This window comes from Lynx canadensis, chromosome B4 (assembly GCF_007474595.2).
Source record: "Lynx canadensis isolate LIC74 chromosome B4, mLynCan4.pri.v2, whole genome shotgun sequence".
In the NCBI taxonomy this organism is placed as follows: domain Eukaryota; kingdom Metazoa; phylum Chordata; class Mammalia; order Carnivora; family Felidae; genus Lynx; species Lynx canadensis.
Window position 1 is genome coordinate 1 of NC_044309.1, and position 237,610 is coordinate 237,610.

Sequence of the window (237,610 nt, forward strand, 5' to 3'; positions counted from 1 at the left end):
ACTACTGGTACCATGGCTAAAGTATCTAAGATGGTGTCGGTGTTCAGCACAGCCTCGTGGATCAGAGGAACTACCTTGTTCAATTCTTGGAAGTCCACTGTCATCCATCATGAGCCATCTACTTTTTTACCAGCCATACTGGGCCATGGAAACTACTATGGGCCCACTCAGTGCAGCTCATGGATGGTTTCACCTACCTCCTATGTTCCCTCAGACAATTTCTATTGTTTGACAGTTACCATTCTTCACAGAAATGGCAGGTGTACCGGCTCCCAGTTCCCATTTCCCCTTAGCCCTGGTTTGATTACTCTCACCCAGAGGTAGAATTCATCAATATAGATTTGCAGAGTTGCACTTAGGAGGATGTCAGTGGCCCATATGTTCTCTGGTTTGGAGAGATAAATGCCATATGTTCTTGGGGTGGACGGTAGGGAATGCCATATTTTCAGTGTCACAGGACCTTCCTGAGAATAACTGCTTGCCCTTCATAACCATCAATGGCATTAAGGAGGCCAGAACACCTGTGAAAGTCACCATGTATTAGAGAATTTCAGCTCCAGTATCTACCAGGGCAGTCAACTTTTGTTTATTTCCAGAAGCCCAATGAATACTGAGCTCAACATGAGGCCTCTGATGGCTTCCAGTGGCCCTCACCTGGTGGCAATCTTGGCCTGTATTCTGTACCCAGGAAAGGAAGGCACCCAGCCTGCATAGGACTATATCCCTGAGGGTGTTTCTGGAGGAGGTGAGGCATCAGGGATGGTAGGGGTAGATGGGGTAAATCTCAATTGCTGTACAGTTTTTAAGGATTTCTACAGATTGACCAGCACAGTGTTGGGTTGTCCGTCTATATGTTTTGGGTTGGGAAGGGTACTTACGGCAATGTGGTCAAGCCACATTTACCTCAGGGTTATTTTTACCACATGCTTTACAGCCAATTGTGATAGACTTTTGGCTGTGTGTTTGATTTTAGAGGGAGAAAGAGAGTGCAAACAGGGGAGAAGGGCAGAGGGGAAGGGAGGGGGAGAAAGAGAGAGAATATCCTAAGCAACCTCCACACTCAGCATGGAGCCTGACGCAGAGCTCAATCCCACAACCCTGGGATCGTGACCTGAGCCAAAATCAAGACTCAGACACTCAACCAACTAAACCACCCAGGTGCTCAGACTTTTGGCTTTTTTAGCTTCCTCTCTGTCTTAGGTCTTTCCCATCGCCTGTACCTTTTCCTGGTATTTGTCTATTTTGCCCAGATCAGCAAGGCATTACACAATATCATAAATTTCTTCTCCCACAACTGGGCTCAGCATGGATATCAACATCCCATAGTAGGTCCTGTGGGCAGACTGGAGAATCTTGGCTTTCATTGCTGCAGTGAATGTGGCTTTATCAAGTCCTTTAAAGATAGGAATGTATGCCTGAAGATGGAGGCTGGGTTCACCTCGTCCTGCTGATCACTTAGATTCCACTACACCTGCCTAAATAACCCAGAAAACCACCAGAAGATTAGCAGAACAGACTCTCTGGAGCCAAGGGTAGACAAGAGGCCCACGGAAGAGAGTAGGAAGGACAGAGAGGTGGTACGTGCTATACAGACTGGCAGGAAGGAGCCAGGGAAGTGGAGGGGCAGCCTGCCCAGCAAGGCAGAGCCCCCGAGTGTGGCTTGCAAAAGCAGAGGGGCCAGACTCCATGAGTTCTGACAGCCAGTGGGACTTAACATCTGGAATGTTAAAAGTCAACAGCTCTGCTCTCAGAGAGTGGGGAAGGCAAAAGGGCACCAGGAGGGAGAGTCGCTAAGCCCCAGAAGACAGAGCTCAGGTTGGGGGGAACAAAGGCGCTGCAAGCGCCATATCCCTCTCCCATCCCACAGCTGAAATCGCAAAGGGAACCAGTTCCCATCACTGAAATTGTTTGCACCGCGCAAATACCAAACACTGCTTCTGTGGATCCATCCCTCCGACGGGTCTGCCTGCCTCCCTCCCGGTGCTGCAGGGCCCCTCCCACAGGGGACCACTGATGGCAAAGCAAGCCAAGCCTGCCCCTCCCGCCCCTGTGCACCTTGAGGATACACCCCGGCTAATCCGCCAGATCCCATCAAAGCAGCACCACAAGCCTGGCAGTGTGCAAGTAGCCCAGACAGGGGCCACACCACTCCACAGTGAGTCCTACCCCTGGGAGAGGGGAAGATAAGGTACATACCAGTCTGACTGTGGCCCCACCCACCAACACAAGTTACTCCTGACAGCACAGGGGAAGTGCTCTGCAGTTGGGAGCCACCGCAGGGACTACCCAAAATGACAAAACGGAAGAAGTCTCCTCAAAAGAAACTCCAGGAAGTAGCGACAGCTAACAAATTGATCAAAAATGATTTAAGCAATATAACGGAACAAGAATTTAGAATAATAGTCATAAAATAAATCGCTGGGCTTGAAAAAAGCATAGAGGACAGCAGAGAATCTATTGCTACAGAGATCAAGGGACTAAGCAATAGTCATGAGGAGCTAAATAAATGCTATAAATGAGGTGCAAAATAAAATGGAGGTGGCCATAGCATGGATTGAAGAGGCAGAGGAGAGAATAGGTGAATTAGAAGATAAAATTATGGAAAAAGAGGAATCTGAGAAAAAGAGAGACAAAAAAAATCCAGAAGTATGAGGGGAAAATTAGAGAACTAAGTGATGCAATCAAACAGAACAATATCTGTATAATAGGAATTCCAGAAGAGGAAGAGCAAGAGAAAGGGGCTAAAGGTGTACTTGAACAAATCATAGCTGAGAAATTCCCTGATCTGGGGAAGGAAAAAGGCATTGAAATCCAAGAGGCACAGAAGACTCCCTTCAGATTTAACTTGAATAGATCTTCTGCATGACATATCATAGTGAAACTGGCAAAATACAAGGATAAAGAGAAAATTCTGAAAGCAGCTAGGGGTAAACAGGCTCTAACTTATAAAGGGAGACCCATAAGACTAGTGTCAGACCTATCTACTGAAACTTGGCAGGCAGGAAAGGAATGGCAGGAAATCTTCAATGTGATGAACAGAAAAAATATGCAGCCAAGAATCCTTTATCCAGTAAGTCTGTCATTCAGAACAGAAGGAGAGATAAAGGTCTTCCCAAACAAACAAAAACTGAAGGAATTCATCACCACTACAAGCCCTACAAGAGACCCCAAGGAGGATTCTGTGAATGAAATGTTGCGAGGACCTCAAAGTACCAGAGACATCACTACAAGCATGAAACCTACAGACATCACAACGACTCTAAACCCATGTCTTTCAATAATAACACTGAATGTAAATGGACTAAATGCTCCAACCAAAAGACATAGGGTATCATAATGGATGTAAAAAATACATTGAATTACTTTCAGATTGAAAGTGAGGGGATGAAGATCTAATATGCTATTGGAAGTCAAAAGAAAGCTGGAGTAGCCATACTTATATCAGACAACCTAGACTTTAAATTAAAGGCTGTAACAAGAGATGAAGAAGGGCATTATATAATAATTACAGGGTCTATCCATCAGGAAGAGCTAACAATTATAAATGTCTATGCACCGATACGGGAGTCCCCAAATATATAAAACCATTAATCACAAACATAAGCAACCTTATTGATAGGAATGTGGTAACTGCAGGGGACTTTAGTACTCCACTTACAACAATGTATAGATCATCTAGACACAGGATCAATAAAGAAACAAGGGCCCTGAATGATACATTGGATCAGATGGACTTGACAGATATATTTAGAACTCTGCATCCCAAAGCAACAGAATATACTTTCTTCTCGAGTGCACATGGAACATTCTCCAAGAAAGATCACATACTGGTCACAAAACAGCCCTTCATAAGTATAAAAGAATTGAGATCATACCATGCATACTTTCAGATGACAATGCTATGAAACTTGAAATCAACGACAGGAAAAAGTCTGGAAAACCTCCAAAAGCATGGAGGTTAATAAAGCATGGAGGTTACTAAAAATGAATGGGTCACCCAGGCAATTAGAGAAGAAATTTAAAAATATATGGAAACAAGTGAAAATGAAAATACAACAGTCCAAACGTTTTGGGATGCAGTGAAGGTAGTACTGAGAGGAAAATACGTTGCAATCCAGGCCATCTCAAGAAACAAGAAAAATCCCAAATACAAAATCTAACAGCACACCTAAAGGAACTAGAAGCAGAAGAGCAAAGATACCCCAAACCCAGCAGAAGAAGAGAAATAATAAAGATAAGAGCAGAAATAGATAATATAGTATCTAAAAAAACTGTAGAGCAGATCAATGAAACCAAGAGTTGGTTTTTCAAAAAAATAAACAAAATTGATAAACCTCTAGCCAGGCTTCTCAAAAAGAAAAGGGAGATGACCCAAATAGATAAAATCATGAATGAAAATGGAATTATTACAACCAATCCCTCAGAAATACAAGCAATTATCAGGGAATACTATAAAAATTATATACCAACAAACTGGACAACCTGGAAGAAATGGACAAATTCCTAAACACCCACACAAGTCCAAAACTCAAACAGGAAGAAATAGAAAAATTGAACGTACCCATACCTAGTGAAGAAATTGAATCAGTTATCAAAAATCTCCCAACAAATAAGAGTTCAGGACCAGATGGCTTCCCTGTGGAATTCTACCGGACATTTAAAGCAGAGATAATACCTATCCTTCTCAAACTTTTCCAAAAAATAGAAAGGGAAGGAAAACTTCCAGACTCATTCTATGACACCAGCATTATTTTGATTCCTAAACCAGACAGAGACCTAGCAAAAAAAGAGAACTATAGGCCAATATCCCTGATGAATACGGATGCAAAAATTCTCAACAAGATACTAGCAAATCAAATTCAACAGCATATAAAAAGAACTAGTCACTATGATCAAGTGGGATTCATTACTGGGCTGTAGGGCTGGTTCAGTATTCGCAAATCAATCAACGTGATACATCACATTAATAAAAGAAAAGAAAAGAACCATATGATCCTGTCAATAGATGCAGAAAAAGCATTTGACAAAATTCAGCATCCTTTCTTAATAAAAACCCTCAAGAAAGTCGGGATAGAAGGGACATACTTCAACATCATAAAAGCCATTTATGAAAAGCCCACAGCTAATATCATCCTCAATGGGGAAAAACTGAGAGCTTTCCCCCTGAGATCAGGGACGCGACAGGGATGTCCACTCTCACCGCTGTTGTTTAACATAGTGTTGGAAGTGCTAGCATCAGCAATCAGACAACAAAAGGAAATCAAAGGCATCAAAATTGGCAAAGATGAAGTCAAGGTTTCACTTTCTGCAGATGACATGATATTATACATGGAAAACCCAATAGACTCCACCAAAAGTCTACTAGAACTGATACATCAATTCAGCAAAGTCGCAGAATACAAAATCAATGTACAGAAACCAGTTGCATTCTTATACACTAATAATGAAGCAACAGAAAGACAAATAAAGAAACTTATCCCATTCACAATTGCAGCAAGAATCATAAAATACCTAGGAATAAACCTAACCAAAGATGTAAAAGATCTGTATGCTGAAAACTATAGAAAGCTTATGAAGGAAATTGAAGAAGATACAAAGAAATGGAAAAACATTCCTTCCCTCTCTGTAACCTTCTTCCCCCTTCCCCTCCCACCCTGGTCTTCTGTTAAGTTTTTCAGGATCCACATAGGAGTGAAAACATATGGTATCTGTCTTTCTCTGTATGACTTATTTCACTTAGCATAACACTCTCCAGTTCCATCCATGTTGCTACAAAAGGCCAGATTTCATTCTTTCTCAATCCAAGTACTATTCCACTGTATATATAAACCACAACTTCTTTATCCATTCATCAGTTGATGGACATTTAGGCTCTTTCCATAATTTGGCTATTGTTGAAAGTGCTCCTATAAACATTGGGGTACAAGTGGCCCTGTGCATCAGCACTCCTGTATCCCTTGGGTAAATTCCTAGCAGTACTATTCCTGGGTCATAGGGTAGATCTATTTTTAATTTTTTGAGGAACCTCCACACTGTTTTCCAGAGTGGCTGCAACAGTTTGCATTCCCACCAACAGTGCAAGAGGGTTCCCGTTTTTCCACATCCTCTCCAGCATCTATAGTCTCCTGATTTGTTCACTTCAGCCACTCTGGCGTGAGGTGGTATCTGTGTGGTTTTGATTTGTATTTCCCTGATGAGGAGTGACGTTGAGCATATTTTCAGGTGTCAGTTGGCCATCTTTCTATCTTCTTTAGAAAAGTGTCTATTCATATCTTCTTCCCATTTCTTCACTGGATTGTTTGTTTTTTGGGTGTTGAGAATGGTGAGTTCTTTATAAATTTTGAATACTAGCCCTTTGTCCGATATGTCATTTGCAAATATTTTTTCCCATTCCATCAGTTGCCCTTTAGTTTTGTTGATAGTTTCCTTTGCAGTGCAGAAGCTTTTTATCTTCATGAGGTCCCAATAGTTCATTTTTGCTTTTAACTCCCTTGCCTTTGGGGATGTGTCAAGTAAGAAATTGCTGCAGCTGAGGTCAGAGAGGTTTTGTCCTGCTTTCTCCCCTAGGGTTTTGATGGTTTCCTGTCTCACATTCAGGTCTTTTACCCATTTTGAGTTTATTTCTGTGAATGGTGTAAGAAAGTGGTCTAGTTTCATTCTTCTGCATGTTGCTGTCCAGTTCTCCCAGCACCATTTGTTAAAGAGACTGTTTTTCCATTGGATAATCTTTACTGCTTTGTCAAAGATGAGTTGGCCATACTTTTGTGGGTCTAGTTCTGGGGTTTCTATTCTATTCCATTGGTCTATGTGTCTGTTTTTGTGCCAATACCATGCTGTCTTCATGATCACAGCTTTGTAGTAGAGGCCAAAGTCTGGGATTGTAATGCCTCCCACTTTGGTCTTTTCCTCAATATTACTTTGGCTATTCGGGGTCTTTTGTGGTTCCATACAAATTTTAGGATTGCTTGTTCTAGCTTCGAGAATAATGCTGGTGTAATTTTGGTTGGGATTGCATTGAATGTGTAGATAGCTTTGGGTAGTATTGACATTTTAACAATACTTATTCTTCCAATCCATGAGCATGGAATGTTTTTCCATTTCTTTGTACCTTCTTCAATTTCCTTCATAAGCTTTCTATAGTTTTCAGCATACAGATCTTTTACATCTTTGGTTAGGTTTACTCCTAGGTATTTTATGATTCTTGGTGCAATTGTGAATGGGATCAGTTTCTTTATTTGCCTTTCTGTTGCTTCATTATTAGTGTATAAGAATGCAACTGGTTTCTGTACATTGATTTTGTATTCTGCGACTTTGCTGAATTGATGTATCAGTTCTAGTAGACTTTTGGTGGAGTCTATTGGGTTTTCTATTGGACTTAACAGATATATATACAGAACCCATCCCAAAATAGCAGAATACACATTCATTTCAAGTGTACATGGAACATTCTCTGGAATTGATCACATATTAGGCCACAAATCAAGTCTCAGTAAACTTAAGAAGATTAAAATCTTATCAAGCATCTTTTCCAACCACAACCATTATAAAACTAGAAATCACACACAAAAAAATGAAAAACCACAAACACATAGAGGCTAAACAACATGCTACTGAACAACAGATGGGTCAATGAAGAGATCAAAGAGAATTTTTTTAATGCCTGGAGACAAATGAAAATGGAAACACAATAGTCCAAAATATTTGGTACACAGCAAAAGCTGTTCTTAAGAGGGAAATTTAGAGTGATACAGGCCTATCCCTTAGAAACAAGAAAAATATCAAATAAGCAACATAACCTTACACCTAAAGAAACTAGAAAAGTAAGAACAAAGACAAAAGCTAGTAGAAAGAAGGAAATAATAATAATCAGAGTGGAAAGAAATGAAATAGACTTAAAAAATAGAAATGATCAATGAAACCAGGAGTTGGTTCTTTGAAAAGAAAAATAAAACTGATAAACCTTTAGCTAATTCATAAAAAAACAAGAGATCTCAAATAAACAAAATGCTAACTGATATAGAAGTAAAAACTGACACCACATCAATAAGAGAATTATAAAAGATTAATATGAAAAGTTATATGCTAACAAATTGGACAACCTAGAATTAGATTAATTCCTAGCAACATACAATCTTCCAAAAGATTGGAAAAAACTGATTACTACTGACAAAATTAAATTGTTAATTAAAAAAGTTTCCTGGGGTGCCTTGGTGGCTCAGTCAGCTGAGCATCTCACTCTTGATTTGGGCTCAGGTCATAATCCCAGGAACACGGGATCGAGACCTTTGTCAGGCTCCATGCTGACAGTGTGGAGCCTGCTTAGGCTTCTCTCTCTCTCTCTCTCCCTCTCCCTCTCCCTCTCCCTCTCCCTCTCCCTCTCTCCCTTTCCCTCTCTCTATCCTTCTGTCCCCTTCCCATGCTTGTGTGCTCTCTCTCTCTCTCAAATTAAAAAAAAAATCTTAAAAAAATAAAATAAAATAAAGCCTTAAAAAAAAAAACAACTCCCAACAAACAAATGTCCAGGATCAGGTGGCTTCACATTTAAAGAAGAGTTAATAACTATTCTTCTCAAATTAATTCAAAATAGAAAAGGAGAACTTCCAAATTTATTCTGCAAGGCCAGTGTTACCCTGATACCAAAACCAAAGGCACAAAAGACAGAAAGACAGAAAGAAAGACAGAAAGAAAGGAAGAGAAAAGAAAAGAAAACTACAGGTCAATATCCCTGATAAACATAGATGTGAAAACCCTCTTCTGTAAGCTACTTACAAACCAAATTCACCAATACATTAAAGGATTATTCACCAAGATGTGATTTATATATACAATGGAATACTACATGGCAATAAGAAAGAATGAAATCTGGCCATTTGCAGCAACATGGATGGAACTGGAGGGTATTATGCTAAGTGAAATAAGTCAATCAGAGAAAGACAGACACCATATGTTTTCACTCATATGTGGATCTTGAGAAACTTAACAGAAGACCATGGGGGAGGGGGAGGGGAAGGGGAAAAAAGTTACAAACAGAGAGGGAAGGAGGCAAACCATAAGAGACTCTTAAATACAGAGAATTGAGGGTTGATGGGGGGTGGCGGAAAGGGGAAAGTGGGTGATGGGCATTGAGGAGGGCACTTGTTGGGAAGGGCACTGGGTGTTGTATAGAAGCCAATTTGACAATAAATTTTTTTAGAAGGATTATTCATCAGAATCTAGTGTAATTTATTCCAGAGATTAAAGGATGACTCAATATCTGTAAATCAATCAAGGTGATACATCACATTAACAAAACAAAGAATTAAAATCATATGACCATCTCAATAGGTGCAGAAAAAAAGCATTAGATAATACCTGTTCATGATAAAACTCTCAACAAAGTAGTATTAGAGGAAACATATCAAAACATGATAAAGGTCATATATGGCAAACCCACAGCACACATCACAGTCCATGGTAAAAAAATGGAAAGTTTTCCCTTTAAGATCAGGAACTACACTCTTGGCATTTTTATTCAACATGATACTGGAAGACCAACCATGACCCCCAGACAAGGAAATAAGATAAAAGACATCCAAATTGGTAAGGAAGAAGTAAAACTCACTACTTGCACATGACATGATACTATATATAGAAAATCCTAAAGACTCCACCAAGAATCTATGACAATAAGTGAATTCAGCAAAGTAGTTGGATATCAAATTAACATACAGAAATCTACACTTCTATGCATGGATGTCAAGGAAGTAAAAATAGAAATTAAGAAAACAATCTCATTTACAATTATACCAAAAAGAATAAAATGCCTAGGAATAAATTTAACTGAGGCAGTGAAAGATTTGTATTCTAAAATTACAAAACAATGATGAAATAAGTTGAAGAAAACATAAAGAAATGGAAAGATAAACTGAGCTCATGGAATGAAAAAATTAATGTATTTAAAATGTTCATACTATGCAAAGCAATCTACAGATTCAAGGCAATCTCTATCAAAATACCAATACTATTTTTCACAAAAGTAAAACAAGTAATCCTGTGGATTTGTAAGGAACCAAATAGTCAACACTATGGAGATTCCTCAAAAAGTTAAAAATAGAACTATCCTATGATCCAGCTATAGCACTACTAGGTATTTAGTCAAAGGATACAAAAATACAGATTCACAGCAATACACACACCCTGATGTTTACAGCGGCATTATCAACAATAGCCAAACTATGGAAAGAGCCCAAATGTCCATCTACTGATGAATGGCTAAAGAAGACGTGATATATGTATACAATGGAATATTACTCAGCCATCAAAAACAATTAAATCGTGCCATTTGCAATGAAGTGGATGGAGCTAGAGTGTATTATGCTAAGCAAAGTAAGTCAGAGAAAGAAAAATATATGATTACATTCATATGTGGAATTTAGAAATCAAAACAGATGAACACAGGGAAAGAGGAAAAAAAAGAGAGAGAGGGAAGCAAACCATAAGAGTCTCTTTTTTTTCTTTTTTTAATATAATTTATTGTCAAGTTGGCTAACATACAGTGTATACAGTGTGCTCTTGGTTTTGGGGGTAGATTTCCATGATTCATCACTTACATACAACACCCAGTGCTCATGCCAACAAGTGCTCTCTTCAATGCCCATCACCCATTTTCCCCTCCTCCCTGCCCCCCATCAACTCTCAGTTTGTTCCCTGTATTTAAGAGTCTCTTATGGTCTGCTTCCCTCCCTCTGTTAGTAACTTTTTTCCTCCTTCCCTTCCCCAATGGTCTTCCGTTAAGTTTCTAAAGTTCCACATATGAGTGAAAACGTATGGTATCTTTCTCCGACTGACTTATTTCACTTAGCATAATACCCTCCAGTTCCATCCACGTTGCTGTAAATGGCCAGATTTCATTCTTTCTCATTGCCAAGTAGTATTCCATTATATATTATAAACCACATCTTCTTTACCCATTCATCAGTTGATAGACATTTAGGCTCTTTCCATAATTTGGCTATTGTTGAAAGTGCTGCTATAAACATTGGGGTACATGTGCCCCTATGAATCAGCACTCCTGTATCCTTTGGATAAATTCCTAGTGCTGCTGTTGCTGAGTCATAGGGTAGTTCTATTTTTAATTTTTTGAGGAACCTCCACACTGTTTTCCAGAGAGGCTGCACCAGTTTGCATTCTCACCAACAGTTCAAGAGGGCTCCCATTTCTCATCCTCACCAGCATCTGTTGTTTCCTCAGTTGTTAATTTCAGTCACTCTGACTGGTATGAAGTTGTATCTCAGTGTGGTTTTGATTTGTGTTTCCCTGATGATAAGTGATGTTGAGCATCATTTCATGTGTCTGTTGGCCATCTGGATGTCTTTGGAAAAGTATCTGTTCATGTCTTCTGCCCATTTCTTCACTGGATTATTTGGTTTTTGGGTGTTGAGTTTGGTGAGTTCTTTATAGATTTTGGATATATGTCATTTGCAAATATCCCATTCCATTGGTTGACTTTTAGTTTTGATGATTGTTTCCTTTGCAATGCAGAAACTTTTTATTTTCATGAGATGCCAATAGTTCATTTTCGCTTTTAATTCCCTTGCTTTTGGAGACGTCAAGCAAGAAGTTCCTGCAACTGAGGTCAAAGATGTTGTTGCCTATTTTCTCCTCTAGGGTTTTGATGGTTTCCTGTCTCACATTTAGTTCTTTCATCCATTTTGAGTGTCTTTTTGTGTATGGTGTAAGAAAGTGGCCTAGTTTCATTCTTCTCCATGTTGCTATCCAGTTTTTCCATCACCATTTGCTCAAGAGACTGTCTTTTTTCCATTGGATACTCTTTCCTGCTTTGTCAAAGATTAGTTTGCCGTACACTTGTGGGTCCAATTCTGGGTCCTGTATTCTATTCCATTGGTCTATGTGTCTGTTTTTGTGCCAATACCATAATGTCTTGATGATTACAGCTTTGTAGTAGAGCTAAAGACTGGGATTGTGATGCCTCCCACTTTCATTTTCTTTTCAACATTATTTTGGCTACTTGGGGTATTTTGGGGTTCTATACAAATTTTATTATTGTTTATTCTAGCTTTGAGAATAATGCTGGTGCAATTTTTATTGGGATTGCATTCAATGTGTAGATTGCTTTAGGTAGTATTGACATTTTAACAGTATTTGCTCTTTCAATCCATGAGCATGGAATGTGTTTCTATTTCTTTCTGCCTTCTATTCCCTTCCTAAGTTTTCTATAGTTTTCAGCATACAGATCTTTTACATCTTTGGTTAGGTTTATTCCTAGGTATTTTATGGTTCTTGGTGCAATTGTAAATGGAATCGATTTCTTGATTTCTCTTTCTGTTGCTTCATTATTGGTGTAACCAATTTCTGTACATTTTTTTTGGTACCCTGTGACTTTGCTGAACTCATGTATCAGTTCTAGCAGCTTTTTAGTGGAGTCTTTCAGGTTTTCCATGCAGAGTATCATGTCATCTGCAAAAAGTGGAAGTTTGACTTCTTCTTTTCCAATTTGATTGCCTTTTATTTCATTTTGTTGTCTGACTGCTGAGGCTAGGACTTCCAACACTGTGTTAAACAACAGCAGTGAAAGTGGACATCCCTGTCATGTTCCAATCTCTGGAGGAAAGCTCTTAGTTTTTCCCCATTGAGGATGATATTAGCTGTGAGCTTTTCATATATGGCTTTTATGATGTTAAGTTATGTTCCTTCTATCCCAACTTTCTTGAGGGTTTTTATCAAGAAAGGATGCTGTGTTCTGTCAAATGCTTTTTCTATATCTAGTGACAGGATCATATAGTTCTTATCCTTTATTTTATTAATGTGATGCATCACATTGATTGATTCGCAAATAATGAACCAGCCCTCCAGCCAGGAATGAATCCCACTTGATCACGGTGAATAATTCTTTTTATATGCTGTTGGATTTTATTTGCTAGTATCTTGTTAAGAATTTTTGCAGCCATGTTCATCAGGGATATTGGCCTGTAATTCTCCTTTTTATGGGGTCTCTGTCTGGTTTGGAAATCAAGGTAATGCAGGCTTCATAGAATGAGTCCAGAAGCTTTCCTCCCATTTTTATTTTTTAGGACAGCTTGAGAAGGATAGGTACTAAATCTGCCTTAAATGTCTGGTAGATTTTCCCTGGGAAGCCATCTGTCTCAGGACTCTTATTTGTTGGGAGATTTTTGATAACTGATTCAATTTCTTCGCTAGTTATGAGTATGTTCAAATTTTCTATTTCTTCCCATTTGAGTTTTGGTAGTGTGTGGGTATCTATGAATTTGTCCATTTCCCCCAGGTTGTCCAGTTTGTTGGAATATAACTTTTCATAGTATTCTCTGATAATTATTTGTATTTCTGAGGGGTTGGTTGTGATGTGTCCAATTTCATTAATGATTTTATCTATTTGGGTCCTCTCTCTTTTCTTTTTGAGAAGTTTGGCTAGGGGTTTATCAATTTTGTTTATTTTTTCAAAAAACCAACTCTTGGTTTCACTGATCTGTCCTACTGAATTTTTGGATTCTATATTGTTTATTTCTGCTCTGATATTTATTATTTCTCTTCTTCTGCTGGCTTTGAGGTTTCTTTGCTGTTCTGCTTCTAGTTCCTTTAGGTGTGCTGTTAGATTTTGTATTTGGGATTCTTCTTGTTTCTTGAAGTAGGCCTGGATTGCAATGTATTTTCCTCTCAGGACTGCCTTTGCTGAATCCCAAAGGGTTTGGATTGTCATGTTTTCATTTTCATTTGCCTCCATGTATTTTTTAGTTTCTTCTTTAATTGCCTGGTTGACCCATTCATTCTTTAGTAGAATGTTCTTTAACCTCCATGTATTTGGAGGTTTTTTTCAACTTTTTTCCTATGGTTGATTTCAAGTTTCATAGAATTGTGATCTGAAAATGTGCATGGGTATGAACTCAGTTCTTTTATGTTTATTGAAGGCTGTTTTGTGACCCAGTATGTGATCTATCTTAAAGAATGTTCCAGGGGCGCCTGGGTGGCGCAGTCGGTTAAGCGTCCGACTTCAGCCAGGTCACGATCTCGCGGTCTGTGAGTTCGAGCCCCGCGTCAGGCTCTGGGCTGATGGCTCGGAGCCTGGAGCCTGTTTCCGATTCTGTGTCTCCCTCTCTCTCTGCCCCTCACCCGTTCATGCTCTGTCTCTCTCTGTCCCAAAAGTAAATAAAAAACATTGAAAAAAAAAAATTTAAAGAATGTTCCATGTGCACTCGAGAAGAATGTGTATTCTGCTGCTTTTGGATGAAAAGTTATAAATACATCTGTCAAGTCCATCTGATCCAGCGTGTCATTTATGGTCATTGTTTCTTTATTGGCTTTCTGCCTAGATAATCTGTCCATTATTGTAAGTGGAGTAGTAAAGTCACCTGCAATTACTGTATTCTTATCAATAGGATTGCTTATGTTTGTGATTGATTTATATATTTGGGTGCTTTCAAATTGAGTGCATAAACATTTATAAGTGTTGGCTCTTCTTGATGTATAGACTCTGTAATTATGATATAATGCCCTTCTTCATCTCGTTACAACCTTTAATTTAAAGTCTAGTTTGTCTGATATAAGTATGGCTACTCCAGCTTTCTTTTGACTTCCAGCAGCATGATAGATAGTTCTCCATCCCCTCACTGTCAATCTAAAGGTGTCCTCAAGTCTAAAATGAGTCTCTTGTAGACAGCAAATTGATGGGTCTTGTTTTTTTTAATGCATTCTGATACCCTATGTCTTTTGGTTGGAGCATTTAGTCCATTTACATTCAACATTATTATTGAAAGACATGGGTTTAGAGTCATTGTGATGTCTGTAGGTTTCAGGCTTGTGGTGATGTCTCTGGTCCTTTGTAGTCCTTGCAACATTCCACTCACAAAGTCCCCCTTAGGATCTCTTGTAGGGCTATTTAGTGGTCATGAACTCCTTCAGTTTTTGTTTGCCTGGGACAACCTTTATTTGTCCTTCTATTCTGAATGACAACCTCGCTGGATAAAGGATTCTTGGCTGCATATTTTTCCTACTCAACACATTGAACATTTCCTGCCACTCCCTCTGGTCTGCCAAGTTTGAGTGGACAGGTCTGCTACTATCCTTATGTGTCTACCCTTGGAGGTTAAGGCCCGTTTGTCCCTAGCTGCTTTCAAAATTCTCTCTTTATCTTTGTATTTTGCCAGTTTCACTCTAACATGTCATGGAGAAGATCAATTCCTATTACGTCTAAAGGGAGTTCTCTGTGCTTCCTGGATTTCAATGTCCGCTTCCTTCCCCAGATTGGGGAAGTTCTCAGCTATGATTTGTTCAAGTACACCTTCCACCCCTTTCTCTCTGTCTTCTTCTTCTGGAGCTCCTATGACATGGGCATTATTACATTTTATTGAATCACTTAATTCTCTAAGTCTCCCATTGTGGTCTAGAATTTTTTTTTTTAGTTTTTTTCTCAGTTTCATCTTTTTCCATGATTTTATCTTCTATTTTACTTATTCTCCCCTCTGCCTCTTCAATCCTCATTGTAACCACATCCAGTTCATTTTGCACTTCATTTACAACATTTCTTAATTCATCACGACTATTTTTTAGTTCCTTGATCTCTTCAGCGATAGATTCTCTGCTGCCTTCTATGCTTTTTTCAAGCCCAGCATTAATCTTATGGCTATTATTCTAAATTCTTGATCAGATATATTGTTTATATCTGTTTTGAGCAATTCTTTAGCTATCATTTCTTCCTGGAATTTCTTTTGAGGAGAATTCTTCCATTTCATCATTTTGGCTAGTTTTCTGTCCTTTATGTGTTTTAAAAGCTTGTTATGTGTTCTGCACCTGCAAGCACTACTATATTAAAGAGGTGTCATACACTGTACAGGGCCTGGCCCTTCAGGAGATGTTTTTTGGAGTGTGTTACATGCTCTCTGTTGTTGTGACTCTGGTTGCTTTATCTCCCTACTCGTAGTGATGGTTTTGACCCTCCACCAGTTGTGCTTTGATTTGTTCATTGAAGTAACTCTGGGGGAAAAATTTTTAAAAGGGGTGGGCAATGGTGGTGGAAGAGGTCTTATCCCATACAAAGAGAGAAATGACAGGGGCAGGGGAAAAAAAGAAAAGAAAAGAAAATTGACCATGTGGAGAAACTATACAGCTTTATACAGAGAGAGAGAGAGAGGTAAATAAAGAAATATAGAACAGGTGTAAAGAGAACAGATTAAATATATCTGCTTAAACAAACTGACAACCAGAATAACCAGATTAGAGAAGGAAAGAAAGAAAAGTGAGAAAATTATTTATATTTATATTTATATTTATGGAGAATTATATTTTTATATATGGAGAATTTTCCAAGACATAAATCAGAAAATGCAAAACCACTAGGTACCTTGGAACTGGTGGTGTGCTGGTCTGGAGGAGGGGCTGTCTGTTTGGTCAGTGTCAATCTTGTTCAGGTAGATACACAGTTATCTGGTGTGAAGGGGCATAGTGTAGGCAGGTCCCACCTCCACTGTGGCCCTCTGTCCTTTCCCTGAAGCCCTACCTTGTTGGTGATGGGGAGAAAATGGTGACACCCCAGTCTCTCCTCCCCAGACTGGGTGTCCCAAACTACTCTGTTCAGGCTGACCTCACAGTGCTGTGCGGGTGTGAGCTAGCTGTTTTGGTTTTTGTTTTTTGTTATTTGTTTTCTGCTCCACAGTCTCCAGCACCTCCCTGAAACTCGTCTGGAATTCAAACACTCGTCTCAAAGGATCCTGCTCTGCACTCCCCAGTACCAGGAAGTGCTGCACCCTGCCAATAAAGGGCCTCTGGCTGGTGGGTGCAGGCAAGGATCTTTGTCCTTGGAACGGTTATATACTTTCTTCCCACAGCACTCAAGGGAGGGGATTGCTTTCTCCCACTGAAGACTGTGCCTCTGAACTAGTTACCGAGCCCGGGGCTGGCTCCCCTCCTCCCCAGGTGCATGAACAGGGCAGCTGGCCCCAGTCTGGAGAAAGCTCTGCAGTTAAAAATTGGATCTTTCTCCATTTTTTTCCAATACCCATCTGTGGTTTTTCTCTTGTTCAAATACAATCCTACACTTTCACAGCCTCTCTTTCTCTTCCTTTTGTCTCTCCACAGAAGTGGATCCCTCCCCTCTGTGTCTATGACACCCATTTTATCTCTCCCAGTTGGCAATCACACACCTATAGCCTGCCAGGTTGTCTCTGTGGACCCCTGGAGACGTGTCTGTGTTACTCTGCAGCCTGGACTCTTGGAATTCCAAGTCCTCTGGCCTCAACACTTCTGTGTTTGAGGGATGAGGGAACTTCAGGTCCCCCTACTTCTCTGCCATGTTGGAATCTCCCCCCTGTAGTCTCTTAATGATAGAGAACAAGTGGAAGGTTGATGGAGGGAGGTGGGGGGTAGATGGGCTAGATGGGTGTTGGACATTAAGGAGGGCACTTGTTATTTTGGGCACTGAGTATTGTAGGTAAGTGATGAATCACTGAATTCTACTCCTGAAGCCAATATTGCACTGTATGTTAACTAACCAGAATTTAAATAAAAATTTGAGGAAAAAAAAAGAAAACAAATAACTAAAGGAGTCTTGAGAAAGAACAAAGTTGGACATATCACAATCTCAAATTTCAAGATATATTACAAAACTATAGTAATCAAAGCAGTAGGTAACTTGCACAAAAATAGACACAGGCATCAATGGAACAGGACAGACAGCAAGTGTCTCTACACCAGAAAGTCAAGGGTTATTCAACATACTAAAACCAAGCAAGCTATACACCACAATAATTGTTTAAATGAAAATGGGATCATATACGTTGATGCAGAAAATGCTCTAAACAAAATCCAATGCCAGTTCATGATATATACACTCAAGAAAGTAGGAATAAAAAGTAATGTGTGCAATAAACCTACATCAAACCTCATGTTCAGTTTTGAAGACTGAAAGGTTTACTCTGAAATCAGGAACAAGGCTAAGATGCTGGCTTTCAACTGTTACTCAATATTATGCTGATAGTTCTACCCAGAGCAATGAGACAAAAAAAATGGTGTCCACAAGTGAAAGGAAAAAGTAGATCTAGGTCTATTCAGAGACCAGAGATGACATCATCTTATATATAGAACTTCCTAAAGAATCATCAAAAAAATGATTAGAGATAGTCAACTAAGTCAACAGTTACAGAACAAAATATTGATACACAAAAATCTCTCCTATCTGTATACACTAGCAGTGAATCATCTGAAGAGGAATTTAAGGAAACAATTTTATTTCAGGTAATGCCAATGTTAATAAAATACTTAGGGATAGATGTAATTAAGGTGCAAGACTTATACACTGAAAACTGTAATACACTGCTGAAAGAAATTAGAGGAAACATAAATAAATGTGAAGATGTCCATAGTGATAAAAAGACTTACTATTGCTAGGGATTCCCAGCTAGTTCAGTTAGTAGAGCGTGCAACTCTTGATTTCAGGGTCGTGAGTTCAAGCCCCACATTTGGCGTAGAGCCTACTTTAAAATACATAAACAAAACATTTTTTAAAAAGATTTACTATTGCTAAGTGGAAATAGTACACAATACAATTTGCAGATTCAATGTGATTACCAGGAAAATTCATTAAGGCTCTGGGAAGAATGTACAAGTTAATCCTAAAAGTCATGGAATTTCAAGGGACCACAAGACAGCCAAAACAGTCTTGGAGAAGAAAATCAAAGATGGAAGTTCATACTTTCCAATTTCAAATATTAATACAAATTCAAAGTAATAAAATATTGTGATACTGTCATAAAGATAATACATACAGATCAGTGGGACTTAATCAAGATCCCAGAAATAAGCTCTTCATTTATGGTCAACTGAATTTTGGCAAGGACGACAACATTACACTGGGGAAAGTATGGTCTTCTCAACAAATGGTGCTACACAACTGACTATCCATGTGCAGAAGAATAAAATTGGACATTTGCCTCACATGACATACAAAAATTAACTCAAAATAGATTAAAGGCTTAAATGTAAAAGGTAAATATAAACTCTAGAAGAATCAAATGAGGATAAATCTTCACGACCTTGGATTTAGCAGTGCTCTTAGATCTGAAGTCACAATCAAGAAAAGAAAAAATAAAGAAATTTAATGTCATCAAAATTAGACACTTGGTATGTCACAGGATGCTATTCTGAAAGTGAAAAGACAGCCCACAGAATGGGAGAAAATATTCTCACATTATTTATCTGGTAAGAGTCTGTTATACAGAATATGTAAAGAGCTTTTACAACTCATCAACAAAGACAACCCAATTTTAAAAACAGATGAAGGACTTGGATAGACCTTTCTCCAGAAAAGACCAACAAATGGTCAATAGCACATGAAAAGATGTGAAACACCATTAGCCATAATGAAATGAAGTTTTAAACCACAGTGATATATACCCTTTTATACATGCTAGAATTGTTATAATCAAGAAAACTAAAAATAACAAATGTTTGCAAAGATGCTGAGTAATCGGAACCTTTAAATCTTGCTTGTGGAAATGTAAAATGGTGCACTCTATGTGTAAAATAGTTTGGCATTCCCTCAAAAAGATAAAAATAGATTTACCATATGGTTCAACAACTCTACTCCTAGATGTATACTACCCCCGACAAAGTTGAAAACAGTTACTAAAAAAAAAATTGCACAAATATTCACAGCAGTAGTGTTTACAGTCCTCCAAATGTCCCTCAACAGGTGAATGGATAAACAAAATGAGGTAGATCCATAAATGGCAAAATTATTCTGCTATATAAAGGCATCTGTGGAAAACAATATGGGTGGCACCTAAAAAAAAATTATACACAAATCCACTCCAGCATCTATACCCAAATAAATTTAAAGCAAAGACTTGAGCAGATATGCACGTACCCTTACCCATAGTAGCATTTTTCACAACAGCCAAAAAGGTGGAAGCAACCCAAGTGTCCCTGACAGATGAACAAACGAGATACATGAAATGCGGTCTATATAGAAGAGAATATTATTCAGCCTTAAAAACTAGTGCGACACATGCTACAACATAGATTGAACCTGGAAGTCACTATCCAGAGTGAAATGAGCCAGTCACATTAGGACAAACACTGTATGACTGCACTTACCTGAGGTGCCCAGAAAAGTCAGTTCTGAGACAGAAAGTGGACTGTGGCTGCAAGGGCGGATGGGAAAGGGGAACGGGAGTTCGTGTTTCATGCACATAGTTTCACTGACAAAAATGAGAAAGTTCTGGACATTGACGTCCAATGGTGTGAATGCAGTTACTGCCACAGAACTGTGTACTTGAAATGTCGTCAGTGGTGTTAGGGTACCGAGTCACAATGAGAAAGAAAACGGATACGTGTCACAACACGGATGGACACCGAAAATAGCCTCAGTGACACAAGCCACATGAAAAACACCACCCATACTGGCACCGTCTTGCTCCCTAAATCCATCCAGGTTACGCAAATAAGGTGAATTCTGGGGAACAATTCCAGAAGAAGAAACCGGATCAGAACCGAGAAACCTACTTCAGACAGTGAGGCAGGTGGGGCAGCCGAAGCGGGCCTGCGGTCGGGGTTATACAGTGGAAACAGCAGGGATTTTCTCATTCGCGGGGGGAGTGTCCCTTTTTGGGGTAAAACACACTGGAAGTGGTAAATGTGATGAAGAAACCCAGAGCCGGAGTGTCGGGATGACGAGTATCTGTGCGGCTGTGACAAGTTCACTGCACGTCTGCAATCACCGCAGAGAAAACTTACACCTCCGCACCTTTGTGCGGGTCCCGCTCCACGAGCGGGGGCCAAGTCCAAGCCGGAGGCCGCGCGGCGCTCAGACCCGCTCCCCCGCAGTGGAGGCCGCACGCGAGCAACAGGCGGTGGGAGGGTCACAGCGCTAGGATCGCGGCCATACGCACCAAACTCCCAGTGGCGCCATCGCAGACACGGAACAGACACCCCGACCCGCGCGGCCAGAGCGGCGGGAGCTTGAGCACCGCCCGGGGCACCTGCTCCCGGACCGCGAACCGCGTGAGGACGCGGCAGGAACCGAGTCCGCGCAGAGCGGGAAAACGGACGCGCGGCCCCGCGGTCCCGGAAACCAGAGAGGGAAGACCCGACGGCCGCGCGCCCAGCCCCGCGGGGGACACAGTGTCACCAAGCACGAAGCCGAGCCGGACCCTTCCCCCGCTGGGTCCCATGAACACCAACCCCCCACCCCCACCCCCCCGCCAGCGTCCCCGCTCCGGAAGCTCCTCCTCTCCGGGCCTCGCTTTCTCCTCACCTGCTCCTCCTGCGGCGGGTCCTGAGGAGACCGGGTTCTTGTCCCTGTGGACGCGATCCCACGTCCTCTCGAAGTCTCCACAGCGGGTCCTGAGGAGACCGGATTCCTGTCCCTGTGGACGTGAGCCCATGTCCCCCCAAGCCTCCACAGTGGGACCTGTGGAAACTGGGTTCCTGTCCCTGTGTCTGCAGCCCCACATCCCTTCAAATCCTCCACAGCGGATCCCGAGGAGACCAGGTTCTTGTCCCTGTGGACGTGGCCCCAAGTCCTCCCAAATCCTCCACAGCGGGTCCTCAGGAGTCTGGTTGCAGCTGGTGGAGATTTGAGGCCCACCTTCCCCCAAGCCTCCACAGCGGGCCCGTAGAAGCCGTGTTCCTGTCCCTGTGGGCATGGCTCCACGTCCCCCAAGCCCCAGGGAGGACTTCCCAAGTCCTTGGAAGGCTGAGCAGCTGGGGAGGGCCGGAAGACCAGGGGCCAAGTGCGCATGCGCCACACGGGTGTGGGGACGGGGCTCGGCGCCCCCTGCGGGCCGTGCAGGTGGTGCAGGACATGCTGGGCCTATGTTTCAGTGGAGGCACTGACCCCACCCTGGGCCCAACGGAATCCGTCAAATTTTGGAAATTCAAACTGAAATGGAGCCCAATATCCCCTGACTTCTCCACAAATAGTTAAGGAGCGGTTAATTGGAAAGTGTATGAAATGAAATTAAATGTAGGCACAAAGTTTACAATCTTCTATTGCAAAACTGTAGATAAATTCAGAATTAAAACTATCAGTTATCTAAAAGAAATCATGAAAGAGAAGCTATGTGACCTTGGGTTCAGTGATGGGTTTTAACACACAACACTAGAAAGCAATCTATAAGAGAAAAAAATTAGTAACATGAACTTTATAAAACTTGTACTCTGTGAAAGACCTTGTATAGAGAACCAAAAGGCAAGCCACAAACTGGGAGGAAATGTTTGCAAAATGCATATCTGATAAGGAATTTGTATGCAAACTATACCAAAAACTCTCAGGACTCAACAGTAAGAAAACAACCTTGGTGAAAATGGGTAAGATCTCAACAGACCCCTGGACAAAGAAGATATACAGATAGTAAATAAGCATACAAAACTATGCTCTACATCCTCTATCATTAGGAAATTACAAATCAAAACAACAGTGAGATAGTGCTGCACACCTGGTAGAAATGCTAAACTCCAAAAACAAGAACACCAGTTGCTGGACAGACAGGAACAATAGGAACACTCCTTCATGCTGGAGGTGTATGTACAGCCACTGTAGAGGGCATTTTGGCTAAAGAAGTCCCACCTTAGGATCCAACATTCATGCTTCTAGTATTTAAACAACTGTTTTGAAAAACAATTTCCAAACAAAAACTCATGTGCAGTTATGCACTGCAGCTGTATTCATAATGGTTAAACACTTAAAGAAGTCAGGATATCCTTTAATAGATGAATGCATAAGCAAATGGGGTACATCCATGTGAAAGAAGCAGAATATGCCACCCTAAAATATGCTTCTCTGGCACAAGGATTATTTGGGGATCATTAATTTTAAGAAACTGCAGACACAGGGGAATCTCTGAAAACTGAGTAGAAATTGCCCTTTGGTGAGCAAAATTTGCATTTATAAAGGAAAGCACCATTAGTAAGGGTGTCTCCCTTTCTACCAGGAATAGAGGAATGAGTAAATCTCAATAACCTGTTATCAAAGGAGAAAGCGCAAACTTAAATCTTTGTAACAACCATACATACCCTAGTTTACTGTGATTGGCCTGATGACCTCCCTTAACTGGCCTTCCCACCACCCAAAATCTTTTTGTCTTTGGCCAAAGATGGCCTGCAGGGTGATAGCTGGGCCATTTGGGGAAGTTACTCATCTTTCCTGAGTATCTCCCATCTATACAGGACATATACATGTAATGAAGCTTCTGTTTGGTTTTCTCCTATTAATCTTCTATTGCAAGAAGGAGTCTCACCCAAGAGGCTAAAAGAGTAGAGGGAACATTATCTTATAAAGTATGGTAGCTAACAGTTTGGAAATCACCACATCTGTAATCTGGAATGGAGTGATGAATTACATAAATGGCAGGTAGTAGGAGCCATGTTTCTCATGGCTACAGTGGAAAGTAACAGATGAGCAAAGGGAGAAGATCACAAAACCTGTGTGGTGGTGGACCAGGTTGGAGACATCAGCATAAACTCATCTTTAGCTTAATATGGAAACAGACAATTCCCCATAGAAATTTTATAATTAGGTGTGTTTACATGCACATATAGGTAGGAATACATGCATATATTTCCTTGCATTGTCTGCTGAGCACATTTAGCTACCACATGTAAGACTTTAATACCATTCTATAATAGAAGGGACCAGGGCTCTTTGAAGATATTGCTGATACTAGGACTAAGACAATAAATATAGGAGCCAGGATAATCTCAAAGTATCAGAAAGTAAGAAGGTACCAAGAAAAAAAAAAAAAACACAAAGATGGAAATATGTCAAAGATAAACAGGAGCCGATGAAAAGTGCTCTCAGTAGCCAAAGCAGGAATGAACCTGTGGCGAAATATTGTAGTGCTGGAGTATAACCAACAGCCTAAAATAACTACGCAGGTGTCCACCCTGGTAAAAATAAAAGATTTGTTAAAAAGGAAACTGTAGGACCAAAATGGAGTCACTTGTGCTAAGAGACCCCAGTCAGTAAGCCAAGACTTAGTACTTAACCTAACTGGAATTTCACACACACGCCCCATGTAACCTTTAACCAGTCAACCTAGAAAATGTACTGAATGGCTCCTTCTGGTCCCCTTAGGAAAGTGACCTTGCCTAAAACAATGCTTCCTTTGCTAAAAATTTCCTTTTTCCATTCCTTCTCTGATTTAAAAATCTTTCTCCTCCCTGCATCTCAAAGGAACTCCTTTCTATTTGCTAGATGGGATGCAGCTGATTCATAAAATTGTTCAATAAAGCCAATGTAATCTCTTAAATCACTCAGTTGCATTTTTATTTACAAATTACATAGGCTTTTGTTTGTTTGTTTGTTTGTTTACAAATGGGATTGACTAGACCTCTCCTATGCAGAATTCTGAACAACAGATGTAGACAGTCATCCATCAAGGAGGTGCAGGTAACTCCCCTCTTCTAAAGTGTGGGCTCCACACCGTGTCTTCTGGCTCACGAAGACACACCATATGCACATATGGGAAAAGAGTAACTCATGGTGGGGAAGCCTGAAGAACACTGCCTCAGCCAGTGGTCAACATGAACACGGACAGTGACAAGTGGCCTCCAGGCCATGTTCCCTTGATGTAAAGTGAGGACAGAGCATTTTACTTCTGTGATCTGCTTCCTTAAAACCCATAACCCCAGTCTAATCATGAGGAAAACACCAAGTAAATCCCAATGTGTAACTTTCTACAAAATACCTCCAAAGTCATTGAAGAGACTGTCACAGCCAAGAAGAGCCTACAGAGACATGATGACCATATGTCATGTGGTGCCCTGCATGGGATCCTGGATCAGGAAAAGGTAGAAGAGAGGGAACCTGAATAAAATAAGAACTTTAATTAATAATAATATACCAATATTTGTTCATTAATTGCGACAATTCTGAAGAAAAATAGAGTAGAAATTAAAGGTCAAATAAGAGAAACCTATTGCATCAGACCGAAAGCCTCGGGCAACTGGGTGATTTCATAGTAAAAATACATATTAACAAAACTGACCCTTAAGTAAGGGAGAAACATTAGCCATCCAAGTGTTGCAGGGAGTATGGCCAGAGTCGCAAAAGATGAGTCCTCAAACAAAGTGCTTTTAAGTGAAGGTTCTCATACTCGAGTTGGAATGAGGCCCCGACTCCAGAATGAAGTTTCTTTTTATTAGGATAATTGCTAAAGACTATGTGCATAAAGTCAGCTAAACAATCGTGTTAATCAGTCTAACGATTTAGCTTTTCAAGGTTGAATTTCAAGTTATTTGGTTTCTATAACACTAGGAAGGGTCAGGTGTGAAGGAGGATCCGGCCTTGGACAGCGTTAATGGCTCTAGGCGATCCTTACCAGCCTCAGCCACATTCAGCTTTGTAAACACGTCCTAAGGCCTTGCACCTTCTCCAGCCCTTCCCTTTTGAAGTCTTTTCCTTTGATGCTTCTCTCCTGCATCTCCCACATCCAAGGACCTCTTCCTCCTGCTGGTTCTCCTCTCAATGCTTTTGGGGTTTTCCTCTCCAGGGACAGAGAAGGAATAGGGACAGAGCTGTTCTACAAGTCCCCTGAGACCTGACCCCACCTGCTGTCTTCATCTCCCCAGCCATGGCCCCCAGTGAGAACACTGCACAGAGTGTCTCAGGGATCGTTAATTCTGATGTGTCAGCCAGCACTTTTTGGATGGCAAGGGACTGGACACACTTACTGAAGCACAGTAAATTACTATTTGTTAATATAGTGGAAATAGGATCACCTAGGTGACTCAGTCAGCTAAGTGTCTGACTTTTGATTTAGGCTCAGGTCGTGATCTCATCATTCGTGGGTTCAAGCCCCATGGGCTCTGCGCTAACAGTGTGGACCCTACTTGGGATTCTCTCTCTTTCCCTCACTCTCTGCCCTGTCCTTGCTCACTCGTGCTCGCTCTCTCTCAAAATAAATACATAACCTTAACAATATGGTGGAAATAAATTAATGCTTGCAAGTGGCAAGTTAAGAGTCGATTTGGACCCAGCAGATCCAGGGGCTCATACTCTCACAGTGAGACCTGAACCCTCTCCAATCCTCCATCCTTCTAAGTTTGTTTGGGGCGGCCCCATTCATAGGCACAGTCTCTCTCACTGTATCTGGGACCTCTAGCAACTCCAGGCTGACACCCACTCACCATCCATTCTACTGGGAAGGGTTTCTCTTTCCTTTGGGATCCATGAAAAGTCATGGCTTTCATTGTCTTTGACCTGGCTTGGGTCACATCCTCATCCCTGAAGTCATCAGAGCACCCAGAGGATGGAGCATGGGGTTGGCTGGACTTGGATCATACACCCATCATCGAGGTGTATGGGATGTGGGGGCTGCCCTCTGGAGCTGTTGTTATGGGAGGCAGGTGAGATGTAGTCCCCAAAGGCAAGCAGAAGTGTGGACTTGGACCTGAGAACAGATGCCATGTTGGGAAAACAGCAGATTCCACATCACTGATGGCCGACTGCACAGCTGTGGAACCTGAAGCCCAAGGAAGGAAGGATTTCACTTAGGGTCAGGGGCTGCAGCCACCCACCCAGTGCTCTTGCTGTCCTCCCACGATTGCAAAAAGCAATTCTAATTACTGAAAAAGCAACTTTGCTTTGGTAGGAAACTCAAGGCTCCTGCCTCAGGCATTGGGTCCTCAGATCTCAGAGGCTAGAAGCCACACAGACCTCATTCATGTCCCCAGGAGGAGATAGCCCAGGAGTCACACAGTAATTACCCATCCCCAAAGAACAAACTGGCTCATTTTCCACTCTCTTCTCCTTTACAAAGAGCAGAGACCAAATGAGAGGCTGGTAAGGAAATTCTTGCTCAATAAAGTAGATAGAGTCACATGGAATCTGCCATAAAACAGAATCCATACTTGGCTGGCTTTCTGGAGGCCACGGGACTGGGTATATGGCTCTCAGAGGCCATGCAGCCTCAGTGAGAACCTGCTCACTGAGAGTCACAGGGGCTATGATTTCTTCAATTTCCAATGGGTATGAGTGTTAAAGATTTATTACAACCAGAGGACCAAAGGATTGCAGGGCTACACTCTGCTTTATGGTTGTTGTGGCCATAGCCACATTCATAGTTTGGAGGATTATTACCTGTCTAAACAGGCTGAGAGGCTGAGGAAGGAGGAACTTGTCTCAATCACATGTCTGCTAGGAATGGAAACATCACGAGAGACTGTCTATGCTTCCTGGTAGCTATTCAATTACCTAGCAGTACAGGCAACTTAGTACTTGGCCACGGAAATTGAAGGGCCCAGGGTGGCCTCAGCTGGAGGGCTATGGATGCCTTCCTGGGTGGTCACAGACCAAAGGCTATCCTGTTTGACACCACACTGTCTACTGCTGCCCACTAGGATGGGACGAAGGATCCAGCAGGTCTCAGGAAGTCACCACCAGCACTCATGAAGACAACACCTAGGGGCTGGCAGGTGGCTGCATCTGGTCTTCTCTCCATCCACATGTGTCCACTGAGTGGAGTGCTCTCACATGTGTCCAGGCTAAGGTGGCACCTGGGGATGCACAGGCACAATGAGAACCACCATGACAAGATAGGAGAGCATGGAGAAACTATGCAGGACCTCTGAGTCATTGCAAAACTCTAGACAGAGGTTGAATTAAATTTGAAACAGTCAATGAAAACAGTTGATATTCCACACTTCCTCATTCAGACTCCAGGAATGGAGGTTACAGGGAAAAAATTGCGACCCCTGACTCATGTGTGACCACGGCCAATTTGAGTCCATCACAGCAGCCTCAGAGAAATGAAAAGAGGAGGATGGGGGCCAGTTATACTTAATCCTCACCCTCATCCTATAACCCCTAACTCCTAGCCCTAAACCTTCCAAAGCCCTAACTATAAACCCTAACCCTAGCTCTGACCCTAAACCTTACCATAGCATTCATTCACATATCTTACCATGATATCCACATGTTCCTTCCTTTGCCTACAAGGGATAAAATGGTCCTTTTAAGACTCTGGGACAATTCCCCTCTTTCAATGATACCTGGTTTGGTGGGCATCTCATCACCTTTGTCCAGTTTGTTATGATCTGAGGCATTGTACACAACAAAAGGCACAATTGGGTCCAACTTGGTGTTTTTTTCCACACATACCCCAAATATCTTCACCTTGTGTGTTTTCATAAAATGCAAACACTACATGACACTTTTTAAAAAGTGTTGACACTTTTTAACACTGTGCTTAGCAGTTTTTGGCACATGGAAAACGTTCTTCTTTAAACAGTGTTTAAATACTCTGTTTCACAAGTTAGGTGCTGGACTAAATGTGTATAACCTTGACTCTTTGAAACACGGTGTTTAGTACTGTGTGGTGCAAATACCACTTCGTAATGCTTAAACTCTGTCTTTAATAATGTTAGGTGGGAGAGAGGTTAAGTGTAGTTTCAACTCTGAAACACTGTTTAGCATTGTGTACTGGATTTAACATTGTATTTGGAAATAAATCTTTAAACTTCGTGTTTAACAACAGAAAGAGGAGATAGACTGAATGTAATATTGACTCTTTGGAAAGTAGTGTTCATCAATGTGTGATGTATGCAGCACATTCTCCCGTGAGTTGTGTTTCAATTCTTTGTCACATTCAGGATGATAGTGACTGAAAATAACGTAGTTTGATTGAAACCCTGTGTTGACCATAACGTGGGATATTTAATATACACAACTGTGATACATTTCTAAACTCCTTGTGTAAGTAGGTATATGAGTGACAGTATAATATTGACTTGGAAACACAATGTTTAACTGTATGTGGTAGATGCAATTCATTTGTCAATTGTGTATATTTAAACACTGTGTAACCAACTGGTTGCATGAGTGATTGAGTATAATGTTTACTCTTTGGAATTCTGGGCCTAGCAGTGTGTGGTGCATATAATTTCTTCTGTGATACATGCTTACATTATCACAGTCATGAGCATGAGTAGTAAATACAATGTTTGCTTTTGAAATGTTGTTTAGCAGTAGTTGCTTCCACTAATAGTACTTCTGGGATACATGTTTAAACTCTGTATTGGACAGAGGTAAGTATATTATTGACAGTATAATGTTGACTCTTCGAAATACTATATTCTGGGGTGCCTGGGTGAATCAGTCGGTTGAGTGCCCGACTTAGGCTCAGGTCATGATCTCACAGTTCATGGGTTCAAGCCCTGCATCGGGCTCTGTGCTGACAGCTCAGAGCCTGGATCCTACTTTGGATTCTGTGTCTCCCTCTCTCTCTGCCCCTCCCCTGCTCCTACTCTGTCTCTGTCTCTCAAAAATAAATATTAAATTTTTTTTTAAAAAAAGAAAGACTATATTCAGCACTGTGTAGTGCAAGTAACACAGTCTTTGTAATATATATTTAAAACATATGATGAGTGTTTTTTCCTTGGGCTTCTTTCAAAATTTTTTCTTTGTCTTTGGTTTTCTGAATTTTGATCATGATAATCTCAGGTATAAATTTTTGGTATTTAACCTTCTTAGTATTCTTTTAGCCTCCTGGATCTGTGGTGTAGTGTCTGATACAGAGTCAATTGTGTCCCACTGAATTCTATATTGAAGTCCTAACTACCAGTACCTGGAAAAGACATCTTATTTGGAAACAGGTTCATTGCAGACGTAATTAGTTAGGATGAGATAATACTGCAATAAAGTGAGTCTCTAATCCAATATGATGGGTGTCCTTTTTAAAGGAGAAAATTTTGATAGTGACAAAGAAGGAGAATGCAGTGTGAGGATGAACACACCATTGTGATGATACCTCTACAAGCCAAGGCATGACAAGGGTTGCCAGAGAACCACCAGAAGCTACAGGAGAGGCTTGGAACAGACTTTTTCTCACAGCCTTCAAAGGCAACCCATACTACTCACACCTTGTTCTCAGACTTCTAGACTGAGAAACTACACAATATTTTTCTGTTGTTTAAGCCACACAATTTGTGGTACTTTCTTGTTGCTGCTGCTGTTATTGTTGTTGTTTTTAAACATTTCTTCCAATTTATTTTTTAGATATAAATGACATAGCCAACATGGGAATTTTTTTTCAACAATTAGATGTAGTCTTCCATTTTTTCATTTTCAAATTTTTATTTAAATTATAGTTGGTTAATACACAGTGCAATATTTGTTTCTGGAGTAAAATCCAGTGATTCATCACTTACATACAACACCCAGTGTTCATCCCAGCAAGTGCCTTCCTTAGTACCCATCACCAATCTAGCCCATCCTCCACCCTCCTCCCCTCCAGCAACCCTCAGTTTGTTCTCTATCATTAAAAGTCTCTTATGGTTTGTTTCCCTCTCTATTCTTTCCCCCCCTTCCCCTATGTTCATCTGTTTTGCTTCTTAAATTCCACACACGAGTGAAATCATATGGTATTCGTCTTTCTCTGATTGACTTATTTTGCTTAGCATAATACATTCTAGCTCCATCCATGTCATTGTAAATGGCAAGATTTATTTCATTGTTTTCAATGGCTGAGTGATATTCCATTGTATATGTATATACCACATCTTCCTGACCCATTCATCAGTCAACGGACATTTGGTCTCTTTCCATAGTTTGGCTGTTGTTGATAGAGCTGCAGTAAACATCCAGGTGTGTGTACCCCTTTGAGTCTGTACCTTTGTATCCTTTGGGTAAATACCTAGTAGTGTAACTGCTGGGTGTAGGGTAGTTCTATTTTTAACTTTTTGAGGAACCTCCATACTGTTTTCCACAGTGTCTAACAAGTTTGCATTCCCACCAACAGTGCCAAAGGATTCCCCTTTTCTCTGCAACTTTGCCAACACCTGTTGTTTCCTGAGTTGTTAATTTTAGCCATTTTGACAGGTGTGAGGTGGTATCTCATCATGGTTTTGATTTGTATTTCCCTGATGATAAGTGATGTTTAGCATTTTTTCATGTCTGTTAGCCATCTGGATGTCTTCTTTGGGAAAAAAAAATGTATTCATGTCTTCTGCCCATTTCTTCACTGGATTATTTGTTTTCTGGGTGTGGAGTTTTATAAGATATTGCTATATTTTGGATACAAACCCTTTAGTGCACATGTCATTTGCAAATATCTTCTCCCATCCTGAAGGTTGCCTTTTAGTTTCATTAATTGTTTCCATCACTGTGAAGAAGCTTTTTATCTTTTCTTTAAATTTTTAAATGTTTATTTATTTTTGACACAGACAGAGACAGAGCATGAATGAGGGAGGGTCAGAGAGAGAGGGAGACACAGAATCTGAAGCAGGCTCCAAGGCTCCAAGCTGTCAGCACAGAGCCCAACATGGGGCTTGAACTCACAGACCGTGAGATCATGACCTGAGCCAAAGTCAGAAGCTCAACTGACTAGGGCACCCAGGTGCCCCGAAGAAGCTTTTCATCTTGATGAAGTCCCAATGGTTCATTTTTGCTTCCGTTGCCCTTGCCTCTGGTGATGTGTCCAGTAAGAATTTTCTCTGGCCGAGGTTAAAGAAGTTGTTGCCTGTGTTCATTTTTGCTTCCATTGCCCTTGCCTCTGGTGATGTGTCCAGTAAGAATTTTCTCTGGCCGAGGTTAAAGAAGTTGTTGCCTGTGTTCTTCTCTAGGATTTTGATGATTTCTGATCTCATATTTAGGTCTTTCATCTATTTTGAATTTATTTTTTCTATATGGCATAGGAAAATGGGCCAGTTTCATTCTGCATGTTGCTGTCCTGTGGTATTTTGTTACGGTAGACCTAGCAAACTAATACAGTGACTATCACTAAATCTGGAAAATTCTCAATCAATTAGAAGCATTACCTTAAAATATTTATTTGACTTCTTTTTCTCTTCTCTTTCTGGTGTTTCCACTGAATGTATATTACACCTTCCAAAATTGTTCCATAGTTCTTGGATATTCTCCTCTGCCTTTTTAATTCTTTTGTCTTTTTCATCTCAGTTTTGAAACTTTCTATTAACTAATTTTCTGACTCATGATTCTCTCCTTAGCTTAGTTCAGCCTGTTAGTTAGCCCATCAAAGCCATTCTTCACTTCTCTTACAGTGTTTCCTTCCTCCTGCTAGGTGAACAGTTAGGTTATTGATTTGAGATCTTTCTCATTATTTTAAGCTAGAGGCTTACAACTATAAATTTTTCTCTAAGTATTGCTTTCACTACATCCCATGAGTTCTGATATATTGTATTTTCATTATAATTAATCTCTATCACCAGGAAGATTTTGAAGTAGCAAGAGAGCACAATCCATCTTTTTATGTTCTCCCACAGACAGACTCTTAACTCTATCATTCGGCCAGAAGTGAAATCACCATTTAATTCCACTGAGTAAAGAACTTCCTGGAGGAGGGGAAAGCACAAAGCTCTTTCAAAGAGTCGTGTTATGTTAGGGGCACACCAAAAATGATTGAGTGCTTTCTGCACAGGATGGGGTAGAATAAATGGAGAAGAAAATGAAGCAGCATACAAGTTTGACATATTGTGATATCCAGTTCAGTACTTACCAAAGGACTAAACTTCAACAACTTCCAAAAACTAAAAATAGAACTACCCTATGACCCAGCAATTTCACTACTAGGCATTTATCCAAGGGAAGGACTGAACTTCAACAGACTCAGCATCTAAGTGCACACAGCCTGACTGTCTTTCACTATTGTGAACATCTCCATAGCACAAGCAAAGTGTCCCTCCAAGAGCATAGACTCCCAGTACATGTGTCAGCATTACAGTGTTCCAGGAAGAGGTTTGCTGAGTTCTTTGATTTTAATGATTTACTATCAGAGAAAATCAAAGCTAGCAAATACTGGAATTTCCTGTGCATGGGAAAGCTAAGCAATATCATCAAGAGGTTAGTGTCAGGCTACAGACATAACTGACTGAAAGCCAACCTGTGCAAGACTTTGGAGGATACAAACGTGTTCTTCCACTGAGTATAAAGTGCTATCTTCTACAATACTGTATGAATACATAGAATTAATAGGATTTTGAAGAATGACTGCCAAGTGAGTGGTCACTATACATAAATATTTATCACATACATGTGTGTTAATTGAAGTACAAAATAACAAATACTAGTTCCTGCTCTGACTATGGGGATAGTACCATTTATTATCTCCATTCTAAAGTCAATACCCAGTTGAAGCTAATGGAATAAAGTGCTACTGGAAAATACTGCTGCTGCTCAAGGTCAAAGTCATTCTTCCTTTATGACTGGGTATCTCTATTCAGTAGCATTTATTTTAATTGTTAAAGACCACAGTGAAAGTCTGGAGGGAAAAGTAACATTGTTTTTTGTTTCGCATAAGCATAGGATTTTAATATTTACAAATTTCCCCCATATATCATCTCATTTATGACTTAGATATTTACAGATATATCTTCTGAGAAAATTTTAATTTATCAAGGCAAATATCTCACATCAGTAAATGGCAGTTGTTAAATTAATGGTAAGTCAAGGCAAGGAGGTCAGAAAAGTGTTAATGGGAAGATGAGTCATCTACTTATGATAATGATTTCCATAGTGTTTTAGTATCACCTTCCTCAGTCACTTCCTAGCTCACTGTACTATACTATCTTATTTTCTTCACATCACTTACCATCATCTCAAATTGTATTTCCTATCTTTCTCCATGTCTCTTTTCTGTTTTCCCCTGCTAGCATGCAGCCTCCATGAGTATAGAACTCTTGCTTATTTTGTTCACCACCCTGCCTCAATAACCTAGGACAGCAATGGTCACATAGATGGTGTTTTCCAAAACGAGCCTCAAAATTTGGAGTTGTGGATATGACTTTTGGACTGCCCTCTCCCTGTTTTGAAGACGGTATATCAACATAGGAGAGAATTAACTAGAAAAATCCAAACATATTCACGATCTTCAATCTCCTTGTGCAATATGCACAGCCAACTCAAAACAGAAAGTTAGTCTACTTTCTATAGCTTCAGATTAAGAATCAGCATATTATGTAGTACGCACTAGATTGAGGTCAAAAAAGTTAATTTACCTCTTGGCTCTGGCACCTTCTTACTATGTAAATTTGGAAAAAGCAGTTACAGCTTCTGTGCCTCAGTTCCCTAGGCTACCAACACCTGTGTGATCTTTTTTCAATGTCATCTTTTTTCATTGTTTTTTAACTTGGTTGTTTCTACCCAGTAGGTTTCTCAAGACCATTCACAACACAGTTAAACAGTATAAAAATATAAAAATGCTTATGATTTACAAGCTTAAATGGAAACAACTTTTCTTTTGATCTTTGAGTTTTCATTGCAGTCCATCTGGTCTCTGTGCCACAAACTCAAATGACAGACAACTCATTATTCATAAGGGAGTACATTCAGTTGAGCTGCAGTGTTGTCCAAGTTCTACATCAAGTGATTCCACCATAACTGTTTGGTGTTCCCTAAAGTGTGAACCTCAGTTACCTGCCCAGGATCTACCTGAATTTTCTTATTAGAGAAGAAGATGCCTGATCCTACCCTGAAATTAGAGTTCCAATGCACTAACCAGTGAGGCGGGTTTTACAGTTTTCATGGTAAAAGAAGAAAGGTTTATAGTACACCCAACACTAAACTTCATTAAAATCCCTTTTAGACTGTTGTTTTTCTGAAATTCATCTCCTTCCTTCATCTCCTGTCTTCTTCCCTTCCATTTCCCCCTCCCCTCACATTGCTTCCAAAACCACTCTCAGGCCTGGACACTTTCACCTCCAGCCCTTGGTTTCTGTGACCTCTCGGCCTAACAGAAGTCTGACGACGAGCTGACAGCACTGGAGGGAGAAATTCAAGGACCATGTACTGTCCCTCACCATGTCAGCCGAGAGACCCCTTCCACCCTGAAGTAGCTTCTCTATTTCCTCCCATAAAAACAGGGCAGGAGAAGGAAGGTTACAGTGTGCATTTTGCTAGGAAATAGCACTTTCTTCCAAACATCACACCAGCATTATATCATTGAATCTCATTGGCATGAGCCAGGGAGACCCCAACAGGCCCTGACAGATCTCTCTCAGAAAGACCACTTGACAGAAGCAATGTCTGAGCACAGAAATGAAGCACTTGTGATCTCAGTCTGCAAAGTCTCACTGATTTTAGGAGATCTGCTAGTCTCACTAAGAAAGGTAGATCATGGGGGTGCCTGACTGGCTCAGTCAATAGAACATGCAACTCTGGATCTCTGGGTTGTGAGTTCAAGCCCCACCTTGAGCATAAGCTTAATTTAAAAACAAACAAACAAAAAACAAACAAACAAGGGGATTGCAAACTATAAGATCCATCCAGGCAAACTTCTCGAAATGAAGACAGGTGGTTCTGATGGAAATGATGTCTTCATTTGTGCAACTTTACCCCCAACTCTCTCACAAGTGCATCTGCACAAAATTTTATAAAAGCACCTTTTCACTATACTTTCTGCTACTTCAGTCAGTTTTTTTTTATGTGCAGATACACAGTGAACACCTGAAAGTAAATCTTAAGACATCAGGATGCAGGTTATTAGGACTTGGAATGGTTTCCTGAGTAAATGATATTGATTTTTTAAGTAGTTTTTAGGGAAAAGCAGAGTGCAAAAACAAGAAGATGAGGGTGTTGTGCCACAAAATAAAACACACACTGACCCTAAACCAGTGAATTAATTTCTATTTAACCACAAAACAAAAATTTCCATTAAAATTATAATTTTCAGGTATTTTCAATAGACTTGTTAGTTTTTTAGTCATAGCTGAAATCATTTTTAAGAAAATTATTTCATTTTGGTATAAGGTCTTAAAAAATAAGATGGGACAATATTAGCCTAAGAGCCAGCAGTGTGGTTCAGCCATTAGCTTCTTCTTTGGTGACGAAGAGAATCAGACAAGACACCCTTGATCAGCCACTCTAAATGCTTATAATGCAAAGACATTTGGGAAACAGCCCAGACTCTGTCCAGCATATCTGCCTCAGGGATCTTGGATGACCTGGGGACCATGACTAAGGCCTGGAGGCCTTCACTGATAACCACTCACCCAAACTGTCACTGGTTTTGATTAGAAAATCTGGGAAATTTGGATGATTTCTATTCTCAGATTTTATCATATGGACCTAATCCAGGTTTATTCCATAAGTCTAAAGAAAATGAAATACTATTTGGAGCAGGGAGACTAAAAACCCAGAGAAAACACTTTTGACTCAAAATGTGTATTGGTATAATTATTGACCAGATCTTTGAACCCTGTTTAATCTTCTCAACATTGAAGAAATAGCTTCATGGGAATGCAAGCTGGTGCAGCCACTCGGGAAAACAGTATGGAGGTTCCTCAAAAAACTAAAAATAGAACTGCCCTATGACCCAGCAATTTCACTACTAGGCATTTATCCAAGGGATACAGGTGTGCTGTTTCAAAGGGACACATGCACCCCCATGTTTACAGCAGCACTATGAACAATAGCCAAAGTATGGAAAGAGCCCAAATGCCATCAACGGATGAATGGATAAAGAAGATGTGGTATATACATATAATGGAGTATTGGCAATCAAAAAGAATGAAATCTTGCCTTTTGCAACTACGTGGATGGAACTGGAGGGTATTATGCTAAGTGAAATTAGTCAGTCAGAGAAAGACAAAAATCATATGACTTCACTCGTATGAGGACTGTAAGAGACAAAACATATGAACATAAGGGAAGGGAAACAAGAATAATATAAAAACAGGGAGAGGGACAAAACAGAAGAGACTCATAAATATGGAAAACAAACTGAGGGTTACGGGAGGGGTTGTGGGAGGGGCGGATGGGCTTAATGGGTAAGGGGCACTAAGGAATCTACTCCTGAAATCATTGTTGCACTATATACTAACTAATTTGGATGTAAATTTTTAAAAAATAAAAAATTAAATTAAAAAAGAAGAAATAGCTTCAATATATAAGTAGTGTCTAAAATGGTAATTTAATTCTTTAATATTCATGATATGTCAAACATTTTTAGATTGAGACAGTTTAATATACAGTATTACTAAGTGAGTTAAGAATAATGTTATACAAAATCTTCAATTTTAGTATGAACACCTTTAGCACTTTATGAAAAACACACACACATACACATCTTATTGAAGGGTGTGAGACAGAGTTTTTTTCTAAATAACTAAACAAGGGGTGCCTGGATGGCTCAGTTGTTAAGCGTCCGACTTCGGCTCAGGTCACGATCTCGCGGTCCGTGAGATGGAGCCCCGCGTCGGGCTCTGTGCTGACTGCTCAGAGCCTGGAGCCTGTTTCAGTTTCTGTGTCTCCCTCTCTCTCTGACCCTCTCCCGTTCATGCTCTGTATCTCTCTGTCTCAAAAATAAATAAACGTTAAAAAAAAGTTTTTTTAAAATAAAAAAATAATAAATAAACAATAATGGAAAATTAGAAACTTTGTAAATTACTCATATTTTGGAAGCATTTAGTATATAAAACATCCAGTTTATGACCTGGCAAAGAGAATAACCCATGTCAAAGTAAAGACACATTAGTATTATGGTTTTTTTTAATTTTTTTTTAATGTTTGTTTATTTTTGAGAGAGAGGCAAAGTGTGAGTGGGGAGGGGCAAAGAGAGAGACACACACAGAATCCGAAGCAGGTTCCAGGCTCTGAGCGGTCAGCACAGAGCCCAACATGGGGCTCGAACTCACAGACTGCGAGATCATGACCTGAGCTGAAGTCAGACGCTTAACCGACTGAGCCACCCAGGTGCCCCTAGTATTATGTTTTAATGCTCTTTAAAAATCTACATGTTTAGAGCAAGCAAAAAAACTTGTTACTGCAAGATAGAAACTGTTTTTAAGACTCTTTGATAATAATATTAAAGCATTAAACTACTGCAAGAGGAGATATATTTTCCAGTTTCACAAGAAAAATATTTCATGATCTGATTTATACAGAAAGAATTAGTCTTAAATTTTAGTTTTTTATTTACTTCTTCACACTGCTCATCAAAACATTGGACTCATGGGTGCGTGGGTGGCACAGTCAATTAAGTGTCTGACTCCTGATTTCAGCTCAGGTCATGATCTCATTGTTGGTGAGTTCGAGCCTTAAGTTGGGCTCTGTGCTGACAGCACAAAGCCTGTTTGGGATTTTTTCTCTCCCTCTGCCTCTCTCTTTTCTCTCTCTCTCTCAAAATATAAATAAATAAACTTTAAAAATCTTTCAAATAAAAAAAAAGCATTGGACTCATGTTCAACATGACATAAAAATAAAAGTTTCCTGAAATGTTTCACTAAAAATCTCATTTTAATTGCTACTTTCATAATTGGCAACCACTTATTTCTTGAAACATTTAATGTGAAGAAGCACTATCTTGGACACATGTTTATGAGAGAGAAGCAGCTTTAAAATAAAATTTACCTGAAGACATTAATAGTTACAGTGGCTTCATTTTTCAACGTTTATTTATTTTTGGGACAGAGAGAGACAGAGCATGAACGGGCAAGGGGCAGAGAGAGAGGGAGACACAGAAACGGAAACAGGCTCCAGGCTCTGAGCCATCAGCCCAGAGCCCGACGCGGGGCTTGAACTCACGGACCGCGAGATCGTGACCTGGCTGAAGTCGGTCGCTTAACCGACTGCCCTACAGTGGCTTCATTTTAAGATACCTCAAAATGATGGTTCTGCATTCAATACACAAGAAGATGGTTCTTTTATATCCCTGCTTTGTGTGTCATATGAATGCAGTACTGAAAGTATTGATTCATGACCTGTAGGACTTTAGAGAAAGTACATTTAATAACTACTTTCCTGGATTTTTAGTCTTCAAAAGCAATTGCAAAGAACTTCACTGTTTTCTGGCCTAATGGTCTTACTCTAAATAAGTCAGCTGTGTCTAGATCCTGTAAATAAGTGGTTTTTGCTTCCAGACACTATATACTAAATATCCATCTCTTCACTCCTTTATTCACTGAGACATAAATTTTGCATTTACTGTTTGCCAAGCACATTTAATGACAACTAAGATACAGTCTGTGCCCTTAGGGAGATTGTAGACTCAACCCAGAGACAGGCATATAAACAAATAACTTTAATACATTAATTAAAGTTGTGTACTGGAGTCCTAAAATGTGTCTTCTACCTACATTGATTGCATCAGCTCACTGGTTTGTAATTCACATGTGTCTATTGTCACCCAATAGACAGATGTCTAGCTCAGTGGTGTTGCATTACAGTAAGAATCAAGTCACAGATGAACTCAAATCCTAACCTAAAAATTTTTTTTAAAATATCGAATCTAAAAGTTATCATTAATTATTCATTAATTACTGGTATTAATCACTATTTAATAATGTTAATTAATCATTAATTAATCAATTATCATTAATTACTTTAAATATACACAGGCTTTAAATATTCTCTCCAATCTAAAAACAGGAATTGACAATATGGAAAAAAAAAAGATGATGCAAGTATAGGCTGGCTACAAGAGACTAACTTAGATCTAAAGACAGAAATAGGTTGAAATTAAAAGTAGGAGAAAAAGGGGCGCCTGGGTGGCTCAGTTGGTTAAGCATCTGACTTCGGCTCAGGTCATGATTTCACACTCCGTGAGTTCACGCCCCGCATGGGGCTCTGTGCTGACCGCTCACAGCCTGGAGCCTGCTTCAGATTCTGTGTCTCCCTCTCTCTCTGCCCCTTCCCTGCTCATGCTCTGTCTCTCTGTCTCAAAAATAAATAAAAACATTAAAAAAATTTTTTTAAGTATGAGAAAAAATAGTCCATGAAAATCGTAACCAAAAGATGGCAGGGTGGCTATATTAATATCAGACTAAATAGTCTTTAGATCCAAGAAGATTACAAGAAACAAAGAAGGACTTATGTATTAATAAAAGGTTCAATACACCAAGAAGAAATAACAATTGTAAACATGAATGCTCCGAATGACAGACCATCAAAATATATGAAGCAAAAACTAGCAGAACTGAGGGGAGAAAAAGTTCTACAATGATGGTTAGAGACCTCACTGCCCCACTCACAACAATGGACAGAACAACCAGACAGAAAGAAGACAGGGAAGGAAATAGATGCCTTAACACACACAAAAAATTCATAATAGTGTTATTTACAGTAAGTAAAATTTGGAAGCAACCCAAATGTCCACCCACAGATGAAAAGAAAACCAAAATGTGGTGTGTGTGTGTGTGTGTGTGTGTGTATAGATGAAAATTTTTAACCTTAAAAAGAAAGAAAATTCTGCAATATTGTACAACATGGATCAACCTTGAGGACATGATCCTAAGTGAGATAAGCAAGTCACAAAGATAAATGCTATGTGACTCTATGCCCATGACATACTTAGGGTAGTGAAAATCATATTGACAGAACATAAATGGTTGCTGCCAAGGGTTGGAGGGCGGGGAGAATGGAAAGTGTTGTTTAAAAGGTAGAGAGTTTCAGTTTAACAAGATGAAGACTTATGGTGATGAATGGTGGTGGTGGCTACACAACAATGTGAATGTATTTAATACCACTGAGCTGCACACTTAAAAAGTGTTAAGGGGCACCTGGGTGGCTCAGTCAGTTAAGCATCCAACTCTCGATTTTGGCTCAGGTCATGATCTTGCAGTTCCTGAGCTCCATGGCAGGCTCTGCATCGTTAGTGCAGAGCCTGCCTGGGATTTTCTCTCCCTCCTTCTCTCTGCTCTTCCCCTGCTTGTGCTCTTGCTCTCTCAAAATAAATACACATTAAATTTTTTAAAAAGTGTTAAGATGGTAATAGTTCGTTATATGTATTTTTAACACAACAACAACAAAAAAGAAAAAGTTAGCTTAGTAGTATTATCACAAGTACAGTTATAATTTGCTGTATAACTTTGGTCAAACAAATGTTTGTGTATACTTTGTATGAAAAATAAAATATTTTTACCAAGTCAGATAAAGGGCATTCTGGGAAAATGTCTATAACAACTTTAACAAGTAAAGACAAATAGAAATCAGCAGTGTTCAAAATGGGATAAAAAAAGAATGAGAGCATAAATCAATGAAAATATCAGTAGGAAATCAATAGAAAAAAATGAACAAAGCCAAAAGTTGGGTTTTTTTGAAAGAGCAATAACAATGATAAGCCTCCAGCCAGGCTAACTAAGAAAAAAAGTGAGAAGACAAAAATTACTAATATGAATAAAACAAGAGACAACGCTACAGATCACATGGACATTAGACAGATAATAAAGGAATACTTAGGTAATTCTTTGCCCACAAATTTGATAAACAGGAAGAAAGATTTTAAGAATATAAGATTCATCTATGCTGCCTACAAAATCTCATTTCAGAACTAAAGACACACAAAGACTGACAGTGAAGGGATAAAAAAAGATTTCCCACAAAAATGGAAATAAGAAGTAAGCTGGGGTAGCAGCACTTATATGAGACAAATTTACTTTGAAACAAACACTATAATAAGAGACAAAAAGAGCATTACATCAGGATAAAGGGATCAATCCAGCAAGAGAATATAACAATTACAAATATCTATGCATCCAACATAGGAGCACCTAAATATATAAAGCAAATATTAACAGACACATTGAAGAAAAGTGACAGTAATACAATAATAATATGAGATTTTAACATCTCATTTGTATCAATGAATAGATCATTATGACAGAAAATCAGTAAGGTAACAATGGCTTTCAACAACACATTTGATAAGATGGACTTAACAGAGACATAAAGAACACTTCAAACCAAAAACATCAGAATACATATTCTTTTCAAATGCATATAAAACATTCGCCATAATACATCACTTGTTAGGTAGGCCATTAAACAACTCTCAATAAATTTTAAATTTTGAAATTGTATCAAGCATCTTTTCTAATCACATTATGAAATTAGAGATCAATTACAAGAAAAGAATGTGGAAAACACAAAAACACATGAAGGCTAAGCAACATGCTACTAAATAACCAATGGATTAACAACAACTACAAAAATCAAAGAGAAAATAATAAAATACCTTGCAAGAAATGAAGATGCAAACACAACATTCCAAAGTGTTTTGACACTCTCTCTCTCTCTCTCTCTCTCTCTCTCAAAAAATAAATAAATAAACATTAACAAAAAAAATTCACAAGGGTGCCTAGGTGGCTCAGTCAGTTAAGTATATGACTTTGGCTCAGGTCAAGATCTCACGGCTTATGAATTTAAGTCCGGCAACAGGCTCTGTGTTGACAGCATAGAGCCTGCTTGGGATTCTCTTTCCCTCTCTCTCTGCCCCTCCCCCTTCTCAAAATAAATAAACTTTTTAAAAATGACTTTAAGACAGAGGGATAAAAGGGGGACCTGGTTGGCTCAGTCCGTGGAGTGTGTGAACCTTGATCTCAGGGTTGTGAGTTTAGACCCTACGTTGGATATAGAGATTACTTAAAAAATAAAAATAAAATAAAGACAGCTAGAGAGTCTTAGGAAATTGCTAAATGTGGAGGAAAAGTTAGATAAGCATAGTTTAATGATACTAAAATTTGTAGGAAGAGTGCTTAACAGATACCTGGACATGATATTGTTTTAGATTTGTTCTGACTTTTCTATTACCTGGTTTAAAGTAAACACACTGCTCGCCTGGTTTCACCAATTCACTGTCGAAAATGCACTAACAAGTGACACATGCCTGCATCGTAATAAATTCCTTAAACTCCGGAGGACTTTGGACACTTGAAAGAATAGGAAAGTAAGAACTGATCAGAACGAAGGAAGCCGAGCCCCTCCCATAGTCCGTGAGGTCTCGACTCTTTGCTTTACTGTCCCTCTTACACAAAGGAATCAAGTTGATGATTTAACAATTGCTTAAATTTTAAATGATCAGTTTCAACCTTCACTGCACTTGAAAACCATACTATCTTTAGTATATTTCCTTTGTCAGTCAAGCTGGTTCAGCCAGTTTCTCACTATTCGTAATCCAGGAAGGTCCACATAAAAACTGTCCTACTGCTGATATGTGTGTACCCAGGTACACGTTCAAATGTTTATCATCAAGGGTGAGTGATGCCCAAGGAGATAGAACAAGGGAAAGCAGGCACTATGAAAATCAACACAGTAAGTGTTGCCTATGAAAATAGGGTAAAATATTAAATATGACAGCAGATAAAGTTAGTGTCTCAAGGAAATACAAGAAAAAACAACCTGAATAGGGCAAAAATACACTAAAATGTAACAAGACTGACCATGTGTTAGTAATTAATTGTTAAAGTTGGATAATAATACATGACAGTGAATCATTCCATTCCCTTGACTTTTGTTTATGTTTAAAATTTTCCATAATGAAAAAAAGAGGGGGGAAATCATTAAAAAAAAAAGTCCAATTTGTGTTTTTTAAAGACCTTCTTTAAACAACTAAATAAAACTTTAGAACAGTGGTTAGAATGCATATAAAAACAAGATGCATTTGTGGATAAGCTTCCTAGGGAAAGATAATACAACACAGAGCATTGAATTAATGCCAGTGAAGAAAAGGCCACCAATTAACCAAGAACAGGTTGTGACTCTAACAAAATGGCTCAGCTCGGCCATTTTTGTGTGTCATTTTAAGCTTTTAACCAGATAAATGAGAAACTTCATTTGGGAACATTAGCATGTTGGTTTAAACACACACAGAAACACACACACACTATCCAGTCCCCAAAACAAGAGAGAGGATTCTCTTGAAACTGTAACGTATAAGCAAGCGGTTTGAGATAAATGATTTGAGAAAGTTGGTTTGTGTACTAAGCCCGTTATTTCTTAAAACACAGAGTGCTAAGAAACAATAAATGTTTCTAAAAAACAAATATGGTATCAATTCAAAGACAAAAGGGAGGTTCTTGTTAAAATGATTTATTGAATCCAATCTTTTGAAAATACACTCAAAGTGAAAACAATAGTGAAGTTTTGAAGAACAAACCGGGCTTAATACTTAATAGTTTTTGTTAGTAAAATCACAACATTAGTGGAGGGTAGAGGAAACCTTAGTACATATTATCTACTATTTGATCTAATGTAAAATATATACAGTGCCTCAGGAAATTTTGTCTGACAATTCAATCTGCAGGGCACATGGGTGGCTCAGTGGGTTAAGCAGCCAACTTCAGCTCAGGTCACAATCTCACAGTTTGTGAGTTCAAGCCCTGTGTGAGGTCTGTGCTGATGGCTCAGAGACTGGAGCCTGCTTTGGATTCTGTGTCTCCCTCTCTCTCCTCCCCACCCCAGCTTGTGCTCTCTCTCTTTCTCTCTCTCTCAAAAATAAATAAATAAACATTAAAAAAAAGAAAAGAAAATTGAATCTGCATTAGGGACTAGCTCCTCAGTGAAGTCCCTAAGCTGAATAGCAAATGTGAGTTGCTAAACAAAATTATGATAAAGAGTTTTTGACATTAGGAAGACAATAAAAATAAAAATGACGAGCGTGCTTATTTTGTTCCCTTGGATTCTCTTTCGAATGACAAAAGCACAAATTCCCAAGCATACTACCCACCTGGTCTTTGTTACTTTGCTCCCAATTTCTGATCACTTCCCCTCTCATTAGTACCCCTGGGCCCTGTCTGTAACCTAACATCCAATTCTTATCTGAATTTTTGTCCCCTGAATCAACGCTGTCAACTCCTTAAATCTTGTTTAGCATAAAACAAAAGGTTTATTTAAACCATCTGTCTGATAAATTTTTTAAAGACCCCTAATTTAGAAGGCAGAAAAGCACTCTTAAGCAACAAAATAATTCAGCGATTTTCACAAAGAAGCTTAAAAGAAAACTTAGGAGTACGCCTGAGTGCTTATTTTTTCAGCTTTACTGAAGTACAATTGAGAAAATTATAAGATGTTTAAAGAGCACAACATGATGATTTGACACATGTGTACATTAGGAAAGCCCCCCCCCCCCATTTAACACATCCCTTACATCACATTATTTACTTGTGTTTTTGTTTTGGTAAGAATATTTACATTGTACTCTCAGCAAATTTCAGTTATACGATACAGCGTTATCAACCCATAGTCACCCTGTTATATCCTCAGACGTTGTTCATCTTATAACTGAGTTTGTACCTTTTTACCAGTCTCTCCCTATTCCCCCACCTCACAGCCCCTAGCAATCACTGTTTTTCACTCTCAGTTTCTGTGACATCAACTTTTTTTTTTAATCCTCATATAAGTGCTATCATGCTGCATTTGTGTTTCTTTTTTTTTTTTTTTTTTGCTGCATTTGTGTTTCTTTGTCTTGTTTAGTTTACTTAGTATAATGCTCTCCAGGTTCATCCACATTGCTACAAATGGCAGGATTTCCTTCTTTTTTAAAGCTGAATAATATTCCATTATATTATATGTATATATGTATACACCCCCACACACACGCACACACTATTTTCTTCATCCATTCATCCACTGACACTTGGGTTGTTTCCATACTTTGGTTATTATGAATAATACTGCAAGGACCATGGGAGTAAATATTTCTTTTGGACATATATTCAGAAGTGGGATTGTTGGATCATAGAGTAGTTCTACTTTCAATTTTTTGAGAAACCTCCATACTATCTTCCAGAGTGTCTACACCAGTTTGCATTTATTTCCTCCAACAGTTCATCGGTGTTCCTTTTTCTCCACATTCTGACAAACACTTGTTATTTCTTGTCTTTTTGATAATAGCCATCCTAACAGGTGTGAAGTGATAGCTCATTATGGTCTTGATTTGCATTTCCCTGATGATGAGTGCTATTGAGCACCTTTTCACGTGTCTGTTAGCCATGCGTATGTCCTTGCAAAAATGTTTATTCAGGTTCTTTGTCCATTTTTTAATTTGTTTGTTTAGTTGTTTGTTTTTCTATTGAGTAGTATGAGTTCCTTGTATATTTTGGATATACTCCTTATTGGATATGGGGCTTAAAATATCTTCTCCCATCCCACAGTTTGCCTTTTCATTTTGTTGATGGTTTCCTTTGTTGTGCAGAAGCTTTTTCTCATATTTCATTTGTTGGCATGTATAGTAGCAGAAATATTACTGTTGTTCAGGTTATAGTAACTTTAAATTGAAAGGTATGCAGCAAAAAAGGAACATGCAGAATAAATGGATTATAGCAATATCCATGGAGAAAAAGATTTTCTGTAATAAAAGAAATATCTTCTGACTTTTTGCAGCATTCAGGAATTGAAAATATTGAAATATTTGTTATCAACTTTCACGAGTTTTCTGTAGCAGATTTAACTTTGTTTTCCTAGAACCTTGATGATAATTTTCCAGACACACACAATCAACAAGTGATGCTGTGCCTCTTTTTTAAAAAATGCATTTATTATTTACCAAAAAAGAAAAAAGTATTACAAATTTTAGAAATATTTCTTTCAAACAAATTAATAAGACAAGTCTTATTGTTTTTCAAGGCAATTTTTAGTTTCCCAGAAAATTCGTTAATGCGGAATGGGTTATTCTCTCTCAGGGTCAGAGCATGAACTTTTTCGTTTGAAGTAATACTGCTTGTTTATTTTTGCTTTTGTTGCCCTTGCTTTGGTGTCATATTCAGAAAAGAATTTCCAGGACCATTGCAAGGAGTTTACAACCTGTGTTTGTTCAAGGAGTTGTATAGTTTTGGGTCTTATGATCAAGTCTTTAATCCATTTTTAGTTGACTTTTGTGTATGGTGTGAGATAGGGGTCCAGTTTCATTCTTTTGCAAGTGGTAATCCAGTTTTCCCAACACCACTTATTGAAGAGACTGTCCTATTGAGATGATCATATAAATTTGGTTCTTCATGTTGTTAACATACTCTATTATATTGATTGATTTGTGGATATTGAACCATACTTGCATGCTTTCATCTCTGGAATAAATCCCACCTGATTATTGTGAATGATTGTTTTAATGCACCATTGAATAAGGTTTGCTAATATTTTGTTGAGGATTTTTGCACCTACGTTCATCAGTGATAATAGACTGTAATCTTCCTGTAGTATCCTTGTCTGGCTTATTATCAGGGTAATGTTAACCTTGTAAAATAAATCTGGAGAAGTTCTCACCTCTTCTATTTTTTGGTAGTTTGAGGATTGGCATTAATTCTTCTCTAAATGCTTTGTAGAATTCACCGGTAAAGTTATCTGGTCGCAGACTATTCTTTGTTAGGAGGTTTTTGATTACTAGTAATTGGTCTGTTCAGATTTTCTATTTCTTCATAAGTCTTTTTTTTAAATATTTATTTATTTTTGAGAGAGAGAGGGAGAGAGGGAGAAACAGAGCATGAGCAGGGGAGGGGCAGAGAGACAGGGAGACACAGAATCCGAAGCAGGCTCCAGGCTCCAAGATGTCAGCACAGAGCCTGATGCGGGGCTCGAACTCACAAACCATGAGATCGTGACCTGAGCCGGAGTCAGACGCTCAACCAACTGAGCCACCCAGGCGCCCCTCTTCATAAGTCTTGATAGGTTATATGCTTATAGGAATTTCTCTATTTCTTCTAGATTGTCCAATTTTTTGGTATATATTGTTCATAGTAGTGTCTTAGAATCCTTTGTATTTGTGTGGTATCAGTTATAATGTCTCCTTTCTCATTTCTAGTTTTATTTGTTTGAGTCCTCTTTTCTGGATAAGTCTAGCTAAAGGTTTATCTATGTTGCTTATCTTTTTACAAAAATGGCTCTTAGTACATTGATCTGGTTTTTTAGTGTCTATTTCATTGATTTATTCTCTAATATTTGTTATTTGCTTTTTCCTAATAACTTTGGGCTTAGTTCTTCATTTTCTAGTTCCTTGGGTGTAAAGTTAGGTTGTTTATTTGAGTTTTTTTCTTTAAAGATTTTTAAGTGATCTCTACACCCAATGTGGGGCTCAAACACACAACCCCAAGATCAAAAGTCACATGCTCCACTGACTAAGTCAGCCAGGCACCCCAAAATATTTTTTTCTCAATGTGCACATTTATATCTTTAAACTTCTTTCTTAGAACTTCTTTTCCGACATCCCCTAATTTTTAAATTGTTTATAATTTATTAAAAGCAATTTTTATTAGGGATAATTATGTTTATGTACTCAGATGTTCACTTTCTTTTAAGATATTTACAAATCCTTTCACAATGGTTTAGTTATGGCTATGGACTGTCCATGTGATTTTAACAATAATGACATACTTTACTCTCAGACAAGCACAGTTTGTGAATGGGGAAAGTGCCATGGACCAAACTTTGTCATCCAGAATTCATATGTTAAAGCCCTATCAGCCAATTTAGCTATATTAAGAGTCAGGAAGTAATTAACATTATATGAAACCATAAGGGTAGGGCCCTGATCTGATAGGATTAGTGTTCTTAGAAGAGACCACAGATCTCATTTTCTCTCTATCTCTTTCTCTCTCCCTTTCTCTCCCTCTCTCTTTCTCCCTCCCCCTCCTGCTCCCCTCCCTGCCATGTGAGGACACTGTAAGAAGGCAGCCATTTGCATGCCAGGAAGAGAGTTCTTACCAGAAAACTAATCAGCTAGCACTTTGATCTGGACTTCCCAACCTCCAGAAGTGTGAGAAGATAGATTTCTGTCATTCTGTTAATAAATTTCAGTCTATGGTATTTTATTATGGCAGCCCATGCAGACTAATGCAATGAGTAAATTAAAAGGGCTGGGAAAACAGGACAGCTACATGCAAAAGGAGACTGGACCACTTTCTTACACCATACACAAAAATAGACTCAACATGGATTAAAGACCTAAGTGCGAGACATGAAACCATAAAACTAAAAGAAAATAGGCAGTAATCTCTTGGACATCAGCCTTGGCAACATATTTATGGCTATATCTCCTGATGCAAGGGAAACAAAAGCAAAATAAACTATTGGGACTACATCAAAATAAAAAGCTTTTGCACAGTGTAGGAAACCATCAACAAACAACAAGGCAACCTACTGAACGGGAGAAGATTTTTGCAAAGATATAAGTAATAAGTGTTAATATCCAAAGTATATAAAAAATGTATACAATTCAACACACCAAAAACACATACTGATTTAAAGGACCTGAATAGACATTTTTCTAAGACATACAGATGATCAACAGACACATGAAAAGATGCTCAACATTACTCATCAGCAGGGAAATACAAATCAAAACCATAGTGAGATACCACCTCACACCTGTCAAGAGGGCTAAAATCAACAGCACAAGAAAGAACAAGTGTTGGTGAGGACGTGGAGAAAGGGGAACCCTTGTGCACTGTTGATGGGTATGAAAATTTGTGCACTCACTCTGGGAAACTGGATAGAAGCACCTTAAAAATAAAAAATAGAATTACCATGTGATCCCATAATTCCCCTACTGAGTATTTACCCAAAAAACTACAACAACACTATTTCTAAGGGAAACATGGACCCCTATGTTTATTGCAGCATTATTTACAGTAGCCAAGATATGGAAGCAGTCCAAATGTCCACCAACTGACAAATGGATAAGGAAGTGGCATACATACAATGGAATATTACTCAGCCACAAAAAGAATGAAATCTTGACATTTGCAGCAACGTGGATGGAGCTAGAGAATATTATGCTAAGTGAAATAAGTCAGTCAGAGAAAGAAAAATAACATATGTTTCACTCATATGTGGAATTTAAGAAACAAAACAGATGAGCAAACAAAAAAAAAGAGACACAACAACAACAACAACAACAACAACCAGACTTAAATACAGAGAAGAAATTGGTGGTCACCAGAGGGAAGGAGGGTGGAGGGGAAGAAATGGTGAAATACAGGAGAGTAAGAGTACACTTGTTGTGATGAGCTCTCAGTAATGTATAGAAATGTTGAATCATTATATTTAACACCTGAAACTAATAGAACACTGTACATTAACTATATTTAACTTTAAAAAGTCCCTATCTTCCAACTAAATTTTATTTGTGTGCTTTTCCTCAAGCTAGCCTTTGTTGTCAATTAATTTTATTTCCCCTTCCTCAATGCCAGTTTCATAAAGCCATATGAAAAGCAGAAGACGCAAAAGGAAAAGCAAAGAGCATACATAAAATATTAACTGCCTTTGTTATTCACGGTGCCAATACACGTTTTATGCAGATAAGGGTTAGTCTGGATGGAAGCAGGGTCCCTTGATTTAGCCCCACTTCTGTCCCACCCAGTCACAGTTGCAGAGATGAATTTTTTTATTGTGAAGACAAAGAGCACATGGAGTCAGAAAGATTTGGGGGCACAATATGTGAAAACCTACGTAGACATTCTGAACTGTAGTTTCTTTGTGTGTAAAACACAGATGATAATATCTACACCACAGAGCATACTGAAAGTTGAGATTACATATGGCCATCAATAAAATGGCTGCTGTTATTATTATTAAGAGAAAGAATTTCATTCAGAGGAACTATGGTATTTGAATTGGGTTAGCAATAAAAGCTGGCTGCACTGCAAACCTTTACTGTCTGAGAACTACACACCTGAACTACACATGACACATACAAATGCAGGGTGAGGGATGGAACCCTGAGGTTGTCTGCGCATTATTTTAATGGGTGAAGAATCATATGAAGCCTCCACGCCGTGTGTAGAACCATGATTTTCCTCATTTCTAGAGCTGCTACCTGTGGCCTTAGACTTTAAAATCTCTGTGGGAGCGGGGCTTTGGTCCAACCCTTGCTCGGAAGCACCCAGATCTGCCTCTGGTAGTCAGAGTCTGTAAACACATCCTTGTGATTCCGAACATTCAAGTGAGCTTGAAGTCTCAGGTTTTACTTACAAAGATGAAAATTTTGATCCTTTTCATTTTCAAAATCCATCTTTCTTGGATTAATCTCATTTTCATTAAGATATAACTTCGTTCTTATGATCAAAAAATAAATCAACAGTGACTGAAAACAAAAACTGCCTCTCCCCCCCCCCCCTTAGAACCTACTTGCTTATTAAGAACATGCTTAGAAGGTATTGCTTCCTGTGACATGGAAGTTCAGACACCCAAAAGGGCCAACTAAACCTGAGTGAAAAAGAAAAGAAATTGTGGACTTTTGTAGCCTATAAATCAACATGTATTAATAGACCCTACAAATGCAAAATTATACTCATTTCTATGTATATGCAAGCCTACATTTTATCTCTCCTCTCCTTCATTATACTACTTATAAAGTGCTGCCACAGCACACCCAAAATGTCAGACGATACAGATTGAAGCACCCATGAGTACCTTATCATCTATCAAAAACAATTAGAATCTTGAAATAAGATATTTTGTCAATAAATGAGAAAACAAGTCTTTTTTAGATGCTCTATTTTGACAAAGCTGGCTTGAAATATCTCAGAAAACTTCACATATTTACATAGAAAGTTTTAGAATAAATGTTACACATGTAAAAATGGAAAGGTTAATTACTAATTCTAAATACAACAGGACATGGCAGAAATAGAATTTTACATAAAAGATACTAATTTATTTCCCCTTTACTATTACCTGATTTTAAAAATAACTATAGGGGTGCCTGGGTGGCTCAGTCGGTTAAGCGTCCGACTGCAGCTCAGGTCATGATCTTGCGGTTTGTGAGTTCGAGCCCCGCGTCCAGCTCTGTTCTGACAGCGCAGAGCCCGGAGCCTGCTTACGATTCTGTGTCTCCCTCTCTCTCTGCCCCTCCCCTGTTCACACTCTGTCTCTCAATAATAAATAAACGTTAAAAAAATTAAAACCGTAATTATAAATAATGCTGTATAAGTGAATAAGTAACACAAAGTAAATTCGTTAATTTCAAAGTAAATTTCGTCGTGTGTGTGTGTGTGTGTGTGTGTACAAGAAATTTGCATCTATGAGTATTACGTAGGCAAGGCACAATTCTAGGAAATCTCCCAGCTGCCAATTAATGTACTTAATAGGGAAATAAAGAATACCGGGTAACTTAACATAATGACACGTGAGCCTTGAGACAAAATTCTCAGTTCTTTAATCCTCAGGCTTTTCTCAATTAAAAAATACAAAGGCAAAGCAAGGGACAATAGAACTCACCCACGCCCAGGAGAGAGGGAAAAAAAAAAAAAAAAAAAAAAAAAAAAAAAAAAAAAAACCACCCAGAAGGAAGCGAGTAACTGCGATGTGTCTACTCCAGCAGGGCGGTTCTGGACCCTTCTGACGAAGAGATCGACCGTCTCTGCCTGGTGGGGGGCGGGGGGTGCAGGGGGCATTACTCGAAGGTGAACTGCTCGGTGAGCCCGCCCCCGCGCGCCCAGCGGACGCACCTGTTGTTCCGCGCCGGGCTCTGAGAGCTCAGTCTCCTCCCCAGGGGCGCTACGGGCCGCAGGTGGGCGGGCCGGCGCCGCACTCCTCGTCCCCAGGCTTTGCTCTACAGCTCTTCCCAGAGCCCGTGCGGAGATGGGCGCCCAGGGACGGTCCGCGCAGCCATTCAAAGAGGACGAGCCCTTGGGTGGAGGTGGTGCCCTTTTTCTGAAGCACAGCAGCCACTCAGAGCGTGTGCTGCCGTGAGAGGCTGTTCTGTTACCAGACACCTCTTGGCTGCCCTTAAGGAGAAGCCTTCAAAAAAGAGGGACAGGTAGATGGGAGCAGGAGGAGGGACAAGGAGCTCAAAGACTATTTTCTCACTGTGCGGCTATGCCTTACCTTATTTTATTTTATTTTCCTATTTTATTTTATTTTATTTTATTTTATTTTATTTTATTTATTTTAGTGTTATTCTCAAGTTAGTGAACATACAGTGTAGTCTTGGCTTCAGGAGGAGAACCCAGTGATTCATCTCTTACATACAACACCCAGTGCTCATCCCAGGAAGTGCCCTGCTTAATGCCCATCACCAATTTAGCCCATTTCCCCACTCCCCTCCCCTCCAGGAACCCTCAGTTTGTTCTCTGTATTTGAGTCTCTTACGTTTGCCTCCTCTGCTTTTATTTTTCCTTCCCTTCCCCTATGTTCATCTGTTAAGTTTAAACTATTTTCACCTCATTATTTGAGGAAAGACAGGTGAATGGTTTTCAAAGACCTAACACTTGCCCTGTGCTTAGCCTTGCTCTCACATTCAAAATGTATTCTGGTAAGACTCAAACAGATGTAGTTTTCAGTTATTTTAAATAACTAATTTTAAACTAACAACTAATGAAGGTATAAGGGATCTAATTATAAGAGAAAAATACACCCTTGACAAACTGGGAGAAGCTTAATTTAACATTTTAGTGGTCTCTTAAATATTTATGGCCTCTTCTAACAAAAAGCATCAATAAGCTTTATGAGTCCCTAAAGATCTCTGCATGACAGAGGCAGGCTGTTTTTTAACTGCTGCTTTGCAGGTTCAAATAGGCACAATTCTGGAAAACGGAAGAGAAAAAAAAAAACATGGTTCAGTTGCAAACTTTAGGACATAAAGTGACAAATATACTTGCACTAAAACAGAACAGAGAGAAAAAACACTTGCTTTGGAGGAATTGATATAGAATCTTCATTGATTTTATGAAGAAAGATTTGCAGTTGGGCCAGAAACCGGCATGTATTTTCCTGCTAGAAAATAAACTAGTATTTATTATAAACTATGGCTGTGTGTTTTCATTACAGTAGTACTTCTTGAATTTAAAAAAGCTCTCAAATCAGTTTACTTAAAAAGGAAATCCCCACTGAATGTTCATGTTTATGCATGTGTATGGGATATTTTCACATGTGAACAGAGGGTTGGGAGAAGAGCAGACTTGGGTGGGAGACGGCAGAGCTGTTGATAAGTGCTCTGCCCTGCATCCCTTCATCTCTAGAAAAGATACAAAGCAGAGAAACCCAGAGCCACTGTGCTGATGGGCCTAGGAAGTGAGAGAACAAAATGACAAATTAAAAAACAAAACAAAACAAAAAGCAACTACATAAACCTGGAGAGAAGTCAAGAAAAAAGCAGGTGCACGTAGCAAGAAAGAAACACAAATCATATTTTCTGAGTGAAAAAAAAAGGGAAATAAAGATGAAATTAGATATCTATCACTTTCCCCCTTAATAAAGAAAAATAAAACATCTGATCCTTTTTCTTCCAAAATTTTATTTAAATTCTGTTCATACAGTGTGATAATGGCTTCAGAAGTAGAACTTAGTGATTCATCACTTACATAGAACACCCAGTGCTCATCACAAGTGCTCTCCTTACTGCCCATCACCCATCTAGCCCATCCCCCACCCATCTCCCTTCATCAACCCTCAGTTTGTTCTCTATCATTAAGAGACACTTGGGGTTTGCGTCCCTCTCTTTCTCTATTTTTTCCCCTTCCCCTATGTTCATCTGTTTTGTTTCCTAAATTCCACATGAGTGAAGTCACATATCTGTCATTCTCTGACTTATTTCGCTCAGCATAATACTCTCTAGCTCCCTCCACGTTGCTGCAAACAGCAAGATTTAATTGTTTTTCATGGCTGAGTAATATTCCATTGTATACGTGTACCACACCTTCTTTATCCATTCATCAGTTGGTAGACATTTGGGCTCTTTCCATAGTTTGGCTATTGTTGATAATGCTGTTATAAACATAGGGGTGCATGTATCCCTTCAAATCTGCATTTTTGTATCCTCTGGGTAAACACCTAGTAGTGCTGGATCCAGGGTAGCTCTATTTTTAACTGTTTGAGGAACCTCCACACTGTTCTCCAGAGCAGCTGCACCAGTTTGCATCCCCAGCATGCATGGTGCATGAGGTTCCCCTTTCTCTAAATTGGTGCCAACACTTGCTGTTTGTTGCATTGTTAATTTCAGCCATTCTGACAGTAGTGAGGTGGTATCTCCTTGTGGTTTTGATTTGTATTTCCCTGATGATGAGTGATGTTGAGCATCTTTTCACATCTATTAGCCATCTGAAAGTCTTCTTTGGAAAAGTGTCTATTCATGTCCTCTGCCCATTTCTTCACTAGATTATTTGTTTTCTGGGTGTGGAGTTTCAGATTTTTCTATATTTTGGATACTAACCCTTTAGGAGATAAGTCATTTGCAAATATCTTCTCCCATTCCAGTGGTTGCCTTTTAGTTTTGTTGATTGTTCCCTTCAGCTGTCAGAAGCTTTTTATCTTGATAAGGTCCCAATAGTTCATCTTTGTTTTTGTTTCCTTGCCTCTGACGATGTGTCCAGTAAGAATTTTCTCTGGACACTGTCAAAGAGGTTACTGCCTGTGTTCTCTAGGATTTTGATGGTTTCCTGTCTCACATTTAGGTCTTCCATCCATTTGAATTTATGTTTGTATACGATGTAACATAGTGGTCCAGTTTCATTCTTCTGCATGTGGCTTTCCAGTGTTCCCAGCATCATTTATTGAAGAGAGTGTCTTTTTCCTGTTGGATACTCTTTCCTGCTTTGTTGAAGATGAGTTGACCATATAGTTGTGGGTCAAGATCTGATCCTTTCAATCCTTCTGGAAATTGGTATAGTTCCTTATACATAAGTATATTGTTAATTTTCTTGTTTGTATGGATATAACCAGTATAGCACATATTGAACTGAACATATACCCCCCTTAACTAAAGGAAAGAAATGCACCCCGGTCCATAACACCTCTGTGAAAACCAGCATCTGGAAGCAGGGAGAAACTAATTAGAAGTCTTCTTTACTAAAATTGGTGCTGTGGGAATTCTAACTATGCCAGGTATTAATTTTCCTCAGTAGTTTTTAAGTACTCCTTGTTTCTACTTTGGTAGAGGTTTATTGTGTTGAGAGAGATTTAATTCAAAATTGTGTTCTTGTTTGCAAATCTTTAGGTATACAGACAACAATTTGAAGAGAAAGCCATCCTCATAACTGCTGTATGTATTACAGACCAGGTTGGAGATTCATTCCCCACGGCCTAAGGGGGACTGACCCCCACCCACACGTTCTCAGGAACTTTGATATCAGAATCTCCCACTCCAGAGGCTGGGAAAAAACCACACACTCTTCCTCTGCTCACATCCCCGTGCACACACTGGCCCCAGATTTGTTCAGACAATATACTCATGTCTGCTGCAGAGATCAGGGGAGGCAACCAGCTGGGCAAATAGGCTTCAGGCAAATACTTTTCTCATGAGTAATAATACATGCAGCACAAAATTCAGGGCCAGCTGGTCTCCCTGTTCTTAACCTCCTGACGTAGATCATTCATACAGAGCTGTTGGTCAGATTTTCCCAGAGATGTGACAGGAAGAGAACAGGGTAAAGTCTTTCAGACTTGTCCTTATATTCTTTTCTCCTTTCAGAGCTAGGAGGGGGAAGGAAGTAAGAAGGGCAGGCAGGCAAAACTATTGAGTGCTGTCCCTGTGTCTGTGTATTTTGGATAAGGAGAGCATAACCCATAGGAATACAGGGTGCTTGTAAGGGGGAACCACCAGTTCTATAAACGTGCCACCTAAGAAACTATTTTGGCCGCATGGCTTACCAGGGGGTATATTCATTCAAAACCAAAACAGGCATAGCTAATCCACTCTCCCAGCAACCACACAGCTGCAGTGACTACGGGGCCATTATTCCCTCCAGCCAGGCATAAAAATACAGGCTGAGTATACAAGGAGGTTTGTTTAATGGTTACAATTGGAGCCCGTGTAACCAAGACTCACAAGGAATCAAAAGAGGGAATTCCTTATATTACTTAGAGACAGTGCCTTCTGGGAGCAAAATCTCCCAACATATTACCAATATACGCAGAGGTTTTATTCCTTTGTCTTTGGTGAAGCCACTATCGAGTTCATTTCCAGGGTTAAGCAGATCTGATAAACACTCCTTTAATACCGATGACTTCCAATGAAGGACTTGAAACTAAACTTTACCCAAGTACGTCAACATACATGATAAGCACATTTATTTCTTTCTAAAGCACATCATTTGACAAGAATATATTTTAGTAGAGAAAAGCTTTCCAGGTCTCTCTCTTTCGTAGATATTGCACCCTTGTGGACAATGACTGGCAGTTGCAGGGGTTGCCAGTAACCTCCCAGCTCAGCATCTGTCGTGGACAGAAGCTCACATCCTGATAAAAGGTTGTAGTATATCAAAATGTTACAAAAGGAATGAAAGAAACCTTTTGAGTAGAATGATGAGGTACATAAGTGATCTGCAGTCATGAGTAACTATAAAAAGCCAGCTGCTTATTTGATCTGAGAAAGGAATAAAAGTACCTTCATTATCGGATAGAGTCAGTTCAGATAAGAGAATTTATTTCTATTTCATGTTGTTACATTGAAAACTTTTGAAAAATATTCTCTGAATTATAACAGAAGATATTTATGTATTTCATAACCAGTGGAGTCTAACTAGTGCCTTCCTCTGTAGAAATGGCATTAAATGAAGTGTGCCTTGTGTGTGTTGTATAGGAAAGTCCTTTACTTTTCTGAAATTAGCAAACTATACCGCAGAAGCCTTATACTAGCTTTGATACCTCATCAGGTGTGCTATGGAATCTAAATGCAATGATTAGAATTATTATTTTATGGAAAATGTTATTTTGTTTTCTAACATATGTAGAATTAAGTATCTTCTATCATTGAATTAAAAAAATTTATTTTTTTAAGTTTTATTTATTTATTTTGAGAGAGAGACAGAGAGAGTGAGTCGGGGAGGGGCAGAGAGAAAGGGAGAGAGAGAGAATCCCAAGCAGGCTCTGCACTGTTAGCATGGAGCCCGATGCGGGGCTGGAACTCACACACCGTGAGATCATGACCTGAGCCGAAACTAAGAGTCGGACTCAACCGACTGAGCCACCCAGGCACCCCATGAATTCAAAAATTTTTAATGATGTCTGATAATACCATTGTTTAGATGAGTGATAAAACTAATTAGCATTCTTTTTTAATGTTTATTTATCTAGAGAGAAAGAGAACATGTGTGCACCTGTAAGAGCAGGGGAGGGGCAGAGAGAGAGGGAGAATCCCAAGCAGGCTCCTCGCTGTTAGCACAGAGCCTGATGCAGAGCTTGATCTCACCAGTTGTGAGATCACGACCTGAGCTAAAATCAAGAGTCCGAGGCTTAACTGACTGAGCCACCCACACGCCCCTTACTATTCTTTCTCCAATGAAAACAACTGAAATCCAGGGAAGGAAGAGAGCACTAAAATATTTTGCTGACTTTAGTGATAATGTAAAATAGGAATTGTACTGTTTTTAAAGTACTTTTTAAACACTTCCAATGAAGCCATTATATAGATTTTAAACTTTGTTCTATTTTTTTAAATTATGGATAAATTGCCTTGGTAAAAATTAACAGACACTAACCTCATGTCTGAACCTCATTTTAGCGGCTGTCTTCAGATCCAGACGAGGACAGGGTTGCTCACACCAGGAGGAAAGCCCTCCCTTCTGACTGGGAGCAGCAGCGTTGTCACCCACAGACTCTCCTTCGAGACACGGGTCTGAGAGCAGGGCGATGGGTCCATAGAACCCAGACCTTCAGTGGGCAAATGCACAGGGGACATGCGTGAACATGCAACCACGTGACCATGTCACTTCCAGCCAGATTCTGTAGGTTTTACGTAAATCCTTCATCACACAATTAAGAGGCCTCCACAAAGGTGTGATGTCCTATAAAAGTGGGATTACGGGGGCACCTGGGTGGCTCAGTCAGTTAAGCGTCAGACTCTTGGTTTCAGCTCGGGTCACGACCTCTCGGTTGAGTTCGTGAAATTAAACCCCAAATCAGGCTATGCACTGACAGCTTGGAGCCTGCTTGGGATTCTGTCTCTCTCTCTCTCTTTCTCTCTGCCCCGCCCTACTCATGCTCACTCACCCTCTCTTTCAAAATAAATAAACATTTTTTTTAAGTGGGATTATATATGTGAGCTGTCTCAGTTAAAGTGAGGAAACGTGAATAAGTGACAATTTAAAGACAACTTTTTCTCCTCTCCCTCATATTACACAAAGGGCACAAACGTGGAGTTCTGTTAATTTTCTTACTTAGGTTTTAATAGGCATTTTGTGTACTTCCTAAAATTGAGGTCAAGGAAACCGAGTGAATCGGGCACTCTGAGCAAGCCTCTCTAGAAGTGGTGTCCAGATGGACTCTGGTCGCCATTGTGTCCTGGGCCCAGTGTGGACACGTGTGCACATCTCCTCTGACCCAGTAAATCTTGGACATTCACATCACCCCCTTCACTCCCCGGCCCACCCTACTCAGCCAAACCCATCACAGAACACCGTCTCCCTGGCATCCCAGAGTTAGTACTAAACAAGAACGGCTAGCAGAGAATGAAATTAAACACACACACACACACACACACACACACACACACACAGATTGTTTATTAAATTCCAGTCCTGGTTTTACAAAATTATAAATTAAATATGTTTCGCAAGTGCTTTTATTCATGAAGCACACCTGCTTAACATAGTTATATTCACTAAAGTCTTATTTAGTGTCTACCCAAAATTACTTTTCCAGCTCTGGCCATTAACAAAAACAATAATTTCTAGTTGTTCCCTTGGGCTTTCAATAACCTAACTATCCAGTGTTGTTAGCATTGCCATCCTAGAGGCCATGAATACACACCATTCAAAAATAATGCCAGCAAATAGAAAAAATATAAACATAAGTGGGTTTGTTAATTTAAGAATCTACTTCAACCATTGGTAAAATAATAAATTAAAATGAATAAGTTCAAAACACATTGCGTGGTTTTTCCCTATCTGTGGCAATGTTTGCAGACAAGGAAATCCCATGATGTCAGCCACTGAAAGGTGACATATTTTGATTTGGAATGTCACTGTAAAGAGGCAAAAGGGCACTTCCACACGAAAGGAAACACTAAAAGTTGAAGATGAATTCCCTTATTAACCTAATTGATTCCAGTAATGAAATGCAACATTATTAAATAACTTCTGTCGTATTGAACTCTACTTACATATGATATTAGATTCAGAATAAAGTCTCTAAGATGGGATAGCAAAAGTAATGGGACACTAAAAGAAATCTTTCATCAAACGTCACTACCAATGCACTACATATCCTAGAGACAGCGGAATGCATGTGAGCACGTTTCCAGCATTTCTCTGGATGCACACATGAGGACAGGATCATCAGCATTCTACCCTCTACACTGATAAATTTCCCCCAAACCACGGTTTTTATTTTTAAGTCAATTTAACACCATGAAACAAACTTCTAAGGTTTGTGAGAATCTAACATGTAATTTGAATTAAATCATTGTGAGTTTAGGGGCGCCTGGGTGGCGCAGTCGGTTAAGCGTCCGACTTCAGCCAGGTCACGATCTCGCGGTCCGTGAGTTCGAGCCCCGCGTCGGGCTCTGGGCTGATGGCTCAGAGCCTGGAGCCTGTTTCCGATTCTGTGTCTCCCTCTCTCTCTGCCCCTCCCCCGTTCATGCTCTGTCTCTCTCTGTCCCAAAAATAAATAAACGTTGAAAAAAAAAAAAAAATTTAAATCATTGTGAGTTTAGAGTCACTTAAAGTATTAAGTATTTCTCGGCACTTGTGTTACTAGGAACATTCATTTGATATATATTTTATTTTTATTGAGACATAGGAAGAATTCATCAGCTATATGAATAATTTTAGTCAGAAATCAGGAAAGAAAATATTAGGGTTAGAGCAGCTAGCCTAGCGAAACCATATGTCCAAGTCTTTCGTTTAATTTAGCAGAGAGGGGACTCCTGTGTCCGAGGAAGCACTTTTGTGGCTTTCTCCACATGAAGGCTGGGGTACCTTGGGGAAGATACTTCTCAAGGTAATAAACATTTAACACTGAAGACCCCTTCCTCATGCTCTCTCATCATCAACAAGCCAAACAACTCGTAATCCCTCTGATGGCATGTTTTGCAGAGCAGAAAAACAAGGATGGAAAAAATCACCACTGTTGTGTTTTTAAGTTAGTTTGAGCAACATAAAGATTTAATTTTGTTGTGTCTGGTATGCCAATATTTAACCTTTGATTTAGCTTTAAGAGCTTTGCCTTGTATTAATTACATAGTGACAAGGAATTTAAATCAAAGAAATCCTCTTTTCTCCTAATTTTTCCTGTGTTCCATAAAGGTGTTTCCAGCTAAAGAGCTTAGTTATTCCAGTAAGAAATAAAATCTACAAGAATTAATAGGGAAATATTATTCTGTTTCTCATCTTTTTTTTTTTTTAAATTTTTTTTTTCAACGTTTATTTATTTTTGGGACAGAGAGAGACAGAGTATGAACGGGGGAGGGGCAGAGAAAGAGAGGGAGACACAGAATCGGAAACAGGCTCCAGGCTCTGAGCCATCAGCCCAGAGCCCGACGCGGGGCTCGAACTCACGGACCGCGAGATCGTGACCTGGCTGAAGTCGGACGCTCAACCGACTGCGCCACCCAGGCGCCCCCTGTTTCTCATCTTTTAAATGAACAAATCTTTATTAGGCACTTATTATTTACCCAATAATCCTAAAATCTGTAGTTTGTTGGGTACTTAGTATGTCAGGTACATATACGTACAAACTAAATGTGCACGTCATCCAAGGACTATGTATGCACCTTGTCCAGGACAGATTACATCGTGTAATGTAACAGTCACATTACATAGTGGGTACTAAACTATAATCTGAATTATAATCCTCCAGGTAGGTGAGTAAAATCAAACTCAGATATTTTTTCTCAAAGTCTAAGTTCAAACTGGCATTCTCACTGCCTCTTTGAGAGGTCCTCATCCTCTCTGTGCTTGCTGATATTCATGATTTTAAAGAACAAAGCCCAGTTTTGCCCCCAACAATTTTGAATATGCCGATGAATGTGGTTTCTGGTTCCCCATGTAAAGGACTTTGACAGTTACCACTCCATCCTAACAAGCAAATGCTAACTGGAATGAAAAAATCAACAACTCTTCTTGGATCTGTAGGAGGGGAGGGTACAGGAAAAATACCGATGTCAGCCCATTCTAGCCATCTTGTTGCAACTAAAAGAGAAAAAAAAAAAACTTTAAAAAAGCGCTTGTATAGTTCACAGTCTGGAGACACAGGCCCAGCTGAGACTGAGACCTGATCATGGGCATGACACTCCCCTCCCCCACTTCACCACATCACTAAAGGCCTATTTACTGCAGCTCCTTTTACCCAGTACATCGTGTCTATCAGGAAAAAATTGAAACCCACACTAAAAGGCAAAAAAACAAAAACACAATCTGAAGAGACAAGTATTAGAACCAGACATGGCAGGGATGTTGGAATTATCAGTCTAGGAATTTAAAACTATGCTAACAGATAAAAGAGACAGCATGCAAGAATGGATGGGAAATGTAAGCAGAGAGGTGGACGTCCTGAAAAAGAACAAAAAAGAAATTCTAGAGACCAAAAACAGAAGTGAAGAATGCCTTTGATCGGTTTATTAAGAGACTGGACATGGGTGAGGAAAGAACCTCTGGACTTCAGGATCCATCAATAGAAGCCTCCAAAACTGAAAAGCAAAGACACCAAGGACTGAAAAGAAAAACAAACAAACAAACAAACCAACAAGCAAAAAAAAAACACAAAAAAAACCCCAGAAGATCCAAGGATGTGGGACAATACAAGAGTATAATCTACATATCATGGGAATGCTGGTAGAAGACAGAGAGAAAGGAATAGAATGAATATTTGAAATAAGAACTAAGAATTTCCCCCAAATTAATGACGGACCCCAAACCACAGATGCAGGAAGCTCAAAGAACATCAAGCCAGACAAATGCCAAGAAAACCCCACTACACCTAAGCACGTCATTTTCAAACTACATAAAATCAAAGATAAAGAAAATCCTTGAAAAAAGCCCGGTGGGGTGGGGGGTGGTGGGGGGGGAAATGCCTTACCTGTAGAGGAATGAAGAGAGGAATCATATCACACTTCTCAGAAGGCATGCAGGCAAGAAGACAGTGGGGTGAAATATTTAAAGTGTGAGAGAAAAAAACCCCACCAACCTAGAATTCTCTACCCTGTGAAACTATCCTTTCAAAAGTGAAGAAGAAATAAAGACTTTCTCACACAAACAAAAATTGAGCATTTTTATTGCCAATAGACCTGCCTTGCAAGAAATGTTAGAAGTTCTCTGGAGAGAGAGAAAATAATATAGGTTAGAAACTTGGGTTTTTATAAAGAAAGGAAAAGGATTAGAGAAGTCTAAGAGAAGGTAAGATAAAACCTTTTATTTTTCTTATTCTTAAGTGATCTAATAGAAAACAGCGTATTCAAAATATTAATAGTAGCAATGTATTTGCTCATGTATGCTTAGGTATATTATGTAGAGAGACTTGTGTATGCTTATATATAACTGAAATGAATGACAGCAATGGGGTGGGAGACAGATATTAGGACTATTTTATTATTATAAGGTGCTCACACTACCTCTCTAGTGTTATTTGAAAGTAGAATGGGATTAGTTATAAATGTATATTTTAAACTGGTAAGCCAGCACTACAAAAAGCTGGAAACAGTACAACTGGTATGCTAATAAAGGAGAGAAAATGCGAGCACAGAAAATGTTCGGTTAAGACCACAAAAGGTGGAAAAAGAGTGAAAGAGAAAAACGGGAACAGACTACAAGGGCCACAAATAGAAAACAACAAGGAAAATGGCAGATATTCATCCAACCATATTAATAATCACTTTAAAAGTCAATGGTCGAAATACACCAATTCAAAGACAGAGACTGTCAGAGTGGATTAAAAAGCAAGACCCAAGTATATGTTGTCTACAGAAACCCATTTTAAATATAAAGATGCATATAAATTGAATGTAAATGGATGGAAAACAAAGATACCATGCTGACACTGATCCAAAGAAAGCAGGAGTAGCTACATTAACTTCCAATGGAGCAGACTTAAGAGCAAGAAAGGTTGCCAGGGATAAAGAAGGGTATTATGTAATGACAAAGGAGTCAGTCCCTAAATGTGTCTGCATCTAACAAGAAACCATCAAACCAAGTGAGGCAAAAACGGATAGAACTGCAGGAGGGATGGGAATATGCACTTTCATAGCCAGAGGCTTCAAGTCCCTCCTCTCAGAAATGGACAGGTCCATCAGGCAGATGGGTACAGGTACAGTTGAGCTCAACAAGTGTCCATCCACTGGATATGATAGACATCTCCCGCCAGCAGTAGTAGTCCGTGGAACAACGAAGGTGTTCACTGTGTGGGTCCGCTTTCACGCAGATTGTTTCAGTAGGTACAGGGCAGGCCTGAAAATGTATTTTCTCTTACGATTTTCTTAACATTTTCTCTTCTCTAACTGAATGTATGGTAAGAATACAGTATACAACACACAAAATATGTATTCATTGACTATGTATGTTGTCAGTGAGTCTTCTGGTCAACAATAGGCTATTAGTGGTTCAGTTTACGGGGAATTAAAAGCAGATTTTCAGTTGTGCAGACCGTCAGTGCCTATGACCCCCACGCTGTTCGAGGGTCAGTGGACTTTATGCCACAACAGTAGAATACACATTCTTCTCCAGCTTGCACATAGCTTCCTCCCAGACAGACACAATCTGGGCATTAAAACATTAAACAACACATCTCTAAATAACACATGGGTCAAAGAACAAATCTCAGGAAATATTTTTAAATATTTTTAACTAAATGAGAATAAAAAGACAATTTATCAAAATCTATGGGATGCAGCCAAAGCAGTGCTACAAGAGGAAATATTAGACTGAGTACATGTATGAGGGAAGAACAAAGACCTGGGAGCCCGGCTGGCTCGGTCAGTGGAGCCTGTGACTCCTGGTCTCAGGGTCATGACTTCAAGCCCCACGATGGTGTGGAGCCCACTTAAGATAAATAAATTTTTAAAAATTAAAATAAATTTAAAAAAAAAGAATAAAGATCTAAAATCAATCTTCTAAGCTTCCACATTAGGGAACTCGACTTATAAATATAAAAATACAAGTTTTATATCAGTCTTGGTATCTAAATGTTAATATATACAATCCCTGTGAAAGAATAATATATATTCTCTGTAAATATATTACTTATATATCCATATTTATATGTTTATATGTAATAGGTTATATATGTTACATATATAAATATATATTAAGTGTATTTTATTTATATAATTGCTATCTTAATTATACTTTAGTGGCTGGAAAGAGAGTATTTTCCATTGTTCAGATAATGTGCAAGAACAGACACATGAATAAAGCAATATTGTATATTAGAAGTGATGGCAAAATAAATGGGATGTTACTTTTTTTTTTTTTTTTGAGTATGTGTTTATCTGCAAAACAACAAAATCTTGACTTGGAATGACTCAGGCACAGAGTCCTGAGTCCCTTTTACCAAACATCTCTCTTTAATCATGTATCCTGGGGGCGCCTGGGTGGCGCAGTCGGTTAAGCGTCCGACTTCAGCCAGGTCACGATCTCGCGGTCCGTGAGTTCGAGCCCCGCGTCGGGCTCTGGGCTGATGGCTCGGAGCCTGGAGCCTGTTTCCGATTCTGTGTCTCCCTCTCTCTCTGCCCCTCGCCCGTTCATGCTCTGTCTCTCTCTGTCCCAAAAATAAATAAACGTTGAAAAAAAAAATTAATCATGTATCCTGTTGACAACAGATTATCTTCAAACATACGAAACGTTTTCCTTCAAATTTCTTTTGTGAAATAAGGAAAATAATCAATAATGACTCCAACCCACACCAGACTGGCTTCCATTGTGAAAACGTTTGTATGAAGGTTGACAATAAGCTGCAAATTTCCCAGCTTCACTTGTTTTATTTGACCTCTCAACAACTGTTAGCAAAGGAGAGCATGTCCTATGACCAGAACATTTCCTTATTTCTTTCTGTGACACCACATGGAACTAGTTTTCCTCCTTCACTCCAGAAAGAAGGAATAGATTCACATGAAGCAAAAGAAGGAACTAAAGAGAGGGAAGGAGAGGGAGCGAGGAAAATAAAATCTATTGTTCCAAAATATTTTGTAAAATCTAAATATCAAGGGAAAGCACTCTTCCTATTTTTCTATGAGATTAAGAACAGCATACTTACATCAACTTTTAAGAATACATTTAGTAAATTTAATAGAGATAAAGAAAACATGATTTTAGTGAATTTCCTTAGGTTGCCTATGTGTGATGCATGTATAGTAAGTTGTTTTTAACTTTCCTTTTGTTTAAAAAATAGCATCCTTTATTAGTTGTATTTCAAATTGAACAAATCTTTATAGTATAGATAACATTGCAAAAGCAATTGGCAAACTATCGAGACTCAAATCTGAAGCAGGTTCTATATCCTAAAAATGGAATATGTCACAGAGTTGCACACAAAGATGAATGTTATCTTATAAAAGTAGCAATAATAAAAATAATTCAATTCAAATTAGAATTTTAAAAACTTGTCATCCAGGCTACAAAATAGTTGTAACTCTCACACCTGATCGTAACTCTGGGATTCTCTCCCTTTATCCATCATCATCAACCCATTCTTGCCAGAGTAGAATCTGAGCATACTAGTCTTCCTAAAAGAAATAGTAAATGAAATAACCCAGATGGGCTCAACTGTTAGTTTTATGAGCCTAAAGAGTAGATGGTCAAAGAGAACAATTTTTTTTTCATTTTAGTTGAGTCATTTGGATATAGTATTTTGGATTTCTTTTTCCTTGTTTGTTTTAGGGTTTTTCTCATGTCAAAAAGCCCTGTTTAATGAATGTTCATCTTTTATTTAAAAATTTTAATCTTTAGTTCTGATGGAGAGAATAGAAATTTTAGCTCGAAGCAGGGTGGTGTATATGTGTGTGTGTGTGACATTACAGGTAAATACTGAGGAATACATTTGAAATGATATCAGGAATAGTCCAGACTCCAGATTCTTGTCAATAGATAACCCTGAACTAAGGTTTGAGTTGGGTCACTTGCCACCTGAGTCTAGGCAAGACGTTTTATCTTTCTAAATCTCAATTTCCCTCCGAGTAAAGTGTGAGTGATGAAGTTACCAATTGTTAAGAATTAGAGGAGCTAGCACAGAGAGGAGCAGCTCACTCCCTACTGCGCAGAGCTCAGAATATTCTAGTTTTAGGAATAAAGGTCCTTATGGTGCAATGAATAATCAAGAGCAGATTTATAGAAAAATTAAACTTTGTAACTGCAATTCCTCATCATCGTATATAGAATTTCTTGTCATGAGATGTAGGAGCTAAACATCACTATAATTTTCTATGTAAAATATTGAAGTGACTTCTAGAAGTTGACTTTGAGGGAAAACTGACATGAAATGTTATGAGCACTTTCTACTAATTGAACTCCAGCTTATTCTATTGGATTACCATTTTCCTAAAGGGCACACTTATGATATCTGGCTTTGTTTTTACTTCTATTTTTCAAAAATCCCACTCAGGGAATCTGAAGATAATGCTATCATGTTAAACAATATGAAAGTGTTAATATTCATTTTCTTTGACTGAGAAAAATGACTTCAATTCAATATTACTATGAATGGTAGAGTTGTTCATATTTGACAGAATAAATGTATTCATAGAAATTTTAATTGGAAAGAAATGTTCTGTTAACTGCATTGTATGTTGCTTTTGAGGGTAGTCTCATTACTGTTAAATACCATTTACAATAATACAGCATATCTTCTAACATCAAAAATTTCATTTTCAGTACAACCCTTTTTTTAATTGAATACAGGATCAAAAAAGTTAAAATATAAAAAGGAAAAGTAAATCACATATAATTTTATTTATTTATTTATTTATTTATTTATTTATTTATTTTTTAATGTTTATTTATTTTTGAGAGAGACAGAGACAGAATGCAAGTGGGTTAGGGGCAGAGAGAGAACGAGACACAGAATCCGAAGCAGGCTCCAGGCTCTGAGCTGTCAAAAAATTTCATTTTCAGTACAACCTTTTTTTTAATTGAATAAAGGATCAAAAAAGTTAAAATATAAAAAGGAAAAGTAAATCACATATAATTTTATTTTTCAGGAATTAACATATTTTGTAATTTATCTGTTTTTTAATTAATATGTATATTTATTTTTATATGTGTGATCATTTTCCCTAATGTATACCTACTTTTTCACTTAACATAAAAAACCTTCAGCAATAATTTCTTCAATGGTTACATAAATCCTATCTGGAATAAATCACAATTTATTTAGCTATGTTGTTATTGTGCGTGTATGCATGCATGTGTGTATGTGTGTGTGTGTGTCTTGCTGATGTGATAATAGGCTGTCTACACAAAGGATTCCAAAATGTGTCTAACATATAACAACTAAGCACCTCGAATAGAAACTGTTGGTTAAACATTAAACAGAAATAAGTACAGATGCATTTAAAACAAACAGCAAGCATTGATTTCAGTTACAGACTTACCTAGAATGGAGGTACACACTGAAACAGTTTTATAATTAGTATTCAGTACATTGGTAGATATATGAGAAATTCTATAATTATCCCCAAATCTCATTGCAATCTATAGATTCAATTACCTTTTCTTTCGACAACTGTCCTTTAAAAAAAAATAGTCACTAAAAAGAACCCCCAGAGTTTGCTGAGTTTCACTATTTCATTTACCTTCTTTGGCCATATTCTGGAGGAGTTTTCGAAATAGGGGGAAGAAAAGAGAATGGGACACAAACACACAAAGACAACCTGGCCCTGCGTGGCTGTGTGTGAGGGTTGGCGGCAGCCCCGGGGGTACAGCAAAGCAGAGAGAAGGGCCTGGTAGATGGACTCAGGCAGAAACAGGAAGAAACGCATGGCTTCTCACATGCAGCTGTCGAGGGAGCAGAGCTTCCTGTGTTTGAAATTCTTCGTGCAATCAAATAAAAAGAGAAAAAAAAAAAAAAAAACAAAAAAAAAAAAACAAGGAAATCATGCTCCGTGCAGATTTGCTCTGGCTCAATCTAAATACTGTGCCTGAGCAAAAGTGACCATCAAACTGTAGGTGCACAGTGACCAAGTTATTCAAGAAATACTTTTGGTCTGTAATAATTTTTAAGAAAGTAATTTACCACTACAGTTCTTTTTCATTTCCCCTAGGTTTTTACTTACTACGCATATCCCCTGTGAGATCTAAAATGTTTTAAACATTTTCTTCAGCTCTTTAAGGGTTTATCACTGGACAATTCAGCAAGACACAGTTTCCTTCCCATATTAGAGGGAAGATTACAACACAGAAGGACATTTCATATTTCATGACTTCTAGAAGACAATCTTTTCATGAGCTATTTATTTAGAATTATTACCTCTAATGTTCCTGTCCCCTGAGGGTTTTAAAAATTCCTCTCAAGTCTTTTGATATTACAAAACTGAAACGTGCGTCAAGGTAACACCACTTTTAATTTTTTATGTGAATTATCCAAATACTCTACCTAAAATGGAAGATCCTTCAAAATGAAGTAAAATTCCAAGGTAACTGGCAGGAGCTACTCTGATGTTTTCTTAAATATGAATTTGTGTGGGAAGGAGCATCACTATTGAAACACAACCATCATGAAGCTGAAGGAAGAAAGTGAAGAGAAAATCTTAGGTACAATATATCATAGTCTTGGGTTGTCAAGAAGCTGAGAGTATTTCCCACAGGTTCTCATTTGTCACCACAAATGGTGGTAATGACAGAAAATGGTTTCTGTAGAATGTAGCACCAAGAAAGGCCTTCTGTTCAGAGTTCCATGTGATTAGCTGTGCTCACCCACCATTGCCAAGAGAGTAAACCTTAGTAATAATGGGTAAGTGTAGGTGTTTCCTATTTTAATGTAAACCCACTACATGAAATCCTTCGTAAGATGATGGTGTAGCATGTAACTAACTTTTGTCCTCCCTGAAAAGTGACAAGATATTGAAAACGTCTCCCTGAGGAGAGGCTGGGGGATGTACATAGACATGTAAATGTGCATTTCCTGGTGTATTAAATGTTTAATGAAGAGGAAGGAGAAAGGCCTCCATCTGGAGCCACCGGGTCTGCTGGTGCCTGTGCAGAGGCCAGGAATGATTTAAATCCAAACAAGCCAACCACCAGAAGTGCGGGGAAAAGAGAGAAGATAAAGCAGGAGTAGAGAGAAAGGTGCATGAACCAGAAGGATTACCTGATAAAAGGGCATTCACGAAGTCTCTTAGAACAGGTGAGTTGGGAGCAGGCAGGAACAACAGGCTTTCCAGGAACAGGTGAGGGGGTAGAACTGGACTTCCACGTAAAATTTTAGCTCTTGTGGGAAGCTTCAAGCAAAGTTAGTAAACCTCCATTTGCAAAGGAGAAACTGCTGCTTGCCAAAAGTTATATAACCAGTCAAAGACAATGTTTGGGAAAGTGCCTGCTGGGCTCGGTACAGGCTGAAATTTAAAATTCTTCTGTTCCAGATTGTGGCAACTAGGACATCAGAAGCCGAGATGGTCCCCGGGACGTGTCTGAGGGCTTAGCTGTTGGAGGGTCAGTAGGGCTCAATGAGGTGGGGGTGGGGAGGGGAGATGCTGCTGTGACTCTCTCATCTGCACATCCTTGTCCTCAGGTTCCTGGCTTCTGTTCTCCTGTGTGCCCTGTGTCATGGTGACAGGGGAGCACTTAATGTCTGAGTTTACTTGGTAAAGTAGATATTACTGCCCCCATTTTATGGATGACAATACTAACAGTAGCTATTAATTATCAAGCAGTTACTCTGGTTGGGCATCAGTAGGGAACAGTGCATTTGCTTTCTTATTGAATCCTCACAATGATGCAATGAAATAGAATAATATCCCCATTTCACAGATGACAATAATGAGACTTGTCCAAGATCAACAGCTATAGAATGCAGGAGTTAGGGTTCTGATCCAAGCAATCTGATGCCAAAAATCCATGCTCCTGACAGGTAGTGGCACTGAGGTCCTTCCTCAAAAGTTCTCAAGGTTAGTTGGAATTTGAATCAGGCACTCCAATGCCAAAGCCCACGCACTTTCGCTGTGTCATGTTAGAGAAGAGAGATAGGAAAAAGGCTAGGAGGGAATTTTGGAGGAAAAAAGACACATGCACACACAAACAGCCTTTCCATCTTGTATGATGAGCTTCCAGTGAAAAGACATGGGGTCCTGCTTTCCTTTAAATGCCCTGAGGCAAATTAACCAGGGTGTGGGAGGACCTACTTATTTTTTTTTTAATTTTTTTAACATTTATTTATTTTTGAGACAGAGAGAGAGCATGAACGGTGGAGGGTCAGAGAGAGAGGGAGACACAGAATCTGAAACATGCTCCAGGCTCTGAGCTGTCAGCACAGAGCCCAACGCGGGGCTCAAACTCACAGACCGCAAGATCATGACCTGAGCCGAAGTCGGACACCCAACCAACTGAGCCACCCAGGCGCCCCTAGGACCTACTTATTTTTTTTTAATGTTTATTTATTTTTTAGAGAGAGAGAGAAAGAGAGGAGGGGAGGAGCAGAGAAAGGGGAGACAGAGAATCTGAAGCAGGCTCCAAGCTCTGAGTTGTCAGCACAGAGCCCAACCCGGGGCTTGAACTCACAGACCGTGAGATCATAACCTGAGCGGAAGTCTGACGCTCAACAGCTCAACTGACTTAGCCACCCAGGGGCCCCCAGGACGGCCTACATCTAGTAACACTGCATATTCACAGATGGAAGCAGGAGACACACAAAGGACCCTGAAGAAATGCCTTGGTCAGACCCTGAAACCCAGCAGCCCAGAGGAACAGGTCCAACGTACCACACAGGCAGTAGAGGACTCGGGCTTTCCAGAGAAATAGATCTCTTATTTTATTTATTTATTTATTTTTTTAATGTTTTATTTATTTTTGAGAGAGACAGAGACAGAATGTGAGTGGGTTAGGGGCAGAGAGAGAGGGAGACACAGAATCCGAGGCAGGCTCCAGGCTCTGAGCTGTCAGCACAGAGCCTGACGCGGGGCTCGAACTCAAGGACTGTGAGATCATGACCTGAGCTGAGTCGGACCCTCAGCCAACTGAGCCACCCAGGTGCCCCTAGATCTCTTATTTTATACTGGAATGTTTCTGAAATTAAAATATGCACAATGCCTATTCCAGTCTGAGTCACAAAGGATGACAACTTCAATGAATACTAATTGCCATTACCAGGTTTGGTCCGCAGCTTTTTACTTTCGAAAACATGATTTTTAATCATCCACAGACAGGCACTGAGAAACTAAGCAACACTAACTAAACTTGTTATATAGTAATTTAATATCAGAATGCTAATTTACTTTTAGGGACGATAAGGAGAAACTGTATTTCTATCTAAAACATCAATATCTAATATAAAAGACTATGGCAAAATCCAATGGGAAGCCAGAAAGGTACAGAATAAACTCAAACCAAATTAGTAAAATGAAGGTACAGTCTTAGAAAACATTTTATTGGCCCCTGAGAGACATTATCGCTCTGCCCTCTATAATGGCCAGCACATGGACACTCACGTTAGTATCTCCCCTTTATTAAAAAATGGTTCTTATCCTCTTGGGGATGGGGAGCTGTAGTACACTTAAGAGATGCTGTTCACCTAGACCACACATTCCCATGGATGCGAGTTTCAGTATCATCCCTTTCTTTCCCACATCAGGAAGTGTCCCTAATGTGAGTGAGTAAAAAAAGATATTATTACAGGTATAACTTTCAATTTCACTCATATGCCACACTTTATTACCAGTAACAAATTGCCATGCTAATATCTTACATTGCAAACATATATGTTTGGTGCTATTAAACACACACAAATCTTTACTTCTTGATTCTTTCTGGATTGGTGAATTTTGAAATGGGTTTCTCAGAGATACCATACGTGCTGTTTCTGCCTGCGAGATGTTCCTCCTCTGCTCTTGATCTGTTTTCTACAAATAATGCCTGGATAAGATTTCATTGCCTGGCTATCGTGACAATGTAGTAATTAAAGCAGTAATTACTTAAACTCACTTTGGATGAGTTAGTAATTGGTAAGTAGTACATTTGTAAGCCTTTTCTCGTGATGACCTTCTCCTGTGACAACCACCTCATCTATTTTATAGTCAGTTTCATTAACTTCAATTACCTAATAGTTCTATGTTTTGCCTTTTCATGTAAATTTTGGGATGTGAGCTATGTATAGATTGCAGCCACAAATCTCTATACATTAAAGAATCAGTGGAAAATAAGAATCTATACAACTTAATTTTATAGTTACTTTTCTGAAAAGTAGATATTCTTTTTAAAAAAAAATTTTTTTAATGCTTATTTTTGAGAGAGAGAGAGAGAGAGTGCACAAGCTGGGGGTGGGGGGCAGATAGAGAGGGAGACACAGAATCTGAAGCAGGCTCCAAGCTGTCAGCACAGAACCCAAGGTGGGGCTTGAACTCACAAACCATGAGATCATGACCTGAGCTGAAGTTGGTCGCTTAAACAACTGAGCCACCCAGGCGCCCCAGAAGTAGATATTCTTTTAAGTGAGGGATATCTACACTGTGTCATTCCATAAATGGGGAAGAACCAGTCTCTCAGGCTAGTATTATTACAATTTTTTTTCCTGATTATAAGCAAAGATTCTTTAAAAATAAGATACCCGCGACCCAAAGCAATATGCATTAACATTTTCTTCCACAGTATTTACTTCTAGTATTTAACAAAATGGAAATCATATGTATACATTTTTTTAAAGTAGGCTTCATGCCCAGCACAGAGCCCAACTCAGGGCTTGAACTCATTACCTTGAGATTAAGACCTGAGCTGAGATCAAGAGTCAGACTGGGCCACCCAGACACCCCTGTTTAAGTGGTTTTATATATTTTTTCAAGTAACAGTTTCTTTTCTTTTTTTTTTTTAATGTTTATTTATTTTTGAGAGAGAGACAGACAGACAGAGAACAAGCAGGGAAGGGGCAGAGAGAGAGGGAGACACAGAATCTGAAGCAGGCTCCAGGCTCTGAGCTGACAGCACAGAGATGTGTTAAGAAGCCCCGACAAGGGGCTCCAACTCACAAACCGTGAGATCATGACCTGAGCTGAAGTCAGACACTCAACCGACTGGGCCACCCAGGTGCCCCTCCAATTAACAGTTTCTAATGCTAGATGTTTTAAATCCTTCCATTTGACTTTACTGATAATACAAAAAACATTGTGATGAACCTCATTCATTAGTTCATTAAATATTTCTGAGTTCCAAGTATTTGGAAAAAGTGCCTCATCCCAGGCCATTTCATACCCCACCACCCACAACCTGACTCCTCTCTCCTTTGGTTTCTCTCCCAGCCCCCACCCTAGGTGGTGAGATTCAGTGGTCCACTATGCCAGACCTGTTCTTTTTTTGTTTTTTAATGTTTATTTAATTTTGAAGGGGAGAGAGACAGAGTGTGAGTTGGGGAGGGTCAGAGAGAAGGAGGGAGACACAGAATCAGAAGCAGCCTCCAGGCTCTGAGCTGTCAGCACAGAGTCCTACATGGGCCTCGAACTCACGAGCAGGAAGTCATGACCTGAGCTGAAGTCTGACTCTTAACCAACTGAGCCACCCAGGCTCCCCCAGACCTGTTCTTAAATATGTTGAAAGTGAGAAAAAACAACTTGGAGAATCATGTTCTCTCTCAATAAAGCCATGGTTGCAGCCCTATTGTCTTGCAGCAGATTAAAATTTCCTATTTGGAGTAATCAGAAGCTTAGTGTTAACTTTTCTTCTATGTCCATTCGCGCTGTGGCAATCCTAATGGCCTCCAATCCAAACGACCTTGTGCGTGGAAATGCAAAGGTGAAAAACATATTAATGTGCTCCAAGAATATCAGCCCAGGTATACATACTTGTTCTGTTATACACACACAAACACACACAGGCATCCATGGACAGGGAGAACATTACATAGACCTCTCAAAGTTTGGGAGACCTGCATTTACAAGATTCTTTACTTCACAGCCCTCGAGCAACCTAAGTACAACATGATCTGATTAACATGTAGTTTTAATTAAGATGTGTTAAGAAGGACTATGATACTTGATCAACAGAACCACTAGTATGTTATTTAAAAGCAAAACAGTAATATCCTGACAGTGTTCTATCAAGTGCAATGAAATCACCAATCTTATCTGTGGCATTTTTCCATTTAACCACACTTGTTGGGTGCCAGGGTATTCTATAGAGAACAATCCTCTCATCAGACTGGAAACACTAAATCTAATAACACTATATTTACACTGAGGTAAATATATCATTAAGATAGAAAAATAGGCCAATTTAAATTGGGGGCTCTGGAAGGTCCTTTTGGAAAAAGTGACAGTCCAGCAGATAGATACCTGATGAGTAGGATTATCCCCAGGAATATGGGAGAAAGATGATCCAGAAGATCCTCCTTCTGGAGGTACAAAGTCTGTACCATTCTGAGATAGGACAAAGGTCAACAAGACAGGAATGAAATGCACAATGAATTTAAATTTAGGAGCTAAGTAGGTGCCAGAAAATGCTGGGCCTTGCAAGCCCAAGAACAGGATTTGATTTTATTCAAAATGCAGCAGAAAATTGTTGGTTTTAAGTAGGGACAGACATGAACAATGTGTTCATACATTTTTGCCTATCTCGCAAATAGAGTCTTTATGATAGGTTTCTAAATGTGGATATCTGGGGTCAACGACAGGAATATTTTTCAGGCTCTTGCAATCTCAAGAGAGTTCATAACAAGTCAGTTCAGTGATGAATGAGTCTCCATGTCTCTCACCCTCAATAATATGACCACTGAAGAATTCTGCCATTTGAAAAAAAGCAGTGTTGTGTTGTTTTGTCGTTTGAATTGTTAATTTGAATATTGGTCAATATTTGCTAATAGTTTATAGTTCTTCTTTTATAAATCACCAGTGGCTTTTGTCCCTTCTTTGAGGAGGATAATGTTGGTGCACATATATACATATATATTTAATTTTTTCAATATTTATTTATTTGTGAGAGAGAGAGAGAGAGAGAGAAAGAGAGAGAGAGAGACTGAGCACGAGTGGGGAAGGGGCAGAGAGAGAGGGAGACACAGAATCCGAAACAGGCTCCACAGGCTCTGAGTTGTCAGCACAGAGCCCTACTCAGGGCTCATAACCTGAGCTGAAGTCTGATGCTCAACCAACTGAACTACCCAGGTGCCTATACGTTGGTGTATATCTTACTGATGTGAAGTAGCTTTTTATATCTAACAACTATTACCCTAGTTCTCATTTCTTGCATATATATATAGTCCCAGTTTGTTTGCTTTTTAAATTTTACTTGCACAGTCTTTCCACTTACAAGGGTAATCTGTTATTGAAAAAAAATTCTTGTAAGTTGAAAATGTAGTTACTATTACTTTAAATCAAAATATATGCTATGTATTCTGGAGTCCCCATTCATGAAAAACACCAAGTCTCATTGAGACCTGTCTATTTCACTTGTTTACATTACTTAAGGTAACACAATGTAATACTTCTACTTATCAGTTTCTCTATTTTGTGCTGTTCATTTGCATTCCTGAAGCTTTTTCATAGTTAGTTATTCTGCATTATATACTTAAGACTATGTTCTGAAAGCGTATATACAGTACTCAATATTTATATAAGTCAATCTTTAATGCAAAACAATCTTTAATGCAAAACTATTATGTTGAAAAAGGCAAAATAAATAAAAGCAATGCATTTCAGTAGCACCTCCCTGGACTCATTATTGCTACATGCTAGCAAACCGGGAACACTCTGAGGCAAGAACTCAACAGGAGACCCCAAGGCTATAGCTGTGAAGTAGCCCCAACCCTACCAGTCCCAAGAAATTGGAATTGGTCCTCGTAGGTGAACAAAGCAGGAAGGAAGATATTAGAGAAACTTTTTAGAGGTATAAAAGTTGTAGCTCCCATGGGCGTATTAAGTAGGTCTGTATTTGGTTTGGACTTACAGGGTTCATAAATTTTTATACAGCCAAATTTACTACTCATTTTTTGTGATAAAAATCACTGCTTTAGGTCTCAGATATTCTTATTCACCTTCAATATTACAAATATCCACCTATAGTTTCTTGAACCTATTGAAAAATGATTTTTAGTTTTTACAATGACATTTAAGTCATTTGGGTTTGTTTAGTGCAAGGTAAGGATATAATTTGATTTATTTTTTAAAGAGACAAAATTTCCACATTAAGTTGTTGGATAACGTATGCCTTTTCTATTCAAATAATAGTTCTTAAAGCAGAAGCTGGACAAAGCAATACGCTGATCAGGTCAAGTATTAGTTAAGGGTAGAAACTGGTGGTAGGATTCGGGAAGGATTAGGCCTGTTGTGGGTCCTTCCTTGGGAGGTGCTAAATCTCTGAAACATGTCCTAGTTGATGCAAACCGCTCCTTATGGCTGGCTGCTCTTCTTTTTCCCCTCTTCTCTGACACCTTTGCCCTCTCTTTGCGGTCAGATGGTAAACTCATGGTATAATCTGAGTTGTATGGAAATAACTATTTTGGTATTCTGGGTCTTCCTCAACTCCCTCCCCCGCCCCAAACTTAAATTATTGACACCAAACCATTGGCTCAGACCATATCCCCTCTTCCATATTCGCTCAGCTGAGAGAAAAATGAGGTAAATGAAACTGTTCTGAAGGGAAAATGGAACCAAGGGCTAAATTCTAGGCAATTTGGGGAATTGTTCAAATTTGGAGTTTGGGTATAAAATATTTGGGAATTTGAGGATAAACTAACTTAGATTAGATAGAATGAGAGATAAGATCTGAGTATGAACACTGAAAAGATGCCTAAACAATTTAACTGGAGGAAAATGTGGAATCATGCAGTCACTTCTTTCCTAAAAGGTAAGCTTCCTTTTTTACACATACATGAACTTGTCTTACTTGAGCAGCCTCCAGGAAATACACAGAACCATGCAGTCCTCTATTTTATAGATGACTTAAAAAAAAAAAAGATGATTTAAAGCTGTTCATTGTTAGAATTTCTGGGCCAGTGTTTAAATATCAGGTATGACTTGATTTTTTTCTGACACCATTTAATTCCTCTCCTGGATCGTAAAGACATATATTAATCTGTAAAAATGATTTAAAATTATCTTGTGACATCTCTTGATCTAACCAAAAACTCTGTGAGATGCATCAGATCCAGGGTTGAGTGTGGAAAGACTGTTTCCTTGAGTGGTGTGCATCATAGAACACCTATTCAAGTACTACCCATTTCCAAATTCTTAGGCTTAGCGACCAGGTATGAAAGAAGATTGATAAATTGGATTAGAATCCTTAAATTTCTTGAACGGTCTCTTCCTAGTGATTTTCAGTACATATGTCCAAGGAGAACCAGAGTAAGAAATTTTGGCTGATAGGTCGGTCTTCCTTCCAAAGTCCTACCGGAGAAAGGTCATTATGGAAAATATGTGAAATCTGTAAAAGTCTGTTTATCTCTGAGTCTCAGTAAAGCATCCACTGGGATCTCCTCTGGTTAGATGTAGGATTACAAACTGAAACAGATACTTCTCTTTACACCTGTACGGGTGTAGCCAGGTGGATAACGGGTGGTCCTGTTCCTCCCGCAGTCCTGGCTGTGAGCGCCTGGAACGAGGAATCTAGCACCTCCCTGCAATTGTTTCTGACGGCCGAGCTGGAAAGACCTCGCCCGCACGTTCGCGGGATCTGCCGACCTGCGGGAGCCGGCGGCCCTGCGGGCGCGCGGCCCACCGGAGCAGACGCGGCCGCCTCGCCCCCAGCCCCGCAGGTCGGAGCCTGACGATGCTGCGAGCGCCGGGCGCTTTGTGCGCTGGGCCGCCGGCTCCCGCGTGCCCGCACGTACGTAGCCTTCACGTGTGTGCTGCTCTCGAGTGCATGTGTGGATATGTAAGAATATGCTGAAGCAAATTCGGAGACAGGCGCCGAGGACAGGACGGAGGGAAGGTGGGTGTGGGCGTGCGCGGCGCCGGCCCGGCCGGGAGGGAGCCCGCGGCCCGCACCCCGCGGCCCGCTCCCCCGCGCGGCCCGCACCCTGCGGCCCGCCCGGCCCGGCCACACAATAAAGTCCGGGGGCGGGCGGGCGGGCGGAGGTGGAGGAGGCCGGGCCGGGCGAGCGGCCGCCCCGCGCACCCACCGCCATGTGAGCGGCGCCGCGGCCTCGCAGGACGCAAACTTTCCCCGGCGGCGGCGCCCCAACTTCCCGCCCCCAGGCCTGCCGCGCGGCGCCGAGACCCCGTAAGTGCGGGCGGCGGCGGGCCCCCCGAGTCCCCGGTTCGGCCGCCGCGCCTTCCCGGCCGGGAACGCGCGGGTGTCCGCGGCGGTGGCTTGTCAACATGGCGCCCCTGAAGCGCGGAGTCGGGGAGGGCGGCGGGGAGCCGGGGGCCCGGGGAGGCGGAGGCCGGGCCCGCGAAGCCGGCGGGCAGGCCCGGCAGGAAGGCGGCGGCGGGGCGGGGAGGCGGCGCGGAGGCGGCGCGGAGGCCGGGAGGCGGGGAGCCTCCCCCCCTCCCCCCCGCGCCCCGCAGGCCTGGGCCCGGGAGGCGGCGGCGGCGGGAAGGAGGCGGCGCGGCGGCGGCGGGGCCGGGCGCGGAGGGGGAGGGCCGGGCGCGGCGGCGGCGGCGGCGGCGAGGACCGGAGCATAATGGTGGGAGACTCGGCCGCGGCGGCGCGGGGCGCGGGGCGCGGGCGGGGGCGTCCGAGCGGTGGCGCCGTCGCTTTGTGGAGCCCGGCCCCGGCTGCAGCCTCTCGGGCCGCCGGCGCGGTGCGCTCGCCGCCCGCCCTCCGAGAACCGCCCCGAGTGGCCCGCCGGGCTTTGTGCAGGCGGGCGGGGGCGGCGGGGCCTGCGGGGATCCCGCCCGCGCCCCCTCGCCCTCGGCGGGTCCGGGAGGGGCGGGCCGCAGGAGGAGGACCGTGCAGGGCCTGCTCGGGCCGGAAGCCTGGGAGTCGCGTGAGCGCCGCCCGCCGGGCCGGCCCTTCCCGCGCGGCCAGGCCTGGGGCCCTCGGGCCGGGGTCCGCGGATGCGCGGCCCTGTGAGTGGGGGAGGGCGGCGGCGCGCTGGCCGTCGCGGCTCGTTGTTGGAGGGCGGCGGCCGCGGCCGGGGCAGGGCGGGCCCCGAGGACCCAGGCGGGGCCGGGTCCGCGTTCTGTGGGGTAGCCTCGGCGGCCGCCAGGCCTCCGTCTCCTCAACAGGTCCTCCTGGGCCTCGGCGCGGCGTCCGGAGCGGGGCCGCCGATTGCAGGCCCGCCCGGGACCCCGGCTTCCACGTGGACGGCCCCTCGCGCCCCCCACCCCCAACCCCGTGCGACCCGCGGTGCGGTGTTCGTGGGGCCTGGGCCCGGGTCTGGCTGGGCGCTCAGGGCAGGTGCCTGCAGGTTGGAGGGACCCACGGGTGCCCCGAGGTTTAGGTCCTGGGCCCTTAGGTCCGCTTCATCCGGTGTTTTGCATCCTACAGTAAGCCTGCCTAAAAAGAATTTAGTCTGTTGAAAAGCAGAAAGTAAAAGGCTTGTTTTGTTTTAAAGTGAGAAATGAAGTAGTTGTAGCTTACTAAATGTGGGATGCATAACCTTTTCGGGTTTTGGGGTCATTGACTCTAAAGGTTGGAAGTTATCGAGGAGACAGTCTTGGTTGTACTTTAAAAGTTCGCTTTCTGGTAAGCACTGTCACCTTTGTGGTTTTTCTGAATTCTAATTTGTACAGTAAGAAGATAGAATATGAATTTTGTACAGGCATGTTATTTTCCACGTCTTTGGCGAATTGGCGCTGGTTATGGTCATTTTTGGTGGATTCTTTATAGGATGGTTAGGCTAGAGATTAAAAGAGTAGGAGATGTGGGATGTGATTATGAGAATCAATTTTTTTTTCTTAACTCTACCTGTGGTTAACAGAGGATTTCTGTCTTTTACATGGTACTTTCTCCCCATAGATGTTCATGAGAAAACTGAATCTCCCTTTCACATTCCGTAAAGTGGGCAATTTATTTCTGCAGTTACCTGTTGCAACGTGTTTAAATACACCTGTAAATGATTTACAGAGAACGATCACTTAAAATGTTAATTTTCGCTTCTGAGCTCATGCTGAATATTCCTGGGACCTGGTTATGTTGGTACTTGGAGTGGGGTGTCCTTTTTCCGATTTCCTTGAATTGACACGTGTTTATGTAAACGCTTTCCTAACTCTACCCCTTTTTCCTTAGGGGTTGTTCAGGTAATTCTCTCACGTGCACTGTAATAGAGACACCCATGCACTTTGGCATACCTTGAGACATTAAGTTAATGAAGAATTCCGGCTTTTGTAATAGAGGTATCAGACGCTGCCTTCATATTGCTTAAAGACCTAAACCTTTGGCGTCCTATTTCCTTTACCTTCCTTTACTATCCGTCCATTAAATTCTACATAGTAAATGTCATTTAGGTAAAGAGGGTGTATCTGGAAAAAAAAATGGAGTTAATGGTCAGACTTTGCCTTATGATAGCTAAACACTTTTCACTGTTTGAAAACCTTAACTTGGACTTAACACTGAACTTTTTCTTAATAGGGTGATTAGATTTTTTTTGTTGTTGTTGTTATTTAGATCAGAGAGGTGGCATAGCAAAATGATCCCTGAGCCAGATGACTTGGGTCTGAATCTCCTCTGTCAAAGTAACAGCAGGCAAATTAATTACACTTACCATGCCTGGTCTCAGTTTCCCCATCTGGAATACAGGAATGATAGTAATTGTACCTACCTCATAGGCCTATGGGTGCATGGATCACTATTAGACTAATTCAGTTCAGTTGAGTAAAATTCAGGCTAATAATTTAAACTCATGTGTACAGGAGAGAAGCTCTGAAATTACAGCACATCGTGCTCACATGTGTCTTGTTTACCGATTTGTGGTGTTGTGCACCTCGGAATCTGTGTTTTCAACTTTAGTCATTTCAGAAAGTTGGAAGATAAGCATTTGTTTGTTGTAGTCCTTGTGGTTCATTTACTTGAAGCAGTGTTAAGGGTCTTTTCATCATTACTTTTTTTTGCTTTTACTCTTTTTTTTTTTTTTTTTTACTGGTAAAGTATACATAACAAAATTTATCATCTTAATTTTAAAGTGTATAGTCTGGTGATATTAAATTCACACTGTTGTGCAGCCATCACCACTGTCCATCTCCAGAGTTCTTTTCGTTTTGTAAAACTTAATATCCAGTCATACAAACACTGACTCCCTACCTGCCTCCCCCCGTGCCTGGCACCCACCTATCCTGGCTTCTGTATCTTTGATGAAGAGTCGGGGTAGCTGAAGTACACGGTGTGAGTTCTTGTTCTAACTGTTGGTAATCAGTGAATCATTTTCTCTTTTCTCACATCTGTCACCCTGTCTGTAACTGCTTCAGGTCGTATGTTTTATATTTACTTGAAGCAGAAGGACTTTCTGAATAAAGAATAACTGCTTGTCATCTCTTCATTTGGAAGAGGAATTCATAACCTTCACCAATATTTTTACTAGGAATTTTGACAAGTAAAAAATAATTGAGTTTAATTTTTACCTGTATGTCTTGAGCAGTAACTTTAAGTTACTTTTTGTGGTGGCGTTGTCAGAATTTAAAAAACAAATCTGCTTTGGTGCAGTGATTTCGTGACAGTCATTAGTGATCTAAAGGTTCTCTATATCATCAGTGGTTTTGGTCTTGATTTTTGAAACATTTGGTATCTACAAGTTCATCACATAAATGAATACCATAATAATATGAACCAAATGGTGTATATTCATTGAGTCTTAGCCATTGTACTTTACATATGCTGTTCCACTTTTAAAAATCCTACAGCACAGCAGTCTTTGTTTTAATATGAGAGGCCCCACCACCTCCTACCACACCCCATTCCAGCGTACGCTCTTTAACAAGAAGTGGGCAAATGAGGAGTTTTGTGAGAGAATGTGCTCTGTAGAACATAAGTTTGAGGATCGCTGTGATAGGAGGTAAAGTGACACAAACGAAGCTTAATGGGAGGGAGAGAACAATCCAAATCTAAATACCCAAGAGTATGGTCTTTTTGAGTAATCAAGTCTTAGCTGTATTATTTTAAACGTGTCGTACCGCCGTAAGGAAAGATCTTATCGCACATGTGTGTGCCTGTTACGAATAATTTTTCAGGCAGAAAATTCTTGAAAAGTTGTTTTTTGTGAAAATGCTGTATTATACTTAATGTAAAAGTTATTTACAAGTGTAAATAGTCTGTATGTTTACTTGGACGTTAAAAAGTATTTGTGTAGTAGTTCATTATTTAGTAGGGACATTTAGTATATTGTTAGATACTTATTTACCTCAATTTTACAACTAATCTATGTGGAGCTAATAAACATTTAGACATTTAGTCTTTCATTGTATTATATTTTCTATTCAGTAGTGAAAGGTTAAATGTTTGCCTGAGTTTACATGAATTTAAAGAAATTACAAAGGTAATGGGATACTGTTAAGTCCACATTTTTCAGGCATCCTAGGACTCCTCTGTTCTTCAGTGTTGAGAGCAATATACCTCGCAGATCACATTATATTGGAAAAATGTGTATTGACGAAAACTTGTGTGGTGTTTTATTTATTTTGTGAACTGAGTAATACTTAAATATAGTAGGTTACCTAATTTTGTTTTAAATAAATGCTTTTGTAGTTCACATGACTCCATAATTACTGTTTCATAAGATTACATTAAAGTGTTGTATTTTCTGACAATAGGTAGAATGTTTTAATATCTCGTTCATTAAACATTGTTCTTTATGGAAACATAAATATTGTTCTTTATGTTTTAGACACTTGCCAGGTAACAATTACTGAAGCAAGTGAAAGGTGACAGAAGAAAGTAAGGATAGGTGCCGTGGAATAGTATATTGCATTTGAGTTAAGATTACTTTTGAGGTTTTAACACTGATTTCAGATTTGTTCTGATTTGTAACTTTGTGATTTTATTATGTTCATCACATGAGGATTTTTAAAAACAACTTTGTTGTGATTAATACTTTTTTATGTTCTTCAGGTATTATCTAAGTATTTAGTGAAAGGTAGACCCGCTTAAAAATTTTAATATTTTCCCCAGTTTGATATGCTTACATGCTAAGTAAATTTAAAATATAACGAGGGAAGAATCTTCTTACCTAGGTAGGCATGTATCATGTAAACACAAAAATATTCAAAATTTCTAATGGATTTGTGGAAAGTTAGTCACCTAATGCTAATTCTCACAATTGGGATTAAAAAATGCTGTTTGTTTTTGTTGTTGTTGTTTTTTAATCAGGAAGATACAGGGATTTATAGCAGGAGAATCTGTCATAAATATATTTTACTTTGCTGTGTATTGACATTAGGTCCTTTGAGAAGTTCACCTTCCAGGCAGTTTTAGAGAGCCAGGTTCTATCATCTACACCATGCTTGTGGCAGCACCATTTTCTTAAGAAGGTGTCACTTAGTGAACACCTACTTTACTAGGCAGTTATACTCTGCTTCAGTCTTCGCTACAGCACAAGGAGAGAAGGGTTATTACGGTATGATTATATGATAAGTTACATTGTTACAGTACAGTTGTAAGTACCCTGTGACTTACAAGGAGACAGCTGGACCCAGTGGGTTAAGTACCAGTGCCAGAGGTCACACAGCATACACGATCGAATGGGTTTTGAGTTCAAGTGTATGACTGTCACACTTATACTCTATTTGGCTGCTGTTTCCCTAAAACCTACCAACTACTGGGCTCTTTTTACTGTTATACCTTCATCCTCCAAATGTACATTTATAATCCTGAAAAAGCACAGAGTAATAAAAGAATTTAACACTATGCCTACTCTCCTTACAAAAAGTAGGAGGTGGGAAGAAAGGACTGTTAGGTACCTCCGGGTAATCAGAACTTTCCAAATGCAAAGTTCTGGTTAATTCCAATCTCTCTGGTAAATGACAGCTAGTAATCTGAGAGCAGGCATCAATGATTGGCTCATCGTCTTGCTGTCACTATTGGCAGTCACACTATGAAGATAACTTGGTGCAGGTGTTGGGGCCAACTTACAATCTTCATTTTAATACTTACATATAGAAATGTCTGAGAATTTTCAGAATTCACTCCAACAATAGAGTGTTCTTGCTATATTAGAGGGAAAAGTCATTGTCTTGAGGAAGCTTTTAGCATTCCCTTTGCTAAATAAGTTCAATTTGGATGGAAGTAGCTAATTTCTTGGAAGTAGCTGTAAGTACTGAGGCTTCAGAATTCAGTAGGTGTTTACTATTATCCAAAATAAAGTAATATGAGAACCATATGGTGAAGAGAGACCTAGATGAATGGAGTTGTAGCCTGCACAGATCCAGACCATCTTGATACTCGTCGGAAGGGATGTTAAAGTGGGATATTAAACATGGTTTTCCCATTTAATGGCTGTAGAAAGATTTTTAGGAAGAAGGCTTAATGAAAGGGTGAGCATGGAAACCATCTTGGCTTGAAAGCTGTTGTGAACTTTTTAGTTTTTTTTTTTTTGTAGATTCTTATCTGCCTGTTGATTTTTTTTTTCCGTCTCAGAAATGCACCTGAGAAACGGTGTCTGGGAGATCAAGTCCTTAATTTTTGGGTTTTGACATGCAGCACGTCTACTTTACCCGATCCTTTCAGTAGGAACAAGTGAGATTAATGTATTTGGGATTTCCACTGATACCATATTTAATTTTTCAGGCATTTTATTTATCATTAGAGGTGTTGTCTTTTTAAATTATAGAGTACATAAAGTTTAAGGTGATTTATTTTTCTATTGTACTTATAATTTAACCTGTTTTTTAAGTTTATTTTTGAGAGAGAGGCAGAGAGGGGGAGAGAGTGTGCACGTGCACACAAGTGGGGGAAGGGCAGAGAGACAGAAGGAAAGAATCCCAAGCAGATTTCCACACTGTCAGCCCAGAGCCTGATGCGGAGCTCGATCCCACGAACCGTGAGATCATGACCCCAGCTGAAATTAGATACTTAACTGAGTCACCCAAGTACCTCTACATATTTCTTATATTTTAAGACATTTAATATGTAATGTCAAAAACCTGTTATCTCTTTTTTGAAATACCTTCTTAGTTTACTACTCTGCACACCTGTATTAACACAGTTTTAAGAAGTCTCTTGTAATCTCTAGTCATGTTGGATTGTTTCAGGTAAGAAACTTCTGTTTGAATAATTTGAAAGTTAAATTTTATTTTCTGAGGGTTATTAGAACTAGCTTCTAGTCCCCATTATTTTCAGGTGAACAACCTGAAACAACCACAAAGCTGAACAACCACGAAGCCAGTTTAAAGTTAGGCTTTCTCTTGGCTCCCTACTTCTGTAGAAGCCAGGGTACACGGCAGCTGGTTTTTAGATGGGGAGGAAGCAGCCCTGTGCACACTTCATTTCCTACTGGTCCCCGGCTTCTTACGCTTTTTCTAGTTCTACATCATGTGACAACACACAGCTTTTATTTTTAAAAAAAAATTTTTTTTTTTCAACGTTTTTTTTTTTATTTATTTTTGGGACAGAGAGAGACAGAGCATGAACGGGGGAGGGGCAGAGAGAGAGGGAGACACAGAATCGGAAGCAGGCTCCAGGCTCCGAGCCATCAGCCCAGAGCCCGACGCGGGGCTCGAACTCACGGACCGCGAGATCGTGACCTGGCTGAAGTCGGACGCGTAACCGACTGCGCCACCCAGGCGCCCCAACACACAGCTTTTAGAGTGTGTTGTCATATTTTCTTACCTATAAATAATTTTCTCAGTTTTAGAGTACCAGATATGTTCAAAAGCAATTATTAAATTGCTGTTGTTAGAATTGCATTTTTTCCCCCAAGAGAACACTTTTAATAAAATGAGGCATAATGTTTAATAAGGCAAAAATTCACACAGAGGGTTAATATAACATCACATTCTCTTGTGTGTCCTGTGGGGAAAAAAGGAGGTATAGAATTGAAGTAGCTTAAATTTTTTTAGAGCCTTTACCATTACAAAGTAATATATAAATTTGATGTACCTAACTATCTTGTTCTGAAAATAAATTTTTTTTAAAAATATTTATTTACTGTTAAGAGACAGAGTGTGAGCAGGGAAGGGGCGGAGAGAGAGGGAGATACAGAATTCGAAGCAAGCTCTAGGTTCTGGGCTGTCAGCACAGAGCCTAATGTGGGGCTCAAACTCATGAACCGTGAGATCATGACCTGAGCCAAAGTCAGATACTTAACCGACTGAGCCACCCAGGCGCCCCTGAAAAGAAAATTGCTGAATCGTGTTGCTGAATTACATTTATTATCATAAAGTTTTAAATATCTATATATTTATAGACATTCTTAATTCACAAGATTTCAAATACATAAAATTAAGAAATCAGACACTGAAAAGTAATTTGACTAAAGTAAAAGTACATATATTTTCCATAGGCGGACCTCAGGCAGTCAGGTCTCTCTATGATGATATTGTTGCAAGGTGATTGTTGAAGTTAATATTCCTTCTCAACATACATCACATCAGTGACCACATCAATGTCAACCATTTAAATTTAAAAGGATTCTCTTGAAATATCAGTTGTAGACAGAAGAACTAACCAATTTAGTAATGTTTTTGTAGGACCAGCAATAGCACTTTTAATCTTATCTCAGTTTCTTTTAACTACAATTTAGAATAAAACAGTTGTATCCCAGTTATTCACAGCCAAAGAAAGTAAGTTCTGCTGAGTGCCCATAGTCAATCCAACCATGGCTTTCTGGTACAGTGGTATATAAATAACCTTCATTAAACTAGTAAGTTTTAATATTTACTAGATTGAATACTGTACCTTAGGACAAATTGAGACTGTCAAGTCCCAGGAAAAGTCTAGTAGCACCCACATCAGTATTACCCTGTGAGTGTTCAGTAATGTTTGGTGTTAGTGAACTGGTATTTTCTACCTCAATTCTTAATATGGTCCATAGAAAAATGGAGATGTTGACATGAAAAATGTTAGAACATAGCCCCTTGCAAGCTAGTGTTACAAAGACACCACTTACAAAATATCCTAGGCTTTACAGCAATAAAATCTTTGTATCATGCTATTGATTCAAAGTTGGTTAGAAGGCCTAAGATATTTTGTGAGTGGTTTCTAACCAACTTCATATGAATTGCATTTTAAATAGCATCGTCTTCTAGAGTTTCACCTTGAAGAACAGAGTGGGGATGTCAGACGGGTGTAGGACCAGGAGTCAGTGTTTGTTCTTCAGTAGAGGTGCCGCTTCCTAGAATGATTCTAAATACTGTAAATAATAGGAGCAGGATCACAGGAAGTTTGATTTATAGGAAGTAATTGAGAAAAATCTGAATTCTTTCATATGAAATGCTGAACTGAATGCTGGCTGTTGTAGCATCTGCCCGCCGTGTCCTGGAACCCGGGTGGCGGGAGGCTCTGCTTCTGGTCTCTTCCCTGCGCTGAGGCCTGGAATCTGTTACCAGGCAGTGCACGGAGGTCTCTGTGAACGTGTCCTTCACTTTCTCCCCTGGGGACTACGACAACCCTGTCATTCAGGAAATTTTGGAGTCCACTCTTATGCCCTGCTGTGCTTTATGTAAAACTTCTTTAGCCAGTAATTGTTTATCCTTCCAACAGTGGGTTTTTGTTTTTGTTTTGCTTGTTTTCAGTGAGCAAGTATATTGGTTAATATTAATAATAGTTCGTAACCTTTGGTTGGGTATCCACCTTTCACTTCCTCATTCCACTGCCAATAGTGAAGTCAACTCAAAATTGACTTGACAGTTTGTGGGCATTTACGTTCTCCGCTGAGTCTCGTCTTCTCCACCTTACTGCCAGCCGTCAGTGATTTGTCCCTCAGTTGAACTGCATTAGCCTCAGCTGGTTCGTATTCTGTTGCTTGTTTTTATTTAAACTTTACCCCGTAATCATCTTGTCAGTTCCTTGACCTGAGAACCCTGACGGAGATTTTGGTATAATTCCTAGTATGGTGCTGTACATGGTACGTGGAGGTGGACAAGACTGCCTGCATACCGTAGGCACTACACCACCATCTGGGCTCTAAATCCTGCTGGATTTCTCAGCAGAGCTCATTTTCCACTTTCTGTCCTGACTTACTAGAGCCCTTTCTCCTGGGCGAGAGCAGGCTTGTGTGGGAAGTAACATGCTGCACCTGCCGTCCTCTTCACCTGTGCTCTGCACGTCTGCCCTCCAGAAGCCTCTCACCTGCTGTCAGACACATTTGACATCTCCCACCATCACAGAATAACACAAAACAGCAGACATCGTGCTGAACTGCACACCTGCTCTGGTTTTCTTTTCTCCTGTACTAACCTTTCTGAGCGCCCGTCAAAAGAACCGTTTCCCCCTTTGTTTCTCCACTTCTTCTAGTCCAGTGTCCTCCACCATCGGGTGATTGAAGCTGCTCCAGTGAGGTCACGGTGACGTGACCTGTCGGGCTTCATTCTGTGGTTGTGAGGCACGGTTGACCATCCCCTCCTTGGTTTCTGAAATGCCACACTCTCGAGCTTCTCTTGAGCACTTCTGACTGCTGCTTCTGTGTTTGCCAGATGCTGCTGCCCTTTCTCCTCCTCTTTCTCCTCTTTATTTTAGAGGGAGACTGTGCTCAATCCCACAACCCTGGGATCAGGATCTGAGCCGCAATCAGGAGGCAGACACTCAACCGACTGAGCCACCCCTGCACCCCTGAGATGCTCTTCTACCTAGAAGTGAACGTGAGGTGCCCCTGTGCTCTGCCCTTGGAACCCTGTTCTTTTCCTGCCTGGCTCCCTCCAGAGTCTCATCCCTGCTCATGGTCTGTTATCATCAACATGGTGGTAGTTACTGTATCAGCTTAGATGCTTTCAGTTCAAACTCGGAGAAGACCGTGGCTCACACTGGAAATCCAGGGATAGGACGGACTGTGGGTCATCCTGTCAGCAGCTTGGAGGCCTGTCTTTCCCTTGTGCAGTCGCCCCAGCCCCCAGCAGCAGCTTTATTCTGAGACTAGTGCCCCTCATGGTTGCAAGATGGCTGCATCACGTCTAGAACTACTGATACTCAGAGAGGGAGGAGGCTGTTTTTTAGGGGCAAGGGCATCTGTCCTAGAAGTAGAAGTGAGGAGGGTGGAATTACTATGACTGATACTGAATAACTCTCTGAGCCAAAAAGCTGTTGGGGAACTAATCGCTTTCTTTGGCTGGACAATTCTTCAGTGACTTCCCAGTGTCTTACGTTATAGTCTCGAATCCTTCATAATGGCTTATGAAGCTCCTCCCTGCAGTCTGGCTCATGCACACGGTACCACCTTTGATGCTACTCTTCCTTTGCTTCAGCCTTGCTGGCTAATTTTAAATGTCTGGAGGCTTTGGGTTAAATGTCACTTCTTCAGGGAGAGATGAGGGACCACAACCTCTTCCAAAGTGCTTCCATACTTTTTTTTTTTTTTTTTAGTATTTTTTAATGTTTATTTTTGACAGCGAGAGAGATGGAGCATGAGCAGGGGAGGGGCAGAGAGAGAGGGAGACACAGAATCCAAAGCAGGCTCCAGGCTCTGAGCCCTCAGCACAGAGCCTGACGTAGGGCTCGAACTCACAGACCACGAGATCATGACCTGAGCCGAAGTCGGACGCTCAACCGACTGAACCACCCAGGCACCCCATACTTTTTTTTTTTTTTTTAAAGTATGTACAACGTGGGCCTTGAACTCAGTCCCTAAGATCAAGATGTTCCTGAGATCAAGAGCTGCACACACTCCACTGGTGGAGCCCCCTGGGCATGTCTGGCTGCAGCCATTTCTAAAGCTGATGTGATGGGATTATTTTAGAAAACAATGTGCCTTCATTAACCACAGTTAATAATTACATACTTCTTGTAGTTTCCTGGGGACTGCCTCCCCTCCCCCTCGTTCCCAATAACCTGTAAGTTTACAGGTTAAAATCCTTCTTAACACAGTGGCCTAGGAGTTACTAAGCACAGGCCAGAAATGTGAATGAGACCAAACCTTTTTTGACACCTTTCTTCAGGGTTGCAGGAAACACATTTTAACCAAACTAAAACTCAGAGTACTTTAGGAACAGAGGTTGTATTAAAATAACGGGTATTTGGCGCTTCAGCTGTGGAAAGTGCTCATCGGTGTCTGTTGTTGTCTGTGTCCTCTCTTGCCATACACTTTGCTACGTGTAAGGTAGTGGTTAAGATTTCATAGTTTCTGGAAGATGTAATACAACATGGAATTCAAAGATATTATAAGCTTTGATATGTTTATTACATCCATTCAGTATAAAAAACAAGACAAGAATGTGTATTACCCAGGCCTGCGCAGAGGTTAGATGTCAGCTGAAATGCATTCTTCTCTCGATGTTTGCCTCTGTTGCAAGAGTGCGTGCCGGGAGCCCGCGTGCCACTGTCTCCCCCTGCTTTGTGTGTTTGCGATCTGTGATCTGCAAAATGGTCCCATAACTTCTTAGTTCTCCTCTTGTCATTCATTATAATAAAATTCACGTACAGTAAAATAAGATTTGCTCCTTCATGAGAGTAAAATATCCTTAAGTGGACTGCTAAATAATTGAGGGTTTAAAATTTTTTTTTTAATGTTTATTTTTGAGAGAGAGACAGTGAGAGCCAGGGAGAAGCAGAGAGAGAGAGAGAGAGAGAGACAGAATCTGAAACAGGCTCCAGGCTCTGAGCTGTCAGCACACAGCCCGATGTGGGGCTCGAACTCATGAACTGGGAGATCATGACCTGAGCCGAAGTCGGACACTAAGCTGACTTAGCCACCCAGGCGCCCCAAGGGTTTTAAAAAATTCTCATTGAGTCTCATGTAATCAGAATCTACACAGTGGAAAAGTTCACCTGCAAAGTTTGGTCTAATTTCATGCATTAAAGAGATGATATTTTATAGGCAAACGTATTAGGAAGAAAGAGAGGTCTGTATAAACCGATTAAATTCCTTCAAAGATTTATTTGTTTTAAAGTTTATTTTGAGAGAAAGAGCGTGTGCTAGCAAGTCAGGGAGGGCTGGAGAGAGAGAATCCCAAGCAGGCTCCACACTATCAATGCAGAGCCTGACATGGGGCTCAAACCCAGGAACTGTGAGATAATGACCCGAGCTGAAACCGAGTTGGATGCTTAACTGACTGAGCCACCGAGGTGACCCTTCATTCAAACATTTATTAAGCGATAGGTGTTACCTGTAGTATAAGCTCTCTACAGTGGATGACATGGACCTTTCTGTTGTCCCTCTGCTGTTGAACTCCTTAGCACAGTGCTGATGTGTACCTAAATAGTTCATACTCTGTCGCTTCTGAAGTACAGAATTGTTATGTGTCCTTCAAAGTTGATGTTTACCAGTGTACAATCTGCAAATTATGACAGATTCCTCTTGGAAAAAAAATATTTGAGAAACGACGCCTTCTGGTTAACTTAGCATGGGCTGGTACGGTTGCTGTGTTGTAAATAATGGCTTCAAAAAATAATTCTCGACACAAACATTATGACCCTGTTCATAGTTTTTTAAGTTCCTGAAAGACCGTGATCATGTCATTTTAACTGACTTGTTAAGAAATAATGTTATAAGGGACAGGGAATACTCTGCCATGGTGGCAATGATCAGCCTTGGCTGTATATCTAACTGGAAAGCTCATAAAAACTTTGGTTTTCTTCACCTCCCTGCTTAAAATGGTTTGCAGGATGTTTGCTTTATCATGTTATAAAAATGACTATTTAAAACCTCTGAAAAGTAAAGATTATGTTTTATTATAATTATAGTCCATCTTTTTATTCACAGTAATGTTATGTCAGGTCACCACAGACCGGGAATTCACCAACATTGATCCTTTGCTTCTGAGGGAAAAATACAGGGTTATGTTCCTGCTAGCCCTCTGCTCACGTTTTTGTAAACCGAAATGCCATTTCTGTTCTACAGTGTCATTTGCTAAAATCCTTATAAAACAAGCCAGTATATGCAGGCAAATTTAACCTTTTTTCATATGGTGTCACTTTTTGAAACATGGCAGGCAGCCAGCGCTACCTGAGGAGGATGTAGCGTTTTCTTGACCCCAGGTAACTGGACTGTAAATTTCTTGGACTTTCACCTCAGAACAATGCTGTCCACTACACTTTTTGATCTGTTATCATCTCCTGGATCCATGAATGCAGCTGCTTTTCCATCTTTTGAGCACCGTAGATGTTACCGTAGCACTTTCTGGAGTAGCCTCAGGCACGAATGGGTGCACTTCTCCTGCCTGGTTCTGGGTGACGGGGCAGGTGAGTTGTTAGGGACAGCCCTGTGACCGGCTGCCTGAATGAGGCCTACCTGACACGCGCACCCTCTCCATGAGGCAGCCACAGCCTGCTGTGCTCAGGAGCCCTCGCTTAGACTGTTCGAGCTGGGAGATCACCAACAGAGCGCAGAAATGCAAAAAACATGCATTAAGTAGACTGCAGAAAGGGCACTGTTTACTGTCTGGGCTGGAACAGGAGGCGGAATGGGAGCTGGGAAAGTGTCCTGTCCTGAGTGACGGTGGCCACAGGTACGGATTTCAGCAAGAGGGGAGTTCACACGTGTGAGTTCTACAGATGATGAGAATCTGCCGTAGGTATGTATCTGAAGTCTTTCTGTGTCAGGGTTTTTATGTTCGTTTCATGTTTGTATCTTTTATTTTTACCCGGAAGTTCATGGCTACAAGTGAAATCTGAGAAAATTCCTCTTATTTTGACTTCCTTTAGTTGGACATCTTTTCCTAGTAGTTTTATCTGTAGAGAACACAGATAAGCACTTGTGTAGAAAAGGGTTACACATGTTAAAAAAACGTGAAGACATATTTGGCCTCAGTGGCAATCTTAAGAAAAGCAAAATAAGATAGGATACAATTTTTGCACTTTTGGTTTTGATTGAAAATGAAAACGAGTCGTTGGAGCGCGAGGCTCTTGATCTTGGGAGTGTGAGTTCGAGCCTCATGTTGGGCATACAGAGATTACTTAAAAAAGCATGAAAAGACCAAAAAATCTAGAGAGGCTAACTGATATCCATAGTGGTTAGAAATCTAAAAACTCATACCCTTTATTTAGAGGAGAACTCCTACCCTCTTACAGCATGACCCTGGGAAACCATCTGTCGTCAGGGTGGTGGTCTGATATTTGGTGGGTATTTAAAACAGCTTTTAAAGGAAAAGCGCATCTTTTAAGAAACATGCATGCTGGGAAGAGGTTAGTGGGTCAGTGGTGAACAGTAAGGGAGGAGATAGAAAATTAACAAAAGTCAAGCACACATATGTAAAAAGCATGTCTGATTTGCAACCTGAGCTCACCACAGGACACGTGGCAATGTCTGGAGACCTGGGACATTTTTGACTGTCATGCCTTAGGAGAAATTATTGGCATCTAGTGGGTAGACGTCAGGGATTCTGCTAAGAGCCCCACAGCACAGACACCTGCTCTGTGACACTCCGAGGTAGGTAGGTAGGTGTCTCTGTGCATGGTGATGACCCTGGGTTATTAGGGAAACGTGTTTGCTGTCTCTACATGCTGTCTAAGCAGCTAGACTGTGTCTGATAGATGTTTGATTGCCAGTCACCTTGCTTTAAGGAAATTTTAATGCTTAAAAAAAAATCATCATCAGGGGCACCTGGGTGGCTCAGTCGGTTAAGCAGCTGACAAGCTCAGGTCGTGATCTCATGGTTCATGGGTTCGAGCCTTGCGTCGGGCTCTGTGCTGACAGCTCACAGCCCACTTCGGATCCTCTGCCTCCTTCTCTCTCTGCCCCTTCCCTGTACTCTTTCTCAAAAATAAATTAAAAACATTTTAAAAAATCATACTTGTTTGGAAGATTTATACATCTTGTTTTTAATTATTTTAAGTTCCAGTATAGTTAACATACAGTGTTATATTAGTTTCAGGTGTACAATATCATGACTCAACAGTTCTTACATGTCTTGTTTTTAAATAAGGATAAACTATTTTTGTATTTTAGTTGTTTTACTTATGAGTCCTGTAACAGTAACTCTTTGGAAAAGCTTTTTTCCTTGCCACGTGATTAATTTCTTAAGATAAATATAATCAGATATGATACATACTTTAGCTTAAAGACACTTATTTAAATTAAAAAAAAAACAACTAGTGCTGTCACGTTTAGATAGTGTGAAAACCGTACATTTGGAGGTAGATTGGTGGATTATATTCTTTTGAGAGACAGCATAGTATGGTCTGCATTTTCATCACCATCCAGCACATGACTCAGAGTACTTACCTAGTAAAAGCACAAAGTAATTTGAGTCAGATTAGGAATACAAACAAAAAATACCTTCATACTAATATTTTAGGTTATGTAGGTACAGATCTTTTCATTGATATTTGAAACTTGGCAGTATATAATCTGACATTTCTTTGATATTTTTTGGTGGTAGAAGAGGATATTATAAAGAGTTTTAAGTTTTTTTAAACTGAATTTTATAATTAATTGTTATTTTCTGTTATTAAGGATCAGCTACTATGTACAGTATTGAGTGTTTGATACCTAGGTCTTGGGAACTTGAGGAAAGTAATCTAGATTTAAAATACATGGCAGGGGGTGCCTGGGTAGCTCAGTTGGTTAAGCGTCTGACTTCGGCTCAGGTCATGATCTTACGGTCCGTGAGTTTGAGCCCCCGTTGGGCTCTGTGCTGACAGCTTGGAGCCTGCTTCAGAATCCGTGTCTCCCTCTCTCTCTGCCCCTCCTCCACTTGCCCTTGTGCTCTCTCTCCCTCTGTCTCAAAAATAAGCATTAAGATTTAAAATCTGTGGCAAAGGGGCACCTGCGTGGCTCAGTCAGTTAAGCATCCAACTTTTGGTTTTAGCTTAGGTCATGATCTCACGGTTCCTGAGTTTGAGCCCCACATTGGGCTCCTTACTGACAGTGTGAAGCCTGCTTGGGATTCTCTGTCTCCCTCTCTCTGTCTCTGCCCCTCCCCTGCTTGCTCTCTCAAAAAATAAATAAAGTTAAAAAAAATATATATATATGTGTGTGTGTGTGTGTGTGTGTGTGTGTGTGTGTGTATGGCAAAATGTTAATTATTAAAGCACAGAAGATTCATGTAATTCTACTTTTGTAAGACTCCTCACGTGAATAAGCTGTGTCCTTTGGCTTCTGTGACTTGTGTTTTAAGTGTGCAGTTCAGTGGTTTCTAGCACATTCTCAAGGTGGCGCAGCGCTTTCACTCTCTAATTCTAGAGTATTTTCACACCCCAGAAGGAAACCCCGAATCCATTAACATATTCCCCATTCACCTCTCCCAGCCCAGGCAGCCCCTCCTCTGCTTGCTGTCTCTGTAGATGGGCCCATTCTGGATGTTTCCTGTCATTGGGGTCCTAGGGCATGTGGCCTTTTGAGTCTGGATTCTCTCACTGAGCATCGTGTTCAAGGTTCACCCATGTAACAGGTGTCCGTACTTCCTTCCGTTTTATGGTTCAGGAGTTTTCCGTTGTATGAGCAGTAACCTAGTAGATAGACCATATTTTATTTATCCAGTCATCAGTTGATGGATATTTGCGTTGTTTTCATTTTTTGGCTGTTATGAATCACGCTGCTATGTCTATATCCGCACAAGTTTTGTTGGTCATAGGTTTTTCTTTTTGATTGAGATCTAATTGCCATAACAAGGTGTACTGTGTGTTGATTTGATACCTTATGTATTTCCATATGATTATACCATGGAGGTAGCCAACACCTCTATCACATCTCATAGTTATGATTTCTGTTGTGGTAAGAACATGTAGGATCTGACTGCTCAGCAACTTTCAAGTGTATGATGTAGTATTGTTAACTGTAATTACAGTGCTATGCATTATACCCCCAGAACTCATTTATCTTCGAATTGGAAGCTTATACCATTTGACCAACATCTCTCCAATTCTCTTGGTCATTTGCCTAGAAAAATTGCTGGGTCATATGCCTCCTCTCGAGAAACTGCCACACTATTTTCAAAAGCCACTGCATCATTTTACCTGCCCACTAGCGTTGTGTGAGGATACAACTTCTCTCCATCTTAGCTGGCACTTGCTTTTGTCTTGTTTTTTTGAGTAGAGTTTTCTTATGAGTGTCAAGTAATATCTCACTTTGGTTTTGATTTGCATTTTCCTAGTGATCCGATGATGTTGGGTGTCTCTTCATGTGGTCGTTGGTCATTTGTTTATCTTCTTTGGAGAAATGTCTCCTTATATCCTGATATCTTTCGTATCATTGCCCATGTTTTAAGTGGGTTGTCTTTTTATTATCAAATTGTAAGAATTTTTTTTTGTAGAGTATGCATAGAAGTCCTTTTTCAGACATATGATTTACGAAAGTTTTTGTCTTGTGGATTGTCTTTTCACTTTCGTGATGGTGTGCTATGAAGCACAAAAGCTTTTAATTTTCATGAAGCCCATTTCTTGGTTGCCTTTTCACATGACCCCTCGTTCTTTTTTATACCTGCTTTGTACTCCACTGGGTGGGTGCCCCATGCAATGTTTAACCAGTCCCCTATTGATTTAATATTACAGATAGCGCTATAATAAATGGCTTTTTGCGCATATCATTTGTGATTGTGTCAGTGATATTGCTAGCCCAACTAGTAAATGCATACATGATTTTGGTGGTTACTGCCACCTTCCTCACATGAAGACTGTGGTGTTTGTGTTCTTACCAGCAGGGTGTGAGGAGGGTTGTTGCTGTGCTGCTGTACAGCAGAGGATATTGCCAGGCTCTTCTACTTCCAGTAGTCTGATAGGTGAGAAATGGTAAAATGGAGTCTCAGATTACTCTTCTAAAAGATTTCCGCAAGCACTTGGGACTAAATCTCAACTTTCTATCTTGATGCATTAATCTCTTTTCATGTGCCAGTCCCGCACTTATTAATTATATTTACTAATAATTAGTTATGTATTAATTCCTGGTAGGGTTGGCTCTTCCTCATTGTTTTTCTTTTTGTGAAAATTCTTGCTATTCTTCCTAATGAAGTTTTATGAAACCGTTTTCTTTCTTAAGAAAATAATTTTGAATATTTGATTGAAACTGTATTAACTTCTAAATTAACTTAGAAAGAATTGGCATTTTGATGATCCTGAGCCTTTCTACCTGAGAACATGGTATCTTTCCAGCTATTCGATTATACATTTGTGTTTTTCAGGAGCATGTTATAACTCTCACCATATTGGTTTGTGTATTTCTTTTTTTTTTTTTTTTTTTAATTTTTTTTTTTTCAACGTTTTTTATTTATTTTTGGGACAGAGAGAGACAGAGCATGAACGGGGGAGGGGCAGAGAGAGAGGGAGACACAGAATCAGAAACAGGCTCCAGGCTCCGAGCCATCAGCCCAGAGCCTGACGCAGAGCTCGAACTCACGGACCGCGAGATCGTGACCTGAGCTGAAGTCGGACGCTTAACCGACTGCGCCACCCAGGCGCCCCGATTTGTGTATTTCTTTAAGTTTATGACTACTAGATATTTCATTGTTTTTAATCTTTTGTTACAAATGGGATATGTTTTTGTTTCTTCTAAATTATGTATATGAAGACACTGCTGCATGTTAATTTTTTATCCTATTAAATAAAGTATTTTGATTGAATTTTTTATTCTTCTTAGTTTTCTGGATACATAATCATACCATCTGTGTGTGCAAATAGAGGTATTGCTACCTTCCCCCCACATTCCTGTTCCTCTGATTGCTTCCTCTTGTGTAACTGCAGTGATAAGTACCTCCAGTGCAGTATTAAATGAGAACAATGTAGTGAGGACCCATAATTCTTTATTTACTCTAGCAGAGAATTCTCTAATAATTCATTAATGCTGACTTTGTTGCTACATGCATGTATATGTACACATAGTTCGCTCAATTCATTTTTTTTTTTTACATGAATGGATGTTAAATTTTGTCAGGCGCCTTTTCAGCATTTGCAGAGGTGATCATATTCTTCTTAGCCCTTCTCACGTTAATTATGTTAATGTATTTCCTAATATTGAACCATCATTTCATTCCTGGAAAACTGCATTTATTTTAATGTGCTGTTTGGTTCTGTTTGCAAAAATTTTATTTAAGATTTCTGCAAGGATAGGGGCGCCTGGGTGGCGCAGTCGGTTAAGCGTCCGACTTCAGCCAGGTCACGATCTCGCGGTCCATGAGTTCGAGCCCCGCGTCAGGCTCTGGGCTGATGGCTCAGAGCCTGGAGCCTGTTTCCGATTCTGTGTCTCCCTCTCTCTCTGCCCCTCCCCCGTTCATGCTCTGTCTCTCTCTGTCCCAAAAATAAATAAACGTTGAAAAAAAAAATTAAAAAAAAAAAGATTTCTGCAAGGATATCCATAAATTTATGTGTATTGTTTATTGTTTATAGTATAAGTTTGTGTGTTTATTGAATCTAAGAAATTCTCCATTTCACCCTGATCCCTCTTATGTTTCTCTCTGATGTGGACTGGATACTCTCCGGTTCTGCCTTAGAGCACTTGCTCCAGGAATTTGCTGTCTGCTTCCTGTGTTCAGTCCTGTTTCCTAGATACCACAGGGTTCCTGGGTCTTCCTTAATAATGGTGTATTTATTCATATTCATAGCTTCCTGAAAAGGGGTGCATAGGGCATTCTTTTCCGGGTTATGTGCAGATGGAAAATCTCTTCACAATAAATTCAACCTTCACTAGTTGATTGTTTGCATAGTTACAGAAATTTGGGTTGAAAATAATTTTTCCTCAGCATTTATAAGGCATTCTCCCATCATTTCCTAGCTTCTACATTGCTGTTGAGAAATCCAAAACATCTCAGACTGTGGCAGCCTGGGGGCTCTGTTGCTTTCCGCTGGTGTTCTGACCTTTGAAGGCAGCGTGCTTTGGCCCTCCTCCCATTCCTGTGCTGGGCACCTGATGGGCCCTTTCCCCTGCACATGCCTGTCTTCATTGCTAGGTTATTTCCTTGAATTATTTCTTGGATAACTTTCTCCCCTCCAGATACTCTTTCTGAAACTCTTGTTATTCGGATATTGTATCACCTATAAGATTTTCTCCTCTGGTCTCCTGTTGTGCATTTCTTGTCTTTTTCTTCAACTTTATGGGACATAGCCTAAACTTATCTTCTATTCCTTTAGCAGGGTTTGTTATTCATCATCTTTAAATATTTTCTCAATATTCCTGTTTACAATGTTCTATTTGTGGGTTCATAGATACATTTTCTTTTCCATCTCTTTGATGAAATTAGTTATGTGTATTTTGAAAATCTTTAGTATTCTTGCATTTTCTGTTTAAGTCTCATGTCCTCCCCCACCTCCCCTGGTTTTCTGTTTGCATGATATGACCTTTTTCTTTGTTTTATTGAGAAACTCTTCACCAGTGTCTGGTGATCCTTGGCTGTCTGTCCATATTTAAGGGTGAGGCACTAGAAAGATATTTGAAATTCTGTGTGTGGGCTTTACAATAAGGATGTCAGTGGGCCAGATGGCTGCTTCTTAGTTTCCCTCGGACATCAGTGTCTGTGATAATTTAATTTCTCCACAAAGTTCTCATCTGGCCTCTTGCCTGAGCCTGAGATTAGGTACCTGGAATTTAGTGGTAGAAAGGAGCTGCCAGGTATTTACAATTCATCGTGTAGCTTTTTATTGAACCTCCTGTTTTTCGCTTGTATATCACCACCACCCTTGTTGCTGCCAGATGCACTTTCTGGTTCTACCTATTCATAGCCTCTGTCTCCTGTTCCCTCTGGGATGAGGATGGGTGGATGTCTGATTGAACCTGCCTGACGGCACTACAGATGCAGGAGTCTAATGGCTTCTTATCCAGTCTATTAAGTAAGGCCATTTATTCAGCATCCCTGGTTATCCCTGCACCTGCTGCTTCCTGTTCCCAAATTTTCCTGGAGTTGTAGGCCGGTGGCTTGCTTCTCATTACTACACCCCTGTGTCAATTTGATATTTCACTCTTTGGCCAGAACATTTATAGTTCATTTATCTTCTTATATTTTTTCATTTTTTTGTAGAGTGTATGTTCATCAAAGATATTTTTGTTTGTTTGTTGCTTTTAGAGAAGGGGATAAAATAGAAAAATCTTTATTCTGTCATCTAAGGATTACTTTCTTAAATCAGATTGTTGCCTCTTCTATTCTTCTGAAGTTTAAAATCCTGTTTGTTGCTGCCTATTGAAATTATGTGGAAATCCACACTGGTGTGGTCACTCTGGACTTCGGGTCTCAGCATGCCTCTCTGTCTCTTTGCACGTTACAGCCACTGTGCGTTCTGCCTTCCTCCATCCCAGGCTTTCTCACATGACTAGCTCTTTTTCATCATTCAGGTCTTACCTCAAATAGAATCTCCCTAATATTCTAGGATCATCAGGATTGGTTAGGTTATGCTGCCATAACAAGCAACCTCCACATCTCAGTGGCTTTAAAGAAGAGTGATTCTTGCCCATCTGACACGTCCCTTACAGATGGTCTGGGAACACTGCTGTGCACTGTCCTCATTCTGGGACGTAGGGTGACACAGCAGCCACCATCTGGCTTTACCCATGGCATAAAGAAAAAAGGGCATACCCTATCAGAGAGAGAGAGAGAGGTTCTAAATCTTCCAAAATGGAATTGGTATAGATCCTTTTTACACAGATTCCATTCGCCAAATCTAGTTACGTGGCCAAACCTAATTTAAGGGCAGTGGGGGAGTTCAGTCCTACTAGTGCCAGGGACAAGAACTACAAATATCTGGTGAATGAACACTAATGACACTGCCATGGCAATGTGACCAGCCAGTGTAAAGGAGCTGTACTAGGCAGGGTTCTCCAGGGACACAGAACCCACAGGACACATGCACGCACACACGTGGAGATTGGTTTTGCTCTTTGTTTATGGAGGCTGGGAGGACCCCAAATCTGTAAGCTGGAGGCAGGAAAGCTGGTGTTGCGTTCCTGTCCAAGTAAAGCCAGGGGAGCTGATGGTGTAAATCCCTGTCCCAAGTCAGAAGATGAGATGAGCTGACCAGCCACCCTAATAGGCCCAGGCCCCCCGTGGATTGGAGGAGGCCCGCTTTTGTGGGGAGGGAAGTCGCTTTACTGAGTGCACCCATTCAGATGTTGATCTCACCCAGAAACTGTGTCTAACCAGCCTTGGGCTGGTGGCCTGTGAAATTGACACGTAAAATTAATTGTCTCAGGAGGCCTCACCATTGCCTTTTATTTTCTTTATAGGACTTGGCACTGTCTGAATTCATCTTGTTTTTATGTGTATTGTCTGCCCGACCCCCTTTCTGAGTTGTCCACCACGTCCTGAGTACCTAGAGCAGTGCTAGGCAAACAGGCGCTCATAAACCTGTGTACGTGATGACCCAAAGGCTGGTTTTTAACAGGAGCACGTCATGAAAGCCTTTGCTGCTGAAGAGACTACCATAAGACTGCTTCTCTCTTTTCTTTCCTGCCCAGTAAACAAAATTGGGTATGCTTTGTGTGAACTGCTGTAGACAGCTAACAGTTTCCTTTAATATTGTAGAGTTAGTGGTTAAGTGTTCAAAACACTTTAGTAAAAGTAGTTAAGAAATCACCTCCCATTTGTAATGACATGGATGGAGCTAGAGGGTATTCTGCTAGGTGAAATAAGTCCATCAGAGAAAGACACATACCATATGATCTCACTCATGTAAATTTAAGAAACAAATAAGCAAAGGGAAAAAGAGAGGCAAACCAAGGTACACTGTTAACTATAGAGAACACGCTGATGGTCACCAGAGGGGAGGTGGGTGTGGGATCAAGGATGCACTTGTTATGAGGAGCACCGGGTGATGTATGGAAGTGTTGAATCACTATATTGTACACCTGAAACTAATATAACACTGCCTGTTAACTAATTGGAATTAAAATAAAAACTTAAAACCACTTTAATTAAGAGAAAACAAAGTTATGCCAAGAATACAATGTATGTGCTTGTAACTTCATAAACTTAACTGATGACATCAGTTTATATCACTGGTTAAAATTTTCATCCGGGGGCATCTGGGTGGCTCATTGGGTTAAGTGTCTGACTCTTGATTTCGGCTCCCATTATGATCTCCGGGTTTGGGAGATCAAGAAATGGGTCAGGCTCTGCACTGACAGCAGGGAGCCTGTTTGGGATTCTCTCTCTCTTAACCTCTCCCTCCCTCTCCCTCCCTCTCCCTCCCTCTCCCCCCTTCATCTGCTCATGCTAACTCTCTCTCTCTTTCTCAAAATAAATAAGTAAACATTTACAAAAAATTTTCCTTGGCCCAGCAATGTGGAAATGCAAAGTTAGTGGTGTTGTCTAAAAGCAAATATTTATACCTTTTTGCTATATATTTTTGTGAGATACTTGTATGTCTTTGCTTTATAAGGAGAGAGACATTTATGTTCTATTTAATTAATTTTACATTACGAAATGTTTAAAAACAAGTCTTTATTCTCTTTCAATCTTTTATATCTTACCAGTTCTTTTTGTGCCTGTACCAATCACTAGTTACTAGTTTTACTCCCTCTTGTTTGCAGATGACATTCTTATGAAAGGAAGTTTGTTTTTTCCTTGAATAAAAAGTTTTCACATTTCACAAAATTTAAGCTTTTTATATTTATGCTGTTATAAGAACTGTAAAATACTAGAGGTTTTAATAAAATTTTCTGTACATTAATATCAATTGGATTTGGACACATTACCCACTTTGGGTAAAATTGAAATTGTTTAAGGCAAGGCAGAAAAACTAACAGTTTGGGTTTCACACTGCAGTTCCCAAATTTTTAGATCAAGATGATATGCCCATTTTGTTTAATAAATTGTTTAAAAGAAAAGTTATAACTCAGATCGTTCATAGTTTCATAGTTTGATTCTTTGCAGACTTCCATTTTTATGATGAAATCTGTAGAGATGGCAAAACTGTAGGTTGTCATTTTCTGTGTGCTTGTTTCTGACATGTTCAAGATGCAACATGAAATTTCTTTTTTTTTCTTAATGTTTATTTATTTTGAGAGAGAGAGCATGAGCAGGGGAAGGGGCAGAGAGAGAGAGAGGGAGACACAGAATCTGAAGCAGGCTCCAGGCTCAGAGCTGTCATCATAGAGCCTGATGTGGGGCTGGAACCCATGAACTGTGAGATCATGACCTGAGCTCGTCAGATGCTTAACTGACTGAGCTACTCAGATGCCCCTGTGAAATTTCTTGATGCAGATATAATTGACGTATAACACTGTATTAGTTTCAGGTGTACAGCATGATGATTCAATATATTTATATATTGTGAAATGATCACCACAATGAGTTTAGTTAACCTCTCTCACCTCACATACATATTTTTTCCCCTTGTGATGGCATCTTTTAAGGTTTACTCTCTCTTAGCAGCTTTCAACACAACACAGTAAAGTATTGGTAACTGTGGTCACCATACCGTCCTTGACATCCCCAGGGTTTACTTATCTTAGAACTGGAAGTTTGTACCTTTCAACCTCCTTCACCCCTCTTCTGTTTCTGAGCTTGTTTGGTTGTTTTCAGATTCCACAGGTAAGTGAGATCGTAGAGTATCTGACTTATTTCATGTAACATAATGCCCTCAAGGTTCATCTGTGTTGTTGCAAATGGCAGGGCATCCTTCCATTTTTATTGCTGAATAGTATTCCAGGGCCCGCGCGCGCGCGCGCGCGCGTGTGTGTGTGTGTGTGTGTGTGTGTGACGTTTTCTTTATCTGTCCGTGAACACTTAAGTTGTTTTTGTGTCTTGGCTGTTGTAATTTATGCAGTAATGAACAAGAAGGTGTAGATATCACTTTGAGATAGCAATTTTATTTCCTTCCAATAAATACCCAGCAGTAGAATTGCTGGGTCATGTGGTAGTTCTGTGTTTTCTTTTTTTTTTGAGCGTCCTCCATACTGCTGTCTGTAGTGGCTGCACCAGTTTACAACCCCACCAACAGTGCACAAGGGCTCCCTTTTTCTCCACGTCCTTGCTGACACTTGATATTTCTTGTGTTTTTGATGGTAACCATTCTGACAGGTGTGAGGTGATATCTCATGGTTGTTTTGATTTGCATTTCCTTAATGATTACTGAAACGTTCAGCACCTTTTCATGTACTTGTTGGCAGTCTGGATGTCTTTTTTGGAAAAATGTCCACTGCAATTAAGCAGATATCGCAGTAGAGTGAAATGATTTTTTTGGTTTCCCAGTGCATGTAGAAGTTATGTTTACAACATACTGTGGTCTGTTAAGTGTGCAATAGCATTATGTATGAAAAAAAACTATACATACTTAAAAATATTAGTAAAGAATGCTAATCATCACCTCAGCTTTCAGCAAGTCAAAATCACTGGTCACAGATCACCATGGCAAGTAGAATAATAACAAAAAATATTTTGAGAATTACCAAAGTGTGGTACAGACATGAGTGAGCGGATGCTGTTGGAAAATAGCACCAATAGACTCACTCTGTGCAGAGTTGCCACAAACGTTTAATTTGAAAAAAATGCAATATCTGTGAAGCAGAATGAAATCAAGTGCAGTAAGAGAAGTTGCCTATATTGAGACCCTCTGCTACTTTTTTAATTGGATTGTTTGTTTTCTGTTGGGTTGCATGAGTTATTTGTATATTTGGGGGATTAACCTCTTATCAGATACATGATTTGCATATATTTTCCCCATTCTGTAGGTTGCTTTTCATTTTGTTGATGGTTTTGTTTCTTGGGCAGAAGCCTTTTGGTTTGATGTAGTTCCACTTGTTTATTTCTGCTTTTATTGCTTTGCTTTGGTGTCAAATAAAACATATATATATATGTGTGTGTATATGTATTGCCGAGAGACCAGTGTTTAGGAGCTTGCCCCTTGTATTTTCTTGTAGGAGTTTTAAGGTTTCAGGTCCTAGGTTCAAATCCATTTTGAGTTGATTTTTGTGTATGATGTAAGGTAATGGTTCATTTTTATTCTTTTGTAGTGGCTGTCTTGTTTTTGAGACTGTCTTTCCCCATAGTGTATTTTTGGCTCCTTTGCCATAAAGTAATTGAACATACATGTGTGGGGTTTTTTTCTGGGTTCTCTTTTGTGGTTCATTGATCTATGTGCCTGTCTTCATGCCAGTACCATACTTTTTTGATTACTATAGCTTTGTAATACCATTTTTGTCTATAAGAACTTTTCTTCCTGTTTTACTGAGAAGTAATTGACATACAGCCCTGTATGGTCTAAGGTACACACCTAATGATTTGACCTCTAGATTGTGAAACGGTTACCATAAAGTTTAGTTAATATCCATCATCTCTACAGATATGAAAAGAAATAAAAGAACAAGAAAAAGGTGATTTTCCTCATGATGAGAACTCTTAGGATATACTATCTTCACAACTTTCAAATGTACCACACAGCAGTCTTAGCTCTCCAAATAATATAGTTTGCAGTCAGGAAGTGTGATGCTTCCGGCTCTGTTCTTCAGGATGGAAAGGTTTTAATTCCACATGTGTACCCCAAATTTCTATTGAGGTATATTTATTTGCCTCCACAGGCTACTTTATTTTGCACTCTTTGGGGATTATTAAATTCAGACTTCGTCATATGACAAATACTGGTTGACTACCTGCTGTGTGTCAGGCTTGTAGGACATCATGCTGGACATTGGTGAGCCCTATTCTACAGAACACACATTCTGGAAGGAAGTAGAACAAGCCATTACAAGAACTGTGCTGTGTGAGAACGGCCCTGACAGCTACAGGGTAGATGGCTGTGTAAGCTCATGGCAGCAGCTTTTATATTTCAGGAGCTTGAGGCTGACTGCAAGACCCTCATCATTTCCCCACTTTATGTGATTGAGCGGTAGAAAATTGAGTACTGCCCTTTCACTGTTCTTTATTTTTTTAAGTTTATTTATTTTGAGACCGAGAGAATGAGCATGAGCAGGGGACGGGCAGAGAGAGAATCTCAAGTGGGGTCCATGTTGTCAGCACAGAGCCCAACATGGGGCTTAGTCTCATGAACTGTGAGATCATGACCTGAACCGAAACCCCAGAGTCTGGTGCTTAACTGACTGAGCCACCCAGACACCCTTACTAACTATTCTTTTGTTATTGATCTCAGTACCGTGGAGTATTCCCAAACACAAAATGAGTGTTTTCCTTAGTATTCACTAGATTTGGAAATGTCCATTATTTTCAGATCTGACTAGAATTATTGCTAATTTGCATATATTTCTGTTATGTTCATAATAAAGGGTAATTACTCCTTTTCTGGTTTGGATTCATCTCCTGGCTTTCCAGAGAGGTTATCTATTCCTTCCCTCTTGGAGAGCCTACCTTAGCCTTTCCAGTGAATCTTAACTGGATCTCAAACATTTTCAGGTCTTTTGCATTTGAAATAAAAGTTCAAATGTGTCTTTTGGCAAAACCTGGTAAATTGAACATATATTCTTTCCTGAAATCCAATTAAAAAGAGTAAAGTTCCTAAATGTATGAGGACAAAATGTATGAGCTAGACTAGGGTGTAGAAGAGCTGTCGTGAGCATTGTGTAAACTGGAAAGAAGTGGGTGAAATGTTTTCGATTTAGCAGGCAAGGTAGCTACGTGCCTGCAGAGGGAAGGACCAAGAAGCATGCCAGTTGTGTCCCAAAATAGGGGAAATCTCAGGAATTAGAATTAGTGGGGTGGTGGGGCGCCTGGGTGGCTCAGTCAGTGAGCGTCCGACTTCGGCCTGGGTCACGATCTCAACAGTTCGTGAGTTCGAGCCCCGCATCAGGCTCTGTGCTGACAGCTCGGAGCGTGGAGCCTGCTTCGGATTCTGTGTCTCCCTCTCCCTCTCTGCACCTCCCAGCTCATGCTCACACTCTGTCTCTGTCAAAAAAAAAAATAAAACTTAAAAAAAATTTTTTTTTTAAACTAAAAAAAAAAACTAGAATTAGTGGGGTGGGGAGTGGGTGGGGTTAATGACAGGATGATTTGTCCTCGTCTGCACAATACTGTGCACAGCCCGCTCACGACCCTCCTCTGTACTACAGACCTCATGGAAAGGACAGACCAGAGCAGTTCTGATCTAGGTCCACCTGAAAGTGGGTGAGGCCACGTTGAAAACGGGGGTTGGGAGGAGGTCTAGACTCCCACTTCTGGCCATGAAGGACCACTTGCTACTATGCTTGTGTTCCCATCGCGGACCGTGGGGAACATGGGTAGGATCTGGGAAGCAGTTGTTTGCAGGCCCTGGATGATGGGCAGCGTAGGACTGATCCCTGAGATGAAGAGACAGGGGGTGAATGCCACCATTGCCCTGTTCTCTGCCTGGGGAAGGTCCTACTGGAGCCCCAGTGGAACATGGGGTCCTGGGGAGCTAAGAGGCAGGGAGTTGAGAGTTGAAAGTGTGGGTTATTGCATGGAGAGGGGGCGACTTATGTCCCAGTTAGGAATAGTGTTTGCTCTGTCCTGAAAATACAGACATTGAGTATTGATTTAACCAGAAATTGGGGCATGATTTTCTCGAGCAGATACAAGGAAGGATGAGGGTGGGGGAGGAATGTGTGTGAAAGAGATGAATTGACATAGGGTGGGAAGTCTGTGGATGAGGTAGGATAATCATGTTGTTTATGGATACTGAAGTAAGTACCAAAAAACAAGACTAAAAGTGGTTGACCGTGATCTCTTTAGGGTGGGAGTGTTGGCACTGTTTGGTTAAAAGAAATCTTACACACGTATTTAAGTACAATGAAGATAAAATTCAGATAAACCACAGACCACGTGACATCCGTTTCTTTGCTGCTCCCTCTTCTGGGTCTGTCTTCTGGAGTTTGTTCTGTCCCTCCACCTCCCGCTTACTCCTAAGCTGCTCGTCTGGCTGTGGGCAAAACTGCTCTTGCTGCGGGTCACTAGTGACCGGCCTTGTGCCACACCTGGTGGATGCTTTTCAGTTCTTTTTGTGACTTCTCGGCAGCACTCCTCCCTCCTTGAAATCCTGTCTGTGCTCACTTGCGTAAGGCAGCTCTCCCAGATGTGCTCCTCAGTCAGGTCCTCTCTCCCCAGCCCGCATGTCCTTCATCCCGCTATCTCATCAGCAGATGTTGGTTGGTCCAGTGTCCCGCTCTACTCCGTTCTGTCTTGGGCAGTGGGATCTGCCGTGATGGTTTCAGTCAGCGTGTGCTTTCGGCTCCTCAGCACCCTGACCGCACCTACTCCATGCCCCCCTTGGGAGGTCTGAAAGAGACCTAGGACTTGGTAGGTCCAGACCCAGAGCCCACAACACTCCCCTCTGCAGTCACGGTCTTCACCCTAAACTCCACACGCCAGTTGAAAACACCCCAGTGCAACATGCTGTGTAAGCCAGAAACCTTGACATTCGCCTCACCCTCATTCACAGCCCAAAGTCAAGCCCTGGTGATCTTTTCTGCTTGGTATGTATGCCGTAGCAGGGGTAACCTGAAAACCCATTGTTTTCCAAAGCTCCTGTTGGCCTTCCTTGCCGTTTGCCTTTTTTTTCCTTCAACTTTCTCCCTCCTCCCCCTCTGCCTCGTCCTTTCCTTCTGTCTTTCCCTTCCCTCTGCCCTCTTTTTTACCCACCCCCTTCCGCCTCTTTAACCCTTTTTGAAATCAAATTTGCTCTTCCTGGTTGTATAGGCTAGAGCTCCAGTTCACATACAGGGTGTTTTCTTTCTGGGCTAATAACAACTGGGGAGATGTTTCTGTAGGTCTCCTCAGGGGTGGTTCGTGTTCTGACCGTGGCATATGGCAGTGACGACTGTGAGGGTTTGTGGCAGTGAGAGGACTGTTTTTGGTTTTCTTCTAAACAAGGCCACTGATCTTCACGCAAAGCCAGGAGTAAGCACAGAGGTGCACTGGCTGGTTGTGGCACCTCCATGGACTCTGCAGATCCAGACACAAGTGTTCCCGCTGGTTTTCAGTGTGTTTGGCCGAGGACAGAAGCTCTGCAGACAGGGCGGTTATCACTGTTCCTGTGAGAACAGCTGGCCCTTCTTCCCTCACGCTCCTCTCGCACCCAGGACAAGGCACCTTCTGCGGCTCCCTTGAGGGACCCCTCCCGCACAGGCTGTGGTCCCTGAGGGTTTGGCCGGGCCCCACAGAGCACTTTGTCTCCGGTGTGTAGCCCGGCGCCGTGGGTGTGCGCTGAGTGTTTGCCACCGAGGGAAAGTACGTGTGACATGATGTGACAGCAGTGGTCTGAGAGCCTTGGCTGATGGTCTGCTGTCCACCTACGGGGAAGCTGAATTAGCGTCCTGCATCCTGGTCCTGGCACTCTTCGTGCTTGGTGTAGTTTTTATCAATAAACAGTTTATATGGATTCCATATCAGTTGCCCATCAGAATTTCTCATTCCTTTTCAGGCTCATTTGTGAAGTTGAAGAAAATACGCACATTCAGACTCCATCCCACAGTCTGGCAATACATGCACTTTAAAAGGAGACTTAGATTCTATGAACATTTATCTTTATGGCTAAGTATTGTTATTTCTCCTAGAGTGGGCTCTTAAGTATATAAAATTCCATGATGCATAAAATCAGGAAAAACACTTGACTTTGTGCCTCTTACGTGTTTTCTGCATAGTGTGTGATCCTTTTTAAGTATGTGGGCAAGATCACATGATGGTTCTGGTGGTTCCTTGTTGGCTGGTGTTGGATGATGTATCTGCTGGAACTTGCATCTTGGTTTTGCTAGTACTGAACACTAATAGATGCCATAAAATTCATAGTACTTTAAAAAAAGGATTTTAGGGGCACCTGGATGTCTCCATTGGTTAAGTGTCCGACTCTTGGTTTTTGCTCAGCTCATGGTCTCACGGTTCGTGGGATTGAGCCCTGTGACGGCTCTGTGCTGACAGTGTGGAGCCTGCTTGGGATTCTGTCTCACTCTCTCTCTCTGTCCCTCCCCTGTTTGCTCTCTCTCTCTCAAAATAAATAAACTTAAAAAAAGTTCTTAAATAATAGTTAAAAACTCAAATATAGTTATCTGTACCTTTAACTTAATAGAAAAAGATAATCTACTGGCAGTAAATGATTATTGCAAAGAGTACTGTGAAAGGCATTTAAAAACCCAAGAATCAATTAAAGGATTCCTTTTTGACATTTAGATTCGTCACATTAAAGAAATTTGTATCCTGCTGAAATACACATAAAATTTACTGCAGTCCATCCCATACCTTTTCATCTTGTAAAACTGAAAATGTACCCATTAACCGCTAACTCCCGTCCCTCTGCTCCCAGCCCCTGGCACCCACCACTCCACTGTCTGTGACTGATTGTGACCATTCCGAGGATCAGAATTGTGGGGGATGTGTCTTTTTGTGACTGGCTGGCTGGTTTCACTCAGCATGATGTACTCGGCTTATTCATGTTGTAGCATGTTGCAGAATTTCCTTCCTTTTTACACTGAATAGCATTCCCTTTTATGTAAACGCCACGTTTTGTTACGCATTCATCTGTGGATGGACGCTTGTGTTGGTCACATGCTTTAGCTATTGTGAGTAATGCTGCTGTAAATGTGGGTGTACAGATATCCCTTCAAGACTCTGCTTTCAGTTCTGTGGGGTATATACCCAGAAGGGTAATGGCTGGATCATATGATAATTCTATTTATAGTTTTTTGAGGATCCTCAATACTGATGACCACAGTGGCTGCGCTATTTTACATTTCTACCAACAGTGCACAAGGGTTCTCTTTTCTGTGTCCTCACTAATGCTAGTTTTCTGCCTTTTTAAAAGTAGTCGCCATCTAATTATTGTGAGGTAGTATCTTACTGCAGTTTTGATTTGCATTTCCCTACTAAATCCATTACGTTTTCAAGTAGTAGTCTTTAAAAAAATTTTTTTAAGTTTCTTTATTTATTTTGAGAGAGAGAGCACGTGGGAAGGGCAGAGAGGGAGAGAGGGGATGCCAAGTAGGCTCTGTGCTGTTAGTGTGAAGCCTGACATGGGGCTCAAACTCAGGAACGGTGAAATCATGAACTGAGCCAGAATCAAGAGTTGGACGCTTAACCGACTGAGCCACCCAGGTGCCCCTCAGGGATGGTCTTTTTTTTTTTTTTTTTATTTTTTTTTTATTTTTGGGACAGAGAGAGACAGAGCATGAACGGGGGAGGGGCAGAGAGAGAGGGAGACACAGAATGGGAAACAGGCTCCAGGCTCTGAGCCATCAGCCCAGAGCCTGACGCGGGGCTCGAACTCACGGACCGCGAGATCGTGACCTGGCTGAAGTCGGACGCTTAACCGACTGCGCCACCCAGGCGCCCCAGGGATGGTCTTTTAAGTGAACCGGTCTGTTTACAGATCTGATGGTCCTACTTCAGGAATTAGTGCAACATACTCCTTTTAAAGCTTCATGTTCCTTTTAGCATCAATTCAGGTCTTAGAACATAAAAGATTAAATGAACCCCGAGCACCTTGGTTTGATGTTTTCCAGCTAAGCTGTTTAGGGGGCAGATGAGAGTTTCTAAAGGCTCCTGCCATCACCTACTCACACCTTCTCAGAGCCTGCACCTTCCTTCTTTGTCGTGCATTTTGGTTTTAGTGAGAAAGGGAAGCATCAATCACATAAATTTAGGACAGATGCACTGTTACGATAATTCAGAAATTTCTTGAAAGCAGAGTTTGCTATTTCCCTTGAAGGAGCATGAAATAGGTGAGGACGAGCAAGGTGATACGTCTTCACCATTCCACAGCTGCCCACAGAAGATCTCTGGAGATTACTTTCCCTTCTCTGATTGGCAGGGTGTCCTTGGAATGTGTCTGATCGCATCCATTCTCTTCGCAAAAGCTCAGTGTGGCTTAGTTTAAAGGTAGTAAGACACACAGACTTAGGCTTTTGTGTATGATTCAGTCTTTTATTTCAACATCTGTGTTACAGATTGCCAATTGGCAAATAAATATAAAATCTAGATGGAAATGGTTTGGTGTTATTAATTTAAAATTTTAAGGCAATTTGAAAGGAATACAGAATTGTTAATAGCTCGTGTTTGTAAGTCCCAGTTTCTTTCCTGCAGTTATGTGAAAAATGATAGGTGTGTATCACTATTTGTGATTTACTTAAATAACAAATGTTAGTTTTCAATGGTATTATTTATATCGTATTACCTTTCTGCCTCTTAAAAAAAATTTGAAGAAAGACCTATCCGTACAGGAACGTGAATGTGGCATCATCAGCATAATCCATGGCTCAGTGAATTATCGCTGAGTAAATATACCCATATAATCACAACCCAGGTGGAGAAACAGACTCTTGGCAGCATTGCAGAATGTGGAGGAAGAGTTCTTCCTTCTCGTCACTGCCCTGGTCCTAGAACTTCTGTGATCAGCTGTTTTTGAACTTTTTGTATTTGGTTCTCATGTATTATTTTGTGAGTGGTTTTCCAGAGAATCATTAGTTAGTTCATTCAGTTTCACTGTTAATGTAGTTGTTATGTTTCATGGTATGACTAAACCACAATATTTTTATCTAGTCTACTGGTAGTGGAGGTTGAGTTACTTCCAGTTTGGGGTTTTTACAAATACTGCTGCTTTGAAATTCTTGTACATATCTTTTGGTGACCATGTGCGTGCATTTCTGTTGGGTATATATACCTAGGGTAGAATGTTCAACTTTAACATATAATTCCAAACTGTTTTTGAAAGCTGTGTACCACTTTATACTTAGCAGAGTACGTCAGAGTTCTTTTGGCTCTCAGTTTTACTGGCCTAATGATACCTCTTTCTAAACGAATTCTTAATTTTGATGTAGCCCTATTTAGCAATTTACTGTTTGTAGGTACCCTGTATAAGAAATCTTCCTCCCCACCCCAAAAAAGGAAATCTTTCCCCACTTCAAGATCATGAAAATAGTATGCAACATTTTCTTTTAGAAGCTTATGTGTTTGTATCTGTAATCCGTAGGGAATTAATTTTGGTGTGTGTTGTACTGGTTGTCTGATTCTCTTTTCCCCATATGGGTATCTCGTTGATCTGGCATTATTTATGGAAAGCATTACCTTAAATCCACTGCTCTGAGTGCCGTCCTTGGCACATAAATCTAGTGTCCATGGATGCATGAGGCTGTTTTTGGGTTCTTTGTTAGTTTCCATGAATTTATAACTGTTTTGGTCTCTTAATTGCTGTAACTTTATAATAAATTTTGATACATGGTATCAGATCGTCCAATTATAGCTTATTTGTTATGGTCTTGTTATTTATTTGTTGTTTTCATTTTATTACTGGCTATTGACCATTTAAATTTCTGTATAAATTTCAGAATCCTTTTGTTAATTTATACACAGAAAATTCTAGAATACTGATTGGATTTGTACTGAATTTTAAATCCATTTGGGGAAGAATTAACATTTTAATAATACTACTCTTTCTAATCTGTGAATACAATATATTCTTCTATTATTTAAGGCATTTTTACTTTTTCTCAATAATGTTTTATGGCTTTCTGGATAGAGATCTTGCATATCTTTGGTTACATTTCTGACTTTTTTTGGCGACATTGTAAAATTGTAATTTTTTTCATTTATTCATTGTTAGTTGGGTTGATCAATGAAAGGCAAAACTGCAACCTGCAAAATAAAATGTGTGCATTTATTTGGGGTCTTAAGGATTGCCCTCTGGGAGACACAGAGTTGACTAAAGTCAATAGTGTGCTCCAGAGAGATAGAGGAGGTTAGAGTTTTTAAAGAGGAAAGAGGGAATTTACATAGCTGTTTTTTTTTTCTAGTTTTGGTTATTTTTATTTATTTTATTTTTTTTTTAATTTTTTAAATTTTTATTTTTTATGAAATTTATTGTCAAATTGGTTTCCATAGATATCCAGTGCTCATCCCAACAGGTGCCCTCCTCAATGCCCATCACCCACTTTCCCCTCTCCCTCACCCCCCATCAACCCTCAGTTTGTTCTCAGTATTTAAGAGTCTCTTATGGTTTGCCTCCTTCTCTCTCTGTAACTTTATTTTCCCCCTTCCCCTCCCCCCGGTCTTCTGTTGAGTTTCTCAGAATCCACATATGAGTGAAAACATGGTATCTTTCTCTGCCTGACTTATTTCACTTAACATAACACTCTCCAGTTCCATCCACATTGCTACAAATGGCCAGATTTCATTCTTTCTCATTGCCAAGTAGTATTCCATTGTATATATAAACCACATCTTCTTTATCCATTTGTCAGCTGATGGACATTTAGGCTTTTTCCATAATTTGACTATTGTTAAAAGTGCTGCTATAAACATTGGGGTATAAGTACCCCTGTGCATCAGCACTCCTGTATCCCTTGGGTAAATTCCTAGCAGTGCTATTCCTGGGTCATAGGGTAGATCTATTTCTAATTTTTTGAGGCACCTCCACACTGTTTTCCAGAGCAGCTGCATCAGTTTGCATTCCCACCAACAGTGCAAGAGGGTTCCTGTTTCTCCATATCCTTGCCAGCATCTCTAGTCTCCTGATTTGTTCATTTTAGCCACTCTGACTGGCGTGAGGTGGTATCTCAGTATGGATTTGACTTTATTTCCCTGATAAGCAGTGACGTTGAGCATATTTTCATGTATCAGTTGGCCATCTGGATGTCTTCTTTAGGAAAGTGTCTATTCATGTCTTCTGCCCATTTCTTCACTGGAAGACCCTGAATAGCCAAAGTAATACTGAAGAAGAAAACCAAAGCGGGAGGCATCACAATCCCCGACTTTAGCCTCTACTGCAAAGCTGTAATCATCAAGACAGCATGGTATTGGCACAAAAACAGACACATAGACCAACATGAAATAGAATAGAGACTCCAGAATTGGACCCACAAATGTATGGCCAACTAATCTTTGACAAAGCAGGAAAGAATATCCGATGGAAAAAAGACAGTCTCTTTAACAAATGGTGCTGGGAGAACTGGACAGCAACACGCAGAAGAATGAAACTAGATCACTTACACCATTCACAAAGATAAACTCAAAATGGATGAAGGACCTGAATGTGAGACAGGAAACCATCAAAATCCTAGAGGAAAAAGCAGGAAGAAACCTCTCTGACTCAGCAGCAGCAATTTATTTTACACATCTCCAAAGGCAAGGGGATTAAAAGCAAAAATGAACCATTGGGACCTCATGAAGATAAAAAGCTTTTGCGCTGCAAAGGAAACAACAAAACGACAAGGCAACCGATGGAATGGGAAAAGATATTTGCAAATGACATATCGGATAAAGGGGTAGGATCCAAAATTTATAAAGAACTCCCCAAACTCTACACCCGAAATACATAGTTGTTTTGAACGAAGTGTGATTGGTACTGGTTTGGCTACCGTTAAACAAATCTATACCTGATTGCTTGCTAAGACTACTGCTAGGCAGGAAGTCCATTTATGTCCCTTCTAACATGCAACAGATGCCTTGGCTTTTAAGCTGGGTTCAGCAACAATTCTGAGACTGAGACCTGAGGTATACTTGAGCCCACTTCCTCTCTGTTCTCCTGGCTCTTTTAAATCACTCTCTTAGTGCTTTCTTCATTGTATTCTCTCCGTTCTATATAAATAGGTAGTTTTCTGTACGGATCTTCTACCCATCCACTAATACTCTCAAAGGCATTTATTAATTTAATTCATATGTAGATTTTTTGGATTTTTCCATAGAGAGAAGCATGTTATCTCTGAATGACAGTTTTAATTATTCTTTTCCAATCTGTATATATCTTCTTATTTTTGCCTTATTGCACCAACTGGGTCTTCTGGTACAATGTTGAATAAAAGTGGTGAGTGTGGGTGCCTTAACTCATGCTTATTTGTAGAGATAAAACCTTCAACATTTCATTGAGTCTGGTTTTTCTGCCGTTGGTTTTATGTAGATACACTTTTGCAGATAGAGGAGTTTCCCCTCTATTCCTATTTTGCTTTGAATGTTATGAATGGTTGAAGAATTTTATCCAATGTTTTTCTGCATTTATTGAGCTGAATTTATGATTATTCTTTATGATTATTAATGGGTGAATTGCTAGGATTCTAACAACCTTGGTCACACTGTATTGTACTCTACATATGTCTGGACTTGATTTGCTAATATTTTGATTAGGATTTTTGCATTCATGAATATGAATGACCTAAGGCCTATAATTTTCTCTCAGTGACCCTTTTCAGGTTTTGATATCAAGGTTACGTTGATGTCACATAACAACTTATGGGCATATTTCCTCTTTTTCTTTTGTCGGAAAGAGTTTCTGAAAGATTAGGGTTTTTTTTTTTTTTTTTTCTTCTTGAAATGTTTGGTAGAATATAAGGTGAAGCTATTTGGTTCTGGAGTTTTTCTTTGTGGGAAAGTTCTTAATTATCAGTCCAACCTCTTTTAATAGTTAAAGGCTTGTTTGCGGTTTCTGTTTCTTTGTGTCTGTTTTGGTAGTCGTTTGGTAGCTTAACCAAGGATTTATCAATTTTGTCTGTCTTTTCAAAGAAGCAGTTTTTCCTTTTATTGAGTCTCTCTTTTGTATGTTGTCTAGTTTATTGATTTCTGTTCCGTGTGTGTGTGTGTAATTCCACTGTTTTGGTTTAATTTTTTATTTTAGATTTTCTTGAGATGGATGTTTAGATTATTGCTTTTTAGCGTCCCTCCCTTTTATGATATACGTTCAGGCTATACATTTCTTTTTAAGTACATCTTAGAACTTTTGATGATTAGTATTTCATTCCTTTCATTAAATTTCCTGATTCTTATGGTGATTTTTTTCATCGACCTATAATGTTATTTAGAACATAGCAATTTGGGGGTTATCTTTTGTTACTGATTTCTTCTTCAGTTCTACCGTAGGCAGAAAGCAAACTATAATTTCAGTCCTTTGAAATTTGTCAAGACTCGCTTTACCCGGTGTGTGATCAATTTTGTAAACATTCCATGTGCCTTTGAAAGGAATGTGTGTTCTGCATTTGTTGACTGCAGAGGTTTATGTAAATGAGGTCAAGTTTGTTAAATGTTTTTGTAAATCTTCTCTGTTTAGTAGCCTCCTTTGTCGGTTATTGAGAGAAGTGTGTTAAAATCTGTTATGACTGGATTTTTCTTTCAGTTTTGTCAGTTGTTTTGGTTTCTATGTTTTGACACTATGCTAAGGATATAAATCTTAAAATATTTTCTAATGGGTTGAGTCTTTTTATTATAATGAAATTACCCTGTTTTTCTTTAGTAACACTTTGTTATTACGCTCTTTCCAGCTTTCTTTTTGATAATAATTCTGCATGGTACATGTATATATGTTTTTACCCTTTACCAACTTTTTGTGTCCTTATATTTGAGATCTGTCTTTTGCGAGCAGCATACAGATGAGTTTTTGTTTACATCCAGGCTCAAAATTGCTGTCTATTACTGAAGCTACACTGTTTAGATTTAATGTAGTTACTGATATATTTGGGTTTTAATCTGTCATTATAATATGTTTTGTATTCATCTTGCTCCTTTTTCTTTTTTCTTTGTTGTGTTGGGAGTGGTGTTCATAAAGCAGTATTCTTTAACCTCCTTCTGATAGCTTGGTGGTTATATGCTCTTTTAGAGGTGGTGTCTTTTGTCCTTGATGTATCAATTTCTAAAAATTTTTTAATAATGCAAGGAACTTACATATAAATTATGTGTTCTAAATCTAGAAGACATTTTTGTTGTTCTATACAATCAGTATTTATTTAGATTTACCTACGTCTGTGCCCTTCTCGTTGCTCTGAGTCTCTTTCTGCAGTTTCTGAGTTGTCCTCTGGGATTCTTGTTCTGTCTCAGGAATGTCTGCATTCGTGGGACTGCTGTCGTGAAGTCTCGGCTCATATACACAATGCCTTACTCAGCTTTCAGTTTTGCAGGCAGAACAGTTTTGATTGGCAGCTCTTTTCTTGGAGATCTTTGAAGACAGGATTTCTTTATCTTCTGACTTCCATTGTTTTTGAGAAGTCTGCTTTTGAGGGCAGTATGTCTTTTCCTGTGGTGTCTTGAACCCTTCGCATTTATCACTGGTTTCCAGCAGTTTTACTGTGAAATGCCTGGGTGGAGTTGTCTGTGTTCACTTGCTTTTGCTTTCTGGGAAGGATTCTTGATTCTGAAGCTGAATGTCCTTCGCAGTTATGGAAGATTATCAGCCACTCTCTGTTCTGCTTCCTTCTTCCTTTCTCTGTTCTTAGGGTCACAGTGGAATGCAAGTCAGACCTTCTCAAGCCTGTCCATGTATGCCTCATGCTCTTGTTGATCCATGCTTTCTTCTGCATGCTTTCTTTTGAAAATAGTTCTCAGGTTCACGAACTCTCTTTTCATCTGTATCTAATCTGGTGTTGAACTCTTCACTGAGTGCTTTAGTTGTTAAACTTTTTCAGTTCTGCCCTTTTCATTTAGCTTTTTGTATTTCATGTTCTCTGCTGCAGTTTTCAGTCTTGTAATTTCTTGAACATATCAAGTATTGTTATTTTTTAAATGTTTTTTAATGTTTATTTTTTTATTTTTGAGGGAGAGAGAGTGAGCAGGCAGGGGAGGGGAGAGGGAGACAGGATCCAAAGCAGGCTCCAGGCTCGGAGCTGTCGGCAGAGAGCTGGACACAGGGCTGGAACTCACAAACGGTGAGATCATGACCTGAGCCGAAGTTGGACACTTAACCGACTGCGCCACCCAGGTGCCCCAACAAGCATTGTTATTTAAAAAAAATTTTTTTTATGTTTGTTTACTTTTGAGAGTGAGAGAGTGCGAGTAGGGGAGGGGCAGACACACACACACACACACACACACACACACACACACACACACATCTCAAGCAGGCTCCAGGTTCTGAGCTGTCAGCACAGACGTGAGGCTCGAACTCAGGAACAGCAAGATCATGACCCAAGCCAAAGTCGGGTGCTTAACCGACTAAGCCACCCAGGCGCCCCAAGCGTTGTTATTTTAAAGGCCATGTCTAATCCGTCACCATCTAGAACTCTTCCTGCAGTTTGTATTGTTTTTGTTTTGCTTTTCTTGTTTTGGTGATACTGTCTTACTCTTTGTGGATTTGGTTATTTTTACGTGTGTTCCATATCCTGTAATGAAAAACTATAGGTATGAATTGAAACTCAGGAGGATGTTATCCAGAGAGGGTTTATGTTTGCTTCTGACTGACAGACGGCTAGGGTCCCCAGTAGTCCTGGATTACATTAATCTCATCAGCAGTTGAGATGATTTGAAGTTTAAGAAAATGGTAATTTTGTAGTTAATTAGCTACTTTCATTTTTTGCTAGGTAATTATTTTATGCGTGAAGAATGAATTCTTTGTAGTTTTCTTACTCGTAGGATGCAGCACTTTGGTGTCTGGATTTAAAATTTGGGGGGATTACAATATTCCCCTCCTCGTGGTAGGCACTCACTGCTGATTTTAATCGTCTTAGCCTTGTGTCTGCTGAAAGCTTTGCTGCTTTCAAAACCGCCAGGTGCTTGTATAGGAGAAATGTGACTCTATACACAGGGTTTACCTCTTGGTTTTCTGTTTTCCTCAATCTTAAATTCTGTAAGTTTTCAGTGCTCTGTTTGATGCCTTCAAATAGGTTTTTTCTTCTCAGTTCATCTTTTCAGGTTCTCATGAGCAGGTACTTTGCTATTACCAAACTACAGCATTCTGTGAAGTAAATTTTAGTCCAGATTCCCAACAACTAATGAACATATTGTATGCCTAACTAGTCATACACAACTCAGTTTTCTTCGAATCACGTGTATGTTTTTTTAAAGAACAGGTATAAAAATTAGTAAGTTCATGTATCTCAGTTTTCATAGATTTCCGTTCAAATATTGTTAACCAAAATATGGCTGTAGCAAATAGTTGTTTTACTTTTTTTTTTTTAATGTTTATTATTTTTGAGAGAGAGCGAACAGGAGAAGGATAGAGAGAGGGAGACACAGAATCTGAAGCAGGCTCCAGGCTCTGAGCTGTTGGCACAGAGCCCGATGCGGGGCTCAAACTCACAGACTGTGAGATCATGACCTGAGGTGAAGTCGGACGTTTAACTGACTGAACCACCCAGGTGCCCTTGTAGCTAATAATTTTTATAATGCTGGGGTAAATACTACTTCTTTGATGGTTTGTGGCAAACACTCATTCAGAGACTGATAAAAGTCAAAGATAAGTCCTTTAAAGGGAATAAATTGAGATTCATAAAAAGTATTCATTGTGGGGCGCCCGGGTGGCGCAGTCGGTTAAGCGTCCGACTTCGGCCAGGTCACGATCTCGCGGTCCGTGAGTTCGAGCCCCGCGTCAGGCTCTGGGCTGATGGCTCAGAGCCTGGAGCCTGTTTCAGATTCTGTGTCTCCCTCTCTCTCTGACCCTCCCCTGTTCATGCTCTGTCTCTCTCTGTCTCAAAAATAAATAAACGTTAAAAAAAAAATTAAAAAAGGGGCGCCTGGGTGGCGCAGTCGGTTAAGCGTCCGACTTCAGCCAGGTCACGATCTCGCGGTCCGTGAGTTCGAGCCCCGCGTCGGGCTCTGGGCTGATGGCTCAGAGCCTGGAGCCTGTTTCCGATTCTGTGTCTCCCTCTCTCTCTGCCCCTCCCCCGTTCATGCTCTGTCTCTCTCTGTCCCCAAAATAAATAAACGTTGAAAAAAAAAATTAAAAAAAAGTATTCATTGTATTGTTTCTTATTTTTCTCACATAACAGATTATTTCTGATACTGGGTCCATTTTATTATGATTAAAATATTTTTTATTTTGTGAAATGATGGTAAAACCAGTGTCTTTGGTTTGCTGTGTGTAACAAAGTGCTACAAACTGGGTGGCTTATGAACAATAGACATTTATTTCTCACAGTTCTGGAGGCTGGGCGTCCATTCAGGGTGCCGGCAGGGTTGAGTTACAGGCCTTCTAACCCAGTGGACTATTGAATTCTCCTTCTGTCGTACATGGTAGAAGGACCAAGAGATATCTCTGGGGCTACTTTTATGAGGACATTAATCCCATTCATGAAGTCTCTACCCTCCTCATCTTCTAAAGGACACACCTCCTAGGATACCATCACTTCAGGCACTAGGTTTGTTTTTTTTTTTTTTTTTTAGCACATGAGTTTTGGGAAGCACATAGATGGACACCATGACCAGGTGAAAGTTGTAGATCAACATTAGGAAATCCATCAATGTAATACATCACATTAGTAGAAGGAAGGAAAAAAAGTATTATATCAATTGAAACCTAGGACCTGTAGGACCTTCCTCAACATGATAAAGGGCATTGATGAAAACCCAAACTAATACTATACTCAGTGATGAAAGACTGGAACCTTTCTCCTTAAGATCAAGAGCAAGACAAAGATGCCCGCTTTCATTACTGCTGTTCAACATCGTACTGGCAACCTTGGCGAGAGGAATTGGACAAGGAAAAGAAATCAAAGGCATTCAAATTGGAAAAGAAGCAACGGAACGGTATTTGATAACATGGTCCTGTTATTTAGAAAATTCAAAAGAAAGCCACAAGAAAGTCATTAGAACTAGTAAGTTCAGCCAAGTTGTAGGGTAATCAGTTGGGTTTCAGTACACCAGTAGTGAACAATCCGAAAAGGAAATTAAAGCAATTCCATTCACCTTGGCATGTAAAAGAACGAAATACCTAGGAGTAAACTTAACCATTGGAGGTGAAAGACTTGTACACTATAAATTATAAAACATTGCAGAAGGAAATTAAAGAAGACCAGAATAAATGGAAAGACATCTTCGGTTCATGGATGAGAAAACTAAATACTACCCAAAGCAGTATAGAGTTCGGCACAATCCCCATGAAAATTCCAATGGCCTTTTTTTCCCCTCCGGAACAAAAAGCCAATCTTGAAATTCATGTGGGATTTGAAAGGGCCCTGGATAGCCAAAACGATCTTGAAAAAGAACAAAATTGAAAGACACACACTTCACTGTGTCAAAACTTGCTTCAGAGCTACAATAATCAAAACAGTGTGGTACTGACATAAGGATAGACATATGGAATTTAGAAATCTGAAATAAATTCATACACATTTGGCCAATTGATCTGTTTTTCATTTTAATTTTGGCATAGTAAACCTATGGTGTTATATTGATTTCAGGTGTACAATGCAGTGATTCAGTACTTATACACACACACACACACACACACACACACACACACACACACACACACCCAGTGCTCATCATGACAAGTACACTTCTTAATCCCCTTCACCCATCCCCCCACCCCTCCCTTCTGGTAACTGTCAGTGTCCTCTGTAGTTAAGATTCTGTTTCTTGATTTGCCTCTTTTTATTCCCCTTTGCTCATTTGTTTTGTTTCTTCAGTTCCACATGTGAGTGAAATCATACTGTGTTTGTTATTCTCTGATGGACTTAATTTTGCTTAACGTTATACTCTAACTCCTTTATTATGGCTGAGTAATAGTCCATTGTGTATATATACATCTTCTTTATCTGTTCATCTATTGATGGACACTTGGGCTGCTTCCATCATTTGACTATTGTGGATAGTGCTGCTATAAACATCAGAGTGTATGTCCCTTTTAATTAGTGTTTTTGTATTCTTTGGATAAATGCCTAGTAGTATGATTAGTGGATGATAGGGTGGATGTTTAGAGAGACCACAAGTGTGGGAGAGGGGCTGAGGGAGAGAGAGACACTCTTAAGCAGGCTCCACACTCAAATTGGAGCCCAGTGCAGGGCTTGATCCCACAACCCTAGTACCGTGACCTGAGCCAAGTATCATGACCTGAAATCAAGAGTCAAATGCTTAACAAACTGAGCCACCTGGGTGCCCCTCATAGAGTAATTCTATTTTTAACTTTTTGAGGAACCTCTGTACTGTCTTCCAGGTTTGGCCAATTGATTTTTGACAAGGGAATTAAGTCCATTCAATTAGGAAACCATAGTGTCTTCACAAGATGGTGCTGGGATAACTGGATTTCCACATGTAAAAGAATGAGTTTGGATTCCTTCCTTATACCATAGACAAAAATTCAAAATGGTTCAATGACTGAAACAGAAGAACTAAAACTGTAAGACTTCTTAGAAAAAAACATAGGGGTTAATCTTTATACCTTAGATATTACTTTGGAATTGACTTGAAAAGCAAGAGCAATGAAAGAAAAGATATATCTATTATACTTTATCCAAACTAAAAACTTTTGTGCATCATAATCATAGGATATTATCAAAGTGAAAACATAACAAAATGGGAGAAAAGATTTGCAAAATATATGGATAAGGGGTTAATATTTAGAATATGTAAAGAACCCCCTCAACCTATCAACAAAAAGATGACACAGTTAAAAATGAGCAAAGGACTCCAATAGACATTTCCCCAAAGAGGATAGATAACCAGTGAACACGAAAAGATGCTCAACATCCTTAGTCATTAGGGAAATGCAAGTCAAAACTACAATGAAATACTTCACACCTACTAAGATGGCTACTAAAACCACATTGAGATGCCATCACACACCGGTCAGAGTGGCTAAAATGAACAAGTCAGGAAACAACAGATGTTGGCAAGGATGTGGAGAAATGGGAACCCTCTTGCACTGTTGGTGGGAATGCAAACTGGTACAGCCACTCTGGAAAACAGTGTGGAGTTCCCTTGAAAAATTAAAAATAGAATTACCCTACAACCCAGCAATAGCACTACTAGGAATTTATCCAAAGGATACAGGAGTGCTGATTCACAGGGGCACATGTACCCCAATGTTTATAGCAGCACTGTCAACAATAGCCAAATTATGGAAAGAGCCCAAATGTCCATTAACTGATGAATGGATAAAGAAGGTGTGGTTTATATATACAATGGAATAGTACTTGGCATTGAGAAAGAATGAAATCTTGCCATTTGCAGCAACATGGATGGAACCGGAGGGTTTTATGCTAAGTGAAATAAATCCGCCAGAGAAAGAGATCATGTATTTTCACTCATATGTGGAACTTGAGAACCTTAACAGAAGACAATGGGGGAAGGGGGGGTAGGGAAAAAAATACAGAGAGGGAGGCAAACCATAAGGAACAAACTGAGGGTTGAAATGGGGGCTGAGGGGAGGGGAAAATGGGTGATGGGCATTGGGGAGGGCACTTGTTGGGATGAGCGGTGGGTGTTGTATGTAAACGATGAATCATGGGAATCTACTCTTAAAGCCAAGAGCACACTGTATACACTGTATGTTAGCAACCTTGACAATCATATTAAAAAACAGAATGGCAAGTGTCAGCTGGGAAGTGGAGAAATTGGAACTTTCACATGTTGCCTGTGTAATGTAAAATGGTGTAGCCACTGTAGAATACAGTTTCGTAAAATGTTGAGTGTAGAATGAATGATCCAGCAGTCCCACTTCTGGGGATATACCGAAGGGAATTGAAAGCAGGACCAGGACACACACTTGTATGCCAGTGTTCATTGCAGTTTTTCACAGTATCCAAACTACAGAAACCACGCAAGTGTCCATCAGCACATGAGTGATGCCACTGAACTGTACACTTAAAAATGGTTAAGATGGCAAGTTTTATGTTACATATACTGCACCATAGTTAAAAAAATTAATACTACATACCCAAAACCTCTGAGTTGTATATTTTTGGTGGGTGAAACAGAGTATGTGAATTATGTCTCAATAAAGTGTTATAAACAAAGGGTTAACCTCTATTTTCCTACATACATTTTGTTTTTTAAAGTAGTATTCTGTCAAATCTGGGAGTCTGGAAAGATTTTTTTTTGCCTTACTAGTATAGCTAATAATTGAAATACGTTTGTTGTTATTAGGAATCGTGATCAGTATTTAAATGGTGTTACTTTCTGTAGCTAAACTAGTATAATTTGCTTTAAATAAATCTGTTAGGAAATCTACTTCGAGTGTCTGTTTTGCCAGCTCTCCACGTTCTATACTTGTTACATATGGAAATTGGACAGCAACTGATTGCTTTGGGGTATTTGAGGGAATATAGTTGCTCTTTAGTCTTGACACTGGTAGCCAACCACTTATTATCATAGACTAGACTAGCTTTATTTCTTCTTTCATTTTTATTTATTTGTTTAATTTCAGGGCTTGTTGGGGAATGTATTCAATCAGTAAGTGCTTATATTGTATACTTTGTGGTACAACTTGTTAAGGGCATAAAGTTTGAAATATATGGCCTGCTTTTAGAAAACTTGATGTTGGGTAATGTATATAAAATAATTATGTAGCAATCAATAGAGACATGGAATTAATTGTAATTGTAGATTTTACATATGTTAAGTTGGTATAATAAATAATAACTGAATACAATTTAATTGTAACTTTAACTGAATAATAACTAATAATAAAGCCAGTTATAATAAATAAAATTGTGAGAGACTAACAAAAGACCAAACACATCAAAGAAACTAATGCTAGTGTAGATTAAAATTTTATGTATGATTAGAAAGGTAACACCGTTCATTAGAGAGGAAAGAAATCTTTCAGTAAACCATGCCAATGCAATTGATTACCTCTCTGGGGTAACCTTCTGTATTTTACCCCACGGTTTCCGTTTGGGCATGTAAGATGCTTGGATTTGCCACTCCATCCTAATAACAAGAACTGAACTGAAAAACCAGCAAATCTACTGAGATTATGAGAGCAGGAAGGCCACAGGACAAATGGCTGCCACAGAAGTTGGAGAGGCAGAAAGGCAAATAGAATCAAAACTTACCAGAGCAGAAACCCACCAGCAGAAACATCTGCAGGAACCATTGCTGGGTAAGAAAACCTGAATGTGATTGATGAACTCCTGGAGGCTCAGCGTGGACAAGTCTGAGTTAAAAATCCAGGGGGACCAGCATCATAGGGGCCCCCCACACTTTTGTAAGACTTCTCTCCAGGAGCTCTCCCAGGTCCTTCTAGTGAATATAGGACAAAAAATGCCCTTGTGGTTCCATTGCGACTGGGGTCAGGGGGAGAGGAACCATTTTAAAATCTGCCAGAACATTCTGTTCTTAACAAGGCCCGCCCGCTAGAGAAAGTTTCACCAGAGCCTGACTGACCTAGGGAAGAGAAATACCCAAGTCCAGCTCACTCCTAGCAATCCTGTTCCACCTAATGGGGTAAATAAAAGTGAGAAGTACCTGTCAAGTTCACAGTGTATGGGCACAGGCTCACCAAAACACTGAGACTAATCCTGGGACTATAGAAAGCATTCCCTTCCCACATTTTACACTGAATTACTAAACACCTGCTTATGCAGTTCCTTTTACTTAGTACATTCCACCTCTCTCTCTTTTTTAATGTTCATTATTGAGAGAACATGTGGGGGAGGGACAGAGAGAGAGAGAGTGAGAGAGAGAGAGACATGGAATCTGAAGCAGGCTCTAGGCTCTGAGCTGTCAGCACAGAGCCTGACGTGGGACTTGAACTCAGAAACCATGAAGTCATGACCTGATTGGATGCCAGCCAACTCAGCCACCCAGGTGCCCCAGCGTCTACCTTTCAAAGGAAAATACAAGGCATACTCAAAGGCAAAACAAACACAGGACTTTAACAATCATCTGAACCTGGGTCAACATGGCAAGGATATTGGAATTATCAGAACAGGAGGTAAAAAAACAAAAACAAAAACAAAAAAAACAACTGATTAATAGGCTAGGGACTTTAATGTAAAAAAATAGAAAACATGCAAAATTAGATGAATACTGTAAACAGACGAAAAGTCTAAAAACACCAAAAAGAAATGCTAGAGTACAAACACATTGCAATGGAAATGAAGACTACTTTTGATGGGATCAGTAGACTGGACATGGCTAAGGAAGGAATCTCTGAACTTAAGGATATGACAATAAACTTCTAAAACTGAAAAGCAAAGAGCAGAAAGACTAAAGGAAAAAAAAACATGCAAGGACAATGGGACAACTACAAAAGGTATATCATACGCAAAATGGGAAAGCCACAGGAGAAGACAGAAGAACAAAAGCAATATTTGAAGCATTCATGATGACAGATTTCCCCAAATTAATGTCCAACCAGATTAAGAAGCTCAGAGAATGCCTAGCAGAATAGATGCTGTCAAAACCACACCTAGGTATATCGTTTTCAAACCTCAGAAAATCAAAGATTAATCCTAAAGAAGCCAAAGGAAAAAAAAAACACCTTACTTATAAAGGAGCAGAAATAATAAATACATCAGATTTCTTCTCAGAAACCATGCAAGTGAGAAAACGGGGTGAAATATTGAAAGTATTGAGAGGAACCTGCCCCCCCTACCCGCTCCCCTCCATCACCAAATTAGAATTGTATATCCTGCAAAACTGTCCTTCCAGAAGTGGAGAAATACGTATGAGACAAACATTGACAGAATTTGTTGCCAGTAGACCTGCCTTGGAAGAAATGTTAAATGAAGTTCTTTAGAAGGAAAAGGCTACGTGTCAGAAACTCAAACATACATAGAAGATCATTGGAAATTGAGTAAGGGTAAAATAAACCTGTTTTTCTTATTCTTAATTGATCTAAAAGATAAGTTTGTTCCCAATAGCAACAGTGTACTTTTATGTGCTTGTGTGCATCTAGATATTTATGTATGCTCATGCATAAGTGAAAGGAATGACAACAATGATAAAAGGTACAGAAGAGAGGTATTAGGAACATTTTGTTAATAGGTACTTCTACCTGTAAATCTAAATAGTGTTATTTAAAAATAGACATGGTTAGTTTTAAATGTGTATTGCAATATTTAGGGCAGCCACTAAAAAGTAACAACAAAAAAAGTAAAATTAATATGCTACTATAGAAAAAAAATAGATGCATATAAAGTACTCAAAATGACAAAAGAGAATATGGGTGGAAATCAAAAGCAGGCACAGGGAACAAAGGCATAGAAAACAGCAACAAATATGATAGACATTAATTCAATTATAGCAAATAATCACCTTAGACAACATGGTTAAAATGTAACAATTAAAAGACGAGATTGTCAGAGTTAATTAAAAAATAGGACCCAACCATGTGTTTTCTACAAGAAATCCATTTTAAATATACACTAATTGTGGGGCGCCTGGGTGGCTCAGTTGGTTGAGCCTCCGACTTCGGCTCAGGTCATGATCTCATGGTCTGTGGGTTCGAGCCCTGTGTTGGGCTCTGTGCTGACAGCTCAGACAGAGCCTGGAGCCTGCTTCGGATTCTGTGTCTCCCTCTCTCTCTCTGCCCCTCCCCTGTTCTCAAAAATAAATAAACATTAAAAAAATTTTTTTTAAATTTTTTTTCAACGTTTATTTATTTTTGGGACAGAGAGAGACAGAGCATGAACGGGGGAGGGGCAGAGAGAGAGGGAGACACAGAATCGGAAACAGGCTCCAGGCTCTGAGCCATCAGCCCAGAGCCTGACGCGGGGCTCGAACCCACGGACCGCGAGATCGTGACCTGGCTGAAGTCGGACGCTTAACCGACTACGCCACCCAGGCGCCCCCAAAAAATTTTTTTTAAATATACACTAGTAGATGAAAATAAATGGGATAGAAAAGATAATACCATGCTGACACTAATCAAAACAAAGTTGGAGTAGCTATACTAATTTCAGATGGAGCAGACGTCAAAGCAAGGAATATTAATGGGTATGAAGAGCATTATGTGAAGAGATTCATACTCAAAGATGGTATAACAGTTCTTAATGTGTATGTGCCTAACAACAGTGTGTCAAAGTATTTCAGGCAAAAACTATTAGAACTGCAAGAAGTGATAGATGAATGCACTGGTATATTGGAGATTTCAACACCCCTCTCAGAAATGGACAGGTGCAGTAGGCAGGAGATAAGCACACAGTTGAACTCAACAATATTAATTGGATATCATCAACATCTATAGACTACCTCATCCTACAACAAAAGAATATACATTTTAAGCTCACATGGATCATTCACATCCTCAGCCATAAAACTCAATAAATTCAAAAAATTTAGAAATCATACAATATCTGTTGTTAGACCACAATAGAATTAAAATAGAAATCAAGAGGGGTGCCTGGGTGGCTGGGTTGAGTGACTGACTCTTGATTTTGGCTCAGGTCATGATCCCAGGGTAGTGGGATTGAGGTCCCATCGGGTTCTGCACTGAATGTGGAGCCTGTCTGGAATTCTCTCCCTCCCCCACCTCTCTCTCCCTCCCCCTCTACCCCTCTCCCTCTCTCCCTTTCTTGTTTCTCTTAAAACAAACAAAAATTCAAGAAAACAGAAAAATCGCTTTAAGTCTCAAAATACTTCAACATTAAACAACATACAGGCTGGAAAAGAAATCTAAAAAAATTTTTTAGATTTGAATTAAATGTAAATGAGAATGAAAATATATCTTACCAAAATTTGTAGAATACAACAAAAGCAGTGCTTACAGGGAAGTTTATAGCATTGAATGTATATATTAGAAAAGAAGAAACATCTAAAACCAATATTCTAAGCTTCCACCTTAGGACACAAGAAAAAGAAAATTAAACCCAAAGTAAGCAGAAGAAAAGAAATAGCAAGAATTAAAGCAGAAAAATGAAACTAAGTAGGAAATCAGTGGAAAAATCAATGCAGTCAAAAGCTAGTTGTTTGAAAAGATCAATAGAATCAGTAAGTCTCTATACAAGCCTTAGAAACAAAGACACAAATTATTAATCTAAGAAGTAAAAGAAAAGCTAGCACTACTGATCCTCTAGACCATAGAAGTATAGTAAAGGAATACTGTGAACAACTCTCTGCCCACAAACTTGATAACAGATGAAATAGATCAATTTCTTGAAAGGCATAATCTGGCAAGACCCCTGCAAGAAGAAATAGATAACCTGTTTACACCTTTATAGAAGAAATTGAATCAGTAGTTAATAACCTTCCAAAACAGAAAGCACCAGACCCAGATGGGTTCTTGATTTTTATGCATCTATTAAAATAATGTAATTTTTCTTTAGCTTGTTAATAGATGCATAAAAATCATTTGACAAAATCCAGCACTCATTTATAATAAAAACTTCAAACTAGGAATAGAAATTACCTACAAAAGTTCTACACTAACATCATCATACTTAATGATGAGAAACACAGGTTTCTTGATGAAATCAGGAACAAAGCAAGGATGTCTCTTCTTACCATGCCCTTTTCAACATGGTATTGGAAGTCCGAGCTAAAGCAAGAAGACAAGAAAAGGAAATAGAAGTATAGAAATTTGGACGAGAGAAAACTATTTTTGTTTACAGATGACATGATTGTCTACACAGGAAATCTGAAAGAATTGATAGGTACCTGGAACTAATAATTATAACAAAGTTAATATATAACAATATATAAAAGCCTATCACTCTCTTATATATCAGCAATGAACAAGTTGAATGTGAAGTTAAAAACACATCACCATTTATATTACCGCCCCCCAAATGGAATACTTAGGTATAAACCTAACAAGATATGTGTAAGATCTATATGAGGAAAACAAAATTCTGATGAAAAAAAATAAGTGGAGAGAGAACCCTTGTTCAGGGATAGGAAGACTTAATATTGTCAACACGTCAGTTCTTCCCAGCTTGATCTATGGTATAGATTCAGTGCAGTCCCAATAAAAATCCCAGGAAGTCATATTTTGGGTATCAACATAGTGGTTCTGAAATTCATATGGAATGGCAAGAGATCCAGAATAGCCTACACAATGAGGACAGGGTGGTATTGGTAAAGCAACAAATACATCAGTGGAACAGATGGGAGAGCCCAGAAGTAGACCTGCATAAATATAACCAACTGATCTTTGATAAAAGAGCAAAGGTAGTATGATGGAACAGATATAATCTCTTCATCAGATAGTGGTGGGACAACTGCATCCATATGCCAAAAAAAAAAGAAAAGAATCTAGACACACCTTGTACCCTTCATCAAAATTAACTCAAAATGAATAGAATCATAGACCTAAAATGTAAAACTTCTAGAAGATAACATAGGAGACAGCTTAGGTGTCCTGGAGTATGGCAGTGACATTTTAGTAACAACACCAAGACACGACCCTTGAAAGTAATAGTTGATAAGTTGGACTTGATGAAAATTAAAACTTTGAAGAGAAGGAGAGGACAAGCCACAGACTGGGGGAATATTTGTGAAAGACACCTGCTAAAGGACCATTACCAAAATGTACAAAGAACTTTTTTTTTTTTGAATGTTTATTTACCCTGGGAGAGCAAGCACGTGCAGGGGCGTGAGGCAGAAAGCGGAGAGAGAGAATCCCAAACAGGCTCCACCATGTCAGTGCAGAGCCCGACTGAGGGCTCGAACTCACGAACCACCAGATTGTGACCCGAGCTGAAATCAAGAGCTGGATGCTCAACTGACTGAGCCACCCAAGTGCCCTGAAATGTGCAAAGAACTCTTAAACAAGTAAGAAGATGGATATGATTAAAAAATGAACAAAAAATTTGAACTTACATCTCACCAAAGATGAGATAGAGGTAAAAAGTAAGTGTATGAAAAGATGTTCAACATCCTGTGTCATAAGAGAATTGCAAATTAAAACAACGTTAATTTCTCACTACACATCTGTTAGAATGGCTAAAATCCAAAAAACACCGATTGCTGATGAGAATGTGGAGCCATGGGAACTTAGTCATTGCTGGTGGGAACGCTAAATGGTGCAGCCACTCTGGAAGGCCGTTTTCTTACAAAACTAAACATACTCTTACCATCCAGCAGTTGCACTCCTTGTTATTTATCAAAAAAGCTGACCATGTACACATAGAAATCTTTACAGGGTTGTTGATAGCAGCTTTAATTCATAATTGCCAAAATATGGAAGCAACCAAGATATTCTCTAGTCAGTGAATGGATGAACTGTGTTATGTCCATTCAATGGAATATCATTCAGCACTAAAAGGAAATGAACTGTCAAACCGTGAAAAGATACGGAGGACTCTTAAATGCATAGTACCAGGTGAAGTCAACCCAAAAAGGCCACATACTGTATGATTCCAGCTATAGGACATTCTGGAAAAGGCCAATGATGGAGGCAGTAAAAAAAAAAAAAAATCAGTGGTTGCCAGGAATTGGGGACACGGAGGGATGAGTAGGTGGCACACAAAGGATTTTTAGGCAGGGAAACTATTCTGGGTGATACTTTGATGGTATATACTTGTCTTAATGTGTATGTGAAAACCCGTAGGGTGTACAGCCCCAAGAGTGAACCAACCATGAGCTGAAGCATGGGCTTTGGGGGAAATACTGGTATGCCAGTGCAGGTTTCTTGACTGTAACAAATGTCATTTCTGGTTTGGGGTGTTGATAAGGCGGGGCGGGGGGGGGGCAGGTGCGTGGGGACATGGGATTCCTGGTATGTCCTGCTGAGTTGTGCTATGAACCTAACACTGATCTGTAACACAATGTTTATTAGTGTTACATTGTAAAAAGTTATTCTCAGACGGATTAAGAAGTCAATGTTTAAAAAAATTAAAACACAGGTGCCTGGGTGGCTCAGTCATTTAAGGGTCCAACTCGATTTCAGCTTAGGTAATGGTCTCAGGGTTGTGAGATTGAGCTCCATGTCAAGCTCCATGCTGGGTGTGGAGCCTGCTGAAGATTCTCTCGCTCCTTATACCACTCACTCTCTCTAAAAAGCAAAAACAAAACAGAACAAAACCAGGGAAATACATTTGAATATTTTTTCTGACTTGAATGTGAAAGGGCTTATAATCAGAAAAGTTAACATAAAAGAATTCATGGTTAGCTAGATTTCCATATAATTTCATTTAGTGTTTACTAAGAGAGAAAAGTATTTTAGGAATAATCTTAATATATAAAGACATTAATATCTAAATAGGAAAATGCTACGAATAGGCTATCAATGAAAAGTAATTTGAAATTACTAGTAGGTTGTGGGAAAATTTCAACCTAACCTAAGTAATCAATACACATTATACAATTGGATTTAGTTTTAAGTTTCATGGAATATTTGATGTAAATATGTCAAAATATTTACAAAACATATTTGTTAGACAACATGAGACAAAAACCTGGACCCACTCACCACTGGAAGCAAACTTCAGAACACACTTGATTATGTGTGTCCTCCCAGTGTGGTCCTGTTGGGTACACTGTTTTCTCAGCCTCCCATTATTGTTTCAATTTCCTTTGTCACGTTTATCACTTCTGCAATAAAAAGTTTGCCCATATATGTATTTATCTGCAAGCATTGTATTACTTAATTTTGCTTATTTTTAATTTCCTGATTGATTTCTCTTACTCTCTTTTTTTTCCCCCGTTTGTAGCATTTGCATGATGTTAAAGAAGATACAGGGCGCCTGGGTGGCTCAGTTGGTTAAGCATCCGACTCTGTTTTGGTTCAGGCAGGTCATGATCTCACAGTTTGTGAGATCGAGCTCTGCGTCAGGCTCTGTACTGACAGCATGGAGTCTGCTTAAGACTCTCTCTCCCTCTTTCTCTGTCCCTCCCTTGCTCGTGCTTTCTCTCTCAAAAAAAAAAAAAAAAAAAAAAGATACACAGATGGAAGGGATTGCGTTAAATTTGGATTTGTACGGGTAGAGAATATCAGTTTCACCTGGGGGCTTGCCACAGTTACTTGGACCAACTCAGACCCATTAGGATGGCTCATATCAAAACCAGAAAATTATAAGTGTTGATGAAAATGTGGAGAAATTAGAACCTTGTGCACTACTGGCGGGAAAGTAAAAGGGTGCATCTGCTGTGGAAAACAGTTTGGTGGGTGTTTAAAAAATAAAACATGTAATTGCCAGTTCACATGGCAGTTATACTTCTGGGTATATCAAAAGCAGGATCTCAAAGACATATGTGTATACATGTGTTCATAGCTACGTTATGTGCTAAACGTGGAAGTAACCCAAGTGTTCATCACAGATGAGTGGATAACAAAATGCAATGTATATGTGCAATGGAATAATATTCAGCCTTAAAAAGGAAGAAAATTCTGTAACCTGCTACAACGTGGGTGAACATTGAGGACATTTTGTTAAGTGAAATATGTCAGGTACAGAAGGACAAAAACTGTCTAATTCCACTTCTAATTCCACAGTTCTAAGGTACTTAGATTCGTCACAAAGTCGAAGTAGTACAGTGGGTGCCAGGGGTTGGGGGAGGAGGGGAAGTACTTAGGGACTAACGGGTGCAGAGATTCAGTTTCACAAGAGGAAGTGAGTTATGTGACTGGATGGTGGTGACTGCTTCAGGACATTGTGGATGTGGTTAATGCCAGTGAACCGTACATGTAAAAATGGTGACACTGGTTTATGTTATGTCTATTTTACCACAGTAAGAGAAATTGGGGGGAAAATTAGTGGGAAGTGTTTGGTTTTGTATTTTTATTTTTTAAACTATAAGCCTCTTGAGAATCACTTTCTGAAGGAGCTCATCTTCCTAAGGGGAGCCGAAAAGATTGAGGAGTTTTTTTTTGTTTTTTTTTTTGTTTTTTTTTTTTTGTCTGTCATGTCCCTCTGAGGCCACCTTGGAAGATAGATGAAAGATGAAGCCTGTCCCTTCTTAGTGGAACTGATGGATCTTCTGAGGAATTTATAATTATTTGCACAAGGCAGTATGTCTGTAAGAGACATATTAAAAATTAGAATATGCAAGAGTTGAGTTTGCTTTAGTGTGATCCTAGAGGAAAGGTCAGTCAGGGACAGTTGCATGGACAGTTGCTCAAGTCCCAGCAAGGAAAGGGCAGAGCACAGCTTAACCAAGGGGACCAAGGTCCAGTGTTTCGGGCAGACTTTGGAATTTTGAGGGGTTCAGTTTAGTAGTAATATGCATTCAGGAGAGAGGGCTGCAGACTTGGGTTTGTTCACATCAGTGAAGACCTTAAATGAGAAGCTGTCTGTACATGGGAACTGAGACACTCATTTCCTAGGATTTTATTGATGAACAAACAAATTGCTGTGTTTATTAATCATGTTAAGTCAACAACGGAAGGACTTTTATCTGTTTTACTGCTATATTGCCAGAGCATCTATAACAGGCATGTCTGAACTATGTTACCAAACAATGATTTTAGGTTTCATAAGAAAGAAAATCTCAGTGGTTGTACTTTGGTGCTTTTATGATGTGTCTCAGACATCATCGTGCTCTCCTTTTGTGGGTCTGTGTTCTTCGCAAGGCTCTCCTTGGGCTCCTGAGTGTCTTCCTTGTGATGTGTGTACCTATGTTGACTCAGTTCGGGCAGATCTCAAAACTCTTTGGTTTTAACTTTACGTGTTTTCTGAAGTGTGTGCTGCTTAATTCTTGAGTCTTGAGTTTAACCATTTCTAGCAATTAAGTGACATCACTTGTAGAGTTTCTGCTATTAGTGTCCCCACTGTATTCTTTTGGTTGTTATGTCATATAAGTAGTTATATTTACTATATGGCGTTATTTTAAAACACTAGCTTTGGTTTTGTATATTTTCTGTAGTTCTGAATAAATCATTCTTAATTTTTCATATATGTACTTAGAAAAAATGCAAGTTAAATTACATGTTTACAATGATATGATTACTTACTACTCTTAAACCCTTTGTGTCACATGTCATAAACCCTTCTACATGTCATAAACCTAATGAGATCTAACAATTGTATCTTTGCTTTAAACAGCCAGTTATCTTTTAAAGAAATTAAGGAAATTCCTCTTGTGTTCCCCCACATATCTACCATTCTGTAGTGTTACCTAATCTAAAAGTAGTGTCCTCCTTGTGTAGATTCTCCTGGCATGTATTCTGGACCATGTTGGTCCTCTCTGACCTTACAGTAGTTCGTGTATATATCAAACTTCCTCTGCCAGTTTTAGGCCATTTCTGGCAAGGACTACAGTTTTTGCATTTTTAGATAATTCAGTGTATCTATCGAGCACAGAAAATACTTACTTTTTTTTTCTTTTTTTTCCTTTTTTAATTTAATTTTTTTCTTTCAATATATGACATTTATTGTCAAATTGGTTTCCATACAACACCCAGTGGTCCTCCCAACAGGTGCCCTCCTCAATACCCATCACCCACCCTCCCCTCCCTCCCATCCCCCATCAACCCTCAGTTTGTTCTCAGTTTTTGAAAATACTTACTTTTAAGTATGTAAGTAGGGTTGAAGTAGTGTGTTTTTGACTGAGCGTCTGTATAACCTGACAACGTATAGTACCATAGTTCACCATTAGATGTCACTCTGTAACATACTTTACATTCTTGCCAGACAATTCCTTACCGAAACGCTTGTCAGATTCAGAAAGTTGGCATTGCTTAACAGCGCACTTACACTGATACGTAGTGGTTTCTCTCTAAACACACATTCATAAATTATAATTGTTACTACCTTTTAATTCTACGTCTAAGTCTGTATTGAACCCAACTGATTTTCCTTAGTTTTCTTTAAAATTTGAGTGCTGGCTTTATTTTTTGGTTATTCTTTATGTGGAGCAAAGTCTGCAAATATTACAAGTAGTGGGTGGGAAGAAGTAGGATATTCAAGAATACCTTCAAACGTGTTCAGAATTCTTCCGTTAGTAATGCAATTTGAAAAATACCTTATTCCAGGAGGCTGACTGACCCCACACTCATGGGCGACTGCTGGTTTTGTTTGGGTGTGTCAGAGAAAGAGGGAGAACGGACTTGGCTCTGAAGAGAAACGTAGAGGCAGAGAACACGGAGACCTGTAGGCTCTGCTGGCCAGTCCTGGAACACAGGAAAGTGCCAAGAATGAGATTCCTTCACTCATTCCCACCCTTACAAGATAGGAAAGGTCAGGTCAGGCGGGGTTTGATGTTCACCTTATCCCTAAGGGTGGCCAAATGCTAACCCATGTGACGATGCAGGGATCAGGTGTCTCAGGGCCGAGGACACTGCTGACAGTCCAGCCCCTCTGTGCCCAGCTGGGAGTCCAGTTGTATGCGTGAGCCTCTTCTGCAGCACTGTTGCTCAGTCATGCTCCCTGTACACTTGCCAGAACACAGCCAGTGACCATTTTCCTCACTTCGCTCAGAATATTGAAATTTGAATGAAACAGCGATGTTGTTTCTGAGTGATACAATAAACAACCCCCCGCCCCCGCCCCCGCCAGCCCGAGCATGTGAACATTCACGCAGATGTGGGTCCACCCATGTCCTCTGGGACACCAGCTCCCAGCCTTTCACACCTCAGCCAGAAATAACTATCTTACAGTTTCTGTTTATGGTTTTATTTGGAAAAAAAAAAAAAGAATGTCATTTATCAGTATGGTTTTATAAAATTCAAAATTTAAAACCCTGAGTATAATAAAATACCAAAGAATAAGGGCATTTGAATCCATTTATATTGATCTGTCAAATTATACACAATGTATTATGAAAAAATGAAATTTTATGTTCTGCTTTTGCTTTAGAATAAGATATGCATTTTTTTTAATACGTTAGTATAGGATGACTACTAACCCTTATTGGGAAGACCTTTTTAATTCTTTGGTCTTAAAATGACATTTTTTAATGAAATAATGAAGCAAATGACAATTTTTATGAAGTAATTGGTAACGTAGGTGTAGAAAATATAGTAGAAAGGTTGTCATACTCCATACTACAGTAGTGTCCTCACCAGGAGTTAGGACGTGCTGAGACTGTTACTCACTTATACTGATAGAGGTGCATCTTGTAATCCATATATTTTTTCCTTATGTTTTTGTGTATTCCTACAGTTAAAGAAGTGAACAGGTCATGGCACGTTTAACAAAAAGACGACAGGCGGATACGAAAGCTATCCAGCATCTTTGGGCAGCCATTGAGATTATACGGAACCAGAAGCAAATTGCCAACATTGACCGTATTACAAAGTGAGTAATTTAAGCAAAAATATCCTTGTGAAGTTTCCTATGAGATTTTTGGGGGGCAAAGGTCTAAAACCAACTTATTTATTATGCTCATCAACGCATTACAAAGTAACAGTCACTTTTTGCCTTATATGTAACTTATTAGAAAAATAATACAGAAGCATAGGCAACTTGTGTTTAGATGTTTTGGAAAGAAATATTAGAGAAGTATAATACCAGTGTGTACTACTTACAATAGCTTTTTAGTTCTCAAAGATTTTTTAACTCTTGGGAACAGATCTTTATGTCTTTTTTATCAAAAAGGCTTTGCTTCTGTGTAAACTGTCTAAAACCAGTGTGCTCTTTGTTGAGTGTTCACTGTCGCACACGTTGGTCCCTAGTCCACTAACCAGGACTTTCTGACCATTTCATTCTGTGTTTTGGAAATTACATTACTTTGGTAGACCAAGATTCAGGATAGAAAATTATCAGGATACTTTATGAGTTCTCTACTTACCTGTTATATACTGGTTATAACAGAGTCTTCAAATGGAACTTGATTTTGTTCCTTTGTTTCTCTGAGTATTTTTAAGGGAATAAAGCTAAATCCATCTTTTTTTAAATGGTTGAATGATCTTTTTTGGTAATTTAGATAGAATTTCTTTATTTTCTACACATTCCTTAGATGCTATGTGTAAAAGTGGAAACAAGTGATTTACAAAAGTTCATTTAGTGCTTATTTTTGCCTTTATTAATAAGTAACAAAATTGAATACCACATATTTTTGTCTCTTGCCTACGTTCTGTTAAAATTATAAAGTTTACTGAAGAGGGCAGGGACCAGAGAAGGAGAAAGAATAATGCCATGTGTTGCTCTAAGTCCGTATTTAAAGTTGCTATGCACATGTCCTAGCTCCTGAGGGCCACTAGCATAAAAATATTCAGTAACACTTGTATGGAAAATAAGAATAAAATAAAGAGCACATTATAATTAAATTCAAATTAGTATGTTTTTATAAAAAGTAAATAATTTGGGGGTGTGTTACAAAGTATAAGTTATAGTGAGATGGTATTGGCATAAAAACATGTTTTCAAAACCTCAAGAATAACAGCCATACGTATTTTCCTATGGTTGGGATTGTTTAAAAACATAGTTTATGTCTATCAAAATTACCTACAGAAGGATGTGGAAATAAGATGCTGCTCTTTGGGTTTAAATTTTAAACTTCAGGTCATCCCAGTTTGACAGAACTGTCCCGGTGTTGGAGGCGCTTCCTCCTCCCTGGGCCGGCACCTGCTCTGGGAGCCTTGGAGGCGTCTCCTGGTGCCAGGCGTCCATAGTTGGGCCGCGAAGGTTGCCGCTAGTTGATGGCAGTGGTGGTGCAGGTGCCGCGCAGGTGGTGTGACATCTGTGTGCGCTCTCGTGAGAGAGGAGAGGTTCGTAAGGAGGAGTGCACACCGTGTCGTGCCCTTTCTGCATTAGGGATTGTTGATAAGCGTTCTCTTTTCTCCCTTCTCCGTCAGCTCAGCGTTCAGGCTGCCAAGGCTGACTTTTCTCCATGACCTCAGGTCCGTAGATCTTAAGATACATATGAATAAATGTAGTCATCTACCAAAAATTATTGTTTTATTAGTGTCATCTAAAGACAAAAAAAAATTAACCAGCGGGTAACTGTTTAAGAGTGGTGGCCGGTGTCTCTTCCGCTTCGTCTGAGAGGACCTTCTTCCTTCCTGTTACGGGTGCGCTTGATGGTACAAAGAAGAACCAGACAACACTGTTTCTGGCACAGCCTGTGTGTCATTAGTTTCCTACCAGGCCATCAGCCCCAAGGAGGAGCTGTCTGCTTAACCGCCTGGCCTGCTGCCTTAGCTCCTGGGTTGAGTTGGTGTCCTTGTCACTACCCTGGCCAAGGCAGGTTGGGAGAAGCATTGCCCCGTGATAGGAAGACAGGTGGCTGTTCTGTATTCTAAATAGGTAAATACTTTTCACGTCTTAGATTAACTTAAAATCGAGTTGCTCCGCTGACTTACAGCGGAGGCTGAACATAGAGTTACCTTTTAATTTTTACACATATGGCGAATTCCTGACGGCTGGAGCAGAGTTACTGTGAAGAGGGTGTATGTAGTCATCAAGGTCCTTCTGTGTTATGTCTGGTGATGGACTCCATTGTAGGAATGGAACCTGTCTTCAGTCAACACTTTTTAACAGTTTTGGGCTTTGGGATCATGGTTCTTTATGATATTTTCAGCCTGGCAAACCCCAGACACTGTAGTTAACTTCTGTGCAGTGTTTTAGTTCTGCTTGTTTTTGTTTCTGTTTGAAAGTCTCTTTGAGGTCACCTTCAATCTAAAGGTTTTCATTCATCCTTGTTGTTGTTTTCCTTCGCAGTTTATTGAAGAAACTGGTTCATTTGCTCTTAGGTTTCCCACAGTCTGGCTTTTGCTGGTCGCATCCTGTGGTGTATTTGTTTCTCTGCATTTTGTGGAAATTGATAGTTTTCTGGAGGCTTGGGTGGGGTGAGACTCCTTTGCAGTAGCATGTGGTCCTACCAGGAGGTCATATGCCCATTTCTCATGCGTGAGATTGGCAGTCATGATGTACAGCGAGTAGTGCCCGTAACTCATTAAGGATCATCAACAGGATTACTTCTATAAGGATGTAAACTTGCCTCTGCATCCTGTGTGGCAGCCCCATGGTGTGTCCATGTCCAAAGGGAGAGTAACTGACTCTTTGCCTTTATTTGCCAGTGTTTAAAATGGCATCCTCTCCTGGTAACCAATTAGTTTTTTTAAAGTGCCATTCGGAATTCATGCGTTTAGATACTTTTGATACGTTTCAGTCCATTTCTGACAAAATCCTTATTTATGCTCAAATTTTTCCATCTTTCACCAGTTGGAGCCTCTCTACATTGACTCCTAAAGTGGCTTTCTGCTTTTTCTTGCAACAGGGTTTTTCAGGCTCATCTGTTTTATACCCTTGGAACCATTGATTTCTCCAAGGGGCTCTAATTTCCTTCACTTAGAAATTGTATTTCAGAAGCATGTCTGGCCCTCAGTGTGCTCACTGCTGCTAGGTTGATCTTTCCAGGCCTTTTAGAGGGCAGAGGAAGTATACATAATTTTAAGACAAAAGAACACCCTATTAATGAATACTGATATTTTCCATTTGAATTTATGGCTACTAGTTTTTCCCAAACTCTTCTACCAAAAATGTTTCTCTCTTCTTACATAGTAAAGACATCATGAATCGTAACTAGTCAGTTGTTTTATCCAACATTATACGTCAAGCTATTGCAGAGTAACCACACCAACACTATAACCAATAAATAGTATGTTTGATGGAAACCATCTAAATTACTTTACCCATTGTTTTCAAACAGTTGTACTGATTCTAACCTGCCAGAGGTGAGAGCGATTACATGTTCTACTTTCTTCCTCACAATTGGCATTTGGTCTTCGTCTACAAACAAGTATTCATTTTATGGTTACCACCAGCCCTTCTCTTGGTGTCCACAATTCATTCTCTGGTAGATTCTTTTTATTCTTGTTCCCCAAGTTTTACTGAGATGTAATTGACATATAATATTGTGTTAGTTTACAAGGTGCATGACATAATGATTTTGTGTTTGTACCTATTGCAAAATGATCACCATGGTATGTTCAGTTAACATCCATCACCTTGTTTTTCCTGTGATGAGAACTCAGATCTGCTCTGTTAGCACCTTCCAAATACATAGTACAGTGTTATTAACTGTAGTCGGCATGCTGTCCACGACATGCCTGGGACTCATTTATCCTATGACTAGAAGTTTACAGCATTGGCTCCCTTCACCCATTTCACCCAACACTTGCCACCACCAGTCTGTTCTGTTTCTGTGAGCTCAGTCTTTTTTAGATCCTACAGTGTTTGTCTTTCTTCGTCTGACTTCCTTCACTTAGCATAATACCCCCAGGTCCTTCCACATTGTCACAAAATGATAAGATTTCCTTCTTTTTGGCAGAATAATAATTCCATTGTATATACACCACATCTTCTTTATGTATTCATCTGTGGACGGGCACTTAGGGAGTTTCCATGCTTTGGCTACGGTGAGTTTGCTGCAGTGAACATGAAGTGCACATACGTTTTTGAGAGTGTGATTTCATTTCTTTCAGATAAATACCCAGAAGTGGGATTGGTGGATGGTACAGTAGTTGTGTTTTAATTTTTTGAGTAGCCTCCATGCTGTTTTTTCAAAGTGGCACAAACATCTAGGAGATTCTTAAGGTTTCATGAGAAGTGATTTTCAAGTTCTTGCTGGTTCTTAACAGTTGGTTGCAGCCTTTTTTACTGGAAAGTCAGTTTGGCTGGGTATAAAATCCTTAACTTCTTTCTTTTTTCGGGTTTTTATAGGTTATGTATGCTGGCTTATAGAGCCTCTCGTGGTTGCCATGTACCCTAGGAAAGAAGCCTGTGCTTCTTTACCAGTTTCTTTTAATTGCCTCTCTCTGTTTTTAAACAGCTAGTGTTCTGTTCAAAAAAGGAGTGGATAAGGAATTATAAATGAGAGAATCATTGTTGAGATTTATTGTGTATTTCAAGTATTTAAAAAGTATAACTTCCAGAAACTTCTTTAACAGGTTCTATTATTTGGGATGGAGAGTACTTTCACCAAAGGAGTCCTTCTGAAATCAAAGTACATCTATGGGATTAAGTTTGATTTTTTAATTAATGGTGAAGCTGTCTCTCTGTTTTAAAAGTACAGATTTATAGATTCGATTTCATGATAATATAAAATTCCATAGTTCTCATTTGGGAACTACATAAACACAGGTAAATTTTGACCTCTCATTAAAAAACATTTTACAGTTTTAAAAATCAAAGGATGTTTTCTGATGTTTAGTCATCATAAAATTGAAACAAATAAGTCACTTTATCATTAAAAAAATGAAGTACAGTAGTCAGTTGAGATGAAAATAAGCACAGGCAAGGGTAGCTTCTCTTTTAGTTGGAAAGTTTATAAAGGCTAACTTGTGAATGGCACATATGGATTCATAAGTTCTATGAAATTTGAATAGGTGTTGTGAAACTAAAGCTTTGAAATGTTTGACTACTTGATATTTATATGAAACAAATATTTATAACAATTTTATGCTTCAGATCATAATGTTAGCTCTTGTTTTACAGTTTTTAAGTCAAGGAACAAAGATTAAGAGTCAGGGGCACCTGGGAGGCTCAGTTGGTTAAGTGTTCAACTCTAAATTTTGGCTCAGGTCATGATTTCACAGTTCGTGTGTGCATGTGCATGCTCTCTCAAAAATAAGTAACTAACTTTAAAAAAATTAAGACTCCTATGACAACAAAATCAGTAACCAGTAGAATTTAGATTTTCAATCCCTGAGATTCCCAATAGTACTCCTAATTCATTATCATGTTATTTTTCTAAATGTCACCTATATGTTAATATTCCATAAAAGTAAGTCACATGTGTCACCTCTGTTTCCTCTTAAATCTAAACATACTATTCATATCTAACTTGGATAATTATAGTGTGGCATTGGAATTTTGTAAGTATTCTAAGTAGTGGTTGTGATTTAAAGACCTGTTGAAACAAGTATGGCCTTTATGTTCACCTACATGTTCCAGCATTATGGGCAGCTTAGTGCTGTTGGGAGAGGTCGGCTCACATCTGCTCTGTGCTGGGACACGCAGGTGTGTCTGAGCTGCCTTGAGCACCCCTGTGATGGCCTGTGTTCAGAGGTGACTGTGCTTGTGGCTGATGTGATCAGGCCAACCCTGGGCTGGTAGACTAGTCCCATTCAGATTAATGTTTCAGGTTAGGGCATCAATTAATTACATGTGTTGCTTACTTTAGGGTCACACCCCACTTATAAAATGTGACCTCTGAACTCTTGTGACATGTTTGGCATTGAAATGTGTGAGTTTACCTGGAGTCCTTCCTGTCGCTATAGGCAGACGTAAGCCTGCACTGCAAGTCCCTGTGTGAGGGCTGCCTTTGAAGTTGCACTGGGTACACTCTTTACTCACTTGTTTAAAATTAACTTATGAAACTTCTAGCAGCTATTATGTCATAATTGTGCTTTGTCTCTATGTCAGCTGATTTTCTTTTCTATCTTTGTTTTTTGTTTTGTTTTGTTTTTTGTTCTTTTTTTTTTTTTTTTTTTTTTTTTTTGGAGGGGAGGCAGACAGTACAAAAGTATGGAATGTTTCACAGATTTTCATGTCACCCTTGCATGGAGCCATGATAATCTTCTATGTGTCGTTCAGTTTTAGCACACATGCTGTGGAAACAAACACTCTGTCCACTCCCTCATTGGATTTGTTGGAGAGGAAGGAGATAGCCCCTGTCTGCTACTTTGGAAATAAGTTACTTTGAAAAACTACCATCTAATAATAGACTGTGGATGTAATCCCAAGAATTCTTCCCAGAATTACTAACCGCATACCCTTTTCAATCTACAATGATTTATTTTTTATTGCATTTCTTTTGTGATAGTGGATGGGCAGGTAACTTTACCACCGTTACATCCTTATTTTTATCTTGCATAATAACAGCCTTGCAGAAGAAGTAACTGATTCTGAACAACCGTAATCTACAATTCCACAGAGAGCTTTCTCCTGTGTGCACAATTCTTGGGGCCCTCCTCTTGGCTTGGATTATTGGCTAGCTGTTTTCATGGTTGACATTTCTTTGCAGTCCTGTGAAGGAAATATACCGCTAAGGCACAGAAAAGTGTAAACAACCATTAAAGTATAAATTAGTGTTACCAAGTAGTAGAGGCCCCCCACACGGAATAGGGGCCAGCCCTTCATGCTGGCTGTCCGGGTTATCCGCACTCCGTGCCTTAGTCAAGGGGTCGCTGCAGTCAGGAATTTGTAGAAGGTGTGGGATTAGCTGCACCTGGGAGTTTGGACAGGATTCAGGCAGAGTTGGATCAGACGGACTGGAAGACTTTTAGGGAAGGGAGATGAGAAGGCAGAGCATCAGACAGGGAGGGCTGCTAAGGCCAGCACAGAGGTTTTTAACCTGTAGCCGGAAGGGAATAGTGAGTTTGTTTGGAATGTGGAAATAGAGTCAAACACACTCATTTTCCCCTCCCCAGATAGAGCGAATGTGCCTCTTCAATGTTGCATGTGTGCGGGCTCTCCCCTGTTCTGGCCTGGGTCTGAGCCCTCCTCATATCTTGCCTGTGCAGTGGCAGTGGGTTCCTAATTGGGCTTCCAGCTTCCCACTCTTGCTGCTGCTCTGTTTCTTCCCATCTTTGGAATCAGAGAGATTTTTCCAGAGCACCACCATCTGACCACACGCTGCATGATTGAAAGCTTTTTTCTGTTGTTCATGAAGCCTGAATTCTTGTGCCAAGTTGATACTCTCTGGGCCTTCCTCTTCCCCGTCATCTGCTGCCATGACCCACCTGGTGTGCTGCTCTCGGCGCCCGGGACCCCTGCAGACCCTCGGATCCACTGTGATGCACACTGTGCCCGGATGCTGACTCCTCTCTCAAGTCGTGTCCCTGAGGAGGCTGTTCCTGACCCCTTCAAGTGAACTCAGCCCTCATACTTCATCAGTATTTTTCTAGATTTTAGATCTGATTATATTCTTCTTAAGATCCTTTTTTTTAGGGGCGCCTGTGTGGCTCAGTCAGATAAGTGTCCAACCTTAGCTCAGGTCATGATCTCGCGGCTTGTGAGTTCAAGCCCGTGTTGGGCTCTGTGCTGACAGATCAGCCTGGAGTCTGCTTCAGATTCTGTGTTCCCATTTGTCTCTGCCCCTCCCCTGCTCACACATTGTCTCTCTCTCTCAAATATAAACATTAAAAAAAATCCTCTGTTTTATTTCCTCGTTGTGCACAAAGTGCCAATACCTGAACAGGACATTTGTGTGAGCCCTTCGCAGTCAGACCCTGACTGTCCTCCTTTTCATGCCCTGCTGCTCGCCACTAAGGCTTCGTGTGATGAGACTCTTCTCCGTTTTCTGAGCTATTATTTTTGATTCTTTATTTTGTATTTTTCCTTCTTAATTGACAAAACATACCCTTTTGAGATTCAACCAGATAACCATCTCCTGTGAGGTATTGATTCATTCCTCACTGTAACCAGCCCCATTATCCTTGTTCTTGGCTCACATAGTGATATGTGTGAAATTCAGTTTTATTATTTATTATAGTCTCTTATTACTATAAAAGCATTTCCACTTCCTGTGCTGTGAGCACCTTGAGGGTAGGGCACACATCTTTCCTCTCTTTAGATCTTAGTGTGAAGCCAGTAGCTAGGGAAAGGAACTGGGAGAAGGTTTCTAGATAACCGTAAGTATTCAGTTGCATGAGCTGAAGATGTGGTTTCCAGGAGGCTTAGAATTGAGAAGCAGCCCTGTGCTACTTCGTAGATTTGTCTGTGTGAATTCTGCCCACTGCTCCAGGAGGTCTGTTTTCCTTCACCTTATTTTGCTGATGAAGGTCTTGAGACCCAGGCTGCTGGGATCTGGCCTAAAGCCATGCGGGTTGTCGGTTGCAGAAGAGAAATACGAATATAGATCTATCTGATGTCGCAGTCCAAACTTTTAATCTTCATTGTTTCCTTTTGGTGTTTGGTGGGTCTACATTTGTATCCTTGCTGGTGTTGAAGATGTTAATTTACTGTCATGAACATGTGCTTCCAGATTATCATGTAACAGCAGCTCCAACGTTCATATTAGCCCTGCTTTATGGGCGAAGAACGTGAGGCTGTACAAGCAAATTATTTGTCTAGATTGTTAGGAATAACCTTTCTTCAGAGTATATTCTAAATTTTAAATAAATTCATCGATGAAGGATCTAGAAAGGTGTTCTTTAGGTTGTGAAGTTTATTTTTGTCTAGTGCAATATTAAAAAGAATTGTTGTATACCCATCTATAAAACACCTAGTGGCAGATCATGGTTACTTTGTTTTTTTTTTTTTTTTAATGTGGTAAAGTACACACACATATAGTTTACAATCTTAACCGTTTTTAAGCCTACAATTAGGTGGCATTAATTACGTCCAGACTGCTGTGCTGCCGTCTCCACCATCCATCCCTGTAACTCACTTCATCTTGTGAAGCTGAATCTCTGCACCTGTTAGTCACTGAGTCCCCATCCCTCCTCCCACAGCTCCTGGCACATTCTGCTTTGACTTTGTGACAGTGATGACTCTATATCCCTCAGAGGCGTAGAGTCATATAGTATCTGTCTTTTTACAGCTCCTTTCCCTCAGCATAATGTTCTCAATAACACACTCTGAATTTTCTTCCCCATTAAGGCTGAATAATAGTCAGTTGCATGGAGTGTGGCCACATCAGTTATCTATTCACTTCGTGATGGATACAGGTGTTGCTTCCATGTTTTACTATTATGAATAATTCTGCTATGGACATGGGTGGACAGATCTCTTTGAGACCCTGCATTCAGTTCTTTGGGGTATATACCCAGAGGTGGAGTTGTGGGGTCATAGGCAATTCTGTTTTTAATTCTTTTGAGGAACCTCCATACTGTTCTCCACAGCGGCTGCACCAGTTTGCATTCCCACCAGCAGTGCAAGAGGTTCCCTTTTTTAACATCCTTGCCAACACTTGTTATTTCCTGTCTTTTTTATTTTAGCCATGATGACAGGCACGAGGCGGTATCTGATTGTGGCTTTGATTTACATTTCCCTGATGATCAGTGACATTCAACGTCTTTTCATGCTTATTATCGGTCATTCTTGTATCTTTGGAGACCTGTGTCTTCAACTTCTTTGCCCATTTTTGAATCAGGTTGGTTGGTAGTTTCACAGGTTTTGTATCTCTTGTGGATAGCAATTGCTCACCAGATCCATGATTCACAAATATTTTCTTTCAGTCTGGGAGTTGCCTTTCTACTCTGTAGACCGTGTCTCCTGTCGTACAAAACTTTAGAATTTTTATGAAGCCCACTCTCTTTTTTCTCTTTTGTTGCCTGTGTCCTTGGTCACATCCAAGAAATCATTGCCAAACCCAGTGTTGTGAAGCTTTGTGCTGCATATTCTTCCAAGAGTTTTACTGTTTGGGGCCTTACATTTAGGTCTTTGACCGATTTCGAGTTAATTTCTGTATATGCTGTTAGGGAGGTGCCCAGCCGCCTCCTTTGTGTGTGGAGATGCAGTTTTCCCAGCTGTGTTGGTTGAAAAGACCGGGTTCCCCATTGAGAGGTCCTGGCCCCCTTGTCAGAAACCCTTTCGCTGTAGATGTGAGGGTCTCTTCCTGGGCTCTCTCTTCGATTGCATTAGTCTGCATGTCTGGTTATGCCAGTGCCACGTGGTTTGCCTACTCTAGCTTTGTGTAGTAGGTTTGAGATGAGGAAGTGTGAGTCCTCCAGTTTCTCCTTCGTTTTAGATTATCTGGGTTATTTAGGGTCCACTGAGATTGCACGTGTTATTTCAGGATGGGTTTTCTATATCAGAAAAAAATGTCCATGGGATTTTGATAGGAATTGCACCGAATCTGTAGATTGCTTTGGGTAATATGGACATTTCAACGATATATGAATTCTTCCAGTCCACAAACACGGGATGTGTTTCCACTTACGTCTTTACTGTCTTTCAGCAGTGTTTGGCAGTCTTCATCGTGCAAGCTTTTCTCCTCCTAATGGTTAAGCTCATTTCTACATATTTTATACTTTTTGATGCTATTGTGAATGGAATTATTGTCATAATTTTCTTTTCAGTGTGTTCATTCTTTGTGTATAGAAACGCAGCTAAATTTTGCGCATCACCTTGTGAGCTGCTACTTTGCTGAATTCGTTATGACAGCTTTTTTGTGGAGTCTTTATAGAGTTTTCTGTGTGTAAGAGAATAAAATCTACAGAGGTCATTTTACTTCTTATTTCCAATTTGGATGCTTTGTATCCTTTTATCCAAATGCTTGGGCTGAGGTGCTTAGTGGTATGTTTACTAGCAGTGGTGGAAGTGGACGTCCTTGTCTTGCTCGGGACCTTACAGGAAAAGCTCTCAAGTTTTCACAATTGAATATGATGTTTGCTGTGGGCTCATCATCTATGGCCTTTGTTATGGTGAGGAGGTTTCTGTCTGTACCCGGGTGGTTGAGTGTTTTCATGATGAGAGGATGTTGAATTTTGTCACACCTATCTACTAAGATGCCTCCGTTCATTCTGTTAGCATGGTGTCATGTGTACTTAAGTGCATGTGTTTAGCCATCCCTGCATCTATAAAGCACCCAGTGGTAAAGCATTATTATTGAAGATATTTTAGTGTAAGTAAACTAAATAACCAATTGGCAGGACACTTGGAAAACAGGAAGCAGAATAGTCACCTATAATTTCTCTGTCCACAGTCAAGTAAGAGACCCGCTTTGATCTATTTCTTGTCATTTTTTTCTATGCTGGTGTTTTTGTTGACATTGATTAACCTTTGACCACGTTGTTCCATGGTCACCATAAATTATTATGGTAGCGGGTGCGTGGTATTCCAGTAGGGGCTGGGGGACACTTCTGCAGCACACCGAGAGGGGGCGAGGGGCACGCAAGGTAAACCACTGTAAGGTTCACATCCTGTTAGTGTATTTGCCTTCCAGACAACCACAGGGGTTGACACTATTAATGTTATTTTATCACTAGGCACTCTGAGATGCAGAGAAGTTAAATAACTAGCCCAAGGCCATGTAGCTAGTTGATCATAAGAGCAGCTGCTTGGGCCGAGGTCTGTGTGACTTTATAGGTCTGGCTTCTCCCACTATGCTTGTCCTGCCCCCCATGCCTCCTCTGTCCAATTCTTATGCGTCCAAGTCTTCTAGTTGTCTAGATATGTAGTAATGCAAATATGGGGTGTAAGCTGGGAAAGATAAACGATAATCAGTGCAGGAACCCTGGTTTAGAACATATTCGGTGCCAAGCCCTGGGCTGAGCACCTGACAGTCATTCCAGCCCTATAGCTAACTGTGTGTGATCACCTGCGCATTTGTATTGTGCTGCCGTCGTTTTGTCCTCGGATGACTCGGGTGTTTCCAGCGTTTACGCTGTGTTCAGTAGTCTCCTTAAATTGTTGTCTTTCTGCCTGTTTTGATGATTTCTACATGATGGTCACTCGGGTTGTCCCCAGCTTCCTTCTGCCACACACGGCCCCCCCCCCCCCCCCCCCAGCGCTCCAGTCCTTCACCAGCACAAACATGAGGAGTCAATTAGTATGTCTGTCCAGGAGCAGAGTTCCTCCTTGATTACAAGACGCACATGTACCTATTTGGCCTCGGTCTCGAGAGGATGCCCCACTCCGCAGGGCATGGGGTTCCATGCCCACGTGTCTGCTGCAACTTGCCATTGTTCATCTGCACACATGCTGTCGCTGAGATATTTTAATTTACGTTTCTGTATTCATTCATGAAATTAGGCAGCACTTGGTGTTCTTACAAGGTTGGCCTTTACTTTCTGTGGATGCCTGTTCTTATCCTTTGCCTATTTTCCCAGTGGGGTACTTGTCTTTTTCTGTTGATTTGCAGAACCTCTTGTTCTTCTAGACATTAATTCCTTTATACATGTCACGCTTTGAAACGTCTTTTCTTGTTCTGTTGTCTGTTTGTTAATTTTCCCCATACTGTTCTTTGTTGAACAGAGATTTTTATTTTGAGGTCATCAAGTTCATTGCTTTTGGCCTAATGTTTTGTGCTTTTGAAATTTTATTTAAGGAATCCTTCTTAATATGGCCGCAAGAATATTCTGGAGTATTTTCTTTCATTAACTTTGGAGTTTTACCTTTCAGAGTTCTTTAATCCATTCATTGTTTCTTTCCCTGATGGTGGTGGGAAAGGGCCCAGTTTTAGTTTTTATTTTTCTCTTCTATGCTAAGTCTGTCTTCTCTTTTGGAATTTAAACTTCAGAATGAGAGACCCCTGTCGGTATTTTAGGGCCTTGTATTTTGTGAGAGTGCCATCATTTGCCCACTCAGTGAGCATGGTAGTAGGTGAGGGTTTGTTTCTGTTTTGTGGATCAGTGAATGCCAAGAACCAAAAAATAGAAGTGGCACGTGGCATTGCCTCGTTCACGTGGTTGCTGGATGTTGAGTGACCGTGGGCTCTTTGCCTGCAGCCTGTTGTCCTGTCCACAGAAAGCTTGAACTCTTGAGTGGACCAGCACCGATTGCGGAATCAGCTCTCCTGTGAACTAGCAGTATTTCCGCGAGGAAGTCCCTTTCCTTCATTTCTCTGCAAATTGATGCCCCCACGTAACCTCCATCTTAATGAAGATACAGAAGGTTGTTCCCTGTCTCCAGCTGCAAGCAGCCCCTGATCTGCTTTTCACTGCAATGATTAGCTTTGCTTGTTCTAGAGTTTTATAGAAGTGGAATCACACAATCCATTCTTTTCCATGATTGCCCTGATTTCTTGGTCAGCAGGTATTGAGATTCATTTGCTGTGTATGTTGGTAATTCATTGCTTTGCATTGCTGGGCAGTATTCCAGTACATGGATATACCACAGTTTTAAAGTCCGTTCACCTGCTGAGGGACATTTAGGATGTTTCCATTCGGGGGCTGTTATGATAAAAGCTGCACTGTGCTCTCACGTGCAGGTGTAGATGGTGTGTATTCAGATAAATGCCTAGGGATGGAATATCAGTACTTGGGTAGGGCACTGATGGTAGTTGTGCTATACATGTGAAGCAGACGAGCCAGGAGAAGAGGGTGGAGGGTGGGCATTTTTTAATGTGTGTGTGTACGTTGTGTTCGTATGTGTACATCAGACATGCACCATGTATTTTATCAGAATGTCACTTGTTCCACATATATTTTGGGGACAATTAGAAAAAGATGTAAGCACAGTAAAAGAGTAAGGTCGGCTGGTAGATGGAGATTGAGGAGGAAAGGAGAAAGGAAGGTCAGGCTGCAGAGTGGAGCCAGGAATAAAGATTCTGCAGGTGAATTGTCCCTGAAGCCCCACAGCTTGTAAAGGATGTGTTACCGACCTGGCCTTTAGTTTTCTAGTAGCTAAAACCAGGGGAAGCCTCAGATTTTAACAATGTCAGTAACGGAGTCAGTTGCTGAGGTGAACACAGCCATTTCTAACAGTAGTAATGCCAGAAAGAGATTTATTCTTAATGTTTTCATAAAAGTAACCATTTTATGTCCATTGCAAAGCTCGTGTCGGTTGGCAGAGTCTCGTCCCGTGTTGCATAGTTACAGGCTGAGGCCTCAGATGCAGTTTTAATTAAAAGGTCCTTGGTACATACACGAGTGAGCCGGAAGGGTGCCTGCTGCTGCTCGTGCTGTTTCCAGCTGGCGAGGCAACCAGACCTGAAGCTGGCAGCACATTTCCATGTCAGGCATGAAGCCCGCACTGCCCCTCAGCCTGTTGTGAGTTGTGCAGCCCCACACGGATCCGGTTGCGTCACGGTGACACACGCACTGCGAAATGATGTTGTTAAAAGTTGGTGAATGTGGGGACACGCCGATTGAATAGTGTAAGAAAGTACCCAGTAAGATGTATAATTCATCATTACTGAAATTGAGAGTTCTGAATGTAAACTCTTTCCCTTTTTATATAATGGAACCGGTGTTAACAAGAAAGTAAGCAGTATGTGTGTCCAGGAAAAATGTGTTTTTTTCCTTCAAATGAAAACTTTGCTTCAGATTTTTAAAGTTTCCATCTAACTGTAAAGTAACTACGGATTTTACTTTACTGATTTTAATTAAAGTCACGGCATAAATAATGAAGTAATGATTTACAGTGTGCTGTTTGGTGTAATTAAAATAGAGCAATTCTTTTTTAAAAAATTTTTTTGTTGTTTATTTTACTTAAAAAAATTTTTTAATGTTTATTTATTTTTAGAGAGATAGAGCATGAGTGGGGGAGGACCAGAGAGAGAGGGAAACACAGAATCCAAAGCAGGCTCTGGGCTCTGAGCTGTCAGCACAGAGCCTGACGCCAGCCTCCAACCCACGAAGCGCTAAATCATGACCTGAGTCAAAATCAAGAGTCGACTCTTAACCAGCTGATCCACCCACCCAGGTGGTCCTAAATTTGTTTTCACTAGTTCAGAAATGAGGGAGATAGGATTCAAGGGTTATGGTTAAACAGGAATTCTGAAAGGAGGCAGAAAACGTAGCGCATTTCGGCTCTCCTTGTCGGGTTTTCCCCAGAGTCACCCTGGAAATCCATGGTGAACAGTTGTCTGGTATTGAGCAGGAGGGCAGACGTCTAGAAGGACCACCTTCCGGATTCTGGCCGTGGACCTGCAAAGCTAACAGAAGCCTGCCTCCTGCGCGTGGGCTGGCTCCTGTGCGACAGGTGCGTGTGAAGCAGGCGAATGGGCTTGGGGGAGACCCACCTTCCTCTAGTGAGGTGCTGATCGCTCTAGATGCTTTGTGGTGTTTGTGTTGTGTCCTGGAGAAGTTCCACACCTCTTATGTAGTCAGATGTTGTGGCCCTTCTCTGTTGTTCCCATGGCTTTTATACTCAGAGTGTCCTTTAGCATCGAGAGATCAGATCAGCATTCACGTAAAGTTGTATTTTGTTTTCCGGTCCTGGTGTTCTTAGTGGAGTCTTTTCAGCCCCTGAACACGTGTCTTGGGGCAGCTGTGGCAGGTGTCAGTTAGACAGTGAAATTAGAGGCAGGGCCAACTATATTCAGATTGTCCAGAAGACACTCAAAACAGGTTTGTTATATTTTCATCCAGATGAAGACCTCTAGATTCCAGGATAGGGCGGGGCTGTTCGTGAAGGACGGGACACATGTTCATTATGTCGTTTCCATCAACAGAAGACGTGTCAGATTGGGTCGTATTTATACTGGTGTCATCAGTGTGTCATTTCCCAGTATGGGTATTTCCAACAACATGATACAAGTGGCTGAGGTTGTTCAGATCATTATTGGAAAGGTTAAAGGTAGATAATCACTTTTAGAAAATTACCACTTGTGAGATTTCGTTTGTAAAAATGTTCAATCAGCAGTGGCTGTCTACCACTAACAATATATATATATGTATATGTATGTGTATGTGTGTATATATATATATATATGTATGTGTATGTGTATATATATATATAATATATACATATATATAATATACACATATATATAATAATATATATAATATAATAATATGTATATATATATAATATATATACACATACATATACATATATATGTATATATATTATATATATGTAATTCTGCAAGTTCCAAGTCTTGGAACTTGCAGAATTACCTCGGGGGAGGTGACCCACCGTAGGATTTTGAGCCTGTTGCTTGGATGCACTTGAGGGCTGAGCAGCAGTTGGGAACTCTTTGGGGACAGACTGCAGGAGAGGGGATGGGTAAGATGAGATAAACCTTACTGAGAAACCCCAGAGAAATCAAACACAACATTTAGGAAGTGTTAGACCTTTATGTACTATTTCATGATTCATCCTAAGTGAAACTAGAATAGGAAACTAGTTGGCCACCGTCTGTGCATCTCAAACCCAGTCTGCTAGTTTTGTGTCTTTATTTGATGAAGATAAGTCCTTGTGATGGGTCAGCAGCGTGTAAGAAAGTGAGAGGCCTGGCAGGACCTTAGCCTGAGTTATTAACCCAAATGTTTTCACGTGGAGCAAACTTGCCTGAAGGCCTGAGAAAAGGAATAATGAGCTGGCACCCTTTGTTGTGTTTAAGGTCCTGCACACAGCAGTCAGTTCTAGACTCGTAACTAACTCATGCAGGCCAGTCTTAGGCTTGTCCATGTCCTTGTGATGGCTCGTCACTTAATCAGCGTCTACAGCTCTCCGACTCCTTCTTCCTTTTTAAGAAGAAGAGGTGAGAATCACTGCTGTTTTAACAGAACAGAGTAAGGAGTTGTTCACGTTTAGGCATTATTTTATGAGCTGTTTTGTTGACTCTTGCCAACTTACTGGTGATGTCTGTCACAGTAAATGTTAACCAAAGATCTTGCGTTACTCGCTAAAGTTTTGGATGTGCTGCGTAAACCACACACACAAAAGGAGCCCTTCAGCACAGTGTTGATAGGTACGTAGTTCACCTTTGTCCTACCTGGTATGCTGTTTTGCTAATTCATTGTTTCCTGTTTTGAGTTTTGTTACTCTTAGATTTTGCAATCTTGTATGTGTTTAAGGCTCTCTTTTGTTTCTTCTATCATTTTAGTTCTTACTTGGCCCTTAATAGAATATATAGACACTTTATTCCAGTTCATTCTTATTTTTGCATTACACTTAAAATTTGATTTATTCAGAATTTATGGTACAGATCTAGTTATTTTTATCCAGATTGCATTTAGTTATTTTATTATCACTTGCTACATATTGTTAAAATTTCCCTTCTTTTGTAATGCTTGCCTCTCATAAATGAGATTTTTGTGTACTTGGACCTATTTCTAGGTATTCTGATCTTTTGTTTGAATGTTTCTGTCCAGTGCATTGTTTTTAAATGGTTGGTACTGTCAGCAGTAATAAAATTTTATGCCAACCTGATTATTGTCACTTTCCCAATAAAGTATTTCATAATAATTTCTGTGGGGCAGAGTTAGTCGTTACTCATTTTTCTTCTTAATACATTTTTATGATATCCTGTCTTTCATTTGTGGATGCTTCTTAAGCTCATAAAGTCCTATACTGAGACATCGTGAATTTGGTCCCTCAGACAGAAAAAAAAGCCTGCATAAAGTCTAGAGTTTCAAGTGCCAGTGTGCTACATTCTACAGTGTTAATTATGACATTAAGAAACGATTACCTGTCGGGGCGCCTGGAGGGCTCAGTTGGTTAAGCGTTCAACTCTTTGATTAAGGCTCAGGTCACGATCTTGTGGTTCACGAATTCGAGCCCCGCATTAGGCTCTGTGGTGACAGTGTGGGGCCTGCTTAGGATTCTCTCACTCTCTCTCAAAATAAATAAGCTTAAAAAAAAAGGAAAGAAAAAGAAATGTGTACCTGTCAACTGCACCTACTGTGGGAACCGTTTTGCAATCTATATAAATATTGCATCCTTATTTTGTGTACCTGAAACTATGTTATATGTGAATTATATTTCAATTTAAAAAATAAGTTTTTAAAGGAAAAATTAACAACTTTTGATAATTGTACTTTTTTACTTAAGATGTTAACATTAGGTACAGTTGGGTGAAGGGCATGTGGGGAGTCTACTATTTTTGCAACTCTTCTGCAAGTCTAAAATAAAAGATTTAAAAGGTGACATTGAAATTCTGTTACTCATTTATATATCCGAGAAGCATTTATTGAGTGCCAATTTTATGCAAAGCAGTATCTGAAATAATTTTTCATCTCCTAATTTTCTGGCTGCATCTACAGATAGTTCAGCAAATAGGTCCTAAGGCCTTCACGGGAAGTAAATAGTACCCATCTGAGAAGATCCCAAGGCTAATGTAACAGTCTTACATGTTCCTAGCCTTTAGATGGCACTTTTAGATGTGTACTCATCACTTACTCTTTTTTTTTTTTTTTTAATTTTTTTTTCAACGTTTATTTATTTTTGGGACAGAGAGAGACAGAGCATGAACGGGGGAGGGGCAGAGAGAGAGGGAGACACAGAATCGGAAACAGGCTCCAGGCTCTGAGCCATCAGCCCAGAGCCTGACGCGGGGCTCGAACTCATGGACTGCGAGATCGTGACCTGGCTGAAGTCGGACGCCTAACCGACTGCGCCACCCAGGCGCCCCATCACTTATTCTTTATTCTAAATAACCTAAACCCAGACCTCCCATTGAGAAAACAAAAGCCCTTCCCTCAGAGCTGTGCTATTCCCAGGATGTGCCGGTCCTGGGAGGTAGCACTGTTCTGCCTGGATGCGATTCTCATGTTCAAGTGCTTCACCCCTGCCTTCTCCTGGTCGTCTTGTCCCTGTGGAAGGGGCTTCCTGAGTCTACCCCATGTCCTTCCTCATGTGCCCTGTGTGTACCCCTCATTCCCCCCTGGACTGGAACAGCTTTCTTTTAGCCCAACACACTGTTGTCACTAAAGAGAAGAAAATTCTTACTGTGTCTTACTGCACGTTTTGTAGCTGTGTGCATGCTAGTGTGTGGTTACACTCAGTGGATTAAAAAACTTCAAGGAATGATGTGATGCCATTCTTGTTAAAACAGCAAACTGAGACTGGAAAAGAATTTTCTTAATAAGACATAGCTACCTGTATGTATCCTTAGCACGCAATCGTATTTGTAATTGTATTTATTTATATTTGATAAAATACATCTATCAATAACCTTCAGCAAGTGTCATGTTTAATGGTGAACTATTATAATCTTTGCAAAATCTAAGAGCGGGATACCCGCCATCACAGCCCAGTGGTGTTGTGCTAGAAGTCCTGGTCAGCACGGTAAAAAAAAAAAAAAAAAAAAAAAAAAAAAAAAGGCAAGTTTAATAGACTTACTTAAACAGCTCAGTAGACTTAAACAGAAATACTTTAATGAGAGTTTAGCAATGTTTCTCAGTATATACTAGCAGCCATCAGCCAGAAAATAGTATATAAAATAAACTCCCTTTTTCAAAAGAAACAAAAAATAGGCAATACCTAGGAAAAATCACAAAAAATATGCAAGAATTTTAGGGAGAAAAATTATAAAACTTTGTTAAAGACACAGAAGATATAAATGAACAGATGTACCAAATCTGTCAGTATTGTAATGATATTTATTCTCAAATTAATGAAAATTTCAATATTTTTCATGGATCTTGGCAAATTGATTTTAAAATCATTATGGATAAATAAATGTCCAAGAAGAGCCAAGATGAGTTTGAAAAGAAAGGAGGGGGCTGCCCAAGATGGGCAAGCTTGTGTCGGAGGAGGGAACTTCCACGCATTGCTGGAGAGGTGGTAAATGGTAGCTGGCTTTTAAAAGTAACAACAGTCTTCAGATGGACTGATGGACATCTAATAGATGGACAGTCAAGTTCTGAAGAGGGGACCATGGGAAAATGTCTTCATCCGACCCCTGCTTCTGAGCCACTTAGTTCTACCTGAACTTTCTCCACGGTTCCTGGATCTACCTCTGGAGCTCTTATGCACGTACAGAGATGATTATATAATGTTTTTGAGAAAGTGGACAGTTTCATACCATGATTTTATTTGCTGGTTTCCTTTTTCTTTTTTCTTTTTTAAATTGAGGTATAATTCACAAATAACGTTAGTTTCAGGTACTCACCATAATGATTGAGTACCTGTATATTCAGTATCTGTATAATTGATTCAGTATCTGTATAAATAGTTGACCCCTTAAGGGTCCACTTCTACACAAGTTTTTTTTTTTTTCAGATGGTATATATAGTATTGTAAATGTATTTTCTTTTTCTTCTGATTTTCTTAGAGACATTTTCCTTTTTCTAGCTTATTTGATTATAAGAATGTAATATGTAGTCCATATAACATGTAGAATGTGTGTTAATTGACTGTTTATATTATTAGGTTTCTGGTCAGCAGTGTGCTGTTAGTAGTTAAATTTGGGGGAGTCAAAAGTTCTGTGTGGATTTTCAACTGTGCAGGGGGTCGACGCCCTTAACCTTGGTGTTGTTTAGGGTCATATGTACTGTGAAATAATCACCACAGTAGGTCTAGTTAACATTTATCACCTTGCATAGTTAGAAAAAAATGTTTTTCTTGTGATGAGGACTTTCAAGATCTACTCTCTTAGCAACATCCGAATATGGAGTACAGTGTTGTTAACTGCAGTCGCCATGCTGTGTGTGTTCTCCGCCATGACATTTATTTTGTGACTGAGAGTTTGTGACCTTTTGACCCATTTCACCTCCATCCCTATACCCCACCACTGGCAACCACCAATCTGTTCTTCGTATCTGTCAGCTTGGGGAGTGTGTGTGTGTGTGTGTGTGTGTGTGTGTGTGGTTTGGATTTGCATTTCCTTGATAATTAGTGGTGTTCAGCATCTTTTGTGTACCTGTTGGCCGTCTTTATTTCTTCTTTGGAAAAGTGTCTATTCAGATATTTTGTCATTTTTTAATTGGATTGTTACTTTGCTCTTGAGTTGTATTATGTTCTTTTTAGATGTTGGATATAACCTCATGCCCAGATTTTTTAAACATAATATATCTTAGAACTTACATTGTCCTAATAACATCGACAACACTGCTTCACTTTTTTAACAATCGTATAATAATTTTTGGTATAGCTGTAGTATTACAATTTATCCAGCCGCCTAAGATTTACTTTTAGATTCTTTCTAATCTTGTTGCCAACAATGCTAAAATGAATTTCCTGTCTTGTATATATATTATTTCACACATGTCTGAGTGTATCTATAGGATGAATTTCCAGAAGTGAAACTGTTGGCTCTGAAGGTGTATACGTTTCTATACTTGGTAGACATTTGCCCCACGGTGTAGCGCTCTTTTACATGGCACCTGTGCTATACTTCCCATCAGGTCCTGTCTGTCTGCACAGTGTGCCAGACCTATGACAGTCACAGAATGCTGTTTTGTGGTCTTCCTTATTAATTAGGATTTTTTTAAATATATTAAGAATATGTAGAATTTAAGTTCGGTCTTTCAGTCTGTGTGTTCCAAATATATTTCCCAGGTTAGCATTTGTGATTTTAACTTTGGTTATCATGTTTTTTTCCCTATGTAGAAATTGCTGATTTTATGTAAATTTTTCAATCTTTTCTTTAAATCACTCTGGTTTTTGTTTCAGATTAGGCAGGTTTTATTCGCACCATGATTGCTCTCCCGTGTTTTCCTTGTCATAATTTTGTGGTTTTGTTTTCAGTACCTAAATCTGACCTATTCAGAATTTACTTATGGGCACAGACTAAGGCACGGCCCCATCTTTATTCTTTTTCAAGGTAGCAAAGCCCCTTGTCCCAGTGTCCTGTGTTCGTTGATTAATCTTTCCCACACTAATTTGAAATGGCACTTTTCTTATAATCAAAATGTGTATTTGGGTCTCTTTCTGGACTTTTATGTTTGTTCCATTGGCCTACTGTTCACACAAAAGTTTAATTACTTTGGCTCAACAGTGTTTTAATACCTTATATTTCCCTGTAAGAATTTTCCTGGGAAGTTATTTTTTAATTCTCTACAGAACTTTAGAATTGACTTGCCTACTTTGCGGTAGCATTTTATTAAATGATCTTGGAGGCAATTTGGATTTTGTTGTCTTCCATTCAGATATCACGCATGTGTTCATCCTCTCGTGTCCGTTGCATTTCAGCATTTTCTTCATACAGATCTTGTCTTTTCTTCTGTTTATCACTCTGTATTATCTTTCTTATTGCTGTTGTAAACAATTGTGGTCTTATTTTAAATTTCTTAACTTTTTTTTTTTTGGTTTATATGAATGCTGCTGTTAATTTTAGTATATTAGTTTGTACTCAAATGAATAATTGATTACATTATTTGGTTATTTAAAATAGTGTGTCAGCTGATTTCCTTAGGTTTTCTAGATATATAATCTGCAAATAATGATTATTTTAAACCTTTACCAACTTTTACACTTTATTTCCTTTTTTTAGGTATGTTGGTTATTACCTTTGGCATAGGGTTAAAGGCATCTTTGAATATTCCTGATCAGGTTAAGGAAGTGTTTACTCATTCCCTTTTGTTCGGGGCTGGATGGTGAATTTTACTAAATGCGCTTTTAACACATATATTTCTCACTTTTGATCTATTAATAGGATGAATCATACTTCTAGATTTCTTTGTAATAAGAAATCTTTGGAGAAATCCTAGAATTAAACCCTTGTTATAGTATATTCTTTTGATATTTGAATGTGTTAATATGTTAACATTTATTTTATATTAATAATATTAGACTATATTCACATACTTAATTTAGGATTTTTATCTGTTCCTATGGGACACTGGTTTTCTTTTTCTTCGCTATTTTTGTAGGGGTTTGTTACTATTAGTTTGCTAGATTTCTTGCATTCCCTCTTTATTAAGTACTGGAAAAGTTTATATCATATTGGAGTTATCTGACCATTAAAAGATTGATAGAAGTGCCTTGTGAAAATGTCCCTACCTGGTGTTTTTCTGAGAAAGCTCTTTGCCAACTTCCTCCATTAATTTCTTTTGAAATTGCCCATTTCAAGTATTCTATTTTTTTCTGTGGTCAAGTTTTGGTCATTAATATTTTCCTAGAAAATTATAGTGTTTATCTTCTATTTTGGCACAGAAATAAACAAAGTAGTTGTTTAGAATTGTTTTAATTTCTTTGTTACTTATGGTTATGGCTCCGTAGACATGTCTTAGTATGTATGTTTTTCTGATTTGTGTCTTCATTGTTGATTAGGTCAACTAATGATATCTCTATTTTTCTCTTAAGGAAGGGCTCCTGGACTCTTAGTTTTCACTTTTTATCTTTTAGACACTGCTTTAGCTTTTTAGTTATGTGCTTAGATTTTTTTTTTGCAATTTTTAGATAACCTTTTTGATTGACTTGTTCATGAGCGTTTTCCAGTTCCATTATTATTAATACCTTGTTTACTTTCACTGAAACTAGCAAGTGTCTGCCATCAGTTATGGAATCTGAAATAAGGCTGTTTTTGTGTCCAATTTTATGCTCAACTGTAAAGAATTTTCCTTGGACCTGTTGAAGCTATGTTTGGGTTTCAGAATAAATTTAACTAGATCTGCCTTCCGCCTTGTTAATTAGGTCTTCTGTATGAATACTTAGGTTTGTCCACTAGATGTTTTGTGGATGGAAAGGAGTCGCATAATTCTGTATTCCTGTCAATATTTCCTTTATTTCTTACAGTCTTTGCTTTATAACAACCTATGCCCTGTTTGTCTTTTTTTTAAACCTGATTTTTGCCTTGGATTCCAAATCCTGTCCATTACAGTGTCGATCCTGTTTCATTTGGGTTGCATTTTTATGATGTGCCTGTGCCCGTTCTTGTCCAGTTGTCTGAGTCACTTTAAAAGTGTGTCCTGTAGACTGTGTATTTTTAGTGTTGTGATTCAGTCTGTCTTTTTCGTACTGTGGAGATTAGCCAAACTGTATTTATTAAACAGACAAACTTGGTTTTGGTCCTGTCGTCATGTGTAACATATGCTTCCTGTTTCCTTTCGGTGTTTTTGTGCTTCATCACATAATATGTTTTTTAGGAGTTTCTTCAGATCATTTAGAAGGTTTGTATTTTTGTTCTGAGGGTTACCTTTATGAATTGAGATGGTGTACTTGAGCTCATTTCTGTTGGCTTCTTCCTGTGAACGATGAGGAAATTAAGACACAGTCACCTGGGTTCACGTCCCTTCCCCCATCGCACCTGGACTTGACAATTTCTGCACTGACTCTGCACATGGAAATAGGGCTGCGCCTCTGGCAACACAGGCGACACTGTGGGGCTCCTGGGCCTCTCCTGCCGGGTTGGATGTGCTGGGGTATCGCTCTGTTGAGGCCAGCGTGCGTTCACCACCATCCCCACCCTCCTCTTTCCTATCCTTGCAGCTAACTGCACTGATAGATGGAGCAGCACCTTGTGAGAGTTGGTGGTCTCGTAAACAGAAAGCCGTGATCTTCTACAGACTGCATGCACATCAGTCCTTCTGCGGGGTTCACTGCTTTGCTTTCTTGAAATTTATCCTTTGAATTTAGAAGGTTCTTCTATGATACATTCTTGCATTTTCAGAATGATTTGTTGTGAATGCTTTGATACTTAAATGACAGATTAATTTGGTATAAAATTCTTGTGTGCTAGTAAATTTCCTTAAGGACTGTGGGCGCGGCCCCACGTCTTCTCCGTGCCAGGTTCTCTGGAGCATCCACAGATGGCCTGACTTGCCACATAGTATGTTTTTGTGTCTGGATGTCCAGAGGAAGCTCTTTGTCCAGTAGCTTACTGGAGGAGGCTTTTGGGGTTTGAATGGAGGGAAATGGAGAACAGCACCAATCCAACCATATGTGTAACGTTCTGTTTCCTTAAAAAACAAGTGATGAAGCAAAGATTCCGTAGTGTTAACATGAGCTCACTATGGTTGGTGATTACAAGGGAACCTAAGTGTTATTCTCTGTGGTCCCGAGTACATTTGAGATATTACATTTCTAGAAATTAAATGAAATGCCATGCGAATGTAAACCAGGGAGTACCTGTAGGCTTTATTGATTGAATCCAAAGTCTGTTTCATTGAAAATCACATTTTTGCTTTATTGATCCCAACATACATTCTTGTTTCTTTATGTCGACAGCCATTCGTGTAATTGTTATATGTTCCTTAGTGTCATTTCCTAAGTTTCGAGTCCAAGTATTCTTTTACATTAAGAAGTCCTGTGACTAGAGATGATAAAATTCTAAATTTAGAATTTGAAGAGTGGGAGTTAGTGGTAATTACTCTAGAAGCCAGAACTACATGAGATGTTTGACTAAAATCTGTTAAGGGATTTATATTGTTGGTTAGAGACTATTTTTGAACAAATATTCCTCTAAATATACAAATAGAATTAAGGTTTAAAATACCATGGTAATTAAAAGACTGAAACATTCAGGACTTGTCTTTCTTTCTTCAGTAGGGCCCTTGTAAGTACGAGTTGTAACAAAAGAGAAATCACCTCTTTTTCTTATTTTTCTTGTTATTTTTTTTAGTACTAAGGGGCTTTTAAATTTGCTTTCCCTCTGTGCTCAGGTATATGTCTCGAGTCCACGGTATGCATCCAAAAGAGACCACCCGTCAGCTGAGCCTGGCTGTGAAAGATGGTCTCATTGTGGAAACCCTAACAGTGGGCTGCAAAGGCTCAAAGGCTGGTATTGAGCAGGAAGGATACTGGTTGCCAGGAGATGAGATTGTAAGTATATTTTGTTTGATAAATGTGGAGGTGCTGATTTTAAGCTTTTGAATATCATTTAAATACAACCCGTAGAAATTGATTTTTAGAAGTTTAGTGATATTTCGCTTCAGTATTCTTTATTAAGCTTAAGGGCATACTTGTGCTGGGTGGATAATTTCGTTCTTCTTTAGGAGAAAACTCAGTTCTACAGAGAGCCTGCTTTCCCTGTCTAGGTTACCTTGAATCTGTAAAATGAAGTCCCTTTTAATGTACATGTAATTAGTGGTATTCCTGTTTTCTTCAGTAGATGCTAGTAAAGAACGTTTCAATGCAGGGGAATGTCGATGCCACCTAGACAGAGTGAAAAGGAGGATGGGCTTCCCTGGGAGACTGCTCACTTCAGGCTGGATGATGTCCACGCCGAGAGCCACCTGTCCATAGGGTTTCTGCAGGAACAACGGTGGCCACGTTAGGGTCCCCTGGCCTGTGTCCTCACTGACCATGACCATAAGCTGGTTGGTGGCACTCTAATACAAATCAGGAAAGACAGAGTTAAATTTTCTTTATAGTTTTGCCTGGTTCTTACTTTGACTCCTCTTTGAAGTGAGGACATTTTAGTCTTCTCTTTCCTTTTACGTTACACTTGGATACTCAGGGGCCCGTGGAGAAGTGCATTTTTTTTCTTGCGTAAAAATTGGCTTCCTGTGTAATATTTTTATCTTCCTACCTTTATATGCCTTTGATACTTCTTGATTAGAAAAGTCTTAAGTTTTGCTGAGGAACATCATTTAAAGATGGTAGCCTTCAAATATAATAGATACTAATTTTTTTAGTTTCTGAAAGGAGTCGATTTAGTAAGTAGGTGCTTTGAGAGTGTTTATCATGAATTCTCTCATAAAAATGACACAAAACCTTAAAATTTGTTCTCTGTGGAAACATTTCCCAAGAATTGTGAATCGTGTTTCCTTTTCTGGCTCCCGGGTGGATGTATGGGCGCACACGCCCGCCGTCAGGCCCGAGGGGCATGCTTTCTGGGGGCAGCTGGTCCATGGGGGCAGCGGTAGTAAGTTTAAACATTAGGGAAGTTGTTCAGTTTCAGTGCTGTGTTTGTCAGTTGAATCTGTGCCTTCGAAGTTTTAGGAAAGAAAATTCACATTTTCCATAAACACAAAATGTGGAAGAAAAAATGTTTAATGTCACTGGTATCATCTGATGTAATATCATCTGATGTGAGCACTAGAAGTGCTCTTGAAACCTTAAGTCAGAATGTTTCCATCATGGTGATTTCTCTGTTCACTTCCTTTCAGAAAAGTAGAGCTTTGTTGCCAATGAAGAAACTGTGGGGGCCAAGTCGTAATAATTATAGCATGAGGTGATCTAAATCTCCATCAGACATTGATAATTGATACCTTTTTATACATTGAATATAATCCAGGTGATAGAAAATGTCTAATCCCAACACACTGGGAAGTTTACAGACTTAGTATAGATGGCGATACTGGTAATTTTTGATACTTATATATAATTAACCGATAGTAAGTGCAACTTAATCTAGTCCATAGGATTTTGGTTTGTGGACCATGTGTACATTTTTCATGCAAATGATTTTACTTCTCCTTACTTCCCGTAAGCTTTCTTCCCCTCCAAGTTGGAGGTTCTCTGTTCAGTTTACTTCAACAAGCAGTTAATGAGCTATTATACGTTCACCACTGCATTGGATTCTGTGTTCTTTTTATTTTTACATGTCCTTAGTCTACATATTTATAGCATCATCCTTTTCTTTTTCTTTTTTCATTTTTCAAGATGAAATTTTGTATGTAAATGAAACAACCAGTGTACAGGTTTTATTAATTCTGGTAGGTTCTTACAAACATTTTATGTACTAAGTATGCATGTTATATGTATGCATGTACACAAGTACAACGAGGTGTATAAAATTGTGCCTAGTTTATAGAATAAGCAAATAAAATAAAAATTCGGAGACAGCGTATTGCAGCAGAAAGAGGGTCAGGTCTTACATTGTTAATAGATGGCGTTTCCACCCCATCTCAAACATTTATTTTGTTGTGTGACCTTGAGGAAATTTCTTAACCTCTGATCCTCATTCCTCACCTATAATACGGGCATATTAATATCTATTTCACTTGATTGTGAAAGGATTCAGTGAAATTATCTGTATAAAGCATATAGCTGTGTACTCAAAGCAAATTTTGGCCAGTGAACAAATATGCTTAAGAAATGCCTACATACAGTTTAGCAAAAGCACATACATTTCCTCCTAACCATACAAGCAAAAATTCTCATCAGGGTCTTTTTACTTTCTAACCTGTATCTTTAAACACAAGGAGCTTTGTATAGAACTTTCCCCAAGACCCTGGATTTGTTTGAGGTGGAACCACAGAGTGATGAGATTGTGTATCTTAGACCCATGCCTGGGTTAGCACCTGTTCCCTAAGGGAGGTCATGCTCCCATTTTCATAACACTAGGGATACCCTAGAAGGACATGGAGCTGACGTGTGTCACGCAAACATCTCGAACTGCGTGGCCCGTGCATGTGGGCCGCTGTGTCTGGGCCCATTCTGAACCACAGAGCTTGGGAAGTGCACCCAGTCTGCACTACCAGCAGTGCCCTCCCATACGGCACGTCTCTCCCCTAATGAAGCCAGTCTTGGGGAAGGGTCGCCTGTTCTGACTTGCACAGAAGCGCTCTGTGGGCTTGTGGCCACCCCGCTAGTCCAGGCATTGGGTCTGGGGCCTCCTTCATACCTCCTCCACCTTGTACATGGTGGAATCCTCTGAACACTTGAGTTCTTAAATGGAAAGATGTAGGTTATTATTAATCCTGTTGACTTTCCGACTCCCTACCAAGAGAAGAAAAAGTCAATTAGATCTATATGGCCTTGGGAAGGAAATGCATTAAGATTTTTTTGTTATTTGTCTTAAACCTTTAATTGGAGGTTAAAATACTCTTTACTCAGGAAGTTCTGTCATTTGAAAATGGGTAGTAAAGCTCTTCTTTTCCTTCTATAACCTCTAAAAGTGTTAGCTGTACCTCAGAGGTGGGGAAAAGGCAGATTTTCCTTAGTAAGTCCCCAAGGTATATTCCTGGTTAGCACGGAGCTTGGATGGTCTTGTCTTCAGTCCTTTATGGTAGCAAAGACCAGGTAGTTCTCCTGATCTGCTCCTCCGTGTTTGAGCAGAGGGCTTGTTGGTGTCATGTTTTTATTCCACCTCGGCTACCTTTTCTCTTGCTAGTTATTTTTACAAACTGATATAATTGAAAGATATGGATATCATACACATTATTTTTATTAATTCCAGCAATCACGTAATAAATGTCTAATGCTAATAGTATGTCAGGATATAATTATATATAATCTGTTTAAAAGGAAGCCTGTATAAGTCAGGACAGTGGCCTCCATTGTACTGAGGTGCCTTCTGCTAGACTGGAGTGATTTCTGATCCAAACCAGCACGATAGCCCTGTTGAAGTGGTGACTCATTTGGAGAAAGTGATAAAATTGGGTAGAGATAAGCATCCTAATGGTGATATTTAAGTATGACCATTTGAGAAAGCAGAATAAAAAACCCAATTGTTAAAAATGAGGCCATTCTTCATTTTAAATGGTTTGCTTAAATATTAGTCAACAAACTAGCAAAAGTATCTGTACCAATCAGTTTTAAAATGACAATCCCGCGAAACCGGGAGACACTCTTGTAAATTTTCTACGGTCCTCTTATACTTCCAGATTTGTATGTCATTAATACTCATGGGATCCAAGGAAGTCATTTAGAAATGTTTTTCAGAGCTTTCCAAATTATATTAATAAAGGCCAGTAGACCCACGGCATAGAGTGAAACGTTGTGATATCTGACCATTCAGCATTTTGTTGTATCAAGGCTTTTTGAGTTTTTAAAGAAATACTGCATGTTCTCATAGACTGCTTCATCATCTGCTTGCTCTAGAGAAGTATACACGAATGGTTACATTCCATTCATACTTGATCATAATGGTTATTTCCTTTAGTCTCACATCGTGAGAACTGTATTTCTTGAACAGAATTTCACCATTTGTTCGGCTAAGTTTGGTATTTGGTAGCTCCCTTTGTAATAAAGACAACTTAATTTCTTATGAGTTAAACTTTTAACTCATAAGGTGCTCAGTAAAGATAGAAAGGTCTTATGAAAGTATTGAATGTAGTACAATAGGGCAGGTATCCCTGAGTTATGGATCATTTGCAGATAAATGTATCAAATACATGTTTTGATATTGTGGCAGTTAATACTGTTTATTTCATGCTTCCTGCTTTCTTCACGGCTCCTGGCACAAAGCCATGACTCTGCCCTATTACTTGACAGGTATGTTTGATCTGACACTAAATAACTTGGTTACAAGTGTAGAAGCTGACTTAAAAGTGCCTAGCAATGACATTCTGTATGAAAGTACTCTTTATTCACCTCTCAGATCTGGACTAGGGTCTCATCTCTTCTTGATTACTGCCATTTGAAAATCCATGTGCTTGTAGGACACTGTCACTTGGAACCCTTCTGCCGTTCAGATGCACCTGTAGGCAGGAGCTCAGGTCTTGGCTGCTTCAGTCTGAGTGCTTCCTTCTCAGAGAGTCCAGCTGCTCCTGCTGAAAAGCAGGACCTCGTGCTGCTTTTTAAAGTAGGCTTAGGTGAAAAGATAGAATTCTTTAGTTTTTGCTTTTTCTCATGTATTTAATGTTTTAACACTTTCAAAGGAGCATAATTAGGGGCGCCTGGGTGGCTCAGTCGGTTAAACGTCCAATTCTTGATTTTGGCTCAGGTCATGATCCCATGGTTTGTGGGATTGACCCCCACATTGGGCTCCGTGCTTATAGTGTGGAGTCTGGGAGCTTGGGATTCTGTCTTCCTCTCTTCCTCTCACTCTCGCTCTCGCTCTCTGCCTCTCCCCACTCCTCAAAATAAATAAACAAACTTTTGGGAAAAGAAGCATAATTAATGGAAATATACATTTTGTGGTTTCTTGAAGAGATCACAAGTTATCTTGGGGATGCATGGATTTAGTGTTAATTTATAGAGGGGCAACATAGACACATTTTTCCCATAATCTTTTGCTTCTCCAGATTCAAAGTGGCTAGTCTAAAAGCAGATGTGGTTTGTGTACTTCTCAAAACATGGCTAAAGTCACATCTTTTAGGTAAGACACAGGAGTTATGCATCTGCGTTTATGTCTTCTCCTTCAGAAATCACGCCATTATACAGCCATGGCAACAAAGGGTTCTCTTGCTTTGTTCTTGAAAAAATATTAAGGGAGGCCTGCTGAATTCAACAGCTTGACTGTCCCAGCCCATTTCATAAATACAAGTATTGAAGTAAGAATTTTTTTAAAGACTAGATCTTTGCATTTTTGTTGTTATAGTTGTCGTAATTAATCAATCCTATGTTTTAAGTTCCCTAAATGCAAAATTTCATGCCCCTTGGATACTGTTGATTTTTTTAAGTGAAATACATTTTATTATATTTATGCTGTGTGCAGAACTACAGTTTCTTTCTTCCAAAGGTCCATTACCTGTCTCAGATACAGAAATATACATAGTCACTGGGGCACCTGGGTGGCTCGGTCAGTTGAGCATCTGCATCTTGATTTTGGCTCTGGTCATGATCCCAGGGTCTTGGGACTGAGGCCTGCATTGGGCTCCATGGTGAGCATGGGGCCTGCTTAAGATTCTCCCTCTCTCCATCTCTCTGCCCCACTTTCCTGCTTGCACACATTCTCTCTCTCTCTCAAATTAAACAAAAAAATTAAAAAAATAAATATATACATAGTCACTTATTTACTAAGTATTAAATATCTGTGATTATTAATCAACTAGAAACCAATTATAATGTGGTTCTATGTGTATTCAAAGTGTAACATACTTTGACAAAAGTCTTGAATTGGTAAAGAATTTCCATATTCAGTGGAATATTTTGGGTCATGCTCTCCTATATTCTTTAAAGCTTTGATTGACTGATTGGTTTTGTGTGTGTGTGATTCCTTTTTTCCCCTCCTAAATTCTATTTCACTAAGCAATGTACACTGTTGTAATAGTTTTACTTTTGAAAAATATTTAAAATACTGGAAATATTTAATCACCAAATTCTTAGCTCTCAATGATATTTATTAACAATTTAATAACAGAATTTGTTTATTAACAGAATTAAGGCTACAGTTGTGGAGATTTACTTTTGTATTCTCTCTATGTTAGGATACCACAGACACATATTTGATGATAAAGTAAGGTTTATCTGTTCATTATGTATAAAGAGGGAATTACTTTAAAAGTTGGAGTCTCTCTTGAGTGTGGTGAAGGGTGGATTACAGTGTGGGAGCCCTAGTGATAGACACAGCTCTCCCACTGAGCCCTCTTGTTGCTGTGTTGTCTCTAAGTCAAGTTGGCACTATTTCTGGCTCCATCTAGCTTACAGAAACATGTCAGCTGTCACAAGGAACTTGAAGTCCTGGAGGAAACTCGCACACGTATTACTACAAACGTCACACCATTTTGTGACTTGTCCTCAAGTCCTGTTTGTGCACTGTAGTAAACAGATTGTCTTCATCAGCAGCGGGCACCCACTGAGCATAGTAACTCATTCAATCCTTATAAAAACCCCATAAACTAGGCAGTATTACTTTGTTCATTCCCAGGTAGAAAATGATGCAAAGAGAAGCTAGGTATTCTGCTCCAGATCATACAGCCCGTGAATGCTGGAGCCAGGATTTGAGCCGGTGTGGTGGCCCCAGAGTCTTACCCAAATGCTGTTAATGGTGACAGATGTAGGTCAGCAGGCTGCTTCCCTGTAGATGGTGGAGTGTTTTCTCCTGGTTCGGAAGACAGCCCGTGTGGCTCTCAGTCTGTGGTCAAGTATTGTATTTACTGCGTTCACATTCATCACTCCTGACTTGAAAAAACAAAAAAAACCAACTTGAACCAGTTTCAGATCAAAAGGGCATATATTCATGGTCTTGTGCAAAGTTTTAATGGCACTGAATTTGTTAGTAAAATGTTTTTCTAACATCACTATAGGTTTCCTGGCACATGAATTCTCTTTGAATTTTCTCTTTGTTCATTTGTAGCTTTTGTGTTAGTGTCAAAGTTTCCTCTCCAACAAGTAATTACCCTTGAGTTTGCGTGCTACTGTCTTTTCATTGATGATTAGACATTCATAGATTATCAGTTATAACATTTAAAAAGTAATGTAAGTTGTATAGCAAATAATAGTTTGTGTACAAAAATCCCTTTAGCTCTGTTTATTGCCTGATGTTGAGCAAAGTTATAGTAGAGAGACCAAGATTATTTTGTTTTTATTTTGAAAGGCCTACAGTATGCAGCCTTTCTCCAGGACAGCAGCCCCAAACAAGGTGAACTGATTTTGCACTATGTTATTTTACTTTAATTCTGCTTTTTTTTTTTTTTTTTTTTTTTTGGCATTACATTTCTATCTTTTTTTTTTTAAGGCTTAGTTTACTCTTGTTAGAATTATTCTTTAAAATCATACTATCTTTACACCGCTTCTAGTTTTGGTTTTATGCTAGTAGGTTTGCATTTTTAAAACTTTCTTGAAGTACTGGAATGTCATTTCACATACTACACTGTTGTTCAGGCTCTATCTAGAGTAGTTGCTGACATCTAGTGAAATCCAGTGAATATACACGCTTAGCTTTTTGGCACACTGTGAGCATTGGTCACAAGTCCTATATTGATGGATTTTGTTTACTAAAAGACAAACTGTAGGCAATTCTGCCTGTAACAAACATGCTTACATTATTTATATCCATAACAGTGTTTCCTGGATTCAGAATCTTTTGAACTTGACTTTTTGCATGTTTTGTATGTTCTGAACAGCTATTGCAGTTAAAAGAATGAACGGCGCATACATGCTCTTGTATGACTATGTGTCCCCATGTGTCTCCCCCGCATTTGGGTTACACTTTCGTTCCTATAACGGTTGTGAAAAACTAGGCCGAGTGCAAACTCCATTGAAGAGAGATGCACTGCCATCTTCACGTCCTGGCTGGACGGGAGAGGGGAGGCTTAGAAAGAAGCAGGAGGTTCTGGAGAGACCTGAGCTGTGCGCCAGCCGTAAGCTCTCTTGCTCTCTTGCTCTCTGGTCTTGGGGATCTGAGAATTACAGGAAGATGAATTAGTGTAAAAACAATACAAGTGATGAGAGATGGTGGTTTCTTTTGTTTATGATGAGTCACATAAAAGCCACCAAAATCCTTTAAGGTGTTTCTGAACAGCCGTGAAGAAAATATTCTGAAGGACTTTGTTTCAAACTGGAAAAGAGTTCTGTTAATTAAAAATAGAACAACGTATGTTTTCCCTACTGAAACCTAATTTATCAACAGTTCATGAGACAAAAATTACAGTCGCTGAAGTACAGCTTCCCACATGAGCCGTGCGAGGTGGGTGCCCCAGTGACCACGGTTACAGCCAAGCACCACGCACGTGCTGTGTCCCAGTTGGTGAGCTAGATTCCTTCTGCCATATTTTATGTCAGATCAGTATCCTCAGATTTTTTTTGGGTATTCTGACTGAAATTACTCCACCAGAGTAATTTTGCAGAGTATGTATATCCGCAGCAAATCACCAGAAATGGTCATGCTTTTTTCTTTATTACTTTGGTCGATAAAGACCAAACTTTTAATAAAAAGCTAACCAAAAATTTATATTTTTGCAGAATATACCATAGCCATGAGGATGGGTAGAAAGTGTAGGAAGATGTGAATTTTAGAACATTAGTGACTCTCTTCTCTTTTGAAGGAGCGGGTAGTAGGCTTCTCATAAGGAAGGTCAGGCAGCAGTGCGTTTGGACCGCAGGTGCCAGAGGAGCTGCGCTTCCTAGACAAGTTGTTGGAGTTGTGACGGATGTGAGAGAAAATGAGAAAGCTGCCCAGCCTCAGAAGCAGACTGTAGACAGTGGTTTATGACAGAAAACTGATGGCAGAGCTGAAGCCTGGAATTTCAGGATCCCCGTTGAAAGTGGCCTTGATTATGCAAAGTGTAGTTTCAAGCCTTGTCCATTTAGTTACTGCATCTACAAGAGAAGGTTGGGAGTTAATCCATCACTCCTAACACAGGTATTTTTTGATAAAAGCTGAGAGTGAAATATGAAAAATGAATTAATGAATTCTAAACTAAGACAACTTGTAACATCTTCCTGTTTATATTTAAATGCCGTTGGCTGTACAGACACGGAGCTAACAGAAAATGTTGAAGACCACCTGTGCACCTGTAGTTATGTTCTTTTACTTCCAGGGATAGTCCCAATAAGAAAATAAACCTACTTCCTTTTTTGTTTTTTTTTTTTTTTTTATGGTAATGTCCTTTGGAGAATGTGATTAAACCTTTAGTTTCACATTTTCAATTTATTTTTCCAAATTCAACAGACCCTGAAAATTTGACAACTGTCAGAACATGGACATTCTGATTAATGTTATTTTCAATAAAGCATCCAATACCATGGATGAGAAGATAAGAATAGTGAGCATCACCATTTATTACTATTCTCTCTGTTCCCACAGTGTGCTAAGTACTTACTATATTTTTAAAAAAAACGCAGAACAAAACAGAGGTTTGTTTATTTGAAATATTAAGCTATAGGTGTTGGTGTGGGCTATTCAGTTTACTGGAGAAATTATTCCATAGATTATATTAAAAGATGAAAGATAATGTTAGAATGGGGATTGGCTTTGGACTTACTTCATTTTGGGCTGGTTTTACTATCAGATCACTTTAAGATATTCTGAATATTAATACTGTTTAGGAAAGACATTCAAAATTTAAAGAAGCAAATTTCTAGGTATTTTTTCCCTCTTGTTTTAACACAGTTAATGTCTAAAATTGTTTTTAATGCCTAACTTGTGATGGACTTTAGTTTCAATTTTGTTCTTAGTCATTGCAGATATTGACAAAATGTCATACGAAATTATTTTGTATTTTTTGTAGGACTGGGAAACAGAAAATCATGACTGGTATTGTTTTGAATGCCATTTGCCTGGAGAGGTGTTGATATGTGACCTGTGTTTTCGTGTGTATCATTCCAAGTGTTTGTCTGATGAGTACAGGCTTAGAGACAGCAGTAGTCACTGGCAGTGCCCAGTTTGCAGGGTGAGTACCAATGAGCTTTCATGTCCTGGTCAGAGGGTTGGAATTCATTAATGAGAGCTGCACAAAGATACCCCAGGTGGTGTGCCAGGTGAAGGGATAAAGTACTGGAGGGTGGGGGGTGTCTACTGGAATGACGGTAAATGAACACAGCACTCGATGCATACCACAGAACACTGACACATTGAGGGTATGGATTTTAGAAAGTTTTAATCACATAAAAATACACTTTCTTCTCTTGCATTACACCTGCCCCTGGACTGTGTGACTCCTTTAATGCATAGTCTTTGGAAAGCAAGAACCAGTCTCCTATCCCAAGTTGGGTTCAGTCAGTGCTCTCTACTGCTCAGAAAACACAGCTAGCAAAAGGCACATTGTTGGAAACATTTTGTATCTACTTCCCATTTTATATCCATGTAATGTCGCCCTTATTTTTTGTCATATCATGGGTTAGTTTATTCCTTGCTTATATTTTATTTGGAGGGTGGAGGGATGGGACAGTTGTATATAAAGCATTCTAATTATTTAAAGCAAAATGAAATAGTCTGGTAGGTAAAATAGGTACTTTCCACAATTATTTTTGTTCCTATTATTTCCCCAGTGAAAAGTATACCTGGCTGTGCTTGTTGGTTGTAGAATGTGTGTGTGTGTGTGTGTGTGTGTGTGTGTGTGTGTGTGTGTACGTACACATGATGTGTACATTGCATATGGCATTGATGGTGATTCGTAAGGAATGATTTTATTGTAACTTCTGTTTTGTGTTTATAATTATTATGATATGTATTTGGAACCATGCAAATTGCCCAGATTACTCATGGGCTCAGTTTCTGAATATATTTTACATTACTTGAGTAAGTTAAATATTTGTTTATATTTTTTAAAAAGTTGTGGCTTCATAATTTTTCCCTTCTTTAATACTGACCCTAACTTCCTGCCAGTATGATGAGCTTCTAATCTTCTTTTAGTCACTCTGGCTTTGTATTATCTTAGTATATTTCATCTCACCAGCACTACTGTATGTACTGGGTGTTTTACCTCAGTATACTTTTTCTCCCACTGCTACTACACGTCATCAGCATATTACCTTCCTTTACTTTATCTCAGCAGCATACTTTCTTTACTCAGTGTATTACCTCAGTATAGTATATCTCACCATTGCTTTACATACTCAGTGTATTACCTCAGTATGCTTCAGCTCATAGCGTTGCTGTGCCTACTCAGTGTATTACCTCAGTGTAGTGTATCTCCCAGCACTACTCTACATACTCGGCATGTTGCTTCAGTATACTTCATCCCACAGCGGTTCTGTACTCCTCCATACGCACCTCAGTGTACTTCATCTCACAGTACCACTGTACTGGATACTCTCCGTATAGTGCCTCAACAGAGTTCTCCTCACCAGCACTACTGTACGTACTCAGGGTATTACCTCAGGATACTTCATCCCACAGCACTACTGTACCTACTCAGTGTATTACCTCAGTGTTACAGCTTCACCTCACAGCGCTCTCATACCTGGTCAGTGTATTACCTCAGTATACATCATCTCACTAGCGGTACTGGATGTACTCGTATTTTACCTTGATCTACTTCATCTCACAGTACCACTGTACATACTCAGGCAGACAAGAGACCATTAGGGTAGCATTACAAATACAGTGTGGAATAATGACTCATAATCAAATGCCTAAATGCTAGATCAATGATAAATCCCTGAATCTGCCTAGATGAGTATCAAGCCTTAAGTTGTGGACTTCCTCTTAGATGTCTGCAATAATTTGTGACGTCTCCATGAAATTAGTTTTATTGGTGGTGTGGGAACTGCATTAATACCCATATTTTACTTTTGTGGATTTGGATTGTGCATTTTAAAAGCAAATGTATATCTTCTGTTTTCTGATAATAATTGACACTTGAGGTTAAGATATTAATGAGACCTTAAGAACAAAAGCATTAAGGTAGTAAAAATAGAAAAGGAGGGGTCCCTGGTCAGATAGGGACTCTGAGACTTAGGAAATGCAATTCTGGACACCATGGTGTCTTTACAGCCATAGCTTTTTAATATTTAGTTCTTATTTTCATAGTAAAGACTTCAAAACCGTTGGGATTTTTGAGGATGGGTTAAGCTTTATTGTGGATATTTTATATTCCTAAATGGAAATGCAGCAATTATACCTTTGAAGAAAATGTCTAATACTACTTTTGTAGGAACCCACTGTCAAGTTGTCAGATTCCATTTGCTATGTGTTTGCTCTGCTTTTACTGATTAGATGATTTGTTGTTGTTGTTAATTTCAGAGTTACTGGATAACAGAAATACGATAGCCACAGTGCGCACCCTATTCTGTTTTTCTTTTCTAGCCCTTGGTTTTCCTTTTGTCTTGTTAGTCTGGACTTCCTCACGTTGTGAGGCAGCTCCACTTGCTGTGGTGATGCGGTGTCTGTCGGTAAACGCTCATGACTCACACGCTGCTTTCCTAGACGGGGAGCCGCTCTGATGAGGCTCAGAAAGCCTGTGTCTGGGTCGGGGTGGTGAGCTTTATTCTGAGCTTGAAAATTTCTGAAGAAATGGTTACTACTGTGTAGGATCTGTTCTGTTCTTTTAATTATTATGCTCAAGAAGCAGATAGGTGCTAACAATTTCTTTCCTGGGAGAAGGGACCATAATAACCTTGAAATTCTAATGGGATTTTAAATCTCTCTAAGGTAAAGCTTCTGGTTGTTGTTTTTTGTTTTTTTCTTTAAGTGTCAAAACTTCAAGTTTACTTGAAGCCATTTTTGTGATCTAATATGAAAGTAACTGAGCAGACTTAAATGTTCTTGCACTTAATGAACAGAGAGTCTGTACCCTGGGACCCAAGAACATAGTTCCAGATCAGAATTTTGATCTCCAATCTCTTACTCAATGTTTGGAAAGAATATAGATTAAGTAGATATACTAATGAGGAATTTTGAAGATAAGATGCCCAGAGCCAAATTTTAGTGCAGGTGGAAGTAGTAAATGGAAGCTCTGTTCATTACCTAAAAATGAGTATTTCTAATATAGCGATCAGAAGACTTTTGTTTCTACGTAATCTCTATCCCTTGCAGCCCTGAAAATGTCACTGAGAATTGGCTCTCTGTTGGCCAGCGGTTAGCTGTTTCCAGATTTGCTTCAGTTCAAACAGCTTTATCTCATGTATCTATTTACAAATATTTTAAGAAAGTGAAAGAAAGTTTTCTGAATTTAAAATAATTTTATTAACATTAATAATAAATCTCAAGAATATCACAACCCTGAGGCTATTTCTTTGGAATGTCTGCATTTCTGAAAGTAATTAAACCGTACAGACACAGTAGATTATTCTTGAAAAGTAGCCTATGAATGTCATGTTAGCATTTTGATTTGGAAAAAATACTAGTAACCTACTGTTTTACACTCTTATAGAGAACTCTCATTAATTTTAAAAAGGGGGACTTTAAAATTATTTCTTTTATAGTTTGCTGTGAAAAATTCAGGTAATTTAGCAGAGGATAAAAAAATAACATTTCCAGCAATGCTATCACATAGTAGGTGAATGTTCTCACAGACCTCTCCCGCGTGCGTGTGAACATGTGCACGTGCCTGTCCATTTGTGTCTGTGTCACTTCACGTGCATGCCTGAATGTAGCCGGATCGTGTCTGTTCGGCAGTAGCATCCCAGGCTCCTCCCCTAGCAGGGTGCACTGTGACGTACTCACACAGTGCCCTGATGGCGTTCATCTGTGTCACCCGCTCTGTCCTGACCGGCAGCGCCTTTCCAGTCACAGGACACGCACTGCTGTGTCCAGAGCTGGGCCGCACTCACGCTGTTGTTATATTCCAGTGTATTTCAATTTTATATTCCTGAAATAGCCATGAAGTTTTCAGGAAAAGATGAGGAAACCATAACTTTTAAGTGAAAGTAGCTTTTAAGATTTTATTTGCCTGAAAGATCCATCTTTAAAACACAGTATGGGCCATTGTATTTTTTTTTTTTTTTGAAAAAGACACACTTAACTTACACATATTTATGTAATTACATCTGGCCACCTTCACAGGATAAATGTATTGAAGTGGAATTCATAAATGTAAAGGGTGAGCACATTGTGTGATAAAAATCACCAAATTGCCCTTCAGAAGATTATACCCGTTCAGACCACCATGAAAGTATTTTCCGATGCTTTTTGTTACCAATTTGATAGGATACAAATGGATGTCTCATTTCAAAGTTGCTTCATTTTTTTATAGTTTCCACATTACAAATTCACTTTATGCTTTAATGCTTTGGTTATGGAAGGCAGGCCTGTGCATGTGCACGAGCCTCTGTGCATACGTGTGTGTGTGAACACACGTGTGCGCATGTGCATGCATACCTGGTGTGCATGTGTGTATGTGCATGGGTGTGTGTGGGCATGTGTGCATGTGCATGTATGTGTTACCAGGGGCTTCTGTGCGCTTCTGTGTTGTATGCTCACGTGTGTACATGTGCATGTGTCTGTTGCATGTGTGTACATGCATGTGTGGCTGTGTGCAGATGTACACGTGTGTGTGTGTGCACCGCATGCTTTCTGGCCTTCACGCCTGCTGGCGAGCATCATGATGCTGTTTGAGTGATGATTGCATGAACTTTTTTTTAATATGCGGGCAAAGTAACGCGCTCTAGGACCACTCCTTAGGTTGGCCCATGCTGCCTGGTAGACCTTTCTGTGGGGTGGAATGTTCTGTCCTTGCAGTTCTGCGGGAGCACCGGCCACGTGTGTTTAGTGAGCATTTGAGCCCTAGATTTCAATTTGGCAGAGACCTGGCAGGGATTTCACAGGCCTACTAATCGTGAACCAGGACTGAAACGCCACTAGGGGGACACCTGCAGTTCCGACGGTGGGCATCAGCTTGTCAGTGCCCACTTGGTTGTGGGTGAGCTCCGCTGGGGACATTTGCACTGTGACTTCTGTTTGTTGAGGGAGCTAAAGAGAAAATCCTGATGAAAGCTGCTTCCTGAAACTGGAGATAGAAATTTACTTCCGAATCTGTTTTTCTTTCCTTTGGGGTCATGGGCAGGACAATTTTTTTAAATTCCCAAGATAGGGAGACGACTTCTGTAAAGTTCAGAAGGAGTTAGAACAAAATGCTAAAGAAAATACTTTGAAAACATGCATTCCATGGACGTCTCTGCCAAGGAACGGTAACTGTCCTTTCTGGCCAGTCTTACTTAATGTGGGAAATTCAATATTTTCACTGTGAATGAAGGTGAGTCAGGTTTTCAACCATATTAACAAATCTGGAATGGAGATTTGATTTTTAAATAGAAGCAGAAGTTTTTGTTTTTGCTTATTTGTCTTATGGTAGACAATCAAAAGTATTATTAAAAAATGCAAAATGAACATTAATCAAATATTCTGTGCTGTTTTTCAAGACAGCTGGATCATATCATTTTTATACTAACGAAAATAGGAAATTTCTTTCAAAAAGATCTTTGTCTGAACCAAGTCCTCTCTGAAGCTCGTTTACTATTCATTAACAGGCCTGACTAGGAAAGGGTGATGGGAAAGCCTAGGGATTTTTAAAATTGGATATAGCATCTGAAACTGTAAAATCTCATGTATTGTTTATCTAATCTCTTTATGAAACCGCCTGGACCCAAACAAGAAAAAAAACCACACATACTTTGTACATTGTCTTCCCATGACGAATTTAACAACATTATGGTCAGAAAGGCTTGGATATGAGTGTAAAACGTCTTGTGGTGGTATGTTCTTCCTGATGTATTTATTTATTTATATTTATTTATCCATTTATTTATTTGTAATTCATTTTGAGAGAGAGAGAAAAAGGCAGTGCGTGGGGGAGGACCAGAGAGAGAATCCCAAGCAGGCTCCACACTTTCAGTGCAGAGCCGGACACAGGGCTTGATCCCATGAACTGTGAGATCATGACCTGAGCTGAAGTCAACAGTCAGATGCTCAGCCGACTGAGGCACCCAGGCGCCCCTCCTAATCTTTTATTTTTAACTCTGAGAGATTAAGAGATAATGAGCTAGTTCCTACATCAGGATGGTTACAACTTAATCTAGACAGTGTTTCCAGTATTGATGAACTTAAAATAACTTACAAAGTGTGCATAATCTCCTTATGTTGTCAAACGCCCCAGGTGGGAGGGCGAGGAGGAAGGAGGAGGGAGGGGCAGGGAGTATTCCTGACAGCTTCGTCAAGCAGAGAACAAAAAGCTACTCGTTCCCTGACCCGACAACAGAGAAACGAAACTTCTTTGCAGAGGAGAACAGAGAGGTGTATCCCACTGAGGAATACACGCTGCCTCTGTGTTTTGAATCTCCTTCTTCTTCACTGTTGTGTACAAGGGGAAGGAACAGGTAGATGCAAAACCTGTGTTCCATGCCACAAAATGTTCCTGAATGTTCCTTCCCTGTTCTCCAACCTTGGTGACCCAGAACTCAAAGTTACCCCCACAAGTGCATGGAATATTGAACCATAAAATCCCTGACATGCATAGCACCCCCCTCTCTGTGGCTAATATTTTAGCGGTTTCTTTGTGAATATGTGGATGTTTTTACCATAGTGGTCAGCTTTGTGGCAGGTAGGATTAATTTGAGACTGTGCTTTAATAGACTGGCGGCTACAAAGTTGATTGTGTCATCTGAACTTAAAGCCAAAACTCCTAGACCTCAATCAGACAGGAAGGAGTTGACTTTGTAAAAAATAACAAATACAGATACAGCTGGAGTCGGGATGAGCTAGTCTGGAAACTCTGTGCATTAGTGACTCTGGACCCACTTCCCAATGAGGGAGAGGCTTGTGAGCAGAGAGGTGTCTGTCCGTGTGCTCCAAAAATCCACCTCGACCTGTTCATAGCTGGAATTGCCCTCCAGGTTCTGTTACCTGTGGGTGAGAAGGCATATTCATGGCAGCTTAAGGGAGGTTTTTAAACTTAAATTGAAATTCGTTTAACCTAAGTTAAAAAGCTCTCCAGGAGGGCCAGTGCACATGGCTGCGGGATTTAGGGTAGAGTCTCGGGGACCACGCCGCTGAATGCGGGCACCCCACCTGCAGGAGCAGGCCAGCCGCGCTCTCTGCTGTTCTCGCTGATGACAGCTATGGCGTTCTGCCCTGTGGTCTTGCAGAAGAGAGTTAATTTCAGTCTGTTTCTGCCAGGGGTGAAAAGGACTGAACACAGGTATATTTTTAGAAAGTCATCCTAGTAATTGATTGTCGCTGAGGGGCTACTGGGGCCCCCTCTGGTATGAATGGAGAAAGGGCCGCACTTTGAGCCACTTCCATGGCCGCTTCCAAGGCTGGCACTGCTGCTGTGGAAGTTTCTGGGGTTTCTTGTAAATGATGATTCTTTTGTATTCCGTGATAACAAATGGTTGTGGAGAATAGCAGAGCCTCTGATTTCCATAACAAGATAGGCAGTTTATGTGCAGATAAGATTCGTTGTGATTCTTTTCTGTTCTGTGATTACAGACAGTTATTGAGGAGAGCTTGGAGCCTCTTGATTCCTCAAATAATGCAGATAGTTTATAGAAACACTAGAGGCCACTTGCACCCAATTACCTGGTGCTTGTTTAGAACACAGCCTCGGGCCAAGGACTTTTCAAGCACGTGCCCTAGATGTCTGTGAGCTCACTAACATTTAAGGGAGTCTGGTGGTTGAAGGCCAATGGCACTATTTAGGTGACATCTGACAGTAATATGGTTTATTCACCAGAAGTAAACAGAATGGTTTATAGTGGCCAGAGTATGCCGACACAGCTTGGTCGTGAATAATTGTTTCACATTTAGAAGGATTTTGTATGGTTGAATTCCACTACATAGAATATTTTTCCCGGTAAGCAATCAAGTTACTAATGCCTACCAGCAGTTCATTCCCACTAGCATTTATTGAGCACTTACTGTATGCCACATACTGCACAAAGCCCTGGCCCAGGACCAGGCTCAGCTGGAGCACTGTGGACCCTGCTTTCACAGAACAGAGTCTAGTCTGGGGTTGGTAAACCCACAGCCCGTGGGGCAAACCAGGCCTGCCAGATTGTGTACTGTTCATGAGTTCAGAATGGGGTTTACATTTTTAAATGGTTGAAGAAAAGACCACTAGTCTAGCCCTGTAACAGGAAAGATGTTCTGGGTATTAGGATTCCCCAGGAAAGTGAGATACTCTTGACCTGTTTAGTCACAGACTGGGGGACTTGGATTTGGTGAGCTCAAGCAGCACACATTCATGATCTAAGGGAAGGCCTCCTGGATCTCTGCATGCTTTTTTCGTTTGGGTACTTGGTGGACTGGAGATGCCGTTTCCACACGTTCATTTTCTGCTGGAACATGTGCTGCATCTGAAAAGCTGGGTCTCTGAGATCAGTCTTGAGGGTTCGTTCATGCGATGGCACTTGGGCACTATTGTCTGTAATTAACTGTGGATGAGCCTTGACCTGGTCTAAGGTTGCTCGTACCTTTTTCCAGCCAGAACCACCATCAGGCCCAGAGTGTAGCTGAATTACTTGATTCCTGTTTTCCCTAGGCCATCTGCCTGGCCTTACCCAACTTGCTCTGACCCAGCAAGTGTTTGTGCTGGTGGTAAGAATCCCTTACTCAAGAAGACGTTTAAGATTTTCTGTTATTTCTCCCCAGAAAGGAAGGCAGCCCCTTGGTAATCTGTCATGTGTTTAAGAGCGTCTTTAGTGGGCATCTCACACATTTGAATCAGCTTCAGCCGTGTGGTTATTCTGTTTTGAAAACGGTTGCAACAACTTTGGCCATGTAATGCAGAGGCTCTCCTGTTTGTAGATATTGACAGAATGATCCCTGTATGGTACCAGTGATGTGAACAGTCCCCAGAACTTTCTGGGCTTTATCTGAGCTGCATACTGTTGGAGAGAGGCCTTTCCCGAGGAGTCCTGAGGTCTGCAAGTAGAGAATACGTACAGTTCTTTATGCCTGAGAAAGGATTGGATCTGAAGTAATCTGCAGATATTTAAAGCATGATTTTTGTTTTTCTGACCTTGTTGTTAGAGCTGTCTGCTTAGTTATGTTACAAACAGAATAGCATTTACCTTAGAAGCTCTTCCTTTAATTTCTGTCAAAGTGGCTTTTTCTCAAGCCCACTGTCTTGTTTTGCTGACAGACTTAGTTGAGACAGCACTGAGGATGTCACACAGGCAGCTCACAACTCCAAGAAATCCCCGCAGGTCTTACGGTGCAGCCCTCAAACAGAGGCTACAATGCTCCATTCCTGTCTTTTGTGAAATACTAAGAGGGAAATGTCTGAAAGCCCACAAGTTTAGCAAGTGTGGAAGCATCTTATGACAAACGTTTTGTCTTCAGGAATTGTGGGGAGAGGCCATGTCTGTTCAGGGCCCTCTCTTGTTGGGGTGGGCTCCCTCAGAGGGCCCCACCCACGGACGGGCCTGTGGGTCTGGGGAACAGGTGCCTGCAAGCCCCTGGGACTGCCTGGGGGCAGCGGCTCACATACGCGCAGAGCGCTCGTGTTACAGTCTGTGCCCTGCTTTTTCAGGAGAACCCATGTTTATCACCAAAAGAGATACTTGATTTATTTTCTAAGGCTCTAAAGAACCAAAAGGGGTTAGGTTGTGACTAACAGTGAAGTACTTCATATAGCTTGATGTCGAGATCACCACCAGGAAAAACCATGTTCCTGTGCAAATGTGGGCTGCCCAGCAGCCCTGGAGAGAGGGCGGCCATGCCGTGGTCGCTGCAGTGACAGACTCTGTCCCCAGAGTCCCCTCTGCACAGCCGCCCCAGGCCGAGCTGGTGGTATGCGCACGCAGACCTAGAGAGCAGAGTATCCCCAGCCTGCTTCATGGAGGGAAGGTCTGGAACAGTACTTAGCATTGACATTATGTTTCATTACATGAAGTGTTGTGTATTTCCCTTAATTACCTGTCATCTATTAAAAGAACCATAACCCCTCAGATAGTATTCCAGGACCTGATGTAGGTTGCTATTTCATCGGAGTTTACACAAATTTATGATTTCATGATCAGACTGATATTTGGGATCAGCAGTTTTAGCAGCGCGTCCACATATTTTGGAGTTCACATGATCGAGTATGTAGCTAGAAGCTTTCGTTTTTGTTCTCTCTTTTAGGAGAATATAGCTGTCCCGAGAGGTGAGGAAAAAAGCAGCCTTCTTGGCCTCTTACCCTTTGTTTTTCCCATATTTGACAGTCCGCCAGGCTGTTCATTTAGCGTAGAAAGTAGCGCATGGAAGGATGTCCGAAAGCATGAAGAGCTGACCGTAACTTCCCGTCCCCAGAGAGCTCCCTGCACACTCGTCCCGTGTGGGGTGCAGGTGCCGCACCGCACCTTCCTCAGCGGCGCCGGCTGACGGGAGGGTGGTTCTCACGTGCTGGCGTGGGTCTTGTCAAAAGTGACGGCCCACCAGCTCCTCCCCGACAAAGACTCTCAGCCTGGAGCCCAGGAAGTGTCCTTGTGCAGCAGCAGCGGTCGCCACCACACGTCACCACTCCTGCGGGATCAGCGAATGAGCGGACAAACCGGTGTAGAGCCCGGGGACCTTCCCCTGGGACGTCCCCTGGGACGTCCCCAGTCCCGTGCTCAGCGGCGAGGCCCCACTCTGGGCACGGACGGGGTCGATGCTCCGTAACTGGCATGACTTAGAAGCTGTGTGCACAGCATGTGCCAGATGAGCACAAGAGAAGCAGTGACTGCCCGCGCCAGAGTCCAGGTGACCAGTGGAGAGGGGGCCACCTGAGACACGAAGTGCGGGAAGCCACATCTCCAGAGAAGAAAGGGCCCGTTTTCTGTCGAGACGGGTTAGGGTCGCGTGTGTGGCTAATCCGTTCCCTGGAGCCCCAGCGAGGCGCTGGTAGTTTGTAGTTAGCTGAGAAATGTTGGCTGCTTCGTCCGGTCCGTTAGCACATCAGGATGACCTCTGGCACACACCGTTCTTCGGGCCTAATGATGTCACTGGGTAGAGGGCCGTCACCTGGTGTCCGAAGGGGGGGTGCGCGGTTGTGAAACGCCGGCCCGGGCCTAGTGGGCGAGGCGGCATGGCCGCCTCCGTGGGGCTGGGGGTCTGCCCCGAGGCCTCAGTCTCGAGAGAGGAAGTGTGTCCTAGCTGACATTTATTTTCTGAGACGTAAATTGAAGAACCTAATTAGTTTTCAGGTCAGACTCCTAGAAACTGAAGTTATTACTGAACAGACCCTGACACGTTAAAAGATAAGTAGGTATGCCTGCCTGCACTGCACTCACTCATAGGGGACGCGGATTTTTAATAACCCTTTAGACAAAGAGTAACGTTGTGCTGAAATTCACCATTCGATATTACTAATAATGCTCCCTAAAGGGTTTCAGCTGACTTTCTTCTTTTGTAAAATAAGTGATTCTGCGTTATGTCATGATCAGTATTATGTCATTTGTTTTATCTGAAAATAGTGGAAGTTTTAAGTTTTAAAATACTGAGGAAAAAGTGCATAGTTGTCTAAGGTATTATGTCCAGTACGACATAATATTTTCCATTTCTTTCTCACATAAAGCACTGTTTTTACCGTGCGCATTTCAAAGGTTTCTCTGTATCAGATGTGCTGGAAATAGTGCGTGTTGTGTACAGTCCTTGCACACCGTACAGAATCACGTTTTACATCTGGCCTTTTCTGTTGTTAACAGAGCATCAAGAAGAAACACACAAACAAACAGGAGATGAGCACGTACTTGCGGTTCATCGTGTCCCGCATGAAGGAGAGGGTGAGTCCTGCACAGTCTCCGGGCCGCCCTGCCAGGCTCCCTCCCTTCATGCCTTGCAAGTTAGCGCGTGACAAGTCAAGATGCACAGAGCAGGATGGGGGTGGAGAACACCGCCGTCATACTTCTTTTGTGCGTGATGGCTCCACAAGAGGCTTTTATTTTTTGGCCTTGTCTTTGTTTTCACGGGCATTTCTTTAGCTGCATTAGATTAGACGTGCACTTTTCTTTTCCTGCTGATACATTTCTGTTGTTTCATCTTTTATTTTTCAAAATCTTTAATGAAGGTACAGTTGATCTACAATATCATTATTAGTTTTGGGTGTACCGCATAGGGATTTGATGTTTATGTACATAACTCCATGCTCACCAGTAATTATAGCCACCACCTGTCACCATGCAAAGTTACTACAATATTACCAGCTATATTCGCCATGCCGCACTTGTCATCCCTGTGACTGACCTGTTTTAAAAGTGGAAATTTGTACTTCTTCATCCCCTTCACCTGTTCTGCCCATCCCCCTCCTCCTTCCCTCTCTCAACCACCAGTTTCTTGGTTGTATTTAAGAGTCTGTTTCTGTTTTTGTTTGTTTTGCTTTTCAGATCCCATGTACAAGTGAAGCCATGTGGTATCTGTCTTTGTCTGACTTCACTTACCATAATACTTTCTAGCTCCATCCATATTACTGCAGTTATTGCCCAGCAATATTGTGATAATTAGTGTCTGAAGTAAAGTGGTGTTTTCCAAAATAACTGTTCTTTCTATCAAAACCCAAAAAATGCCACATTGAACTATATGGTGCATGTACATTTTTCCAGTTAATTCTAAAGTGTTTAGAAATTGTGTCACCTGTCTCTCAATGACCTTTCAGGCTATAGACCTCAACAAGAAGGGGAAGGACAACAAACACCCAATGTATCGGAGGCTGGTGCACTCAGCGGTGGACGTCCCCACCATACAGGAGGTAAAGCCAGGCGCTCTGTCCGGTTTCTGATACACCCGTAGCTCCCACATGACTCACAACTCCCAGCTGAGCGTGATTCTGTCGCCATTCCCCCTAGGGTGTGTGCCTGCCCGTCCTCTACTTGGAGCCTAAAAGGTGTAGCCCCTGCAGGGGCACTGCTGCTACTGCGATGCCTTGTGCTCTTACTGTGCGTGCAGATCAGGTGTCCCGTTCGAAAAGGCCTGGTGTTAAGCCAGCTGTAGATTCTGGATACTTGCTGATCCCAGGAGAGGCGTGTAGAGCCTGGTCAACTGAATATTTCAGATTCGAGGACTCCTATCTGCACGTGGTTTCCTAGCACTAGCAGGTACTCAGGAGTTTTTCTCAAGGGAACATTGGAGTCTGGGACTAGAGTCCTGGGAAACAGCAGAGTGAACTTGAACAACACAAAGATTATGTAACCAGAAAACAATTTTCTCAGAGTTCTTAATTTTACCTTCTGTAGCTGAGTATTGTAATGGGTTTGTTAACATGTAATTACAAATTGCAGTAAAATCCAGCAGAACATTTTAACGCATTTCCCAGTTAGGGCCGCTGAATTACTAATTCTGTACTTTATGCATCCTTTTGAATTTCAGATCTCGTGGTTGGCCACAGTAGCTTATAGGGAGACCATAGGAATAATTTTAAGTTATTTTACAAGTTTCTTAGTCCCCTTGGCAGCTGAGAAAGACTGCAGGTGATTACTTCAGTAGGAAATGAGGGTAAATGAAGGGTGTTCCCTCTAAAGAGGCTGGCAGAGTCTGAAATAAAAACAAGTAGTTTTCATTTCACCTCCTGCCCCAGGTTCCTGTCCTCAAGCAAAGCCTCTTCTAAACCCCAAGGTCTCTACGGGACAGTCCTTCCTGCCCCTGCTTCTGCTCCTTCCAAGCTTCCCTTAGTCTGATCCCGGCGGATCCGTAGAGAACACCAGCTGGACTGATGGTGTCTTAGCTTTGTACGGAGCAGGTGCTGTTCATGAACAGAAAGCACTGTAAGGAAAATACAGAGGAAAGCATGATTTTTACCCCATCAGGAGCTTGCAGTTCAAACCAAAATACAGGCCGTGATCGTGCAAATCTCAAAAATCACAAAGATGCTTTGGGAAACCTGGGTTCAGTTTCTCCATGTGGGTGTAGATCAGGTCACCGGGGGAGCTCTAGACGTTGCCAGTGCCTGGGAGGACTGAGCCCGGGACGGTCAGAAATTCACAGTGGGACTCAGTATCTGTAACTAAGCCTGTGACCCTTGATGCCAGAAGGGAGGCAGGTTCCTCCAGCAGGGGATATCTTGCAAGCCTTCTTGAAGAGAGCACCACTGAAGTGGGCCTTGGAGGATTTCAGCAGAAAGACAGGATCTTAGTTGTTATTTAGAGGCCTTAGTATTCTAAGTCCTTTCCAAGCTGATTTCCTAAAGTGCTACCAGGATAAGAAAATGCCTCCTTGCTACTTCTAAATAACTCGTTATACCCTTCTTCCAAAAACTTTGCCTGCCTGCAGAAAACCCTCAAATTCCCTCCATAATCCATCACGTATACGTGTCTATCATAGCAGAAAGCCTTGCCGTGACCTGGTGTGTAGAGGAACAACTCGGACTTTGTGGGAAAGCGTCACGTAGGCCAATGGTGGTTGCTTTCAGTCTCTGTAAGACTGTGCTAGAAAAATGGTAGGTGTGTAGTTACCATCTGCACTGACCACAGCCTTCGTTCTCTGCGCAGCCCAGCAGCAGTGAGAGGCCCCGGCTTTTGGCGGAGCTCAGCTGCTGACTTAGTGCAGAGGAGGGTGGGGGCTGCCCGCGGTCCAGTGCTCTGCACGCCGCACTCCAGCCGCAGGTGGGCTTATCGGTGTCCTCACGCGTGTCCCATCCATGCCGTGGGACACGGGAGTGGACATAGCGACATTCTGGAAGGTTCTGCCGTGCCCCTTGCGCTAATAACCCGTTAGCATAAGGCAGACAAACATTCTAGCTATTAACGCTTTGCTATTTTGTTTCTCGCCCTCTGCAGAAAGTGAACGAAGGGAAATACCGCAGTTATGAAGAGTTCAAAGCTGATGCTCAGCTGCTTCTCCACAACACAGTGATTTTCTACGGAGGTTGAAGGGTTTTTTTCTTTTCTGTGCATGCTTCTCTATACTACTTAACCTTCGTGTTGGGAAATACCTTTTATAAAACATTACATTCAAAAAATTGATACTTTAATGATTTGTAAGTAATAATGTCAGGGTTTCAACTTTGGTAATATGGTTATAGTTTATAAAATGGACTGGCCAAGAATTCTAGTACTAAATGCTGAAAATATTTTTATTCTTTATAGTTTTATATATAAGCTTAGTTGAGAGGCTTTTTATAAGCACTTTAATTCTGGTCCTCTTCCATTAACGTCCCATCATTTGAAGGAAAAGAAAGAGGGCACTCTGTATGTAGAGGATCCGTATTCTGTTGGATATAACATTACAGCTGTCTATAGAAATGTTGTTTGGCTGCCTGAAGTTTATTTATGTTATTTTTAAAAAATGTTTATTTATTTATTTTGAGAGAGCGAGAGAGCAGGGGAGAGGGGCAGAGGGAGGGAGAGAGAGTCCCAAGCAGGCCCCATGCTGCCAACACAGAGCCCGACGTGGGGCTCGATCTCATGAACCGTGAGATCATGACCTGAGCAGAAATCAAGAGTCAGATGCTTAACCGACTGAGCCCCCCAGGTGCCCCTGAACTTCATTTAAAATAGACATTTTCATTTTAAATGGTATATGTCCACTCTAGTCACACTGAAAGAAAATGCAAATGGTTGTACTACCTTTGATAGTTTTGTGTTTCTGGATTTGTGGTAATAGATACTGTCTGCCTTTCATTACAGCAGACAGCGAGCAGGCTGACATAGCACGGATGCTGTATAAAGACACCTGTCACGAGGTACTGCTTACTCCCAATAATTAAACTCCTGCTGTTTTCCAGACTTAGTTTAGAATTCTGCTCTTACATATGTTTCAGTTTTGCCATTTCCTTTAAATATAATTTTATTTCCATGTTTGAAATACATGGGAAATAATGCAAATCAAGGAGGGAGTTTTCTCAGAGAAATCCTAGGAGTTAGATTTAGTGGTTAAGTAACTTGTACAAATAAAGTATGTTTCCTTTTCTGTAACTGCCCTCAGGGATGTTGGTTACATAATGCAGGCAAATGTCTTGCCCTGGGCAGACACTCAATAAATGTTACCCTCCTTTTCATTGTCAAATTAAAGCATAATTAACATACAGTGTGATATTAGTTTCAGTTATACAGGGTAATGATCTGACACTTCCATACGTCACTGAACTGCTCCCCCAAGTGTGGTCCCGTCACCTCACAGCGTTATTACAACGTGACCAATTGCACTTCCCGCCCCCCGACCCCCCGACCCCCCGCTCTGTGACTTACTAACTTTGTAATTGGAAGTTTGTACTCGATAATCCCCTTCACCCATCCACCCATGTCCCCTCCCCTCTGGCAACCACCAGTTTGTTCTCTGTTTAGGAGTTGTTTTTATTTTTTTTATTGTTTGGTTTTTTAGATTCCACATATGAGTGAGCTAACATGGTATTTGTCTTTCTCTGACTTATTTCAATTGGCATAATATTCTTAACTCCATCCACATTGTTGCAAACGACAATATTTCATTCTCTTTTTATGGCTGAATAATATTCTAGTGTGTAAGTGTGTGTACCACTCTTTCCTAATCCATTCCTCTACTGATGGACATTTGGACTGTCTTCATAGTTTGGCTGTTGTTGATAGTGCTGCCTGTAAACATCGGGGTGCATGTGCCCTTGAAATCTGTATTTTTCTATCATTTGAATAAATACCTAGTGTGCAATTACTGGATTGCAGCGTAGTTCCACTTTTAAGGTTTTGAGGAACCTCCATACTGTTGTCCAGAGTGACTGTACCAGTTTGCATTCCCATCAACAGTGCATGAATGTTCCTTTTTCTCCACGTCCTCGCCAACACCTGTTGTTTCTGTGTTGTTACTTTTAACCATTCTGACAGGTGTGAGGTGGTATCTCCTTGTGGTTTTGATTTATATGTTGCGGATGATGAGTGATGTTGAACTGTCTTTTCATGTGTCTCTTCGCCATCTGGATGTCTTCTTTGGAAAAGTGTCTATTCATGTCTTCTGCCCATTTCTTAACTGGATTTTTTGTTTTCTGGGTGTGAAGTATTATGATTTCTTTATAGATTTTGGACACTAACCCTTTATCTGATACGTCATTTGCAAATAATCTCTTATTCTTAAGTTGCCTTTTAGTTTTGTTGTTTCCTTCGCTGTGCTTTTTATCTTGGTGGGGCCTCAATAGTTCATGTTTGCTTTTGTTCCCCTTGCCTCCAAAGACACGTCTCATAAGTTGCTCCAGTCATTGTCAAAGAGGTTACTGCCTGTGTCTAACTTTAGGATTTTGATGGTTTCCTGTGTCACATTTAGGTCCTTAATGCATTTTGAGTTTATTTTTGTGTGTGGTGTAAGAAAGCGGTCCCATTTCGTTCTTGCACGTGTGGCTTTCCAGTTTTCCCATCACCACTTGTTGAAGAGACTGGTTTTTTTTCCATTGGATATTCTTTCCTGCTTTGTCGAAAACTAGTTGTCCATATAGTTGTGGATTCATTTCTGGGCTTTCTATTCTGTTCCATTGATCTGTGGGTCTGTTTTTGTGCCATACTGCCTTGATGATTACCACTTTGTAATACAGCTTGAAGTCCGGAATTGTGATGCCTCCAGTGTTGCTTTTCTTTTCCAAGGTTCCTGTAGCTATTCAGGGTCTTTTGTGGTTCTGTACAAATTTCAGGATTGTTTTTTTCTAGCTGTCAAAATGTCAAATGGTATTTTGATAGGGACTGCTTTAAACGTGTAGATTGCTTTGGGTGGTATCAACATTTTAACAGTAGATTTGTTCTTCTAATCCATGAGCATGGAATGTCTCCATTTCTGCCATCTTCTGTTTCTTTCATCAGTGTTCGATAATTTTCAGAGTATAGGTGTTTCACCTGTTTGGTTGGCTTTGTTCCTAGGTGTCTTATTGGTGGAATTGTAAATGGGACCAATTCCTCAATTGTTCTCTGCTGCTTCGTTATTGGTGTATATAAATGCAACAGGTTTCTATACATTTGTGTTGTATCCTGCAGCTTTACTCAGTTTATCAGTTCTAGTAGTTTTTTGGTGGAGTCTTTCGGGTTTTCTACTTAGAATAGCACGTTGTCTGCGAATAGTGAAAGTTTGACTTCTTCCTTGCCCATTTTGTATGCCTTTGTATGCCTTTTATTTCTTTTTGTTGCCTGACTGCTGTGGCTGGGACTTCCAGTACTGTGTTGAATAAAAGTGTTGAGAGTGGACATCTCTGTCTTGTTCCTGATCTCAGCAGAAAAGCTCTCAGTTTTTCTCCATTGAGGATGATGTTAGCTGTAGCTTGTGGTCTTCATGACCATGTTCCCACTACACCTGCTTTGTTGAGGGTTTTTATAATGAATGGATGTTGTACTTTGTCACATGCTTTTTCTGAATCTATTGAAATGATTATTTGATTTTTGTCATTTCTCTATTAGTGTGGTGTATCATATTGATTGATTTATGAATGTAATCACCTTTGCATCCCCAGAATAAATCCCACTGATTGTGGTGAATGATTTTTTTTAATTCTTTATTTATTTTTGAGAGAGAGACAGCGAGACAGAGTGTGAGTAGGGGGAGAAACAGAGAGAGAGGGAGACACAGAATCTGAAGCAGGATCCAAGCTCTGAGCTGTCAGCACAGAGCCCGACGTGGGGCTTGAACTCACGAACCACAAGATCATGACCTGCGCTGAAGTTGGGCGCTTAACCGATTGAGCCACCCAGGTGCCCCATGAATGATTTTTTAAATGTATTGTTGGATGTGGTGGTGGTGGTGGTTTGTTATTTTTATATCCATGCTCATTAGGGATATTGGCCTAGACTTCTCTTCTTTTTATTGTCTTTATCTGGTTTTGATACAGTGCTGGCCTCATAAAGAATAGTATAATCCATTCATATATTGATGAACCCTTGGGCTGCTTCCATATCTTGGTTATTGCAAATAATGCTGCTGTAAACATCGGGGTGCACATATCCCTTTGAATTAGTGTTTTTGTATTCTTTGGGTAAATACCCAGTAGTGCAATTGCCTAGAATTGTTGACTAGTTCTATTTTTAATTTTTTGAGGAACCTCCACACTGTTCTCCAGAGTGGCTGCACAAGTTTGCATTCCCATCAACAGTGCAAGAGGGTTTCCCTTTTTCTGCATCCTCACGTACACCCTTTGTTTCTTGTGTTAATTTTTGCCATTCTGACAGGCGTGATGTGATATCTCATTGTGGTTTTGATTTGTATTTCTCCGATGATGAGTGATGTTGAGCGTCTTTGCTTGCGTGTGTTGGCCATCTGGGTGTTTTCTTTGGAAAAACATTTATTTAGTTCCTCTGCCCATATTTTAATTGGATTTTTTTCTTTTTGGTTTTGAGTTGTGAAATTTTTTTTAAATATACTTTGGGTATTAATCCCTTATTGTATATGTCTTTTGCAAATATCTTCTCCCATTCGGTAGGTTGCCTTTTTATTTTGTTGATTGTTCCTTTGCAGTGCAGAAATGTTACCCTCTTTGTTACAATTGTTTTCTTTTAAAATCTTTTTTTTTAATGTTTGTTTATTTTGGGAAGAGAGAGAGTGCCAGTCGGGGAGGTGCAGAGAGAGGGAGACAACAGAATCCGAAGCAGAGTCCAGGCTCCCAGCTGTCAGCACAGAGCCTGACGCGGGGCTCAAAGTCACAAACCGCGAGATCGTGACCTGAACTGAAGTTGGCACTTAACCGACGGAGCCACCCAGGCACCCCAATGTTACCCTCTTTGAATGAAAGATCCTAAATAGACTTCACAGCAAAAAACCCCACAAAAACAAAAAAGTTCCTGTTTATACAATAAGTAAAATACATATTAGCATATTAGAGGTTTTATTTGTGTGTATAGTCTTTTTTATTTGAAACACTCACCTGAAAATTTATATAAAAAGTCTTGTTTCCTGATAAAATTTGACCTTTGTTTTTTCATTCATTCCACAAATATTTATTGAGTGTCTACTATGTGCTGTGCAGGGTGTTAGGAGAGATAAAGTGGTGATTGAAGTACTGCTTTTTGCTCATGGGGCTATATTCTTCAGAATATACATTCTGAAGAAAGAGGCTCAAAAAAGAAACGGACAGAATATGTTTCTTCACGAGACGTGAAAGAGTGTTATGAAAGGAAACAAGGACTAAAACAGAATGAGGGAATGTAAGGACTGCTTTTATTGGTAATGGTACTTAAGATGGGTAGACCAGAAAGATCTGTCTGCTGAGCTAGCATTTAATGTGCATATGAACCAGAAGGAGGGCGGGAGCCAGGCTGGGAGTGGAGGCCAGACCTCCTGAGGAACTGTCGTCTGCTCCAGGCCCGCCTGGGACCATGGAGACGGTCTGAACAGGAACGTGGCAGGCTCTCCTAGTATTCATTGAGAAATGAAAAACGTAATCTCAAGGAAGAAAATTCAGGACTATCTGTGCACATGAGAGAGAATGCTAATTTACATGGATCTGTTTTATACAGTTTGATGCTCATGTTTTGTGTAGGCTAAAATAGTTGCTTTTCTTTTTTAGCTGGATGAACTACAGCTTTGCAAGAATTGCTTCTACTTGTCAAATGCTCGTCCTGACAATTGGTTCTGCTACCCTTGTGTATGTGAAATTTTGTGATTTTCTGTTTTTTACCTCTTGAGTGTGTGATGTACTATTCTAAGCAAGGTTATTTCCAATTTAGTTAAGGATTATAATCCTTCCTAGGTATTTTTCTTTGTATCATAGTATATACATGGGCTTAGTGAGCATAAAACCTGAAACACAGGGGAAACAACTTGGCATCGTTACCCGTTTCTGACTTTAAAATGAGGAACTTCAGAATAAACCCTTAATAGATAATAGAGTGAACTTCTGCTCTTCCCGTTTTTTCACAAGAAAGATAAGGCTTCCTGTATGCTTGTGGCTATGTGTGGTCCCCTGGAATGACAGGATTTCAGGAAGGTCCGGACTGGTCTGTGCCTGTGGTCGGGGCTGCACCCAGCCCTGGGCGTGCGAGGCTGCCTGTGGAGGACGCCCCTGTGCTCCTCAGGTGCTCTGGGGTCTCTGTGATTCCCTAAGCCTGGAGCAGGACCTCAGACTTTCACGTCTCTCACAGGCTCCCAGGTGCTGGAGTGCACCTTACAATGCAGTGAGGGTGTTGTGTTTGCCACTGTTACTCACCGGGTCTCGCCTTGGAGACTGGCTCGTCCCTAAGTGCTGTAGGCTGTGTCTTCTGAGAGATGAGGGTCCATATCTCTGCTCTTATGCAGACTGTAAGTTTTTGGTGCTTTACTTGAAGGCAGAATCAATCCGAGAAAAAAAAAGCTCTATGGGTTTAGGAGTTAAAAAAAAAAAAAGAAGTGTTTTCAAAATACTGCACTATACTTCCTAAGTTGAGTATTAATGACATGTGTGCATTTAATACTTTGAAAATAACATGGTTACATAAAACATTTTATTTCCAGATACCTAATCATGAACTGGTTTGGGCCAAAATGAAAGGTTTTGGTTTCTGGCCAGCCAAGGTTCTGCAGAAGGAGGACAACCAGGTTGACGTTCGCTTCTTCGGTCACCACCACCAGAGGTAAGCGTGATCCTGCGCCCACCAGGGCTGACCTCTGAGTGACCCTTGGGGCATCCATCAGATGGTCCTTGGTACTGGGAGGGCAGAAAACAGTCTGTAGTTCAGTTTGGAGAAACAAATCACATCACCTTGCTGTTTTGTTGTTGTCGTTGTTGTTTTTGCATTTATTATCCATTGCTCTATTTGGTTAATTATCTTTTCCTTTTTTCTTGAGAGTTCAATAGATAAGTGCAGGGGAAAAAATTAATAAAAACCAGGAAATCTAGTACCCAGAATAGGAAATTACTAATACTTTGCCATTTTTGCCTTTTGTTTTGTTTTGGCTTTTAAAGTTTTTATTTAGTTCCAGTTAGTTAATATATGGCAGATCAGCATGTAGCCTGACGAGGCAGCTGACGACGATTTTTGCAAATGGTACTTGTAGTTTGGGCTCCCGACATGGTGTGATGCAGCACAGGCTCGTGCTGGGATTGCGTGGTGAGGCGGGTGTGGAAGGGCTCTAATAATGTGGCCACTTCATGGTTTGTGAAGACCGGATGCCGTTTCAGGCACCTTTTCAAAGCTCTGTTAAAAGCCACAGACAAAAATCATCGACGTGGGAGCAGGAGACCATGTCGATCTTGTGATCTAAGGATGTGCATAAGAATTACATGAAGGGAACTGCCAGACATGGTATCCAGCCTATATTTTGAAGTTCCTGTTGCCAGGGAGGTGTGTACAGCCCAGCTTAAAACTTTATGTTTTCATGATGCAGTATCTGTATCCCAACAGTAAAAAGTTTCTATTACTGTAAACTTATTTTTTTATTAAAAAAAATTTGTTTTAATGTTTTTATGTATTTTTGAGGCAGAGGCAGAGCATGAGCGGGGCAGGGGCAGAGAGAGAGGGAGACACAGAATCCGAAGCAGGCCACAGGCTCCGAGCTGACAGCCAGAGCCTGATGTGGGGCTCGAACTCACGGACCACGAGATCATGACCTGAGCCGAAGTCGGACGCTCAACCGACTGAGCCACCCAGGCGCCCCTGTAAACTTATTTTTGCATAGTTACGTATTTCATACAAAGAATGTGAACCATACTATGAAATTATAGCTGCCTCTTTCATTGTGATATCAAAGCCTTAAAGTATTGTTCTGAGTAACATTGTCACTAATAGCCGTGACTGGACACTGATGAAAGTTCACAGATACTAAAAGTAAAGGGGAAAAATAGCAAGTCAGCTACATGATCTAAAGGCCTTTCCAAGTATTTAAATGTCTGTCGTGCCTGAAGTTGTGAGGGTTTTATGTAACTGTCATCACTGTGAGAAACTATGGAACAAGAGGCTTTATTCCTCTCCATAGTGAATTTTTAGTCTTCATTTAATTTAAATAGAAGTTTAGTGGCAAGAAACCTACGGATAGTGTAAGTTTCCGAAAACGTAGTTCCGTTCCTTCAGAGATAGATGCATCCCTAGCTGATGCTGTCAAGGCAGGAAACATGGGTAATCCCACCATTGACTACAGAATGAATGCTTTGACTGTATGGATTATGAAGTAGCAGCACATTGTATTGGGTTTGTTACCGTGCCCCATCAGAACGGGGATGGAGGGGTGAGGAGGCCTGGACAGGGGTACGGAGGGCGGCCTCCGTAGCAGCGGAGAGGGCCGGTGGGCTCCACCGCGGCTCGTGCTCTGGCATGTGCTTGTCCTGCTCTGGTCTCAGACACGGTGTTCAGTCTCTCTCAGCCTTGTTTCCTCACTTGTAAAATGAGGGCTTCCGTAGCACATCTTGGAAGAGCTTCTCTGTGAGGGTTAAAGAAATGTTGGTACGTTCTGATCTAAGCATGGTGCCTGGCGTGCAGCAAATACTTAATAAAAGTCAGCTTACGGTACAAATAATCCAAACAGAGAAGAAGTTTCATTCGTTGACCTAGAGAAACCAAGAATTCAGTTACTTTTAAAAAAAAACATACTACTAGGTTAGAACTGATGATCGGAACTTTTTAGCAGATTAAAAATTTTTGCATCCCTTTTCTGACAGCTTTATAGTATCTACAACCATGAGTGGTATTTTGATAATGTGAGTTAATTTGTCTTATGTCATTCATTATACAATGCAGATAGTATTTTAAAATAATATTTGAGGTAATCTCCTTGGGTCCTTGGCATGTTTGTGATCTGAACAGAAAATTACAACATAAAATTCCATTTCCAGAGAGTTTTTTTTTTTTCTTCCAAACTTATTACTTCCTGGAATCTAAAAAATCTAAAAAATTCTGGACAGATGGCTCTCTGAGGACTTTAGTTTAGAAAATACAGCTGACCCCTGAACAACAAGAGGATGGGGGTGCCAGCTCCCCCCGAGTCCTAACTCACCTATGACTTTTGACTCCCCCAAAAGCTTAACTATAGCCTTTCTGATAATGTAAAGTTAACTCCTGCTTTGTATGTTACATGTATTATATGCTGTATTCTTACAGTAAAGGAGGAGAAAATACATTTACAGCCCTGTCCTATGTCAAAACAGTCTGTGTATGAGTGGACCCCTGCAGTGCAAGCCAGTGTTGTTCAAGAGTCAACTTTAACAGGTCTACAATTTTACTACAAATTCAGAATCTCTTCCTTTCCTTCTCTGGTTACAGTGTGCCTAATAAAATACTTGAACTAAATGAGTGATGAGGACATACCTTATAAGTTACACTGTATCTTACTGGCATATTTGATTTATTAAAAGCAATCTTTATACAGTTATAATAATGAGTTTTAATTAAGCAATATGTTACCAACCAAGAGGAGATGGCTAATAAAGGCCTAGCAGCAAGTTTTCACTAACACTGTTTTTGGCGTCATAACTGTTTTCAGGTGCACATCTCGGTGGTGTTGAGTGCATTCATGCTGTTAGGCAGCATCACTACCAATAAGTGTTCTTTTGCCAGTTCATCCTATCTTCGTACATAGGCAGGAGAAGGAAAACGTATATAAATCAATGGTCTCACACTAGTCCGCACTGTGTGTTCGGCACAGAGTGTGCTGCCCCTCCCCAGGGCCTATGCAAACTGTGACCACGAAGAAAGGTGGCTGTGACCCCACTCACTGGAAGTGGGGTTTTGCTAGGATTTGCACGGTTGGCCTGCCAGAGGAAAAAGTAGCGGGGCGGTCTGTGTCAACAAGGCTGAATCTCTGCTGCAGGTGGCCAGGGGCCCCGGGAGCCGGCAGGGAGCTACAGGCAGGAAGGAAGCGCACCATTCTGAGCTCATTTGCCATCAGGTTACCGAGCCATTTGATTCCGCGTGTGTTCAGAGCCTTCAGGATTGACAGATGTGCAGACAGAGCCAAATGAGATTCTGCCTCTTTTTATTGGACTTACCCTGAATTGTAGGGTGTCTTTGTAGATCGGATTGCCAGAGATAACCAGAGAACCTCTTTAAAAGTGGCATCTGATCCCCTGCAGCCATGGAGGGGATTATAGGAGAATGGGAACGTGTGTGTGAACCGCACTGACGCTTAATTACGTCTCGTGTTAAGAGCAGCCTGAATCAGTTTTCTTGTATCCAAGGGATAAACAGATTATTTAAGGAGAAAAAAAAAATACCAACAGGTCACAAATTAGTTCCAGGTAGTCAGCACTGTTAGTGACACAAATGTGTCTCAAAAACAGTTTTTCAAAAGTGTAGTTTACTTTGGTAGGGGGCCTAACGAAGCACTGATGTCAGATGAGACACTGTGGACGTAATATTTACAGATCCTTACGTGGCAGGTCACGGCTCCAGCTGTCAGCATATTTAATCTGGAAAGCCTGTGGCCTCACGTGCACAAGCGAGTTCCAGGTCTGCACTTGTGGTTTGTGTGTGTGCACCGTGCTTCCCTCGACCCTTTGGAATAGTCATGAGGCCGGTGTTTGTGACACTCCGTCCCTGCTGGCCGGAGTGGGGGGCAGGGGGAGCTGACCCGCACACATTTAAACAGGAGACAGACAAGAATCAGTGTCTCGGTGCTTGTGTGCTCTTCCTCACTTGTCCTGGCTGCTCCAGAGAGCGTCTCCCTAACTGTGGCTCGTGCACCTTGCTGTTTTTGGTCTCGTTTGTGACATTCCCTCTGCCAGTAGCTCCTCTTACGGGGCCTGGTATACATCGTCCTTGTCCTTCAGGCCCGGCCGCAGCTGTCTTCCTCTCAGGAGCACCCTGTCCCTTCACAGTTGTGACAAACCCAAAGAGCCTTCACGGCAGAGGCTGTGTGGGTGCAGGTGCCATCCTAGAACTAGGATGCTTGCACCCGGGACTCCGGCCACTAATTCATAGCTCTTACCCAGCGCATCTGGGCAGCGTCTCCTCCAGCGGTCCAGTGAGGCCGGAACATGGTAGCGGCCCCGTGCATTATTGGAGGAGCTGCAGTGCCTTCTGCTGGCACACGGTGGAGTCCAGTTGGGTGACTGGTGCCCAGGGAAACTTTCTCGAGAACTAAATCGAGTTTTACATCCAGTACTTTTGGGTCAGTACCACACATAATGCAGAGAACCTTACGCTCCTACCTGAGCACCTGGCTGCTGAACAGTAGACGCTGCGAGTCTGAATGTGATGAAACGTAACATGGGGAGGCAGCGTTTGCCCTCATCTTGTGCACACGTATCTGCAAACACACACACCTGTAGTTGTGGTCTGCACAGAGCGAGTCTTGAGTAACGGAGTGGCAATGGGAGGAGACGCTGGAAAAAGGACTTAGGAACAGGCTAACCGGGTTGAAGAAGGCCGTGACGGTGCTGAGGGGTTTTGAGGTATTTGAGAGTCGTCCCTGTTCCGAGAACCTGTCCCCTCCTTCCTCCTCCATGTGGGTCTCCCACCCACCCACCCACCCCCCCCTCCCCCCGCCCCGGCCATCGCAGAATCTCCCAAGGCCTACTTTGCAGTGGGGAGAATCTGCTGCCGTTTTGGGAATTTCTAACTGTATCTGTGCGGTTACTTGAAGGGCCTGGATTCCCTCTGAGAACATCCAGGACATCACGGTCAACGTCCACCGGCTGCATGTGAAGCGCAGCATGGGCTGGAAGAAGGCCTGTGACGAGTTGGAGCTGCACCAGCGCTTCCTTCGCGAAGGAAGGTTCTGGAAGTCTAAGAATGAGGACCGAGGAGAGGAGGAGGCAGAGTCCAGCATCTCCTCCACCAGTAACGAGCAGGTGGGTGTCCCCATCAGTCACGGTGAGCGTGAGCGCTGCCAGTGCACGTTCCGACGGTTCTCCTTCCTTTTGTACAAAGGGGTAACGGGCTCTGCCAAAGGTATCAAAACCAGTTCGGGCAGACAGATAAGCAACCCTGATCCTGCCTCTCTTCCGTAGGCACATCAGTGCCCACCACCACACCTGTGCGGGAGTTCCGTGGGTGGTGACCACGTGGCCGCAGGTGTGCTAAATGCAAAAGGGGGCGGGTTACTCGCTTCTTCCCTGTGGGCCGTGGCCAGTGTTGTCAGCACAGAAGTGTTTCACAGCATCTGGAGTAACGTGCTGTTGTTTTTGTGATGCCCACAGCTAAAGGTCACTCAAGAACCAAGAGCAAAGAAAGGACGACGTAATCAGAGTGTGGAACCCAAAAAGGAAGTAAGTGGCCCGCCTTGCAGTGTCCAGGTGGCACTGCAACAGGAAGTATCTCCCAAGTTATGGTCAAGACAGTTGGCTCCAACGTACGGCACTTGTGAAAAGGCACTGCCGTCAGCTAACATCAACCAGGTTGGAACCCGTCTTCTACCAGTAGAATAAGCCACACACAAACCAGAAGTCTCCTATCTCAGACCAAGTCTGGCCAAGTGGGAGGGCACTTGGCTGCATTTCCTGCAACTCTGCTGGTTTTCTAGTAGCATGATGAAAAACAAAGCACTTGTCCACTACATCAGTTGGGTCAACACTGAAAAACTGGAGGAAACGAGGGTTAAGCTCAGCCTTTTAAAATGATAAAGTCTGTTAATGCTCTAAATCCAAGGATTAATCTTAGCACAATTCCAAATACTTAGTGAGAAGTGGTTTAGAATTTTAGGATATCTGTTAATGATCTAGTCCAAAGAAGTGAGTCTAAACTGATAATGGTTTAAGTTTTAAATATTTTTGCTTAGGCTACCTGAAAAGCAAAGACCATAGTATTATATGCAATGACATTATAAATGAAGATCCTATTTAGAATTACCGTCTCTATTAATTGAATGGAAGTTTTGAGGGTTTAATTGTGGTAAAATCTGCATAACAGAATTTCCCATCTTAATTCCAGGTTTCTTAACCGTAGTTTATTACGTGGCTATTTATGTGTATCGCTATGTTTTTATCCTAACAGAGCTTGTTCTTGAACTGGCGGACTGGTGGCTTTGTTTCACATCTGAGCACTGTCCTTACCCTTTAGGAACCAGAGCCTGAAACTGAAGCCGTGAGTTCCAGCCAGGAAATCCCCACGATGCCTCAGCCAATCGAAAAGGTTTCTGTGTCCACTCAGACCAAGAAGTTAAGTGCCTCTTCACCAAGAATGCTGCACCGAAGCACACAGACCACCGGTGATGGAGTGTGTCAAAGCATGTGCCACGACAAATACACTAAGATTTTCAATGACTTTAAAGACCGAATGAAGTCTGACCACAAGCGAGAAACGGAAAGAGTTGTACGAGAAGCTCTGGAAAAGGTAAAGCCCGCCCCCCCCCCCCCCCCCCACGAGGACCCTGAGTGTGAGGAGAGTTTTCCCGTGGTGGGTTATTAGCAGCTTTCACGTGGGCATCCTCCAGGCTGCCTCTTTGTAAAGCCAGGAACATAATAAGACACCTTTGATAACATTTCAGTTAATAGTAATAACTTGTGTTTCTTCATCAAAGGCGTTGGGAGCTCTTGATGGGTTGGAGGGAAGAGGGGTATCCTTGAAGTAGACGCGGTGTTAGGGTTCTCTTCAGGGTGATGGTCCGTGTGAGCTGAGGGCAGACTGTTACGGGCTGACCTTTTCATTTCAGCTTCGTTCCGAAATGGAAGAGGAGAAACGACAAGCTGTAAATAAAGCTGTAGCCAATATGCAGGGTGAGATGGACAGAAAATGTAAGCAAGTAAAGGAAAAGTGTAAAGAAGAATTTGTAGAAGAAATCAAGAAGCTAGCAACACAGCACAAACAACTGATTTCTCAGACCAAGAAGAAGCAGTGGGTAAGTATCCGTGTTTTTCTGAAAAAGTACCACCCAGTATACTGTAGATGTGATGAAAATCCGTTCAGGAAGACATATGTGGAATGTGCAAAGTTCATACCTGAAGTAAGATCAAATGTGAAATTACCAGTTTTAATTAATTTTAAAATTTTTATTGAAAAGTCCTCTCATCTGTGAAGCCACATGACGAGCATTGCTCAGGATTATTTTGTTAAATTGGGATTGTGAAGTGTCAGTACAAATTCAGCGCATCTAGTTCACGTGACATGTCCACTGTGCGGGGAACGTATGTGGATAAGCTGGCCGGCTCTTCCGTCTGCCTGTAACTCCTGGTAGCCAGCCTCTCGGTCGTGAGACTATAAATGTCAGCATCCCAACGGCAAGTTAAAGATTTTCACATTTTGCTGCCCAACGTTTATCCATTAGACTCTTTTCAGTCGATTTACTTTTTGATCGTAACAGCTCACTGGTCTGTAACTCCACTTAGAATCTGACGAATTGTCCCCTTTCACAGTGTCCTGTTTGTCACTCTCGTCTTCCCCTAGAACAGGAGCTCTGGGCGCATGTGTCCACCCATCTCAGCTAACTGGTGGTGGAAACGTTTTACTCCCAAAAACTCATCACTTGTTTTTTAATTTTTTTTTAATGTTTATTTATATTTAAGAGACAGAGACAGAGTGCAAGTGGGGGAGGGGCAGAGAGAGCGGGAGACCCAGAATCGAAAGCAGGCCCCAGGCTCCAGTGGGTTTGAACCCACACACTAAGATCATGACCTGAGCCGAAGTCAGATGCTCAGCCGAGTGAGCCACCCACGCGCCCCTAGCTTGTTCTTTTTAATAAGTAACTGTAAGAAGTTTTGTGATTCTTCATTTGATCCAGACTACATTTTTTTTTTTTTCAACGTTTATTTATTTTTGGGACAGAGAGAGACAGAGCATGAATGGGGGAGGGGCAGAGAGAGAGGGAGACACAGAAACGGAAACAGGCTCCAGGCTCTGAGCCATCAGCCCAGAGCCCGACGCGGGGCTCGAACTCACGGACCGCGAGATCGTGACCTGGCTGAAGTCGGACGCTTAACCGACTGCGCCACCCAGGCGCCCCAGACTACATTTTTTAAAGTATAATTTATTGTCAAGTTGGCTAACATACAGTGTATACAGTGTGTTCTTGGTTTGGGGGGTAGGTTCCCATCTCTTACATACAACACCCAGTGCTCATCCCACCATTTTCTGAAGAGGGTCTTTACATTACAGTAAATGTTTCCTCAGAAAAGTAAACATTATAAATACTCTGATAAAGAAAAAGGGGAACTTGACGTACAATTCAGGAGAATCTGTAAAGATGACCTGATAGGAAAAGCAGATGAATGAGATAAATATCACTGGATGGGAATGAAGGTGTGCTCAAAATAATGACCAGCACGAAGCCCCAACACTACGTCCATGATTCTATCTTCATGCAAAGACTAGAGAAAGCTAGAAAGTGGGCAGTAGATACATGGGAAGAACCCCCGTAAGTTTACTAAAGGATCAAAATGGGAGAGGAGGCTGGAGTAGGGAATGAGGACACTGCTTTTTCTGGCATGTTCCAGCTGTGAACGAGCAGAAGCTGTGCTGTTAGACCTGCTGTTTATCTAAGTCCACGCGGAAATAATGCTATGCAGTATTTCCTTTCTCAGGGATGAACGGTGCTCTGCTGTGTGTACGTACATACTGCATCTTCTCTGTTCACCCATTCGTGGATGGACACTTAGTGAATGCGGCGCTATGGGTATCTTTTCAGTATCTGGATTTCATTTCCTTTGGACACATACCCATACGTGGGATTTGCTGGATCAAAGAGTAGTTTTGTTTTTTCATTGGTCGAGGAGCCTCCACACTGTTCTCCAAAGCACCTGCAACACTTTGCATTCCCACCAGCAGTGCACGAGGGTTCCCCTTTCTCTGCATCCTCGCCAACACCTAATGATTCCTGAGTTAATTTTAGCCACTCTGACAGGTGTGAGGTGGCATCTCATCGTGGTTTTTTATTTGCATTTCCCAGATGATGAGAGACAGGGACCTGCATAGATCTGTAGAATTTTTTTAAATTAGGTGATTGGTTTTTTTCCACTGAGTTGTAGGAGTAGTTTATTTGGGGCCTGAACCACATATGTCAGATACAGCATTTGCAAATATTTTCTCCCATTCCATAGGCTGCCATTTCATTTCATTATTTCCTGTGCTGTGCGGCAGCTTTTTAAGATGTGTCCACTTGTTTAGTTTTACTTTTGTTGCCTGTGCTTTTGGTGTCAGATCCAAAAAAATCATCGCCAAGACTGATGTCAAGGAGCTTTATTGCCTGTTTTCTTCTAGGAGGTTTATGGCTTCAGGTCTTACATTCAAGTCTTTAATCCATTTTGAGTTAACTTCAGTGTTTGAGCAACGAAAGTGAAAGTTTCATTCTGCTGCACGTGGCTGTCCAGTTTTCTGCCTTTCATTGACGAGACTGCCTTCTTCTGTTCTCTTCCACCCCTTTGTTGTAAACTCATCAAGCGGACAGTGCAGGTTTATTTCTGGGCTCTCTGCTCCACTGAGCTGTGCATCTGTTTTCATATCAACACCAGATTGCTTTCATTTATACCCATTTTTTAAATGAGGAATTTTATGAGCTTATGAGATTATGAACAGAGTGACTAAAGAAACACTCTGCTTGTCATGTCTGGTAGATGGGTAAATACAATTAAATCTCACATTACAAAATAATAGAACATTGCCGGACAGAAAGTATGTAGGTATGCCAAAGTATTTCAGATGCCAGAAAATGGATGTGAAGATGAGATACAACAGAATGTAGCACGGATAGTACGCTCTTGGAGTACACCCACAAAGAAAGGGAGAGATCAAGAACGAAGGAGTGCACGCCTAAATAAATGTCAGGGTACTTGAGAGAAAGGATGGCACTGCTTAAGACACGATTTAAAGGTGGGGAAATGAAGAAAGAAGTTAAAACACCTGGTCGAGACTCACATGAGTAATTAGCACATGCCCAGGATTTAAACTCAGATGGGATTCATTTCAGCTGTTTCCAAAATTAAAACATGCTGTCCATGCTTTCCTAATAGTAACTTTACTGAAATTGCAGTAAGGATCACAGGAGACATCTCAAAAGATTGATTTTGATAAGAAAGTACAGCGTATGCAATGAGGAAGAACGAGGGTAGAATCTTAGGTACCACAATGTAGACTGCTCTGCCTGGCCCCATCCCTGGGACTCATCTACCTTTGTAGGTCATTCTGTCTGTATGGACCACCTCCAGGTGCCGACACCGAGTGCATCCTTCTCTTCCTTGCCAGTACTGGTTCATCCTGTGTGTGTCTGGGGTCTCACTTTTCTGTTGCCAACTCAGCTTGAAACTGTAGTGTTTATGTTCCCCGAGTCCAAACAGCCCAAACTAGATGAATTCTTCACCTTTGTGTAGACCAGTTTTTCACCCTCAGTTCTGTTCACATTTGGGCCAAGAATTTCTTGTACACAGGCTGCCCTGTGTACCATAGACGTTCAGCAGCATCCCCAGTGTCCATCCCCGGGCACCAGGAGTACCTGTTCTCCCCACCCAGGTTGTGACAATCAAAATGTCTCCAGATGTTGCCCAATAAGATGAAGGCTGAGAACTGAGCACTAGTTTCGGGTCAAAAGTGACCTTGATAATAGCATATCTAGTGGAGAGATACAAGTGAAAGAGTGCCTTCGGACTAAGAAAGAAAGGAAAGAGAATAATTGGAAGTAGGAAGTTTGGCAATTCTTGCAAGGAGTTGTGAAGGGGAGCAGAAAAACGGGGGGGGGGTCGATTGAAAGAGATGTGAGATGGAGTATTTTTTAACTGTGCTTAAACACACGTAACAGTGAAGATGGTAAATTTTAAGTGTACACTTCAGTGGTATTAAATATACTCCTGTCGTACAACTATTACCACAACTTTTTTACCTTGTAAAGCGGAAACACTTTACCTGCTAAATAACTCACGCCCTGCTCCTGGTAACCACCATTCTGTTTTGTCTTCACGACTGCGACCATTCTAAGTATCTCTTATAAGTGTGAGCAAATATATTTGTCTTTTTATAACTGGCTATTTCACTTAGCATTATGCCCTTAAGATTCATCCCTGTTGTGGCACAAGGAAGGTATCTTTTCTTTTTCGGCGTAAATAACGTTACACTGTGCATATGCACTGCACTCAGCTGTGCGTGTACTTGTCGATGGACGCTGGGGTTGCGTCCATGTGTTTGCTGTTGTGAATAATGCTGCTATGGACGTGGGTGGACACATCGTTTTGAGACCTTGCTTTCAGTTGTTTTGGGTATGTAGCCAAAGTGGGGCTGTGGAATCTTATGGTAATTCTGTTTTTAAGTTTTTGAGGAAATATTCTACTGCTTTCCACAGCAGCCATACTATTTTACACTCTTACCAACAGTGCACACGTGGGGTTTCAAATTCTCTCCAAGATAGTAGCCATTCTGACAGGTGCGAGGCAGTATGTGATTGTGGCTTTGATTTACATTTCCCTGATGATCAGTGACATTCAACGTCTTTTCATGCTTATTATCGGTCATTCTTGTATCTTTGGAGACCTGTCTCTTCAACTTCTTTGCCCATTTTTGAATCAGATTGGTTGGTAGTTTCACAGGTTTTGTATCTCTTGTGGATAGCAATTGCTCACCAGATCCACGATTCACAAATATTTTCTTTCAGTCTGGGAGTTGCCTTTCTACTCTGTAGACCGTGTCTCCTGTCGTACAAAACTTTAGAATTTTTATGAAGCCCACTCTCTTTTTTCTCTTTTGTTGCCTGTGTCCTTGGTCACATCCAAGAAATCATTGCCAAATCCAGTGTTGTGAAGCTTTGTGCTGCATATTCTTCCAAGAGTTTTACTGTTTGGGGCCTTACATTTAGGTCTTTGACCGATTTCGAGTTAATTTCTGTATATGCTGTTAGGGAGGTGCCCAGCCGCCTCCTTTGTGTGTGGAGATGCAGTTTTCCCAGCTGTGTTGGTTGAAAAGACCGGGTTCCCCATTGAGAGGTCCTGGCCCCCTTGTCAGAAACCCTTTCGCTGTAGATGTGAGGGTCTCTTCCTGGGCTCTCTCTTCGATTGCATTAGTCTGCATGTCTGGTTATGCCAGTGCCACGTGGTTTGCCTACTCTAGCTTTGTGTAGTAGGTTTGAGATGAGGAAGTGTGAGTCCTCCAGTTTCTCCTTCGTTTTAGATTATCTGGGTTATTTAGGGTCCACTGAGATTGCACGTGTTATTTCAGGATGGGTTTTCTATATCAGAAAAAAATGTCCATGGGATTTTGATAGGAATTGCACCGAATCTGTAGATTGCTTTGGGTAATATGGACATTTTAACGATATATGAATTCTTCCAGTCCACAAACACGGGATGTGTTTCCACTTACGGCTTTACTGTCTTTCAGCAGTGTTTGGCAGTCTTCATCGTGCAAGCTTTTCTCCTCCTTGGTTAAGTCTGTTTATTTTAGTTGTCTTTGATTTGAAACAGAATTTTTTTCATGGTTTCCTTTTGAGATTGCTCATTGTTCCTGTTAGAAATGCAGCTGATTTTAGGACCTTCCATCCGCCTCCTTTGCTGAATTCATTTGTTCTCATAGCTTTGATGTGGAGTCTTATGCATAGAAAACTCTAAAGATGGAGCCATATACAAACCAGGTAAGTTTAGTTCTTTTCAAGTAGGGGTGTCTCTCTTGTTTGCCTGATGCTGTGGCTATACTTCCTGTAGTTGAATACAGGTGGTTAAAAGTGGGTGCCTTCTTGCCTTATTCCTGACTTTAGAGGAAAACTTTCAGTCTTATGGACTCTGATGTTTGCTGTGGGTTTTTCATATTGTGGCAGTTTCCTTCTATTCCTCTTCTGCTGAGTGATTTTTATCATGAAATGGTGTGTTGCATTTTTGTCTGATGCTTTTTCTACATTAGCTGAGATGATCATGTGTTTTTTTTTTCCTCATTATGTTGATGTAGCATATTACACTGATCGATTTGGTGGTGTATAATCCTTCTATTCTCCTGAATTCCATTTGCTAATATTTTGTTGAGGATTCTATCCCAGTGTCCATAAGCCATGTTGATCTATAGATTTTGTTTCTTGTAGTGTGTCTGTCTGCCTTTGATATCTGGGTTATGCTGCATTCATAGCATGAATTTAGGGAAGTGTTTCTGGGGTGTCTGGGTGGCTCAGTCAGTTGAGCATCTGACTTCAGCTCAGGTCATGATCTCGCAGTTCTTGAGATCGAGTCCTGCATCAGGCTCTGTGCTGACAGCTCAGAGCCTGGAGCCTGTTTTGGATTCTGTTTCTCCTTCTCTCTGCCCCTCCCCTGTTCATGCTTGCTCTCAAAAATAAATAAACATTAAAAAAATTTTTTTTTTAATAATAAAGGAAGTGTTTCTGCCTCTTTGCAGTTTTTGGAAAAGTTTGGGAAGAATTGCTATTAATTCTTGTTTAACTATGTGCTAGTATTTAGCATCACCAGCAAATCCAGTGGGTTTTTTTTGAGATTTTTTCATTAATAATTCAGTCTGCTTAAATTTGAGTTAGTAGGTTTTGTGCTTCTGGGAGTTTTTCCACTTTATCCAGGTTATTCAGTTTTCTGATGTGGAATAGTTAATGGTACTCTTAGAATCCTTCATATTTCTGTAGAATCCACAGTAAGGTTCCCACTTTCATTTCTGATCTTAGGAATTTAGCTAAAGATTGTCCATTTTGTCAATGTTTTCAAAGAACCATCTTTGGATTTCATTGATTTTTGTCTGTTTTTCTGCTCTAATTTATCTCTGCTAAACTCTTTATTATCACTTCACCTTGTAGGACTTCACCTGAGTATTTCTTGCAGGGCAGGTCACAAGTTCCCCCAGCTTTTGTGTATCTGGGAATGTTAAAATTTATCCTTCGCTTTTACAAGGACAGTTTTTCTGAATATAGGATTCTGCATTGACAGTATTCTCTTTTAGCACTTGGAATGTATCAGTCTTCTGGCCTCCTGGTCTGGTAAGAAATCTGGTGGTGATATACTGATGATCCTTTGACATGTGACAGTTTGTTTCTTTGTACTGCTTTCATGATTCTCTTTTAACTTGGGCTTTTGAAAATTTGGAGAAAATGTGTCTTGATGTGTGTCTCATTGAGGTCATCTGACTTGGAATTTGTTGAGTTTCTTGGATATTTACGTTCATATCTTTTATCAGATTGGCAAGTTTTCAGCCATTATGTCTTCACATTCTCTCTCCGCGTTCCTCTCTCCTCCTGGACTCCCATAAGGAGTATCTTGGTGCATTGGATGGTGTTCCCCAAGGTCTTTCAGGTTCTGCTCATTCTTCTTCTGTCTTGTTAATTTTCCGTTGTCCTGTCTTCACTCAGATCTGTCTTTGAATTTCTCTAGAGAATCAGTGTTTTGCTTTAAAGGACTTTCCAGTTCTGGATTTTCTTTCTCATTTCTTTATTTTAGAGCATGAGCTGGGGAGACAGGCAGGTGTGGGGGATGGGGCGAGTCTTAAGCAGGCTCCATGCTCAGCACAGAGCCTGACACGGGGCACAATCTCACAGGATCCCAGGGTTAAACCCTGTTAACTTTAACTCTCTCCACATTTCTCTTTAACACTTGTCCTAAAGATACTCAAAGAATTAGATAACATCTCTGCCATTAAGGGCCTTTTCAGGGACAGCCTTTTTCTCAGTGTGCCTTTGTTATTTTTGTTGTTATGGTTGGACACTGGAAGCTAATAACGTGGTAACTCTAGAACTCCTTTCTCCCCTCTTCAGCTTTGCTGATTTTTATTATAGGCTTTGTGCTGAGGATCAGTCTGAGGCATAAACTTAAGGACTTTTGGGGTCTTTTCTGAGTGTTTCCTTGGACATGCACTCTTATGTGCAGTTAGTTTTACATATACACTGTTGCCACCATGCAGCTGGTGGTAGGGGGCAGCGGCTAAAGTGCTAAGAGCTGAAATTGACTAAAATTAACCAGAATTTACTGTCCACAACTTACCCTGGGAATAGCCAGCCTTCAACAGACTCCATAGTTGCAAAATAGTTCCTGAAGACTGATTCTACCAATGCAGCTGTCCACATGGGGAGCGATTCCTGGTGCTTCCTGCCCTGCCATCTTTCCAGAATCCTCTCTATTTAGGTTTGTATGCTAATGGGAATGAGCAGTAGAGGTGAGAGGTTTATGTGCCAGGTAGGCTCACATTTGCTGCTGACTAAATGCTGCAGCTTCCATTGCCCTGTTGTTCCTGCCGTTCAGCTTGGTGCATAAAGCATACTTGATGTTCTTGGTGATACGGCTGAAGGTTGAGCCACAAAAATCTTTAAAAGCAGAGCTTCGCAGGTCTCCAGTGTTAACCGCTCTCCGAGTTTAAACGCGGCCCTGATTTCTCGTCTGCAGTGCTACAACTGTGAGGAGGAGGCCATGTACCACTGCTGCTGGAACACGTCCTACTGCTCCATCAAGTGCCAGCAGGAGCACTGGCACGCCGAGCACAAGCGCACCTGTCGCCGGAAAAGATGAAGGCGGGTCTCGCGGAGCACCAGCGACGAGTACTCTTCTCAGACAAAGCGGTTTTTGTTTCCAAGAAGCCAAAATTGTTTAGAATTTGCTTCCCATTTTGCACCAGCCTTTAAACACTTTTCGTGAAGAAATTTTGCACAGTAGTTTAAATCTTTTGTTAATGCTCCTCCGGAGTTTTTCAGGGGGTAAAAGTAACATCAGTGGAGGGTATTATTTTAAATAAATTTTAATTGAGAATTTGTTGCATTTTCAGCAAATTTTAAAACATTTTTAGGTTTTACAGAGATTTTAACCTTTAAACAACAGATCTTTAAAAAAACAACAGGTGAATACAAGTGAGTTTAACAAAGAAACATTTAAAATAGATCTGAATGTAAGAACTACAGAACTGTTTCAGAAATAAAACATACTACCTTGATGTGAAATTTATTTCTTAACCTTGTTGAGCTGGTTTTGTTCAGCTTAATTTACTGTTTAAAGGCATTATCTATCTATTGGTTATGCCAGTGGGTATATGATTGAATTTAGGGAACAGGGTTGACACAGCAGGTGCTAGTCCTGCGTATTTTTTCTTAAATATTTCCCAATTGTGTTTTTCATTATTTCTTTTCAATATATAACTTTTATAACAAATTATTAGCTTTGATCTTGTAGTTTAAAATTGCAGGGAACTGGGGTAATCTTTTACTGAGCTGGATCTTAGAGAAAATGAATATTTAAAATTTAAAGTTTGCACATTTCATCTTTGTCCTAACATGAGTGCTTGTAACAAGATAAACAAAAAATAAAAAGCCAAAAACTACCTTTCTCCATCCATGAAATTATAGATGAGGCATACAAATTTCTTTAATGCTTCCCTTCCCTCCCCAAATATCATCTGATTGCCTATTATCTGGTGTCACCTCGTATATTGTAAATTAATACTGAAAGGAAAGAAAGCACTTAAGTTTCACAGAGGCCGTTATGTTTGTAGTAATGGGTCATTGCCTACTAATGAACTCCATCACTGTACACAGAATGAAGAATAATGCATGTTAATTTTCTTGTATTAAAGATGCCGTGATTTGTAAAAAGTCTGTATTTTGCGGAATGTCTGGATTAAGAAGCATTACCAATAGGAATGGATCGATAGTTGAATAATGATTTTTTTATACATAGATATATAAAATACAGCCAGGAAAATGTTAAATTACTTTTTTTTAAAAAAAAAAATCTCGCCATTTATGTTTTTCAAAGACTGATCTTAGACCAAGTCAAATTCCCATCTATCATTTAGTTATTTTTTAAGGTTAGAGAAATAATTTGTAAATATTTATTTAGACCTTTGATATTTATTAAAGCAATTACACACCATGGAAGTGAAAGAATCAGGAGGAAAACCTTTCAAAAAGTTTTCTCCAGGTTTGTCAGGGTCACTCTAAAGATGAAAATGTAACTCAGTCTTCTGTGAAAGAATCCTCCATCCGGTCCTGATGCTGTTGAGGTGGTGACACAAGCTAACACAGGCTGCTGCACCTGAATTAGGCAGTGACTGGGCATCTCGTTCCCTCCCTGTCACTGTGATGCGTCCGCATCGCCACGGTGCCGGTGCCGTGGTCTGAGTGAGATCGTAACCGAGAACACTTACCTTCTCTGATTGTTTTGCAAGTTTTAAAACTTCGATCCACCCCTATGAGAGCAAGTATTGTGGAAATATTTTTGGTGTAAAATCATTCCAGAGTATGTACTATTTACCTGATAGCTGCATGAAAGTAAGATTCGTGTTACTTTGGCTTTTTTGTCTCCGTTGACACGGTTGCAACATTTCCAAGTTACTACAGTGTGAAAACTGTGTGTTTAAAAAAAAAAAAAAAAAAAACAAAATTAAAAAAAAGAGATTGTGGCCTGGTTTTGTAAAAGTTTTAGGTAAAATTACAACTGATTGTTTTAGGAATCACTATTAAAATTTTTTCTGCAAATCATAAAGCTATATCAAGGTGTTGAGCTTGGCCACTATGCACATTGTAATTACTCATTGTGGCTGTCCAGTTCTATGATGCATTCTGGCATTTTGTAAGCTGCTCTGACTAGCAATATATAGATTCATTTAATGTGTTAACATTGGTTAATAAATGTATTTAAAAAAACTGGCTTTAATACATTGTTCATCTCACCCATTCCCCTATACCGAAGCAGACATGGCCATCTGACATGGTAACCCTGTACTATGGGTTTGACTTCAACTTTCTGTGGACAGTGTCTTAAACATTCACTTACACATTTGAGTTGAGTTTACTCTATCAGTCCACAAAAAGACTGTAAATACTTGGACCAGTTCTTGAAACTTTTAACCTCATACAAAGCCCATTTTCTTACTTTTTATGCTACAGGCTGAGCGTTCACCACATCTTGCTTCATACCCACCTGTGATGCCTGTGTCCATGCAGGTCGGTGTCACCCTCCTGACCAGACTGTGATGCAGTGTGGCTCAGCCCTTGTCTGTGCCTTCAGCACCTAATTCAGTGGTTCTCAGACTTCTGACGTGAGGATCACAAGAGAGCTCATCAGGACATTGCTGGGCCCCAGCACTTGCACTGCTCACAACTTCCCAGGTGTCAGTGATGGGGTCATCCTTTCTTGAAAATATACCTGTGTTCACAAAACAGACTGCGTAAATTTTAGTATTTTACAGATTTCTGGGGCCCATCTACAGGCTCCCCACCCCTGGAGGAATCCAGATCCCTCGGGTTAAGAATCTCAGATCTACGGGATTGGAGAGACAGAAGTCTGACAGGCAGGGAGACAACAGCAGTCCTGTGACTGTGACCTAAATCAGACCGTCTCACAGTCCACGTGCACGCAGATCACCTGGGAATCTAAACTGCAGAGTCTGACCCGGGGGATCTGGGGTCGGTGGAGCAGGTGTGGTGCCACTTTCGTACTTCAAGTGATGTTGATTCTGCTGCCCAGGGATCAAAGCTGAAAGGTAGGACACTGAAGGGCACGTAAATTAACAAAACCACTGCTGCGCTAAAAACCACAAAATAATGCTGTCAGATGAAAGCCTGTAACGGGCACATAGGTAATTTTAAATTATTTAATAACCATGTTAAAAAAGGAGTAGGTGACAACTTAATCTAATATAGCCAAAATATTTCCGTATTTACTATACCCATTAATGAGATATTTACATGCTTGTTTTGCACTAAGTGTTCAAAACCCAGTTGTGGATTTTAGGCCTTTAGCCATCCCCGTTTGGACTAGCCACATTTCATTCCCTGATGAATGATGACTGATGGCTGATGACTACCCTTAATGGACAGAACAATCTGAAAGAAGGCCTCTGTCTTCCCGGGGGCGTGCCCCATCACTGCCTTACCTGTGGACAGTCTTCACTAAGCACATGTGTATTAGAAGGCCTACGTGATACCGAGGAGCTGACGAGAAAATCTGTTTTTGCCAGAATTAGAGCTAAGGGTAGGTTCTTGGTTGTTTCAGAGTCTGAGATTTAGAGCTTAGAAATCACCCAGGCAACACATTCTAAAGTGACATTTCAATTAGGCAGCTCTGGGAAGGCATCCTAGAAATCGCTATGGGTCTAAAGGGTGGTTTGAAAACTCTTACCCAATCTAACTTCTTAATCTCACACTGGAGAGAAAGCTGAGGCCCAGAATTGCTCAAAGTCAAGATCCAGGTTCCTAATATCTGCCCCTTGAAGATTGTGGGTGGCTTAATAAAGTCGTGCAATGATAACAGCCCTACCTTCCAGGAACGGGGCAGAGTATAACCGAAGGTGTAGAATGCTAAGGGAACTCAGACGACACAGTGTAAACGTCATTAATTTAACAAATATTTGATCTACAGCATCTGTGTTGGATGCTGAGTATATAATAATGAGAAAAGACATTTCCTGTTCCCATGTAGTTTCTGATCTAGTGGGGGTATCGAATACATACAACATTCTACTTATAAACCAGAGTTAGGTGCAGTGAAGAAAAAACTACAAGACTGTAGGATACACAGCACAAAACGTAGAAGGGGGACGAATTAGGGAAGGCTTAGAAATCTTAGGTGAGGAGTCAGCTAGAGAAGCAGCATTACAGAAGAACCACTATTGATTTGGGGATGCCTCCTTTTTCTCCTTCGTATGTTTACTATGCACATTACTTTTAAGATCATAAAGTTATTAAAAGTCTTGCTGAAGGGGTCTACAGGGCTTTAAAAAGTTTTTTTTTTTTCCTTCTGGGTGAAGAAAGAGATTTGATGTGGTTACGGACACCAAAGGACAGGAAGAGGGGTGACTGTTAACCACCAGAGGATAACCAAAGGATTAAGTTCACAGTGACTAGAGGAGACAGGGGATGGTACAGGAAGTGAAGATCTGGGAACACGACACCTGAGAAGTTGGTTAATGAATGAGAAAAGAAAAACAGACGAGGTAAGTTAGGTTTAGGACAAGAAGAAGAAAGAACACTAAACTGATGTCAGCATCATGGTGGGTAAGACGTTCGACAAAGAATCAGACCTCTATCTGCCAACCAAAGTGCGCTTATGGCTGCTGTGGGACCCAGCACCATGTGTCCAGGACCCAAGAGAGTCTCATCCACCTGGGCATCCGATAATAGGCAGACACAGCTCCCTCTGAGCAGGAGGAGCAAGTGAAGCCAGTGGGGAGCAAGGATCCTGCCCCAACCCTTCTTGCCACAGTCAGAACAATACCTGGAGAGTGTTGACCCGGGCAGATTCCCCAGAATACAGAGCAACTGCAGACACCCAGCAACCCCGAAAGCACTTTGGTTCCCAGCTTTGCACCTCGCCCCCAACTCCCCCCGCAAGGAAAGACGGCATGGGACTAACTGGAGGCCACAGTGACCTCTGCACAGGAGAGGAGGCACACGGCCAGGGGAGCCTGGCCGCCCCAGTGTTGCAGGACTCAGCCGCAGAACCCGCAGTCCTCTGTGACTGGCAGGAGGAGGAGAGGAGGACGGAGGCAGAGAATGTCACAGGGCAGTGAGTGGATGCAGTTTCTGATGGCTGCACTCAGCCGGAAGTCCAACCTGTAGCCTCTGGGGGCACCACACATGGGGACCTCTGCACCGGGTCCAGGGTACCCCCAGTGCCCCAGAGGGAAACCCACGCGACTCCCTGCTCTGCAGCTGCTCCTTATGTTCCTGAGCCCAGCAGCCAGAGCAAGCTCTGAGACCAGAAAAGAGCCAGGCTATGGGGCAAGGGAGAGACCACAAGCATCACTCCCACCGGAAAACAGGAGAGCGGTTTCCTTTCAGTAGCCAGCAAGATGAATTGTAAGAACCAAAGACGACACAGAGCTTAAGAATTCTGCCACACGAGGGAACGAGAAGAGTGGAACAGGTGTACCATCCAAAGTCAGAGATAACCCAGGTAATAACAACGCTAACAACCAGAACTTACTGAAGGCAACTAGCAAACCTTTAAACAGGAGTCTCCTACTTCAAATGCAAGAGCAGCATTGCAAAAATACAAGGAACATGAAAAAAATCAAGAAAGCCATCAAAAGTTAATTCTCCAATAATCAAGCTTAAAAACGTGGAATTTTGTGATCTAGTTAAGTCAAAAAATAGCTGTTTTGAGGAAGCTCTAAGTGCTACAAGAAAACTCAGAAAGACAATTCAGTGAAATGGGGAAAAAAACACAAGTTTAAAATAAGATACTTCCCAAGGAGATAGGAATCACAAAAAAAAAAAAAAAAAAAAAAAAGGAACCAAGTAGAAATTGTGGCTTGGAAGAACTCCACAAGTGAAATGAAAATGCAATAGAGCACATCTTCAGTAAAGCAAATGGAAGACAGAGTACGTGACTTATAGGATGGGAATTTTGAAATAACCTGATTAGCGGAGAATACAGAAAACAAAAAGATTGAAGAAAGCCTACGTGCCTATGGGATTCAATAAGAACAAATACTAGGGATGCGTGGGTGGCTCAGTTTGTTGAGCGTCCAACGTCTGCTCAGGTCACCATCTCCTGTTTCATGAGTTCGAGCCCTGCGTTGGACTCTGTGCTGACAGCTCAGAGCCTGGAGCCTGCTTCAGATTCTGTCTCCCTCTCTCTCTGCCCCTCCCCGCTCATGCTCTTTCTCTCAAAAATAAATAAACGTTTTTTTAAAGAACAAATATCAGAATAATTGGAATTCCAGAAGGAGAAACAAGGGAGGAAGGGGCAGGAAATTTATTTGAAGAAATGATAGCTGAAAACTTCCCAAACCCAGGGAGAGAACTGGACATCCAAGTTCATGAGGCTAATAGATCTCCCTAATATCTCAATGCAAAAAGAACGTTTTTAAGGCACATTAAAATGAAACTATCAAAAATATAACAGAGAAAGAATTATAAAAGATAGCTACAATTATAAAAGATAAGCTACAAAGGAACCCTTTCAGGCTATCAGTGTATATCTCAGCAGAAACCCTGTGGGCAGGAAGGAGACTGTGTAATGACATATACAAAGTGTTGAAAGAAAAAACTGCCAGCCAAGAACGCTTTAGCTGGCAAAGTTATCCCTCGTGTACGAAGGAGAAGTAAAGACCTTCCTAGACAAACAGAAGCAGAAGGAGTTCATCACTAGACCTGCCTTACAGGAAATGCTGAAAGGCTGAGATGCCTGGGGTGGGCGTCTGACTCTTGATTTCAGCTCCGGTCATGATCCCAGGGTTGTGAGATCGATCGAGGCCTGTGTCAGGCTCCTCGCTGGGTGTGGAGCCTGTAAGAGTCTCCCCCCTCTGCCCCTCACCCACTTGTGTGCATGCTCTCTCCCAATAAAAAATAAAAGAAATGCTGAAAGGATTTCTTCAAGCTGAAGTGAAAAAATACTACTTATGACATAAAAACATATGAAAACATACAGTCAGACTTAGAAAACTGTAACTGTGTAATAGGATGGTATGTTAACCATTGAACTATAGCATAAAGGCCAAAGGAAAAAAAGTATTAAAACTAACTAAAGCTACTATAATTTGTTACTGAATATATAACATAAAAAGAGGTCATGACAAAAAAATTTAAAACGGAGAGTAAAAAAATGAAGCTTTTGTATCTAATCAAAGTAGCATCTGCTTAAAGTGGACTGTTTTACCTATGAGACGTCCAATGTGAGGCTCCTGGTAACCACAACGCAAGAACCTAAGTAAACCCACACAGGTAAAGACAAGGAAACAAGGAATACCACCACAGAAAATCACAAATTTACAAAGGTCGGCAAAAGCACAGTGAAAAGGAAACAGTGGAAGTACAAACCAACCAGAAGATAATTAATAAGACGGCACTGGTAAATTCTTAAATGTCAATAGCAGCTCTAAATGTAAAAGGATTGAACTGGCCAATCAGAATGTATAAAGTGGCTGCATGAATTTTTAAAAACAAGACCCAACCCCATGCTTCCTACAAAAGATTCACTTCAGGTCTGAAGACACAAATAGGCTCACAGTGAAGAGACAGAAAAAGATACTCCATACAAGTGCAAACCAAAAGAGAGCAGGGATGGGTATCCTTAGATCACACACAAAAAAATGGTAAGAGACATTGAAGGTCAATATGTAAGGGAGTAAAGTCATCAAGAAAGTAAAGCAACTGTCACTATGTATGCACCTGATACCACAGTACCTACAAATACTAAAGCAAATAGTAACAGGTCTGAGGAAAACGGACAACACAGTCAAGGCAGGGGGAATTAATACCTCACTTTCAGCAACTGATAGGTCATTCAGACAGAAGATTAACCAGGAAACATTACACTAGAACCATACACTGGACCAAACAGACATTTACAGAGACTCTATCCAACAGAAGCAAAATGTACATTCTTCTCAAGTACACATGGAATATTCTCCAGCACAGAACATAGGAGCAAGTATTAGCAAATTTAAGAAGACTGAAGTCATAACAGGTATCTTTTCCAACCACAATTGTATGACACTAAAAATCAACAAGAAGAAAGCTGGAAAATCTAGAAATACCTGGAAATAACACACTCTGGAACAACCAAAAGGTCAAAGAAGAAATCAAGAGAAAACTATAGAATATCTGGAAACAAATGAAAATGGAAACAACAACACACACCAAAACTGATGGTGGGGAGGAGGAGGGAGAAGAGTACCCCCACACCTCCCCCTCTCCCCCCCATTTTAGGAGGCCAGCATTACCCTGATCCCAAAGCCAGATATAGACGTGACAAATAAACTACACACCAACACTGCTCGTGATTTCATAGGGAACAGTTGTTGTTTTTTTAACTCCAAATACTTAATTTAAAACAAATCATAAACAAAATCAATTACCGTAATTTTAAGGATTATAGATCTTTCTGAAAGGCTACATAATATTTAATCAATTTTCTTTCCCTCTCCAAGTACTGCAATTTGAACATGCCACGAGTTGGGGCGCCTGGGTGGCGCAGTCGGTTAAGCGTCCGACTTCAGCCAGGTCACGATCTCGCGGTCCGGGAGTTCGAGCCCCGCGTCAGGCTCTGGGCTGATGGCTCGGAGCCTGGAGCCTGTTTCCGATTCTGTGTCTCCCTCTCTCTCTGCCCCTCCCCCGTTCATGCTCTGTCTCTCTCTGTCCCAAAAATAAATAAAAAACGTTGAAAAAAAAAATTTGAACATGCCACGAGCTTTATTTCATATTGAGATGTTTTCTTTTTGTCAAAAGCTTTTTTATCGTGGCTTGCTCTTTCTCAGTTGTCAAAAGGCATCAGGAAAAAAGCTTAACATTTTTAGACAACACCTTCTAGGGAAATGTTAGTTGAATTCTCGTGGAAAAATGCCAAAACGAGAGGCTGCATTTTGATTCGGGTAATAAGATGCCTTGAATAGATATTCGGTCGTGCCACAGATTGAAAATTTGGACGGAGACTATTTTTGTGACTTTATTTCCACAAGAATTCAGGTGAAGCAGACAAAAAGTACAAGGTTTGGTTATAAAAGTTTTAATGTATTTCCTAGTCAAGGCCTGCAAAAATGTTACATTTTGATTTTCCCTAAAAAGTGACATATTGCTGAGACCATACCTGTTGAAGACCACGGTATTAAATATATTTATGGGTAGAATTGTTGGGATTAGCTGAACAAGAAACACCCCATGGGTATTTTATATTCAACTTCTCGAACAACTCCAAGGGCAGGCCCTCTGATATGGTAGCTTAGCATGAAAGGGTAACTTAGATATTGGTAAATCACAATATAACCTCTGCAGAAACCATGCATGGGAATATTTTCTTGTGGGAATAGTAAGAACTTGTTATTAACGGCAATAGCATTATTTCTTTTCCGTTTGCATTTGCCAAACTCTGCCTGACAATGCTTTTCAAAACATGATGTGTTTATCTTAAAACATATTGATGTTAAAAACCATAATGTCATATTAAGAGCTTTAGATAATTATCGGCTCCAGATTTTATTACGTTTGCTTGCATACTCATGTACTTTCTGATTGAATTCGGCTGTTACATTAGGTGTATTTTCCTACAATTAAGTAAAAGTTTAATAAGTTCTCTTCCAATGATGAAGAACCTTCCATAGCTGGTTCCTATACTGTGTTGATATAAAATCAATTGGCCTTGATGAACCTGATATTCATATATCCTTTTTAAGAATCTATTGAGATTAGAGTTCCTTTGTCTCTTTTTTACATCCATAAGCCAATTATTTTTGGAGGATTTTATCTAATCCCATTTTATTCTTTTTTACAATGTTTATTTAAAATCCAAGTTAGTTAACATATAGCGCAATGATGCAAGAGTAGAATTTAGTGATTTATCACTTACATATAACATCCAGTGCTCATCCCAACAACTGCCCTCCTTAATGCCCATCAGCCATCTAGCCCATCCCCCACCCAATACCCTGCCAGCACCCTCAGTTTGTTCTTTGTCTCTAATAGTTTGCCTCCCTTTCTGTTATCTTATTTTTCCTTCCCTTCCCCTGTGTTCATTTGTTTTGTTTCTTAAATTCCATATATGAGTGAAATCATGATATTTATCTTTCTCTGACTTCTTTCACTTAGCATATTATATTCTAGGAATGAATATATATATATATATATATATATATGTTCATAATATATTGATAGTACATATATATTCTAAGAATACATATATATAGATTCATAATATATTCTAGTTGCATCCACATAATTGCAAATGGCAAGATTTCCTTCTTTTTGATTGCTGAGTAGTATTCCATTGTGTATATATATACCACATCTTTTTTATCTACTCGTCAGTTGATGGACATTAGGGCTCTTTCCATGCTTTGGCTATTGTCAGTAGTGCTGCTATAAACATGGGGGCGCATGTGCCCCTTTGAATCAGCATTTTTGTATCCTTTGGATAAATACCTAATAGTGCAATTGCTGGGTTGGCAACAATTATTTTTAATAATGAATAGTTCACATGAAATATTGTATCAGTTTCAGGTATATTCAATATTTATGTACAGTATGCTGAAATGGTCACTACAATAGATCTAGTTAACTTTTGTCACAAAAGTTGTTACTGTATTATTGACTACATTCCCTATGCTGTACATTACCTCCCTGTATCTTATTTCATAACTGGAAGACTGTAACTCTCAACCCCTGATACCTGTTTTTCCATCCCCTTCTCCCTTTCCCTCCCCTCTGGCAATCACCAGTTTAATTCTCTGCATTTATAAGTCTGTTTCAGTTTTATTTTCTTTGTTTTTCTGTTTTTAGATACCACATGTAGGTGAGGTCATATTTGTCTTCCTCTGTTTTTGTATTTGTCTTCCTCTGTTTATTTCACTTAATATAATACCCTTTAGGTCCATCCATGTTGTCACAAATGGTAATAATGCTCCATTGTATCCACATACCACTTCTTTATCCATTCTATCAATAAGCATGTAGGTTGCTTCCATATTTTGGCCGTTGTAAATAATGCTGCAGTGAACATAGGGGTGCATATGTCTTTTCAAATTAGTGTTTTCATTTTCTTCAGATAAAAACCTAAAAGTAGAATATTGGTTCAGATGATATTTCTACTTTTAGCTTTTTGATGAACATCTGTTCTCCACAGTGGCTGCACTAATTTACCATTTCCACCAACAGTGTGCAAAGTTACCTTTTCTCCACATCCTTGCCAACACTTGTTATTTCTTGTTTTGTTTATAGCCATTCTGACAGGTGTGAGGTGGTATCTCAGTGTGGTTTTGATTTGTACTTCCCTGCTGATCAGTGATGTTGAGCATCTTTTCATGTGCCTACTGGCCATCAGTATATATTCTCTGAAAAACTGTCTACTCAGTTCCTGCACCCACTTGTTAATCACACTGTTTCTTATATTGAGCTGGAGATCTTTGTGTATTTGGATGTTGAGCCTTTACTGGATGTACTAACCCCTTATTGGATCATTTGAGAATATTTTCTCCCATTCAGTAAGGTTGTCTTTTTGTTTTGCTGATGGTTTCCTTCGCGGTGCAAAAGTTTTTTAGTTTGATGTAGTCCCATTTGTTTATTTTTGCTTTTGTTCTAGTTGCCTGAGGAGACAGCTCCAAAAAATATCACTAAGACCAATGTCAAATACTGCCTATGTTTCTATGGGGATTTTATGATTCTGGGTCTTACACCTAAGTCTCCATTCCATTTTTATTTTTGTAAACGGTGCAAGAAAGTCATCCAATTTCATTCTTTTGCATGTAGCTATCCAATTTTCTGAACATCATCTATTGAAGAGACTGACTTTTCTCTATTGCATATTCTTGTCTCTGTTGTTAATTGACCATATAAGCATAGATTCATTTATGGGCTCTCTATTCTGTTCATTGATCTATGTGTCTATTTTTGTGCCAATATCCATACTGTTTTGACTACAATAGCTTTGTAGTTTACTTTAAAATCTGGTATGATGCCTCCAGCTTTGTTCTTTTTTTTCTCTAGGTTATTCTAGTTGTTCAGGGTCTTTTGTGGTTCCACACAAATTTTAGGATTCTTTGTTCTAGTTCTGTGAAAAATGCCTTTGTATTTTGATACAGATTGCACTGAACCTGTAGATTGTTTGGGGTAATATGGGCATTTTAACAGTATTAATTCCTCCAATTCATGAGTATGATGTAGTTTTCTATTTATTTGTGTCATCTTCAATTTCTTTCTTCAGTATCTTACATTTTTTTTTAAATTTTAGCATGCAGATCTTTAACCTCTCTGGTTAAATTTATCCCTAGGTTTTGTTGTTTTTTTTTTTTTTTTTTGATGCAACAACAAATTGGGATGGTTTTCTAATTTCTCTTTCTGCTACTTTGTTAGCAGTGTACAGATATGCAAGAAACTGCTGCTATATATTTATTTTGTATCATGCACCTTTACTGAATTCATTTATCATTTCTAATAGTTTTTGGTGGAGGCTTTAGGGTTTTCAATATATAGTATCATGTTATCTGAGAATAGTGAAAATTTTACTTGTTCCTTTACAATATGGATGTCTTTTCTTTTCTTGCCTAATTAATGTGGCTAAGACTTCCAATAATGTTGAACTGAAGTGGCAAGAGTGGGCATCCTTGTCTTGTTCCTGATCTTAGAGGAAGAGCTTTCAACTTTTCACTGTTGAATATGATGTTATCTGTGGGTCTGACATATATGGCCTTTATTATTTTGAAGAACATTCTACACCTACTTTGTTGAGAGTTTTTCACATAAATGTATGTTGACTTTTGTCAAATGCTTTTTCTGCATCTGTTGAAATAATCATGATTTTTATCCTTGTGTTATTCACATGGTAGATCATGTTGGTTGATCTGCAGATACTAAATCATCCTTGAATTCCTGAAAGACATCCCACTTGATGAGGATGTGCGATCCTTTTAATGTATTGTTGAGGTCAATTTGCTAATATTGTGGTAAAGATTTCTGCATCTATGTTCATCAGTGATACTGGCCTGTAATTTTCTTTCTTCCCTTTCTCTTCTTTCTCTCTCTCCTCCCTCCTTCCTTCATTCCTTCCTCTCCCTCCCACCCTCCCTCTCTTCTTTCTTTTCTCTTTCTTTCTCTCTCTTTTGCCCTCCCTTCTTTCCTTCCTTCTTTCCTCCCTCCCTCCTTCCTTCCTTCCTTTCCCTCCCACCCTCCCTTTCTTTTCTTTCTCTTTCTCTCTCTTTTGCCCTCCCTTCTTTCCTTCTTTCCTCCCTCCCCCCTCCCTTCTTTCCTTCCTTCCTTCGGTGGCTTTGTCTGGTTTAGGCATCAGGATAATGCTAGCCTTGCAGGATGAGCTAGGAACCATTCCTTCCTCTTCAATTTTTTGGAATAGTTTGAGAAGAATAGGTATTAACTCTTCTTTAAATGTTTGGTAGAACTTACATGGAATCTAAGAATCAAAACAAATGAGCAAGGGATAAAAAGAGAGAGCAAGCCAAGAAACAGACTCCTAACTATTGAGAACTGATGGGTTACCAGAGGGGAGTTAGGCAAGGGATGGGTAAAACAGGTGACTGGGATTAGGGAGTGCACTTGTTGTGATGAGCACAGGGTGATGTATAGAATTGTTGGATCACTATATTCTACACCTGAAACTAATATTACACTGTATGTTAATTATACTTGAATAAAAAAAAAATGTTTGGTGACTGACCTGTGAAGCCATCTGGTCCTAGGCTTTTGTCTGTTGGGAGTCTTTAGAGTACTGGTCTAATTTCATTACTAGTAATCAGTCTGTTCAGATTTTCTATTTCTTCCTGATTCAATCTATGAAAATGGTACGTTTCTAGGAGTTTATTCATTTCTTCTAGGTTGTCCAATCTGTTTGCATATAACTGTTCATAGTTGTCTTTTAAGATCCTTTGTATTTGTGTGGCATTTGTTGTAACTTCTCTTTCATTTCTTACTGTATGTATTTGGACCTTCTTTTTCTTGATGAGTCTTGTTAATGGTTTATCAAGTTTGTTTATCTTTAAAAAAACTGTTAGTTTCCTTAATATTTTATGTTGTTTTTTAGTCTTTACTACATTTACTTCTGCTCTGATCTTTATTATTGTTTTCTTTCTACTAACTTAAGGTTTTGTTTTTTCTAGTTCTTTAGTTGTAAAGTTAGATTGTTTTCTTGTGTCCTGAAGTGAGCTTGTATAAACTTCCCTCTTAGAACTACTTTTGCTGTTTCCCCTAGGTTTTGGAGCATTGTGTTTTCATATTTATTTCACAAAATACCTCACCAAATTTCTTCTTTGATTTATTCACTGATCCCCTGGTTGTTTACTACCATGTTGTTTGGTTTTCACGTATGTGTGTGTGTTTTCAATTTTCTTCTTGTAGTTGACTTCTAGTTTCCTACCATTGTGGTTGGGAAAGATTCCTGATATGATTTCAGTCTCCTTAAACTTACTGAGTTTTGTGTGTGACCTAACGTGATCTATCCCAGAAAATGTTCCATGTGTGCACTTGAGAAGAATGTCTACTCTGCTATTTTTGGATAGAATGTTGTTTATATTAAGTCCATCTTGTCTGACGTGTGGTTAAAGCCCATGCTTCTTGTTAATTTTCTGCTTGGATGATCTACCTATTCATGTAAAGTCCCCTACTGTTATTATATTACTGTCAATTTCTCCCTTTGCTTCTGTTAATAATTTGCTTTATATATTTAGGTGGTTCTATGTTGGATGCATAAATATTTACAAGTATTATATCTTTTTGTTGGATTGATCACTTTTATCATCATGAAATCTCCTTCTCTGTCTCTTGTTATAGCTTTTGTGTTAAAGTCTATTTACTGTAATATAAATATTGCTACTCCAGCTTTCTTTCAGTTTGTTTGCATGAAGTATATTTTTCCATCACTTAAATTTCAGTCTGTATGTATCTGTAGGTAAAGTGCATCTCTTGTAGGCAGCATTTGGTGATCTTTAATTTTTTTTAAGTCCATTCTGCCAGCTATGTCTTCTGGTTGGAGCATTTAGTAGGTTTACATTTAAAGTAAACAGCGATTGGGGCACCTGGGTGGGTCAGTAGGTTGAGTGTCCAGCTCTTGATTTTGGCTCAGGTCATGCTCTGAGAGTTCGTGAGATTGAGCTCCACGTCAAGCTCCACACTATCAGTGTGGAGCCTGCTTGGGATTCTCTCTCTCCCTCTCTCTGTGCCCCTCCCTTGTGCTCCCTCTTTCTCTCAAACATTAACAAATAAACACTTAAATAGTGATAGGTATTCATTTGTTACCATTTTGTTTATTATTTTCTGGTTGTTTTTATAGTTCTTCTGTTCTTTTCTTCCTCTCTTGTTCCTTTCCTTAGAGACCCTGTAACTTTCTTTAGTTACTGTTATATGTGGATCCAATGCTCTTATTTTTTGTATATCTATTATAGGTTTCTGATTTGTGGTTACCATGAGGTTCATAGATAGTAACCTATATACACAGCAGTCTATTTTAAGTCGGTAGTCATTTAAGTTTGAATGCATCCTAAAAATCACTACATTTTTATCCCCAACCCATGTTTATGCTTTTGACATCATATTTTTACATCTTTTTATAAGTTGTCTATCCACTATGTTTTCTATATGTTTGCATTATAACCAGTGAGATTATTTCTCTCATATATTTTCTTACTTGTAGTTATGACCTTTTCATTTCTGTTTAAAGAATTCCCATTAATATTTATTGTAAAGCCAGTGTAGTGGTGATGGAGTTCCTTCAGCTTTTACTTGTCTGGGAAACTCTTTCTCTCTCCTTCAATTCTGAATGACAACCTTGCTGGGAAGTATATCCTTGGTTTTAAGTTGGTTTTTTTGTTTTTTGGTTTTTTTCCTTTTAGCACTCTGAATATATTGTGCCACTCACTTCTGGCTTGCAAAGTTTCTGCTGGAAAATCAGCTGATGGTCTTATGGGAATCCCCTTATATGTAACTAATTGCTTTTCTCTTGCTGCTTTTAAGATCCTCTAATTTTTGGCATTTTAATTATAATGTGTCTTGATGTCGACTGCTTTGGGTTTATCTGTGCCTCCTGGACCTGGATATCTGTTTCCTTCATGAAAAGTTTCCCTTCTCAGGTTAGGGAATATCTTAGCTATTATTTCTTCAAATAAGTTTTCTGCCCATTTCTCTCTCTTCTCCTTCTGGGACCCCTATAATGCGAATGTTAATATCCTTGATACATCCCAGAGGTCCCTCAAACTATCATTATCTTTTAGTTTTTTTTTTCTTTTTGCTGTTCAATTTGGGTGATTTCCACTACCCTATCTTCCAGATAATGGATCCATTATTCTGTATCATATAACCTACTGTTTTTTTCTCCCAAGAGCATTTTTCACTTCTGTTTTTGTATTCTTCAGCTTAGATTGGTACTTCCTTATATTTTATTTATCTTTGTGTAACTTCTCACTGTGCTTACAAACCACTCTTCTCAGTTTGGTAAATATCTTTATGACCATTACTTTGAATCCTTTATTGAGTAGATTGTTTATCTCCATTTTGTTTAGTTCTTTTCCTGAGGTTTTTGTCTTATTCTTTCATTTAGAATCTATTCCTCAGTCTCCTCATTTTGCCTGACTCTTTGTGTTTGTTTCTATGTACTAGGTAGTACAGCTATGTCTCTCAATCTTGAAGACAGTGGATTTATGCAGGAGACATCCTCTGGGATGTAGAAGTGCAATAATTCCTGGACACCACAGCCAGGTGCTCCAGAGGTGTCCTGTGTGTGGGCTATATGTGCCTCCTGTTGTGGCAGGGCCATGACTACTGCTGGGGAACTACTGGACAGGGTTATCACACTGTTAGGTATAAGGCCCAGTGAAAGCATAGGACTGTGGGGGACTCTCAGCAGGGCAGGGACCCCTGGGATTAGCAGCTTAGAGGAAGGATCCCAAAATGGTGCCCACCAGTGCTGGAATCTGCACAGCAGAATGAGATACAAACATGGCTGCTGCTAGTGTCTCTAGCACTAGCACAAAACAATACACACAAAACAAGACAAAAACAAGAGTACATAATTCTCACCCCCCCGTGTGCTGAAGAACAGGTGTTCTTCAGATCACTATTTCCAAGCTCCCTGCCAGGGCTGTTGGCCTGCCTTCTCTCTAGGAGCAGGGAAGTGCCCTCTGGGATCTATCCCAGCCAAGCCAGCTGACCTTTAAAACTCCAGGCTTTAAGTCCCACTGATTGCAAGAATTCATGACATTTGGTCCCTCTCATTTTCCAAGCCAACGGCTTTGGGCATATGTTTTCCTTGTGTTCATCAACAGACGAAGAGAACGCATTTGACAAAACTCAACATCCATTCATGGTATGAATGGTCAACAAAGTAGGTTTGGTGGAAACATATCACAACGTAATAAACATCATATACGATAAACCCACAGCTAACATCATATTCACTAGTGAAAAACTAAAACATTTTCCTTTAAGATCAGGAACAAGACAAGGATGTCTATTCTCACCACTTCTATTTAACACAGTACTGGAAGTCCTAGCCACAGCAATCAGACAAGAAAAAAGAAATAAAAGGTAAAGCTTCCAGGGAAGATGGTGGAGCAGGAGGATCCTAAGCTTATCTCATCCCACAGACAAACCCTGATAACACTCACATCAGTGTAAATCACCCAGAAAACCACCTAAAGACTGGCAGAATAGACTCTCCCCAAGTAAATGTACAGAAGAGGCTATGTCAAAGAGGGTAAAAAGGGGAGACGACATGGTTTGGAACCAAAATGACCCGAAGGACTGTCCATAGGAGGGAGGGACACTGCAGGCATGGAGAGAGGAGACAAGCAGACCCCACACTGTCCACTGCAGGCACAGGGGACCCACACTAGGAAGATGAATCTATATCAGAGCTTAGAAGACCAGAAAGGCTTAACTTCATGAGGTTTTTTTTTTTTTTTTAAATCAGTGGGGCTTAACATTGGGAACTTTAAAATTCAGTGGGCTTGGCTCTGGGAGAGTGAGTGAGTGAGCGAGCGAGCGAGCAAGGGAGCGAGCAAGCAGGAGGACATGGAGTTCCTGCACTTAAAGAGAAAGCACAACAAACAACCCCACTGAACTACAGCATAGGAGCAGCAGTATGAAAACCGCCTGGGGTACACAGGATGATTTATTTACTAATCTCAGATTGTACACAGGAAGGGCATGGATCTCTAGATTTCTCCAAGAATGAAAGAGCTGTTGGGTGACATTTATATTTCGCTCCACTCCAGCCTCAATACATGGACATCTGCAGGAACCAGCACCAATACCCTCCAACTAGCTTTGCTAAGAGTGTACCCTGCCCCAGCATTCTTCTGTGGATCCACCCCATTCAACCTGTCCCACTCAGTAGGTGTCCATTTAAAGGAGCACCACAAGCCCTGAAAGTGGCCAGGACCACCCCAAAATGACTCCTTCTCTGGGGAGACAAGGAGCTAAACACACATACCACTTCAACGGCAGCCATACCAGTGGGTTGGGGGCAGACAAGCCCCTCAGGGGATAACACAGGGTGGGCACCCTGCAGTTCAGTGCCACTGCATCTCTGCCAGACATCTGGCCTAACCCACCACAAGCCCAACGCAGCCCAAGAAAAGAAAAAAATTTCACAGGTACATATAAATAAAATAAAAGTAGTAGATTAATCACCTGTAAAACATATGGGGGTTAGGGGTGCCAGGGTGACTCAGTTAGTTAAGCATCCAACTCTTGATTTTGGCTCAGGTCATGATCTCAGGGTCCTGAGATGGAGCCCCATGTTGGGCTCCATGCTGGGTGTGCAGCCTGCTTAAGATTCTTCCTTTCTCACTCTACTGCTTATGTGCTCTCTCTGTCTCTAAAACAAAACAGAACAGAACAAAACCAAAACCCAACAAAACAAAACCAAAAACCCCAGAATGTGTGGAGGTTAAAGCATAAAAGCAGTAAAATCAAGTATATCTACAAAACTCAGTCAAGGGATTCACAAAATATAAGGATGTAAAGTATGCTAGCATATACATAAAACACAGGGGTGGGGAGTAAAAGTTTAGTGCTTTTAGAATAGGTTCAAACTTGAGTGACCATCAGCTTAACAGAGACCATTATATGCATAAGATGTTACATAAAAAGCTAATGGTGACCACAAATCAAAAACCTATGGTATATATGCAAAAAATAAAGGGAAAGGGATGCAAGAATATCATCAAAGAAAGCAATCAAACAAAAGACAGAAAAAGAAACAGAGAAGAACTACAAAAATAACCCCCAAACAAGTAACAAAACGGCAATAAGTACGTATCTATCAATGAATTTAAAGGGACTAAATGCTCCAATCAAAAGACACAGATGACTGAATGGATAAAAAAGCAAGACCCATCTGTATGCTGCTGCTAAGAGACTAATTTCAGAACTAAAGACACATGAACAATGAAAGTGAAGGGATGGCAAAATGTTTATCCTACAAATGGAAGTTAAAAGAAAGCTATGGTAACAATGCTTATATGGGACAAAATAGACTAACAAACATAAAGTTATCAATAGTAATACAAAAATAGTAGGGGGCTTTAACACCTCACTTACATTAGTGGGTAGACCGTCGAAAGAGAAAATCAATAAGGAAACCGTGGCTTTAAGTGACACAATGGACCAGATGGATCTACAGACATATTCAGAACATTCCACCCCGGAGAAGCAAAATACACATTCTTTGCAAGTTCACATGGAACATTCTCCAGAACAGATCACATGTTAGGCCACCAAATCAGTCTAAACAAATTCAAAAAGTAGAAGTCATATCACACATCTTTTCCAACCACAGTGGTATAAAACTAGAAATCGACCACAAGAAAAAAATCTGGAGACAACACAATAGCAGAGAGGTTAAATAACATGCTACTATACAATGAACAGGTCAACCAAGAAATCAAAAAGTAAATAAAAAAACTACAGGGAGACAAATAAACTGAACACAACACGGGTCTAAAACCTTTGGGATGCATCAAAAGCTATTCCAAGAGGGAAGTCTATAGCAGTACAGGCCTACCTCAAAAGCAAGAAAAATCTCAAATAAACAACCTAACATGACACCTAAAGGAGTTAGCAAGAGAACAAACAAAACCTAAAACCAGAAGGAGAACAAAAATAGTAAAGATTAGAGCAGTAACAAATGAAATAAAACAAAAACAGAACAGATTAACAAAACCAGGAGCTGGTTCTCTGAAAATAAAATTGATAAAACTCTAGCCAGACTCATCAAAAAACAAAAGTGAGAGAGAGGACTCAAAATCAGAAATGAAAGAGGAGACATTCCTTGCTTCTTGACATAGGCCTGTATTGCTATATACTTCCCTTAGGATCACTTTTGCTGCATCCCAAAGGTTTTGGACGGTCATGTTTTCACGTTCATTGGTTTGCATATGTTTTTTAAATTTCTTGCATTTCCTGGTTGACCCACTGTTTAGTAGCATGTTGTTTAACCTTCATGTACTTGTGGTTTTTCTAATTTTTTTTCCTTTTGGTTGACTTCAAATTTCACAGCCTTGTGGTGAGAAAATATGCATGGTATGATTTTAATGTTTTTGTATTTGTTGAAGGCTGCTTTGTGACCTAGTATGTGATTATGGAGAATGTCCCATGTGCAACTGAAAGAACGTGTGTTCTGCTGTTTTAGGTTGGAATGTTCTGAATGTCTCTGTTAAGTCCAGCTGGTCCAGTGTGTCATTCAAAGCCATTGTTTCATTGTTGATTTTCTGTTTAGATATCTGTCCATTGATGTATGCGGGGTGTAAAAGTCCCCTGTATTATTGTATTATTATCAATTCGTTCCTTTATGGTATGAACTCCTTTAGTTTTTGTTTCTGGGGAACTCTTTATCTCTCCTTCTATTTTGAATGACAGCCTTGCTGGATAGAGCATTCTTGGCTGCAGATTTTTCCCATTCAGAACTCTGAATGTCAATCATATCACTCCCTCTGGCTTGCCAAGTTTCTGTTGAGAAATCTTCAACTGGCCTTATGGGACTTCCCTTGTAACTTAAGGACTTCTTTTGTCTTGCCGCTTTTAAGATTTTTTCTTTATCACTATATTTTGCAAATTTAGTTAAATATGTCTTGGCCTGCTTTTGTTGATTTTGATGGGAGTTCTCTGTGCCCCCCTGGATCTGAATGTCTATTTCTTTTACCAGATTAGGGAAGTTTTCATCTATGATTTCCTCAGATAAATTCTTGCCCCCTTTTCTATCTGCTATTCTGCTGTGACTCCTATAATATAAATGTTTTTATGTTTTATGGAGTCACTGAGTTTCCTAAGTCTATTCTTATATTGCATAATTCTTCTTATTCTCTTATGTTCAGCTTCAGTATCTTCTATCATTTGGTCTTCTAAATCACTAACTCATTACTTTGCTTCTTCCAGCGTGTGTTCATTGCATCAAGACTGATTCCAATCTCAGTTTTTACATTCTTCATTTCTGACTTTCATTCTTTTCTCAAGTCCAGTGAGAATCAATAATGATTGTTGCTTTAAATTCTCCATCAGTCATGTTACTTACATCTGTTTTCCTTAGATCTCTGGGCATGGCCTTATTTTGATCTTCCATTTCGGATGAATTCCTGTGTTGGCATTCTAAGTCTCTGCCCTCTTCCCTGTGTCAGAAAAGCCAGTTATGTTTCCCACTCTTGAAAGTAATGGCTTTATGAAGGAGAAATCATATAGTGTCCAGGTTCTGAGATTCAGGAAGTGTCTCAGAAAATAATGTTTAAAAAAAAAAAAATGAAAGGCATCCAACTGGAAAGGAAAAAGTAAAACTGTCACTATTTTGCAGATTATGTATATTCAGAAATCCCTAAAGACCACAAAAAAACTATTAGATCTAATAAATTAATTCAATGAAATTGCAGGATACAAAAGTAACACAGAAATCTGTTGTGTTTCTATACACTAGTAACAAAGTAACTCAAAAAAATTAAGAAAGCAATCCCATTTACAGTTGTACCAAAAAGAATAAAATAGGGGCTCCTGGGTGGCTCAGTTGGTTGAGCAACCAACTTCAGCTCAGGTCATGATCTCATGGTTTGTGGGTTTGAGCCCTGTGTTGGGCTCTGTGCTGACAGCTCGGAGCCTGGATCCTGCTTCTGATTCTGTGTCTCCCTCTCTCTCTTCCCTTTTCCCATTCACACTCTGTCTCTCTCTCTGTCTCAGAAATAAACATTAAAAAAAAATTTTTTTTTAAAGAATAAAATACCTAGGAATAAAGTTGACCAAGGAAGTGAAAGACCTGGACTCTGAAAACTCTGACATTTATGAAAGAAAATGAAGACAACACAAATGGAAAGATATTATCATGCTCACGGATTGGAAGAATTAATGTTGTTAAAATGTCCACGCCACTCAAAGCAATCTACAGATTTAACACAATTCCTTTCAACCGGAACCAGAACAAATAATCCTAAAATTGTAAAATTGTAAGACACAAAAGACCCTGGTTAAGCAAACATCTTGAGAAAGAAGAACAAAACTGGAGTATCACAATCCCAGATTTCAGGATATACCACAAAGCTATAGTAATCCAACAGTATAGTACTAGCACAAAAAAAGACACAGATCAGTGAACAGGATAGAGAGCCCAGAAATAAACCCATGCTAGTGTGGTCAATTAATATACAAGAAAGCAGGCAAAAACACACATTGCAGAAAGGACAGTCTCTTTAATAAATGGTGTTGGGAAAACTGGACTGCTATATGCAAAATGATAAAATGGGACTTCTTTCTTACAACATACACAAAAATAAACTCAATGCAGCCTTAGCGACATATTTATAGACAAATCTCAGGCAAGGAAAACAAAAGTTAAAAGAAAAAGAAAGAAAGAAATGAGACTACACCAAAATAAAAAGCTTTTCCACAGCAAAGGAAGAAATCAACAAAACAAAAATAAACCTTATTGAATGGGAGACAATATCTGCAAATGATACATCTAATAAAAGATTAATATTCAAAGTATATAAAGAACTCCTACAACTCAATAAAAAATGATTAAAAATAGGCATAGGACCAGAATAGTTATTTTCAAAAGAAGATGTACAAACATCTAGAAACACATGAAATGATGCTCATCATCACTAATCAGGGAAATGCAAATCAAAACCACAATGAGTTATCACCTTACACCTATCAGAATAGATAGTATCAAAAAGACAAGAAATAACAAATATTGGTGAGGATTTGGAGAAAAGGGAGCCCTCATGCACTGTTGGCAGGAATGTAAATTTGTGCAACTGTGGAAAACACTACTGAGGTTCCTCAAAATATTAAAAATAGAAACACCAAATGATCTAGCTTTTCCATTACTGGTTATTTACTCAAAGAAAACAATAATGCTAGGACAAAAAGATATATGCATCTTATGTTTACTGCAGTATTGGGTATGGATGCAGTGTTAAGCGTCCACAAACAGATGAATGGATTAAGATGCCCCCGCCCCCCCCCACACACAGAGGAATATTACTCAGCCACACACACACACAAAAGAGATCTTGCCATTTGTGACAGTGGGAACGGACGTAGAGGGTATTCTGCCAAGCGAAATGATCTAAACAGACAAAGACAAATACTGTATAATTCCATTTATATGCTGAATCTAATAAACAAAACAAATGAATAAACAAAAACAGAAACAGACTCACAAATACAGAGAACCTGTGGTTTCCAGGAGGGTGGGGGGGGGGTGGGGGGTAAAAATAGATGAAGACAACTGAGAGATACAAATGTCCGGTTATAAAACACACCAATCAGGGGAATGAAAAAGAAAAGTACAACACAGGGACTATAACCAAGAATATAATAATTCTGTCTGATAACCGTAACTATACTTACTGTGGTGAACACTGTGTACGTACACAATTGTCAAATCACTGTGCTGTGCACCTGAAACTAATGTAACATTACGGGTCAACTCTAATAAAAATACCAAAATTTTAAAAGTTACGTTTTCTCAAAAATGAAAATTTAGGCTTTCCTACTAGCCCACGTGGTAAATGGTAGGATACTGATGGCAGATGACAGATTCCCTGATGGCATCGTTCCTAGCGGAGGTCTTCACACATGCACACGTAACGTACCAGTCCAATTCTTGCTTTCCAGCTTTATTTCCCTAATTAGACTGTTGTCGTTGGCAACGTTGTGCCTCCTGGAACTCCGTTTCTATACTCACGTAAGTGCTCTAGACATGGTAGGAACTCCTTAAAGGCCATTAGACCCACTGACCTTATTCTCTGAACATCAAGGGGCCATCAAGCGCATGGCTGAGCTGAACTGAGTACCTGTGTCAGACAGAGATCTGGAAGGACAGGCTGGAAGAAACAAAGAGGCAGCAATGGGGGAAAAGAAGGCATTTGCAGAAAATCATTTCCCACAGGTCATGCTTTCGCAGGATCCTTTTACACAGAGTATTTAACATATGAATACCTGATTATTTGATTTTAACTTTAAACTAACCAAATGGAGAGTTTCACTATTCATATTACCAAGGATCATGGGGTCTCTTTAAAGATCTCCCTAAGTGCCTCTCCACAGGTCCTTAAACAGGTGACAGAGTCAAGGACCAACAGCAAATATGGTTGCCTCTGCCGCTAGACTATCAATTAGGTACTAAGAGCAATTCTGAACTCTGCTGTTTAAAAAGAATCTTGACATTTGGGGGGATTTTGTTGCACTTTAGGAAATTGGAGCCCTGGAATATTCTGTTCAGTACAGGACCCCCAACACCCTTACTCCTAAGTTAAGGGAGGAGTGTTGACTGGGAAAGTGACGACCACGTGTTGGTCCTGACTCCTTCACCCACCAAGACCCCATCAACCTGACACATTCACCCTTGTGCAACCACTGCACAAGCGAAAAAACAAAACAATCTGAAACACAAAAACAAAAACAATGCCCCAAACAACCCAAAGCATGTCTTCAGTTACCTTCTGGGTTTACTTTGAGAAATAAGTCACTTCCTCTCTGAGCAGGTCCAGCTCCCCAGGGGGGTTCTCACGTCTGGATGCAGGTTTGTTACAAGAACTAGCTGTTTATGGCAAGGAAACAAGGTAAAATGAGTGCTCGACTTCATGCCCACATTTCAGCTAGAAAATCAGTTTAAAGAACAGTGTACGTGGGGCCACTGAGACCTTGGCGATCATCTTGTCTTACCCCTTGGTTTTGGAGACAGTAAAGCTCACGTGATCCCCTCTGTGCACAGCCAGGACTACATCTCAGTCTCCGACCAGCGGCCTCTCAGCCTCTGCCAGACCTCAAACCTGGGAGAGTGATGGGGCTCCTTCGCTTTAGCCCGCAACTTCAAATGGTTGGTGCTCAGATATTTATTGATAAGGGAACAACAGAGAAGTTGGAACATTAAATTGTTTAAAGACCGAACTACCAGACTCGGAAACTAACTCCTGTGGAAGGAAAAATCGGAGTCAAAAGTTACTTCTCAGAAGTTTCCTTACCACTTTGCATCTTAGAACAGGAATCAGCTGACGATGACCTCAGGGCCAAATGTGGTTGCTGTCTGTAGGACCCAAAGCTAAAATTGGCAAAGCTTCTAAACCCAAAGCTTCCAGATAGTTGAGAAAAGTCAATGGAATAGTACTTCACGATGGGGAACTGAAACAAAACCCACATTTCTGTGTCTGCTTACTAGAGGGCTGCCTTTGTGTCGCACCACCAGCAACGAGCGGCTGAGACAGAAACCGCCTGGCCGGCAGAGCCCGCACCACTTAACTCCCTGGCCCTCCCACGGCAGGCTGGCCAAGAGCTGGTTAAACCCTGGCTGCAGCTGGTGCCAAGACGCGGCATAACCGCTGCGCCTTGTTAGCTTTTCAGGCATAACTGCCCGCCAGCGATGAACGGTTGTCGCCAAAGGAATCCCTACAGCCCGTCCATGCCCGCCAGCTCCATCTTCAGAGGCGCCTGTCCATCTCCAGGAAGCACAGTGCTGGTGGCACACGTCCACTTACTTTCAATCTACGCAACCGCTTAAGTCATCGCCCGGGTGACAAAGACCCCGGACGCACTCAGGACCTGGTAGCGCCTCTTGATGACAACACTCTGTCCCCGAGAATCGGTGCTTGCTGTGCCCTAGTCACTGAGCACACACCAGAGCCGGGGACTTCGGGAACTTAGTCCTCGATGGAACGCCGTCTGATGGTGACCAGGACAGGTTCCACCTGCCGTTGCCTGGTGAGCGTGAGAAGGGACACCTGGTGGACGCAGGAAGCACAGCCGAGTGGGTCAGGGACTCACCAGGGGTTACCGCACAAGACCAGGCCGGTCCCGGGTGCCTTGGGGGCCGCCCCGGATCCACGTTCAGGCTACCACTGGGCAGTGACCCGGGTCTGCCGACGTCCTCCCGAAGGGGCAGCCAGCATGCATCGGCGTGGGCTGCCATCCACCCGTGTTTCTCGGCACAGTCCCTTCACAATGCAGCGAGGACGGGGAACATTTCCCCTCGGCTCCTCTCTGGCCTAAGCAGGAAACGGGCTCCAGTCGCTGACCTTTGCCCCGACCTGCCCCCTTACTGCACCTGCACGCTGGCATCCGTGGTGCCCGCTCTCGAACGACGCTACTTCGCCGCTTGCCAGAGC

At 40.4% G+C, this 237,610-nt stretch overlaps 1 protein-coding gene and 1 non-coding gene across 13 annotated transcripts; one reads left to right on the forward strand and one right to left on the reverse strand.

Annotated features, from left to right (window-relative positions):
- The first annotated feature begins 78,451 nt into the window (after positions 1-78,451).
- On the forward strand, positions 78,452-213,231 carry ZMYND11 (zinc finger MYND-type containing 11). 12 transcript variants are annotated; one of them, XM_030321088.1, is made up of 16 exons: positions 78,452-78,474; positions 138,035-138,169; positions 163,702-163,861; positions 171,189-171,233; positions 173,824-173,985; positions 185,642-185,719; positions 186,589-186,681; positions 188,705-188,792; positions 189,554-189,609; positions 194,371-194,448; positions 195,294-195,412; positions 200,355-200,562; positions 200,911-200,979; positions 201,770-202,042; positions 202,362-202,547; positions 210,982-213,231. In XM_030321088.1, the coding sequence occupies exons 2-16, from the start codon at positions 138,054-138,056 to the stop codon at positions 211,102-211,104; spliced, it is 1,854 nt and encodes a 617-aa protein (XP_030176948.1). In that variant the 5' UTR covers positions 78,452-78,474; positions 138,035-138,053; the 3' UTR covers positions 211,105-213,231. The 12 variants fall into 12 exon arrangements, with proteins under 12 accessions (XP_030176948.1, XP_030176945.1, XP_030176949.1 ...); XM_030321085.2 differs by lacking the exon at positions 78,452-78,474 and adding an exon at positions 78,509-78,579; XM_030321089.2 differs by lacking the exon at positions 78,452-78,474 and adding an exon at positions 78,509-78,579 and having other exon boundaries at positions 189,557-189,609.
- Positions 144,338-144,442, reverse strand: LOC115519575. The gene has a single exon (XR_003970574.1). It is a non-coding gene; the product is annotated as a U6 spliceosomal RNA (small nuclear RNA).
- Positions 213,232-237,610: the final 24,379 nt, after the last annotated feature.

Bases quoted from the DNA above. Each gene is read 5' to 3' on its own strand.
- ZMYND11 (XM_030321088.1), top strand. From the start codon at position 138,054: ATGGCACGTTTAACAAAAAGACGACAGGCGGATACGAAAGCTATCCAG. The intron at 173,986-185,641 runs GTGAGTACCAAT...TGTTGTTAACAG, and splicing joins GGCAGTGCCCAGTTTGCAGG to AGCATCAAGAAGAAACACAC. The intron at 200,563-200,910 runs GTGGGTGTCCCC...TGATGCCCACAG, and splicing joins CCTCCACCAGTAACGAGCAG to CTAAAGGTCACTCAAGAACC.